This window comes from Thamnophis sirtalis, unplaced genomic scaffold (assembly GCF_051295495.1).
Source record: "Thamnophis sirtalis isolate CommonGarterSnake01/CBP01778 unplaced genomic scaffold, rThaSir2_p1.2 scaffold_1, whole genome shotgun sequence".
NCBI lineage: Eukaryota > Metazoa > Chordata > Lepidosauria > Squamata > Natricidae > Thamnophis > Thamnophis sirtalis.
In genome coordinates this window covers 141,134,149-141,401,378 of record NW_028261381.1, presented here as the reverse complement: position 1 = coordinate 141,401,378, position 267,230 = coordinate 141,134,149, and the positions used below count along the sequence as shown (strand labels likewise).

The 267,230-nt window shown below is 38.5% G+C and overlaps 1 protein-coding gene across 8 annotated transcripts; it reads left to right on the top strand.

The window, feature by feature from the left end:
• Positions 1–87,273: 87,273 nt before the first annotated feature.
• BCL11B (BCL11 transcription factor B) lies at positions 87,274–248,451 on the top strand. 8 transcript variants are annotated; one of them, XM_087726151.1, is made up of 5 exons: positions 87,274–87,504; positions 88,864–89,341; positions 106,131–106,502; positions 169,555–169,761; positions 236,596–248,451. In XM_087726151.1, exons 2-5 carry the CDS (start codon positions 89,284–89,286, stop codon positions 238,605–238,607), a joined length of 2,649 nt encoding a protein of 882 aa, XP_087582277.1. In that variant the 5' UTR covers positions 87,274–87,504; positions 88,864–89,283; the 3' UTR covers positions 238,608–248,451. The 8 variants fall into 8 exon arrangements, 7 of the variants coding, with proteins under 7 accessions (XP_087582277.1, XP_013915610.1, XP_013915608.1 ...); XR_015698165.1 differs by lacking the exon at positions 87,274–87,504 and having other exon boundaries at positions 88,058–89,341; positions 236,596–243,960; positions 244,540–248,451; XM_014060135.2 differs by lacking the exon at positions 87,274–87,504 and having other exon boundaries at positions 88,058–89,341; positions 236,596–238,398; positions 244,540–248,451.
• Positions 248,452–267,230: the final 18,779 nt, after the last annotated feature.

The following is a 267,230-nucleotide window of genomic DNA, read 5'->3' as shown; positions in this document are numbered from 1 at the left end:
ATTTCAAAGAAGCCTCCCATCTTGATATGCTCCAGATATTTTTGACTACCGCTACATCTCCCAACTTCAGTCAAGACAACCACTGAAGAAGAAATACAGAAATTGTAGCAAAAGCATATGAAAAACTTCTGTTTCTAACTTCAGTTGGGATGCGTATGTCATACTCAAAATATGCCCACAATAATGCATTCATAAAGTGTCTTACAAACATGAAACAATTTCATGCTATAGTTTCCCCTTGTACAATAGCCAGATATAAAGAACAATGCCGGTGAGCTAAAGACTGCTTTTATAAATTAGTAACTATATCTTGGTCAAAAAGCAGAAAACAATGACTTAGAAATAGTGCTCAAGACTTCGCTCACTTTCTTAAGACGGTTCTACTGTGGAAATCAAAGCTTAATTACTTTTTTCTTCAGATTGAAAATTTATTTGTGATACACACAAAATGGATAATACAATTACAAGTGTAAAAGATAGGTATCACAGATAAAATATAAACAATAAAATATAAGCAAATAGGAATTTAATTTGAGATATAGTAACTGCTATATCATTAAAAGCTTATAATATTACAAGACAGTTTATATCAATTTTCTAATTAAAGCCTGTCTATTAAACTGCAGTAACACAATTCAAACCTGAATTTTGGATGTAAAATTGCACGTAAAAACTCTAGTCTAAAAATGATTTCCAAATATAAATTTGGATTTCCAAAGTAAATCTGATGTAGAATGTAAATTCTTTTTACAAAATTATTGTAAAAAATTATTTTAGACATTAAAGTACGTTCCCATTGTTTGGTTAGTATTATTACATGGGATCAAATATGTCTTTCAATAAAAATCATATTGCTGCTATTAAAATATATAAAGCAAATTCAAGGAATGTAGGTTTTAGTGAATTTTAATTTTTAAAAAATATCTATTCGGATGGACTGAGGATGCAATTTTCAGAATATGTCTCATTCTACAGTGGATTATTTATAATCTTGAGGTTTATATAATTGCCAATATATATGGTAAAATTAATTGAATCTGCATTACATTTCCAATTTTTTTCAGAAAAGGAATTACTCCTTTTAGCAATCAAATCTGAAGTGATATATCAGTAGCAAAACATTTTGTACCAATTTTTTTTTACTATAATGTTTGAGTTTCATGTTATTTCATGTTATTTTTCCATTGAAAAATTTTCATTGTGGCATCACAGTAACGATGATCAACTTCTGCATCCTTTAAACATACAGTCTTTAACTTGTTTTGGTTTTGAGTCATTTCACTTATAACTTGTAAATTTGCGTCTTGCAAATGTATTCTAAGATTTTCAAATTCAGCTTTCTTTTCCCTTGTTTCTGGAATATTGCAGTGCTGCTTACTTGAAAACATGTTTATCTCTTTTTCTTATGAATTTACGTAACAAGGAATATCCAGATGTTAAATACTTCCTTTTGGGATGCTGTTAATTAATGCCCAATTGTTTTACAAAAAGTACACAAAGTATTAATATGATACAAACAAGGTAAGAAAAACAGGTGAAAAAAGGAAAGCCAGCAGCTATTTAAAACAACAGCTTGAAAAACACAGGAGAATATTCATTAAGATTATAGCTTTTAAAAATCCATTTGAATAATATTTCCTACACAGAAATCAAATCCTCCTAGGAAAAGTATAAATTCAATATATATGCTGACAGTGAAATGGGCAAATAAAGCAGCCTAAATATAGAATTTTGTGTTTTAGAATTCCCTCCTTTATTTCTGATGAAGAAATAGTAATTTGTTGCTGCCAATGATACATTAATTTGTACTTTGGGTTGCTTATGAAATTAACCATTTGATTTTTAAATATGCCTCTTTTAATACTTTTTCCTGTGCCTTTTATTGAGTATTCTTAATCTTATCCCTAATAAATGAAATAGATTTCTATATTGGGCAGTGCAGTTGAAAAAATGACTCTGCCTTCCAAAACTTAGCTGCTGAAAAGTCTTGAGAATAATTGTTAATGTCAAAAGTAGAGCCAGGGTGTCTTACAGCAATTAATTTAAGTGATTCTATGGTAGTGATGGTTTAGTAATTTATTAAGGTGGCTGTTTCTTCTGACATGTGTCAAAAAGGTCAGAGTTTCTCCCTTTTTTGGATATTAACCTACTCTTCTGAAACTCAGAAATTCTACTTTTTGGTCATTAATTTCATACATGCTGTGATGGTGACAATTAACCCATTTAATAAAGGTCAACTTTCAATTTTTTTCTAATTTCTGGAACACATAACTTCATTCCTTCTCGAAAATGGGCAGATTACTGAATGATAAATAGCTATTAAATGAGTGCAGGAATGTGGCTCAGCTGTCCAGGATGGCAGCCAAGCAGTTGGCAACAAGAGGAGTAGAATCATTGTACCTAATATAACAAAAGTGAAACGCCTGGCAGCCATTTTTAGACCTATTATCAAAAAAAGAGCAAGTACAGGTAGCTCTCCATATACCGTCATTCGTATAGTGACCATTCAAAGTTACAACGGCACTGAAAAAAAGTGATGATTGCTTTCAATTTATAACCCATTGCAGCATCTCCATGGGCAGGTAATCAAAAACCAGACACTTGGCAACTGATGTTGTTTATGACAGTTGCTGTGTCCTGGGGTTAGGTATGATGACCTTTTGCGATCTGACAAGTCAATGGGGAAGCCAGATTTATTTAACAACTATGTTATTAACTGAGCAACTCCAGAGATTCACCTAACTGTGGCAAGAAAGGTTGTAACGGGAGGGGGGTGGATTCACTTAACAACTGTCTTGCTTAGCAATGAAGATTTGAGGCTCAATTAGGATCATAAATCAAGGACTACCAATAATAGCAATACTAGGAGTTAAGAAAGGTGGATGTTTTAGGAAGCATCCATTTTTAACGTGTGATAAAGTGTCCATAAAAAAGTACTGAAGATATATACGGGGCCTTCTATGGATGGATGGTATAATCCTGGGTATATTTATCTGCAGGAAAAGAGTGGGGATTCATGACAGCTGAATTCAGATATCTAATAGATTGGGATTTCTATAGAGAAGTTCCGGATGATAAAAGACGACACTGGATTTTAACTATAAAGTAACAGATCTTGGTTGGACACCTGGAATATATTGCTAACCATAAAGAGTTATTCAGCAAAGAAGCAGACTGCCTTGGGAGATAGGGAGAGCTTTGATGGATGTTTTCAGACTGTCAAAGAAACTATAGTACGGTAGTGGATTCTTGCACTGTTTAGAATGGTAAGCCTACTTTATCTGCAAGGTCTTTCCCAATGCATTTAATAATTCCATAAAAGATTCTACTGGCTCTACTATGTGGGTGGAAAGGACCCCATGACTGGTAAGATCTTTTGTATTGGCTCGTGAAAATATTTACAGATGCCTCGCATCCTGGACATAAACTGTTTCAACTCCTACCCTCAAAACGGCGCCATAGAGCACTGCACACCAGAATAACTAGACACAAGAACGGTTTTTTCATGAATGCCATCACTCCGCTAAACAAATAATTTCCTCACCACTGTCAAACCATTCAGTAAGGCTGAATTACTATTACTATTAGTCTTCTCATCGTTCCTATCTTACAACTCCTCCCATTTATGACTGAAGGACTGTAACTTTGTTGCTTGTATCCTTACGATTTATATTAATATTAATTGTTTCCTGATTGCTTAGTTGTACCTTATGACTATTATTAAGTGCTGTACCTTATGATTCTTGACAAATGTATCTTTTCTTTTTATGTACATTGAGAGCATATGCACCAAAGACAAATTCCTTGTGTGTCCAATCACACTTGGCCAATAAAGACTTCTATTCTATTCTATTTACATATTACCCCTACTGACAAGGATCGTAGCAAGTAACAGGAATGATGACTCACCAGTACAAAATGTGCATTGATTTCCATAAGTTCCCATTTTGCATTTTTCTCAAAAGCTGGCCAAATTTCAGTAGCCAGCATCTGGTTCTGTTTCTACTGTACCTTTTTAATTCTCTCACCATCCTTGCTATATTCTCATCTCACTTCAAAGTGTGATTTTTTTTTTCAGTTCATTATGTTCTGAACTGTTATTTAATTGAAACTTTGGATGGCAACTCGGTAAACAGAATTCTGGAGAAAGATATTTAAAATACTTTTAAGAAATGATTTGGCTGAAAAATAACAGTCTTATTCCGTTAGGTTCATGCTTGTGCACTTCCTACAGTGTGCCACAAGAGGGCGAGCTAGCTTCGTACCAGAAAGAAAGAACTGCTTTTCCTGCAACAACAACAAAGGGTCTTCTCCCTCTATTGAAGCTGCCTCGCTAATGGGCATCATAACTGGGAAGGTTCAGTGTTGGCAGGATTCTAACCACCACACGAAGAGCTGGCTTGTCTTTCCACCGAAGTGGTACCTTTTAATCTACTTGCATAGAACATGATTTTGAACTGCTAGGTGGACAGAAGCTGACCTCTGCACCACATGATGCTAGAACTTGAACCGCTGACGCAGAGACCATCATACAGCCTTACAAGTGACCACTGCGCCTCTTCAGCTCCATGGTTTAAGAAAGATTCATACAAACTGAACAGGTTAAGAAATGGACAATGCAAATGAGATTGGCCAAGGAACTGAAAACTAAAATCCATTGAATGAAATAATTAAAAGGGTTAGAAAAAATATAGTATGCTTAAGTTAAAGAAAAGAACATTCTGGTTGAACATTAGGCAAATGCTTTCCCCAATAAGAGCACTTATAAGTGAAACCAGTTACACCAGATTATTGTGGTCTCGTTTATTGGGTATGTTTTCACCAGAGGTTGGAATGTCATTTTCACAAAATTCTTGATTTACATTCCTGCTATGATTGAAAAAGGTCCTTTCTAGTTTTATAATGTTAAAATTCTATGAAAGCAATTACGCAATTGGAAAGTAGTTCCCTTAACCATTTAAATGTAAATGAAATCAAATTCAACTTTTGTCCTTGATCCTGCCCACTGCTGTTTGGAGTATCAGTCAAGATCAAAAGCAGACTTTGGCATGGAAAAAGTTGGACTCTCCTGTTCTACAAGTACATAACATGGGAAGAATCCAGTGAAAATTCCATTCTCCCAAATTTCAAATGTCAAAAATGTAAAACCTCTGATTTTTATTTAAAATATATTTCAACATTTTCTCCATAGCATCTCCCTTGTCCTATTCAATCTTAGTGTGTGAAGGCAGAGAGATAACCTAGAGCATAGTTTCCCAACCATGGTAAATTTAAGACATGTGGACATCAATTCTCAGAATTCTCCAGCCAGGATAGAATGGCTGGCTGGCTGAGGAATTCTGGGAGTTGACATCCATGCTTCTTAAAGTTGTTAAGGTTGAAAAACCCTGCTCCAGAGAAACCATGAGTTTTGAAAATGCAGTGAAATGATTTTGGATTAAGCCTATATACTGTTTCAGCCTTTTTGACTTCATTGTAAAAAATCATTTTGTAATCTCTAGTAATGAACCAGTCCAACTAAAGAACAGCACTTGTGAAAGGTCATTTTGGCTGAGCGTACAATGTGGTTTCCTCTCCCAAATGCTGTCATCTTTCACTTTAATTAATCTCCAAAGTGTAGGCTGATAGCAGTGGCTTCAAATACTAACACAGGGAGACTGGACTTCCAGTGACATTTTTATTGAAAAAATGTAAATCATATTTTGCTGGTGCTGTAATATCGCTGTTCATTAGTGAGAACTAAATTGCCACAGCACACCTGTGGAAGTGTGTCTGATGCCTCCTGAATCTTAAATGAGGTGGTGACAATCAACATTTTTTGAAGAAGTTTCTTAGCCTAAGTGGCAAAAAAGGAACCTGATGGCATCTTTCCCAGCTGATAAATATAATTAAAAGAGATAAGGTCTCTACAAGTTAGCTACTCTATGCATCTGCTGAAGTGAGTTGCACCTCATGAAAGCTCATGCCTTTTAAACAAACAAACAATCTTCTACAACAACCCAAAAGCAGATCTGTCAAAAGATGGCAGGAGGGGTTTCCATATGGTGATGTCATTTCTTATCTATAAGACTCTTTGTCTTCTAGCTTTCCAGGCACAGTGGCCAATAAAGAGATAAGTAAGAGACCCTGGTAATTGTAGATATGAGATTGTCCACTTGAGTCTCCACTGTTTAACAGGGTTTCTCCAAAACTATGGAGAGAGGTTTTCTTTAAGCTTGTTACTTCACACATTGTGCCTCCATAAGTTGTGAATGCTCCAACACTGGAAGTTTTTAAGACGAGATTGGGCATTTGTCTGAAATAGTATAGGGTTTCCTGCCTGAGCAGGGAGTTGGACTAGAAGATCTTCAACATCCCTTCCAACTGTTATTCTGTTTTCTGTAGGAGATATCAAGCTATAGATTTTTGATCTCTGGCCATACAAAATATGGTTCTACCCCTTGTTAGTAGTTTACTGCTAATATTTCCTTTCTTTCCCTCTATGTTCTAAAGTTGTACAAATAGTGTATGATCAGACGGAGTCCTTTGATCTTATAGAGACAGGCATGATGCCAACTACAAATGGTCTGGGACTTACAACTATTTGGTTATGAGCATTCGAAATTATAACCAACTGAAAAACGCAAGTTATGATCAGACCTCACATTTACAAGTGTTGCAGCATCCCCACAATCATGTAATCAAAACACAGGAGCTTGGCATTGGGCATCTGTTTACTATAATGGTTGTAGCATCCTGGGGTCCTGTGATTGCCTTTGCAATCTCCCCAGCTAGCTTCCAAAAAGCAAAGGCAATAGAGAAAGCCATGTTTGCTTAATCACCACATGATTCGCTTAAGTAATCCATTTAACAACTATGGTTAAAAAAAAAAAAGATAGTAAAATTGTGTGCAACTCCCTTAACAACTATCTTGCTTTGCAATCGAAATTCTGGTTCCAATGGTTGTCATAAGTTGAGGACTATCTGTACTACAAAATTCAAATATTGTAATCGTGTTACTGATTAGATGTGGAATTCGCCATCTGTGTCTGATAACATCTTCACTTAAGATACACACTACCTGCATATTACATGTGAACCTGAAGTTATCTTATCTTATAGTTAACATTATTATTGTTGATGTCTTTTGATGCTGCAGAATGTAAAAGCCATGCTAACAAGCAGTTTTAATTAATAAGAGTAGTATTTAGTAATGATATTATCATTTAGTAATTATTTTGTAATAAGTAGTAATAATACTGAAGTATAAGAAATAATATTTTGCTTAATAGTTTTAGGTATTGTGTTAAGAGATTTCAAAATAGTTTAGAGTTCTATACTGCTCTAAGTGTAGAGTTGTAAGAGTCGTGATGGCGCAGTGGTTAGAATGCAGTATTGAGGGCTAATTCTCCTGATTGCTGACTGCCAGCCATTCGAGTCTCACCGGCTCAAGGTTGATCAGCCTTCCATTCTTCCGAGGTCAGTAAAATGAGGATCAAGATTGTTGGGGACAATATGCTGCCTCTGTAAACCGCTTAGAGAGGGCTGTAAAGACTTGTGAAGCGATATATAAGTCCTAGTGTTACAGATAAAGTATTTGGGCAGGGCCAATAAGGTAATTTTGTATTTATGAATACAAAACAGACTCTACTGCTAAATGATAATACAGAGTATAGATCTTGTTGTCTACAGAAATTGAGGTTCAGATCTCCCCACCTCTGGCCAGTGGCCATGGCTGTGAGGTGCAATATTTTGGAATGGGAGACCAAACAACGTTCAAAAGGCCATACATTCTGCTTATTTGTTGTTATCTGTATGGTTGGCTTTGTGCGCAGACTCATAACAGCAGATATATTTGATATGGTGAGAAGATGCAACATCTATTATCCTGGCCTCATTACTAAAATTCCTATTTAATAAATTTTGCAGTAACCTTCCCCTGCCATGCCCACAAAGCTATGTCATGCCCACCAAGCCATGCCCACAAAATAGGTAGTAATTTTTTTTGAATCCCACCATTGGTGTATATCTATGCAATACATATGATTTTGGCATTTTACTTTCAGTCTCTATAACCTGACCCATTTCCCTTCCAATCATATACAAATATACAAAATACTTGCATTCTGAACTTGATTGACTCTCACTCAAACTTTTATTATGAGGAATTGGGAATATTTTGTTTTAGGGCAAGTTTGAGTTACATGAGGCTTCTAAACATCCATTTCAATGCTAGTTGTGTATTGGGCAGAATGAAACATCTGTCACAGCTGATTTTGGATGTTACAAAAGTGCAGAAACCTGTTTTTAGTTATTATTGGTATCTTTTTCCTTTTCAAGGAGATCAAGAAATACTCTTTATTACCTTAAGTGCCTTAACAGTTTGGCTGGTCTTTGGTTTCATTCAAACTGATTTAGGAGAAGACCACAATTGCTGATGGCCCCAGGCAGCAAAATGAATCAATTTGGCCAAATGAGGATGGATTTGGAGCTACCAGAAAAAAATATAAAAAGAGCATTTTGTCTCAGAATGTATTTTTCTATGTTTTGTTTCTTTTTGGATGTACTATATTGACTAGTATCATTATAGGCTGGCTTTTCTGTGGGCTTATCACTAAGCTAAAGTAGATGGCCTTTAAGTTTTTTCCCTACTTCTCATGACAGAGATATTTACAAATACATTGCTTATACAAATAACCCTAGGCTTGCTATATCAATAGTTTGAAACACACTGATTAAACCAGGAAAGGGAGAAAAGTCTTCATTTCAAACTGCCAACATATGAATATATTGGAAAAGACCAAAACATGTTATCCATTCTGCAATTGTTTAACGTGAAATCAAACTAGATCATAAATAATTTATTTTCTCCTTTTCTGCTATTCTTTATTAGAAATACAAGATTTATGGGGAAATTATGTGTCTTTAATTCAGCTAACTTAAAATTATGAATGGATAATTAATGTTCAGACTAATTAAGCCTTCTAATATTTACCTTCACTACTATAACACACACTATTATTATATGTTTAAATCGTTCCTTTATCATGGGGAAATGGTGTTGATAACTGACATCAATTCTGACTTCTATCCTTGATACTGATCACCAAATTCTCAGCAGCCCTGGGATGCTATTGAAGGCTAGGCCAGATTGTAATTAGATTTCCATCATCCACTGTTTGATTATGTTATGTTTGATTATGTTTGAGGCAGTTCACCTACTATGTAGAACCAAGACCTGGGTGAGTCAAGAGGGGAACACCATTCTTCTCTTAAGATTCCCTGATTCTGCCTGTGTAAGCTCCAGGAACCCCCTCCCCTACCAGCTCAAATCCATACAGGACTCCAAATTCTTTATAAACAATCAGAGATTAGCGAGTAGGAACATTATATTGAAGGTAAAAGTAAAGGAGTCTGCGGATTTTACTCTGCTACACATTGCCGACTATAGGGGGGCTGTGCTCATCTCTATTTCGAGGCCATTCAGCCATGCTTTTCAAAGATGTTTCCACAGTCATCATGACATCATAGAGCACTGTTACCTTCCCACTGAAGTGATGCCTATTTATCTACTCCCATGTACATGCTTTCAAACTTCTGGATTGGCAGGTTATCTTCTCTGATGGTGTCATACCCCAGCATGCTTACTTTGGACAATCCAGAATGCTAAACTTAAACTCAGCTTCTCTGACCCAGGATTTGGGTTCCCTTGGCACTGGACTTTTGATTTCTTCTTACCCTTCTTAATGCTAAGTACACCATAACTGTAGTTTTCCAACAAGGTTTTAATAATAATAATAATAATAATTCACATTTTTGAGTTTAAGTTGAATCTGACCTGATTATTGTTGATGATTTCTGCCCATTCTAAAACTTCTGTCATTTACCCTACACAGCACATCTTCATCAAGCAATCCATGGTGATGATTCACACCATTAATTTCAAACTCCTGAAGAGTTTAAATTATCTATTATAAAGTTATACTACTTTCTCCTTTATATATATAAATACATATACGTACAGTATACATGCTTTATATATAATATGCTGGATTTGGTCTCCTATCATTGTCAATCCTGAAGCTGACATGATCGAAAGCCATCTTGGAGTTTCAGCGTTGCCATATTGGAGATGAGGGATTGGGGGTGGGATAGCTGGGGTTTGTAACCAAAATAAAATACTTTCTCTTGGGAACCAAGGACATTCTCACACCTGGTCAGAGCAAGGAGGGGCAATGTCACCAGGGAATCAGACAGCACCTTGATTGGACCATGTGACTGATTGTTGAGGGAAAACTTTTAATTAGGTGAAAACTGCGGGAACCTTCAGAGCTGGTTTTCACACTAGATATCTGCCAATATGATATATCCAATAAAACTATTCTTTGAGGAAGCCACCTGCTTCGTTTTGCTTGCTATGGGTCTATTATTTGGAACCCTGACAATCCTATCGCCCAGCTTCAGTTGGGTCAGATCCATCAGAAGGCCTAATCCTTTTGACTAGTTAACCTAATTGTTAAATGAGAACATTTTTGCATCCTTTGCTCCTAGGTCACTAAGAAACTCTGCATAATGAGAATACCAAGCCATTTGGAGAAAATGATTGGGGAGGGGGGAAAAACAGATTCAAGCACAATGAAACTAAATTTCTTTTTGCAATTTATTTATAAAGAAAGAATGGTTAAAGGGTATTCAGGAGGCTAATTATGCTCCTTATACTTATATATCAGGTTTGTCCCAACTCCATCCTTTGCCCAAGCTCCATGAAGAAGGAAATAGGAAAATTCATACCTGCTTTCCATATAAGGATTGCAAAAGGTAATGTGAAATGTCTCCCATACGGTTGCTAAGAGTTAACAATGATTTGATGCAAGTAATCAATTTGCATTAAAATAAAAATGTTTCCCTAGGGCAAGATCAGAGAAACAGGAGAGGAGCAACATTCTGCATTTTGTATTAGTTTTATACAAACAAGGATTCTCCAACAGGTTTGGTTTTTATCATCTATGCATGTCACGCTGTTACTTTCCCAAACTCCATCTTCTATATAGCTCTTCAAAATAGAAGGATAGATTTCCTTTGGTCATCCTTCAGGCTATAAGGCTATAATAGCTTTCCTACTTCTGCCCCTGGAGGGTCACGTTCAGTTGGCCTCTTCTTGAAGATCTCGAGAACTTTTGAGCCAACTGCTACAATCCCCAGATAGCATGAACAAAAGGCACTGTTTGGTGGTCCTGGAAATTAAAAATGAAGGCAATGGCTCCTGGATGACTCCTTTTCAGAATTCTATGCAAGGAATATAAACAATGCCTGTCATTCTTCTCTTATAAAAGTCTTCCAGTAACATTTAGAACACTCTTCAATAATATCATCATCTTGAAAACTTAGAAAAGACTTCATCCATCAACCCCTTCAAACAGCAGAGGGAAAAGCAAAAAATCCACGTAAAAGACCTCAAAAACCCTTAAGTGCAGCCCTTGTTCTTTCTTCAATGAAAAACAAGAAAGTCCAGTTGCCTCCTTAAAAAGCACCTTTGAAACCACCACGACCTGGATGACTGAGAATCTCCATAGACTTTTAGCTATGCACTTTGGGATGAACGCCCTTCGAATGGTGTGGGGGTATGAAGAGATTTCTAGAAAAAATGCAGACTACAGGAACCGTTTACACTTCAGTTTGAGAGGCAGATCACATAGAATCATCCCAAACAGCCTGAACCTATCTGCAACAATTAAGGGACACAGGGCAGAAAACCTCCTGCAGCCAAAAAGGCTTCACACCCATTTGCACTCCTTGGGTGACCCTGAGGACACAGCTAAACCTTCAAGTGGCCTCAACAACTCTCTAAAAGAATGCAAGAGACCATTCTTCTGCAAAGAATATAAATCCTTCCATTCCCCACCATCCAATCAGAGCTGAAGAAGCTTCTTGGATGAGAAGCTGTCTTCAAAAATACAACAACCCCCCAAGAAGTCCAGTAGCCTCTTGAAAAAGCACCTTTGGGTCACCCCTGCTGGGGGTTTCTACAACTAGTAGGAGGGTCAAAAGTCTACAACTAGTAGGAGGGTAAAAGTCAAAGTTGTGACTGTGATCTCACAATTGAAACAGCACCTTTTTTTAAACCAGCAGGCCAGGCCCATGATCCCCAAAATCTGCTCGTTTCTGTTGTGAATTACCCAAATGCAGGTAGCTGGAAGAATGTTATAAGGACAAAACATTGGTATTTTGGACTACACACTAATGGCTGTTTTAGGACAGGAGATTTTTCCCTTGACATTTTTACAGTTCTGAAGTAAGCGCGGAATTGATTATTCCTTTCCCAGCAAAGACCAAAAGGTGATTGTGCCTCACTGGTGTCTGATAAACTTTGCACCAAGCCATCACTTGTACTTTCAGTCCTTTCTGTTCCCTCAGGGCTACAAGAGGGCCCGTAAATGTTATACGCTTCAAATCCATATTAAATTGCCCATATTTTTAAAAAGGTCTCACTTTGCCCCCAAGTTCTTAAGTAATTAGAATAGTAGCTCATTGTTAGAGAAGAACAATGGTATTTTCATTGTGCTGCTGCAAAAATTGTGCTGCTGAAGAGCCAAGGTGGCGCAGTGGTTAAAAAGCAGCACTGCAGGCTACTGCTAGATCAGCAGGTCAGCGGTTCAAATCTCACCGGCTCAGGGTTGACTCAGCCTTCCATCCTTCTGAGGTGGGTAAAATGAGGACCCGGATTGTTGGGGGCAATATGCTGACTCTCTGTAAACCGCTTAGAGAGGCCTGAAAGGCCTATGAAGCGGTATATAAGTCTACTGCTATTGCTATTGCTATTAAAAAAGATGAGACTTGTGATGAAAATTTACACTTTTAACATTTTAATTTCTTGAAAACCTATTTTTTTTTTAAAAACCTAATTCTCAGGCTTTCCCAAGTTATGTCAAACAAGAAAAGATCAATAACATGCAGTTACAATGTTTGTTCATAATGCTCTTCTACAGTCTGTTCTCATTTTCCTGAATGTAGACAATTGGCTTTCATTAAGCTGGCATAACTGAATGGAGTTGGCAGTTTTTATCACCAGGAACAGGGAGAACACGTTAAACTGAAACTGAAGCAGCTAAGACTGGGGAAATGATTTGTGTGACATTTAGCTACTTAAAAAGATGACTGGGAAGTAGTAGTAACACACACACACACAGACACACACAATGTAAATTGAAACAGCTAAATGCTAAGACTGGAATAAATTCAGAAAAAAAAATCATGTTAAATATTATACACTGATGTGTTGCATCTAGAACAGTTTATTCAAAATGCACCATTCTTTCTTTGATGTACTAATTGTTATTTTTTCCTGATCGCATCATTCTAGTGAATCGATTTGCTTTCAATAAGAATCAAAATATGGGAAACGCACAGAATGAATACTTATGGTTATATCTCATTTCTTTTTTCCCTGAACAACTGCCTCTGAAAAATGCAATGAAAAATGCAGTTTCTTATCTGAATTCTTAAAAAAAAAAAGAATCTGTCATTTCTTTGCCAATATCAGTTTTGTTTTTTGGGTGATTTTTCATTTATGCTTCCTGGGATAAGTTGCCTTGAAGTTTTGTCATCCCAGGACTATAAAACAAGGATCTGATAAACAATTACTTCCCCCTTCAATTGCACTACATCATTGATTTTATAGTGTTAGAGGTCTGTAAATGTTCTGCCATTCCATCATGATGATGTGATTATAAAATACCTTTGATGCTGTGGTGAGAACAGTCAAAAATTGCAGGTTTGGGGGTACCAGGTTACCCCCCGGTAATGTTTAGTTGGACCAAACTCAGTGGCACTATCTCAAACTTCTAAGACAGTGCACAAAATGAGGGACTTGGACCATTGCCCACATTTGTCCCTGACTTTTTCTTGCAGCTATGCCCCTTAAGCAGAGGTGGTATTCAGCAGGTTCTGACCAGTTCTGGAGAACCGGTAGTGCACATTTTGAGCAGTTCAGAGAACCAGCAAATACCACCTTTGACTGGCCCCACCCCCATCTATTTTCTGCCTCCCAAGTGCCAACTGATTGGGAGGGAATGGGGATTTTGCAGTAACCTTCCCCTGGAGTGGGGAGGGAATGGGGAGTTTACAGTATCCTTGCCCTGTCATATCCACCAAGCCATGCCATGCCCACCAAGCCATTCCCACAGAACCAGTAGTAAAAAAAATTGAATTCCACCACTGCCCTTAAGGTATTTTTAACTTCTGGTCAGTCATATTCAATTCTGCCTGGCCAAGTCCCTGCAGTTTTTTTGGCAATTTTTTTCCAGAAGTGGTTAGGCCTCCTTCCTAGGGCTGAGAGAAATTATCTGCCCAAATGTCTAGCTGGCTTAAGGTGCCTAAGGTGAAACTAGAAATCACAGTCTCCTGCTTTTTAGCTTGATGCCTTAAACACTACAAACTGGCTCTTGCCCTATAAGTAAACAAAGTCTAATTTGAAATTTAATTAAAATGGAAGCAAATCCATACATATATCTAATATGACTTATTCCCACATTTTGAAACATTTCCCCCATTGCATAAAAGTAATAACGTTGATGAAACTTTTGAAAGGGCTTAAGGAATTGCATCAGGGTGGGTTTCAATTTCTTTTACTACTGGTTCAGTGGACGTGACTAGAGGGGGCATGTGACTGAGTGGGCATGGCCAACTTGACATCACTCATGCACACTCAGTCACATGACACCCTCACCAAGTCATGCCCACTGAAATGATGTCAGAAAGTTTTGACTTGGGGGGGGGGGGGCTCCAGCCTTGCTGAAGCTAAGGGAGCGTCTGCAAACTACCCAGTAAGAAAAAAGTTTTTGTCCTCCTCGGCCCCCAGGAACACTCTGCAGACTTCAGGAGGGCTGGGGAAAGGCAAAAATGCCCCCATTTTTGCAAAAAAACCGGGTGGAAAATGGGCCATTTTCCACAAAAATAGAAGCATTTTTGTCTTCCCCCAGCTCTCCTGAAACCTGCAGACTGCTTCTGTGGGCTGTGGAAGGCAAAAATGCCTCTGAACAGTTAGGAACTAACTTCTGAATTGCATGTATCAGATTATGTGCCCTCATGCTCTCCAAGCCTGTCCTCCACCTATAATCTTCCTAAACAATTTGCACAGAACTCAACAGATACTGTGCATGAATTCTGCTTTCATCTATTGTTGGGGGGGGGGGAAGCAATAAATAACAAAGAGCTTGAAGAGGGTAGATGCAGCTGGAGAAAAGCCAAAGGCATGGTCATCTTTACATGCAGAGCACATTTAGTAAGAAACATTGAATTAATTATGTGATTGTAGGCTTGGCCTTTCCATTGGTGGAGGTCATCTGAAGTCCAGTCACCTTCTCCATCTCCAAAGCATTAGACAGCTGCCCCAAAGTTCATCTCTTGGCATGATTGCTTCTCCTCTCAACATACAGCCACATAGCCATTGTAATGGACAACAACATATATTATTAAACAGCTGAAAAAGCACTTGCACAAGGCTGGCAGACACATCACTTCTTTGCACTGAGCTAAAATAGCTGCACTTTAACGGATACAAACAGAAGATTGGAAAGTGCTCCCCTGAGAACTGCAAATAAAAAGAGGACCCATCAGCTTATACTTGGGAGGAAGAGGCAAGGTTTTTTTAGAGAGACAGATGCATCCCAAAACTATCCTAGCAATAGCTCTACTTTTCTATCCTAGACTTCGATTAATATTTGAACTGATTTTAAGTTGCCTATTGCCATGGAATTAACATCTGTTTTAAAGCCTTAGGTCAAAGGCTTTAAAATGTTTCAAGTCATAAGACCTGATAGTTGTTTTAGAAAATTTCCTGGAATCTCTGATCAACAAAATTGTGACTGTGACATTTTCTCAAGGGAAAACAATGTCTGTCCATACCTAAGGTAAAGGTAAAGGTTCCCCTCGCACATATGTGCTAGTCATTCCTGACTCTAGGGGGCGGTGCTCATCTCCGTTTCAAAGCCAAAGAGCCAGTGCTGTCCAAAGGCGTCTCTGTGGGCATGTGGCCAGCATGGCTAAATGCTGAAGGCAGACAGAATTCTGTTACCTTCCCACAAAAGGTGGTTCCTATTTTTCTACTTGCATTTTTACATGCTTTCAAACTGTTAGGTTGGCAGAAGCTGGGACAAGTGACGGGAGCTCACTCTGTTACAGGGATTCGAACCGCCAACATTTCTGATCAACAAGCTCAGCGTCTTAGCCACTGTGTCCCTTGTCCATTCCTGCTATACCTTTAAAAGTACTACAGAAGCCCCTGGCTACATTTAAGTGATTATTATTTTTTTCCTTTACCTTCTCTCTCAGAGCCTCCTCAGATTCTCACAGAATCTTAGGTTTTACAGACCACAGCTTGAAAAATACACTTAGATTTTCTTATATTTTCAAAGTATTTCTATGCAATCACTGACCTCACCCATATTATCCTTTATAGCAGTTTTGGGGTACTAGATAAATGTTTTCACTGGTTCACGTTATCCTTCCACTCAGACAGTCTCCCCCCCAATCCCCGTGGTATTCCCCTTTATTCTTCTTCCACTATCTTTTCCCCCCACAGTCATAAAACATTCAGCTGCTCTATTGGGTGACAGCAAAAGAATCCCTTGGGCAACATGGGAGGGTGACAGAAGGGTGACAAGATGGTAGAGCAACTTGGCTACACAGGGAGGGCAGGAATCCTGGAATGGAAGGTGTGGTGACATTGTTTACCAATGGAGAAGCTGTTCACTGCATAGCTCCAGAGGAAAATCTGCAAGGTGTGTGATACAAGAACCATCAGCACAGTTGAATATTATTTCATTGAATTTGGCTTGAGTTCAAAGCTAATTCAAGCTGAATTGTGATTTGTGCTGAAGCTCTAGGAACCTCATCAATACCCCATGTAGTATTTCCCTCTACAGAAAATGGATGTGGATGCATCCATTGTATATACATCTATTCAGTGCAGTTATTCAACCAACTGTAAATCCACTTGATCACACTATTAACCAGAATAAGCTTTTCCATCTGGTCCTCGAGGATACGAGAACTTGTCAAACAATTTCCTGAAATCCTGATGCACTATCACCCAAACATTCCCTTGAACAAACCCACCAGATTTATTCTGTTATAAAAAGAGGTATGATAAATAGTATAAATCTAGTTTTATTCATCCTATACATTTTGATTGCATACAGCAGAGTTTATTTCCGTTTGCAAACCCTTGGGAACGGATGAGTAGTACCAAGGATTCCCTATCTCTCTTTGTCCTTGAAAAACACTTCGTTTCTGAGACAGACTGGAGGTCACGGCTGGAGTCGTCTGAGAAAACTTTTTCAAAGTTTGCATTCTGTGAGTGCAGAACAGAGAGCAGAATCCAGGCATACAAGCCTTGTGAACTGCCAGTTCTCTGTGCTTCCTTTTCTGAACAAACCTTTAAAGATTACTTAACTATTTTAATATGAAATCTAATTTACGTGCAATTGAATTTAATGTATTTTTAAAATTTAATGTATTTTTACACCAGCAGCTGTCAGTTCAAAGAACAAAAATGCCACAGCCATCTGTCCTTAATTTCATCAATCTACTTTAGGCTGACATGTGCAACTTGGACAAAAACACGATTGGCTCCAGCCATGTTTAAGCTTTACTGACATATGCCATCAGATCTGACTGAATCACGAAGCCCATCAAAAGAAGCAGAAGAAAGCTGCCATGGATGAAAGTCAAGATAAGTCTAACCACCATCTGAAGTACAGTTCTTTCCCCTTGTACCTCTTTCCCCTTCACACTTCTCGGTTTTCAATATGTAATTTGAGCTTATAAACAAGAAGAAAAATCTAAGTGCTTGAGCAAAATATCCTGCTTTTCCTTCTGATAATTGGCTGCCAAGGAAAATTCCTTCAATAGCAATATGAAATTTGGGTTGTAAAAAACAGAGCCGAATATTATTTCCCAGATGTTAGGTGTCTGTCATTTAGAGGATTGTTTACATTACAAAATAAACTCAGTAAAATACAGCTCAGGACAAAAGGAGAGGAATACATGATGGTTCCTTCCAATCTTGCATTTGTATTCTGTTCGTTGTACCCATCTTTGCACCAAGGAGTACTTATTTCTACTTGGTCCATCTGATTTAAAGCGTTAACACTTCAAGCACTTAGTCATACACTAACAATAAAGATTTAGGACATGTTATAGAAATCACAAACTCATAGAGCTGGAAGAGACCATGGAGATCTTCTAGTTCAACACCCCCCCCCCGCCCAAATCAAGAGACCTTGTTCCATCCTGGACAAATAGTTGTCCAAACTTTTCTTGAAAATCTCCAGCAATGGAGCACTCACAACTTCAGGAGGCAAGCTGTTGCCCTGACTAATAGCAATATAGCAATAGCAGTTAGACTTATATACCGCTTCATAGGGCTTTCAGCCCTCTCTAAGCGGTTTACAGAGTCAGCATATTGCCCCCAACAACAATCCGGGTCCTCATTTTACCCACCTCGGAAGGATGGAAGGCTGAGTCAACCCTGAGCCGGTGAGATTTGAACCGCTGAACTGCAGATAGCAGTCAGCTGAAGTGGCCTGCAGTACTGCACTCTACCCACTGCGCCACCTCAGCTCTTCTAACAACTAATTGTTCTCACTGTCAAGAAATTTCTCCCTAGATTGTATTTCACTCTGATGAGTTTCCACTGATTGCTTCTTGTCTTGCCCTCAGATGCTTTGGGGAATAAATTGACCTCCTCTTCCCTGGGATAGTTTTTCAAGTACTAGAAGATAGCTATCTTGAGTCTATCTTCCAAAGTGTTAGTTATCTTAGATGTTCATCATACAGTTTAGCCTCCAGACCCCTTATCATTTTTATTGTCTTCTTTGCACACTTTCCAGAGTCTCAACATCTTTTTTGTATCAGGTGACCAGAACTGGATGCAGTATTACAAGTGTGACCTTACTTACTAGTGCAGTAAATAACAATATTATCACTTCTCATGATCTTGATGTTATCTCTCTGTTGATGCAGTGTAGGACTGCACTGGCTTTTTTTTTTTTTTGACACACAGTTGGCTCATAATGAAGCAATGACCCACCAGGAAACCTAGATTCCTTTTGCAGATACTATTGTTGAGCCAGATACTGCCTATTGTGTACCTGAGCATTTGGTTTTTCTGGCCTAATCTCAGGATCTTACTTTTCTCACCATTGAACTGCATCTTTAGATAGGACCTAATGCTCAAGTCTGTCCAAGTCCTTCTGAACCTTGATTCTATCTTTCAAAGTGTTAGCAATTCCCCCCAACTTTGTGTTATCTGCAAATTTGATGGGCGACTCTTCAATTCCTTCATCTTGGTCATTTATGAACATGTTGAAGAACACTGGGAGGACCTTGAGGTAACCCATCACATGTTTTTCTCCATTCAGATATAGTTCCATTGAGGACTACATGCTGAGTGTGGTTGGTCAGCCAACTGCAAATTTCTCTGGTGGTGGTACTCTGTCCCACTTTGTTCTATTTTACCAAGAAGTAGGCTGTAGTCTATCAAATGGCTTACTGAAATCTAAGTAATTCTATATTGCAATATAAAAAGATTGCTCCAAGGATGGGTAAAATGTGGCATTCCAGATGTTGCTTATCTGACTGCCTAGAAGTGCTAAGAAGTGTGATGAGCAGAGGTGGTTGCTCCCAGTTCAGCCTGGATCGGGTAAACCGGTAGTGGTGGCAGTGGGAGGCTACCCCTCTCCAGACACTTCTACCCATGCCCGCCCAAACCGGTAGTACCTACCTACCTACCTATCTATCTATCATTTATCTATCTTGTTTTTGTGTGTGTGCGTGTGTGTGTGTGTTTCTTTTTATTGGTCGTGAATTTTTCTGAAGCTACTTCCAATGACTGAATTAGAGATCTAATACTATCCACTTTTTCCAAAGTGTACAATGTTATATAGGTCTGCCATGTTTCCCCACCTGAGTTGTTTCTAAGCTGCAGAAGATCAGCCCAGGAGCTTTCTTCAAAGCTGTCTTTACCCCCACCTCATCCCTTATTTTTTGTTGTTCTTTGCTCCATCGTGATTAGAACTGTAGATATTATTCCTGGTGTGATTGCACTATAAATGTATTAAAGGTTTAGAGAATTAAAATACACATTACAAAAGACTATTTTACAGATTTTTTTCCCCTTCTGGCAGCAAGTCATATCACTGAGTGATTTGAAATGCTTCTTCGCAGATTTCTCTCCACCTGGGCTAAGTTACCATTTCCCCAGTGCTAATAGTCTGCTTTTTTTTTTCTCCAGCTAACAGAACTAAGGTGGAATGGAGTGACATGAAAAAATTATGAAACATTTATCCCACTTTACAATTACAAGAATAGATGTGATTTCTTTTTAAGTTGACCCCATGAGATAGACTAGCTGTCAAAACTGCATCGCACACTGGTTCGGAATCCGAAGAGAATTTTGGTTGCGTCTTGAGTTATTAGGCAGGGCTACTATATGGATTGCAATGTGAAGAGGCAGATTTTCTTTCATACTGTACTAAGGATTTCCCAGAAGCATTGTGTTGAACACCACAGGAAGCAGGATATTCAAGTAGATATTTTCTACAATATGCTAATTCTTAGTATTTCCTTTATTTTCAGTGTTCACACTGTTTATAGCATTGCAATTATTGCAAAGATCAGGATGTTTGTCCCAAAAGTGCATTGGTTTGGAATCTGCAAATGGGCTGCAGAAGAGCAAATGCAACTCCTGGGAAACAAACAAGAAGAACTGAACTTTCTTAGTTTTTTTGTGCGTAATGTGAATGGGGGGGAAAATGACACCATGCTACAGAATTTTATTCTAGATCCTGCTTTTGTTCTCTTAAAGCTGCAGGACTTATTATTTTTCAATGTTGCAATATTGATCTGATGCCCCCAAGGAATAAGCACTCTCAAATGTCACATTTCATGAAGACGGGATATTTTCACTACTTTTGTTGTTAGGGGGGAAAAAAAGAAAAAGAAAGAAAGTCTCTTCATCACCCAGTGGACAGATGGAATGGGGAAAGAAACTTAAAGATTACTGAAAAAAATGTTTTAGTGCACCATTTTATTTCCATAAGCCAATCCTTATTCTTACAAAAGTGCATGAGAGATTCAGGCAGAAGGGGGTTGTAATTAAAATACAGATCAAAAAGTCACATTTTTCAATTTGCCATGTTAAAAAAAATAACAATCATCTTGTCATATTCCCTTTAAATAACAGATGGTCAAGCATGACTAATAGATCACTGACTGATGGAAATATGCAGTCTTTTTCATTTAAAGACATTTTTTTAATTAGCTTAAGCAACATGGCAATGCCAAAACTTCAATAGGAATGTCAAGGCAAATATCTTTGTTGTAAAAAAAAAAAATGCAGCCAGCCTAGTTCCAGCAATGGGAAGAGGCAATATACCTACCTGTACTTTAAACAATTGTTAAATATTGGCAGTATCCAGTCAGGCAAAGTGCATTTGCTGCAGTCAAGTTTTATTGGGCTTCACCGGCTTTTTTTGTGAGAATGTGTGTATTTCAGAATGTTCATTCGTTTTTTCCCCTTTCGCCTCATGTGAACTGAATTGACTCAATTGGCTCATAAAATAAACTCAGCCTACTTGACAATTCTTTTAAGTCATGCACTAAGTCTGTTTTTGTTCCTAGGACCAACCTACCAGCACTTAGTATTTCACCCAGTTGGGCGTGGGTTATAGGAGAGGGCCTTAGCATATAGTGGCAACAAAAAGGGCTGAGGAGGCATAGAAGGAGAAAGAGAGATGCACTCTTGCAATGTTACAAATTATGTTCCCATTTTCCCTTGTTCTTTCCACCATGAATAGCAGGGGCCCACTGAATGACCCCAGAGGGGTCATTCTCCCAGTTGGGTTTCTCCCAGTTCAGCCCAGTTAGACCGAACCAGTAGTGGCGTAGGCGGGAGGCTCTGCCCACCCACCTGAACACTTCTGCGCAGGTGCAGAAGTGTTTCAAGCACACGCAAGCATTCGCTAGCACAAGTGAACCGGTAGTAAACCGGTTAGCAACTCACCACTGTCATAGGCCAACAGCCCACCTGTCAACAAAGGGATGAGAAGGAGGAAAAGCAGATCTCCAGGAGAAGGCAAGGAAAGCCCAACTAGCCAACTAGGTAGATGAGATTACAGAATGTAACATTTGTTGCTCTTTCCCCTCTCTACAGAACACCAATATTAATATTTCAAATAGTGTATGAATTTACCCATCCATTCATGACTATTTCAGCTATTTGTGTCTGCCCAGACTGATGCTAATAGTAATACTGTCTCCCGTGATAGATATTAAATATATCATTAATTTGTATTATTCATTTATATACAAATATATATTTGACACCTCTAGCATTTATAACTGTACATTAGTCATCGTTATTCTCCAATAATAGCTCTATTTCCAATTTTAATGAGAGCCAAATGAGTGGTCATAACTAAACTTTATATTTCTTTGTTCAATTTACATCGCACCATTCATGTAGTCTCTGCAACTTCTTTCCACGCCACCTTCTTCCATTTTTCAGAAGCACAAAACCAACTCAATGAGATAAGTTGGGTTGAAAAACAGACCCTTCCCTGGCTAGATAGTGAGAGTGAAGATGGACTTGAATTTGAGTCTCTCTGACTTAATCCAACATCTTAAACTCTACAATAAGGTCATTAAGGAAGGAGTACATTCTTTATTCTGAATTTCCTCCCCTTCAGCTTGACTGGATTATTCTGGACCAAAAGGAAAGAAACAAATTGCACTCTCAAATTTCTTTCAACTCTGGAAAAATATTATATGCCTCCATGTATTTCCAGGCTAGTTTCTTTAACTGGATGTTAGTTTGTTTGCCTTTTCAGGCACATCTCTGTAATCTTTCTCCAGTTCTTTTACCATATGAGTTCCTTGGTTTTTCTTTGAAGATGTTTTGCTTCTCATGTAAAAAGCTTCTTCAGCTGTGACAGTTGCCTCCTGAAAAAGCACCTTTGGGACAACCATGACCTGGATGGCTGAGAATCTCTACAGACATTTAGCTATACAATTTGGGATGAACACCCTTGGAATGCTGTGAGAGTAGGAATGGATTTCCACAGAAAAAAATTGCAGACTACAGGAACCAGGAGCATTACTCAGGTGATCCTGAGGACACAGATAAACCTCCAAGTGCTTCAATGACCCTCTAAAAGGATGGAAGTGACCAGCTGTCTGCAAGGAATATAAATCCTTCAATTTCCCACTGTCATGTCAGAGCTGAAAAAGATTCTTGGATGAGAAGCAAAATGTCTTCAAAGAAAAAACAAGGAAGTCCAGGGGCCTCCTTAAAAAAACACCTTTGGGACATTTATTTGCATGAAATTATTATGAGTTTAGTTCTATTTTCAATTCTTTTTATAATGCTCCTCAGCAGAGACTTTTTTTTCACTGCAACCACTTGTTGGAGCAGTTCCTTCATTCAACTATCCATTAATATTGTAAGCCACTATTTCACATTTAGTTACACTGAAATGTGGGTGTCTTTTTTCATAGCTTACAGGATTCTTTTGAAGCTGACCACCATACCTTTAAGTTTTAATCATTTCAATTTTTGGATCAGCACAAACTGGCTATCAAATTGCTTATCCACAATTCAAGTTAATTTATGAATAAATTAAAAAGCATCACTCATAATTAGGTCCTTGGAGCCTGCTTCAGAGGTGGTATTCATCAGGTTCTGACCAGTTCTGGAGTGGACATTTTGAGTTTGAAGATGTTGTAAATACCAGCTTTGACTGGCCCCGTCCCCATCTATTCTCTGCCACCCGAGTCCCAGCTGGGGGAGGGGATGGAGATTTTACAGTATCCTTCTGCTGCCATGCCAACCAAGCCACGCCCACCAAGCCACACCCACCATGCCACACCACACCCACCCCCAAACCACACCCACAGAACTGGTAGTAAAAATTTTGGATCCCTTCACTGGCCTGCCTGGCAAATATTTCTACATTTGCATATTTATTGGTTAGATTTGTATGCTGCCCATCCAGTTTAGAGATGACTCTAGACAGCTTATAAATGTTAAATATTAGTAAACATTAAAATGATAAAACACTAAATAATAATAACACTAACATAGAATTGAAAGTTGAGGGCAAGGTAGCATGAATCACAAGGGGAGAAGTGGTTTTTTAAATCTTAATCTGAATGCCACTTCCAGAATGGGGGTACTCCCCATAGGGGTCTGAGGCCAGCTGGCAGAACTGGGTCATCAGCCCCTTTTGGAAGGTCAGAAGATGTGATTCTCACTTGGGGAAGGGGTGTATGATGTTCCACAGGGCAGGCCCCATAGCAGAAAAGGCTTTTGTCCGGGACCCCAGAGCATCACCTTTAAAAAGTTGATACAACTTTTTGTTGGTCACTGTAACAAACAAGAGACAGACCAATGTTTAAAATTTTTAGTTTTTTTTAAAAAAAATCTGCAATTTTGTTTTGTAATATTAGACAGAATTTTAACTTGCAGGAAAAAAGAAAACAGGGTCCAATCACTGATGAGCACTGACACTCCTTAATTAGACTAAGCTGTATTTCACCTGGCCAAGTGAAGGTAGAAGGTAGCGGCAAGTCTGTCCTTCATAATTAGTAACTTCTGTTGAGTACCTTTACACCAGTATTTTGTATTTTATTTCATTTTATTCTTTCGTTGTTTTGTTTTATTTTTTATTTTTCGTTTGAACTGCCCGTCTGTCTCACAGAGGGAGTATATGGGCAGTGTACAATAAAGCCTTAAAATATAAAAACAGTATATAAAAGTTTTTAAAAAATTAGGAAGAGACATGGATGATGAAACACTGCCAAATTAATGAAAAGGTAAAGAAGGGCTTCCAGGGCACTTCCCAGGCCCCCCCACAGCTTTGTGCTCCTGTAGCAGAGGTGGGTTCCTACTGGTTCAGCTGAACTGGTAGTGCAGGGATCTCCAAACTTGGCAACTTTAAAAATTGTGGACTTCAATTCCCAGGATTCCTCAGCCAGCTATGCTGGTTGGGAAATTCTGGTGTTGAAGTCCACAACTCTTAAAATTGCGAAGTTTGGAGATGCCTGCCGTAGTGGTATGCCAGCCTGGGTCACAGAACTGGCAGCGACCCAGGCTGGACACGCCTCCAAACCAGCTCCCTGATCACCATCATTGCCACCACCATCTGAGTTCTGCGCATGCGCAGGACAATGTCCAATGAGCATTCAGCGTGCAGCGCACAAAGCGCGCACATGAGCGAACCGGCAGTAACGCTGGCCAGAACCCACCCCTGTCCTCTAGGCTCCCCACAGGAGGACGCAGAACCACATTTCAACTCTTTTGTGAAGGGCCAGGAGAGGATGGAGTGGGGGAGAATATTCCAGAGGGCAAGGGAAACAGTACAGGCTTCCTTCCTGGACCCTGTCAGTCAAAGTTATTGAATTGACGGGCCTGTAACATGCCTTCCCTGCCTGACCAGGTGGAACAGGTGGATGCAACCAGACAAAGATTGTTCTGTAGGTAGCCTGGGCCCATGCCATGTAGATTTTGTAAGTAATAACCAACAACTTGAATTGCACTTGGAAGCAAACCGGCACCCAGCACAGTTTACAAAGCAAAGATGTTGCATGTGTCTTTTTTGTGGCACCCCAAATTGCTTGTCCAGCCACATTCTGTACCAGCTGAAGCTTCTAGATATTTTACAATGATTACATTGTAACAAAAGTGACTGTTATTTGCAATCAGTGGTGGGTTCTGGATTCTGTTGCAACTGGTACGGCGTCCTCCACATGCACACGCGCAGCACGCACAGGCGTCCTTACCTCCACAACGCCTCTGCAACATGCTAGCTGCTCCATGCGCATTCGCAGAAGTGCTGAAGAGCTCAAATACAGGTAAGGAGCTCGGGCAGGTGGGCCCTCCAGAGCACTGTACCAGAACGGTATCTGGTGCTCCCGGCAGGCACCACTATGTCCATACCGGCCTGCAATCCACCACTGTTTGCAATGGAAAAAAATAATGACAAGATTAATGAGGTTATATGAAGGTAAATTAATGTATAAAGAAATTGTGCCTAGAAAGCAATGATATCCATTCCTTTCCTCAGAATAGGTATTAACAATTAGTGTTTTTCTTCAACATATGGTAGCATCATTCTTTAACTTGGAAATGGAAGGTGTATTTATTGAAATGGAATTTGGTGTAGGATGGACAATCGGATGACACATCTGATGCCACCTTCTCAGTTTCAGACATTAAAAAATGCTTTTGTTTTATTGTTAAGAACAGCAAGCTGTAAGCCCACATGTAATTTCAGCATGAGAAATAAACATTCCCAAAGTGAAATATCTCTAGCAAGTGGAACAGAGTTGCAAAAACAGACAGATATTCTCTCTATTCTCAGCAAAAAAAGAGGATCAGAAAAGTAGATGAGCAATCTTATTCAAAATAATGAATTTTGAGGATACTTGTGTGATTTAAAACTTAGCATCTTATATGTGAAAGTGTACAAAGATTAAGCACGTTCTCATAACAAGAAATATAGGTAGTTCTTGATTTGCTACCATTCATTTAGGGACTGTTCAAAGTTGCAACAGCACTGGCAAAAGTGACAACCAGATTTCCCACTTATCACCATAGCAGTGTTCCTGGTGTCTCATGATCAAAAGTTGGATGCTTGGCAACTGGCATGCTTTTATGACAGTTGTACTGTCCCAGGGTCATGTGACCACCATTTGTAACCTTCCCAGCCAACTCGGGAAAGCTGGTGTCAACTTCAAACTGAACAGCCATCTCTCTGTTTCTCAGTTGCCACACAGGAGGGAAGTGGGGAAAGGAGGTTGGAATGCATTACTAGACACAACAAAGAGTTTTCTCATGAGAATTGAGGTTATCTCCATTGGCAACAGATAAGGTGTGCCTGATCAGCCTGCCAATTAACTCAATTGGCCAACCTGACCTGCGACACTTGGGGATGAGGTGATTTTCTAGTTTAATTATGCTGAAACCAGGGGAAAGATTTAGACTTGGTTTTCCATTGAAGCTGTGCCAATATGATGTACTCATTAAAGAAGACCTTTGAGAAGGAGCCAAGTATCAGGGTTCTGATTTGCTTGAGTTCATTACTCGGAGCCTTAACAGCTGGATTCACTTACCAACCTCATGGTTCACGTAACAACTGCAGTGGTTCATTTAACAACAGTGGCAAAAAGGTCATAAAAGGGGGAAAACTCACTTAACAACTGCCTTGCTTAGCAACAGAAATTTTGGGCTCAATTATGGTTGTTAGTTGAGGACTATCTGCATTTAAGAAAAGTGAGAGTCCTTGATGCTTTCTGAGTACCAGCTTGAAGAATTATGCTAATTGAAGAGCCATGTTGGTGCACCGATCAAGGTGCTGGACCAGAGAGTGGAAGCCATAAGGTTTTTCTTAGTTACAGAAGCAGGTGAGTGACTTGGGGCAGGGCATTGTTGCTCAGTCTCACCTACTAACAGGGTTGTTATTATGGGAAAAACAAGATAAAGGAATAGTGGATGCATCATCTTGAGTTCTGCAAAATAAAGCTAGGATATGCTAATAAAATAAACAAAAAGGAAAAAATTCATATTCAAAGCGTTCTGAGTCTTCTAAATAAATGGATTAATTATATTGGAAGGAAAATGGCTGAAAGTAAGAAAAATAGGATATATAAAGGAGAATGATGACATTACAATGCCACATGAAATTATCTTGATGAAATATTAACAATGCACATTAAGAAAGCAGCTTGAGGTACCATCTTGGCTGGTTATGACTCAACTAATTTGCACATACATATTAAATATGCTATACACTAATGAAATATATCCAGTTCAGGTTTGAAATGCTGGATTCTTAGTGATCTCTAAGCTTGGTTGTTTTCCCACAAACATTTCACTATCAGGCCCATATCATACATGGCTAGTATGTCTTGAATGGATGATGTCTCAAACTGGTATCAAAGCAGAGAATATCAAGAACCCAAAATGTTGAACAGATGCACTATTTACTAAATGTGATCTGTTTAGAATTTACACAGAGATCTAAAACTGCTTCCCTGCATCCTTCTTAAATGTGCATTGTACATGGCATGGCATGTGTATAACAGCAAGCTGGAAATCTCTATGCATGCACAGATTATTGAGCACCTGTTTGTATGATCTCCATTACTGTGGAGAAAGAATAGAAGGAGAATGACAGAAAGGTGAATAAAGCAAACATGTGGACTTCTAAGAACATCTGGTCATGATTTCCCCATCTCTATAGACGGGATGCATCAGGATTCCCTGTACTTATTAAATCGTGCAGATCCGAAATTGTATCATTCCTCCATTCCCCAACCAGAAATGCAATGCTATGAATTGAATGAAGGCCACATCTGGGCACAGCCTAAGTTTATCAGCTCACTTCCGTCCTTTAAATGAAAACATTATTTTGAAACAATTTCAGCTTGTGAGTGGGAAACGTTTGCCTTATGATCACACGAAGTCACTAAGATTTGTTCTCTTTTGCTGCCAGGGACAAGACAGAAAGGTTACACTCACATCATCTCAAATGCAACACGTTTAATGGAGTCTGTTCACACATTCAGCGATGAGTCATTAAGTGTTGAGTAATAAAGAGATGAGATAAGTGATGCCTGTGCAGGTGAATCAGTCCTCATTAAAATTTCTCTTTTGCAAGTGTTGAATGACTAGCTTTCACAAGTTGAACTGAAATACACACACACACACACACACACACACACAAACACAAATACAGAGTGAGCAACAGAGTTTGTAATGTGTATTTGGGGGTGATTCCTGTTCCAAAACCTTTGAATGGGGCAAGAGAGGGCAAGGGGAGAAGCAAAAGAAACAGCTATTGCACTTGGGATCAGAGAGCAATTCTAAGATGTTCTCTGCAATACAATAAATATGTTGGAATAGAAATTTCAGAAATTTTGCCACAATTGTGTCAGAAGAAGTGATATTTGAATGCTTTTTTCCAGAAAAAAACTAGTATTTTAGTTTTCTGCATAAATTGATGGGTGAAGAACAAATAAATAACAAATTGTTTTATTTGAGGCAGAGAGAGTTCAGGTAATTGGACTTCCCTACTTGTAAGGGGGGGGGGTGCTGTGTCTTTATTTAAGAGTTCCAGCTTCTTATCTGTTTTAGTTTCTGTAGCAGCTGATTTGAGAAGCAAGCACTTCTGCTGTTTCAAAGGAATCATGAAGGTCAGATGGAGGAATCATGAAGAATCAAAGGAATCACGAGGGTCAGATGGAAAGGGCAGTTGATCTGTGAGTAGCCAGTCAATTCCAGGGAGTTTGCAGGTGGAGAGAGAAACAAAATTCTTCTGATTGTCTAGCAGCCAAGAATAAGAAGGAAGCCTGGATTACAAAGGGTCAGAGTGAAAGATAAGATAAATAGACAGCAATACGTTTAGCAGGAAATCAAGTGGGCCCACAACGCATATATACTTCCCCTAATTTGGAAGTGATTCATCTTCCAGATAAGTAGACATAGCCAGAAAACAGAAGGGAAGAGATGCATTTGTCCTGTGAATAAAGGAGTGTCCAGGATATTTCCTTTCAGTGATCATATAACAATATGCCTGAAATGAAATTCTAGGACTCAAGCAGTGGTGGGGTTCAGCCAGTTTTTTTTTTTTTTTTTTGAGGTTTTTATTTGCATTTGTAGGCCGCCCTTTTCCCTGAGGGGACTCAGGGCGGCTCACAGAAAACCAGGGAGGGGGGAATACAACATTGAGACAACAACATATAATAAAATAGTAAACAACATGCATACATCATTCGGGCGGGGTAGCGATCCTTATCCCCAGGCCTGACGGGCGAGCCAGTTCTTCAAGGCTATGCGGAAGGCTTGGACGGTGGAGAGGGTACGAATCTCCACGGGGAGCTCGTTCCAAAGGGTCGGGGCTACTGCTGAGAAGGCCCTCCTCCTTGTAGTTGCCAGCCGACATTGGCTGGCCGATGGAATACGGAGGAGGCCTAGTCTATGAGATCTTATAGGTCGTAGGGAGGTAATCGGCAGAAGGCGGTTTCTCAAGTATCCAGATCCACTGCCATGTAGGGCTTTATGGGTGATTAATAGCACCTTGAAGCGCATCCGGAGATCGACAGGTAGCCAGCGCAGCTCGCGGAGGATAGGTGTTATGCGGGTGAATCGGGGTGCACCCGCAATCACTCGCGCGGCTGCGTTCTGCACTAACTGAAGTCGCCGGATGCTCCTCAAGGGCAGCCCCATGTAGAGCACATTGCAGTATTCCAGCCTAGAGGTCACAAGGGCCCGAGTGACTGTTGTGAGGGCCTCCCGGTTCAGGTAGGGTCGCAACTGGCGCACCAGGCGTACCTGGGCGAATGCCCCCCTGGTCACAGCCGTTAAATGGTGGTCGAATGACAGCTGTGGGTCCAGGAGGACTCCCAAGTTGCGGACCCTCTCTGAGGGGTGTAAAATTTGACCCCCCAGCCTGAGTGTTGGAATATTGGCCAAATCTTTGGGAGGAAAACACAACAGCCACTCGGTCTTTTCTGGGTTGAGCACAAGCTTGTTAATCCTCATCCAGTCCATGACGGCCTCAAGACCCCGGCCCATCACGTCAACCGCTTCATTGATTTGGCACGGGGCGGACAGATACAATTGAGTATCGTCCGCATATTGATGGTATCTAATCCCGTGCCTGCGGATGATCTCTCCCAGCGGTTTCATGTAGATGTTAAATAGTAGGGGGGATAAGACCGAACCCTGCGGCACCCCATAATTTAGGGGCCTTGGGGACGATCTCTGCCCTCCCACTAACACCGACTGCGACCTGTCCGAGAGGTAGGAGGAGAACCACCGTAACACGGTGCCTCCCACTCCCACCTCCCGCAGTCGTCGCAGAAGGATACCATGGTCGATGGTATCGAAAGCCGCTGAGAGGTCAAGGAGAACCAGGATGGAGGAGTGTCCTTCATCTCTGGCCCTCCAGAGATCATCCATCAATGCGACCAAAGCGGTTTCTGTGCTGTAACCGGGTCTGAAGCCTGACTGGAAGGGGTCTAGATAGTTTGCTTCCTCCAAGGACCGTTGGAGCTGGAAGGCCACCACCTTCTCAACAACCTTCCCCAGAAAGGGGAGGTTGGAGACCGGGCGATAGCTGTTAAGAACAGCTGGATCCAAAGATGGTTTCTTCAGGAGGGGTCTCACCACCGCCGCTTTCAGTGCGGCGGGGAAGTTCCCCTCCCGAAGGGAGGCGGTTACAACCGCCTGGATCCAGCCTCGTGTCACCTCACTGCAGTTAGCAACCAGCCATGAGGGACACGGATCCAGAACACAGGTGGAGGAACTTACAGCTCTCATGGCCTTGTCCACATCCCCGGGGGTAACGTCCTGAAACTCAACCCAGAGCTGTTCTACTTGGTCCCCCTGTGCCTCGGCTGGAACTGCAGGTGTGGAGTCCAAGTCCGACCGAAACCGAGCAATTTTGTCCGCTAAGAATTGGGCATATTCTTCAGCTCTGCCCTGCAGGGGTTCCCCCGTCTCCCTTTTATTCAATAGGGAGCGGGTTATCCTGAACAGGGCGGCTGGACGGGACTCAGCGGATGCAACCAGGGTGGCTATATGTGATCTCTTAGCTGTCCTAAGTGCCCTAGTATATTCCCTGGTGCAGGTGGTTACCATTGCTCGGTTCGATTCGGACTTATCGGACCTCCAACGGTGCTCTAGGCATCTCCTCCGGCGCTTCATCTCCCGGAGCTCCTCGGTGAACCAAGGTGGTCTCCGGGATCCGCCGCCACGGAGGAGCCGCAGTGGCGCAATCCGGTCGAGGGCCTCTGACGCTGCCGAGTGCCACGCAGCAGCCAGAGTCTCCACCGGACTGTGGGCGAAAGTGTCAGGAATAACCCCAAGCTCTGTCTGGAACCTTGATGGTTCCATAAGACGCCTGGGGCGGAACCACCTGGTCGGTTCCTCCTCCCTACAGTGGGGGTTTGGCCTCCGGAAGTCGAGCCTCAGTAGGCAGTGGTCTGACCACGACAGGGGTATGATGTCGCTCCCCCTCAGACCAAGGTCATAAATCCACTGCTCCGAGAGAAATACAAGGTCAAGCATGTGTCCCGCTGAGTGGGTTGGGCCTCGAATTACTTGGGTCAAGCCCATGGCTGTCATGGAGGCCATGAACTCCTGCGCCCCATCAGAGTTTTCACCGAGCGATGGCAAATTAAAGTCCCCCAGGACCATCAACCTAGGGAACTCAACTGCCAGCTCGGCTACCGACTCGAGGAGCGAGGGGAGGGCTGCTGCAACGCTGTTGGGAGGCAGGTACGTTAGCAGCAAACCCACTTGACCCTTGAGGTCCAACTTTAACAGCAAAGACTCACACCCGACAATCTCCGGGGCAGGGACCCTACGAGGAACTAACGACTCCCGGATAACGGCGGCCACACCCCCACCCCTTCCCTGGGCTCTCGGCTGATGCAGCACCTGAAATCCTTCTGGGCACAGCTCTACAAGGGGGACTCCTCCCTCTGGGCCCAGCCAGGTCTCAGTAATACATGCCAGGTCTGCCCTCTCGTCTAAAATTAAGTCCCGGACGAGAGGAGCTTTATGGACAACAGACCTGGCATTTAGCGACAACAGCCTGAGACCAGGGTCCTGACTACTTACGCCATCTGGTCTTGGAGTGGGACTCCCAGGGCCGGAAGGAGGGATCTCTGTAATATAGCGAACCCTCCTTCCCCGGTAATGGCCCGCCCTGAAGTCCCCGCCGTATCTGCCCCTCCCTGTTACGACCGCAATACCCCGACCCTCTCCCGTGTCTTTGGTCCCCTCAACCACCCCCATAGCCCCCGCAATTCCCGGCAGGTCCTCCGAATCAAGCACACTCATTTATACACTCAAGCAGTCCCCACGTAATAATTAAAAACACATAAAAATACAACAATCATGGAGTAATAAAAGTGGGATCATCCAGTTCACACATACAGTCCCATGCACTCACCATACCATTTAAAATTTGTGCAGCGTGCGTAGATCTTATAAAAGAACGTACAAAAAAATATATAGAAGGGAGAGTGGCATTTCTTCCCTTCTTATGTAGTTGGGAAGGTCCCAGAAGTCCAGGCGGTTAAAAGAAATCGTCAAAGATGTTAAAGTCCGGTTTGCCAATGATGTAAGTGAAGGCAAAGTCTGGGTAGTTGAGATGGTTTCCCTGGGGCGACGAGGGGCAATGCTAATCAGATGGATACAATTTGTTCGCACGTGAAGAAGCCCAACAGATGTAATTGTAGATGTAATTATAGGAGGGGTGGGTAGATGGTAATTAAAGAGGCGGTAAAGATGATAGAGATGGTAAAAATGATAAAACCAGCCAAAGGATGGAGAAAGTACCAGTAATGGCCACTGGGGGGAGTCTGAGGTCCACATACGCTGCCTTTCCGGAGCAATGGCGTCCAATACAGAATGGTCCGGTGGACGATTTTGCCTAACGTGGCCCTCCTGAGGCAGCAGCAGCAATAGATGATAACCAACACAACAAGGAGCCTGTCGTTGAAATCCTGGGATCACAGTCCAGGTGGATGGATGATAGAGCGTTGCAGAGCCCAGTGGGAGCAACGGCAAAACACAAGGAGGATGCCGTGCCAGGGGGGAAAGGAAGGAATCAGCAGGGCCGCAGTACAGAGCAACAAAGTTGCGGTGGGGATAGAGAGCCAGTCCTCCAGTCCAAGCAGGCACTTCCATACAATTCCCTACCCTCTGTTCAGGGCACAAATCAAGCCTCCCAGGGTAGCGGGGCAGCCTCCTAAGGCAGCGGGGCCGAAACCGCCGCCGCTCGCGCAAAGCCGCCACCGCCGCCGCCAACCAGCTGTTCGAAAGAATCACCGAGGGAGGTAACACCGTCCAGGAGCCACCCGAAGGCAGCCCCCTCCTCAAATAATTACCTCCCCGGGAAGCCCGAATGTTGATCTCTTGCAGGGACCCCTCCGTTATCATGTTCGGGGTCCTGGTCGCCTGGAATCTATTGTTGTTATTTCTCAATAGCCGGAGCGTTGAGACTCGGCAGCCATTTCCCATTCTCACGCATGCGCAGTTCGGGCCGGTTCATGCGAACCAGTTTTGATAAATTGCTGTCACTTCCTGGAGTCCCCCACACGCCCCGTTTTTGCTCACAGGAAGCTGCACAGAGGCCTACTAGGCCCAAAACAGGATGTGGGGGGGACGATGCTCCTACTCTGTGGTCCATTTTTGCTCCCAGGGGGCTGCAGGAGGTCGAGTGCTGCCTGTCACACACCCCTGGCCACGCCCGCCATGGCCACACCTACCCAGATGGTCATTAGGGCAGAGAACTGGTTGTTAAATTATTTGAATCCCACCATTAGTCTCAAGAAATAAATGGAAAGGGAGCTGAATAGAAGTGGCTGAAAAAGAGAAGTTGTGGAATGGAGGTTATAAGCATTCTGTCCTTGGGTGAAAACCTACCTGCTGTTATGGAAACTGAGGAACAGAAAAAAATGGCTTACGAGAACTTTGACTGTACATAGGCATAGAAATACAACAGATAAATACTTAGTGTACAGCTAATCCTTGACTTACAACCATTTATTTAGCGACCATTCAAGGTTACAATGGAATTTTAAAAAGGGATTTATGACCGTTTTTCAAACGGTTGTAGCATCCCCGTGTCACATGATAAATAGATGCTTGGCAACTGACTCAGGATGGTTACAGTGTCTCGGGATCATGTGATCACTTTTTGCGACTTTCAGACAAGCAAAGTCCATCGGGAAGCCCGATTCACTTAATAACCATGTTACTAACTTAACAGCTGCAGTGATTCACTTAACAACTGTGGCAAGAAAGGTCATAACATGGGGAAAATTCATTTAACAACTGTCTTGCTTAGAAACAGACATTTTGGGCTCAATTGTGATTATAAGTCAAGGATTACCTGTAATCAACTGATATGTTGTGTCTGTGTCCCTTCTCTCCTCTTGTGTTCCATTAGGGCAGTGGTTCCCAAACTTGGCAACTTTAAGACTTGTGGACTTCAACTCCCAGAATTCTCCAGCCAGCTCTGCAGAGCTGGCTAGAGAATTCTGGGAGTTGAAGTCCAGAAGTCTTAAAGTTGTCAAGTTTGGGAACCACTGCATTAGGGTGTATATCAGAGGTAGGTTCCTATTGGTTCGGCCTGGTTCGGCTGAGTAGATAGTAACGTACCCTAACAAGTTCTATTGTCAGTGGTGCCATCTTGTTATTTGGTTCTGCACATGCAAAGAACAATTTCCATTGCAGAAATGTAATTTCCCCCCTCCCTTTCTAATGTTCTGCGCATGCGCAGATCCTTTTAGGTGTAAATGCGCACCTGCGCGGAGCAAAATCTTTTGTGCATTGAAACGGCAATAATGCTGGTACCAACCCACCCCTGGTGTATATATGCCTGTCCAGACAGATAGTGCAAGCTCTGCTCTGGATCACACGATCTGAAGGGCTTCAAATGGAACAGTGGATTCTATTTCAAACCAATGCACAACTCTCTCAAATAGGGATGCATTAAGAAAATATTGAGGATATTTTTCTCTGACTTCTCTAGTCTGATCCAGCTTATTCTTAAAGATATGTCTTTTGCTGGCTTCTCCCTCATTCACCCTGACACAAACATACACACCCCACATTTAGACCTGCTGTGTTCAGTTTTAGGAGAGTTATCTTGTACAGACAGATGGATGAACCAAGTCAGAACCCCATTAACATAATTCTTTTCCAACACTCATTTAGACTGAAAAAAAAGGGGGGGGGAGGAAAAGAGCCATTTCTTGTGGATTGAAATGAAAGGTTAAAAGTTTCTAATAGTGACCAATTCGATTATTAAAAATCTAAAAGAAGACTCTGGGATAGACACACAGATTAAGTAATGACTTGCTCCCCAAGTAGAGGTTTGTGGATATCATGCATTATCTAGATATTCTGGGAAATACAGCTGGCACTGTATTACTAATCATAATATATGTTGGTACTAAGGATATTAGGAAGTATACTGTAGTTGGGGAGTTGGAAACCAGATATATCCTTCTAAGTCAATGATGGCTAACCTCTTTTGTCACTGCATGCCGAAAGTGCACCTGCGTGCGGGCTAGTGCATTCATACATGCACCCATAATGCAATATGTGCACCTGCACATGTGTGTGACCCTCTGTGCTCCCCCTGACCATGCACGCATGGCCCCCACATGTTCCCCACCCATGCGCACACACAAGCGGGCCCCACACATGCACACGTGACCACAGTACATGTGTCACACCCCTGTACATGTGTGTGTGTCTCCTGCATTTGTCCCGCCCCCACGCATGCACAACAGAGACCCCAAAACCAGCTGTCTGGCGGGAGGCGTGCACACATATGCAGTGAAGCTGAGCTGGACCGACGCCTCACATACTCCCAGAGAGGGCTCTACGTGCCACCTGTGGAACACGTGCCATAGATTCGCCATCATAGTTCTAGGTAATAGATTGGAAGCCAAAATCTCAAACCAGGCTCCCCCCCCTCCCACTGTTGCCTGTTCCATACATAGCTAAGGGAATGGTGATGTACAGGGGAAAGGATTAGATTTAGTAGTCACAGTTAGGACATATCATACTTTTACAAAAGAAAGGGCCCCCTTTGAATCAGATGGAACTGCGCTCCTGGTCCTTGAAATCAAAATTTGGAAGGCCAGTTTTCAAATCAGATCTTTGGGTAACCAGTAGGAGCTGATGGTATTTAGAGATGGTAGCTAGGAGTGACACTAGCAAAAAAAAAAAAAGACAAGCTGACACACTCTCAGTGAACAACCTTGGGGAAGCTATTCCATAGAAAGAATTCCAAACTTCAAGATGAATAATAGAACTTCAAGTCAAAAGGGAAAGTGGGAAGATAGAAATAAGAGATCTCAAATGTCGTAATTATGATTATGTAATGTACCTATTTTTATTCCAAGATTAAAGTCCTATTGATAATAGCTAAATATTCACAGATGCAAATGAAGCTCTTTTGCACAAAGTGATAATTATTTTATTCAATAGGACTTGATAACTGTTGCCTTCAAATGTTATAGTAATTTTTGCTTCAGGGTTCTTGAGCACCATGCTTATGATCTGAAGTGGGAATGCTATTGTGAAGGGAGCTGGATACTTTTGCTTCACAAAAATGGCTCAGGTATTCATATATCTTAATATAACATGTTCCAGTATTGGCTACCATGCCCCCTAAATAGGTGTGGAGATAGAGGAATAGGAGGAGAGAAGGAACTGTAGGAAGTTAGCACCCACCCCTCTCCTAGAAGAATGAAATATTCTAGGAAATATTTAAAAGGCGGAATATTATACCTCCCTGGATGAGAAAAGGAGAAACATGCTCTTGGAAGGCAGCCCCCACCTTTGTTAATAGCCCCAGAAAGACTGGTGACAACCTATGTAGAAGACAAAAGACTGGGCCAATCTATCTACAAAACAAAAGACCTTCACCCTCAGGACACGATGGGATTAGCCCTCACTCAAGATACAAACTAGGACAAAGCCATTAAGCCATAATAGGAATTGCCCAAAGCCCCTTCATTACATCACCCAGCAAGATTCAACCAAGCTTGGTACTGAAGACAACCTACAAAGTTAGCCCTGAATGGCCCCATGGGAGTCTGACAACCAATCAGAATACATTTCTTTCACAGGAACAGGAAGCAAGTTCAAAGCCCAAGAGATGGTATAAATCTCTCTCTCACACAAGTGCTCAATTGCCCAGGACCTCAAACCATGTGGTCCTGTCCACCATTAAACCATCTTTCCGAACAGTCTGCATGTTTCCAGGGTCTTTCTTCCCACTTGGAACTGAACCCAGATGGACATTTCTTCCAATAGAACCGTCAATCTCCATTTATAATTGTATCTTTAGATGCATTCTCTGAAATGTTCCATTGTATTTTCCATGAACAGGAAAGGTTAAGACTTTTCCTCGTCTCTCTTTCTAATTCTTTCGTCTCTCAATCTTACTCATGCGTACATATTATCCTGGTTAGGAAAAACCTGGAGCAAGGAAATGTGGAAGTTTCCACTCAGATACAGACACTTGATAAATGGCTGTGCAGGCAGCAAGTGACACATGTAGACAAGTTGATATCACTTGTAAGTGGATTCCATAAAGAAAAAAAGGAAATACATGTGCAGAAAGATGGGGACACAAATAAAGTCATGGGCACATAGGGAGGAAGGACCTCACCCTTCCAAAGATGTGACAAGTACAACATTTCAGAAGGAACTGGCTGAGGAGCCTATTTAATCACACATTATTACAAGGAAATGAATATCTTACTGAATAAAATAGATGGAAGGAATAGATTTTAGCTTCTGTAAAAGGAAAAAAAAAGAGAGGAGGATAAAATAGTAGTATATAGCTATCAGGTTATAGATATAAAATAATAAGTAGACAATAAGGCTTTGAAATATATCTCTATATATCAAATCTTATATATTGAAAAATATATTCAAAATGTCAAAAATATATACAATATATTCAAAGTCTTATATAAATAGTTATAAGGCTCTGAAAGAGATATATAAAAGGAAAGAAAATGGATGCCTGACCATGCATTCTTCTTCAGAGATATCTATGGAGACTTTCAATCATCCAGGTCATGGTTGACTTAGAACTGAATAAGCTTCTCGAATGAGAAGCCAAACATTTTCAATGGGAAAAAAACCAAGAAAGTCTTTTGGAAAAGGTACTTTGGGACATTCTTCAGAGATGGTTTTTGAGTTGGAGGACAACAACAGACAAGCTCACTAGATTTATAGTTCATCCAACAAGTGTATGTTTTTGTCTTTACTTCATTATTAAACTGTTCGTAGACAAACTAAATATGGTACAAAGATCATTTTTTTAAATTGAAAAAGATTACAATGGACAAGAAGCAGCAATAAGATGGTTGTCAGCTCTGCTATATACAAGACTATGAAAGTAACTCCAACCAAGCTTAAAACCACTTTATGTTATTGGCTTCAGTAACAGAATCTTACACTTATGATTGTGCTCTACTTTTCCATCCCCTATAAAACTGGGTGGATGGGTGTCTGAGCCCTTCCCTTTGTATTGTTTTAGGCTTCAGTCTTTCTTCTTACTTTGTCACTGCCAAGCCACAGAATGGATTATCTCTGTCAAGGTCAACTTTTTTACATTCTACAGAAGACTTAGCTCTTTGGAGAAGGCACGAATGTTGGGAAAGATGGAAGGAAAGAGAAGAAGAAGAAGAGGATGACCAGCAGCAAAGTGGATAGACTCAGTTACATTGGTGATAGGATCACTGGTGGAAGAGCTGAAGGACCAGGTCAGAGACAGATCATCAGGGAGAAAATCTGTCTAAGTGGTTTCTAAGAGTTGATATAACCTTGATTGCACACCATCAATTAAATAACCATGGTGATTTTTAGTGAGGTACTCCATCAGGTATCCAAGCTGCTTGCGTGACTAACAGTGTCTTCGGTTGGGCTCAATTGCAAATAGCTTTAGAAGCTAATTTAGTTCCTTTAGAATTTATGTTGCTCAAGGATGAATAACTTCTGCTGGCTATGAAGAAGTGCAATGGTCAAAGAAACAATGCAACATGGGTTGGGTTATGCTATACACAAGACAAACAACCAGGAAACATTCTCTTTTTAAAATCTCAAACTTTTTAATAATTAGTTTCCTAATTAGTTTTCTCTGTGCTACTTGACAATTTTTTGTCATATTTTCCCCCAGATCACTTTGTTTTCCCTGCTATATATTGTACTGGCTGCTGCTTTGTTCCTGATTTGTGTGCCACCTAAAAATAGCTTTTGTTATAGGGTAGCATAGTAAATATATCACATGAATTTCAGATCACTGGTAATTATTTCCCAGGTGCATCTATCTTTCTGTTTTATTACACAGATCAAACATTCCGCTCCTAATTTTCTACATGTGAGAATTTATTTACTTTCCTAAGAGTATTTTTAAGAGTATTCACAATGCCCTCCTATAGTCTTGTCTACTCTGCCGGAATTCCAATATTTTATTTTATTTTATTTGTGGCTTATGACAATCCAGGTTTATTTTACATGCATCTAAATAAAAATATTAGTACTGCTCTTTGTTATGGAAAAAGCAAGGTTTCCTTTACAAAGTAAAAACAAATTTACTTCCATCCTCCATATTCAGGAAAAATATTAGAAGAACTGTGTAAAAAAGTAAGAAGAACTGTAAAATGAAATGAAAGGATAATAATTCCAGATTGACAGATTGACTGATGGATAGTTTGAATAATAGTGCAGAATGTATAGGCCAGTTCCATCTTTAAGCAGCCATCGTCTTTATTTTCCCCTTCAGAAAACACAGGAGAATAATGTTTTGCTTATTCTGGAGGTCTCATTCTTCAAAGATGAAATGAGCCTGTTGTGGCCCCCAGCGGAGGTGGCAGCAGATTTGGTCAGTGAGGAGGTTGGGGGAAGAAGATGGGCCAGTCCTGGAGACTGGGGAAGCCTCTGATGAGGGCTCTGTGACGGAGGCAGAGATGGGACCAGAGCAGTCTGACAGTTATCGGCTGCCTTCAGAATCAGACATCAGTGAGGCAGATGAACAGCTGGAGTCTGTTCTCAGTGTGTGCATGTGCAGAGTTGCCAGAAGAATGGAACAGGCTAAGGAACAAGGGTCGACTTGGGAGTAAGGCCACAGGTAGACGGTGAATGGCCCTCCCATAGGAAATAAAAGAGGTGAGAAAGGGGAGTGGAGTTTGCAGGAGACAATTAGTTCACTTAATTGGTTTCGTGACTCTCTGAAACTCCTTGCCAAGTTTTGAAGATATTGGCCTGGCAGCTCTCCAAGCCAGATAAGGTCTGTGACTGTAAATCCTCCTTTGAAAGACTTTGCTGGATGTGAATGAGAGGAATTCACAGTAACTAATAAAAATGATCTTTTGTCAGGACAAGGAGTCTACTTTGTGGTTTGTGGGAAGCCTAAGCCAGAACAGAGCCAGAGAAGACTTGAAGTCAAGGAATTCAGAGATCTTGGACTCAGAATAGCAAGTATTAAAGAGGTGGATCATGTAAATACTGTCCAATTTCCTTGGAATTACCTCTAAACCTACTAGGGGTTATTGTAGCTTCTCAGAAGCCCAGTACTCTGAGTAATCTACATGCCAGTGATGTTATGGGGAGAGATTTGAAACCTCTCATATAATGTTTTTGTATTTGGGAGTAACTCACTACTGGAAACAATATCTGTGTTTTCTATCCCTCTATAGGCTGCTACCTTGAAGCTTGTCTTGGACCTTGCTCTGATTTCTTGGAATTTTACTTAGGACATATTTTTGACATGTTCTTATATTTTCTGGATTAGAACTCTGGTTATCTGGTTATCTGGCTTGGCTAATTCTTGAATCTTGTCTCTAGATTATGTGTTTCTCCTGATCATTAGATCACTAGTTTTGCTTAGATGAAGTTGTAGTCCATTCCAAGACATTTGCTTCAAAGGGGTTTTATGGTCATAAAATCTGCCTGTGCAGATTGTATCCATATACAATATTTGAAATATAATCTCTCCAAATGATAATGCATATGCTCCTGGATCATACTTTGGCATGTGTTGCATGGCTATTAAAAAGAAAAATGCATTTTGGGGATTCCTGGGGTGTTTGACAATACCGTATGATCATTTTAGCAAACTGCACTCACATATGGAGAGTCTGACAAATAAACAAACAAATAAATGTATTTGTTTCTCTCCTGCAAATATGGGTGCCTAAATAATATTAATAACTACTTGAAGCAGACTCATGAACAGGACTTTTGGCTGTATGACACACTTTTGGTCCATTTCTCTCTTTGTGCTTAATTCTTTAATACTTCTGCTTTGAACTACACTTCGCATTGCATATGAACCAGGAAAGTAACTTACTATGTTAATTAATCAGGATATTTGCCTGGCTTGAGGTTCATGAGAAATAGTCAGTGTTGGGATCCTATCGGTTTAACAATCCGTTCAGTGATTGTGTGCTTTATGCATGCTCGCATGTGCTTCATGTGTACTCTTCATGCGCCCACGCCTGACACGCACTCACAGATTCATGCACAGTTTTAAAAAACTTACCTTCCACCTTACTTCTGGGGAGTTACACAGCTGAGGTGCAGCAATTCACTCTGCTGTGCAAATCAGCCCTCCCCTCGCTCCTCAAGTCAGTAGCCGAGCTGGCGGTAGAGTTCCCCAGGCTTATGGTGCTGGGGGAATTCAACCTGCTTACACTCGGTGAACGGTCTGACGGGGCGCAGAAGTTCCTGGCTTCCATGACAGCCATGGACTTGGCCCAAGTAATTCGGGTTTCGACTCATTCAGCGGGTCACACACTTGACCTTGTATTCCTCTTGGAGCAGTGGAGACGTGATCTAGAGTTGAAGGGCATTAAGATCTTGCCCTTGTCATGGTCTGATCACTTCCTACTGAGGCTTGACTTTCGGAAACCAATCCCCCACTGTAGGGAGGTGGAACCGATTAGGTGGTTCCACCCCAGGCGCCTGATGGACCCTATGGGATTTCAGACGGCGCTTGGAGAAATACCTGACACTCTCGTCCACAGTCCGGTGGAGTCCTTAGTCGCTGCCTGGAATACAGCGGTGGTGGGAGCTCTAAACCGGATTGCGCCTTTGCGACCTGTCCGAGGTAGCGGATCCAGGAGGGCCCCTTGGTTCACCGAGGAACTCCGGGAGATGAAGCGCCAAAGGGGACGCTTAGAGCGCCGCTGGAGGGCCAGTAAATCTGAGTCAAACCGAGCACTGATGAGAGCCTTTATCAGAGCCTATCTCGTGGCAGTACGGGTGGCGAAATGGGCGCATTTTGCCACCCTTATTGCATCCGCTGAATCGCACCCAGCCGCCTTGTTTAGAATAACCTGCTCCCTCTTGAAAGGGAGGGATGCGGATGATCCTTTACAAGGTAGAGCTGAGGAATTTGTTCAGTATTTAACGGATAAAGTCGCTCGGATTTGGACAGAGCTGGACTCCAATTGCACGGTACCGGGGGAAGGTCTTGAGCGCATTTCATGGATCGAGTTTCAACTTGTCTCTCCTGAGGAAGTGGACAAGGCCATGGGAGCGGTGAGTGCCTCCACTTGTATACTGGACCCGTGCCCCTCCTGGCTGGTCTCGACCAGCAGGGAGGTGACACGTGGCTGGATCCAGACGATAGTTAACACCTCTCTCCAGGAGGGAATTTTCCCGCTCCTCCTAAAGGATGCGGTGGTGAGACCCCTCCTGAAGAAACCTTCGCTGGACCCAGCCATTTTGAGTAACTATCGTCCAGTCTCCAACCTGCCCTTTGTAGGGAAGGTTGTTGAGAAAGTGGTGGCCTTTCAACTCCGATGGTCCTTGGATGAAACCGATTATCTGGATTCCTTTCAGTCGGGTTTCAGGCCTGGTTACAGCACGGAAACTGCTTTGGTCGTGCTGACCGATGATCTCTGGTGAGCCAGGGATAGGGGTCACCCCTCTATCCTTGTTCTCCTTGACCTCTCAGCGGCCTTTGATACCATCGACCATGGTATCCTTCTGCGACGGTTGTGGGAGGTGGGAGGCACCGTCCTTCGGTGGTTCTCCTCCTACCTCTTGGAGAGGTTGCAGTCGGTGTTGGTCAGAGGTCAGAGGTCAACCCCAAGGCCCCTCAATTATGGGGTGCCACGGGGTTCGGTCCTTTCCCCCCTCCTATTTAACATCTACATGAAGCTGCTGGGTGAGATCATACGCCGGCACGGGATTAAATACAATCAATACGCGGACGATACGCAGTTGTATCTGTTCACCCCGTGCCAACTCAGTGAAGTGGTAGAAGTGATGTGCCAGTGCCTGGAGGCTGTCAGGGTCTGGATGGGTATGAACAAGCTTGCACTCAATCCCGACAAGAGCGAGTGGCTATTGATGTTCCTTCCCAAAGATTGGCCAATTATTCCATATCTCAGGCTGGAGGGTGAAATTATACGCCCCTCAGAGAGGGTTCGCAATTTGGGAGTCCTCCTGGATCCACAGCTGACTTTAGAACACCATTTGTCGGGTGTGACCAGGGGGACCTTTGCCCAGGTTTGCCTGGTGCACCAATTGCAACCCTACCTGGACCGGGAGGCCCTTCAGATAGTCACTCACGCCCTCATGACCTCAAGACTGGATTACTGTAACACGCTCTACATAGGGCTGCCCTTGAAGAGTGTTTGAAGACTTCAGCTAGTCCAGAACGCAGCCGCGCGAGTGATTGTGGGTGCACCCAGGTACACCCACATTACACCTATCCTCCGCGAGCTGCACTGGCTACCCATTAGTCTCTGGACTCGCTTCAAGGTGCTAGTCATTACTTATAAAGCCCTACATGGCATCGGACCTGGGTACCTGAGAGACCACCTCCTGCCAATTACCTCCCAAAGACCGATCAGATCGCACAGACTAGGCCTTCTCCGGATCCCATCTGCCAGCCAATGTTGGCTGGCGACCCCCCGGGGGAGAGCCTTCTCTGTTGTAGCTCCAGCCCTCTGGAACGAGCTCCCCGTGGAGATCCGGACCCTTTCTACTCTCCTGGCCTTCCGCAAAGCCACTAAGTCCTGGCTGCTCCGGCAGGCCGGGGGGCTGTTGAAGTATCCAGCCCCACGGTAAGTATGAATGTTGTGTATTTTAAATTGTTGTTTTGTCTATTTATCCCCTTCCTCTTTTTATTGTAAGCCGCCCGGAGTCCTTCGGGAGTGGGCGGCATACAAGACCAATAAACTATAACTATAACTATAACTATAACTATAACTATAACTATAACTATAACAACTATAACTATAACTATAACTATAACTATAACTATAACTATAACTATAACTATAACTATAACTATAACTATAACTATAACTATAACTATAACTATAACTATAACTATAACTATAACTAACCTTAACCATAACCATAACCATAACCATAACCATAACCATAACCATAACCATAACCATAACCATAACCATAACCATAACCATAACCATAACCATAACCATAACCATAACCATAACCAACCATAACCATAACTATAACTATAACAACTATAACTATAACTATAGGTAAGTGTTGTGGCCCAGTAGGAGCCGTTGGAGCTGCCACCAGACTCCGACAGCGAGGGCCCTATGAGTTGGCCCTGGAAGATGTGGAGGACCCGGGACAGGGTTCCGACTCCGAGCAGGGCGCAGAGAGACTAGTTGGCCTCCAAGTGGCACCTGAGCCTTGGATCAGTGGGGAGGAGACAAGGGAGAGTGATCTAGAAACCAACTGTGAGTTGTTCCGGGATGCACACTATCAAAGGGCTACTTGGCGTCAAGAACAACTACGTAATTACAGGAGGTAATTACGCTCCGCTGATGGTCATTTGGCTCCTCTCCAGACTATAAAAGAGACTGCTTGTGCCACGCTCTTCTTGCAGAAGTCAACGCTTTGACTAAAGAGAAACAAACTTGGCAGGCTGGATTGCTGCCAGAGTTTGTCCGAATTGCTGCCAAAGTTTGTCGGTCTTGCTGCCAAGGTCCTTATCTGTTTGTTTACTTGGCTTTCAGCGACCGAGAGTCTGAACTTGTGATTAAAGGACATTCTCATTTAAGCTTGTGTCGGCATTCGTTATTGGACGGAGGAGGGGGTCAGAACAGGTAAGTAAAGCGCAGGGGCGGGGCGGAGCAAACCAGTTCACTACCCAACTGATCATCAGAGCTACCGGTTCACCCAAACCGGTCTGAAATGCTGAATCTCACCCCTGGAAATAGTGGGGAAACAGTATAAGTTATTGATGAGCTAGTTAGAGAAAGAGTAAAATACAACCATAGATTGAAGATTGTGTTACTTGGTTTAAGTTGTATAGATATGTGGAAGAAAGATACATTGTTTTCATTTTGATACTATGGCCTCTGTCAAAGAAACAGAAATGATATGCTTGTCTGTTACATGATTTTGACAGGAATAAATACTACTTTCTTTCTTTCTTTTTATTTCACTTAAGGTCTAGTTTTCCTTTGCAAAACTCAGACCAGGTGTTCTGAAGGACATCTATTAAAAGAAAAGGTACTGGGATGACAATGCCTACACTTATCTTGGGAAAATGTCTGGAAATAGCTGAAACCATCTCCCAATGTTGAGGGTGTTTCCTTTCCTTAAATAAACGTTATTTTAATTTCTGCAGGTGTACTTTCTAAAAAAAATCTCTTTGATGTATGTATGTATGTATGTATGTATGTATGTATTGGTTTAACTGCTGGTGCTTATGCATCTCCCACTTTGATGCAGTTCTAGTTAACATAAATATGTTAAATAAAGTTTAATGGAGAGAACAAGACACAGAATTAATATTTATTCATTTATTTGCACCCCTTTTGTTCCTAAGAATCCAACCTACTTAAAAAAGTTAAAAAATATAATCAAGTTAAGAATTACGCTTACAAATGTTTAGCAAAGTTATAAAAATTAAATTACTGTGACGTTGTATTTTGACAATACTTCAATACAGGTGTCATTTAGAACAGAATGGAAATGTATGGCTATCCAGCTGATGTTAAATTATAATTTCCATCATCTTTCACCATTTCCTGTGATAACTGAAGCTGAGGACTACTCCAACTCAGTCCTTCTTGGTAGGTTTCACCTGGTGGGAAAAGACTGGTCTACATAGCTACGCTAATACCAATTTATATTACTAATTAAAAAGGGTTTAAATCAGTGGTGGATTCCAGATACTGTTGCAACCGGTACAGTTGCAATGGGGCCCAGCATCCACTACATAAATGTGTGCAGTGCACGCATATGTCCTTACCTCTTGCGATGCCTCCACAAGGCTCGACAATGCTCCAGCTGCTTGGCGGAGCATCACGCAGGTGCCGTGTGCTCTGTGCGCGTGCACAGAAGCGCCGAAGAGCTCAAATACAAGTAAGGAACTCGGGCAGGTGAGTGGGACCTCTGGAGCACCGTACTGGAATGGTAGCCAGTGCTGCGGGCAGGCACCGGTACGCCCATACCGGGGAGTACCGCCTGCAAGCTGCCACTGGTTTATATGGTCTTATTTTGTTTTGGTTTATTACAAGTTTTTCTTCATTCTCTCATATGACAATTAACTAATAAATCAGCCTTGTTCAACCAGACATACTTTAGTATGACCCAAAGAAACGTCGTGAGAGTTGCAGTCCCAGCATACTGAAGAATCTGTATACTTTAATGTGTCATTTCTGCATACATGTGTCTTGATTCCTGAGATTTTTCTGCAATGGGCCTGTTTTCTGTATAACATGAACTGAACAGGTCCTTTCAGTGATTATGCTTCTTGTAGGAACAAAGAAGTATTGGTGAACATTAGTAGGGAACTGAAACTTAATACCAAATTAGAACATTGCTCTTAGTACCAACAAATTAAAAATATTTATCGCTGATAATGGGAATAAGGCTCAGGCTATTGGTAGATGCTAAACTGAAAGTAAATCTTTTACCCAAGCTTGAACATCAGAATCCTTATTAGCAATTTTAATCAAGATCAGAGAGAACCGAAAGGTGTAAATTTGAGAATTTACTCAAATTTTGCTTGGTACCTGTTTCTTTCCACTATTTCATTTTTCCACTAGCTCCATAACTATATTTTCCATTTTGAATGCATATTACTGTAATGCATTATTATTATGAAGCCTGACTATTCTCATGCCATATATCAAGCACCAGAAGCACATTTGTATGATACATGATCACAGTAAAGTGCATGAAAATTGTTTTAAAGGTGCTTTTTCAAAAGGCAACTGGACTTTCAGTTGCCTCTTGAAAAAGCACCTTTGGGACAACCATGTGTTGGATGACTAAGAATATCCATAGACACATGAAAGTCCTATTCTCAATGAACCATGGGTGTATAAAACTCTAAATGAAAATGCATTGGTAAGGAGCACAAATCTATAGGTAGTGCTTGACTTACAACCATTCATTTAATGACCATTCAAAATTATTCAAATTATTCAAAATTAATCATTCAAAGTGACTTACAACCATTGCAATATTTACTATGGTTGAAGCATGCCAAAGTCACATGATCACCATTTGAGGCCTTCCCATTTTTCTTCTGCCAAGCAAAATCAATGGGTAAGCTGAATGAATTGAACGACTACAGCAAAAAAAGGTCATAAAACAGATGCAATTCACTTAATGACCACATCACTTAATTAAGTTCTGGTCTGAATTGTTGGTCATAAGTTGAAAAGATAATGTGAAAAGACAGTAGAAAAAACTTTTGTTCTCTTCTCTAAAGATTCTGATTATCCATGGAGTTGTCTTGTAAGACAGGCATTATGCATGGATACACAACAGATAAAGTAGTGGATTTTAATTCCAAATATTGGTAGATGATACCATTCTTGAATTTCCTCCATGATAAAAACAAAAACCACTCGCCACTCACAAAATCAAACATTATGAAGACAAAATAGCATTCTTTCTCTTAATGTTAACTTTCTTGTACCAAGTCATCTCTGATGTTTTTCCAAATAAATAATTTTATTTTTTCACCTCAATTCTAATTTCAGCCTATACCATATTAGTTCAGATTATTTCTAAGGTACAATCCATAATGTTGAATATCATAGTGCCGGCTTCTACCACGCACTCTCTGTTGAGCATAGTGGAATACGTTAGGAGTATGAATGTTATATATTTGCTAACAGAGAATTTGCATAATCTGCAAATGATGTTTGAACTGTTAAGAAATCAAATTCCCTCCTTTGCTGAAGCTTTGGAATTCATAATAGTGTTTAAATTGCCATATAAAATAATTTGCTGGGCTTTCCTTTTGTTCTTCTGCACAGCAATTGTTGTTACTTACCATCTATTTAATGCCAGTAATACTCATTTAAGAATGCATTTTCTACCTTTCCTTATAAAGCCATATCTTCCCCTTTCCTTTGATTAAGGAGGTGGCAATTTTTAGATGACCTCAACTGATCTCCAAAAGATAATTATGCTTGGACTTAGTTATTAGATGTGTGGAAGTACATTTGCAACTCTAAGTATCAGGGAAGCAAAATAAGAAACAAAGACAATGGTAAATCATATCGTTGCCAAGAAAAGAACATGGATTGTTCATGTAGAACACAGGTGTCAAACTCGCAGCGTCATGTTGCTATCATGTGACATTTCACAACATTTTCCCCATTTGCAGAGCTGGGATGGGCGTGGGTTGCAAGTGATACATCCGGCCCGCAGGCCGCCAGTTTGACACTCCTGATATAGAACTAGAAATCAAATTCATGAGAAACTTTAACAAATACAAGACTAAACACAAAGGAATATCTTTACAGAACTAACATTAGGTAACCTAATGTCAGATTTTCAAGGTACTCCAGACTCGAAACCAAAACCATGAGTACTAATACTACATGTATTGTAAGATTGTAGTAACAGAATGATGCATGTATGAAATCACCTATCTCCTCCCCTACTTTTCCAGACACAAGGGAGTAAGGCTGTTGAATGGGTTACAAGTTTTAAAAAAATAAACATGTTTTTAGAATGTTAGGTAAAGGTTCCCCTTGCACATATGTGTTAGTCATTCCGGACTCTAGTGGTCAGTGCTCATCTCCATTTCAAAGGCGAAGAACCAGCACTGTCTGAAGATGTCTCTGTGGTCATGTGGCTGGCATGAAGAAATGCCAAAGGTGCATGGAACGCTGTTACCTTCCCACCGAAGGTGGTTCCTATTTTTCTACTTACATTTTTACATGCTTTCAAACTGCTAGGTTGGCAGAAGCTGAGACAAGTAGCGGGAGCTCACTCTGTTATGTGGCGCTAGGGATTCGAACCTCCAAATTGCCAGACAACTTTTCTGATTGACAAGCTCAGCGTCTTAGCCACTGAGTCACCACGTTGCTTTTTTAAGAATGTTATTGAATTATAATTTTATTATTTTTTAATAATATGTTTAGAAATTATCTTTGTTTGTTTTGGCCCCACCTTTATTTGTCAAGGCCTTGTTTCCTTCACTCAGTGCTGATATATGGTGCAGTCCTCAACAGGTTATTCTTGTGAAAATATCATTCTTGGCAGATAAAAATGCCTACTCCTGCTTTTTTTAATGCCTACTTTTCTAGCGGGGGGGTTCTGTACATAAAATGAGACGTTGGGATCCTTCTATACAACATAATCATCTTTCATGTTTCCTTGCTGGCAGGAGAGGTGATCTTTTCAAAACATTGAGATATTTTTCTTACTGGATTTGTTAGCTTTGACCCTTTGAAAATCCTCAAAAGAGAGGAGCTGATATAGTCACCTCCTTCAGAAATGAACTTGGCTCTTAAGATCTGCCCAGTGAGAAAAAACTGCATTTTATTAGTACTTGGTGTTGAAGGTATGATCAAAGATCAGACATCAGAAGTTGTCTGGCAAAACCCAAGCAGAGACTCTTTTTCTGCCATGGCACCTGCCCTGTGGAATATCACCCCCGCCCAGTATCAGGGTCAGATTGCCCTGACCCTCCCAGCTTTTCACAAGAGCCTGAGTTTAGATTTGGTTTGCCAATAGATATGGGGACATCGGAATGTGTTCTAATACATGACTGTACTGATTGTTTGGATAATGGAATTACAGCTTGTAAGTTTTATATATTTTACTATGGTTTAGGCACACTTTTATATTGATTTTTCTTTTTCAATTGTTGTGTTGTATTGTATTGTTTTTGCTTTTATAATCGCTTTCATTGTTTGTGAGCTTCCTATGAGATGGGTGACTATATAAATTTGAAAAATAAATGAAGGAATTAACAAATGAATGAATGAATGATTAATTAATGGTGCATAAGGTAAAGTTAAAGGTTCCTCTCGCACATATGTGCTAGTCATTCCCGACTCTAGGGGGTGGTGCTCATCTCCGTTTCAAAGCCGAAGAGCCAGTGTCTCCATCGTCATGTGGCCAGCATAACTAAATGCCAAAGGCGCATGGAACGCTGTTACCTTCCCACCAGTGGTTCCTATTTTTCTACTTACATTTTTATATGCTTTCGAACTGCTAGGTTGGCAGAAGCTGGGACAAGTAATGGGAGCTCACTCTGTTATGCGGCACTAGGGATTCGAGCTGCTGACCTTTCTGATCGACAAACTCAGCATCTTAGCCACTGAGCCACAGCATCCCTCTGGTGCATAGTGTCAACTTATAAGCAAGCCATTGCATTTTTAACCAATGACAATTTTTGAGTGGTCTTCAAAGGAAGCCTTATATAGAGTATATTGTAGTAGTCACTCATATAAAAATAAAATCATGAATCGTCATAGCAAAATCCTGTTTCAGAGAAGTTATAACTGTCACACCAACCACAGCTTCCTGGCCATAGTGTCTGCCTACCTACCTGTAACTGTGACTCCAGGAGGACCCCCCAAGTTGTAGAATTGCTCTTTCAGGATATCACTTCCTCCTTGGAAGGCTAAGCCAATAAAGAATTGCAATGAACAAGCAGCAAGTCCAGTTTGTGTAGATTCAATTTTAGCCCATATTTTTATACCCTGATCCAACAGCCTCCAAGCATCAGGTCTAAGAGTTCATTGACATCTCTGACTGGGCTCAGGGCAGGGGTGGGTTTCTCGCCCCGTTCCAACCGGATCGGTTGGAACGAGGCCGGCGGCGTCCTCGCGCACGCACACGGCGTCCTCGCGCACGCACGCGGCGCGCGCATGCGTATTAGCGTCTGCGCGATGCTCCAGCTGCTCCTGGAGGATCGCGCAGGCGTTCTGCGCATGCGTGGAAAGCGCGAAATTCAAAAAAACCGGGTAAGGAGTGGGCGCGGGTGTGCGGGCGCCGCAGGCGCGGGGGGGGGGGCTTCGCCGTTCCCGGAAGTTACTTACTTCCGGGTTCGGCGACCAACCGGATCGCAGGGACTGGTGCGAACCGGTTGAAACCCAGCCCTGGCTCAGGGTGACTATATTCAGCTAGATATTCTGCTTTTGAACTGGCAGATGTGCAGGAGCTAAGGCAAATAATGGGAGCATTATGTGGCACTTGGGCCTCGAACCCAGGCTGTCAGTTTTCCAGCTGATGAACTCAGCATCTTTAACAGCTGAGCTATCACACCCCTCTGTCTCAGTATACCTCACCTTAAACCAGTGGAAGACCTCTGCCAGTAATTTCATCCATATGTTAAAATAAGAAGAAGAGGTCCAGACCCATCAGGCCAGTTTTTTCCTACCTCATTGACTAAAATTGAAGTAACATCCAATACGTCCTGCCTTAAGAATATAATGTCATTAAAATTAATGTCTTGATGTTGAGCATTACTCAAAAAGATAGTACAATAGTGGAGGTTCCAGGGCCCATCAAACTAACACGTAGCTGATTTATACTATAACCAACTATGGGTCTACATAGATCAGTAATGTTTACACTGATTCACACTAGCACTTTTATTTAGTTGATGCTTTATATCCAACCTTTCTTTGAGCTCAAAAAGGAGTACATAATAATCATTCCTCTAAATTCTCTCCACCATGTAGAGAAAGATAGTGATTTATCTAAATCATTTGAGAGCTTTCATGTTGAACATTTTTCTTGCTCAATCTAATTACTCTGATCACTCTGCCATACATTCATGTTAACCATTTAGGATTTCTGTGGTGGTGCGGTGGTTAAAATGCAGTATTGCAGGCTAATTCTGCTAACTGCCAGCAGTACAATTCTCACTGACTCAAGGTTCGCTCAGCCTTCCATCCTTCCGAGGTCGGTAAAATGTGGGCCCTGATTATTGGGGGCAATATGTTGACTCCGTAACCTGCTTAGACAGGGCTGTAAAGTGCTGAGAAGCGATATGTAAGTCTATATACTATTTCTATTTCAAATAAGAACCTTCCCAAACCTTGCTTTCAAGATGCTAGATGTTGAGATCATGACTATTCTATAAATGCTAAGAAAGGATTTCTTTCTTCATACAGTTATTGTCTGAGAAGAAAACAAATTAGGGGTACAAATGATCAGGAAAATAACACAAGCTCTTGTGCTCCTAGAACACCTAATGCCCAAATATCAGAATGAAAAGATTTTCCCACTGGGAATAACTATGGAGCTTCTCAATCATCCAGGTCATGGTTGTCCCAAAGGTGTTTTTTCAAAAGGCAACTGGACTTTCTTGTTTTTTATTTCTATGAAAATATTTCGCTTCTCATCTAAGATAAAGTCTGTATCCCTTGCCAGCACCATTACAACAAGCTGTATCTAAAAGTGGTTTTAGTAACCCGTTTATCACGTAAAATATTGATAAAGTAAAAACGATCAGCCTTGAAAACAAACACTTAATAGACACATGTTTGCTTTCCTTTTAAAAAAAAACATGGCTAAATAAGGGAAGATGATATCTCAGCAGAGAGCAGGTGGAAATCCAATTCCCAAGTGGGGCTAAACTTTCTTAATCAACCAAGAAGCTGCTTTCTGAAGTCTGGGCAATGAGCACGGCACGATCTCATCCTGGGAAGATGCCAAGACAAGAGTTAGCTCTTCAGGTTAATAGCACAAGAGGGACAAATAAAATAAGGAAGGAAAGTTATCATTTTCATGTTTCAGCAGCATATTCTAATTATTTATAATGTCTCCTGGGTTTGCAGGAGACAAAACTTATATCTTGGCAGGAAAAAATGCAGTCGCATTGGCCTCTGAGAAACAAACAAACAAACAAACAAATAAAAGAGCAGCAGTAGCAAGATCTCTTTTGCTGTCTCTGTCTCTCTCAGGCCTACTAAAAAGCTTGTCCCACAGGCACACAACAAATGAGGATTGTGATGATGAGTCTGGTTCATATCTTCTTCCATTATTCACTGAACTAGAAGCCCCACAGAAATGAAATTGCACAATGCACTTGAAAACGCCATCAGAAAAATGCCACGTGACACAGAAATGTAATCTTTAAAATATAAGCAACTTTGGACCTACTTTTGGGGGTGGGGTGGGGATAGATAATTTCAAATGTGCAGTTCATTTCTAGAAATGACTGAAGATTATTATGAAGCTAGAAGCAGGTAACTAACAAGAAATTTGTTGAATATTTAGTTATGAATTCTGTATTCACAATGATCACTTAACAGATTCTTGAATAGTGAACAACTGAGTATATAAACATGAAAGAAAATAAAACAGAATGATAACAATGCCGCAGTTATCTGACCCACCAAGCCAAACCGACCCACTATTTTTTCAAGATAGGTGCCAGGCCTCAGGGAGGAGACTAGTCTATAGGATTTCCATCACCCGGAAAAGTTATTGCTAATGTTCTGTTCACCCTACTACTACTGATACTACTTTTTTGGGGGGGGGGATTTGTAGGAAATTAGCACCCACCCCTCTCCTGAAAAATGAAATATTCTATGAAATATTAAAAAGGCAAAATATCATATTTCCCTGAATGAGAAATGGAGAAACATGTTTTTAAGGCAGGAAGCAGACTCACTTTTAATTGCCCCCCTCCCTTTCAAGAGCCCACAGCAGATGTCCCCACTTAAGAGCAATAGCAGTAGACTTATATACCGCTTCATAGGGCTTTCAGCCCTCTCTAAGCGGTTTACAGAGAGTCAGCATATTGCCCCCAACAATCTGGGTCCTCATTTTACCCACTTCGGAAGGATGGAAGGCTGAGTCAACCCTGAGCCGGTGAGATTTGAACCGCTGAACTGCTGATCTAGCAATAGCCTGCAGTGCTGTATTTAACCACTGCGCCACCTCGGCTCTTATAAGAGATAAAGAGATAGCAACATCTATTCATAGGCAAATGCCCTCACCTCAGATTCAACAAAGGTAGGATTATCCCTCTATCCATCTAGCAACAGAACTCACCACATGGCATCTGGGAAAATTACATCACCAAGCAAGGCTCAACCAAGCCTGGGACTCAAAACACAACCTACAAAGTTATCCCTGCATGGCCCCATGGATGTCTGACAACCAATCAGAATACAAGCTGAAATTCAAAAGCCCAGAGAGGGTATAAAACCCAGTCACTATCAGCATCTCTCCCCTTTTTCTTCATCCAAGATCTTCAAGGTATGTGATCCTATTCATCAATAAAGCTTCTTTCCAAGCAACTTCCATGATTCCATTGTCTTTTCCCCCACTTGGAACTGAACCCAGATGGACATTTCTTCCAACAGATTATTGCAATTTAATATTATGAGGTTTGTTTGTTTGTAATATTTTATTACCACCCATCTCACCTCAAGGTAACTCTGGAGACTTACAATCCTAAAGGGTTCTCCTTGAAGACCACTTAAAAACTATAATTGGTCTAGAATGTAGGAACTAAGTAAGTTTATGGGTAGTGGTTGGTTTGATCATGCAACACCACTGTTTTGAGAATTTCTCTCCAGAATTGGAGAGATAGAAACAGTCCACCATTTGCCACTGTACTGTAAATTCTGTAGGAACATTTGGAATAGTTTGGAATAGTTATATGTTATCTCTGCTATACTAATACACAGAAGAATTAATAACCTTCTTTTTGTAGATAAGAAATCTATCATCAGTAGTAGCTGAAGTTTGCATTGTCACAATGAAAACAAGAAAACTGATGCAAGACTGAATGCTGTTTTGATATAAGTTGCTGATCATTGATTGAAATAAATAAATAGTGGATCTGGAATGGGCTAACTGCATAGAATGGAATTTAACACAGAAAAATGCAAAGTTCTGCATTGGTTATTAATAACAGAAAGAAGCATGGGATGAAGAAGACTTGGCTTGTCAGTAGTACTGTGAAAGGGATCTGGGTGACTCTTTCATCTGTACATGTTTTTGGTGTGCGTGCGCGTGCGCGTGCGCGTGCGCGTTTCAAAGCTATTCAACTTTTCTCTGACTTGGTCAGATCCTACCTAGAAGGCTCTATCCAGTTGTGGGCTTCACAGTTCAAAAAGTAACAAAAGAGGATTATTTCTGATTGTGAGAGGTCTGGAAACCAGGCCTATGATAGGTATGAAACTAGGTGTTTGATCTACAGAAAAGACAACTGAAAGAAGACATGATAGCAAGATCAAACAGTTCAAGAGCCTTCAATCAGAAAGGGAAGAACTTTCTCTCTTTCGTCCTAAAGAGGACAGGACCAAAACAAACAAGTTCACATGGCAAGGGAAGAGATTCAAGCTAGATATTTGAAAGTTCTGTCTTGACTGTACAATTTGTCAATCAGTGAAATGGTGATGTGTTCTCCTGTTGAAGTGAAAGTGAAATGATGAGTTCTCCTTGCTGGAGTCTTCAAACAAAAGCTGAATGGTCATCTGTCAGAGATGTTTAAAGAACCCTACACCGAAAAAGAGGTTGGACTAGATCAGGAGTCCTTGAACTTTTTAAACTGGGGGCTAATTCACGGTCCCTCAGACTGTTGGGGGGGGGCATACTGGCTAGGTGATCATGTGACTGGGTGGGTGTGGCTAGGTCATGTAACTAGGGGGCATGGCCAATTTAACCATCTATTAAACAATGCACACAAAAGTAAGCTTTAATTTGTTTTGCTCCTGGGGGTGTTTTATTTGCTTTTGTTTGCATGTTGCTCTCTTGGTTACCTTTTCTTTCTACTAGATTCAGTTGTTTAGGAGTCTAGCGGTCCACTTTAGGAAACTCAGTTTTGCAGCAATTCTTCTCAGCCCCAAAGAGCTTGGGAAATCCCTGTCTCTCTGTTTCTCTCTCTCTTCCTCTCTCTCTCTCTTTCTGTTTCTCTCCCCCTTCTCGCTTTCTCTCTCTCTCTCCCTCTTTCTCTCTCTCTCTCTCCCTTTCTCTCCCTCTTTCTCTCCCTCTTTCTATCTGTCTCCCTCTCTCCCTATTTCTCTCTCTCTCTCTCTTTATCTATCTTCTGGAGGCGGGGAAGGTGAAAAACAGGCCGTTTTTGCCTGTTTTTGGCCCCCTGGCGTATCTATGCACCATGTTTTTCACACACCCCACCTCCAGAAGCATTCTGCAAGGCAAAAACAGGCAAAAATGGCTCATTTTTTTGTCTCTGCAGGCCAAAATTGTTGGCCTTACCTTTCAGTTCCAGCCCGCTGGGCTCCTGAAGATAAATCCTCTGCTCGGCCGAAGTGTGGGTGGGGTGATGTGGGTGGGGCAGCCTCGTGGTCCTGCACAGGCTGGATTAATGGCTTTGGCAGGCTGCATGTGGTCCACGGGTCATAGTTTGAGGACCCATGGACTAAATCATCCCTAAGATGTTTTCTAACTCTATAATTCTGTGATTGCGTGAAATCAATGCATATTTTAACCCACTATTGAAATCAGTGAGAAATCTTCTGAATAAATATACACCGTATTGCATATCTTGTCCTTGATGAACTAAAGTACTATAGAAACAGTAACAGTTCTGCCTTGAAAAATAAAAAGATTTGGTTCTTTCTTCTCACTTTTCTATTTTTCACAGCTAATTTTTAGATCTGTGTCACAGAACCAAGAATTAGTGCTCATATACGATTGCAGCTCCTTAGCAAGCCTTAACTGTAACCAACATAATTTTTATACCACATTGGCAATTTGAATTATTTTCTTAGTAGAGGGTGTCTATACTGTTGATGGTATCACTTGCCTGCTTCACACTGGAGTGTTTTTATTGGAGCCCAGGAATTCCAGACCTCAGGTCATGAATAATTATCTGGGCCAAGACTCAGTGGGATGACCAGGTCCATGCCAGCATAAGGCTCTTAAATTTTCTAAGTTGTTGCTAAAAGGAAAGTATTTTGGCAGCTATACGCAATGTGGATACTCTGCCAGAGCAGCAGGCAAGTCTGCACCTGCTGAAATGACACTTTCTACCTTGATCTTCAAGGGACAGAAAATATACCTTCCATTTTAGACCTTGATATGACCAAAAACAAAACAAAACAAAAATTAAGCCAAATGAGTCCCGGAGTGGCTGGATTCCAGTGAAATAATAATTTGTGATAGCAGAAAGGTTGTATTCAAAGATGATATTCTATTCAAAGATGATATTCTATCAGAATATTTTCAGCAAAAAGTTTAAATACAAGATTAAGATACATTGATGAGATCAGGGCTAAAACTCTGGGGAAAAAATATGCACAAAGAGGAAAGTTTAGTTTTTAATGTAAGCTGAGGTCTGACCCCTTGTGGTAAAGACATAACATGGGGGGGGGGGGAGAGAATTGGATAGCATACATATGTTTTATCTGATTTCAGCTTCTAGTCCTGGCTTACTCAATTTAACATAGATTTCAGCCAGTAAGTAAGTTTAGGTAAGTATTGGATTAGATTGGATCAGTCATCTGTCTCATCAGAAGTCAGTTTTCATAGTATAATTTTTGTTATGTGGTTACTTTAAGTTAAATTATATTTGTTTAATATAAATTGCTAAAATTAATCATGTTGTAGCATGATTGTTTGTAAAATTGCCTTTAAGATATTTATTTTAGCTATTTTGAGTTTTCTATAGTAAGAATAAAAAAGGGTGTTTTTACAAATCGACAAGTCTTCTAAAATTGGGAGTAACTAAACAGAAACTTTATTCTATTTAAGGTACAATGAGGGTTCTTCCAACTCATTCTAGTGGCCAATGTATTATTCATATGTAAAGCAGAAAACATGCAACAGCAAAGCATTTACTGCTATATGAATTATCTTGTACCACACCACTTCCTTTTTGGACAACTTCAGTTCATCAAGGAAAAAAGCTAGCACCTCTTTAAACTCACCTTGATGCTTGCAATCTGAATGCATCCACTTCCATTGTTATAATTTATAGTGGTAAAATAAAATCAGCTTTATGAACCACAGTTATAGTCACCTTAGGCTATGCAGGTGTGGTAAGGGCTGTTTGGATGAAGCTATGATTCCCATTATATAGTCAAAAATATTGCTTCAGTTTTGGTGCACTACTTAAAGAAATGAACATAGAAGAGATCCTATACAGCCAGGATTTGGTGGTTGGTTCAGATTTCAATGCAGTGATTTGATCCCAAAATATAAAACGTAGAATATTTTGAATTAATATCACCTCTCATCAAGTAAATTACCTAAAGTCTTTTTCCAGAATGTGGCTTATGGAATCTTGAATGCAAACCAAAGGTTCTAGCTGCCTATGCATGCATTTATCAGATACAGGATAAATTCAGTCTGTATTGCAGTACCTATCAGTCCTACAGGGAACAGCTTCAGTTATATGTAGCCAAGTCATTTCACAACAGGGACAATAGGAGCAGCATACCTCCTACGCAGCATATATATTCTTTTGAAGACATTAAGAGTCTGCAAGTTCCCTTTGGAATGGTGTTTAGCAAAAGCATTTTTTTTTAAAAAAAAAGTCTACAAATGATCTCATTCTTATGCGGTAGAGGATAAATTGAAAACAAAAATTTAAACTTACTGTGTATTTATATTGGGATTCTACTGGCACAGCAAAATGTGGTTTAACTAATCATATCGTCATAGCAAGTACAAATGAGATTTGGCCAGTTTATAAGTATACTGGTCCATTAGACTTTAAAAACAAGTATATTGTAAACTATGCTATCAAATTTAACTCAAGATTTTAGGCATTATATAGATGCAAGACTGCTTTTTGTTGTCGTAGTAGATGGCCTTGACTAGGAACTGGAATGAGGAGTATCATACTATTTTTTTCTTGGCCTGCCAATGCTACATGGACAATCACTCTTACCAACTTGGCCACCGGGGGACACTGTATTAAAGTATCATGTTGAGAAGGTGGTGCAATGGTATTATTATTTGGCACCATGGTTGGTGTTCTGTGATATCCCATGATTTCTGTTCGATTCATTCAGAATATTTCTATACTGTAAACTCCAAATGAATCCCTGGTGGTTTAGAACATATTCATGAACCATAAAATAAGTTAAAACTATTCTGTGTGATAACATAATAAACATAGCAATATCTATTTGAAACTGCTGATAGAAGTCACTTGAAGCTCAATTTATTTCCTAAGAAATAGTCAACAGCCTTGAACATTTTGTTGGTTTGGCAATGAACAGGATAATTATAAACATCCTGAGATTCAGCCTGGGCAAGGCAGAAATTCAATTATTCAGTTGAAAGTTCAGATAAAGTTTATTCTTCCTGAAAGTTTGTGGTTTTGGGTGCTCATTCACCCTGCATTAGCTGTAACACTTCAGATGACAGAAATTATTTTTGTATATCAGTTATCACTGTTCCTAAGCCAGTTTGATATGGCAATAATTATCCATGCCGTGGTTCCAACACAATTTATTTACCTATGTAAGGCTTTTCTCAAAAAGCATCCACAATTTCCTTCCATGGCTGACATGTAGGGAAAGGACATCTAAAATATGATTGAAAATAAAATAAAACTGTATAAACTATCTTGGTATTATTGTCAAAAATGTTTAGATAGAACTGTAATATTTCATTGTTTGAATGCTAGATAATCTGATGGTTGAAATAAACAATCGATCTGGAGTGGGCTTATTTAGGGACTTGGAAAGGTACAGAATGAATAGATGAAAACAAAGATTTACACATTTATTGTAAAAGTAAAAAATGGAAAGGGAAATATTTTAGTGAATTTACATTCGATAGCAAAAAACAGTGCTAATTTTGTTTCCTTAGAATTCAGTTTAGATATGTTTGAAAAGAAAAGAAAAGAAAAGAAAAGGTACCATTAGGGAAGTCAGCAATGAGAAGCTTAGAAAAAATTATTGAGGACATAAAGAGCCATAAATATACAAACAATTAAAACAATGTTTCCCAGCTTTGACAGCTTTCAAAAACATTGATTTTAGTTTCTCATGCTGACTGGAGAATTGTAAGTTAAAGACCCTACTTTGGGTGTGTGTGTGTGGGCGTGCACACCAGAGGTGGTATTCAGCTGGTTCCAACTGGTTCTGGCAAACTGGTAGCAGAAATTTTGAGTAATTCGGAAAACTGGCAAATACCACCTCTTACTGGCCCCTCCCCCATCTATCTGCTGCCTCCCGAGTCCCAGCTGTTCGAAGTCCCAACTGATTGGCTGGGTCTTCTTTTGTTGCCCTGCACAGGATGAAGCTGGAAAACAGGTTAGTGGGTGGGAGGGAATGGAGATTTTGCAGTATCCTTCCCCCAGGAGTGGGGTGGGAATGGGGATTTTGCAATATCGTTCCCCAGCCATGCCCACCAAGCCCACAGAACTGGTAGTAAAACATTTTGAATCCCACCACTGATATGCGTACATGTGGATCATAATGTTCAGCTTGGTGAGGAGAGGTGAAGAGAAAGAAAAAGAAGACAGGCACCTTCAAATTATGTATCTAGGGACAATTACTAAGAGTACCACAGATTTCAAGAACAAAATCAATCCTGGATCAAATAGAAGCTGATTGCTCCCGCAAGGCAATGATCAGTGAACAGGAGCTCACATACTTTGGGCATGCAATGAAGGCAGATGGTAGACTAAAAAAAATACTATATTTAGCAAGGTTGAAGCAAGTACAAAGAGAAAACAATACATAAGATAGGTCATTGGGATTGAAGAGATACTTGAATGTTCTTCAAAGAGCTTCATCTTTTTATTAATAATAAAAGATTGAAAGAAAGAAAATGAATGAAAGAATGAAAGAAAAAAAGAGAAAGAAAGAAAGAAAGAATAGAAAAGGGAGAAAATATATGAATTATATACTTGATGTTAAACAATAAATATACCTCAGGGAAAAAATAATTCTCAAACATTACAGAATACCAAAGATCTCTGACAGAGAAAAACTTATTGATTTTTTAATTAATAAATAAAATTGTCTTTTCAAAAATCAATCAATCACACATCTCTTGCAACCAGTTCTTAAGGAATATTACTACCTTAAAATCTCAAAATAACTATCTTAACAACTACCAATTCTGATGCAACTATAACTCTTCAGAATAGTCAGTTTCCAAGTTTGGCAACACAGTTTAACATTTCAAGCCCTAATAAACTACATGGCTACATAAAAAAATATTATTCAAAAATGTGTTTTGAATATTTTTGGGATTGAAAAATACAATATATGGGAAAATAGACCATCTAGGACCATGATGGGCAACCTATGGCATGCGTGCCCAAAGTAGCACGTGAGACCATGTTGCCCGGCACCAGTGGTGGGTTTCAAATTTTTTTACAGCCTCTTCTGTAGGTGTGGCCTGCTTTGTGGGAGCGGCTTGCCAGCCATGTGACTGGGTGGGAGTGGCTTGCTGTCCATGTGATCAGGTGGGAGTGGCTTGCCAGCCATGTGACTGGGTGGGCATGGCCAACTTGTAAAATGTGGTGAAACTCACTTAACAACACTCTTGCTTAGCAACCAAAATGTTGGCTCAGAAACTCTGGCATTTGAAGCACACAAGTCTTAAAGCTGTCAAGTTACAAGACCCTTGCACCCCTAACCCTTTAGAAAAAACCCCCAGGGGTGTTCAAACTTGACAGCTTTAAGACTTGTGGACTCCAACTCCCAGAATTCCTCCTCTCGCTCTTCATCTTGATGATGGGCGGATGGGCAGGGGGAGGGAGCTGGAACCAGTTCTAAACGGCACTGTAGATTTGTGGAACCTCTTCTATAGAAGAGGTTAGAACTGGCAGGAGCCCACCCCTGCCCGGCACGCATGGCCTTGCCTGTTTGTGTTTTGGGTTTCTGGTGTGCATGCACGTGTGATGATCAGCTGTCCTTCACGCATGGGGCAATGCCGAAAAATGGTGTGCGAATGTGCACTGGCCAGCTGATTGCCCAGTGTGCATGTGTGCCAAACCTGGAAGGTCTGTTTTTCCACATCGTGATCCTTTTATGCATGCAGTAGTGCTGAAAACTGGTTTGTGCACGTGTGCTGGCCATCTGATTGTAACCTGGAAGTTCTGCTTTTCTGGAGCGTAACCCCGATGAGCGCGAGCGCACTCACAACATTTCCACATCTAAGAAATGTTTCCACATTTCCACATTCCCTGATCTAGGATGTCCTTAGCAAAGCAAAGATTATCTATTGAGTATGGTTTTTTATTTACCAGTTTTTTTAAAAAAAATAATTGGGCTTATATTTTTATTAATTACATCCATGTGATATGAACATCAACCTTTGTGGCTTCTGCTGGAAAGTTTTTTATGTATTTCTATTAAGGTCTTGGCAATAGCTGGGGTGAATAAATACAATAGTAGAAAGGATATTTAATTCCCAGATTTGGGAGCAGCCAGGCATATGTAGGTCCTGTTAGGTTATAGGTTGGGTTTTGATGTTGAGGCTCATGAATATTTAACTTTATGAAAAACTCTATCCTAAAAAGAAGGGGTTGGAAGGTGAAAAAGTATGGACAGAATCTGGAAACATACTTTAAATCAATTACTTTGTAATTATTACTTCAGAGCTAGGCAAAAATGCATTGCTTGTCATCTTTATTGCCCTAAACAGATAGGGTCTGATAAAGGAGAATATTTATAGCTCTTGATTGAAATGAGAGGCCCTCGGTGTTCTCTGAGCTCGTTTGGCTAACGAAATGTCTGCAAGAAAACAACCAAGCTCAGAAAGCACCAAGGACCTCACAGTTAAGGTCTGACCCAATGGTGGGATTCAACATTTTTTTACTACCAGTTCTGTGAGTGTGACTTGGTGGGCGTGGCTTGGTGGGCATGGTAGGGAAAGGAAACTATAAAATCTCCATTCCCTCCGCACTCCAAGGGAAGGTTACTGCAAAATCCTCACTTCCTCCTGATCAGCTCGGTCTCAGAATGCATAGAATAGACGGGGCAGGGCCAGTCAGGGGTGGTATTTATCGGTCTTCCGTACTACTCAATATTTCCTCTACCAGTTCTCCAGAACTGGTCAGAACCTGCTAAATACCACCTTTGGTCTGACCAATGGAAGAACTAATTGTTTTCATGACAACTTCCTCCGTTATTTTGTTATAGAACAATCTTTCAGATTCTGATCACAGGACTAAAACTTTCCTGTTTCTATTTCACAACACTGCAACTCCCCCCCCATTACCTGTAATACAATTGCCTTTTTAATTTGATCTTATCACAATTCAGACAATGACCTCAAGTCATTCACGCATCTGGCCATCATTTCAAAGACGTAAGTTCTCTCTTTAAGACTCCTATCGACAACCCTGTTTCTGCACTTGTGTAAATCTGCGCAAATAAGGTGCCTCAGGATGGACTTTCTGGTTTATGGCATTGACCTATGAACATCATTGTGGCAGGGCTTAATTGGCTTTTATAGATGGGGCCATCAGGATGGTAATTACCATTGAGTACATCTTTGTATTTGTCTATGTGCCAGGATAAGAAAGGAATACAGTGCACCTTTTCTGTCTGATAGGTCATTAAAAAAAAACTTTGCAAAATAAATGGCTGAACCTATCTCAGAATCATTTGAGTAACTACTCTTTAGTGCCCAACCTTTGTTTGTTTTCTGATTTTCATTGAAAATCCTTTGCCATAAGAGGTTAAAGATTAGTTAGATACCTGTCAGTAAATGTGCCTGGCCTTGCGACTTTTGACCTATAATTATAACTTGAGCTGCCTGGCTGAGAGCAATCTGTTCTCAAGGCAATTCAGTATTGTGCACTGCACCTTTCCCCAAACTATTGCCATCCAGACATGACAAACTGGAAATTCTTCTATTTCCCTGGCCATATTGGGTGAAGGATTATGGTGGAGTCCCTAGAGGATTTTCAGACTGGAGAAGGCTACTACAGCCAAAGCAACGAGCACACACAGGGCAAATTTGAAATGTCAACTCTAAAAACAGATTAAGAGATTAACAGAGTTGGAAGGGATGTTGTAGGTCATCTAGTCCAACCCCCCACCCAAGCAGGAGACCCTACACCATTTCTGACAGATGGCAGTCCAGTCTCTTCTTGAAAGCTTCCAGTGATGAAGCTCCCACAACTTCTGAATGCAAGCTGTTCTATTGGTTGATTGCTCTTGCTGTCAGAAAATTTCTCCTTATTTCCAGGTTGAATCTCTCCTTGTTCAGTTTCTATCCATTATTCCTTGTCTAATCTTCTGATGCTTTGGAAAATAGCTTGACCTCCTCCTCTCTTTGGCAGTCCCTCAAATATTGGAACACTGCTATCGTGTCTCCCCTGGTCCTTCTCTTCACTAGACTAGCCATGCCTAGTTCAGTGGTAGGATTCAAATGTTTTTATTGCCAGTTCTGTGGGTGTGGCTTGGTAGATGTGGTGTGGCTTGGTGGGCGTTGCAGGTGAAGGATACTGTAAAATCTCCTTTCCCACCCCACTCTGGCAAAGGTTACTGCAAAATCCCCATTCCCTGATGATCAGCTGGGACTTGGGAGGCAGAGAATAGATGGGGGCAGGGCCAGAGGTGAGTTGCTACCCATTTGGCCTGTTTTGGCCCAACCGGTAGTGGAATTCAGGCCTGGGTCCTAGAACCGGCAGCAACCCAGGCCTGGGCGGGGCCAGTCAGAGATGGTATTTACCAGTTCTCCGAACTCCTCAAAATTTCCGCTACCGGTTCTCCAGAACTGGTCAGAATCTTCTGAATACCACCTCTGGCCCAATTCCTGTGACCTTTCATCATATGTTTTAGCCTCCATTCGCCTAATCACCCTGGTTGTTCTTCTCTGCACTTTTTATAGTGTCAACGTCTTTTTATAGTATGCTGACCAAAAATGGATGCAGTACTCTAAGTATGGTCTTACTAAGGCTTTATGGAGTGGTATTAGTAGCTCACTTGATCTTGATTGTATCCCTTTGTTAAAACAATTGCAAAGGCTTTGGTCCTTTGTTAGGATACATTTGGTTTCTAACAGCTACAGGAGAAATGAAGTTCAAGGATTGCTGGCATCTAACTCCTAGTTTCACTGACTTGTTGGTGATCCAGCAACAGTGAAACCTTCAGTGTGATTCCTTTAGGGGTTAAACCTGACCCAGATGACTTTTTAAAAAATGTTTAATTTGTTTTAAAAAACGGATGGCTCCAGCAGACGACAGCTAAAATCTGAGCTTGAAAAATCCAAGTACTGTCAGATTAACAGTACAATGATAGTATTTGGAATTTCTCAGGTTTGTAGACTAAAGTTGGGGAAGAAAATCCTAGAACTAGACATTGGCAAATCATTTCTGCATATTGTTGCAAGGAAAATGACATAGATAGTCAGGTGAGTTTAATACAAAAGAGTCTTTACATTACCTTTCATTCTCTTCAGGGTATGTCTCTTTGCATCTGCAACTTCCCCTTTTTGGCCATGTACATTACTACAGGTTCTGTCTGTCCTCTTATTAGCACTTAGCATTGCCATTCTGGCATTAGGAGCAGTGCAAGGTTATCCTGTGAAATTACCCCTGGTCATTGGTTGCAGCATACCTTAACTATTTAATACTTAGTTAAAGTGATTGAGAACGTAATGGATTCACCGCTCCAGACATATCTGGAGGATGTGGTGTAGCTATTTTGATCAATCAGAATAGAGCTGGAAGGAACATCTAATCCAACCCTCTGCTGAAGCAGGAGAGTCTACACCATTTCAAATAGGTGGCTGTCCAATCTTTTCTCAAAAACCTCCAGGGATGAAGCTCCTACAGCTTCTGAAGGCAAAGCTGTTCCACTGGTTAATTGTCCTCACTGGTTAGGAAGTTTCTTATGTCAGAATATAGTGCTGAGATTTCAACTGAGTGGATGACCTGCACTAGAAAAAAGATGAGGGGAGTATGGTCCTGCTGGTTCTCTCCAACTTCTTAGTGTCTTTCAGTAGACCAGATTATCTTTTTGGGCCATCTGGCAAGATGAGACCTGGGTTTGGCAATGGCTCTGGGCCTTTTTGTTGTTATGAATCCAGAATGTGGCACTGTTCAGCATCTAAATTATAGACCTATGGAATTCCACAAAGTTCTATCTTGTATCATATTTTATTTAACATGCATATGAAACTATTGGTGAATGATGCCATGAGCTTTGGGGTGAGATAATGGCATCCAGATGTTTGTGCCTAATTCTGAGGAAACAACCAGTATTCTGGCACACAGACTAATCTGTAGGAGGAAGTACAAACTGAAATTAAATCCAGACAAGACTGAAGTGTTCTTGTTGAGGAAAAAGATAGACCCTGGGATGGGGCAAATCGTGTTCTTGTATTTCCACAGAATGACCACAGTTTGAGACAGTGCTTTGACCTCCAGCTGCTACTGGATTTGTAGGTAGAGGCTCTGGCAAAGAACAACTGCATTTTTTTCTAAGCCAGCCAGTGACCATTATTCCTGCCTTGGTTACAACCCATTTCGGCTATTGGAATACCATTCATGTGGGGTTGGGCTACTTTTGAAAAATACCCGGAAATTGCAACAGGTCCAAAATGCAGAAGCCAGGTTCTGGCCAGCCCAAGGTAAGATGGATGTCTGTATTGAAAACACGGTACTGATTGCCAATTGCTACCAAGCACATTTTTGGTGTTAATCTTAGTAGTAGAAGGACCACTTCTGAAGTAGAAGGACCACTTCTTCTACTACAAACTTCCAATTTCTAAAATCAACAGGAGAGGCCATTCTAAATATGCCTCTGCTCCAGAATATTAATTTATAGATGGGGGACAATACAAAAAAGCTTTCTGTATGGCTCTCAGCCTATGGCAGTGATGGTTAACCTTTTCAACACTGAGTGCTGAAACTGGAGCGTTCATGTCGGAGCACCGGAATCCGGAAGAGAGGTGTGCATGTGCACGGCAGCCAGCTGCTCTTCTGGTTTCTGTCACACGCATGCAGGGACAGAAACCGCAGACCAGCTGGCCAGTGCACATGTGCATGACAGAACCCAGAAGAGCAGCTGGCGATGGTGCACATGCCCACAGAGAGGGCTCCGTGTACCACCTCTGGCACTCGTGCCATAGATTCGCCGTTACGGGCCTATGGAATATACCCAAGCCAGGATTTCAAAAACAATGTTCTGAGGATTTTGAGAGAACTTGATGGGATTGTCCGAGAGACAATTTTCTATCAACAGTCTCTTGGTCAGGGGTTCTGGGAAAATTGTTTATTAGTCAATCATTTCGATGAAACCATTTTCAAACCCCTGCTCCAAGGAGTTACCATTCGTCTTTTCTCTTCTAGCACTTAGGAAGATAGCAATAGCAATAGCACTTAGACTTATATACCACTCACGGTGCTTTACAGCCCACTCTAAGTGGTTTACAGAGTCAGCATATTGCCCCCAACAATCTGGGTCCTCATTTTACCCACCTGAGAAGAATGGAAGGCGGAGTCAACCTTGAGCCTGGTGAGATTTGATCTGCCAAACTGTTGGCAGCCAGTGATCAGCAGAAGTAGCCTGCAATATTGCACCACAATGGTTAGAGATGGCAAAACCTTATCTCTTTTCCCAAGTTTTTGTTAATTATTCTGGTGATTGATTTCTATTGCATTAGATGTGTATTGTTTTATCTTTTATATTTTTATTGTTGCAAATCAGCGAATTTATTTCACTCAAGTTGAGATATAAGGTCAATCATAATTTTGTTTTTCAGGTAAAGATTTAAACATTTCTATATCAGTTCTTTCCCTCATGCAAAACGTGCCAGGTTAGCATTTTCTTTGAGCCTAAATTTGCCTCCTATTGTCTTTTGTTCTTTACCTATACTATATATACTTTTATAGAGACCACATGGTTCTGTTCTGAAGTGATCAGTTCTTCAAGGAACCGGAGTAGCGGCTTTTTCAACCAGCCTTTTGTAGTCTAGCCATGAAATTTTCATAATGTTGGTGGAGTAGCATCGTTTTTTTTAATAATCTGCTGCAGAAAGATTAAATTCATTATTTAGGAAAAGAAAAGATGCTTAATAGTAGGGAAAGATATCTAAGACTCGGGCTGTGCAATCCTTGTCACTTGTTTTCCCAAACATCCATGAGGGTCACTAGAATAAAGATTAGTACTTACTTAATGAAGTGCTAACTTCTTTAAGATAGCAATCATATGAAAGTTTGCTTGGGCATAAATCCAATTGAACTCAATTAGAAATCACTTCTTGCTAAACACACATAAGGGAGAGATGCAAGTGAGCCAGAAGAATGCTAACACCTTTTGGAATGAGGTAGAGAACACGGAAGAAATGTGTGCAATTTTTAAGTACAAACTGTGCACCAATAAACAAGCTTATATTAAACTAAGCTCTGAAAGGGATTTCTTGTCTTTTTTTAATCTTGTCCAAGATAGCCCTTTTGAATCTTCTTCAATAAGAAAAATGTGAAAACAAAGACAGATGAAAAAACTGAATATCTTCCCATTAGAAAAAAAAAAGCCACTGGAAATAATATGGGCCACAGTAAACTGGTAGCAAAAGACTATATAGCTCCCAGTTTTTCTAGCCCTGAACCATGCAGGATTCCTTCAAGCGTTGTCACCAAAATTTCTCATTGTTTTAGATTCTGAATGACTTCGTTGCTGCTACCTACCTTGTTTTCATTTTTCATTTCATTTGATTTCATTGGTCCCATAAGAAAGAAATCGTAATCAGTTTACTGTCAGGGTTCCAAGTAACACCCCTAACAAAAGAAGACTCCGAGGCTTGATATTCCTCAGTTCCATTTTATTAGAAATGTCATATTGGTTCATCTGGGAAAACCAAAATCTTAAAAGTTTCCAGTTTTCCCCACCCAAACAAAAGTTCAAGTTCCTGCCCAGCACCCACATGTCTAACACATGGTCCAATCAAGCACTGTCCCAACTGGAGATGCCTCCCAGTCACGCCACTCCAGGTGCAGGGCAAGGTGTCCTTGACTCTCTGAGAAAGGAATGCTATTTTGACTATATATCTCCCAGACTCCATATAATTCCCTCCTTCTCAATTTCTCACCGCATCAAATGTGGCAGGCCTGAAGGCCCAATGTAAAAGATGGCGTCCAGGCCTGACGTTTACACTGTTTTCAAGCAAGTTACATGGGCATGTCTATATCAGAGATGGGTTGCTACTGGTTTGCACAGGTTCGGGCAAACTGGTAGTGGTATTTTGGCCTTGGCCACCTGAACTAGCAGCAACCAGGCTGGCCACGCCCCTGAACCAGTTCCCCAGTCGCCGATGCTGTTGTCGGCATGTTTTTTAGTTATTTTATCATGTTCTGTGCATGCGCAGAACAATTTACTGTCAACTGTGCATGCGCGTGTAGCAAAGCGAACTGGCAGCAACGTTGGCAGCAACCCACCCTGGTCCATATAGTCACAAGAGATCAGGTTCAGCTTGCAGGAGTCTTTACTTTTGATATGTTATGCTTAAATGCTAATTTGCATTGTATCATACATAGGTTTTCTAACTGTGTGGTTGCATCTACTTTTTGGTGTGCTTCCTGTCTTGTTGGGTCTCTTGACCTTCTGAATACCTGCTAGGACTCCAACTGCTTTACTGGAAAAAAAAATCAATTTGTTCCCTAATGTTCATATTTAAAGCTATTATGTGATATGTCAAACAGTCTTTCTAATAATTGACACACTATAAATACAACCTGTTTCTGATAGATCTACTAATGAAACACTGATTCTACCTGGAAATTTGCACTAAACAGCCATGAAACCAAAGATATGTCTTCTTGGATCTTTTTAAGGTTTATATAATTGCTGTTTCATTTCTCATTAACGAGCAAGCTATTGTTGATGTTAAGTATAAAGCTATAAATCCATCAGACAAAAGGGTTCAAACTCACTCACCCAACATATTAGGTAAGCATTCCCAAAGTAATTGTCAAATATTCATGAACTGGAATAGGACATAGCAACAGGTCAGTCATTGGAGACCTACTGGAATAGGGCATGGCAACAAGGTCAACCAATAAATAGGCATAGCAAGTAAGTCAGCCAATGAAGGCTGTTTAGAAACTGAAACAGTATTTGCTGCCCTGTATAAAGGAGGTTCTCTTTGTCTGTATTAAGCTGTGAACTGAAACCAATCTCTCATCTGCCTGTGTTTTGCCTGTAACTACTACCACGTTGGAGAATCCACTATTGGTATTGTACATTTATTCAGGTGTTATTTTGTATATAAAGAAGTTAATGACTCCTGCTGAATCAGTTATCTGTGTGTGCTTTCTCAATGTGATTTCTGCAACAAACTCTGACAGTAATGCCCTCCAAATGTGAAGGGATGGCACCAGTGGTGGGATTCAGCCAGTTCGCACCTATTCGGGAGAACCAGTTGTTAACTTTCTAAGCAGTTCAGAGAACTGATTGTTGGAAGAAATCTCCTTTTGTTTCTTTTTTTCACTTTAGGGGACTAATCCTGTAAGGAAGGCAGGAAGGAGACATTCTGGGGTTGTTTCTAGACTAATATTTATTGCCCTGCTTACAGAAACTGCCTCTCTGGTTAACCCTAATTACATTGTAACAGCTAAGGCAAAGCACCATTGACATGAGTGATGTTGAGTTGGCCACACCCACCCAGTCACATGACCACCATGCCCCACCTATCCAGCCGGTCATTAGGACAGAGAACTGGTTGTTAAATTATTTGAATCCCACCACTGAATGGCACATATTTATTTTTCAGAAGCTGGCAACAAAGTTTTCGTTAGAGGCAATTGTAGCAAGTACTGTAATTTTCGGAGTATAAGACGCACCTTTTTCCCTCAAAAAAGAGGCTGAAAATCTTGGTGCATCTTATACCCTGAATTCAGTATTTCTTTGCCTCCTGAAACCCTGCCCCCTTCACAAAAATGCCCGTGCATAGCCTTTAGGAGGCTTCCAGAGTGTTCCTAGGGGCTGGGGAGGGCAGAAATGAGTGAAAAATGCCCCCCCCCAAGAGCACTCTACAAGCCTCCTAAAGGCTATTCATGCCCTTTTTTGACAAAAAACAGGCCCTTTTTTTGCTCATCCCCCCCCCCCCCCAGCACTCTACAAGCCTCCTAAAGGCTATTCATGCCCTTTTTGGGGGGGGGGGAACCGGGCCGTTTTTAGGAGGTCTGCAGAGGGCAATAACTTTTTTAAAAAAATTTGCTTGTTCAAAATCTTGGTCTGTCTTATACTCTGGTGCGTCATATTCCAAAAATATGGTATTTACATGGCTTCCTATCTGCATGTAGCCAATCTGTTATTTCCTAAAGAGCTTGGAAGGTAGAAATGCATGAGAAACAATTATGTTATTAACATCCTCAAACAACTTCTTTTTTTTAGCTACTAGCCACTCATTGTTTATTTTCAATGTCCCCTTTTTATTTCCATTTAAAGTTGGCCAGAAAGAAAATTGTCCAGAGAGATTTGCACTGACGGCCTGTAGGGTTGATCCAGGGATGAGTTCAGTTGTGTTTCTCTGCCCTTCTGTGGAAGCCGAGTCCCTCAGGACCTGCGAGAGAGCCTAGAGAAGGCTACAATTCAATAAAGTTGCAATAAAACATCCAAGGCCTTGGATATGCTTTCACTTTCTTTAACTCAATTTATTTTTCATTTCATGGACAGAGATTCAGTCTTGGTATTAGTTTGTGATTTTGCTGAAAGAATTACTCAACTTATATGAAAGGGAAATACTGGGAGGGGGTTGTTTATGCGTTTGGTGCCACGTTATGCCATCGGGGCCTCAGCCATCCAATGGAAACAAAAGAGCGGAGCCGAAATCACTCTGGTACCGCTGCGTTTTTCATTACAGAAGTTATTACATATAGAAATTACTCCAAATTATCTGAAATGAATGGAAATTATGAGGTTTAAATTCCCCAAGTTGTGGCAAGCACAGCATTAGAAATGTATTTTGTCATCTTGCCTCACATAATTGCTACAACAAAATTTTCTTCCATTTTACAACCACAGCATAACTTATTTATACCAGTGTTTGTCATAATTCAACATCAATAAGTTGAATGGGAAGGAGCACACAGGTGGTAATTGAAAACAATAATTTGTGGTGGAGTCCAGGTGGAACGGTTGGCTGGCTCAAAAAGGCTTTGGCCTCAGGGAGGCCTTTCCTCCCCTCCTTTTTACCACAGCATCAGCAGCTCCCCCCCCCTTCCCATCCTATCAGCTCTGAGGTTGCCTAATCAGCCTAAATTACATTTCAAAGTGTCAGCTGAGGTGAACTGAACAGCTGATCTGTAATTATGGCCTTGACCCACAGTTCCCAGGCAGGAAGCAAAATAAAGCATCTGGGGATTCACTTGCTCTCCCGTTCTCTTTTTCTGAAGGCCAAGCAAGAAAAGCCATTGGTGCAACTTGGAAAACAATGATGCAACCCAGGAGTATGTGGCTTTTGCACAGCACACTTGTTGTTAAGATTTTTTGGTGCCAAAACTGTGGTTGAATATGTTTGCACTATACGTTAAGCCAAGAATCCCTAGTACTTTGGGCTAGTAGGCCCAGCCTGGAATTTTGAGAAAGGGTTGTGGCCACACTCACAAAATGAGAAACCTATTAAGGCCACCACAGGAAACACAATGATTACAAAGCACTTACAGAGCAGGTTGTTTCTGTGATTCTAACCTTGTTTTTCCACAAGGACTACTGGCCTCTATCCTATTCTGATTTGTTCATCACATTTTGACACACAGAATAATTTAAGGCTATTCTTCTATATGGGACCTTTTGGGATGCTTGGAACAAAAGAAGATGCTTGAAGCTACTACCTTTAGCATACCAACTTCCAATTGAATTCCATTTTTAAAAATTGAGTAAAATACTCCAGTGTACTCTATTTGACCCATTTAGAGGCAAATGGGAAACTGCATTAGATTCAGAATGCAACAACCCCACCATTGCATCTGCTATCACTGCAGATTTTGAGGTTACGAAGAGCTTTCAGCCACAAGTCAAAGTGCCAAGGTAACTCCATTCGCAGCCTCTAGTTGTATGTGGAATAAGCTTGGAAGAATGGGCAGAGGGATGCGTCTAGGGAATGGTCGGATAAGAGACAGCCACCCAGAGTCACCTTGTAGGAGAAATGGGGAGCAAAGAAATTTAAATAAGCAAGCAAGCAAGCAAACAAATAAACATTGCTCACAGCTGTATAGTGGATGAAGCAAGAGATTTAGGAGGAGCCCTCCCTAAATTATTGGGTTGTAGAGATGATGGCAGAATTGGACTTTCACACCAGGGGTGGGTTCCTGCTAGTTCTAACCTCTTCTATAGAAGAGGTTCCACAAATCTACAGTGCCATTTAGAACCGGTTCCAGCTCCCTCCCCCCACCCATATGCACATCATCAAGATGAAGAGCAAGAGGAGGAATTTTGGGAGTTGAAGTCCACAAGTCTTAAAGCTGTCAAGTTTGAACACTCCTGGTTTTTTTTTTTCTAAAGGGTTAGGGGTGCAAGGGTCTTGTAACTTGACAGCTTTAAGACTTGTGTGCTTCAAATGCCAGAGTTCCTGAGCCAACATTTTGGTTGCTAAGCAAGAGCGTTGTTAAGTGAGTTTCACCACATTTTACAAGTTGGCCACTCCCACTCGGTCACATGGCCGGCAAGCCACTCCCACCAGATCACATGGCCAGCAAGCCACTCCCACTAGGCCACATGGCCAGCAAGCCACTCCCACAAAGCAGGCCACACCTACAGAAGAGGTTCTTAAAAAATTTGAAACCCACCACTGTTTCACACTTACAAAATTTTGTTAATGAAGCCTTGCAATAAAGTAGAATTAGCTTATCTGGACATTTTTCTGTCTGGTCTATGTGGTAAGATAGATATAGCCCTGTATAACATAGTCCTAGCTTATATTAGGCACTGCCTATACAAAACTAATTCTGTGAATATCTTAAGAAGAACTGTAGATATCACAGCATTCCCACCCACAGCCCCGGGCCAGGAAATGCATGGACCAATTGGTCTGAAATATGCTTCCTCCAGACATAGGCATACCACTCTCTATCTACATATCCTGCAAGGAGATGAAAGTCCTAATTCACTGATTTTGGGCACTGCATCCTTATATCTAGGTTATGTTTTATTTTTTAATTACTCGTTATTTTAATGGCTTTGTTATACCATGCCCTGAGTCTTATCATTAGGGTGGTCTATATTGTAGACCGATTGTAAATTCAAAAATAAAATAAGTAAACTGGTTAAATTTTTATCCAACTTCACTCTCCATGATTACACATTAAACAGAATTTTAAAGTGGAATTTAAAGCAACTGAGAAGGTTTAAGAAGCTGCATGGGAGGAGGGCAAAAAGACAGCATGTGCATTCAGCCAACAAGACTTATGTAACATGTCATGCAAACACACTTGATAACATGTTCCATAAAAAGACATAAATATGTCTACATTATACATCCCACCAGCAATGGGATTCACTCACCTTCCCTACTGGCTCGCAAATGTGAGTGCACGCATGCGCAGAAGGTCACGCATAATGTCAGGGCAGGTGGGTGGAGTCTCGCGCAGCCGCTGCTACCGGTTCACCTGAACCAGAGAGGACCGGCTGAATACCACCTCTGATTTAAACACTTTTCAAGACTATCTTAACTTTCCTGGTTCCTGGCCAAAAACCTGTGGAAATTTAGAAAGGCCGCTTAAACTTTAACAAAACCTATGAAACATAGCACATGTGTGCATAACTGTTCATATACAGTATATGTCTATTTATAGATCTCTGTTAATCACCCTACTGACTTGCCCACTTCAGCAAGTTAGAAATATATACTTTTAACTTTTGATGGAAACCTCACACCAAATTGAAGAGTTGTCAACGCATATTGCATGTATCTACTCAATTGAGTTTCAGGTTCTAAGACCTCTTGATCATTAATTTTGAGCCTTGTTCTATGTTTCATTTTTAAACCAGCTGAGCAGTCCTTCCAATAGAAGATGCCTTTATATAAACTAGGAATCGAGAAATTGTTGCTGTCCAGATGTTGCTGTACTATAAACCACAGCATGAACTTGTCCCCTAGTCCGTGCCAAGTTGGGTAGTCTGTGCTGACCAAGCCTGCTAGGAGATGGTAATTTAGCAACACCCAGAGGGAACCATATCTCCATATAATTGTCTGTAATTATCTGTAAAGGTGAATCTAGGATCATCCTACTTCTGAATAAACACTATTACATGTTAAGTGTTGTGGTTCTAAACAAAGAGCTAGAAAATTAACTCTGAGTTAGAACTGCAAATAATAATAAGGCTTTCTATGAATTGTCTCTGAGATGCATATTTCATTAATTCTTCTCAGTCTCTACCTTATGGTACCTTCATATACCTTTAAAATGGAAATAATAAATCTCTACATGTCTCACAGAGCTGTCAAGAGGATGAATGAGGGAAATAAGTTTTGTTGAATCATTTTGCTCAATTAAAGTGCTCTGTAACAGATTAATAATAATTGGTTCCCCAAAAGACAAGAATAATGATATTCCTCTAGTTAAATTCATTCACGCTGCATTCCTAACAAACACCATTACCAATTCCTTGCAAACAATAAGCTACACTTAATGTTCAATCCACGATTATCACTCCCAGGTTAGATGTCCTCAATAGGTTCAGTGTTTCATCTTGGTTGACAAGAATAATGGAACTGCAAATATTTTCACTGCATCTAAATGTTTTGAATGTTGTTCATTTCTTTTAAATCCCTTCAGTCTGTCTGGTTTAAAAAGTACTTTTAAGGATCATGAACAAGACCAGTGGGAACACATTTTTTGTGTGATGTTCATGGCTTAATTTACACAGTCCTAGAGCAGCAAAGCAAGAGTATACTAAAGGGCTCTTGAGTAATGTGAAAGTGCTTTTCTGTCACCAATGACTACCTACAAAGATTTAATTTGTCCTTATCACTACCAGTTTACTCAGATAGTAGGTGTTTTATGTATCATTACTCATGCACAATAACATAGTGCACAATAACAGGTGCATTATGAGTCACCTGGAGAAGGCTACAAATGGTCATGCAAACATGTTTCAAGTAATGACAGTTATTAAAAGAACAGTCTGTTTGAGCCCAGATAATTGTATTAAGGTTGCAATCCTGGAAGTTCCCAAATAACTTACTTCTGGGTAGACATGCATGGAAATTTATTATTACTTGTTCTACAATTAAAGTCTTGACTAAGTTGTTCTAGTGATTTTAAATTCATCATTCTTAAATTAGATCCTGATGCTCTGAACTATGTAAAAATATATTTGGAATAATTTGACTTGTTGAGCAATAGGTTGTTATAGTAATCCCCCATTTTTAATTCATATCTTCTGAAAAAGCACTGGAGGCTGTGATAATGTCACAGGAAGGGATGAAGAAATTTTGTTGGCTCATTTTAAGTGGGGGTAAAGGTGGGAATAGAAGCAGCCCCCCCAGGAAATTGAACCACTTCCAATCCCTCTTAAAACTTTTCCCAAGGCAAGAAAATATTCAAGAATGTGTTGCCAATTTTTGACAACAAAATAGCTTTCATTCCTTCCCATAATTATGGGAGGGGGCATCGCTACAATAGTTTGGCACTGTATTCTGAAGTTGTGGTGTGTGTGTGTGTGCAGGCTGCAGGTTACTTCCCCCTCAGTTACATAAAAACTGTATAATGCTGTGTATAAGCTAGGCTTCATTTATTTATTAAGGAGAAATGCAGATTCTAATATATATACATTGGCAAATTCAGATATATATTCCTACCTAGTATCATCAAAACTCTACTGGCTAATTCCAGCCTATTGAAGTTATCTCTAGTGCCTGGAAATTTATAGGACAATAAATGCATTGATCCTGAAGATATATGTTTTTGCAATTTTCTTCACACCTCAGATTTCCAAATGGAAACGTTTGGGCTTTGCTAAAAGTAGAATGCCCTAGCAACAAGAGCAGAAATTTAGTTATGCAAAAAAAAATGGCATAGCATTTCGAGCCTTCTAAATTTTTAGGCATATTCATGTTGCTTATTGCTGTGGCAATGGCATTTGGGGGTGTGAGGGGAAAGAGAAGAGGAGTTTTAATAATTCTTGCTTATCAAACTATAGTTCCTAAAAATCTTGTGTGGGCTTTTACAGTAGTCTAAAATTGATGTAGCCATGAAATTCAGGTCTTTGGGACAAAAGGCAGAAGACAAAGATTCTCTGGTGTAGCAAAGAGATCACAATGGCCAATTAAAGTGTTGCTATTTATATGTGGGTGAGCACAGCAAGTATCTATGCACCAAGAACAGAATGTTTGTGTCTTGGTGAGCAACTTTTTATACATTTATTCTGTAGGGGCATTTTGATTTCTCTTCCGAATACAGGTAGTCCTTGACTTACAACAGTTCATTTAGTGACTGTTCAAAGTTACCATGGCAGTGAAAAATGTGACCTATGACTGTTTTTCACACTTAACAGCTGTTGTAGCATCTGAGGGACATACGATCAAAATTCAGATGCTTGGCAACTGACTCATACTTATGACGGCAGCATTGCCCCGGGGTCATGTGATCCCCTTTTAGTTTAGTTTAGTTTAATTGAAAGGAAGGATAGAAAGAGTTCTCATCAAAGAACCTCTTGATGATGTAGCACAGATGGAACATCCACTCTCTTGTTTTCTCCAATATGGTCTCTTCTTAATTAATAGATTGGTCAATAATAAGGTTCTACATTTAGGCAAGAAAAACGAAATGCACAGGTACAGTATAGGTGGTACCTTGCTCAATAGTAGTAACTGTGAAAGGGATCTTGGAGTCCTAGTGGACAACCATTTAAATATGAGCCAGCAGTGTGCAGCAGCTGCCAAAAAAGCCAACACAGTTCTAGGCTACATAAACAGAGGGATAGAATCAAGATCACGTGAAATGTTAATACCATTTTATAATGCCTTGGTAAGGCCACACTTGGAATACTGCATTCAGTTTTGGTTGCCACGATGTAGAAAAGATGTGGAGACTCTAGAAAGAGTGCAGAGAAGAGCAACAAAGATGATTAGGGGATTGGAGGCTAAAACATATGAAGAACGGTTGCAGGAACTAGTTTAATGTCTAGTTTAATGAAAAGAAGGACTAGGGGAGACATGATAGCAGTGTTCTAATATCTCAGGGGTTACCACAAAGAAGAGGGAGTCAAACTATTCTCCAAGGCACCTGAGGGTAGAACAAGAAGCAATGGGTGGAAACTAATCAAGGAGAGAAGCAACTTAGAACTGAGGAAAAATTTCCTAACAGTTAGAACAATTAATCAGTGGAACAGCTTGCCTCCAGAATTTGTGAATGCTCCAACACTGGAAGTCTTTAAGAAGATGTTGGGTAGTCTGAAACGGTATAGGGTTTCCTGCCTAGGCAGGGGGTTGGACTAGAAGACCTCCAAGGTCCCTTCCAACTCTGCTGTTTGTTGTGTTGTGTTGTGTTGTGTTGTGTTGTATCCTCAAATCTAGTGATCCGGTCAACCCCACTAAAACCACAAATACCAGGAAGGAAAAGTATGCTGGTTCCATATTGAGTCATCACTTCAATATACATGGAGCTCAAGAAATCAAAATACAAATTTCAACTTTTGATCAACTTTCTCCATGTACAGAATCAGTAAGAAGTAGTATCTTAGTGGTCAGAATATCAGAATGAATGTTGATTGAACATACCCATGAGAAATTGGGCAAACCTTATCTGTTCATTTTAGTTCCTAATCTGAAAAATGTGAGACAATGAAAGAAATGTACTGAGGAAGACCATTTGTACAAGGAACTGTAGTCAGGAAAGTATGCTCCAAGGAGAAGGATGATGGGGCAAAGCAGTCACCGTATTTACTATTTCTAACAAAGTGGAAAGAGAGAATTTTAGAATTTCACAGATCTTTCCCTCCTTCCGTCTCTTAGTTCTTATCTCTGCCTGGCACAAACAGGATTTTCTTATCTTGAAACAGATATCATGCTGATTTGTTGCAGTTGTATTTCTCTGGGCAGCTTACATTACTAGAAAAATGTGTTTTCACAAACCAACAGTTTATAAAACAATCAACAGATCCACCAGTTAAACCAAAATGTTGAACCTAACAGGTATGCTAAAGTTGTTGGAATGGTAATGTTGGAATGAAACTAAAACATATAAAGAACGGTTGCAGGAACTGAGTATGCCTAGTTTAATGAAACGAAGAACTAGGGCTCACATGATAGCAGTGTTCCAATATCTAAGGGGTTGCCACAAAGAAGTGGGGGTCAACCTATTCTCCAAAGCATCTGAAGACAGAAGCAGCAGCAAGGGATGGAAACTAATCAAGGAGAGAAGCAACCTAGAACTAAGAAGAAATTTCCTTAGTGTTAGAACAATTAATCAGTGGAACGACTTGCCTCCAGAAGTTATGAATGTTCCAACACTGGAAGTTTTAAAGAAGAGATTAGGCAACTATATGGTATAAGGTTTCCTGAGTAGTGGAAAAGCAGGTTTCTTGAGAAGAGGGATAGTCTAGAAGACATCCAAGGTCCCTTCCAACTCTGTTATTGTTAAAATGAATAGGTTTCAAATGATATGCAAAGTGCTGATTAATTGGGGAAAGGGAAGGAGCAGCCCTTTTGAAAGTGCCTGGTTCTAATCCAGTTTCTGGCATCTGAAATTCTCTCCTTCTAAAGGTTAAACTGGCCTGCTTTGCAGGAGGGCTGTTACAGATAGTTGAAATAACCGCCATTAATTTCTGTTAGTATCCTTAGTGATTAGTGGGATTCCTATCTGAAATTTCTTTGAAAATAGTATTTTGTTCAGGGATTAGGGCTGGATTAACCAGTTACCCAGAGCTTTTTTGCCCTGCCTATAGACTCAAATAAAGTGCCACTAAATTTTTGAGCAGAAAGGGTGACAAATTTTGAGGAGAAGGAACAAGACGCGGTTGGGAAGCCGGAAATCCGTCCGAGTAACTTATTAGGGGACTTGCTCTAGATTCTTCTGGAAGAGAAAACGGACGGGCGAGCGAAAAGGCGGAAAGTCGCGCGTCTCTGTGGAAGAGTCTGCTTCAAACGGTGCGCTTCCTCATCTACTCACAAGGTGGAGTGACAAGCGGGCCCATCCGCCTTCTTTGCGTCTCTCCCTCTCTCCCCCCCCCCACTCCTTCTTTAGTCTCTCTACACGAGAAAGAGACTGCGATTTCATCCCTGAAAAAGGGCTAGCAAGTTACCGTGCTAGGACCGGGGAAGGAAAAAATCATCGCCACCAGACTCGCCGCCTCTCTACTCCGCGCAGTCCCTGCATATATTAGGGAGCCTATGGCTGTCTCCTTTACCCCCGTTTCCTTCTGCTCCAGCTACCATGGGGCTATGACCGGTAATGAGCCAGTGGTGAAATTCAAATGTTTTTACTACAGGTTCTGTGGGCGTGACTTGGTGGGCGTGGCAAGGGAAGGATATTGCAAAATCTCCATTCCCTCCCCACTCTGGGACCAGCCAAAGGTGATATTTACCAGTTCTCCGAACTACTCAAAATTTCCGCTACCGGTTCTCCAGAACCTGTCAGAACCTGGTGGCTTTCACCCCACTGATGAGTTCCTTAATCCATGAATTGGTGGAGCGTCCCCACGCCTCTGCTTCAACAGAACTGACCAGCCTAGCCTTATCCTAACCCAGCGCCCTCCAACCACGTTGGCTGTCACCTCAGTCCTTTGTCAGTGCAGCTACTAATTTGTCTTAGTTAGGGACAATGGGAAGGTGTAATCCAGCATGGCGGGTATGCGCCGGGCTGGAGACACCAGCTCGCCCTGAGCCAAAAGGTGCGGGGGCAGAGTTTTTTCGCGGTGGGCGGGCTGGCGAAGCTGTATTTTGAACCCTGGGTTCAGGCTGGCAGGCTTTTGCTGCGGCAGTGGCAACGCCCACAATCTTGGAAAGCGGAAAAAAGGGAGCGGTGCGTGTCTCCCTTCTAAGTCAGGCTGAAGTCAAGGCGCCACAAAACTTGTAGTGGACCGGCAAAATAAACCTCAAACTCCGGCGGTGGTGGGAAGTCGTCCGTCGGACGGCTAGGGTTTCAGCTAGATAATAGATAATATCCGGATTCTCGGAGAGACTTTTAAGGCGCTTTTTAAAAAATGCTCTTACGCCCAACAGCCTTAAACAACTTTCGCTCTCTGTCCAACTTCATTCTTCATTCAAAAAGAGGCATTTCAGGGACGGTTGACTCGGAGGGAAACGCCCCTGGACCAGGTGGACTTTCCTTCCCAGTAAATGTTCATTGGCTTGAGCTCCATTGGCCTCGATTCTGGCTAAAATACGGTTGCGTTGGAAATAACTATGTGCAATTTGAAGAGACCCCAGGGGCCTTTAGTTCCCCTATAAGGTGCGTTCCTAGCTTTCAGTTTCTGTAAAGGAAGATACTTTTGATTTAAGCTTGGTGTTTCAATCTAATATATCATTCTAATGTAACATATTCAGAGTTAGAGAGGTCTCTCTCTCTCCCTCCCTCTCTCTCTCTCTAAAAAAACAAAAACCTACGCCGCTTAATTCTTGCTTTCCAGGTTTTCTCCCTTAAGTGCTACCGTGATTCATTCTACCTTTCTCTCAAATGCTGGTTTGCGATTGGATCCTAATCATGTCTACCCGGAAGGAAGCCGCGGCCGTTAGTGATTCCAGTGTCGTCGCTATTTCACCGCTCCCAAAGATAACACTCCTCGGTGTGTCCAAAGCAATGAGCGCATTGACATGTTCAGCTTGAACTTTTGTTGAGTTGCAGCCTCACGCTGCTGGACTGGGGGGGGTGGGTGGGTCGGGTGAGGTGGGGGTGGGGGGTGTGGAACGGGAAGACACATCCCTCCTTGTTTTCAAAGTTATCAATATCCTTTGAGTGCCTGCGGCGGGGAGGCGGTGAATCGCTGGCCTTGAAACCTTTGCCAAGATTTTACTGTCATTTCCACGACTTGCAGGCAGCTGCTTCGAAAGCCTGCCGGCGACTCCCTCCTCGTTTGCAACTTACCGCTGTCCCGGAGGAAGAGAAAGGAAAAGAAAAGGAAAAGAAAAAAAGAAAAGAGCAGGGAGGAAAAAAATATGTAAGAATTTGAGACAAAGCAGCCAAACAATTACAAATAAAATACAGATTCTTAGGCCAGGGCGCTCTCCTGGTGATTGGCGGCTTGAAAGACAGGCCGAGGGAGGGATGGGGGAGGGCAGAAAACAGGGACATTTATTAATATATATCCCCACCTCCTGCTGTCCTGGGAAGGACGCACCGCGTCTTCCTAGCTTATCCGCTGTCACCGATTGTGAGCAGGGATACCGAAGGGGGGGAGGAGGGGCAAAACCACGGGCCAGCTGCAGAGGGAGGCGGGGTGGAGGAATAGGTCAAGGTTAGCTAGAGACGGCTATTGATCTGACTTTAAACGCAAGACGCGGAGCGCAACGAGACCAAAGGGGGAGCTGTGAGACAAGACATTAACAGCTTTCGCTTGTGCTAATGATCGCAAGTGCCAGACTGGGGAGAGACGGAGGAAAAGAAGAGACGGAGAAATCACTTTGGAATTCTCTGTTTCCGCCTTCTGCCCCCCCCCCTCATTTCGACCCTCCCTACCCCCCTTCTGGAGCTCATTCCAGGAGAAGAAGAAAAAAAACTTCAAATCGCCCCCCCCCCGTGTTTGTGACCAGCCTTCGCCATCCCGGCGCTCTCCGGGGGTGTATGGGGGTTGTCTTCCCATTGGGTTGGTGTGATGGGGTTGTTACATGCCCCTTCTGAAAGGCACAGAGGTGGGAAAGACTGGCCTCGCCGATTCTCAGAGGAAGCGAGGACAAGTTTGTGTGTTTTCCAATCATTTCTTTGTCGTCCTGGTTTTGAATGCTTCCTGCCCGACGGTATTTTAGTCAAGAGAGGGATGGCCAAGTTATTCTCTGATGAGCCACGCCAAACATGTCCCCCCACTGTCTTTTCCTTTGAAATTTCCTGGTAGGGCTAGCCAAAAACATTCAAGGTGGACTTCGATCGCCACCTTTTTAGTTATATGATCGGGAAAAAAAATAGGGTAAAGATTTAATGTACTTCTCAAGTTTAGCCCATGGGACGCATTCGCTGGACCACACCCATCTTAGCCCCGCACGAAGAGTTCCTACCCTTGCCTCAGAATTTGGAATCGCCTTTCATATTAGTTAATTGTGACAATTCTTTCTCTTTATAAACGCCGCTTATTCCAAGCTGAGCTCCAAATCCGCTTCTTTATTCGCTGCGTTTTATGGGGATGGCGATACATCATAAGAGTATTTTTAACTTCACGTTTCTATAACTATGAGTAATTAGAACCTTGAGAAGCCCGAGAACGTCACTTCTCAGACATTACGCCCCAAGTTTAAAGAAGGGGAGATTCGGAAGGAAACGTGTAGGAGTCTAGTTTAGGCACGGTGGTGGCCACATAAGACCCATTAATGCACTGAAAGGTTGGTGAGGAAGAGTATTTCTCTTTTTGTCGAGCTGATCCCAAGTAGAACAGGGGAAGAAAGGATTATTTTAATCTGACCCTAAGAAGTTTATGACCGGATCCTATGCATATATATTCAGCAGAAAGCGCAAAAGTGGATTTTACGGAGTAGGTGAAATTTAGTATGTAAACACTTAAAACAAGTAAGTGTTAAAATAAGTAAGTAAATATAAACAAATAGGATGTTCACTCTTAAGAGATGCATTCGGCTTATCGCGAATATCTCAGCTCAAGAAGAAAGGTAGACACACAGTCGCGGGAAAATATGTTTTATCAGTTAAAGAAATAAAATTCTCGGCGAAGTTTTGATGGAAAGTCTGCCCAAGAAAATTATTCACGAGTGGAACTTCATAGACAAGTGGCTTCCTAGGGATTTTATTTCCTGAGTTTCGCCGCGTTTTCTGTCACAGTCCCCCCCCCCTCTCCTTAGATTAAGTGCTGGGAAACTACCTTGAGTCTCCCCACCCCGAAATCTGGCGCCAAATGGGACTGGCGCTTTTTAAACCTTCTTGGTGAACAGGAATCAATGGGAGGGAGGACATCTATTTTTTTTTATTATGCATTTGGCGGGGGGGGGGAGCAATAAGAATCACTGCTGATCCTTCAAAAGCCTTCAGGCTCTTCAACTCCTTCAGCCCCACATCCAGCAGGGATTTACTCGGATCAAGCCCGAGTAAAAGCTGCAAAGGAGCGAGAGGGCGCGGATTGGAAGAGGCGGGCGTGCAGTAGCTGGCCCTGCTCGCAAAACCGTTGAGCGGTAGGCCGAGGAAGGTTGGCCGAGCGCCAGCCAGGTCGACTTAAGCGCCGGGGGTGCCCCCCTCCCCCCGCCTCTTGCACCGGGGATGGCTGCCCGTGAAGAAACCGGTTGGGAAGAAGTCTGAGGGACTGACATCGCCATCCGTGGCACTATTAAAAGGAGCAGTGATAGTGGTGGTGGTGGGAGCTTAAGTTAAAGATCGGGCGAGGAGAGCGGAATCTGGAGAAGTTGTGTTTGGACGTCAGATTTCAGAGAAAGTTAAACGGGTGGGTAGATAAGTCAGGCAACACATATAAGGGGAAGCAGAAACGCCTGCTTACGACCAACAAAAACCGGAGTTAGGGAAGCTAAATAGATACCTCAGTCCTATTCAGCGTTACCCGAATAAACATTGCTGGGGCAAGAACGTTTCAAATTCCACGGCCTGCAGTGGAAAAATTAACTATAGAAATGTATACCTGCGTTCTGTTCAGGAATAAGTTGAATTGAATTGAGTAGGACAAAGAAGGAAGGAAGGAAGGAAGGAAGGAAGGAAGGAAGGAAGGAAGGAAGGAAGGAAGGAAGGCTAACTCCTATAACCTTTGGATATGCTTAAATCTATCTCGGAAATGCAGGAGAGTTATCAGCATGGGATGGTTGTGTTCCCTTAGCTTATTAACTAAATAGCTTGATTCACACGTTCTTTTAATCCGTACTTAGTTGTGGTTTAGAGTGAGCCCAGCTTCTTGATTTAACTAGTGGCTATGGAGTTATGAACCACAACTCGAAGCGGTACTGAATCTGGCCAACATGTGAATGAAGTTCAATCGGATCTCTCTCTCCCCCCCCCCCCGCTGTCTGTTAAGGCTGATCCACGTGCGCGTAGCTAATGGCCGTCTTCCCAGCGTTCTCACCCATACTGGTGAATGGGTGGAGTGCGGAATCTTAAAACTGCCTGGAAGGGATAATTTCTCTTCCAACAGTAGCTCTAAATTAGAAAAAAACATCATTTTTCGCTTCAGCTGTCCCAGATCAAACTCAGGCTGGAGTCCACCACAAGTTGGCTTAAATCTTAGTGCTGAATTTAGCCAAGAGGAAATAACTTCCCAGGTGAGGGCGAAAGAAAGAAGCCTTGTTTGTTCTTAGTTGTTTGGGAGGGAGGGGGGGATGGTGGTGGTAACAGTCAAAAGTGTCAGGTAAGATCACCTGAGGAAAAAATAGATTCCACTGCTGCCTTTTTGGTATATGGCACGTTAACCCCTTTATGCCGTCTTCTAGAGCGAGTTCAAGGGTTTCGTTGCTTCAGCCCGCCATCCACAACTTCCGTGAGCGCAGTTAGTCACAACTTCTCGCAGCGATCTTGGCCTGTTTTCAAGCGCCTTGAACGGCAGCAGCTTAGCTCCATGAAGACGCTCGCGAGGCGTGCTGAGTGGCAGGACCCGGGCGGGTGGGCTGCATTTTTTTTAGAGGAGCCAATGAAATCGCGCGAGCTCGGAGATGGCGGGATCCCTTGCACGGGCTGCACTTCGCGACACTTCCGCGGCCCCCCAGGGGCTTTCCTGTTGAGCAGTAGGCCACTGAGTAACAGTCCCATGAACCCTTATGGGAGAGTTGGCCATATTTGCTCCAGGGGTGACTGCTGTTATGTCTTGTTTAATCAGGATTGAAAGGCTGCATCTAGCAGTCAATTATATTTACTTAGTGACTTCTCGATTATTCAGGCTAACGGGTGAGTCACTCTGGACTAACCCAAGAACGTGGGCAAAATTGCGAGCTGGGCTGCAGTCAAGTCATAGGTACCTTTACTCCCGCTTCATAATTCAAGGGAAAACACGAACTGTAACAAGTGGAGTTTCGGTCACTTTTGACACTGAGGGGAAACTGGGGAGGGGGGGGGGGGGGCATAGCGCCAGAATGGAGCTTCGGATATACAGGTCTTACTCTGAATATACTTTCTGGCGTTTGTGCTTGGCTGCATTTGATGACAGCAGCTGGCTTGGCAATCCTGCCCAGAATGGGGGGCTCGGCTGAGAGGGAGGCATAACGCCCTCGGGGAATCAAGAAGCCATGTGCCCTATCACCCCCCCCCCCAAAGTTCACTCCCATGCTGTGGAAAGGAAGCAATCATTTTGACCAGGCAGCCCTGGTACCTTTATCTCCGAACGTCTGAATAGCAGGAATCTTTGAAAACTGCTTTATTTGCAGACACCTGGTGAATGCCGGCTCCTTGATCAAAGCTGGAATGTTTCCATTAAGGGGAGGGGGCGCGCTCTGGAAGACACCCATTAGCCTGAGCGACCGTCTGCACTGAAGGTTAAGGTAGAATCCCGGGCCTGCAGGCTAGACGAGGAAGTTGAAGGCTATGGCAAGGCGCGTCTGTCCCGCTGCCAAGAAACTACCCAGCTCTGGCTGTGGAAGCGCCAGAAGTCGGGTTCGGGAGGGAGTCTCCCTTTGGCTTTAACCTGGCTTGTTTAGCCCGCTTGCTTAGGTCAACGCCACTTCCAGTCTGGACTGGCAGAGCCCCGGGAGTCTACAGGGATCCTTCTTCGCGCAAAGTGGTGAGGCGCCTGGGAGAAAGTGAGAGCAGGGCGTGCGTGTGCGTGTCTCCCTCCGCAATCGCGATTCACATTGAGAAAGGGGGTGGGAGAGAAATATCTCTTTCCCCACGCAGATATTTGTGTTATTGTAAAAACTGTTGGAAATAACACAGCGAAGGTGTTCTGAGCAGAGTCGGGCTGCTGCTACTGCCGCCGCTGCCGCCAGTCTGCGTGCAGGGAAGAGAGCGAGGGAGCGTGTAGTTGAAAAGGGGGAAGTGAATGAATCTCTCTGAGGCCAAGATCCAGCCGCCTGGAAGCTCTCCGAGCAGGTGGATCGAGCAAAGGACAGGATGGATCCCGCGGACCTCGGGCGCTCGCTGCAAGCCTCATTCCGGCTGCTTCTCCGGGTTGAGCCGATCGTAGCCACCTCCAACTCTTTCCTTCCCCTTTGCTTTTCCGGAGCCAGCCTGCTTGGCTCGACTAACCCCTTTACCTACACCCTGCTTCCCCCGGGAGACGGCCGTCCCATTTGGGCCTCCTGCCAGCGGGCGGCGGCAGCAACGAGGATGGCCCGGGTCCTTGTCACCTCCTCCCTCTTCCTAAGACCTGCAAGACCTCTGCGGCTTCTTTTTCGTAACTGGAGCGGGGACGTTTTCTGGGGAAAAAGACATCTCCCGTCTACTGGATTTTACTCCCCTCTTTTTTATTTCCCCCCTGAATCTCGTTTTGGCTGTGGCTCTGCAGAAGGCAACCTTGGCTAAGCAATGGGAGCCGCGCGTGTGCTGGGAGTGTGTTTGAGGGTGGTTTCCCCCCCTTCTTGTTCTCTTGCAGGGTACAATGTTAAAAAGCCACCGCTAGTCGCCCCCAGTGCTCCTACTCTCTAGGTCTTTTTTGTCTCTAGTGCAGATTAAACGTCACGTCCGCACTTGAACTTGAATTTTATCCCATTGTACGGAGGCAGACCCAGCCATAGAGAGATTGAGCGCTCCCAGGGAACCAGGACTCCGCCATCTTCACATTGCAATATATCTCCTAGTAATAGCCAGCACTCACCCAGAAGCACTGGGGGGCTTCCTTCCTATCAAGACCTTGTGCCAAGCGAGGGGAGGGGGAAAAAGCACTGGTAAAAGGGGTGCAAGCAAAGCAAAAAAAAAAAAGCAAAAAAAAACAACAACCTCAAACAGTAGCACTTGAACTGGCAAAGAGGAGACACAGTTTGGGCTATCCCTTTAAAAAAAGCAAAGCAAAAAAGAATTCTAACTCAGCAAGGGTATTTTTGTTGCATTTTTCTCTGCGTGTGGGCAAATACCAATTTTTCTACTTTTGTGCGAGCGTGTATGAATATAATTCAATTTTCATTTCTTTTTTCCTTTTTTAAAGAAAACCCTCCTGATGGAAGAAGTGCACTTTGCTTTTTCCCCCCCTTCTTTTTCTTCTAACCACTCTGGAAAAATAAATGTCAGCGCTTGGTGAAGTTCAAGAAAAGATCTGGAAGCTGTGGAAAAGGAAAACAAAAACCAAACAACCCAAAAGACAGTTGTCTTATGAAAATAAAAGCCAAGCCTCCCCCACTTCATGTATGATGTTTGTTTAATTGGACGAAGAACCTCATCCTGAGAACGTCAAGGGGGGAAAAGTGCTTCTCTCTTTCGAGTTCTTTATTTTCTTTTTAAAAGAAGAAATCCGTCAAGAAGAGCATAGAAGAAGAAGAGGAGGAGGAAGACGACCGCTCCCCCCCTCCTCCGCTCCCCCTTACCTAAGTCCAGCTCTCCGGGCGATGACCGTGTAAATGCCAGGGCAATGTCCCGTCGCAAGCAGGGGAACCCGCAGCACTTATCACAAAGGGAAATTATCACGCGTAAGTTGTGCCTCGCGAGGAACCGACTCGGAAAGCGGAACGTATGTGGGGAGAAACGAAAGGGGGGGGGGCTCGAACCTGGATGCGATTTGGGCGCTTTGCGCGAAACTTGGATGGGGAGGATTTCAGGGGTGTCGGTGGGTGGGAGAAAGTAGGGGGCTTGGAGAGTTAGGGGAGAAGGAAAGAGAATCTGGCCGCGGCGGGGATGCCTGGCAGGCTAAGGGGGGACGTGTATGTGTGCTGGTGGTGGTGATGGTGGGGGGAGAACGAAGCGAAAGAGGTGTGTATGCCGGGTGCCGAGCGAGAGAAAGTTTGAGGAGAATTTGTAGGCAGCCGGGAGGGAGCCAGGAGGAAGAAGGCCGAGGAGCCGGCCGAGAGGGGGGGAAGAGAACCGGGGATGGCGGGGAAAGAGTGAGGGGTGAACTACAGGAGCTTGAAAGGAGAGGCGAAGCGGGTCCAAAGTTGGCCGCGAGTGGAAGGCAGCGGCTGCCGGGGAAGGTGGCTGGAGTGCGGCAGGGAGAGCCCGTAATGAGAACCACATGCAGGGGACGTTTGGGCCGGGGATGAAGCGGCGAGGCCGGCGTGTGGAGCTGGGAGAGGGGGAGGCGGAGGAGGAGCGTGGCAGGCGAGGTGGGGGGGAGATCCAGTGATTGGGGCTGCTTCGCCCCCCCATCAGGGAAGCCCCGCTCGGTAATGGGAGATAGGACCGGACTTGGGGTGGGGAGGGATGGCGGCGACGGACAGGTAGTCGGGCAGGCTCGGAGCCTTTGGATCGACTTCTCTCTCGACGAGGTCCGGCAGCCCGGCACAAAGCGTAGGGTGGTTTTGCATACGATGGGCGTGTGGCGGGAGCCCAGGCGAAGACGGGGGATGGGGGGGGGAGGCAGATGTATGTGCGGGGGGGGGGAGTGTGGGAATTTTTTTTGGTGGGACCTCGCAAAGTAATGGAAGCACCATTTTGCAAATCGCAGCGCGCGCCAGCAGCAAGCTAGAGAAGTCCAGTGAAAAGCGCGCCACTTTCTAATCCTGCAAGAGAGCAAGGTGCTGCTGAGATACCAATGTGGCCCAAAATAGTTCAAGCATATGGGGATGGAATGGAGGGGGTGGGCAAAGAGATGTAGAATGAGGTACTCCTCACGTCGGAGGCTAAGAATGGGGGGGTGGGGATCCAGGACTTGGTTGTCTGGAGTCGTGGGGGGTCGAGCTAAGGGGTCAGCGTCCCTCGGTTTCAGCTTCTTGTTGCAAAACCTACGGGACTGTAAAATAAAAATAAAAAGACAGCAACAACCAACCTTTTATTTTGCATTTCTCCTTATCTTTCTTTGCTGTCCCGAATACTTTGAAATGCAATAGACACCAAATACTGTTAAAAGTGGCTTGAGGATTTGCAAAGCAGCATTGCTTTTTTCCTGCTTTCTCAGCTAGGTGCAACATAAAGTAGCTGCTCAAAAAGAAGATAAACCTGGAGTAGTATTCCGGGGGGGGGGGAGGGAATATAGATAGGATATTGCAGAGAAGAAAACGGAGCGAAATCAGAACCGAGAGAAATGCAAACAGACGCTGCAAGGAACAGCTCCTTTGCACGCCCGGGCTGCTGCGAGAACCGCAGCTGCTCTCTGGGAGCTGGGCGAAGCAATGGAAAGTGGCGCGCGCCTGGGCGAGACCCGGAGAGAGGGCTGAGCTGAAGAGACAGTTGAGGGGGGGGGGGAGGAAAGAATAGAATATGTATGTTAGATTTCTCCAAATTTAAATGAACATAAATGCACACACGGCCCTGCGTCTCCCCCCCCCCCCCCGAGAATCTAGGACTAGCAGCCATCTGCCAGCAGCATTTGGTGACAGCGGTCGCTCTCGGTCTTTCCTTTGTTGCAGCTGATAAAAATGTTATTTGCGAGAATACATCGGAATTATATTGATTGGAGAACGAAAGCGCTCGACCCGGGATGGCGTTTGGCTCGTGAATGTTGTTTTTCTTCTCCCCCCCTCCCCCAGCTACTTCATTTCCCCCCTCCCCCCATTCTTGCATCCCCCCCCCCCCTCACTTTTACTACTTAGCTGCAGCAGCACCGAGGAAGATACGGCGTTTAAGTTGATTTTGAGCGGGCAGTGGATGGCTGGGCTTTAAAGTGGATTTAAAACCCAAACTGCCATGCCTTTCGAGCAAACTGTATTTATTTATTTTTCTGAAGAAAAACCCTAGCCAGCTTATGAAATTCCCAAAAGGGAAGGAAGGAGGATTCCTCTTCTTCTTCTTTTTGTTTACAAATTATTCCAAGGAAGTCTTCAGTTTTCTGAACACTGGCAGGTGGACTTTCATTTTCGACAGTAAAGAGGGTGTTGTGTTTGTGTGGGGGAGGAAAAGATAAAGACAGTCACAGATATTGGTAGTAGGAGAAGCAACAGACACAGTGCACACATTTTGGGAAGAAATTAGAATCTGGCTTGATTTGGGAATTTCACTTTCTCCTGTGAGAACCAGCCATCATTACTTTTGAGGTTGATAACAAGGTTTGCTGGAAAAATTCCCCCAAATGTCTCTGTGCTTGTGGCTTAAGGTTTACAATGGTGCTAAAAAAAAGTCTTCAGGTACTTCCATTCTTCCTCAGGTCTTCCATTCCACTTTTCAGGTGGAAGGACTTTACAAAGGGTCCTGAGGGAGGGCTTCTAGAATTAGGCTGTAGAAAGCAAAATCAAGGAGATAATCTTTTGTCATGGGCACAAATGATGTGTATATTTGGGTATGTGAGTAGAGGTGGGGAAGAAAGACAAAAATACCCAGAAAATGTCACTCTGTTTCAACTGTCAGAATTAAGAGAGAGAGGAGAGGGAGACAGCGAGGGAGGGAGGAAGAGGGAGAGAGAGTTTCACCAAGATCTGGTTGGACCAATTTTCAGGAAGGTATTAATGAATTTTTAAATAATAGTCTGATTAAAAAAGGAAAGAAAAAATATCAAGAAGTTGGACGGGAAGTACAAACAATGACCAAATAAGTAAACAAATTCATATAAAATTCCCCGGTCTCCACCTGTATTTTTTTCTTCAGTGAATATGAGGTGTTCTGAAAACTGCAAGTATATGAAAGAGGAAGGGTCAACCAGCTTGGCAACTGCCTTTTAAGGTGGATGGCTCTGTTAGGCAGGGATTTCTTTCTCTACCCCCTTTCATTGGAGTGCTTTAGATTTTAGTCTCTGGATGCTGAAATAAAAATTCTTACCTTGAATGGTGGGCAGGCAGAAAGGGAAATATTTATGGCCTGAGAAAAAAAAAATTTACTGACTGATCCTGTACGATTACTCAGAAGTAAGCACGGCTGATTTCAGTGCTGCTTAGCCTCAAGTAAGTATGTATAGGATTTTCAATCTTGAGGGAACAATCCAGATGCAGGTCAGGTCAGTTTTGTTGCTATCTTTCAGTGACAGCACTCTGACTTCATTGTTACGGTATTTTTAAATTTATTTATTTAGATAAATACCTCTGATTTCTCTGCATTCCTTCTTGATAAATGTATCTCACCTAATCTGTCAGTGATAGATTAATGAGTTGATGGAGGAGAAACTGGTTTGTTTTCTAGTGAAGAATTAGTGGGAAAATAGAATGAGTTGCATTTAATTTAGAAAATTAAAATGGATTTTGAGGAAAAAGCAGACATAAATGTTTTAGGATTTTTCTGTACTACATAATAATGTTAATTCGATTTGTTTACAACAGAATTTCTTGTTTAATAGACAGTAAGATTTGAGCAACAGCACCACAGCTTTAAAATGAACTGACAAGTTAGAATGCAATCAAAGAAACCAACCATCAGAATAATTCCCATTGTAATATATAGCTGAACCTCCCCTAAGACAATCTCTTCAGGGTGGTGGTGTAGGATTGATAATAGAATCACATCCTTGCTTTGCAAAAATAAATTTGCCAGATTTCTAGAATTCTTTTACTCAACAGGTGGCTTGCTGGTTTGCCTTTTTGGACCACGCTAATTTGAAAAATATCACCATCATCTCAGTGAAAAGAAAATATTTTAAAGTATGTTTTCTTTACTGAAAGGATTTTTCTCATCCAGAAACAATTCAGGAATTTAAACAGACATCCAAGCTAAGAGATTGGTTAAACTGAGGAATTAGCTAGAAATAAATTTGTAGAGTTGGTTTCAATTTCTGTATAAAATAAGAGAATGTGACGTGTGTATGCAGCAGGTATTATGCGCTTAATTTTATCGCTTCACACCTCTACTCTGAATTGTACTTCATAAGTTGTATAGGATATATTTTAGTCAAAATTTCAGACTGTAAAATATTTTATGAGACCTATTTTGGCTTTAAAACTCTATATCCCTTTTCTCTCGCTAATTTTTATACATTGCCTAGTATTCAGTCTGCCATCTTTAGATGTCCTTTGAATGATTTAGTTTGTTTAGGAGAATAAATACACCGAGGAGTAAGGAACAGTTTTACTTTTTGTTGATAGGCAAATACAGGGATTAATTTGTTAGGCTTATTTAAGCATCTTAGTAAGCATGGAGATAAACATGCATAAGCAGAGTAGTTCATTGAAAGCCATGTTATTGTCTGTCTCTTCTAGTTACATGGAAGTGTGAGTTGAACAAAGGCTGTTCAAAAAATGAATTTGGTCCAGGTAAAAGAGGCCAAATTTTTCATGTCATTGGCACTAGTTGGCACATTCAGCCTCCCTTATCAGAATGAAGTGGTTTGAAGCTTGTTCTATTAGTTTAACTCAACACATAACGGCTTTTCTTTTCCATTTTCTGTTGAGATTGTTCTGCACTCTCTTGTTTGTTATTACAAAATACTCTCCAAAATAAACTTTCCTAGTTTTTCAGTTGAAGTCACATTGGTGGTGATCAGTGGCTTGTCTTGACAGCTAGGGGGCGCTCATAGCCTGTCTGATAGAGATTTTGTTTCCCAGCATCTGTGAAGGCAAGGCAATAATAGAGAGGAGTCAGGTTTCCATCCTTGCCTACAAAATGTTTTAGGTGTAAAGTTGTGGTATTGATTTTCATGCTGAGATCTGTATAGTACAAGATGAGAGAGATTGCAAGTTAGATAAATCTATTTTCTAAGCAAATTATGACTGATTAAACAACTCTGGCAAGATGGATGTTTTTTAATTAAAATTAGCTTTTAAAAGTGTCTTTTACTGTTAGTAGCTTGTCATACTTTCTGAATTCCAAGTTGCTTGATTAACTAAAAGCAAGGAATAAGCCCTTCACAGATTGAGCATATGTGCTCGTATATATTTATTGAATATTGAATAATTTGCCTTTTGTACACATTTTACATACTGAACATGGAATTATTTTTAAACAATAAAAAAGATCAGTAAGATTGAATTGTTTAGGAGAGATTGACCTAACGGAGTAAGAATTATGGAGAGTGTACCTCTGTCAATATGAACACATTTTCTGTGTAAAATCATATAGATACACATTGTGAGCAACATAAATACCCTGGACAAACTACAAACTTTTAAAAACTGTATGTTTAATGGTGGGGAAAGGGGATTGTATATCTACTCAGATTTCAGCTCAGTTTTGAGCAGATGTTCATGTCTATCAGTTCAGTAGAACAATAGTAAACAAATTGATGTATACAAAGGTGAATGTTTAAAGAAACCAGATCTTGCAAGGAATGTACTAGTCCATGGTTACTTATAATTGATAACTGCATACTGTTGGATTCATCTGGTACATATATTTTATTCAAGTTACTTTTAGGGAAACCATAGTTATCAAATGTATTTAAATATTCTGTGTAGTTTTATAGCGGCAAAACCTTTCAGTAACACCTTAATTATCATGGCTCTGAATTTTATAGGGCCATGCAAGCTTATTTTCATTGGTTTACCTTTGTTAAAATAATAAAGATATAGAGGTTCATCATAAACAGCATAAATAGAGATCATCATAAACAACATAAAAAGTTACTTTGACAGCAGGTAAGTGCTGAATTGTGTGCTTGTGATTTCCCAGATTTCCTTGACCAGTTTTATAGGAATTAACATCTCTTGAATCCTTTCTTGCTGACATTTATGCTGTACAATGAGTTATAAAAAGAGAATCCAGAGATACAGCTTTGCCAAAAGAAAGGCATTGAAGGTTTTGTAGAAGTTTGTTAGGATTGGGTTTTGTTAAGTCTTCTGCAAATTTTTCTCTCATCTCAGGGCACAATCTCTGGGTAGATATTCTTCATTGACGGTGCAGTAGGCTCTATTTGAACTTTCAAAGAGAAATAAATTAGGTCAGACAAAAGAGTAGAGCTGTCATTTACTATCCGAGCACCCTTCATTCTCAGTTAGACAGGGCCTGCAATTTATCTGATCATTTCTCCACTTCATTTAGTGTTCCTATCCAGTTTCTTGGAAGCATAGAGACAGCAGGCAGTTTATTGGACTAACTTGGAAATGAAGGGATAAGAAGATCACTTCCCTTCCTAACATCCACTCACACTCCTAGAATACATGTAGGCTCTAGAAAGCCTCAAATTTTGTCCCTAACAACTTGCTTCAATCTTTGGACTTTAAAAACTTTTCACAGTAATAAAAGAAAGAAAATAGTAGCTGTAATCAAAGTATCACCAATAATATTTCCACATTTGTGAAAATACTTGTTATGCCCAGCCTGTTCTTTTTATTTGCTTCTGAATATTCTTTTTGCCTGCTTTTTTAATGTGTTCTACTCAGTGAATTTAGTTGAAGTTTTAAAAGCAGCGGATAAGATTAAGAACATCTGATTTAAAAAAATCACACAGATGCATTTTTACTAAGAAACTTAAAACTAAGTTTTCATCAGATTGTATCGTAAGGCTTAATTTTGGCTTGTGTGATTTAAGGGTGCCCGAGAGGTCATCCCCAAAACAGTTCTAATCTAGACAGTTAAATAGGTAGGACACAATACATTTGCATTTGTGCAGTTTCAATTTATTTCGGAGTCTTTATGTTGGAAAATTCTTTGGTTATATAATCTTGCAAAGCATCAATTGGCTTGTGCAGAACTCTAGGGCATTTAGCACAGTTCACAAGGTGAGTATATTGTTATGAATATAACTGCATAACGATCTAGGGGAAATGTGCTTAAACAGACTGGGCATTACTGATACATAAGGAAATCTTTTAGCAGCTATTAGGATGATACTCTTCTCTTGTTTCTGCTTAATTAGTTTTATAAAAAGCTCTTATAGAATCCTTTAGCATTCCCTGTTCATGTAGTATAATTCTCCACAGCGTTTGTATTAGTTCTGCTCTTCCATTATTTTGGAAAAGTACTATTTCAGTCATCTAAGTTTCAAATGTATATTGGGAATTTTGAATTTTTCTTGTTCTTCTGTAATACATCTCTTGCAGGATAGACAGAAGGATAAGCAGTAGTCTTGGACATAATGCAGGAATATAATTTTCTGGCAAAAGAGGTATTTGGGAGTTTCATTAATGGCATGACATCCATAGGAAATGGCTTGAGTGTTTTCTATAAATATATTTAGTTTTCCATTTGCAAAATTTTTGAATGCAGATTTTTTTTTGGAAAGATCTAGTGATTCGTTTGTTTTGTGAGTGTTTAAATGCTTGTTGGGAATTGTATGTACTCATATGGTACAGTAAGAAAGTATTGTAGGAATGTATGTGATTGTACACAGAGCATCACCTCTACATTTTTTTTAATGCTTCTGGAATAATCTGACAAAATTTGTTGAATGACAGAACACCTAAAACCTCTGTGTAACTTGAAAAACAACACCAATAGAATTGGGTGTAAATAATGATGATGATTTACAATTCCCTTGGAAACTACCCCCACCTTTTGTGGTGGACATTCGACAAAAATGCCACCTGTTTTCAATCTACAGCAAAAATCACATTTATTAACTTTTTCTCACTTGTTGTCTATATATTGCTATAAATTTATAGTCTAGAAAGTCTGTTCTACTACAGCCAAAAATTATCTGGATGGATTCTCTTTCCCCATTCAGATATTTGGTTTTAACTAAAATACATCTATTTACATAGGCACAAAGGAAGCTTTTTATCACAATCATTATCTCAGTCCCTGATTTATCTGTGAATATTTACAGCTTTTATGGTCTGTACAAGGACCTATGTATTTTAGCCTCTCAATTGCAATAAATCTTTTTTCTTCTTTCTGCATCTTGAATAACTAGTTCATTTAGCAAAATATACAGATATTTGTGTAGGCATTATTTAAATTAGAAAAGCAGAATCATTTCTCAAGAAAGAAATTGAGAGAAGATGATTAGGGTAACATCAAGTATTCCAGAAGTTGTTATAATATAACCTATACAGTTATAGCCAAAACTTTGCAAGTTTTTAAGTGGTCACTATGAGACCTTGCTGGAATAATTAAACTTGTGCTAAACAATTTTATTTTTTATTCTCCCCATCTCAAATCAAACTTGTGATAGGATTAACTTGTTCTCTTAAGCCAGAGGCAAGTTCTTCAAAAGGTGTTTAGAGAAGGGTTTAGAAACTCATAGCTGTGGAAGTGCCTTTTGCGTATTTTAATTCCAAATGAGCAATTCCAGGCAGTTTAAGCAATTCTTAAAAAAATCCTGATTAATGCTGGTTCCTCCATAGTGATTGGAAATCATTCACATCTAGAGCTTGACGGGTTGTTTTGCAAAGCAGCCCAGTATAAATATGCGTATGTATGTACCTATCTGTGTCTACCAAGGCAGTCTCCTATCTTTGAGTCCTAAACAGAATTAGAACTGCTTGCTTTCAGTGGTCAAGACTGAAGGACAAGCAGGTTATGGAAATCTTCCCAAAAGCTGCATTGTACTTGTACTTGCCATTTTAAAAAGTGGATTTCAGATGTTTTATATTCTCATTCTCTCTGCCAGCTGGGAATACTTTAAGAAGGTGGAATAGAAACTGTTCACGTTATATATGTATACCATTCATAGTTGTAAAGCCTGCCAACCAACAAAGATAGGCAAATTACATCTATCTGCTTGGCCACATCTACATCTGAAACTTACCTGAATTGAAAGGATTGTTGTAGTCTAACTTAATTAACGTTGCATAAAATGCTTCTCAGTTGCAATTCTATAGTCATTTAGTAGGAATTAACATTGTTTTGTGGTGCTTGCTTCTGAGCAGATATATATAGTCTTAGATCTCTTGCAAGTAGATTTACGGGACTCTATGAGTTTGAGTTTGCTGAACTGCAAATTGTGGTTGTGATGAGCCATTTTGCACTATCTGATTAGTTTTGTTTTATTCATCATTCATATTGGTCGGTAGGAAACACTATTTCTCTTCTTTCCTTTTGTGCTGATTTTATATGGAAACTAATATGAGTATGAAAAAAGTATAAGTTTTTCTCCTTAAGGAAAAATAAAATGTATAGCCTATTACAATGACAAAGTTTAGATTGCGATGAATCTGGAAACAAAATTACAAATAATTGGGATGATTAGCGGATAATGTTTTCCCTGAATTGTCGATTTTTATTCTAGCGTCTTCAGAATCTTCACTCAGTGATTGGTCCAGGTTTTTAATGTGCCACTATGTAATTCTAATGGGTGTATAGGCATAGTGGTTTATGAGCAAAATCTCAAGATGAAAGCAATTTCCTTGGTAGATGTCTGGCCGTAGTTTTCAAGTACAAAGTTATTATTTCCCCATGTTATCAAAATCCTCAAATTCTGGTACAGGACCAGGGAAAACGCAAGAGTGCATAGAGTTCCTTTGAGGGGAAAAATATGGAGCCTGTTGGATGTTCCTCTGAAATTAGGATTTCCCTGTAGAGTGGTGCAGCTGGCAAATGCTGCTTGATTCATCAATACATCATTACAAAGCGCAGCCAGATATAGTTAATCTACAGTCTGCTCATCTAGGTCTGCAGAGATTTACATCGTAACCAACATTACGGTACCTATGATGATTGCAGCACCTGCTTAACACCTAAGCAGCACGTAGTATCAGCCCCATTTCTATTGGCTTCTGGCTTTGAGAAAGTTGTGATGTTGCATAGAACCTTGGTGCTCTTATCGGCAAGCATGGAGGAGAGTATTATCATTTGCGGTTAATTTTTAAAGAAGGGCAGAACAATGGATTCTTTTCAGAATTTCTAAAAATACATTATTTAGCTCCCTCTTTTTTACTATTAAAAAGTAAGAATTTTTCTTTTCTCCACTATTGGTGATAAGGTTAGAAAAAAAGAGTATTAAATGTTCAACTATTTCCCTTCTCCTTTAAACATTTTACAGCTTTGCAAGGAAAAAAAAGTATTTTGAAGCAGAATTTGATCTCAAGAGAGCTCTTTGCAAATTACAATTCAAGAATAAAAATATGACCATGCAGATGGGAACATATTGTGTTACATTGTGAGATAACTGACTGTTGCCTGATGACTGCATAGAGGCAGGCTTGGTTTTGTTTTTGCACAATGTGTCAATTGGTACAGGAAGTCATCATCCGCCAAAAAGGGTCCTTCCTTTTGCTGTTTTCATGAAAAGTTTGGAGATTGTAAAAACAGGCAAATAGATTTAGCAAACATTTTTACTTGTAAGAGTAAACAGTGTGGCATGCATATTATATATGCAGCATTATTAACTATACCAATGCATTTAATTCAGCTATAAATCATAAAAAAGAAGAAGAAAAAAAATCTCCTAGGCATCTTGATTCAAAGTGCATGGCAGCTAAAAAGTTTGCATTTGCGTCTGATTGTTTCTTGATTCATATCCAATACCTCTCTTTTTATAGCGCACCTAAACTGATTTCTTCCCCTTCTGCAAGCAAAACATGTATTGATGTGTAGTTCATTGTATCTTCAATTGCCCAACTGTAAATATGTTAACATTACTGAAAGAAAAGGGTTTGCAAACCCCTTGATGAAGAATGTAGTAACTATTAAGCCACTTAACTATGTATGCTTCAGTCAGATGGAATGAAAACCTTTTGATGCTACAATTGTGTTGGAAGAAAACACACACTTTGGAATGATAAGCAGTTAGTTTTGACAAGCTGGGTTATCCAGGTTTAATGAAGACAAGTCCTTTTAATTTAATAACACGTGGCCTGTTTGATTTTTAAAGATATTTTACATCTTTGTTATAGTTTTAACATCTTGATTTTTTAAAAAAATAAAATGTCTTAATTATACAACATTATTATCCTAAGTGTGGGTATATAGGATCTTCACATTTATAGAATTAAATTTAAGTTCAATTGAATTTAGTAACAGAAAATAGGTTTTGAATGTGTGCCTTGGTGGATATGTTCAATGAATGTGGTTGAAGGTTTGAATTGTTATTTTGGGTCAGAAAAGCTGTCTTAATTTCTTTTGTGTGTTTGTGTACAAGTGTGTGTGCAATGTGTGTGTGTTAAGAAGAATCGAGTGATTTTGCTCTCTCTTGCTAATGGATTTGTCAGAACCTAATGTTTATTGTCACTTTTGAATTCATGAATGTAGCCTTGGAAGAGCTAAGGCAAACATATTCTACAAGTGTAGAAAGTCTTATGCATTACCATACTAGAGCATACCATGCTCACCTTGCATTATTGGCCTTGGCTGTTTTTTTTAATGGAAATTCCATTGAAGTTAATAACTGGGATTTTTTTAGGGGGGTTGTCTTCTGGATCATGCCCCTTCTGTGCTCAGTTGGGGGGGACGCAGTCTGAATTTACTGCTTTTAGATGAGATCATGAAATTTTGAAACAAAAACCGGTTTACATTGCTCTATTTCTACACGAACCCATACAGAGCTGTGCTGCATTTGCTTTTTGCTTTTTAAAAAATGAATAAATGGCCAGTTTAAAAACAAATATCGCCATGTTTTCATTCATTTTATGCATGGAAAAACTTCCAAGTTCTCATCAAATTCTGATCACAGATGTTCATATTTATTTTGACTAATGTGCGTAATGAACATACACGTATATACTGTGTGTGTCAGTGTATAAAATTATATAATTGATATTTTCTATATATTAGGTTTCATTAGATAGTAAGCTGCTTTTTAGGCTTCCTTTATTGTTTCACCAATATATTGATAATTAACAATGAGCTTTTTTAGTTCTGTAATGATTAGTTGCTTTTATTTTTTGCTTTTGTTGCTATTTTTGCTTGCCTTTTGTTAATTCTGTTTCAAAATAGAATACAGTTCTGGGAGTTAAATTTTTAACCATTATTACTGAAGAAAGACCCCACTTACTCTGGAGTATATCGACATTACTTTTACCTGCTCCAGATAATTTAATCTGCAATAATACTGCAATCCTATACTTGGTTCCCTGGGAATAAGCCTCCTTAACTTGAGCAGAGCTTACTTGTACGTAGATATGTATAGTACTGCACTATTCCACTTATCAGCATAGCTTTCTGTCTGGGTTATTAAATTTAATCAGAATTAAAATGACTGTTTAAATAACTTCCATTGATTTCTTTGAAAACAGCAACGATAATTTGAGAGAGAACTTTGCACAAGGAGGAAATATAAAGCTGATTTTCTAAAATGTGATAGCTCCAGAGAATGAAAAATTACTGTGTGTGTGTATACTGTGCACACCATTTACTTGGGTGAGAGTAAAGGGGAGAAGATTTAGATAAATGGGGACACACAGACTTACTAATCATGATGAGATGCTAATGAGACTCGCGTAGCACAGGATGTCAAGATAGCCAAATAAAACGGGAAAATTGATGACTTTAAGAATATTTGATTTCTAAATTGTCTTGCAAACTGGGAAAATTGATTTTTTAACAAATTATATTCAATCCTATTTTAATTCTTAATAATAGACTTCTTTTTTATATAAAAAAATCAGCTACTGGCAGTGGAAGGAGATTTTGAAATTTCAACCAATATGAGGTCTGGAAGGCTGGTTACTTTGAATTTTTCTACTCCTTCCTCCCCTCTTGTTTGCTTCCCTTTTTAATTTTTTTTTTGAATAAGCAGTATATCCTACATCATAAAGTTAAGAAGCTTGAAAACTCCTCTCCCATTCCATATTAAAACACGTACATAGTTAGCCTATTGTAATTTTAGCCACATATCTCACTTTAGCAAGCAGGGGTGTAAAAGAAATGCCAAGACACGTTTTTTGAATTTTATCTATTTTCCGACTTCCATTCATTATGCTCCTTATTTGTGCCTAGGTTCATTTCTGGCTGTTCCGATCCTTTTACCTTATCTTCCTTTGTGTGTGCGTGTTTTAATATTTTGACACTCTGCTCCCACCTAATAGGAATTCTTTTTGAGAAAGGATGCATATGTTGTCTAAAGGAGTCTTTTCACAGCCCTCGGTTTTTCCTTTCCCTTTTGGCTCTAAAATTATGTATATGTAATTGGTAATTAAAGGTGCAAGCTCTCTTCAATATAAACAGTATTGCTCAATGTTAGATCATTAAAGGGAACAGAAGCACTAAATAATTACCTTTTGCATTGTGACAAACCGTTCGCACAGAAATCCACTCACTTCCCGCTCAGCACTAGGGTTATGATTATATTTTCACGATGGCAAAAGAGTCCTTTCATAAAATAAATTGGTAAATTAATTACGTTGCATTGTCTACCAGCCGCTTTTAAAGTAAACTTTGAGGAAAGGATGGAGGGAAAGTAATTAATGGGTTTCACACACCATGCATTATGCCTAGTGTTTGAGTTACCTAGTGGATTAATTTGGCTACAAGTAAGTACAGGAAACTCAGAAGCTTTCATGCATGCATCTCCTATTCCTTAGGCTGACTTCTTGTTCATCCACCTCCATTAATTGTAAAGAGAAGGTAGTTAGCGTGGGCTTAATCTGAAGTACTATGAATCCAACAAAGCCCAAGTTCTGATGCATTCAGTTATTTTTCTTATATACATACCTCCTATGTATAAATGGCAAAACTGCATTTGATTACATTCATGTACTAATTAGCAATATTTTTTCAGAAACAGAAGTTAGATGCCTTTTGATCTAATTAAAACTGGGGGATTAAGCCTCCTGGTTAGATAGTTTCCCTTTTATTATTAGAAAACAAAACGAAAAAATCCAAATAAAAATAAATAGCAGTTTTAAAAACTGCCTAGGCAAATTTCCCATTCAGTTCAGGGATTGCAATTCAGAAGTATGACAAATGTTTTACATTGTCCTGCTGCTTTTAGATCTCCAGGAAATTTGGAAACAAATCACCAATGCCAGTGTTTCCATGTGTTCATTTTTTTCCCCTGCGGAGTTTCACTATTCCCTTCTCTTGATAAAACTTCAATGGCGCATCTCTTTTATTTACATGTCGTTAATTCACTGTGCATTGATCAGGCCAAATGATACAATTCTTGTTTAGAGCAAAACCCTGCCAGCCATTGGGAACTGTGCCTGATCGAGGTCCATATTTCGTGTGGTTTTGCAGTTAGCCTGCCTTGGAAATAAAAACAAAACAAAAGTTTATTGCACCCTACTAATATTGTGAATTAGCTATATTAAGTACATTATTATCCTGCAAACACAAGATTGCCCCAAAATTCTAGTTATATTAAGTAATGATAGGTAGGATATTACACATAATAGTGTTGGTATTCAATAGTTAATAACAATTTAAAAAATAACTATCAAAATGTTGAGCATTCTGAAGACTATTTAATATAAATAAAATTTGGTCAGTGTGGACCATAGTGTGAATTGAATTGGGAAATCTTTCCCATTTAAGTTTCAGCATTTGAAGATAATATTTATGGACTGAAATTGAGATACGTTCTGCGCAAATTTCATTTTCTTTCAGCTAATAAGTGGATAGCATTATAATCTAAACATAAATTTGAATTGAGATTTTTTAAAAAAATCTTTTTCATCAATTTGTCTTTTGGTTCTTTATAAAGGGTTTCTCTATATAGCTCCTTATTGAGATATTTATGCTGGAAACCTCAATGTTGCATATTGGTTAATTGAAATAAAAATAAAAAGCCTTAATCGTTGCTCATATCTGAAGGTACAACAATTTAGTAAAGAAATTGAAAGGGAAGAAAATAGGGTTTGTGACATTACAAAATTGGGACCTTAAAATAAAAAAAACTGCTTGAAAAGATTCAAGCAGCCTACTGAACCTACTTAGTTGGAAGCATGATTTAGCTGTGAAGGTTTTCTGGAGAAAATTAAAAACTTAATTGTGAAAGACTGTTTTCATGGGTGGCATTTGAGAGACTGACTCTAGGAAACCATTCATTCTGGACAAACCCCATGATCCATCCACAAATCAGTCTATGAGCCCAGTGTGCATTCTCAAGGGGGGGGGGGCATAAAAAATCAGAGATTGCAGGTGTGGGATTGGGTACATCTTCATTCTTATCCTGAGCCGTGTCACATTAAGGTGATTGTGTGGCCTGGCAAGTTCAAGTTGGGGTACCGTTTCCCCCAGCCGAGCATTTGAGTAATGTGGGGGACAGAACAAAGCCTGATCGGTGTGTTTTGGGTGTGGGATCAGTTCCCTGCCTTCTCTCTTAAGGCAGATGGACGTGTCACTTTATGCTGCTTGTAGACCTCAGGCTTGTTTTGTGGGTAGGGTTGAAAGAGACAGTCTTCCTGCTCAAGACAAGCCCAAGAACCTGTAACTGTCTTGTGCTGCCTTCCAAGAGATTGCAGACATCTGGAACCACAGAAACTTGTTCTCTAAACTGGTTTTGGCAAATTTGTATAAATCTCCTTCTGGCATCATTGATGTCACTTTCTCGGTACAATAGTGATTGAAAAATCCTGTCCCAGGAATGACTTTCATCTTGGGAAAGACAGGCTTACGATGCCAGGAATCAGAGGCAAAACAGCTCCTCCTCCTCTGGTCATCCTGAAAAGGTGATGCAGTAAAAAGAGCAGTCAGATCAAACTCACTTATATAAGATGCATGTGGTGCCAAAAACCTGCTTTGTGTAAGCATGATTTATCCCTATATTTTTAATAAATCCTGCGAGATAATTAATTTCACTGTGACGCACTGAGCACCGTTTCCATTCAAATTCATTTGAACAGGTGCCTACTTGTCGCCAAAGCTTTTCATGGTTATTTGACATGGCTAGTGCTACCTTGTTAGGTTAATCAGCCTCTTCACTATATTTGTAAGTCCAATGTATTGCATATTCATTGCTTCCAACAATCCTTGGAATAGTGGCCATGGAATGGACCTAATTAAAAAAATATTTTGGAGGGTGAGTCAGTGACTGGGCCATAAAAAGCTAGAAATACAGTAACATTCCAAGAACGTCATAGTACAACAAACATAATAGTACAACAAACTTAATCTTAGAATGTTTTTGACAAAACAACACTATCAATAAATTGTTGAAAAATATCAGAAAAAATAATAATATAAAATATTTTCAATGTCAATTGTTTTTAATGGTGGGCTTCCATAGTCAAATAGTTCAGTATTGTTTCTTGCTTTATAAAGAAAAAAAGATGCTTGATTACAGTACTTAACTGAATCATGGATTCTAATATAACTTGATGTATATCTCTGGCTCTGTCCAATGCATCCTACCAGTTTTGGTTCTGGAAGTGACTTAACAGGTCTCTACTCTCCGCTGTTATTAATCCATTGCTGTGGAGATTGATGGTTGATTCAGAAAAGCCTAATTAGATATGCTTATTATTTTGTTTTGCAGACAGACTTGATTGCAAAATGTACTCAGATCACTTGTGGAGACAAGCAGGGTGGGAAATAGATAAAAAAATTACAACTATATGAATATTTAAACCAATTGCTCTCAATTGTTTTTCCTTCTTTTTTTCTTTTTCCCTTTCTCCCTGACCCTCACCTTTTTTGGGTTTCCAAACGAAGCAGAGGCTGACCACGTGGACACTGCCATCATCACCCATGAGGATGAGAGCCTAGCACTAGGAGACCCGGTTGGGCTCAGCATTGCGTTGGGTGGAACAGACCCTGACCTATTAACCTGTGGACAGTGTCAGATGAACTTTCCCCTGGGAGACATCTTGGTTTTTATAGAGCACAAGAAGAAGCAGTGCCATGGCGCTGGTGGTGCCTGCTATGAAAAGAACGTGGATAAGAGCAGTCCTCCCCCTCCATCACGCTCCGAGCTCAGGAAAGTGTCAGAGCCAGTGGAAATCGGGATCCAAGTCACACCCGATGAAGAAGACCGTGTTCTCACACCTACAAAAGGAATTTGCCCCAAGCAGGAGAACATTGCAGGTACAGCATGTTTTACGTTCATTCATCTGCAGAGGTGGCCTTTCCTTGTCCCACCCCTTTTCTCTAAAAATGAGAGAAAGGCTTCTTGACAGAATGAAAAATGTAAAATTGCCTGTGGGTAGTGCATAAGGCCATAACTGAGGATCCTCTTGATTCTAAACCTCAGAATCCAGTTGATCCCAGTTTGTAAAAGGTTTAGTTGGATCCTTGGATTGTGGAATGCCCTCTGAAGATCTGCTTGTTTTGAGTGATAACTTTTAGTTTTGTGTTGTGTCAGATGTTCCATATAACAGGTTTTTATGATTCTCCAGCCTGAGAAGTCAGATACCTTCCCTTAAGTCATCACCTTAGCTCATTTTTACTTGCATTCAATAATTCATTACGACTTTCTACTGACAATTCTCAGCTCTGTGGGTTGGCATGGACACAACCCACAGAGCTGGGTTGTGTCCATGCCAGTAGTACTTTTGCAGACCCCCCCCATCCCAAAAGTCAAAAAGATCCTAGAAATTAATTTTTTAGAACACTTATTTGAACTTGCATATTTTTCAAATGAGAATCGTGTCATCGTGATGATAGTTGTCTAATGTTTAACTTTGAAAGTATTGTAATCAAAGTGTATACATAATATTTTCAAAGGGTAGAGAGAATTGCAGTGAAAAGCAACGGAGCATAATCATGGGTGGAGACATCACATATGTGGGGAGGGTCTTTTTTTTCTCCTTTGGATTTCATGGGTTGGGGAGGGTTTTTTTTTATAACCATGTTGAGCTTACTTTAGGAAATATGGCAGAGCTTTTTGCATTTCCTACCTCAACATGGTGGAAATTGCCACTGATTTGTGTGAGTTATGGTTTACGAGAGGCTTGTTGACAGCAGAAAAGATGTTGAGCGGCCATACCTCATATCAGATTGCTCAGCACTGTTTGAAATTTTACAGAAGGCAGCCTCCCCATAGCTTAATACTGCTTAGCTATTTCTTTAGTTAATATCAGAACACAGTGTCCGGGCAGAAGAATATCAGGACTACATAAGAAGATAAGACTTTGTTGAATTTTAAAGTAGTTTAATACATATGCATTTAGTGTATGCTTTCCAGAACAGCGAGAGAACAGGGCAGTTGTTCAATGGGAATACAATATATTTCTGAAGAAAGGGATAGTTAGGAGCTACAAATATAAAACTAGCTTAATTTGCATAACCCTTTCTCCATAGTTAGTCTGTTGTTCATATGTGTGTGAGTGTGTGTGTGTGCACACCCACACATATATATTAAAAGTTTTAAAGACAACATAAACATTAACGCAAACTAATCTAGAATAAAGAAAACAAAGGGAAAAAAAAGAAAGAAAAGAAAAAAGACAAATGTAGAAAGAAAAAAATAAAGATAAAAATGAAGGTTTCTGATTTCCTTTGCAGAAAATACGATTGCAAAATTACCTCTTACTGTATAAATAAAAAAACTCATTGTTTTCTATTATTCATTTTTTCTAATCATTAAAATCACAATTCATAAGTACATTTCTGTTTCATGCAAAATGTCTATAAGGGTTTCCAGTCAGCCTTAAGTGCATATAGTGTCTTTGCTGTAATCAAGGAAGTCAATTTAGCCATCTCTGCAAGTTACATCACCTTTACCTATTGTAGTGAAGTGGAGAGTGTCACATTTTTCCACTCTTTGACCGTATAGTAATCTTATTGCAGTTCTCATATATAAAAGAAAGTTCCATGACTTTTTTCTAGTTGTCTCTCCTTTAATCTCAAAAAGAAAAAAAGAGAAAAGTCTTCAGTTTCTATTGTAAATTTGTCCTTAATACTCTTTCTGAATTTGTGTATTTATTTGTATCCATTTTTTTTTGCTTTTTTGCACATCTACCATGCATGATAAAATGTCCCTCATGTTGTTCACATGTTGCTTTAGTTAGGCTGTTGTTCCGGTGGGATGGTCTTGTCATTTTAAAGTGAAGATTCTGTAGTTTTTTACCCACACAAATCTGCTGTTCTCTACCGCATTCTTAGTTTTGCGTTGCAGATACAGCAGTACAAAACTAAAACGAGGAAGTTTGATGTGTCTGGCTTACCTAGAACTGATCTTATTGGCTTCATAGCCTTTGAACAGGCCTGTGGCTTCTGATGTTTAGATGTCGCAACCGTTTCTAAGAAAAAAAGGGATTGTATAAATAATTATGCACGCTTTGTTTCTGAAATTATTTTTTGCTAGTTAAGAATAAAATGAATGTGAACTTGTCTGAGGTCACACAAACACAGTGTTTGGGATGTTCTTGTAAGCATGGGCATGTAAAGGCCTTCCTGAGACTGTGTTTAGGGAATGGGTAGCCTGCACTTACTCAGCAGATTACCACATTATTAAAGAGGCATTACAGAAACAGGCTGGCTTGCTGAGAGAAATTGACTTGTTTTTTTCCCCTCTTTTAAGCCCTGGATAGTTATCATAAACATACTTGGCCACTAGTCAAGCTGAAATCAATTGAACCTTATTTTAACAATTAGAACAGGCTACAGCTGAATGAATTGTCTCTGGCAGGATAGAAACCTTCACGACTTGCCAGTCAACTTAGAGATGCTGGGGGTTATAGACATAAGAGCTATAGCTCAGGAACTTCTGGAAAACCCTGGACTGATTGGCAGAAAGACAGTGGTTTTTGTGTTAGATTTATTTTGTTTTTAGAAATGTCTTCCATTTTTCCATTGCTTTGGCTTTAGCATGCTTTCTCTGGATAATTTTTAGGCCTCGAAGGAGGATTTCCCTGGGGTTTTGAGGTAGTACTAGAAAAGACTCTTGTCTGAAACCATGGATAATTGTTGCTACCCAACACTGCTACTAGCTAGAGGCATCAATGATCTGACTTCATATAAAAAGATTCCTATATTTGTAAGTTATAAAAGACATATTCCACCTTTTCACTTATACATGTAATCCTTGATTTATGATCACAATTGACCCCTAAATTTCCATTGCTTAGCAAAACAGTTATTAAGTGAGTTTTCCCCTTTTACGACCTTTCTTGCCACAGTTGTTAAATGAATCATTGTCATTGTTAAGTTAGTAACACGGTTGTTAAGTGGATCTGGCTTCTTCATTGGCTTTGCTTGTCAGAAAGTCAACAAGAGATGATCACATGACCCCAGGAAACTGCAACTGTCATAAATACATGCCAGTTGCCAAGTGTCTGAATTTTCATCATGCAACCATGGAGACAATAAGTGTGAAAAACAAGTGTGAAAAATAAGTCATTTTTTTCAGTGCCACTGAATGGTCACTAAATGAATTGTTATAAATCAAGGACTATTCGTATTGAGTTTTAAGTTAGGCTTCCTAATGCCAAAGCATAAGACACTGAATCTGCTATATTAAAGTTGGAAGATACGACAACTTCAGTGTAAGGTAACCTAATATAGCTCTACTTTTAGGTGTAAAATTGTCACTTTGAGTCGGGCTTGAGTCCTGGAAATTACATGAAAAAGTCCATGCAGTTTGCTTGGCCAACATTTCTGAGTGTAGTTTGCTGTTACCTTCTTCGTAGGACCGAGAAAGAGACTATGAAGTCTCTTAATTGGTTTCATGCCTAAGTCAGGACTTGAACTCATAATCTTCCAGTTAACAGCACAATATCTTTAATAGTTACACCAAGTCATTAGACTAGAAGTGGAGTGATAATGAGTTTTACTCTTGCCTTGAATATGGGTAACAGGGTGATTTGGGGCTATTCATTTCTCAATAAGGAGAAAATGACAAGCCCCTTCTGAAAATATTGCCAAGAAAACACTTGTTCATATAATCACCAAGAATCAAGACTGACTCAAAGGCACCCCCCTCCCCAAACCCCTTTCCATAGGCATAATCTGTGTAACATGATTGGTAAAAGAGTTGCATAAACTTGTCCTTGACTTCTAGACTTCACAAATCACAGGGCAGCTATGGAATTCACTTTCAAATTGTGTAAGTTATTTATATCTGCACATTTACACTTTGCACCTTTAAAGGTTATTTCCCCCCCTACATGCTGAGCTTAGTTTTGGACCATATCCCAACCTTTTAGAATAAGAGATCCCTGTTGAATATGCAGCGTAATCCCTTTGTAGTTTATCCATCAAAAATGACATAAAGAAAAGTTCTCTTTGAGCTGAAACTTGCTTCTCCTGGTGCCTTAAAGAACATATCCATGGGATTTGCTTGGCAACAATTTACATATAGTTTGAGATTGTCTTGTCTTCCCAGGATAGATCTAAAATTCTCTAAAGATCTCTATCCAACCTACTTATCAGGTCTAACCATCTTCACTGTCCAAGTCCAGATACATATTCACAGCCTCATCCCCAAAAAATACTATTGGGCCATTAAATGACAGTAAATGCATACTTTATTTATGTTTACTGTGCATAGCTCTTAAGAAGTAGCAGACACAGGCTACCGTAGTAATGCTATTGGCAGAACCTTAGAAATAGGAAACAGTTAAGTGTTTATCTTTCATAATGTGAAAAGTAATTCTTCCAATACCAATATTAGTTTTGAGAGAGTGAGTCTCATCAGAAGTAGTATGGAAGCAAATAGTTATATTTCTCCTTTTTCTCACTGTTAATGATTCCGCCCAGAAACAGCCAATTGTATTATTTTAAGAAGCATGATGCAAAGATATGCTTAATATAAATTATAGCTTAACCCTTTTCACATTGTATAAGAAGGAAAACTCAGAGGAAGAGATATGAGCTGGTTTGGCTCTTAACGGCAGGAGAACATGAAAACCAAATTTAAACTTTGTTTCAATGATTTCCCTTATTTATTTTTGTATTGCATTTATGTTATTCCTTTCCTGTAGGGGTTCAAGTTTGTGTAAATGGCGATTACCCCTCCTTTTATCCTTTCAATAACAAGTTTGACAGGTATACAGTTATCCAGTGAGCTCCTTGGCTAAGTATGGATTTGAATTTGAATCTCCTTGGTCCCAGTCCAGCTGCTTAACTACCATACATACTGACTCTCCTGGGTAATCCTTTGCTTTCTTGTATAAACATGAAGACTTGACATTCATTTCCATGGGAAAAAAAAAAGATGGTTGTCCTTGGAGGCCACGAGGTCTGTGTGGTACATGTGCCCACACGCAGACTTCATCTGCATTGATCCTTGCAATATACATCTATATGAATCACAGCAATTCTTCTTCCATATTCTTCAGGCCTTTGGCTAGCAATTATATTTTGGTATTCACATTCTCCAGCTATAAAAGCTCTAGTTTTATGAAGTTGCCTTTTATTTTGGTTTCCTTCAGCATATTTGAACTTTCAGCATGGCAAGTCTGCAATTTGTTTAAAAAAAAACCATAACTCTTCAAGTATAGGGAGAATGAGTAAGAATGATATTAAGCACACCATTAAAAAAAAGAACAGAACTGGAGGTCTTGATTTTCCCCCCAAGCTAAAGCAAAGATTAATCTGACAATGATTGGAAGATTTTGAATCTGAAAAAATAAATAAATATGTGGTTCATTTGATTTTTCTCTATCCAGGATTCAAATTCTTTTGGTAAAAGATGGCATTAAAATTAGGGTCAAAGCTCAAGTTCAGTATTGTTCTATTATATTAGTTAAATATTTTTGCTCACCTTCTCCCCTTTTTCTCTTTCTCTCTTCTTTTCTTTTTTTAAACAGCACAGGATAGTTTTCAATAGTAGGATAAAAGCTTCATATTACAGCCATCGAGGATAGCCATGAAAAAAAAAACCCTACAAAAGTCATTCACTGAAAAGGCTTTAGTGGGATATACCAAACCCCTTATTTATTTTTCAATAGAAAGGCTTTCTGCATTAGCCAAGAAAATCAGAATCTGTATTTAACACTAAAGGTATTTCCCAGTGAGAGTCTGTAGAGCATTGTTGTTAGATTTGTTAAAAAAAAAGAAAGAGACTAAATACGATTTCATAAAAGGGAAACTTAATCTCTAAGGCAGTGCACTCTCTCTCTGTACCCCCTCCCCACTTTCCTACCTCCTCTTTTTTTTTGGGGGGGGGTGTAATCAGCAGCCTATAATATTTTCACTTTCTCTATGACAAAAGATATTCTTAGGCTTTTTTGTGCTACGACAGGAAGAATGAAAACTTCTTTATTCTACTAAGAAATATGTAAAATAATAGAAGAATGGAGGAGATATATTTGTTCAAAGCATTTAAAATGTTATTTTAATCAAAGGCATATAACAATTGACATGCTATGTCAGCTAAAAGGAGACTATAACATTTGAACTGCAAATTGTGTTCATATTTATATATTTTTTTCTGCTCAACCAGCACTTTAAAACAAATTTAGAAAAAAAATAAATAAATAAGAGAAGAGAAATAAAGATTAAAAGAATAAAGGGGGAAAACATCAGTGCCTCAAACGTGTAAAAGTAATTGAATATGGCAGAAGCATTAATTATTTGAGCTTAATTGAATTCTGAGGACTGCAGCCATTGCATTTCAGATAGACAAGCTCTGTTTGTTATTTCTTTGTGTGTAGATTAACAGTAAAGGAAAAGTAGATACGTTTTCCTTATTTCTTGAAAATAAATCTGTCAATTCATGAGAAGAGCAAGTTGTTCAGAGATAACTGAGTCTTTAGGTTGGAAGCGGAAAAAACAGAAATAGCTTAAGAATTGTTCTCAAAGGGAATGTACCATAGTTACTTTTTTCAAACTCATGCCATGTCCTTAGACTTTTTTTTCCTCAGAGTGATGTATGAATGTTGCTTCCATTGCCATTCCACCCTCCCAGCCACGTTTCCGAGCTCTGTCGTAACCAGATGAAGTTAAGCTTTGGGTTTATTGGGTTTGAGCACCTGAAAACACATTTGAATGTTCACGCTTTTTTAACCTGCTCCTTTCACAACTGCATCTTGGCAGAATCAAGTGACCATGTAGGTGCACTTGGTTTGAAGTGGTGTTTTTCCTATGACTACCTTTCCCTTTTATTTCCACCACTGGGGTTTCTTTCAAAAAACCCTTGGTTTAGTAGTATCATGGTTGGTTTTTTTTTTTTTTTTTGACAATATCAACCATTCCTTCTTTAATTCTAATGAATGACCTGAAATTCACTGTTTTCCTTCCTAAGTCTCATTAGTATTTGACAGTTTTTGTATTAAGGAACAGTTTTTCCCACTTTCAGTTTTTTTATGTTTTGTGTCATGGAAAATGTTCTTATTCCATTTGTTTGAAAGTATATATAAAGTGATAAAAATGAGGCTGTCTTGATGCACAAAAAATCAGAGTTATCTGTTAAGCAACGTAACTAGATAAATAAAATATGTACTCAATAATAAAGAAACTTTAAAGATATACAGAGGACAAATGGGGATATTTAATGTTGAACTTGTGATGTTCACATGATCTGGAGATCAAGACTTGGAGGTCTTGCACATTGTACCACCATATTGTGCACATTTGGTTAGTCAGTTTATTAATTCACTATGGTGTTTGGATACTCTAAAATTACAGAAAGTCAGCATTAAAACTATGCTGGCTGCCCTTACTAATGCTTGTATTTACAACATTTTTCTGGGTTTTAATATATGCAGCAAGATCAGGGGTGGGTTCCAGCTTCTGTTACTGCCGGTTCGCTCAGGGATGCACTTTGTGCATGCATGATGTGTGCTTGCACGCATGTGCACATGCACAGTAGTTAAAAATTGCTTCTGTGCATGCAGAAACAAGATGGTGCCACCTATGGCGCTGCCTATAGAATCGGTTCAGGGGCAGGGCTGGCTGAGCTACTACCGAGTAATGTCCAAGGCCCTCTTCGTGTTGTTCCAGCCAGGATCTATAGGGAGGAAGGTGACATCTTCGACCATCAGCAGATGGCTAAGGGTGTGTATAACGTTGACATATGAACACCGGTCTAAACTGGTCTCATATCACCGCTCACTCCATAAGGACAACCGCCACCATGGCTGCCTGGGCAATGCAGGTAACAATAGAGGAGATCTGCAGGGTGACAACGTGGTTGTCCCCCAACTATAAATTGGACACATTTGCTTCCCCCGAGGCATCATTTGGTAGAAGGGTCTTACAGAGAGTTCACTCCACTGCCGATACCCTGGAAAGATCTTCCCACCCTAGTGACATTTAACTTGGGTATGTCCCATGTGTGGACTCTCCAAGCAGCGCACAGGAGAATGACCATTGACTTACCTCAAGGGTCATTCTCTGTGCACTGCGGGAGAGTCCAATCCTGCCCAGGGTCTCCTAGGTCATCTCATCACATCTCTCTGGTTTCCAGCCAATGTTGAAAAACTGGCCTCAATAAGGAGCAGGGGGCATTGCTAAAGAAAATTGAACTCAGTCCTTGGGCAAGCAGACTAAGTTAACCCATGCTTGGACTCTCCTGCAGCGCACAGAGAATTACCCTTCAGGTAAGCCAATGGTCATTCTCAGTCATCTAGGTCATGGTTGTCCCAAAGATGCTTTTTTCAAGAGGCAACTGGGCTTCCTGGTTTTTCTTTGAATACATTTTGCTTCACATCCAAGAAGATTCTTTGGCTTAAGAAGAAGCTTCTTGGATGAGAAGCAAAATGTCTTTAAAGAAAAATCAGGAAGTCCAGTTGCCTCTTGAAAAAAGCACCTTTGGGACAACAAGCAAGACTTTTGGCATAAAAACTTTATCCATTTTTTACTTTGGTTCCTCAAATTTAGTACTTGGAAAATATCATGGCTTCACATATAGAAGTTTCTAGATGGCATTGCCAATAATTGCTGATAGACCTATTCAATTCTGTGTACAGAATGGTCTGATTTTGTTTTTAAATTATTTAAAAACCAGTGTTTCATTAGTGAATATTTTAGAAGCCAATTTTATTTATTTATTATTCATTTATTTATAGCATATATAGCTTCCCATTTTAAAAAAATCTGAAAGCAGTTTACAGTAGACTTAATTTTCCTCCATGTACTATGAACTGTACATAATTTCTTACTCTTTCGTCATATCCTCCACGTTCCTTCCTCCCTCCCTCCCTCCCTCCCTCCCTCCCTCCCCTCCCTTCCCCTCCTCCCTCCCTCCCTTCTTTTTTGGGTAAAAAATCAGTGACTTTTTAGAATCAAAGATTTTTTTGCTGCAATTCTGAGCTCTAATACTTACATTTTATTTATATTACATACTAATACAGCCACTAAGGGATTTTTGGTGTTCTTTCTCCCTTTGGATAGAGAGCTAAAAAATGTAAAAAAGTGGTATGAGGTAATTTTAAAAATTTAAAATAAAATAGGAGTGAGAAAGCATGATACTGGCAGAGATGACATAGAATCTTGAGAGGGACCAGAGGCCTGGCTGACTCAAACACTGAAAAAAATGCACTTGACATTTTTGCAATATTTGTTTGGCAATAGAATTGACAAAAATATTAATAAATACGTGCATATCTTGTGACAAAATTCTGATTTCATGATGTTTTTAGAATCTTATTTTAAAAGTATAGTCCAGATTTCAAATCTGGTCCTTATAATAAGAATATAAACTTGGGTTATTGTCAGTTTTGCTCCCCAGTTGTCCTATTTTGTCTCTATAACATTCAGCTGAAACACAATTGAAATTGTCTCATAACAAGGATTTTTGGAATTAAATTTTACAAGCATACTTTACATGCTTGGATGCTTTTCCATATGAAATAACTTCTTGTAAAATCAAATTTAGTTTGATAAGAAAAAGGATTTTAGCTTCTTTTTTTGAAACTGAGATTCTAGTTCAGGTTTTTTTTTTAACATAGCGTACCTTCAAAAAGATTTCTCCCATCCTCCTTTCCATTCCCTTCTTACAGGTGGAAATGGCACAGTCTAGCAAATTTAGGGCCATTTGGCGGTTCTGATTATGTGCGTAGGTGCTTAGAAAGTGAAACCTGCAGGGAAAGATTGCATCACATCTGTGTTTGGTGCAGTGTAGCAATGTTAGCCCGCAGCTCACAGCAATAGAATGAGAGAACAACATTTAGAGTTACGAAGACCAAAGAAACCAGTAGTTGAAATTCATTAGACAGCTGTGCTAATTGCTGCAAAGACTGTAGACAATACAACAGAAAGTCAGTTTTTATTCTGTTCACCAGAGGAGTAGTCTCTGCTTCATGAACAAAGTACCCTCACTTTGTCTTGGACTATAATTCCCAAAATAATTAGCCAATATAGGAACAGTATATAGGCTGATAGTTCCAATATTTAATAAGGGCGTCAGACCTTTTCGGGGGGGGGGGGAGGAGAAACAAAACACACACATACATGCACAATAGAGGTGGTATTCAGCAGGTTCTGACCAATTCTGGAGAACTGGTAGTGGAAATTTTGAGTAGTTTGGAGAACCGGTAAATACCACCTCTGACTGGCCCCGCCCCCATCTATTCTCTGCCTCCCGAGTCCCAGCTGATTGGGAGGAAATGGGGATTTTGCAGTAACCTTCCCCTGGAGTGGGGTGGGAATGGAGATTTTACAGTATCCTTCCCTTGCCAGCCCATCAAGCCATGCCACGCCCACCAAATCAAAGCCACAAAACCGGTAGGAAAAATTTTGAATCCCACCACTGACGCACACATACAAAATGAACACAGATAGTAATGGGTGAGTGTTAAGAATCAAAAAAGAGGATTACAATGCAGCCCCTGTCCTATGAATGTTTATTCTAGTTATTTAAACAATTAAACTGCTAGAGAGACAAAATAAATAGAAATAGCATTTAGACTTATATACCACTTCACAGTGCTTTACAGCCCTCGCTAAGCTGTTTTTTACAGAGTCAACATATTGCCTCCAACAATCTGGGTCCTCATTTTACCCACCTCGGAAGGATGGAAGACTGAATCAATCTTGAGCCTGGTGAGATTTGAACTGCAAAATTGCAGGCAGCCGGCAGTCAGCAAAATAGCCTGCTGTACTGCATTCTAACTACTGAGCCATCATATATATGCACTGGAAGCTAAACATTGTCATAGGTTGCTGTGAAAAGAAGCTGTTTGAAACATTTAAAATAGTTATTTTTCCTTAAAATTAAGTAAAATACATGTATGTTGCATGAGTGACTGTTAACTCAGTGGCATGGATTAGCTTTCCTTATATTATGACAGCCAATTATTATTGCTGTCTACCTAGAGACAGTCATTTACATTGTGTACTATTATGGATTCAGGCACCCCATATTAGCATTTGGGAGTCACACAAGCCATCATGGCATCTTTAGTAGTTAGATGTAAAAGACATGCTGCTAGATACGATGAAAATAATTATTTTGAGTTTCTGCAGTAGCAGACAGATTGAAATCAAGAGGCTGAAAAAGAACTGAAATAGGACTGTATCCTGGGTATTAGTCAGGCCAAAGGGAGTATGGATTGTGATATATGTATGTTGGGTGGTAGAATCAGGACTGGGTGTAGACAAGAACTAGAAGAGAATAATTATCCTAGGAAATTGGAGACAGAGGACAAAATTACCAATTACAGCTCATGAACTTAGCAAAATCAATCAGGTCTCAAAGATAGTCCCATCCTAAACACGAAGTATTTCATAGCCCTTTTCTGTTTAGAAAGAGCTAATAACCTTTTTGCGTGGGAAATGCCATTTAAGAGCTTAACATATCATTTCTTTCAGCTAGGTGCTCTCCAGGATGTTGGATTTCACCTGCCATAATTTCCAACCAGGGCAGCATCATGTTGAGAGATGCTTGACTAGAAAGTTTCACTACCCTAGGAGTTGTTTATTACTTGAAGCAGGTTCATAAATGGCTGAATTTTAGTAGCTGTAATCCTTGGTAGCTGTTAGATAATCCACAGTAGTCAAAGATGAGATAATCAGACCCCATCTAATGTGTTCTGTCCAGTTCTGGTCACCACTGTTTAAGAAAGGTTTAGAGAAAATGGAATAGCGTAATGAACATTAATTAACAAGGACTGGAAATGTAAGGAGAGCAGATTGAAGGAACTGAGTATATTCCATCTTTGGAAAAAGATAACTGAGGACTATAATAACACTTTTCAAGTATACAAAAGGTATGGTTACTGTGACTTAGCCCCCAAGTTTTAGTTATACAACTATCCTGTGATAAATTAGGCTACGACACAATAACTAACCAAGATATGAAAAGCTTTTATGCCAGAAAGCTAAACTTTACATTATCATAATTATGAAGTATGCTGCTGTCCTGTTTTTTTTTTACTTGAAAGTAAGTATGTGGGGTTCTGATCTGAATTATAATCATGGCGCATGGAAGTGGATAATTTAGGATTCCTTTCCCAAAGCCACTTCCTTCCTCAAATTCATTTCACATGGAAGGATTTAAAGGAGGGGTCTCTATTGTGGCCTCTTGTGCTTTCTTTGAAGAAAAAGGACAAAAATCAGTAGGTATAATCAAACTACAGTGATGGCCTATATCACAAAAATATCACTTTGGTCTGGCATCTGAATGCTACAGAGACAATTTCAGGCTAACAGCCTTAGTTTGAAATGATCATCTGTGCTTTTATAATTGAAGGCTCTTCGCTTATTGTGTGTGGGAGAAGTGAAATTGGCTAATTAGTTGCTTCTGTCTTATATGCTCCTGGCAGATTTATGCTCATAGTACAGAAGTAGACTAGCCACAAGCAGGTGTCAATGATATAATCTTCTGTTGCATTGTACTATGTATATACAGTAACTTTCACAATTCATACTTCAGTGTATGGTGAAAAGGGGAAGGCTAGCATACTGCATCCTACAGGCCATCCTCCATCTCCATTTTGGGAGACATTACCATAGGCAGAGTGTATAGTTCACCAGCATATTTTCTGTATAAAGACCTTGAAATCAGGGAAACCATTGAGAGGTGAAATGAATAGTCACCTCTTACTGAATTCTAAACAACATATGTTTATAGAGCAACTTTATCTCTACTGGCTTTGGACTCTATTTTCTCAGTTTATCCATTTAAATGAAAATATGTTAGATAAGAGAAGCAAGCAGTACTGCTTGTTGTTTTATGGAATATAGGTTACAGAGGGATGAATCTGTAAATTACATTTTGTGAATACTATATATGCTTGTAGATAAGCTTACACTCAATTTTTTAACCAAAATACCATGACCAATTTCAGATAAGCCAATGTCATTTTGGTTAATAATGTGAGGTTTGTTTATTTATTTATTAAATTTATATGCTGCCTATCTCACTGTTGAAATGATTCTGGGGTTTGCTGTAGATGGGCTTATATGAGGTATATGGGTACCACAGTAATAGTAATATACTATACCACAGTATAGCCTCACAGATAAGCCAATCCATAGATGAACTGAAACATTTTTTTGGCTTATCTACAAGTATATACAATCCATAAAATTTAATTAATTGAGTTTGAAGGCTTTTTTTAAAGCACTAATTTGTTGTAGACTGGTGCATATGAATTCTAGTTTGCAATTTTGTGTAAGGTATATCGCTTTCCTATTTGTCCTAACACATACTTAGGTACACTTTTTCAATGAACATACATATTTTTGTATTGGTTTATCTTAACATGCATTTTTATTCTTTCAAATTGTGTGGAATGGTGAAAAAAATTATATAAAAGTGGTTGGGACTCTCTTACTGCTGGCAAGGTAATTTTTAGATGTGTGCCAGGCTTGGTATAGTAGTAGAAACTGATAAAAGAAATATTGAGTTAAAGAGTCAGATGAAGACAAAAAATCCTTCATCTATGTAGGAAAAGTAGTTGGGCAATGGCTTGAGATGTTGGTAATTGCTCCATTCTAAGCTGTTTCCCACATGGCCCAGAGGGTCAAAGTGTGTGTAATGTACTCCATGCTTCCCATGGCACATGGAAGCATTAGGCACATTTGGCTATTGGAAAAAAATTCAGAAACTATGCTTTTGCATTTTCTCCATATCTTGGTTCATGATTGCAAAATTTAAAGAACTGCACATTTTGGATAAGTTTTTATTCACAAATTGTTTGAAGATGCGAAAATTTCATAATTACAGGGGTGGGATTCAGCCAGTTCAGACTGGTTTGGGTGAACGGGATTTTATGATTTTGCGCAGTTCGGACAGCCGTCAAAATCGACCACTGGCTAGCCCCACCATGCCCTGCCTCACCACGCCCTATATATTATTTTCCCTCTGCCATGCAGTCCAGACCATCCAGCTAATCTCTGTGCCTTGCCTGCTCTGCTTACCAAAGGTAATCATGCTGCCCACTCGCCCTTCCCCTCGGGTCGGGAACCAGGGATACGCTATTCCCCACGCTCCAGACTTTTAAATTTTTATTTATTTATTTACAAACATGCAAAATACATACACACACACAAAACTTAGACCTACACCACATTTATACAATACGATACGAACAGGAACTTCCTGTTCTTTATAATAGCACTTGCCAATCGATACCGTTCTCCTTATATTATTTCCTCTTCTAGTATATTTCATTTGCATTTCACCATTCTTAACTCTCTTATTTTACTCATCTGTCTGCTATATTGGCTGATTACCTCTAGTAAATTTAAGCCTCTTGGATGCATATATATGTGTTAATTCTCCTTAACTACTATTTTTGGGCTTTATTGGCTTCCTTCATTGATCCTTATTTCTTTCCTCCATCCACCTATACCATTTATCCCATATCTGGTAGTATTCTGTTTCTTCTTTTCCCTGGATTTCTTTGTTAATTTATCCATTTCAGCACAGTCCATACTTGCTCCGGAGCCTCTGCCCGCTGTCGGCCTGCCTCTGCCCAGGTCTTCTAAGTCCCAACTGGAAACTGTGAAGCACAGAGAAGCAGTATTCAACATGGCTGCTGCTTCTCTGTGCTGCATGCTTTCCAGATGGAACTTAGAGGAAACCAGCAAGAGCAGCACCAGAGAGAAGCAGCCGCTCCTCTAGAGAGCAGAGATGGAGTGGAGCAGGCCCTGAAAGGCTGCTTGGTCAACCCTTGCCGCGTGGCAGAAGCTGCGCATGCACAGAAACTGTACATGCACGCATGCATGGAAGCCGTGCACATGCGCACGCTCTCACATTTTAGGCGAACCGGTTGTTAAATGGGTTGAATCCCATAATAATAATAATAATACTCCTCATCCATCTACCATATGCAAAAAAGAAACAGGATTAGAGTGCTGGGTATAACCTTATAATTCTGCTTTACAAATTAAATAGCTTTGAAACAGGTAAGCTACTTTTAATTACTATTCTGCTCACTATTGCCATCAGCCATAGCTAGCTGTTTCATTATAAACAATTAACTTAGCCTGTGTACTAAAATGAGGCAGTGGGAATAGTGCATTAATATATTGTTTTTATATTCCACCTCATAATACCACTGTCATCTAATTTTATAGAAATTAACTCGTTTTAAATGATCTTACTAAAAAAATATACAGAAATTATATACAATGCAGATGATTGTAACAGAAACACTTAACTGTCCTAATGATAGTGTTATTCAGGCTTAGAGTGCATCCAGATGTATATAATTGCAGCAATAAGCTTGCTATGAGACCATACTTAGGTCTGTTCAAATGGTTGTCTTGCTTGTTATTGAATATGATAGCACACCTTTTTCCTGGCCTCTTTCAGAGTTATAAAATTACTTTCTCCTTTCCTTTTGGAACACTTTTTCATGTTTTAAAATGCTGCATTTATATGAGTGAAGTAAAGGTAAGGAATAATCATTGACCTGGCTGTGTGAAAGCCTAAGCTAGACTTTGCTGGTTTGGTACATCTGAATGCACTCTGCAATTCACATTAATTCTACCCAGTTATCTCTCAACTATGGATATATATTCTCTTAATTATTGTCCGCCCATATCCCATTCTTATCTATTTGTCATAAAAAATGATTTTCAGTGCTGTTTGGGGTGTCCTATGTGATCTTTTATTGCAGCTGTTTTTTATCTAGGTTTTTAATTGTTTTAACTAAGTGTTAGATTTTGTAAGCCACCAGAGTCTATTGGAGTGAACAGCCACAACAAATGTACTTATTTATTTATTTATTTTTAAATTCTATTCACATCTATAAATTTCTTATGGATAAATTGTATAATAAAAATGTGTTTTGTGAAAGTCACTTTATTTTTAAAAGACACATAGAGAAAAAAGGAAAGGATTTGAAGTGTAATTTTGTCATTTTGACTGGAGCAGAATTGTTTTTACGTGAAGAATCCCACTACCTGCCCCTTTGGATACACAACCAATGGTCTGTGTATCCATTTTACATCTTTCTCATTGTATTATGTATTAGAAGATAATATTGTCCCCCCTTTGACACTCTTTCCCAAGGCCCTGGAGACCTGGCTTGATTCCACCAAGTACCTTTTATTTGACTGACTGATTATTGCCTTCATGGAACTGGGAGGAGGGTGTTATTGCTTTTTATTGTTTTTTATTTTGGGTTGTTATGTTTGTTTGTTTCCTTCCTTCCTTCCTTCCTTCCTTCCTTCCTTCCTTCCTTCCTTCCTTCCTTCCTTCCTTCCTTCCTTCCATAGTGCTTTCATAGAAAGAAAGAAAGAAAGAGAGAAAGAAAGAGAGAAAGAAAGACTAACTTGCCCAAGCAATTGAAGTAAAATATGAGCAGTGTATGTATAAGAAATACTTGGTTGCAGTATGTTCCATCTTTCCGAAATTAGTAAAATGAGAACCCAGATTGTTGTGGGCAATATGCTGACTTTGTAAAACAGTTCAGAGAGGGCTGTAAAGCAGTGTGGAGCGCCATACAAGTCTAACTGCAATTGCTATGTCAGATATGTATTCTAGCATTGAAGACCTGTGCATGTATATTCATACTTTTGTTTCAGGTCATAGAAAATGAATCTAATTTATTTACCATTATTCACTCTTTAAGTTAGGAAGTTGCACCTTAATGTAATCGAAATTCAAATTCTAGTGTTCTTATTTGCACCCCACATCCTTCATCCTTCATACATTTAGGGATATTTCTATGTATAATATTGAAGAGGGATCCTCTTTTGATTCTTCTTATAGGCAATGACATGGTTTATTAATGGAGATCTGGCTTAGATACAACTGGGGCAGTGATAATTAAGTGCTGACATTGAGTGACAAAATTGGAGCGCGTACGCTGGCGTGCCGGAACCGGGAAGAGAGCAGCTGGCTGGTGTCCATGCGCAAACTTCTGGGTTCCATCACGTACATGTGCGCTGGCCAGCTGCTCTCTTTTGGGTTTTGGTCTTCCAGCTTACTGGCACAAGACAGAGAGAGAGCAGCTGGCCAGTGTGTATGTGCACCGGACCAGCTGGCTAGCGTGCATGCACACAACAGGAACTGGAAGAGCAGCTGACGACAGCGTGTGTGCTCACAGAGAGGACTCTGTGTGTCATCTCTGGTACATGTGCCATAGGTTTGCCATCACGGATCTAGGGCAGTGATGGCTAACCTTTTCCCCATCGTGTGCCAAAAGTGGGGGGAGCGCAGGGGGGTCATGTACAGGCGTGCCCATCCCCACGCACATGTGTGCATGATCCTTGCATATGTGCACATAACCTCCGTCTTCCTGCTTTTGGCGTGTGATGGACCTGTTTTTTGCCCCCTCCTCAGGCTTCAGAGGCTTTCTAGAAGCCTGGGGAAGGCGAAAATGGCCTCCCCCACCCTCCCCAGAGGCTTTCTGGAGGCTTCGAGGCTTTTCTGAAGCCTCTGGAGGGAGAAAAATGGCCCAACGTGCAAACCGGAAGTCCATTCCTGAACTTCTGGTTTGCACCTTGGGTCGTTTTTCGCCCTCCTGAGGTTTCAGGAAAGACTCTGCAGGGCCAAAAACGGCTGAAAATGAAGGCTGAAGTCAGCTGGCCAGTGTGCCCATGAGCGCTGGAGCTGACAGGGCAACCCCTCGCGTGCCCTAACAAATGGCTCCATGTGCCGCCTGTGGCACGCATGCCATAGGTTCACCATCACAGTCCTAGGAGATGTTGAATCCTTCTTGTTAGATTGCTTTGCTGCTGGCTGACTGTCAGTGACTAACTTGGGTTACATGAAACCAAAGTAGCATTTGGTGGCACATGTTTTAATTTGGTCATATTTTGAATTAGATTAATCTCGGCATTTACATCATTGTAATGAGGCTTCATGGTTATTTAATCTTTACACTACCAAGAAAGACTTGGATCAACCTTTTATTCAGCTATAACAAAAGGCATCTGCAGTCTTGTTCTCACTTTAGTCTATATCTTCACAGTTCCTTTTACCAATGCACTTTGGGAGATGGATTATCAGCAGAAGAGGTGATCCTTCTAAATTAGGGGTGAAGATATTTTCCATAAGAGAGCTAAATAATTTTCATGAGTCATTTTGGAGAAAAGATTGGGAAACACGCATTGATATGTATAAATAGCTGTTGAGAAAAGAGGTGATACTAAGCATGACATACTTTGGTGATGTATCACTTACAGATTTGTCTCTTTTCTGAATTTCCCCTTTATGTCTGACCTTGGTCATCTCAGCCCACAATACTAAGAGAGTCTATTGCAATATATGTTCATTTGTGGGGGTATTTTTTAACGCAACACTATACCAGTGCATGTTGGAAATATGTGTGTGATTGGTTGGATAGTCTTTACAGTGAATGTCAAATGACTTGAGATACCATTTCAGCCTGATATTTTGATAAATCATTGTTGGGAGTGCAGCTGAATAAATAATACACAGTCATGTAAATCTTCAAATTGCTGTATGCAGTGTAGGTTTCCTGAAACCTAGAGATGGAGGCACTGAAGATTGAAATGTCCACGGATCAGCTAAGCAAATGAATCATGCTAAACTCAGAATCAGGAGCAGACAGATTAAGGTTAGAGAAACATATTTGTTCATGCATATAACCTCTTATTTGCACTTACCTTGATAGGAATAGCACATGCCATTCATCCTTTATAATACTTAACTATGGAGAGATGCTTTTGTATTCACAACCAATAGCTGTTGCTGTAATAGGAAAAGACCCAGGTTGTGCCTTATGTCATTCATCTCTCAACAAAAAGTATTGAACAAAATTGAAATTTGAAATAAGGAATTCAAATGATGTTGGCTTAAGCATTATATGAAGTGGTTTATAGAATAGGGGCTAGGATTATTTTTCTACTTTACAATGATTGAAACATATTTCTTCTTAACAGAACTTAAATGTGTTTTATATAATTCTTGGGAAATTTTATTCCAAAGAACTGAGTGGGCTCATTCAGATGACATGATAAACCATAAGAGTGGCTAATTTCATTTGTCTGTCCATCCATCCATCCATCCATCCATCCAATTTATATGGTCTATAACAAAAAAGTGATTTGGGTTACATAGAATAAAATAAAACATTTAACATAAAAGACATACAAATTCCAAAAATTTCAAAGTATTGCAATTAAAGACTAAGAGAAGGCAATGGACATCAGCAACAATGGAGTTACCTCAGTACCTTGCTTGTCCTCAGGAACCCCAGGCGTGATGCATAATAAGGTGTTCTGACCCCCCTCGTTCCACACCAAAGCACATTCCAAGCCAAAGATAAGTTACGGCATTTAATTAACAGACAGACAGGTCCTTGGCAGCAAACCGGCACAGACAAGCTTGGGCAGCAATAAACACAGATAAGGCCTAGCAGCAATCCAGCCTGCCAAGCTCATAACAATGTCCTCTGACAGTCATTCCTGCGTTGACTTCTGCAAAGAGGGGCGTGTGCACAAATAGTCTTTTTATAGTCTGGAGAGGAGCCTAATGACCACCAGCTGAGTGCAATTATCTCCTGTAACTGTGCAACTGTTCCTTATGCCTAGTAGCTCTTCGATGCTGGGCATCCAGGAACAACTCACTGCTGGACTCAGGCTCACTCTCCCTTGTCTCCTCCCCACTGGTCCAAGGCTCAGGCGCCTCCTGGTGACCAACCAGCCTCTCTGCGCCCTGCTTGGAGTTGGAACCCTGTCCAGGGTCCTCCACATCCTCCAGAGCTGACTCATAGAGCCCCTCGCTGTCGGAGTCTGGTGGCAGCTCCAATGGCTCCTGTTGGGCCACAACATAAGGTTTTGAGGGACTTAGAGAAAATCAACATTGGAACCAATAAGATGGGTATACGCAGAGAAGGCCTATCTTCTGGGTCAAGTGTAGCTCCCTAGGAGATGGGACCTATAGGATGCTTTGCCAGTGCATGGGACCCTTTTCTGCCAGGTCTGAATGACAGGTAGTTCCTCAAATAACTCATACCCTGCAATGTATTAAAGGTAGAAAACATCATCTTGAGTTGAACCAAGAAGCAGACTGGTAATCAATGTAGCTTGTGAAGCAGAAGCGTCGTGTGCTGTTTTACAGGCCCATGTTACTGTATTTAACTGAAGCTTCCAGATATTCTTCAAGGAAAACTCCTGTAGAGTATATTATAATACTCTAATCAGGAGCTTACTAGCAGGGCATAAGTGACTGAGAGCAGAACTCCCCAATCTAGGAACAGTATGTATCCTTTCATGCCATCTGGATCTTTTTCCGATGGTACAAGCTAAGAAACTCTTTGTTTGCAGATTACTTGCAGCAGCAACTATATATACACAAATTTTGGGGACAGTCTTTGATTAGTTGCTCCCAGTAATACCTTCCAGACCACACAGTGAATTCCAAACAAATTACAGTCTTTTCCTAGTTGGGCTATTTGGGAAGTAAGAAGGCCATTGAAACATGATAACACTGCAAAATCATTAGTATTTATTAATATTTATTATATATTTAAAATATTTTATCCTATCTTTATTACCTTATAAGTAACTCAAGACAGTGAACATACAGAGCATTCTTTCCTTCTGTATTCCCCACAACAACAGCCCTGTTCAGAGGAAACATCTGGCCTAAGTCACCCAGCTGGCTTAAAATGCCTAAGGTGACACTAGTGTTCACGCACATGTGTGTGTGTGTATGTGTGTGTGTGTGTATACATATATATATATGTGTATGTATATACATATACATACATACACATACACATACATATACACAACTATACAACTACACAGCCAGTCAACCCACTGCAGCAACAAAGCCAGCACTCCACACACCCCCACCAAGATTTATAGAAAGACAGCAGTTCTGATCACACTTTAAGCCCAAAACCCAGCCTGAGGATTGCAAGTGAGACCTCGCTGAAATGGTGCCAAGACAATCTCAATCTTACACGGGAAAAGACCCGAATACAACAAGACCAGAATATATATATATATGTGTGTGTGTGTGTGTGTGTGTGTGTGTGCGCGTGCGTGCGTGTGTGTGTGCCTCTCTCTCTCTCTCTCTCTCTTTCACATTACAGTAATTACATAATACTGCCTTGATCCTATAGGTGTTCTGCTGATGTAGATACTGGGTTTTTACCCAATTCTTTTAATTTAGGATTTAGGGACCAGAGGACTACAAAGTGCACAGGATCACATGAGAATGCAGGTTCAGCTGACTTTGGAGGTGGTTGGAGGCGGTTTAATGATATAATAGCAATAGCAGTAGACTTATATACCGCTTCATAGGCCTTTCAGGCCTCTCTAAGCGGTTTACAGAGAGTCAGCATATTGCCCCCAACAATCTGGGTCCTCATTTTACCCACCTCGGAAGGATGGAAGGCTGAGTCAACCCTGAGCCGGTGAGATTTGAACCGCTGACCTGCTGATCTAGCAGTAGCCTGCAGTGCTGCATTTAACCACTGCGCCACCTTGGCTCTGTTATAATATGTGAATTATAACACATTACATGGTAAGGAATTATGAGTTTTCAGATGGGAATATATATGTATGTATGCATGCATGCATGCATACATGCATACATACATACATACATACATACATACATACATACATACATACATACATACATACATACATACATACATACATACATACATACATATATATATATATATATATATATATATATATATATATATATATATAAATAAAATATCCCTTATGCTTGCAGGATATATGTTGTACAATTAAGTTATGTTGACCCTATATAGATAGTCCTTCACTTACAACAGGATGGCAGTTATGATGGATCTCCTTGGGACTACATGGAACCTGGATTTGAAGTTTGCTGCTCCCGCCAGTCATGTGATCATCTTTTGGGTGTTCAACAACCATGTGTACTGTCCCATGGTCACATGACTATGATTTACATTTTTTTTGCTGGAAATCAATATTTACTTCTGATTTCCAGCAAAAAATGCCTGTGTATAATGGATTTGCTTAACGACTGCTGCTGCAGAAAAGATATATATAAAATATGTATGTATGTATGTATGTATGTATGTATGTATGTATATGTGTATGTGTATGTATATGTATATGTATATGTATATGTATATGTATATGTATATGTATATGTATATGTATATGTATATGTATGTATGTCATGATACATTCTTTCAGCACAGACTACTTGTAAATACTCTGTGGAGTATTTATAGGTCCCCTTATCTAGTGGGATCAGATGAATGGCTTTCTTTATGGTGACTCCTTCCCTATGGAAAATCATCCCTGCAGAGATAAGATGGCCCCCAACCTTGATACTCTTTTGAAAGGCCCTGCACATATGGCTTTGCCAGAGGGCCTTGAAACTCCAAAATGATATGGAGCCCATTGAGTGGTTTGTTTGATTATTGTCAACAAGGGAATAGTGGTTTGTTGGATTTTATATTTGGAATTTTACTTCCGTAAGTCATTATGAGTCACTGTGAATGAATAAGTTGGTGGCCATATACATTTTCAAATAAATAAGTAAACAAACTTGTAGGCTCACATGCAGGGGTGAAATTCAGCAGGTTCTGACAGGTTCTGTAGAATTTTGAGTAGTTCAGAGAACTGACAAATACCACCTCTGACTGGCCCCAGAGTCGGGTGGGAATGGAGATTTTGCAGTATCCTTCCAATGCCACACCCATAGAACCAGTATTAAAAAAATGAATTTCACCACCGCACATGCATATAATCAGCAAAATTCAGAGGTAGGGTGTTTTGTGTGTCTGTACTGTCAAGTTGTCTTCCAGTGGGCATAAGTGGTTTACATGATTAAATATCCTTGTAAACATCTCTCTGCATGTATGTATTTTAGGGCTGTGCATAGCTTGAAAATGCTTTAGAAGAAGCATTTTTCAGAGATTACTTCAGCGTAAAATTGAAGGCACTTCTTCCAGAGAATTTTTGAAGTGTGCTCGGGATGCCAGTGGTGAAGAGGGATTGGAAGATCAAGATGGTGGCTATGATTGCTCCATCAAATCAGTCTTTTTTTACATCAGTTACATGTGGAAAAGAAATGGGCCTTTGATCGTGCAGTTCTGGCCACCAACTTGACTTTTAAGACTTATCTGTGGATAACTCTTGAGTATGTACTACATATTTACATAGGTACACATATATACAAATACACATAAGAAAAAATAAATTATCTGTTAAAGAGAAGGGAACATTTTTGCTGTTTCTCCTTAGAACAGGGCTGAAAAAGATTGATTATTTTGTTGAATTTGTTTTCTTCTGGAGTGAGTATTTTATAAATTGAACTGGAGGGAGTGTTCGATATTCCAGTTGATTGGTCCAAATTCAACATCAAAGGCTTTGTGGGTATCTGTTTGGGCAAAAAAGTTACACACATTATACAGGACAGTAATTATTTACATTAACATTAAATGCTTTGGAATGTATAGATGTAGGAAACTTCGGTAGAATATAATATTCACTAATTTGTCAGCTTTTCCCTTTCTGCTATTAAAAAATCATGGGCAGGTTAATAATAATTAAACATGATATTAAATGTAAAATAAAAAGAAAACACAAATTTGTGGCATGTATTACAAGGTAAGCAAAGAAACTATATTTTACAGTTAACTAAGGATATAATTGAAAGTATACATATTGAAAAAAACAACAGGGCATCTCATCCTATGATTTTTGATAGAAAAACAAATGCTTTGACAACTGAGTGACCAATTAAAATCACTCTAGCATGCATCCTATCCAAAGAGAAGAAGGGAGCCTTGCCTATTACCTAAACTGTAAGTAGAGGTAAAACTTCTTAACAAGTCACATTTCCAAGAGACCAAGCTCACTGCAGCTTCACAGAATGTTACCTTGCATGCTTTATTGTGCATATGCACCCATTATTATCATCACTTTTTTCATTTTCTTGAAAAGAGAATCTTAAAACCCATCAGTGACCCATTGCCACTGACAAAAAAAGACACTTGGTGAATTGCAGGAATCTCAAAAGGAAAAAATTTTTTTTTTAAAAGGTTGGGATATCTTGGGATTTAGTATCTAAGCTAAGGAGCTGAGCCGGAAATCCCAGCGATGTAATGAAAACAAAACGGACTTTTCACTTGCGCTGTGGCATTCTGGCAGTCAGAGTGCTTTCGTGTGCCAATGTTTTTATTGTAGGTTTTCTCGAGAGAAGTAGTGGAAATGAATCATTAACCCCTTAACTGGAATAAATGCCTGGAATTGCAAGCACAGCAGCAGCAGTAAAGTGTGTTTTCTACTATTTAGCAGTCTAAGAGGGGGAAATGGTGATGGATATGGGGCAGAGCAAAGCTTTCCCTCAACAAGTGGGGTGAATCAGTGATGTATTTAAAGCAGCTGCCTCTTTTTGTCCTTCTCCTTCTCTTTTGTCCTTACATGCATATCCACGTGTGCATACACAGACATGCACATGTGTTAAAAAAACCAAGAAACTGAAATATCCCCTGACAAGACAGCTTCTTGATATTTGCTAGTATCTTAAAATCCATTTATAATTGGATTTGCATGAGCAAGAAAGGGGAAGTTTGCTTACTCAAGAAAGCAGGATAGATTAAAGAAAACCTTACCCATATTAGAAGCATCATGTGCAGAGAACATAAATCTGTTTTAAAGCATACATAAACAATATGCAGTATTCTTCTTTTACTTGAAAATTGGATAAGTTAAACTAATAAGCTGTGCTTGCCTGCCTGCCTATATCTGGGGGAGGGGGGAAGGGCTGGGGCCGTCCTGTCTCTGTTGATTGTGGCGTGATTTTTTTTGTGATTTTTTTTTAACCTTTTGATCATGGCTACTGCATAGCAATTTAAGCCCCTCCTTCCCCCCCTCTCTCATTAGGATCTTTTATCTGCCTTTATGCTAGCAAAACTGTATGGCACATCTTAATCTAGCCTTTAGAAATCGGCAAAGCAATTAAAATCATTCAGCATCTCCCTTTTGCTGTCCCATACGCCTGTGTCTCCTTGTCTGGGAGGACCAGTCTCCAGTCTTTGGAATTTCACTGCCTTGCATAATTTAGGCATAATTGTGCAGCTGCTAGAGGGGCCATGTCTCCCCAGCTGACCTTGGTCAGCATGCCTGGTTGTTGAATAGATGCTTTGCCTTCTTTCTTTCCACTTTGACAGTTCCCTCCCACCTCCTCCCTCCCACCTCTCCAGCCATTATACACACTCTTCTTTCAGACTATTCCTTTTCAGTTTTCATTTGGAAAGTTTGTTGATAGCTTGGGAAGGTCTGTTGATGGGGCTGATCATCATAATAAAGTGATTGTTAATAATAATGCTATATCTGCTTTTTAAACATTAGAAGTCATTACACAGTCTTCTGTGAGGTGCTGTACTCTAATTTTGTAGTATTATGTAGTGACAAGTTTTCTACTGGATCGTAAGGATAGCCAGGAGCTTTAGCTAGTCCTGATCCTCTCCTTGAAGGAGGAAAGATGCATTAGTCTATGGTGGCAAAGAAACCAGGAGTCTGGTAGCAGACTCCTGATGTTTTGCCACCATAGCTTTGGGTGTACCTACATGGTTATGACTGAACACCTTTTGGAAAAGAGTTAGTGTTGTGATTCAGTGTGGTTGAGTTAATGCAATCTTGTCTTGAGATAACACATTTGGAATATTTAAAAAAGCTTTAAGGGCAGATTTGTTAAAGTTTATGTATATGTCGCCATATGTAGATTACATGATATATCCTACACATAAATGGGAAGAAACAGCACATAAAGATTTTATTTTAACCATATACTGTATGTATGTATATGTGTATACATATATGTATATGTCAACTTAGCTGATAAAGGAGGAGAGCCTGTGGCTTAGTGGCTAACACAACTGCCTAATATGTAATACAGCACAGGTTCAAATCCCAGTAAGGGTATGGCTAGCTGATGAGAGCTAAATAGCTTGAAATAGATCTATACTAGTCTCCCTTTATTTATTTATCAGCACAAATGCAACACACACACATACACAAACACACACGTATATATGTATGTATGTATGTATATACACACACACAAACACACACACACAGGTCTTGGCATATTTGGGTTTTTCCTGTGTAAGATTGACAGTATCTTGGCGACATTTTGACGAGGTCACACTCGTCATCTTCAGGCTGGTGGCTTTGGCTTCGTGCTTGTGTGAGCAAAGCATGATCGGAGCTGCTGTTTTTCTATAAATATAGGTGTGTGTATGTGTTTGTGAGTGTGTGTGTGTGTGTGGAATGTTGGCTTTGTTGCTTTAAACAGATTGGTTGGCTGTGTTGTCACATCTTGATTGGAACCAACCAATCAATTTAAAGCATCAAAGCCAACATTCCACACACACACACCTATATTTATAGAAAAACGGCAGCTCCGATCACGCTTTGCTGGCACGAGCACGAAGCCAAAGACACCAGCCTGAAGATGACAAGTGTGACCTCGTCAAAACCTCACCAAGATACTGTCAATCTTACACGGGAAAAGACCTGAATACGCCGAGACCTGCATACCTATACCCATGAAAATCTTCAAAAACAAATTATATACATATAAACATACACACACACACACACACACACACACACACACACACACACACACATTGATATAAATAATTTGGGAAGAGCTCTGAAGCTTTGTGATTTAAAACTGAATTAGTCTCTGCTATCTAATCCTAATCTAATCTAACTAATCCAATCTGATCATAAACTAGACTTTCTACATATAACTCTGGAATAGGATTTAGCCTGTGAATTTATTTCTAAGGCTAAATCCTATTTTAATCAGCTTTTAATGAAGAGAATGCTTAATGTTAGCCTGCCCCTTTTGTACTCACTCATCTAGATACTAGGTTGAATGAATGTCACAACCATACGCAATATCTCTTCCCTCTTAAGGTGAATCAGGTGCACAAACACAGAATCCCTGTAGTTTGTGCACCAACCATGAGAGAAAGGATTGCATTCATTCAAACATACAGAGACTTGCAAAGATGAATGTATAAACAGAGTCTTCTGCTTTGAGAGAGAGGTGCATTTAACATTCCCCCCCCCTCTATTTTTTCCACAATATTTATAATATTCTTCTGTGTAACTCAGAGTGAGATTGAAATTTATTTTATACTGGTGGTGAGTGAAGAACATGCTGGAATGCTGGGCCTGTATAAAGATAGTTTATGAAGTAATAACTCATCTCGATTTTCAGCCATTGTTTATTTCTTCTCCTAAGTCACCACATAAAAGGGATAGAAGAAGCTAACAAGGAAGCAAAATATAAGCGGGGCTTCAAAACGCTGTGCCCTCCTTTTAAAAAGACGTTTATTATTATTTTCAGTGTCATTATGGAGCCCAGTGCTGTAAACGTGTCTGCTTGAACTCTTGGCTGGAGGAGGTGGGGTCTGAAACCTTAGACGCCAAAGCTGCTGCTTACTCCATACAGACAAAGTCCAGGCTACAGGACATAAAGGGAACGAAAACAGCCCTTGAATTGTTTCATTCTGTATTTCAAGTGGTTTATTCTCTCCCCTTCCTTCCTCAATTAATTTTCACCTGGTTGCCTACTGTTGGGTGAAGAGGCCCTGTTATTAGCTTGTTAAAAACAAATGGCATCTTGAAATTGAAGGGAACCACAAAAGTTTCTTATTCCACCCCCACCCCCCCTCCTTCTAGTGGGGTGGAGGTGGCTAGCCTTGGCTTCATGCCAGCCTGTGTTTCAACAAAAAGGGAACCATTCTGAGTTGAAATGTGTAGAGCAGAGTCCAGGTTCAAGGGCTGAAGCCTGCCAGCGGACCTGGCCTCTTTGTTACTGATTAATGCTGCAAGCAGTCCAGCTGGTTTGCTCACCTCTGTCTTCAAGCCACCACACTCCCTTCTTTGCTAAAAAGCAAAATTTCCCACTGCCACTATTTCTGTTTCTCTTGATTTCCTTGTCAAGATGCCTCTCTCCCTTACCAAACAACAACAGTTTCTTCCCTTTTCTTTCCCTTTCCAGCCACATGAGGGCTGAAGTCTTTTAAACGCATTCTTTGCTTTGCTTGATACTTACTACTGTGTTTGGAATTTTCGGTTTCAGCTTTAGCATCTTCCAACGAGCGAGCGTTGGCCTCTGAATTTCCTTTGAGGCATTTAATGGAACAAAACAGCTTCTTTCAGCCACACTCTGGGAAGTCTGGCTACTTCCAGCCTTTTTCAACCCGTGGAAAGCACAGGACAAGGGAAGAAATTACAGGATCTTTTACTGTAGCAAAACGTTGATATGCATGGCTGGACTTTGCTCAATAACTAACATGCTTAGCTTGAAGTGCCAGAATTCGTCACCTTACATTCACTTTGAAGAGATGCAAATTAATGGCATCCTTGAATATGTGCTAGCTGAGGATGAAAGTCCTGCGTTTAGAAATCAAAGATAAATCTACACCTAGGTTATTCCATACCCTGTATTTTTTTTTGCTCCTTTCACTGTGTAGACAACGTTGCTCAGATGGATTAAGTGAAACAAGACATCGTGATACGATTTTGCATCCATATAATATTTATAACATGTAATAATATGTGTATTCATTATAGCTTAATATGAATCGATAGCATCTTTGAAGGTTAATGCCTTCTGGCTGATGTAAAGGATGAATTTCGCTAAAGGGAGATGGCATTTTGTCAGGGAATTCCAACTGGGACCAGGAAGTTAGGAAGATGGTTCCTGAATTAGGGCAAGTCAAGACTAGTCTCAACTCCAAAGAAAACTGTGATTACAAATCCCTTTAGAAATTGAGTTTGAGGTGTTAATCATTTTGGGTCTACAGTGTGCTCTGTGAAAAAGCACTAGAAGTTCCCTTTGTGAAAATATATTCTGTGACTAGGTATATTGGGGGGGGGGGAATGAAGCCATATTTCGCGGGAAGTTTTGTATGTTTCTTTCTCCCCCCCCAAAAAACCTTTAAAAATAGATTATGAATTATTTTCTGATATTTTAAAACTCAGCATATGTTTGGGTGTTGCTATGCAAAACAGCTCCCAAGAGCTATGTTATAGGAACATTTATGTAAAAGGGCTCCACAATTTATGCTAGATCAATAGCATCCCTTTACATATTTAATCTGATCTATATAATGTAATTTTCAAATGCAAGGACAAGAGTGCACTTTTTTTTAATCTCCAGGAGACAATGAAATATTCTCTTTGCTCACGAACTTTCTTTTTCTATTCTAGAAGTTAGTCCTCTGTTCCTGTTTTCCCCTAGATTTAAAATGCTGGGTGTTGCTTTGATAGCAGTTGTTCATTCATTGACAATTGTAAAATGTCTGCAAATTAATTGTGTATATATTTCTCTTTCCACAAAAATTTTCAGATTTTTTTTCAGACTACCCTCCCCCCCCTTTTATCACTGTTTAGAATTCTTGAAATATATATGTCTGTCCAGTGACTCTGATTTTCATGTACTCCTGTATTTAAATTAGAAGGTCCCTGATTTCATTTATATACAAATTGAATAAAATGAAAATAATTAAAAATGTCCCTGATGATGGTAGATGTTTGTAAATGTGAAAGCAAAAGGGGAAGAAAATTTTTTGAAATGAAATTAAAAAGTGTAGTTGCTGCACTGTATGTAATGCAAATATCTTAGTAGCTGTTTTGCATTTTGCTGTATGAAAAAATATCCTCAATAATAAAAGTATACTCATCTCTACTGATTTAATTAGTTTATTGAATTTAATCTGTAAATTAGGAAGTGTGATTTCTAGGTATGTAGTCAGGAGCTATGATTGATTGTTACAGACTGAAATATCCAATTGGAGTAACTGCAGCAGAGATGAAAATGAGAGTTAAAGTTGTACTGCCATGACTTAAACCCAGCATTTAAGTATAAATGAATTGTTATCCTCTAAATGTACCTATAAAAAGCACCCAGATACAATAAAAGAAGTCATATATGTCATTTAGAGGATAACAATTCATTTATACTTAAATGCTGGGTTTAAGTCATGGCAGTACAACTTTAACTCTCATTTTCATCCAAAAATAATATATATATATATTTGTATATATATTATTTTTGGATGCTAGTAAATTTTCTGATAGCCTGAATATATGTAGACCAAAGCAAAAAAAAAAGTGACTAAGGAAAGAACTTTTAAAAGTTAATGAACATTTCATTGCCCTCACACTTCTAAATATCAAATTCAAAAGCTTATTGTACAGAATAAAGTTTTAGCATCTTATGTTTATTTGGCCTCTTTAGCTTCAAATAGATGCCCACCTCTGACCCAAATTCAGAAAAAAATTGAAGAAAGACCATCTGTGAATTGTTAAATCACATTGAAGAGAAATAATGAGTTGTTAAAAAAAAAACCCAAGTTTTATAATATGGTAATGAAATTAAGTCCTTCTATAGACTGTCACAGATTTGTTTCTCAGGGAAACAAATGATTTGGACAATTGACTTTACAGTTAGAACTGTTTTTCATTACAATATTTCCTTTGTATTAATCAGAAATAAAAATGCATGTGAATACTTTGCTGTGAGGGTTTATTATCCTTTTCCTCCCTGTCACAACTGCTCTTCCTCAAGTTTTAAATAGTTAAAGAACTCAAAGAGTACATCGAGAAGCAGAAAAAGAAAGAATAGCTCTCTTAAATTCTTGTTTAAACATTTCTCTCAAGCTGTTACTCCGGAAATAAAAAATGTGCAGTGTTTGCCTATAGCAGATTCAGAGTTTATCTTTTGAAATGACACCCTCTCAAGTATGGAGTCGGAAGTGTGTTAAATGTTTTGAGGTATGCAGTAACAGGTCTGGACCAGACAGAATATATTTTAAACTAAAAGGAAACAAGATACTGTATGTTTTTAATTTTTAAACCATGTTTTATAATTACAGGTTTCTCCTGCATCTGTTTCTCTTGTAACTTTTAAAAAATGCTCTCAAATGGCAAGCTTGAAGAAAAACTACACTTTTTAAAAAAAAATAAGAGGCCAATTTAAGTTTGATGACCGTAATCGACCAAAGGAACTCATTGTGCCAGCTGTGAATGAAAAATGTTCTTATTGGATTGTGTTCCTTATCTTAAAGATTTGAGAAAAAAAATCGTCTCTTTCTCCTTTTTTATAATTTTCAAGCCTCAAAGAAAAGCATCTGGAGGGGAAAAAAAGCTTTTGCAGCTGCCAAAGCCAAACTATATTGAATCCCCGAGGTCCCGTTTATAACAAACTAACAAGATAGAATCTGCCTTTGAATGTCAGTAAATACAGCTTAAGATCACAAAACTGTGTTGTTCACATCTAAAGCTAGAAAATAATATTAAATTAACATCTATAGTATACTTTTCAATTTTAGTTGATGGTTGTTATGATGTGCAAATGGCAATATCAGATATAAGTTAGCAGTTAAAAAGTTTTACTTATTTTATTTTTCAAAATCTTCATTCTGTAGAAGCAGATTTTGTTTTACTATGTTGGTGGTGCAGTTATCTGACTAAAGCTGTCTAGCTAATAAAATTATTTTAATGAAACATTAGGAGAAACAAAACCTGGTATGCTTTTGCAATATTTTCTGCATAGATTTTAGCCTTTGCAGATATCATCTGTGTGCTATATTTCCCAAGTCTGTTGTTATTATTTTTTAAATGCAGAGATTAACTTGAAATTTCCTATCCAGTTCAAGAACATGTTATTTAAATCTGTCCTTATCACAAAGTGATGATAGCAATAGGAATTATTTATAATTTCATTATATGCATTGGTTCCATTTTTCTGATAAAAGAACTGATGCTGAGAAATTACAATCTTCCAAAAGTCATCCAGTGTGCACATAAATGAAAATTCATTCCCTAAATTTAAGTTTAGATTTCATAGTAGTTTCTATGCCACCCATCATCTTGAAGTTTAGATTTCATAGTAGTTTCTATGCCACCCATCTAGTGCCAGGAGCTGAATGAAGCCAGTGAGGCTAAATTTCCACAAATAGAATTTTACCCAGAAGCACCACACAGAAAATAAAAGAAATCCACTTCAAATAGTGTCATGATAGTTTGAAATGTGCTGAAGCTAAGCAGGAAATAGTTTTGCTCCAGTTTTCAAGCACTTCTTCTTTTTTTTTACATGTGATTGCAGAGATCCAGAACTGTTTTTAAACTCTCACAGAGCCCTGGTATGGTAATGTCTTTTGATGAACATCACAGTTATCAAAATAACATATACCGGTATTTACAGTGTAGATCTGTTTCATGGAATCCAGCTTTTTTGCGTGGCTGTTTTAAGAATACTTAAGGTTTGTTTTGTTCAAATTCAGTCTATGACAGAAGTGATCACATTCCTCCTGCTTTCTTAAAAAGTTGTTTTGAGTATAGCAGGAGAGGAGAGCATAGTGGGCAGCTATTGCTTATAGCATTTCTCGCTTAACTTACTTTTAGTTTCATTTCTTTGTTGTTGTCACTGCTCTTGTTATCTCATAAGCATACCATCTTTGGAGCATCTATGAAAAATTGATTTCCTATGACTTCTTCATTGTTCTGAAAGGTTGTACATCTTTAACGAGAAAGGGGAGGATGAAAGTACAGCCTGTCTGCTTAAAAGCAAAAGGCAGCCAAAAGCAGGCAAGGTGACACCTTTTTATTGGATTACTTTCTGCTGGTGAGTGGCCAAGATTTCAAGCATCACAGATCTTATGTTCTGCTGAATAATTGAATTTAAATATGTCTTTTTAAATGCTAGCTTTGATGCTCAAAGAATAAATTAGCACAAAGAAGTAAAATGACATTAAAAAATAGGAACATTATCCTTTGGGATTAATCCCAGGAAGATATTCCATTTTTGGGTGCTTCCTAGATTCCTTTGTTTTAACTTGATTACGTTGGCCAAGAATTTGCTAAAACAAATTCTATGGAATTTGTTGGAATCTATGGATTCCATAGATGGAAAAAATAATCTATGGAAAAAATAATCTATGGAAAAAATAATCAACATAGTAATCAGGGTAATAATGTTAGGAATAGGTTATGCTATCTTGTCCTATTATCTCCTTATTCAGCCCTGTAGTTGTTTGCTTGTGAAAAGTTGGCTTAGTCCTCAAGCAGCAAAATGATTGTGTTGGCTGTTACTGAGACAAACCAGAAACAGCTAATAAAATAGACAAACTGAGGCAAGGCTTTGATTGAGGGAATGTGGAACCAATGTCCCCCCCCCCAAAAAAAACCATGCACAAGCTTCTTAATTTTTTCACTTTCTTCTGTCTGCTGGGGCATTGTGAGTTAGTTGTAGTTATATTAGTAAATACCACCCTATCTCATATAAATTTGTGCAGTTTTAAAACATTGGTATTGTTTTTCCCATGCTCCCATGTTTATGTCATGAAGTTAGTCTCATCTATTACTTTTGTCCATGTCAGGTAGGCAACATGTGTCTCCTACCTACAGAGGTAGGCAGGTTTTTTATTATATAATTGGTCCTGAATCTCCAAGTAAACTTTGATGATCTTGAAAGTCATTCTGTATTCTGGCAGGTTAATAGCAATAGCAGTTAGACTTATATACCGCTTCATAGGGCTTTCAGCCCTCTCTAAGCGGTTTACAGAGTCAGCATATTGCCCCCAACAACAATCCGGGTCCTCATTTTACCCACCTCGGAAGGATGGAAGGCTGAGTCAACCCTGAGCCGGTGAGATTTGAACAGCCGAACTGCAGAACTGCAGTCAGCTGAAGTAGCCTGCAGTGCTGCATTTAACCACTGCGCCACCTCGGCTCCTCAAGGTTGCTCTTTTCCATTTGTTCAATGTGCATTCTCTTCATTTATAACCCTGTTCTTTAGTTGATATGAGTTACTTCGAAGGACAGTAATTGACAATTGGAATAAAATAGAATAAATAATGAAGAGACACATAATTTATTTGTACATGTATTCATATTACCGTGTTTCCCCGAAAATACAACAGGGTGTTATATTTTTTTGACCCACGAAATACGGCCTTGGGCTTATTATAGGGGGAGGGCTTATTGTTTTTGGGTTGCTGGGTGGTTGCTCCCTTGCGAGCGGGCTCCCGAAGAGCTGGGCACAGCCTCAGGGGCGAAACAGCCATGAGGTGACAATGCTCATGAGCAGCCACTCAGCAAACCCCCTCTCCAGCCGGACAGAGCACCATTCACTGACATAGGGAGTATCCCTAAGGCGCTAAGCCATGTGGTGCCCTGAAGAGCCAAGGTGGCGCAGTGGTTAAAAGCAGCACTGCAGGCTACTGCTAGATCAGCAGGTCAGCGGTTCAAATCTCACCGGCTCAGGGTTGACTCAGCCTTCCATCCTTCCGAGGTGGGTAAAATGAGGACCCAGATTGTTGGGGGCAATATGCTGACTCTCTGTAAACCGCTTAGAGAGGCCTGAAAGGCCTATGAAGCGGTATATAAGTCTACTGCTATTGCTATTGCCTGCCTCCCAGCTCCTGCGGCTTGGCACATTTGGGATACCCCCTAGGTCAGTACATGGAGCTCTGCCCGGCTAGAGAGGGGGGTTGCACGAGTGCCTTCTCTGCTACCAGCTCTCATGCCTCCCAACCTCACCATGCCCTGGCCAGTTGTTCTTGCAGTCGCTGCCGAGCTCCGAGCAAAACTTCTTGTCCGGCTTCCAAACTCCGGAACTCGGTTTCCTATTCTTCCAGCAGCAGCCGCTCTAGGAGTGTTTTCTATGGTTATGGGCAGGCTGCCAGACAAAGTCTTCTGGCAGCCTGCCCATAACCATACAACACTCCTAGAGCGGCCGCTGCTGGAAGAATAGGAAGCCAAGTTCCGGAGTTTGAAGCCAGACAAGAAGTTTTCCTTGGAACTCTGCAGCGGCTGCAAGGACAGCTGGCCGAGGGCATGGTGAGGCTGGAAGGCTTGAGAGCTGGGGATGGTGCAGGCGCTCGCGCAACCCCTTCTCCAGCCGGGCAGAGCTCCATGCACTGACCTAGGGGGTATCCCGAATGTGCCAAGCCGTGGGAGCTGGGGGATGGGCAGAGCGCCACATGGCTTGGTGCCTTAGGGATACTCCCTAGGTCAGTGCATGGAGCTCTGCCCGGCTGGAGAGGGGGTTGCGCGAGCACCTGCACCACCCTCAGCTCTCAAGCCTCCCAGCCTCACCATGCCCTCGGCCAGCTGTCCTTGCAGCCGCTGCAGAGTTCCAAGGAAAACTTCTTGTCTGGCGGGGGCTTATATTTTTTCCCACCCGAAAAATGTAGCAAGCCTTTAGTTTCAGGACATGTTGTATTTTCGGGGAAACACATTATTCTGTTTGGTAGATGGACTTTATGGAAATCAGATACTATTCTATATTGACTGTGGCTGCTTCTCACACAATATGCAACTGGCAGTGGCTCAGTTGTACCACTTTTTAGGCGATTGCAAAAGCTGAAATGTTGGCCAAAATGTTGAAACCAAATGTATGAGAATTGTATCCATGAATTACAGGAAGTAATATGGGAAAATTGAGAAAGAGATCGAGTTTGATAATCACCCAAAGGGCGTAATTAATTTTTATGATTATGTAGATAATGTGGAAAAGAAGGTGGGGATCAGGATTTAAGTTTGCCATGTTTGTGGGAACTTTAATTATGAGTGAAACCATTACATCATGATAGAGCTAAAAATACTTTATAAGGAACTTTTGTCACCACAAACAAAAATATATCTGTATTGGAAAGGCTATTTTCTACATAAAATAACATCGGACAATTGTATATAAACTTAATTCAGTGGTGAAGCAGAGTGTAGGTAGTCCTCGATTTACAACAATTCATTTAGTGACTGTTACAAAGGCACTGAAAAAAGTGGCTCATAACCATTTTACACACTTATACCTTTGATCATGTGATAAAAATTTACATGCTTGGCAACTGATTCATATGACAATTCCAGTGTCCCAGGGTCATGTGATCACATTTTGCAACCTTTTGACAAGCAAATCAATGGGGAAAGTCAGATTCACTTGTGTTACTAATTTATCAACTGCAGTGATTCACTTAACAATTGTGGCAAGTAATATCATAAAATGGGGCAAAACTCCCTTAACAAATGTCTCACTTAACAGCAGAAATTTGGGCTCAATTGTGGTTGTAAGTCGAGAATTTGTGTGTGTGTATTCTGAAGCACATCAGCTCCTTTGTGAGGGAGATAGGTGGTTAATAAGTCTGACGCACACACACACACACACACACACACACCAGACTTACTAACCACTCATCTCACTCACAGAGGAGCTTATATGCTTCATGACAGGCATTATGGACTCATGAACTTTTAAGGATTTATAAAATCCAACTGGAAGGTTATGTGCCCAATGTCATCTTCTTGTACTGCTGCTTGCATGATTACCACCAAAGGGAGGAGATTAGAAAAATAAAAGGCACAAAGCGATCCAGGATCAGTGGCTATAGATTACATATTATTTAATGGTATATCACTAGGCAAAGTCCTGTTGATTGGATGCCAAAGGATAGATAACCAAGATACCTTTTCCAGTAACTTAAATTGGAAGAAGCGTCAGAACTGGCAGTTTGTCAATCAGCCTTCTATGACTTCATAGGAACTATTTTTGTGGAGTTTTCTGACTGCATAGTTTTGATGAGTGAGCAATGGGGGCATAAATAAACCAAAGAGTCCATCCATCTTTTCACTGCTGCATTGCTCATATTTATATAGGGAATGTGCCATCTCTCAGTACCACACTATTGTGACAAATGTATTGCATACTACCAAAAGATTGTTGGTGCGTTCCTACTTGAATAAAGATTTGCTATACCAGGCTTTGAGGTGGTAAAAGAAAAAATTGGAATACTTTCTATTGCTCATAAATAATATCCTACAACATTAAAATAGAAGCTATTATGTTTGAATTGAATTTTTGTTTGTTTTCTTGTGGTTTGTGGTGGTACTTTGTGTGTGTTCATAAAAACACCCCTCATCCACAACTGGGGTGACTGTTAAAATATTTTGTAGAGTACCTACAGCACCAACCTAAACATTGTTAGCTTTTAGATATCTGCTTTTATTAGTAGCAGCTAATATTTGCGTACAATAAACTTGTTTAAATGGACAATTCAGAAAAAGTACTGTGGAATTCTGTAGTGAATATCATCACTAAAAATATCTTAATTCTTTCTTAAATTCAGGCATTTTTTTGCAGTCTAGTGCAAAGAGATATGTTAAACATGGTTAAATAAATCATATTTACTTTGGGTGCTTTCCTGGTGGAGGAGAAAAAATTGTTGGCTGTTTTAAACTTACTCATTTCTCCAGGTTTGCTTCCTACCTGCTTTTGAGTGTGTGCCCAGAAATAGTACTTTTGTCAAATGAGTAGATTATGCCAACCAGTAGTTGCCTCTGCCAACTAAGCTCTGTATTGGAAAACCCAGCACTTTTTCTCCAACAGCAGCAAGATATTTTTTCTCCGCTTCCAGTTAACAAAAGAAATGAGGATATAGAACTGAGGGCATTAAAACCTGCAGAAAGGAAAACATGATATTGGCATTTGATCAGACTTGTTGAGGAAAATTCGAATGTAGATTATAATGGCCTTTTCCCATCCTGTTTAAGGACGATGCTTGTGTCAATTTTGGAACTTAAAAAAAAAGCAATAAGACCCAATAATACCTCTGTTTCCTTTGCCGTTTTGTATCTCCCTAGCGAAATGGAGAAATTGGGGTTTGAATAATGTGCAAATAATGTTCAGAGTCATAAGCTGATGGGTGATTAAAAGCTCTTGGTATAATATAGACTTGCTTTTGCTTGGTTTCAGCAAGCTCTGTTTGCTTGTGAGGTCTACATCAGCTAAATTTCATGTAGATTATTGCAGAACATATTGTTTTGTGAAGGTGACCTTTCCTGTGACTCGACTCACATATTGCTTTACTTCTGGATTTATTTCTATTAAAATATATCTATAACTATATTAAAATAGGATTCTTAATTGAAGTAAGGAATCCCACTTTGGAATCCTTATAGCATTTGCAATCTCCTGCCACTTCTATAGGGAATAATTATTCTATTTAGAGCAGTCTAGCTCTTCCTTATTCTCTCTGGATGGATAGGAACTACAGCTTCTGGAGTTTCCAGCCATATTCTGCATGGCTGGTTTATCTTGTCTCAAATTCGATGACCTTAGAAAAAGTTTTACAAGAAGGCATTGGGAAACTTCTTCCATATTGCTAAAAATGTATATGAATGTACTGTATCCATGTAGTCACCAAGCAGTTAGTTGAATGGGAAGTCTTCCCATTCTCTTTAAAGTAGATGCAGGATCTCACTAGGAGAAAGATCTGTGTTTTGTAGCTCTGATTAACATATTTAGGCCATAACTATTCATTTGGTTATTTTTTCTTAATAAAGTCACTACAATATGTCTTGGGCTGATAAAATGAGGACATGTAAGTTACAGAGAATTTTTAGTTAACTGTATAGTTAGGGGAATCTGAATTATCAATATATTTTCATTTTCAATTTATAAATAGACATATGTAAACTAATTTTAATACAAAACTTTACTGTAGAAGTTTTAAAAAGTCACTTGTTTCTAAATTACAGTAATTGCTTATTACTTATATGATTTCCCCCAATATCTGAATTACTGTAAAACTCTCCTGAATAGATCAGTCCTCATTCTTTCATCATTCTGCTATCATCTTATCTAATACAATAGGCAAAATTGTTTTACTGTTAAGAGATAGCAGGAATTAAGGTAGTCAACACAACTGCTTGTCCTGATTATTATACACACCAAATCTTTCATTTAGGATCTTGATTGAATGTGGACATCTTGGAAGGTTGCAGTTGGCTGTGACTTTCTATAATAATTCATTTTCCCTGCATAGAGAGCAATTTTATACAAAATGAAAAAAATGTTTTATAATCTATGATTGATGCCCTAGTTTTTTTTAATGTTGTTTCTCTGGTATATTTCTGTCCTGTTATATAGTGTCCCTGGATAATTGTGAGATTCCCTTCCCTTAAGCCTTGGAAAATGCTTGATAACTTTCAGAGTGTATTTCATGACAAAGAAATTAAACAAAACTCAAAAGTTTATATATTATGATTTCCCTAAATTTCTGGTGGGAATACTTTGCAATAGAAATGACAGATCCACGGAGGCTTTCCCTACCAGTTTGTCTAATTATATTAAATAGTGGTATAACCGTCAGTAGAAACCAAACCTGTGCTAAATCCAGTTTACTTGCATATTGAATCATAATGAATAACTAGCCCAGTGTAATTTAGAATAACAATCTTTATTAAATTAGTAATTTGAAATGCTACCGTTCTTTTTTATTGCAAATACTAATATGACTGCATATTTTCCTCTTATCACTCGTTAAAGGCTTGAAAGAGGGATTGATTTTTGTTAGGGGAAAACAAAAACCTAGGAAGCTGTTTAGAATGCTAAATTGGAAGACTATTGATGATTTTGTAATCAGATCCTGCTCATCTTTTTAAGAAGGCTCACAGTACTTAAATTGAAATGCCATGTACCATCTCAAAATTAGGGTTAAAAGGGCTACTTTGTTGAAATTAATTACAGCCCTCCTCAATTTTTTTTAAGCTCAGTGACATTTTAGAAACTTGGTTTGAAACACAAGAGACCAGAGAAATATTTTTTTTAACATTTGGCATAAAAAAGGAGCTATTTGAATATATACAATTTCACTTGAAGACAAAGCAAAACAGAAACTCAATGGCCTTTATTTTACTAAGATGATAAAGATGAACTGAATATATCCTTTCTCATGCTGAAGCTGTTGTTTGACCTCGAACTGCTTTTTTTTTTTTTGCCTTAAAAAAGAGAAAAATGTCTGTAAACACGCTAATCTGGCTTCCACTGCTGATTAACTAGTATAATACCTTCCCCTGAACTTTGGTTAAAAAACTCATTCATTACTACATCTCAAAACTTGATCTCAACAGGATGGCACATGGAGTACAAAATTAGAAATCTTTTAAAAAGAGCTGGATTTTATGATTCATATAAACAATTAAGTAATACTGCCAGTCAAGGAACAACATAAATGATATGCTATTTTGTTTTTCTTTGGCTGTGTGAGGAAATGTCTGTCAAAAGTATTACAGTTTTGCTGATATCCGTGGTAACAACTGCCTCACCATGTTCCACCTCTAGGGAAGACGTTTTAATTCAGTAGGCTTTTCTACGCAGGAAGTAACCACTATTGCATAAATATTTAAAACTTTTTTTTAGTGATTAATAATTAGGTTCTTTTAAGGTTCAGGTTATCTTTAATGGCTGCTTTTTGTCTGCGGTTGATTTAAGCATTTGATCTTTTTATTCTACATTATGTTGTTTTGAATAGACTTTTTGGTAAGTTGTTTTGAATATTTACAAAGCTACTGAAAATTTTTTAATCATTTATATAAGAACAAAGAGAACTAAGAAGTAGTAAGATAGACACATTGACTAAGGGAATAATCCCATATATAATTTAAAATCAAATACAATTGATGTCATTGGTAATTGGTATGTATTTGGAACACTTCCCTCGATATACAAGGTTTAGAATTCATCTGTGTAGCACACTTGTTCTGGCTGTTATTGCCAACCTCTGATATCTTTTGGAACATAGGCTTTCAGTAGTTCACATAGTGTGGTAAACCATGGTTAACCATATGGTATTAAATAAACCACATTTGAAAAGGTTTGCACAATATCCTGAGGAATAAATAATTATTTACAAATCACAATGCAAAGGTTCACATTGCAACCTAAGTTAAATCATTCAACTCATTCTAGCTTCATTGTGTTATCTTTAGATTGAAAGGAACCTAAAAGTAACCTGTTTTCAAAACCAAGACATCCCGCCACTAAAAATCACATTGGCAGTGAAAAGTGTAGATAAATCACTTCAGGGTGGAATTGATATTTCACTTGTCAGCTGTTTTTTAAGTTTTTCGGTTAGATCAGCTTCTAGAGTATTTAGGTAGCATGCAGCATGTTCTCATCTTCCATCAAATTAGGGAATAAAAAGCCTTTTCTTGGTTCTCCTTGCAGTTCTTCTAGACTCTGAAATCTGGAATATTTGCCAGAGCAGATTTCAGGTGGAAGTTAGAAAGGTTTTTTCCTTACATATTTTATTATTTTGAAGGAAAACTCTGCAAAGCATGCAGGCTGGTTGCATGCTGCCCAGAGTCACTTGTTTTGTGAGATAGATGCCTATATAAATTTGAGAAGTAAAAAATAAACATCTGATACTAGCTAAGAAAGGGTCATTTTCTCTCTGGTTCTCATGAAGAAATATCTCTTTTAAAATGTGATCTATATGTATCCTCTAAAAACAGGTTTTTTCCCCTTAATCACATACCTATATTCATATATGGGTAGGGAGGCTTAGGTAATATATTATGCAAATAGATCTTGTCTTGAAAAAATCTTAGACATTTTAATCAGTTTGGATCATAGTATAAAAACATCCTATCTCATTGCCATCCTTCCTTCCATTTTTTTTGGTGCATGGTTTTTGTTGCCATTGCAGATTAGACCTTTTTATCGCTTTGCCTCTTCTCAGTCCTTTTCATACAATGGTTCCAGGAATTGGAAAAAAGTGCTAGAGGATGTCCCAGTATAAGTGACAGGCAGAGCTGTTAATTTTATTTTTCCTAGAACAACTGAGTGTTGTTTTTATATACTGAATTTAAAATGGTAAATCCAATAATTATTTCAGAGGCATTTGAGAAGGGATCATAATCCAAGTAACAGAATACATAGAGCTTTTAATCTGTTCAAAGACTATAGAAAAGTTTTTTGGTATTTCTGTAATTATTTATGTTCTGAGTTAAGAAATAAATAAAAATATTATTTGTGGCAAAAAGATAATTTCCTTTCAACTAAATCTGTTCTTTCATAGGGAAGTGTTATGTTTTTAAGACTGTGCATAACCCTTGAAAGAAGGGCTTTGGAATGATTAAGGGTATATAAGAAGCACTTTTTATGAATTGGTGAAGCAGCTGACTCTTTTGCCATGCTTACATGGTTGTATCAAAAGCTGTTCCTTGCTGTGTCTGCATAAATCTCCATGCACAGCCATTTCCTTTGCATTTTTCCCAGTAAAAGCAAAGTGGCTGTGCTGGAAAAGGCTTCTGAAGCAACTGGATCGGATTGGAAAAAGATGTGGATAGCTTAACAATTCAAAAACAGATGGTTTGTAACTGTTCCTGTGCATGGCAAAGTGATTCCTTTAAAGGATTCGTAAACCCCTACTGCGTATTCCAGGTTTTGTTCTCTGATCTTGTGGGGGTATTGTAAGATTCTATTGGCTGAAATAATGCTCTGCTTGAGCTAGCTGTGAACCTTAAAACACATTCAGAATTTAATGTGGCATACAACAGTGTTCTTGCAAATGTATAGAGATTACACTATGGATAAATTGATGTTGAGAGGGCTCTGCATTCTGAAGATCACTTTGTCATCCTGCTAATTTAAGTTTAAATTGCTACCTCCAAAGTCTTCATATGTGCTTATGAGACTTAGTTGCTCCCATCTCATAGCTGTTTTTTGATTGATTTATATCCAGTACACGTTATCAATGAAACTGTTTCTTTTTAAACTCCATCCTCAACTTAATGTACCCAAGGCTTTGAATATAAAGTAGTGGTGAATCTTGGTTGGTTGTTTATATGTATTTATGATAGGAAATTAAAGTTTAATAGATCTGTGAAAATCATTAAGTGAAGAGAGGTTTGCTGCCTGAATCTTCTTGAAGCTAGCAAAGTGTATACTCAAAAGACTTAGAGCTGTTTTGAGATTCCTAACCAAGGTCTTCAGGGCATGAGTGTATGCATGGGAAAGACACTTCTGTGGGGAAAATCTCTTGGTATTGTTGGAATAAATTTAAAGTTAAGTTTATTTAGGCTTGTGTATGCATCAAAATTCTTGAACATAGCATACTAGAGGTATGAAAATATTTTTATTAATTATTATTAATAAACTAACATTCAGAACCTTCCTGCTGGTGAGCATTGAGAATTTTTGAATTGTTGAGATTTTTTTAATACAGTAATTTATTTATTAAGTTTGTTGCCATCCATTTTGAAACAAGATGATTCTATGCAGATTACATTAAAATCAAACCAAAAATATATGTATGTGTATAAAACCAGAGATGGTATTCTGCAGGTTCTGACTAGTTCTAAAGAACCGTTGGGGAAATTTTGAGTAGTTCAGAGAACCAGTAAATACCACCTTGGATGGCCCCACCATCTATTCTCTGCCTCCCGAGTCCCAGCTGAGGAAATGGGGATTTTACAGTAACCTTCCCCTGGAGTGGGGAGGGAATGGAGATTTTACAGTAACCTTTTCTTGGAGTGGGGTGGGAATGGAGATTTTACAATATCCTTCCCCTACCACACCCATCAACCCAAGCAACACCCACCAAGCCATGTCCACAGAACGGTAGTAAAATTTTTTGAATCCCAGCACTGATAAAATCACATTAAAATTGCAGTAAGATACAAGTTATTTTAGTTAATACATAGTTCATAGTTCTCATTCTCCCCACAAATTCCATTGTGGACATAAGGAAGCGCTTTTTACGAAAGTAGAAGTAGTAGCTTTTTTCTGAAATAAACATATTTGATATAGTAGAACTGCTCTAAAACATTGCTTGAATTGCTTACTTGCTTCATAGACTTTGATGTCCATATTATTATAGTATGGATGAATGAAATAGAAGTCTCCATTCATATTTGATAAAGAATGAAGCAAATTGTTCAAATTGACAGTCTAATGTGAGCTAACTGCTAAGGATAGGTATTTCAATTTAAGGAAAAAAAAATCTCACAAGCCATATTACGTCAACCTTCTATTCTGTGTGATTACCTAGTAATGCTACAAAAATTGTTTAATCCCATATGTTTAAATGAGCTGTGAGTGGATTATACTAGCTGCAGGTCATGGTAAAGTGATTTATGACCATGCCATTTCTCTATGAGTATGGTAGAGATTGGATTTCACACATACAACCATATGTACAAAACTACACTCTTTTGAGAGAAGTCAACTGGTAATAGGAAAAATATTCTTGCAGCTTATAGGGTTTTCTTTCTACATTAAGGTGACCAGATTTTCAGATTGGTAAAGAGGGACACCATTGACCGGGGGGGGGGGGGGGGGCTTGATTAAAAATTTTATATTTTGTCAAACATGACCCCAGGACACTGAAACCATCATAAATACGAATCTGTTGCAAACATCAAAATTTTGATCACGTGACCATGAGGATGCTGCAACGGTCGCTAAGTGTGAAAATGGTCGCTAAGTGTGAAAATGGTGATCAGACACTTTTTTCAATGCCATTGTAACTTTGGTCACTAAATGAACTGTTTGAGACTTGCATTATAATGCCTTATGCCAGCTTACATTTTCAAGAGAGAGAAGCTAAACTCCTTGTTAGAATTGAAATAGAAATGAAGAGTAGAGTAAAATAGAATAGAATAGTTTATTAGGCAAGTGTGATTGGACACACAAGGAATTTGTCTTTGGTGAATATGCTCTCAGTGTACATAAAGAAAAATAAAATGGTAAGATAGTGGGATCCTTGCTGCACCAAGCCTTCACTAATCCTCTCACTTTCATCAAAAACAGTAAAAATCACTCATGCTTTTTTATTTCTATTTATTATTTTGCTATGGCCACATATGAATATATATGCACATTCCAAACAGATTTTCTTACTAAACAGCCACCATTCTCATCCATAGGCCACTAAATGCCTCACCAACCTTTTCTGTATTCTTTCATTTCCTTCCATCCATTTATTTATTTAATACAGAGTAGATTAGGCTGTCAGCCTTAGTCATTCTTCTAACATGACAACAATTCTTACCAACAAGGACGGTATTGGCACATTTTAGCTAATGCAACCTAAACATAAGCAAAGCCTATTTCACTTCAAGTATGCTAACTTTATTCTATGCCTTCCCACGCATTACATGGCTTGAACGTTCGCGGATCGCCACCAAATTGCACAGGTGGTTGTTCTACCAGATGGACATCCTTACTTTTTCTCGAAAACGGGAGAGAGGCTGCCTTTCCTAGTCTAGCCCCGTAACAACAACCCTACGAGGTAGGCTGGGTTTTTTAAAAAAGCGAGTGTCGGGGAATTCTGCAACTGCATCACCTCTTCGCTGCTCTCGCTTCCCAGGGAGCTCCCTTTCCTCTCACCAAGCAGCCCGTTCTCGGAACAAAACGGAGAGGCTCAGAGGCGGATACGCCTGGCAGTCGATGGGGACGGTGCTGAGAGGGGCGTGCGCTGGGAAAGGAAGCTTGCGCGGTCTGCCTCTGAGCCTCTCCGCGCAGTCACCCCCTTCCCCGTCACGCCCCCCACCCCAAAAACAAACCACCAGCGCTCCTCCCGCTCCCCCACTCCCCAGGCCTGCAGCGCCTTTTCTTCCCGTTCTGCTCCGAGCCACCGTCACGGACCTCTTTTGGCTCCGCTCTAGGCACGGGCCGCCGCGCCGCCGTCCTCCCCTCCATCATTCCCCCTCCTCCCAGAGCACCACCGGAAACATGCCAACCTCAATACGGATGCAAAGGCATCACATCGCCGCTACCCATGTTCACGAGGCGCCGGGCATTGCAGGGCACAGAGGAAGCCAGCAGACAGAGGGGAGACTTGGGGAGGGGGGAAGGAAGAGATCCCGTCCAAGGTGAAAAGAGGGAAAAGCGGAGAGCCTACCCTGGATGGGATCTTTTCCTCCCTCTCCCCTCCCCCCCCCCGGTCTCCCGTCTGTCTGCTGGATTCCTCTGCGCCCTGCGATGCCTGTCTGGGTTGGCTTCCTTGGACACTCAGCCTCCACCCCCACCCCCACCTTCCCTCCGACCAACTGTCAGTTTATTCTTTCTCCACGTGAAAGCCCTTTAGTCAGTGGAGTGTGTGCTGGGAGGAATCTCTCTTCTCCTCCCTGCACGGACCCCACGGTGCCTGCATCAGAGCTCGGGCGGGATTCAGGTGAAGGAAAGGACTTTTCTTTTGCCAGCATCAGAGCTCGGGCGAGCAAAAGCAAGTACCTTAATCAGTGGACTATGCGCAGGAACGAATATATCCCCTCCTCCCTGCATGCATCCACTGAATAAAGTGCTTCCTCTGGCCCGCCTGATCTCTGCTGCAGGTGAAAGGGAGCTGGGAGGACAGGAGATTCCTCCCTCCATGTGAAAGCTCTTTAGTCAGTGGAGTTTGTGCTGGGAGGAATCTTTCTTCTCCTCCCTGCACGGACCCCAATTCCACTTATGGCCTCAGGTCTATTTACCAGTTAGAGGGTCTGGAATTGATCGTTGCCAGTTGGGGGGCGCAGAGGAACCCAGCAGAGAGACGGAGACCGGGGGAGGGGGGAAGGAAGAGATCCCATCCAGGGTAAAAAGAGGGAAAAGCGGAGAGCCTACCCTGGACGGGATCTCTTCCTCCCCCACCCCCCGGTCTCCCGTCTGTCTGCTGAGTTCCTCTGTGCCCTGCGATGCCTGGCGCCTCGTGAACATGGGTGGTGGCGATGTGATGCCTTTGCTTTGCAGGTGCCTCAGTTGATCGTGGGCGGATCTCAATTGATGAGGAACTCAATAATGGTGGCACATAAAGCTTTTTTCCCCCCTTGGAAACTGAAGCTCGTTTAAAGAAAAAGGGAAGGGCGGGCAGCTTCACGTAAGTGAGTAACTCCGGCGGTGGGAATTGGGAGGCTTTGGGTGGGCAGCAGCGCTTCCCTTGCAAACGGGGATCAGCGCACTCGCTGCCTCCCCCTCCCCTGGGAGGAGCTCTGCAGCGGGACAGACGAATGGAGGGGGAGATCACCCCTTCCTTTTCCGAGCGCCCAAACCCCGTCATCCCTGGCCTGCACCCCTGCGCCCAGGCTCCTTTGGGTTTGGGGCTAATCTGAATGGGTGGAGCAGGGGATCCCCAGGGCGGAGGCCTCCCGGTGCAACGGTCTTCCGCAGCTCCGGAGCTAACCTTCGCCTTCCCGCCCAGGATTGCAAGGCTGGAGGCCTCGGCAGCAGCCACCCCCACCCCCAGCCGGCCAACCCTCGCCCGTACCATGAGTTTACCGGCCAGGTATCCATTGAGCTGGAGGGCAGGCACCGTGGCTTCCTCGCGGCTAGTCTCCCTGCTTTCCCCGGGCTCGGCTCCATTTCCTCCCCACCCATTTTCACTCCCTTGACTGAGGCCTTCGCCCCGCCCAAACCTACCTGCCAGCGGACCCTTGCTACGAACCTCCACAAGGAGAACCGATACACGTGGCCGCCTCTTTTCCCTTGCGGCCACTTCCAGCCTGCCTTCTCACATGCTGGTCAAGCGCTACCCGCCCGTCCTTCGCTTTGGGGATCCTTCGCTTGCTCTCTTCGGCGCGCTTTGCATTTTTAGCCCTCACTTCTCATCTCTGCCTCCCCGGCTCAGCTGCGCCCTCGCTTCCCCCACCCGCCAACGATCATCCCAGAGACTGCAAGCAGAGACTAAAGGAAGACCGCATTTCAGTTAGCGCACCTCGGAGTCACCGATGCCGGCTTCCCCGCTGCGACTGGCGGGAACGGCAATGAAAGCTCGGGCTTCACTCCTCCGTCTGGGGCTGCGGCTAACAGGGATGGCCAAGCGCTTTCCTCAAAAACCCCGCCTTCCACACACACCCGGCTTCCAAAATCTGGGGAGTTGCGGGGAGGGACGATCTTCTTCCCCTCTCTCAGGTTGCCCGGCCCCCCCCCCCAGTTCCTCTCATGAGTAGCTCGCAAGGGAAGGCCTTCCCTTCCCTTGCTAAAGGCCACCGCCGCCCACCCGAAGCGGCGAAGCCTCCCGATTCCCACCGGCACCGGAGTTACTCACCAGGGCAGTGCAGCAAAAACAAACAGCGGAGGCGAAATGAAATGGAGACTCGTGAGAGTCACAACTTGCGCGGCGTGCTTAAGCGGACTCCAGCCAATCAGTGAGCTGGCTGGGATGGAAAATTTTAAGCACCCTCGTGCGTGCTTAAAGTTTTCCATCCTAGCCAGCTCACTGATTGGCTGGAGTCCAGGCCAATTAAATCAATGAGCGGCAGGCTGGGCTGGCTTAAATTTGTAGGTAGCATAGAACAGAACGATGAGCCAGCCCAGCAGCTGATGGGCGGGAGCTGCGAGCGCCAAAAAAAGCGTGCCTTTTAAAAAGGCGGGCGGGACGCGGGAAAATGCGTTGGAAGGCGGGTGTGTCCCGCCAAAAGCGGGACGTCTGGTCACCTTATTCTACATAATCTTTGTTTATACCTTTTAATAAAAGGTAATCTAAACATACCATATATGTGAGGTGCTTGTTGTAAATCTCTAATAATAGATTTTTTTGAAATACTGGATATGTATAATACTCATACATATATCACTTTTACTAGCATTCTCCCCCTTTCCCCTCTAAGTAAAAATAAACTATGAAAGCTGCAATCTGCATATGAGATCAGAGAGAATGGACCTTTTATGTTGCTGGAAGATATCTATATCTTTTTTTGGATACAAGGGAAGGACTGTTTGGGACAATGATGTATAGGGAAAATTGCAGAAGGAAAAAGGATAAAATTTCTTACCCACTTTATGTTGAAACCTCTGTGGGTGCATTTCATAAAAGAAAAACAAAATTCCTATAAGGACAACTTAATGTAGCTACAGTGCCAGAGAAATAATAATTACAGAACTATTTCTGTTTTCCTTTGTGGTCCTTTGCTTCAAATAGCTGACCAGGAGTTGTGAAATTTTACATTTCATTTTCACAACTGCACATTTTCAGAACTGCACAGGAGTATGAAAGATTCTTAGCTTTATCAAACAAGTGAAACTCTCTCTCCCCCTCTCTCCTTTCTCCCCTCCCCCTTTTCCCCCCATGTGATTTACTGACCTTACTTTTGAAAATACTATTTTTGTGAAACTTAAGAATTTAATACTTAAATTAGCATGTTTGGGCTTTTAGAAAGGCAAAGCTTTCCATAATCAGCTGAAGAAAAAGGGTAAAATGGTTATTGTATGTTCTAACCTCTGCCTTCTCATAGATAATTGTTTTTCTGTGGTACAAATAGCAACCTATGATTCCCAAATCCCCTTTTGTGGTGCTTGGAAGCACAAACTAACCATGATTGTTGAGAACTGATGCTATGTTGCAACTGCAGTTATGCCACATAGATAGATCTCAAGTAAATAATGAAATGGAATCCATAAAGCTCAAATTTAACTCCTCCCATATTTGTCATGTACTCATATTTACTTTGTGGTTTTAGCCACTAATGGCTTATTCACTGTTGATCTATGGAATACAGTTATAAAAGTGGAAAGGTCTTGTTTTTCTTGCCCTTAGGAGTTTTGAACATGTAGTTTCTCATCTCTGGAATATCATAGAATACTTAACCATGCAATAATGAGGGATTCAACATTTCTTATTCCAAACTGCTTAAAAGTTGATGTCATCATCTAATTAATTAATGGTATTTGGAATGAGACACCCATGTTTATCATTTAAATCATTATTATGTGCTTCATTGTGACTCTTTCATAGAGTTTTTAAATAGTAAAGCTGAATTCATAAAACATCAATAGATGAAGGCATTGATAGGTGTTAAGTGAGACAGAAATCTGGTATAGAAGGCCGGTGATTTATAAATTTATTTTCTCACTTTTTCCTTTCCAAGGATACACATCTGAAACTGCCTTCTACTGCTCCATAAGGCACTGGTAAGAAGCAGGGATTAGAGCTTGCCATGAAGAGGATCTGCTGTAACTTTACCTTTGCATCTACATATATTTGATGCAGTTGAACACAGTGACTTTCCTTATGCTAAACAAGACCATTCCAGTGTAGTGCAGACCAATTTGCTTCTCGTGATGACTTTTCTTAGGACTTTCCTAGCCCTGAACTATTTTTAACAGGATAAGGATATACCCAGGATAGAATCCGGGGTGTTCTTCACACAAAGCGTATGCTCTCCTATTGAAGTATGACCTCTCCCAAAGATGTTGTTTCTATGGAGATTTGAAACTTGTCCATTGTGTCTCATGTTCTCTCAAATTGTTCATACACTCTGTGAAATCCCTAAGCCTCTACAACACTTTGGAAGAGGCACAGAGTCAGAGAAATGTGGCAAAAAAATTCACCTTCCTGCTTTTTCAACAGCGCCTGCAACTCCATTTGCCAGAAAGACGTGTCAGGTTTAAATATAAGGTCTTTTAGCACTCAGTGTACCACAGGATGCTTTTCAAATGGCTGAATATCTCTTGGGAGCAGCCTGATAACATTAAAACAAAAACCATTGATCATCTGATGGTCTGTATAGGTTTGGCATTGCCTAAGTTATAGATTTTCACCATTTATAGCTTTCTGAGCTTTTTTCCACTTGAGAAGCCCTGTTGTAGATTGTAGTGATAGAAATAAAATTCTCCACACACCTTCCAAAGCCATATAATGAAAACCAGTGCATCAAGTTTCCCAGTAGAATTATCCTTCTGTAGCTCTATCGGTTTTTAACCAAAACATAATTACTATTTTAAAAAAGCCCAATCTTCTTCTCAGGGTATGCTTTATGAGGAAATGGGCTTTTCGTCTGTGAGCAAACAGTATATTTAATTATGATTTCCCGTTCCTGATCCAATCTTGCTACTCACTTAGACATTTTTTTTCTATCCCCCATTTTAAAAAGAAAGCAGCTGATAAAACATTGAACCAATGATTTAATTTTTTTTAATTGTATGGCTTCAATTGGGTTATCTGCCTATCTTGTTTGTGAAATTTTGTGCTGTCTTTGCTGCTCAGGCTGTGACTCCCCAATCTTCCGCAGTTCTATTTCCATATTCCTGCATGCTTGTTCTTTGTTAATCACTTGGCAAGCGCTTATTTGAATATTAAAAATTTCTTTAATCATCAAAGGCAGGAGCACAGCTTCATGAATATTCATATTTTTTTCTCCTCAGACTGGATTCTAGTTCATTACCCTGCAGTAAAGCCAAACAGTCATCAATCGCACTCATTACTGCCGCTGGCGTTTTGATTGGCTGCCTGCTGTTGGTAGCTTTCTCCCCCCCCTCCAGCTTTTCTGTCGTGTACCTGCCAACAACAACAACAAGGAAAAAAAGCACACACCCAACAATACAAGATTTTGGGGGGTTGAAAGCCAACTTCACAAACTTGTCATAAAGTCTTCATCACTTCTCTCCTCCCCAATTTCTCTCTTTTATTTTAAATTCAAAGTGCTTTTTTTTCAATAAAAGGAGAAACTTGAGCTTCAGAGATGAATATTTGTCAAGAGAGTTGACGTAAGTTTCATTTGCATAATGACTTTGTACTTCTGCATTAATAAAATTTGCATATGAAGCCACGTTAATTACTCCTGATCATGCTTTTTGCATTCATGCATAGTAATTTTCTCTGACTTGTGAGAATTAATGTCTTGGCATGGGGGTGGGTGGGTGGGATAGACAGGGGGAGGGAGTAAGGAGACTATCAGGTTTCCATGCCAGTGTCCCTCACTTTCAGCCTCTCTTTCCTGCTCTCAACATTTCTTGTTTGATCTATGACTCATTTATACGAAATCAGTAGGAATTCTGGATGTAAAGAAATGCATTTTTACAATAAATCCTTGCTTGCTTTAAAAAAAAAGCAAGCAGGTTTAAAGGGGCTATAAGAAATCAGTTGCTCCGTGATCCTGAACATTAAAAAAAAACCTTGCTACCTATGCATTTTGATCAGAGATTTTGGCTGGTGCATTGGTGAACATTCAAGCTCTTTTGGTTATCCTTCAGCATGTTGTATGTGTATTTGTTCTTCTTTTTCTGTAGATGTTGTTTTATGTGCATTATGATATATTGACTACCAGCTTCTTTTGTAAAAAAATATTTAAATGATTAATAAGAAAGAGTGAATCAGCTAGGTTTTGGAAAAGCTTTATAATATTTCTTTCCTAAATTGAATTGTATATGGAGGTAACTGAAGTCAGTCTAGCTATCTATGAATGGTAAAATTCTGTAGCAGTACAATAGTGACTTTGAATCAATATCCATAACAGGCAGCGTTGCTTTAAATTTTGCGCCACTGGTTTAACAGTATGATTATTCATAGGTAAAAAAAGGTTAAGAATGTCAGTATCCAATACAATCCCTTGAATAGCCTTTTGCCTGCTATTGTCTTGTAACACAAAGACACACAGGATTTAGAGCATCTTTTGTTTCAATAGCATCCAAATACTTTGCACATGAATTCCAACCAGCCCCCCATGTAATTTCCAATTCCTAATCTTTGCTTTTGCTTCTGTATTTAAAGTGGTGAGATGTTAAATTAACTAAAGGAGAGATTGATCTAAGATTCATATGTGACCACAGCAGCTTCACATCCCAGTTTAGTTGATAGATACACCTAAATTTTGTTGAGAGCCATAGTCTTCTTGTTTTGACTGGGAACATATGTTGTATGCTAGTTCCATGGGACCTAGGATAATTGTGGCTGTCTTTCATGTATGCATAATTTTTTTAAGTAGAATACATGTATATCAGTTGTGATGGTCTATATCACATGTAGTGTGATGTGGAAAATATATATAATTTGTGTATTATGTTTCTAATATCTATGAAGCAGTTTGCAATTCTTTTGTAAAAAATAGCTTAACTTGAAAAATTGTGTGAGGTTTGTAAATTTCTGAGGGAGATGGGTGTAAAGAAATAGGCAATATGATTGATAAATAAATAAATAATTTTGTGTGCAGCTTACACAAAAAGAAAATGGTCATGTTTCAATTATGAAAATCAGAAGACTCTTAAAAGAAGCTTACTCTTACTCTTACTCTTACTCAGACAATCAAAGGCAAAGGAAAAAAGAGTGAGTGCAAAAATTGTGTTCTTACACAGGTTTCTGTTTGGTTTATTTTTAAAAAATGTGGGTGCAGTTATGCATTAGCAGTGTTTTCCCACAGATCTTAGATACAGATGAAAATAAATGAGGAACATACCTTAAATGTGGCAACCCAAGCCTTTTGTGTATGTTTTAAATTTTATTTGGATCTTGTGGTTTGATTTTCTTTGACTGCTCTCGTTTTCTTTTTGTGTGCGTATATGTAGCTTATGTGATGAGAGAGGAAGTATAAAAAAATATCTTAGATGTGTTTGGTATTCATCAGTGTCTACAGTCTCCAACCCAAAGTTCCCATCTGCAGTAACGATGTTTAATCTAGGCCAAGAAACTATTTGTTTCATACTCATTTGCATTGGGGGATGATTGCTGGATGACAGGGTAAAGGTAAAAGTGAATTTGATTACTGTTAATTGTTCTATTTTTAAAAATCCATCTTATCTTGCTGTGTGAAGTGGATACTTTTAGTAGGTGAAATAAACTGATCCAGAGACCTGTGGGGTTTATAGAGATTTTTTTTTCTCTGTTTCCCTAATGGCCATACAGGAAAATCAAAGTACCAGAGAGATTGCATGTTCAAAAGCAGACTTAAATTCAAGCCATATTTACTGGCATTCTTCCATGAAAAGCAGAGGGGGTGCACTTTTTGAACATTCTTGATAGCTTCTGATATGGAGAGTCCAGTTCCAAGTTTTGTTTCACTGTAGGAAAGATAAAAATGAAAACTCACGTCAATATTGAACCTGTTCTGCTACTTCAAAAATTGGTATAGCATGTAACTATAATTTAATGATACCTTATGGTCTAAAGAATATACCAATATGCAAAATATATAGTGTATTTTATATTCTAATATATGCCCTGTGGAATAAGTCTGTTTTCCATTTATAAGAGAATTCTACTGGTATTTGGGTTTTTTCATTTAGCAAGACAGAAAGTAGTAACAAAATGTTATTTCACATGATTCAGGTCTGCTGTATTATATTACCTTGATTTAATATTTTCATATTAATTATGATTCTATTATTCTGTTTATAATATATGTGCTTTAAACTAGAGAGCATATACCTTTGAAAAATGGAAAAAGAATGAAAATAATAGTGATGGTGATGGTACGAATAAGCAGTTCTAGTATTAAATATAATTCTCTTAGCTGAGCAAACCTATTCTCCATTTTTAATTAATATCCATTGACAGTTTGCTTTCATTTTTTTTCTAAACATACTATATATGGACATTAAGGGAAGGGACAGAAATTTAATTTTTAAATTGAATTATTGTAAAAAACATTACTTAACTTTTAAAGCTGGCTTAATAGGATTCCAGTAGATCAAATTCTAAGGCAAATTTTTTCTTGTGATTGGCAAAGCCCAATAACATTAATCAGGAAGACAAATTATAATCTGGAATTTACTGCTATAATGATACAGCAGTATCATTATGGATTATGGATTTTTGTGATATTGCAATAAAATTTTGCAATATAAACTAGCTTTTGCTCAATGTCCTCCCCCCCCCCAATTAATTCTGCCTGCCTTCTGTCCTTCACCCAATTTTCCCTTCCATTGGGTTGTCAATATTATGTACATATTGAGGATAGATTGCTTCCATTTTCCTGGTTTCAGTCTATTTTTTTTAAAAAAAATCTAAAATACTAGGTTTTCTTGAGGATGTTCTCTTTGACAACATGAAGATGAAAGAAGAGTATTGATTGAGGATATCTGAACTGCAAAAATCCAAACAACTGTAAATAACAACAGAGAAATCACTTTCTGTATGCAGTTGTCATTTGTGTGTGTGTGTGTGTGTGTGTGTGTGTATTCCGTGTTAAATAGAAATATGACTTGGTTTCTCCAGCACTAGAAGCAGATTTAGTTGTATTTCCTTTAAGCAGCATTGCTGTGCTGTATTTGACATTGTACTGAATACAAATTCATAAAATTCATACCTATGTTGCTGGTAAATTAAGCACATAATGTATTTCAAACGCCTGTAGGAAAAAAATGTGGTGTTTGATAATAATATTACATTGCACGAAAATGTGACAAAAAAGCTTACTGTAAAATATGAGAACTGTAAAAGCAAAACCTGTAATAATTTATTAGTCCCTCTTGCTTCTGTTGTTATTCCACCATATCCTGATACTTTGGTTTTTTCCAAAATCTAGAATATTTATAAGAATTATAATGGGATTAACCTTGATGTCTCTTAAAAATAATAGCACTACAGATATGAAACTAGAGAAATCTTAAAGCTTGCCAAAACTGTAAGTTTTGCAGTAGGGAAATAATTACTATTATTCTCCAATTTGGAGCTAGCTGAAACCAACGATTGTACAGTGAAATATCTCAGCTATTACTAAGCAACATTGTCTATATGAACAGTTATGTATATTTTCATATTACACATTTTTTATCTCTGTCTCAAAGCATAATTCAAATATGTAATTGTTTTCTTTTCATGGTAAGTGCCACCTATTAAATTGGTATTTATTTATTTGTCTTTAACCCATTCTTAATTCTAAAATTATAGGTGATGTATGTAGCTCTTGACTTACAACAATTGGGATCAGAAAAATCATTTTAAGTGGCGTGGTTGTTAAGTGAGGCATCAAATAGCCACCACCAGTTTCATGACCTTTTTGGCCATGGTTGTTAACCAAGATATCACATGACTATGACTTGCAACCTTCCCTAATAGCTTCCCATTGATTTTGCTTATTAAAAGCTGGCTCGGAAGGTTTCAGATGGCAATCACGTGGCTTAGGAATGCTGCAACCATCATAAATGTGAGTCAGTGGCCAAGTACTGAGATCATGATCATGTGACTGCAGAGGTGCTGTGACAGTTGTAAGTGTGTTTATCAATCACAAGTTATTTATTTCAGCATAACTTTGAATGGTCACTAAGTGAGTGGTCATAAGCCAAGGACTACCTACATACCAGAGGTGTCATAATCTTTGTATTTCATGCCAGTGTTAGATATAGGTAGTCCTTGACTGATGACCACCATCGAACCCAAAATTTATATTTCTAAAGAGACAGTTGTTGAATGAATATTGCCCCATTTTATGACCTTTCTTGCCACAGTTGTTAAGTGAATCACTGTAGTTATTAACTTAGTAGTGTGGTTGTTAAGGGAATCTGGATTCCCCATTGACTTTACTTGTCCATAAGTCTCAATCCACCCTAGGATATTGCAGCCATCACAAACATGAGTCAGTTGCCAAGAATTTGAATTTTGATCACATGACCATGGGGCTGTTGCAACTGTCATAAGTGTGAAAACTAGTCACAAGTCACTTTTGTTAGTGGCATTGTAACTTTGAATGGTCACTAAATGAATGTAAGTCATGGACCGCTCTGTTTCCCTGAAAATAAGATCTCCCCACGTAATAACCCAAACGGGCTTTTGAACGCATGCCCTAAAATAAGCCCTTCCCACAAATAAGCCCTCCTGAAAATATTGCAACACAGTAGCAGCCATGAGGTGACTATGTTCACCGCCTCCTGCACTTAAAAAATAATAAGACCTCCCTGAAAACAAGTACTTATTTCAGGGGTCAAAATAAAATAGGACCCTGTCTTATTTCGGGGGAAACACAGTACCTGTACTATAGGATAATGTAGTTTTCCCAGTTTGGCACACTCCAGATATGTTGAATTCATCCACCAGTTAGCTCAACTATTAGGTCTATGGGTTGGGTCAGTATATCTGGAGGAGACCAGATTGGGAAAGGCTGCATTTTTTTTTTGCTTTTTCTGCCTTATCTGCAGTTGTTTTGAATAATTTTTCTCATTACTTTTACCTATTAAGAACCACTTCGTCTAACAGAAGAGGCTGTAGGCCTGACTGTCTTAGAATTATTTTGGCAACTATTCAAGAGCCCAAGGGATATGACTCAGTGCAGAAGATATTAGCCACCCTTGTATTTAATTGAGGTGTGGTTTCTGCAAAAAAACTTGCAAAGTCTTGGTCAGAATAAGTTACATAACATGTTAAAGCCTGTGGCCTTTGTGCAGTTTGGTTTGTTAAATTCTAGAGAGAAGTTAAAAAAGCTGAATGGTATGTGCCTTTTCGAGTTCTGTGAAAATTGCTTCTCAAAATTCTCCATCCTATTTGTGGAGAGAGTTATCGGTGTTTTTTTTTCTCAGATGAAAATAAATTACTCCAGTGGGTGCAGTTAAATAGTAATGACACTAACTTTGATTCTTTCTTTTCACTGTGGATATTTTTTGCGGCTTTTGAAAATGGAAGAGCAGGAATGATATTGGTAGCCATTTTGTATTAAGGTCATCTGGATCTAGGAAACTATAGGGCTATATATAGAAAAGTCTCTATATAACCCTAAATATCTATACAAAAAATTTGGACTGCAAAAATCTTAAACCTCAGTAGATGGCAACAATTCAGAATTCTTTACTGACAACTAGTGATTGTCTGGATTTTTAAACCCAGATATGATAAGTAAAGAAAAATTAGAGTAAAATTGTAAAGTGATTTTCAAAAATGTGTGTGTGTTTGTATGTTTTGAGGGAGAGGGTTAAAAAGGGCTTCTGAAAATGTAATCTCAGCCTGTGGCTGTTTTGAAGTGAGACTAGTCCTGATTTGTGATTTTTACAAACAACTTTTCTCTCTTTGGGAAGCAATTACACAGTGAATGTGGGATACATAAAGGATCAGCAATATTCATACATTGTAGGTTTGGTGAAACTAAGAGCATCAGTAAAAATTGTAACATTATGTAAATAGAATAGGCATACATTTTTTCAGCAATTACAAACTTAAATTTTAAAATAATTTAGGAATTCTTCTTTACTCTTCTTACTTTATCTCTTTCTTGTGGTATTAAAAGATCATGACACTATCTATGCATTTTCTAAATGCCAAGCAAAATTATTTATATATAATTAGACATTCCATATCTGCCATCTGCTTTCATTGGCTCCACAGACAAGTCACTTCCAGATTGCAATGTAGGTGCAGTTTCTGTCAGTATCTTATGTTACCTGTTTGTGTAACAATTTGAAATGAGAAGGTGGGAGAGCAAGGAGTAAATAATCTGAAGGTCCAGACTCTGTTTAAAAAATAAAAATAACAAAAGACACATATTTTATCCTTGATGCTGCTGAGCTCAAGTATTTATGCCAAGGATTTTAGGGCCCTTCACTTGTGGTTTGGCAACAACTTCACACAAATGTGTTGCCCTGGTAGTCTCTTAGCCATTTAAGATAAATGACAAAATCAAATGCAGTCCATGCAGACTGAAGTGCTGAATGCAGTGCCAAGGATGAAGTATTTCTATTGGATTCACATCTGTAGCTATCAGATCACCATTCTAGCTATAGTTTTCAGACTGGGACAAATAGATGAAAAACATGAGGAGGGTAAATGCTATTTTTTAATGAAAAACTAGGCCTTCTAGGCAAATAGGGAGGAGGAAATCATAAGTAATAGTTATAGTTTATTTTTTAATAGTATTTATACAACACTTTTCCTCAACTGTGTCTGAGATGCAATAAATCCAGTAACAACAGCAGTTAATAAAGACATAAAACAATAAAACTGTACTGAAACATTGAAACAAATTTAAGGCACTACTAGTAAATTAAATGACTGTTCACATAAATAGATTAAAAAGAAATCTTCTTTCCCCCTAAAAAGAAAGGATGTAAACAATTTTAGCTCCTGATTCAGAATAGTCTGAAAGGTAGCATCCAGACATCTCTGACCAGGAATGTTTGTTTCGGCTCATACTTAGGCAAGTTCATAAAGAAGGTAGTTCTGCAGATAATCAGCACATAAGCTGTTTACAGATAAGAGAAAACAATTAACAACTTTTGCAGAACCTTCAAGCAGTGGTGGGATTTAGCCAGTTTGCACCACTTCGGAAGAACTGGTTGTTAAGTTTCTGAGCAGTTTGGTGAATTGGTTGTTGAAATAAATCATTAGATCAGAGAACCGGTTGTTAAATTATTTAAATCCCACCACTGTCTTCAAGTAATATGAGTAATATGACCATAATAACCGGTATCAATTTGCAGTTTAGCAGTCTTTTTGTAGCATTTGATGCTTCTTCAAGCATAGTCCAATTTGAAAGAGCTTACTATATGATGTGATAAATATGCAGGATCCAATTTGAGTCAGTCACCAGGACCAGAGATGACCGACCCAGATTCATCTTCATTGAAGATGGGCTCCAGCACGAGTCCAAAAGCTATGAAGGCAAAACCTCTGGTCCCAGTGACCGATCCAGATTGGCTCCTGTAAAAGTGTGATATAAATAACGTTGCCAGATCAGGCTAATTCTGAAATAGTCACAGATAGCAAATTTTAAGTATTCATATATTTAAATACTTGCAGATCCAGAGATCCTACTATTAAGTGGCAGTCCCAAGACAGACATATATTTTATGAACAGGTTCCACAACATGTTCCACAGATTGGATTCCAATACTTAGATAAGGGTTACTGATAATCATAGCAGATTAATATCTTATCTGGATTTAGTCTCTTGCTTCATGCAGTTCTTTACTGAACACAAGCAGTTTTCAAAGTCAAATGGTTAAGGTGATGACCTGGAAATCAAAAGACAGCAAGTTCAACTCCCACCTTACTCACGAAAGCTAGCTTTGAGTCATTCACTCTCTCTCAGCTCAACTCACATCACATGGTTGTTGTGGGAAAAATAGGAGGAGGAAGGAGTATTAGATATGTTTTCTATCTTGAGTTACTTATAACGTAATAAAGTTGGGATAAAAATCTAATAATGTTAACTTTAATAAATAATAAAATTATTAATATTATAAGTCTAACGTTGCCTTAGAGTTAGGTGACAGGGAACAGTTCAAGTAAGAGGTATTACCATATATGGAGGATAATACTTCAGATTATTTTCCCAGTGATTTTAAGTAGCTTTTAAATAATGTAAAAGCATAGAACATGTACTAGGCAATAGCTTCAGTGCTAAACAGTTGTCCTTTAGCCCAATTTTAGATCACTATAATATAGTGTCCATATCGTAATACATGTCTATCCCTCAAAAACCTGTTTAGAAGCTTCCTATCACTAACAATCTCCAAAAGCATGTCATAACCAGGATCCAGTTCCTATTTCTAACATTCACCAAGCCAACCAAGGGCACTTTCTCAGTTAAAATTATAATTTAAATACTTTTGTGTGATTTCTGAAATAAAATTGATATATAGTGAATAGCTTAGGTGTTTTTTATTATGCATTTTGTTATTTGTTTTGTTGTATTCCCATTTCTTTCAAATATTTGTATTTTATACTTGTAAGCTTATTACAGAAACTGCAGTTGATTACTACAATAAGTATATTGATTCAAGAGCATCAGGTTGATGGCAGCCAAATACTTAGTTATTGAAAAATGGGTACAGCATCCTGAGTTCTAACTAAAAGTTAACTTCATGCAATGTGTCTGGGTTATGCTTGTATTTAATTGCTTAAGTCATTCTGATGACTGCCAAGAGAGCAAGAGGGAAAGCATTTCCAACACACCAGAAACAGAGACTAAATACAGTTCTAAATAACAGATGATTTCTAGATATGTGTGTATGCGTTTTAAATGAATAATACAGTTTGAGGTACAATGCTTCTTTCCAGCTATTAGCTACAAAGAAAGGTTATGTTCTGTATAGACTTAACATGGGAAATATAATGCAGAAATGAAACATGTAGAATGCATTGTTGGCTGCAGCTCAAGTAGCGACAAAGCCACAATGGGCCATAAATGCTTTATTCTGGGAGCTTGATTCCTGGCAGTTGTATGAAGTTGTTTCAGCTATGAGTTGTGGCAATTTGTGTTAGTGTGCTGGGCCTGGTTTAGTAGTAACTTGGCAAGCAGCTGCCCCCCTTTATTCTCTTGGCGAGATGAATTAGAATGGCCATAAACAGTAATCCCCTTTCAATCTGATTCCTAAGCACATGCCCTATAGCTCTGGCGATGTCCCCTAGTGCTCCTCTCTAATGCCTATAAGATGATTTATCTCATACATTGTCCCCTCCTATCACTCGTCCATTTTTTGTTTCTTCATAACAGCGGGAATGTTGCTGAGAACTCTTACAGGGTTGTTATGACAGGTTATTTCCTGCATATGAATCTGTTTTATCAGAAGTGGCGTTTTTGACCTGGTAAATTATGGTCAGAGCAGCTCTTGAGAGTGGGCAAAAATACATAAACTATCAAAAAGATTTTAGCAACTCACAGTTATTTAGTACACTATTGGAAAATGTCTGTCTAAATATTTTTTTTTTGTATCACTATTTTGGTTTTTAGGACAAACAAAACAACAGTATTAATTTATATTTGTACGGAACAACTGGCATGTTCTTTTTAAAGCACATTTCTTTGCTGCTTGGCACTTCCAGAAATAAATCACACATTTCTGGAGACTGACAGAAGTTTGCTAGGATGCTGGCCATTTTGCCACATGATACATAGCTAAACTCTACCTGTAATCTTTTTGTTTATACTATGGAGGGATAAAAAATAGAAAGAAAAAAAGCCAATAAACAACTAATAATCTAGTCACAGATAGATTAAGCTGTTAGTGACTCTATAAAGGTAGTCCTCAGATTGAGACTGTAATGGAGCCTGCCGATTAGGCTGATAAATTGAAATGGTAATAAAACATGACCGACCTGATTTTATGACTTTTTTTGGTAAGTGTGAATTCTATAGTCAAGTGAACACTGTGGTTATTAAGATAACCCATGGTTTTTCTGTGGTGAAGTTTTCCAAAAACCAGAAGTGTTAGTTTTATGCAAATTTGTTGTAAAGTGTAGTGATGTGACTGTAGAATGCTGCAAATGGCTGTAAAAGTGGCTATGTTGCCAAGCGCCCAAAGTGGGGTTGCATAACATAAGGCCATTTTTTTCAGGTCAGTCATAAGTTTGAACAATTGTTAAGCGACCAGTCGAATATCAAGGACTGCATATCTATCAATGTCTTGAGAGTTACTGAGGAAGAAGAAAAATAACACCAAAATAATTGCTTTTGCGTTTATATTTATATTCTCTTCCTTTGAGAAGATCTGGCATAGGGAAAGAAAATATTTCCTTGGTGGATATACAGATAAAAAGAAAAAAAAATCCCATAGACAAACCAAATAAAATAAGGATGATCAAAATTTATCATCTAGATCAGAGATTCTTTAATTATGCTTTTCATAGTATTTTTTTTTCTTTGGTATTATGACTGCAGCCTTTGTTCATTCACTTATTTATATAGTTATTCTAGTACTATACTGAATCTCATCCCATGTACTTGATGGTTTACAAATAAATAGTACTAACATATTTGGCATTTAAAAGACGGGGGATGATACAGTCATCTATCCTTCTCAGAGGAAAGGCCTTAGTGGAGAGAGAAGCCTTTCTACTGACTACCGTCTCTTTCTGCCCTGTGAGTAGTGCATGGGTAGAAGGAATAACCTTGAGAAACAGGAGGAAGACAAATAACCAGGGCAGGGACTAGATAAAACAAACCTGAGTCCAGGCTAGAGGTGTAAACTAACAAAGCATATCAGAAAGAACTCTACCTAGTTCTCAGGATGATAAAGAGAGAGAAGTGCATTCAGACTTGCAAGATTCTTTTATTATAATCTTATAATACAAGTAGTATTTGCATGGATGTTTTCCTAGTTAGGTCTGCCTTGAAAGGCTGACATCAGTCACACAATCTCTATGCACTTCCTCCTCCCGCCTGTTATCTTCCTGAAAACAAGGGAGCGTCTTTTCTGAGATGCTTATTCACCTTATAGTTGCAGACTCAGACTCAGATTCCCCCCCTCCCTAACAGTTAGCTTGGTTGTGGCTTTTTATCCAGTTCCTCAAGGTTAGCCTCCTTCCTTCCATTACAGTTTGTTAAGCAAATATGTACTGTAGGTCATGCCAGCCCTACATTGCTCCTATTCTCCATCTCTGCTTTCAAACATCGGTACCACTGACAGATTTTTCTATTGTTTTTTCCTCAGGGCCGTCCAGGCCTGCAAAGCTGCCGGCGGCCTCCATAACTGCCTCCTCCCACCCTCATGCATCAGTGATCGCACCGCCACCTCTCCGTGCTCTAACCTCAGTCCCGCCCTGCCTGAGCCTGCCCTGCTGTGGTGCGCGCGCAATCTCAGTTGGCGGGTCTCAGAGTGAGACATCAGGCACATTTGGATGTCATTGTCAGTTGTCAGGTAACAGAAACATTTTATTTTTGCTCTCTGAAGATCAGCTCCCAACGTGATATATCTCTGGAAGCATCAGGCTCATTTGGATGTAAGGATAGAGCTAAAGCACTAGAAATCTTCCTTATCATTGCTGAGACAGGAATTGAAACCAGTTTGGTCTTGTTTTGCCGGGGGTGTGGGCTAGTTGATCTCAGATGTTGCCACCAACACTGGGGCTGAGGGTTTGTTTACACTGCATTGTGATCAAATGTCTGAGAATCCTCATACAAATGTGATACTCTGATATCAAGATTTCATCTCTCTGGGCTGTTTATGCTAAACTTAATTGGATAACAGTTAGCATCTGAAGTCTTTCTTCCTGATGATTTGCGTTCTTCAGATCTCATTGGAACATGGCATACTTGTGGTCCGCACACTTTCCCTCCACTGCTATAAAAGCCTCTCATTAATTTTGTCTTTGTTCCATCACTGACTTGTATGGAAAGCAATGAAAGGAAACCAATCTTTATGGAAAAGACTTTGTAAATATTGAATACCACTGAAAAAGTAGTCCACTAATTTTACCCAGATTTGGCCAACACCCAAAGCAAGTTCAATGGGAGAAGTTCAATAGCTGGTGATGACCCATTGGAGTCCCTATCTTAGGATACAGTGAAGCAAAACAAGTATATCTTTATGAAGTGCATAATTTAACAATGATATCCACAGCTCCAGCATTCAATGATAGTTGGCTTTCATGACTACTAATTAGAAGGGCTAAAAGCAAGGTTTATGCAGAGGTAACATGTCTTTGAATAATAACTGCTGGGACAAAATAATGGTGCCCTCAAGTTTGATTGAGCATGGTGGGAACCAAAATATTAAATGAAATGAATCTCTAGGCTCATCTTTAGCTCTTAAATAGCAAAGGAAAAATCAGACTGAAATGTGGAAGAAAAATTATTCTTCTAAAATTTTATTTATTGCTTGAAGTTTGTCAAATCTTTGATTATGCTATAAATGAAGTTTGAATAATGCCTTTTTGAGAGATTCTCATTTTCTTCTTGTAATATATTAAGGCTACCATTAGTAAGAAAATCCTTCCAGAAGATCGGGATTTGACTTACTTCTACTACAAATATTCATAATATGTAACAAAAACATATTATCAATAATCTACAAATTTAATATGATCTAATAAAGAGATGGACATACAAAAGAAAAAAGTAACAATTTTATACGGAGAAAAGTTAAAGAATAAAAGGAAAAGCAAAAAGGTGAGAAATGGACCAAGCAAGAATGAATGAAATATAAATATTTGGGTTGCAATTAACAATGAATTCTACACATGTACAATTTTACATAAATGTAAGTTGAAGGGATTTATTTTATGTTTTAACACTCTTTCAAACCACTGTAGCTAGCATTCATTTATTGCAACAAGTTAGCCACACATATTGTCTAAGGCTTATGGTGCTTATTATTGCAATTATACATTTTTATTTCTTTGGCATAGACTGATTTGTCAGGCATAAAAACCCTTGCCCTAAACTACTTATAATATAAAATATATTTTTCCCAGTAGGCCTCTGAACATGAAAAATATTTTTTTCTTTTGAGAAGGGGTAACCTTTAGATATTGTTTAGTATGTTTAATTTGTCTGATGCATGTTACCAAATAACCATGATATGCTGCTAGTATGGATGATGTTAGCTTAAATATATAAAGCAAGGTGTCTAGTTCTAGGCCACATATAGCTTAGTTATTACTTTCCAAGGTTAATATTCATTTATTGGTTTCTTATGACCTGAATGCATCCTTGTAATATTCATAAGACCTTCATAAAGGAAATATTAACCTAATTTGTCCATATTTTTATATGTGAATAAATGATGCTGTCATAGCATTTTAGAAAAACAATCCATATTCGATGAAAGGGATTACATAGGGGAAGTAGTTTGATAAAAGATTTAAAGTACGCTTTAGGTTTTAAATACAGGAAATTTGTTTTAATATCTGTAACATGAACCTCCCCACATCCAACAAAACATGTAAAATAACAGTAATTATATATATATTGACATTTTATTTTATACTGATATAAAATAGTGCATTAAAAAGAGAACAAGAATTTAATACACAATCTGAAGAATGTTAAAATAAAATTTGTAGAAAAGGTAAAGATTTGAAGCATAGGTAGAATACAATGGAGAGATAATTTTTTGGGCTTCAAAGTTCTAAAAATAAGTCTTAAAGTCTGATGCCACCAAAGATTCTCCAGAAAACAAAGATATGGACAGGAATGTCACAATAATTAACCTTAAAAGTTGGTAGGCTTACATTTGACTTACAAGCAACTTGCCTTGTTCCAAAGCATTAAGGCATTGAAAAGTAATAATTAACATCTTGTGATTCTTTTAAAAACACACCAGTCAACAGCAAGTACCCTTGCTACTATAAATATTCCATAAAAAATATATGGATGTCTTCCACTGAAAGGATCCGTTTTAAAGAGTCTCATCTAGATTGGAAGATAGTGGTAGAAAAACTCTCTTGTTTGCATGTGCAAGATCTGAAAGTGCAAGGTGATAAAATGAACGTGATAACAAAAGGTCAGTGACAAACACTGATTACATATCCTTAACTCTAGCATTTACTTGAATGATGTGCTTGGTTTACTTGAATGAGGTTTGCAGTTAACATTGCTAATATTTTCTATGCAATTTACTTAGTGTAATATAAATATGAGCCATATAGAAAACGAGGCAGGCAAATACTATTATATTCGCATACTTCCTTTGTGATAAACAGATACCAATAATAGTGATAACAAAGAAATCTAAGATTACTGTAGATAAGTAAAAGTAAAGTACCCAGAAAGAACATTGCACTTTTGTATATTCACTCCTATATTGTTGGACACCTAACTTTTAGACTGTTCTTAAATGAAAAAGCTATACCAATTTAAATTGTGGGACAATCTGATACTATGGCATCTCAACCTGAGATATTTTAGTATCATGCCACACACTGTGTTTATAAAAGCAGTCATTACAGTTTTATTTTTGTCTATTTGTTAAATCTATATGCCACTAATTTGCTTCTAATACAGTCATATAAGCTGCTTTATCACTGTTTGTTATGAAAAAGTATTTATTTCAAGTTAAGTTTTCAGTACACATGTAATCAAGGGAAATGTAATCAAGCATTGCATTCAAAATGAGACAGATATTTTTAAGCACAATGGGAAGTACATAGAGTCCTTGGGTATTTGTTTTTTAGCAATTCATCACCTAGCTGTAGTTCTGTTTTAGATTGGATACTTCAACTTTATCCTGGGACATGTATATTCATCTTTATCTGTAGTGATATTTTTCTATGAAGGTAGTTAACACTTATGCTAGACTTCATGACTGATGAATGTCCATCACATCTTAGTGCTCTTAATGGTTAAAAGTAAGATTCTCCAGGGAAATTTTTTGGTGGCTTTGCAATAAAGTAGATAAGAAATTAAATTTCCATGTATCATTATTAAAGTTTTTATCTAAGAAAACAAAGAGTTATCTTCATCTACCATTGTCTTTTTCATCCTCTCTACTTTTATTCCAAATTCAATATCCCCTTCCATAGCTTTTGCTTTTATGCCATCAACTGGGACAAAGTTTAAAATCATAAGCTTCTATATATATACATACAACTTCATAGCATCCATGTACACACATGTAAACAGGCCACATGCTTTTGTGCTACACAAAATAGTCATTTCAGTCCTAGAATCTAAAAAAGCACAACACTATTCCCTAGTAGTAGCATTGTTTTCATTAATACATGAAATAACTCTCCTGCTACTACTACTGCTGTTAGCTTTTCTTGAAGGAAAAGTGTGCATATCTGTGCTTAGAGAAATATTCTAGGTTTTTTGACCATTTACTTCCTCAACATTTCTTATTATAGTATTATATACAAAAAGTGTACATGTTTACTTTTGGTACTCTTGTCCCGTGAAGATCTTTCTCTTAGCAATTCTGTTTTCCTGAAATGTTACTTTGCCCTCTTGGAACAAGGTGAAGGAAAGGGAAAGGAAGGGAAAGGAAAGGAGAAATTCTTGCAGAGCAGATCACATTTGGTAGTTCACAGTTTGCACATCTTGCAGTTGTCCCACCACTGAAACAATCTTTCCTACTGGGTTTTCCAGCTGGGCAAGTAATACTGCCTACAAGGCCAGTGAGAGGTTACGCGTGCTTTTCTGATCAAACAGGTGTATGTATAAGTTATAAACTGCTCAACACCTGACCTCTAGAAACCCTGTGTATAAATATGTATAAATACTTGCTCTGTTTTTTGGCCATAGGCTCGGGATAACAGCTGTCTGAATAAAACTTATCTTATTCCTCCCTTTTAGCTGTTATTCATTACAAAATTAACTGTAATAGCTTTTTATTACTTGGATATCTAATTTAAGTGGTATGAAAACTCTGATGGTCCTTCTGTGTTGTATTATAATTTGACCTATATGTTCATTGTGGATTTTTGTATCCTTGTAAGCTGCCTTGAGTCTCCATGTGTGAGTAGGCAGCAATATAAATTTTCTTAACAACAACAAGACTAAATATAATAATAAATCAAGGGATAGTTCTTGCCCTTTCTACAGAAATTTCCTCATGGTCCATTTTTCTGAGTAGAAATCATGGGCTGTTCTGTTCTAAGCATTTGGTTCTCATGTAGGATACTTATGACAGCTGACATCCAAGGTATTTATCATTTGTTATTTCTTTTCATTTTTTATTTCATTTTTACCAGCCATATTGTGGCAGCAGCATATTTTCTTCTGATCATAAAGTAACAGTCAGGGGTTTTGCAACGGTGAGGTCTCCTGTCTGGTTGCAAGCTAAAAGCTCCACCTATTTTTTTGCATAATTTTCCAAATCAGTGTTTTACTAGATTTAAGTTCTAGAAGTTACCCACATAGAACAGGGATCTCCAACCCCTAGGCCCTGGCCCACTACCGAGCTGTGGCCAGTTTGGAACTGGATCATGCAAGATGCAGCCTGGTGTCCATGCATGTGCAAGCACAGCTCAACTCACTGGAGTGGTGGGCCAGCACACACACATGCACATGCAACTTCACCCCAACTGCATGGCCAAGCCACAAATATTGGGGACCGCTGACATAGAACACTAGTTGTTTCAGATGGCTCCCAAGCTCTACAGTTCCCATATATTTTAATACTTCAACCAACTCATTAAAGTTTGGCCAATCTTACTTTGACACTTTCCCCATAGCTCCTGGTATTTTACTTCCAAAGTACGATTGCCATGGCTATCAAACACATCCCAATAATCTTTTAACATTGAAGATGAAATTATCTGGGAGTTCCTCCCCACTGAATTGAGCAGGACACAAAATAAATTTTCTTATAGAAGATTGTGATATGAATTGTGTAAGGGTCTTAATGACATGCATAGAGCATTTCGTAATGGCAAGAGTGCTTATAGTGGTCTTTATATTTCCATATTCTTTTTGCTAATACTACTTTAATCTACTACATGTTTTGTATACTACATAAAGTCAGCTCAGGAAAATACTACTGCAAGATAAGCCCATTCCCTAACATGTTGCTTTGAAATATCTGCACACATCTCCATTGCCATGTCTTTTTGCCTTCATTGGGAGGTTTCTCCCTGCTGAATTGTATTGAAATAGTGTAGTGTCTTTTTCATTAGAAGCTGGAAAGGAATCACAGAATTCTCAGTCTTGTATCATTTCTGTTTTGATTAGCTTTTTCTGAATAATAGGAAGAGGAAGGAAGAGAGGGTTGGAAGTAGTTCTGATAGAACTATTTAAGTTCATTGAAGGCAACTAGACTTAGAAGTATTTATAGAAAACACAGTCTTTTGGGTGGGATGTATGCACAAATAGACACACAAATGTGGGCACACAGTTCAGCAAAATGCATAACCTTTCTGTTTTGTTCTGTTTTTTTTTACATATCTATTAACAACTACTAAGAGGATTTACTATTTGTGCTGCCTCTTCCTGCACTTCATTGGTTTCCTTATGTATCACTGAATGGATAAACTCCTTATCTTACATTAGTACTTATTTTGCTCTATTTTGTGACCTCTGAAAAGTTTACGTATTTTTCTTTACACACACACACACACACACACACGATTCTGGGTCAGAATCTATTGTTGACCTGTCCTTATAGACATAGATTAATATGTGAAACTATCTAATGCCAGGTCATGATGTGATTTTAATGTCTAGCTTAGCATTGGCGAGAGAGCCAATTAGCATTGGTGAGACAGCCATTGAAAAGCATATTCTTGGCTTTACTTGGCAAGCAAATTTAGATTTGATTTGTAGTAACTGATTCCATTAGTGAATATCTATTCCTTTTTGAGTGATTGGATCTATACTTTTGTGCATGGTGGCTTTTTTGTGATGGCAGTCACAGCACAGCATGTTTCAGAGGAAAGTCTTGTCCTATTTTAGTATCCTAGGTTCTTGTTGGCTATACAGATTTTAGAGATCTTTGTAGCTATTATATAAGAATTTCCCAAACTGGGAAGTATCCCTCCTTAGGGAGATACAGGAAGAGGCATGAAGGGAGGTATGAAGATCTTTATTTTTTATGTCTTCATTAAAAATTAAGTTTCATTTTATTGTTTTCATTGCTCAGTTGTGCTCATTTGGATGTTTGGATTTTTAGGGAGCAGTAAGAACATTAAGATTACACTAAAGGGAAGTATGATGGCAAAAATGTTTAGGAACTTCTACTATACATTTGAATAACAATTCTGTGCCTATTTACTCAAGATAGCTTCTCTTTTAAAATAATGACTTATGGCCTAATAAACACAATAAAATAAATAAACAATAAAGGAAAGTAAGTTACTAAATTAATACAAATTAACATTTTTGATTTGATATTTGTTCCCTAGTATTTGCTTAGCTAGTTGGTAATCTATGGTATAGTTTAGAAGAAAACATGATTATATAAGATATACCTATAAGAAAATAATGTGATTGAACTGGGGATATATATGCATGTAGGGATATGGTTAAAAAATACTGTAGTTATTTCTCTTTCTGTCTTCTCATCACTATTATCCTTAAACTCATTTTTGTTAGATTTATACACCAGCCCAGCCAATGAGAGATCTAGATTGGACCACCCTCGCTGGAAGAAAGGAAAAGAAAAAAGTCTGATGCAATTAATACAATCTGTCTAGAAAGCTGCATTATTTCAGAAGCGTTTATGTTAATAATATGGTATGTGTTCTGCACATTTCACAGTGAAACAAGATGCAGACTTTTGTTTCATTCCAGACTGGGTTTATTAAAACCGAGGATCAATGGGAAAACAAAACAGTAATCAGAGTAGAGAATGCAATCTCATCCACATTATTTTCATCAAGACTTGAGGAGGACAGATAATAGTACAATTTTTATGTTATACCAGTTATATCATTATGCAGACCAGACACTCTAGAACTGCATTAAAAAATAGTCTGCCCTTCTTCCCCTTACATCCACTTAGGTGACAACAATGGTAAGAAGAACGTGGGCTATTTATTAAGTACATATGCAGACAAAGAACTACAAAGGCATATATTGGGAGTACATAAACACAGAGAGTTTCCCCTACTGAGAAAATACAGCTTTGAATAAGGTGAAAACTGCTGAAGTTTGGGTTTAGCAAACATTATTGATTATGATGAAATCTATATAATATCTGGAAAAACTGGATTTGTGGGTCGTAGTTGCATTATGTAAAGTATGCGAACTCCCCTCTCTCCAACTTAGCTCAGACAGAATCAATGCTACATTTATATTTTTTCATTTAGTTTGGTTTCATAGGCAAAAACATTCAAATGGCTGAGTCCAGCCTTGTTTTACATAGTTTTGAAATATGGTGCAGATATAGACGAGTGTAGAAAATATGAATACTACATACACAAAATAAGTCAACCCCCCATAGGCATTAAGAAAAAAGTAAAATTTGTTTTGGAGCATTCTTTTCCCCATGTACAGTGATTCTACTATTACTAAGTTAACCAAAGTTTTAATTTGAAAAAAGATACTTAAATTGATTCAATCTGGTGAATCATCATCATTTAGAGAACACATTGGATAAAAATATTAAAAGATGTTAAAAATACATGCTTACAGCTTTTAGGCATTTGATATTGTATATTTATGTGCTCATGTTAAATTACACAGTTATCGGGTAGAAGTAGATCGTATAATCTAAACACTAAGAGAATAAAGCTGCAACAAAGACAATGGGTCCATCAATTAGAGAGTTAACTGGATTTTATTCTAATATCCCAGTCCAAGAGCCTGAACTCTTCAAACATTCCAAATGTAGAACTAAATCAAAGAATTCTGCTTCAAATCCATACAAGATGTTGCTGTCTGTCTCTCCCCCCACACTTTCTGACATGAGAAGCATTTGGAAGTATAGTTTCTTTCTTTCCTTTTTATAGCTATCTTAAAAAGGAATTTGGATGTTTAGCACAGCTGGTGCTCATTACATTATGCACTATCAATAAAATAACATGTGTAATTAATTTTTAATGCGATGCTCTATGCAGTGCTTTAAAGCAGTTACTGTATGGGGGGAGAACTGACACTGGTCAACAAGCTTCAGAAATATTAAAAGAGAAAGCTCTATTTTTGCATTTTAAAAAAGGTGTGGAAAAGAGACAGTAGCTGTCATCAGCTCGCTGTTCCTTCGCCAGGCATAATAGTCTGGAACATTGCATGTAAAATGCAAGGAGACCTGAAAAAGAAAAGTATTTAAATAATAACCTGAGCCAGGGGATACAATAGATAGTTGTTTGGCTGAGATTTTGTGAGACTATGCTCAAATCCTCACTCTGTTATGAAGCTTGCTGTGTGGCCTTGGGCAAGTTTTACATTTGCTCCAAAAGACTCTTCTCAACACCTTAGAAATGAATTTAATATGGGTAGGATGCAGATATAATGGTTAAATTTGCCTAACGTAGAAGTCCTTCTTTTATTTTTAATGGCCTGAGCTCTGCTCAGAAAAACAAAGCCCTAATCAAAAGAGGTAAATGTACGGTATTACTGGGAATGAGAATAAAGTTTTCCTTCCTTTTGTCTACCAATCTATATTAAAAGTTACTTGTGGCTTGTAAATATTAAGCAGGGGAACCCTCTGGGAAAAGACAAATTTGAATTGAAATCTAAAAGAAAACAAAGGGGAAGGATTTGGGATTCTTCCAGGAAAACCATTCAAAAATAATATGAGCCTTTGCCTTTTCTTGTGGCTTTTGGTTGGTTACACTCAAAATAAAAACCAATGTTCTTTGCTTCATATTTGGGGAGAGACACTAATTTGAAAGACAGAAAACCAGGATGACTGGTAAAAGGCCTGAATCGTTTGCTCTGATAATTGACCAAATAATAAACAAATCTATTTGCACTTTTGTTTTCTTCTCTTTCTCTTCTCTATAATTAGAGTACATGCCCACTTTCAAAAACAAAACCAAATGGGGATTTTCAAGATAGCGAGGTGGGGATGGGAAAAAGAAGGGAATATTAGCAAAGGGATTCAGCTACGATTCCTGGCAGTTCCTACCTCTACTTGGGATCCTGTGCCTTTAAGCATTTCATAGAAAGCAATCATTTCCTGGACATGAGATTTTTTCATTACAGGGTGGCCATCACACGGGAAGATACACCTGATGTTGTTGTTGTTCCAGGTAGCTATTATAGGAAGAACAAATCTCTCAGGGTATAGAATAGGTAACTTGACTTGTTCAGCTGATATATTTACCTTAAACCTCTACTGTACTCCAGGTTTTCCCGAAATTAAAGGATTTTTTTTCCTGATCATATTGGCACAGGGGAGCCATTTAAGGAATTTCAATAAGGAAAGAGGGGCTTATAAAGTAAGGTTAATATAGTTTGCCTTTACAATGTAAAAAAGTATGATTTTAAAAAAATGTTGAAAAAGAATTCTCTTAAAATTTTTGGGGAAAAATATCCATTGGGGATGGGGTGGGGGATTATTCAGAGATAACATCATCAAACTGCCAGTTTCACATGGCAACAACTTGTTTTAAACTTTGCACTTTAAAAAAAATGGCTTCATTTTTGAAATAGTCGAGATCCATATTTTTCAATATGACCCTTCCTAGTTCATATACAAAGTGATATGTGTGCGACTCTTAGAAGTAGCATGAAAAGAATGCTGGCCTGTTCCTCTCTGGCTTATTTCATTTACAGATTTTCTCCCAGATACATTTCTCTAAATACAGCAGCTCTATGAAAATGTCAGATGAAGCTTTTACAATTGAACATCATGCCTAAAGACATAGGCAGACCATTATTCTATGCCATTTGGACAAAGATACTTCTGAGTATAATATAATACATATAATCAAAGATACTACTTCTTGAAGATTAAGCTATATGCCAGAAAAATCACATGCTGAAGATTAGTTTCCAGACCATAGATGGAACAATCAAATATTTAAGTAAAATGTGGTATATTTTCTTAATCAGAAATTGGACAAGAGTTTCCTTTTTTTTTTACAGCAACATCACCTTAGCAACAGAATAAACCACTATGGGTGATTTGTAGTGTAAAATCAGCTGCATTACCTTAATCGTACAACTCATCATTTTTATTAAATGCAGACAACCAGCTGAATGTCTTTTTAAAAATATCTCATTATAAATATTAAAAATACATAGGAAGGAATGTTTGTCTGTTAGTAAATGAACCAACAAGTTGGGGAGTATGGGAACTTCACACACTTTGATCGGCAAAGAAGTTTAGCCCTAGGTTTTTTGATATACGTATGTAATAACAAAATGTTTTCAAATATTTTCTCATTATATTAATAGAAATACTTCATCTGACATGTCGAATGATGTTCTTGTTCCGTGAAAATTATCTGTTTTTACTCTGCATTTAATGTGCAGGCATATAGTACTAGTTTATTACTTAGTTTCATTAGAAGATAGCCAAGGGTAGACTTTGGTAAAAGTACAACACTTTCAGAACACATTTAGAAATTGATAGAACTTTGTAGGGATACGACTGAATATAGTAACAGAGATGTTCATTGTTGTCAGAATTTAATTCTTGAGTCATAATTAATAAATCGAAAGCTTTGGATAGGGATACAGTATTGTCAACATTTTATTGGCTGTTTTGTATCTAGCAGTCTGGCATACTACTAATGTAGAGAAGGCTAAACATTTAGAAGACGGGGCTGCTCAACTGTTTTCAGTGCTATATATTAATTTGTATTTAGGAACAAAAATTTACAAGGGAAGATTTATATATTTGCCTGTGTGTATGAGCGAGTATAAAGGTTCTAATAATCTTTTGAATTAAGGTGAATGCCTACATTCTGGTATAGATATACTAGTTTGATAAGAGGTTATATTTTGCAGTTGTCAAACTATGGCAGTGGAATTGCTTTCTATTTGATCCATGTTTTTCTGACAGTGAGTTCTTGTCTGACATATGAACTAGTACCTAACACAACAGTTTTGCTTCACCATGCTTGGGAATCCCTATCTCACTGATGGCCAATGATCCAACGGCTACTCTCAACCTGGTTTGGCCATCCTGTCGAAGCTGTTGTCCGGGATGTGGCCGCTGCCCGTGCTACAGCTACTAGGAGCCACAGGTGAGAGATGAGTAAAAGGTGGGGACCAAAGGTGGACAAGCTGCCCGAAAAGCTTCATAAAATGAGCTGCCCTAAAAGGACATGACATACCTCTACACTAGAGGTGTTACCCCTCCCTGAACACCCCATACACTCCTTCCCATATATATTATATATGTGAAGATTACATCACTCCTCTGCAGACAATGTGTGCAGTTTTTTGAGAGATGAACCGATAGTGGAATTATTTGGCATATTGACATTGTAATTTGGTGTAACAGGGCTGGGAAATAATGGTTTTCAATAATCAGAAGCAGGGGAGAAAACTGAGTTTATAGAAAAAGAATGAAAATAAATTGTGCATAGCCAACAGGGACAGCATTCTTAGTTACCATATCAAGGCATCAAAAGTCGGTCAAAATGTACATTTGGATAATTTCTTCAGATATTCTGCATGATTCTAAACATCATAGTAAATTTGAAATATAATCAAACTGATGTATTTTTTCCAGTACAAATTATATAATATTTTCCAGAATACTCTATTAATATATCATGTTTCTATTGCTTGATTTATACATCTTGAGAAGCCATGTTTTACTGAGCACGTCACAATTGGCTGTTTTCAGAATGAGTTAGCCTAAACAAGGAAATTACATGATGGGTCTAGCACTGTTGGTCAATCTAGTCTATGACTGACTTATAACTATGAGTGACCAAAGGGGTGGGTGGTTATAGAATTAAATCATTTGGTGAATATTTTTCAGTACAAAGAAGAGTAATGCATTATCCAAAACACTCATGCATCTCCTTCCTTCTCTCCCTCCCTCCTCTCTTATCTATCTATTACTGTCAAAATAGCCGGAGGTCAATCAGTATATATACAACTGTCTGTTGTCCATCTGTCTGTTCATCTATCATCATCCATCCTTCCATCTATCATTCTATCCTATCATTTTACAAATTCCCTGGAGCCTCTTCTTTTCAAAACCATTCTTCAAATGAGCGCACAAAGCAGTTCTTAATGTAGAATGTTCTTAATAATTATTGTGCAGTATTATTAATTCTTTTATAGGTCACAATTTTGGAGACCTTTGGTTTGCATCCAGTATAAAAAAATAAGTTACCCCAGAGTTGTCTTGAATCAAAGTGCTTCTTTCAATGTATTGTGCCACTATTTGTAGCATAGAATTAATGAAATATTGAAAAGTAAATATAGGGAAGAAGGAATTTTCTAGTATATCTTGTTAAGCTTAGCCAATTTTGTAAGATCAGGACAACAGCGTTTAGCCTCAATTTGTCTTCCAAGAAGTAGGAAATGAAAGCCTCAATGATTCAATATGATCAGTCTTTGACATACAAAACAAGTTTATTTTTTTTTAAATGAATTTGTCTGAAAGAATTAGAAGTCTGTGAACTTACAGAAGGTGTGAATATTTGAAATGATAAGGGCATTTGGAAAATGTCCCTAAAACTGCACTTTAAATATTTTAAATCTCTTTCTATATAAATTGTGTGAATCTCTAGTTAAAGAAGGACCAAGTTACACTGTCTATGCAAGTAACACATTTGAGATTCTATTTTAAAGTCAAATAGAAAGGCTATTAGCTTACACAAATAGTCCATCTGTAAGAGGTAAAATTATTGATGTCTGCCCTCCACTGAGTATTAATGTTCTTGATAGTGGCAGTGAGTTGCACGTAAAATAGATATTTTCATTGCTAGGATTTTCCTTAATAATTTGTGATTTGACCAATCTGAGTTTGTATGTTTCATATTATCTCTGATTTAGAACAACTTGTAATTTGCCAAACCAAATGTAGGTTATCAGCCAAGGAATTCAATAGGTTTTATTGTTGTTTTCCTGGGACTTCAAAAATGGGAGGGAAGCTGAGTTTGTCATAATAAGTAACAGATATTTTCTTGAACCTGCAAAATGGAGAAAAACCCAGCTGGTTGTCACAAAGTGTGTAAATCTGGATTTTGATGTTTATTACCATATTAGAAAGTTATTTATTTATTTATTTAAATAATTGATAAATTGCCTAATTTTTGAAGTAGTTCTGAGTGGTGTAGAATAAATTAATAATTACACATTAAAAACAAAACAACAACCCTGAATATCAATAAACCATTAATGAAAACAGAACAACACTAAACACAAAGTTGGGAAGAACACTAATACATACAAGAAGAGGAAAAATAATTGATATCAAATGCAGAGTTACAACCATCCTTCCCCAGGGCCTACATTTTAAGGGTTTCCTTAAAAAAAATCAGCATCACTGAATTGTGCAGACTTTAGTGGGCATTGGATCCAAAGGGCAGGCCAGCCACAAATAATAGCAGTTTTTTGCATTGTATATTTTATTTCAGAGTATAATGTATTCATATTATTTGTAATCCTTTTGGCTGTACAAAGTGTTTTCTAACTTTTATAGTGTATATTCTCAAATGGAGCTGAGAAGCACCACAAGGCCTTCCAATGGACTGACTGTTCATTAAATAAATTCTATGGCCAAATCCAGTAACACCCATTTAATCATGGAGGCTATATTCCTAATAAACAAATCAAAGCACACTCTTTCTATTTTATATAAATATTGTTTCATATATTAATTGTATAAGGTCAAATCAGGCCTCAATGCATTTACTAGAAGCTAGTATTTATCAAGTGTCATGAAATAAATCTAATGATGACTTATAGGATTGAATGGATCATGATAGTTCTAGTATCCAATAAATTATTTTTATACACTCTTTAGTTGCAACATTTTTCACAAGAATCAATTCATATAGTCAGCTGCCCCTAATATGTAAAGAAATGAAATCATTGTATACTACCTATTAAATTACCCTCTCTAATGTATATCCACGTAACAGAGGTTAGCATTTTACTTGTATGTAATATGTAAATATGTTTCCGACAATGAACATTTTAAATAAATTGTAACTTTTTTTGTGGCATGTATAATATACCTTTTCATTTTGTAAAAAAAATCTTTTTTAAGCAACATCCCTGTAATCAAATTATAATGATACATCCCAATAAATCCAAAGAAGAGATGCAGCTTTCCTTTTAAAACAATTTGACAATAATTATTGAATACTACAAATCTAATTCCTGTAGATCCATGAGTTTCAACATAGTGATGTTTTCTGTATAACATGCAATAACTGCTGTTGGAGGATTCAGGAATTAAGCTTGATTACTTACCTTCATTAATTTTATGAGATTTTATGATCATAACCAATATTACATTCATATTAGGCTCAAGAGCCATATAAGATTTCCAGAAATGGTATGGTGTTTTTTCAACAAATACTTGCATTTTATTTTTAAATGCCCAGGGCTTCAGATTTTTATCAATCGTATTGAAAGTATTATTTGTATCCTTAATACAGAGTACAACTGGAATAATTTGTATTATTTAAAAAGGAGAACATTTCTGACATAAAAAAAATGTGAGGTAATAATATTACTTTTACAAGGTAGGCGAAATATATACTTTTCAGATTTTTAATTTTAAGAAAAATGGGGAATATTATCCACTAATAAAAAATCATGTATGTCAGAGGGTTCCACCACAAAACCGCGGTAGACTAAAGCGCGCTTGACGAAAGCACGTATGTGACATCATCACAGCGCGACGAAAACAGCACGCTGTGAGCGGTAAACTTAAAATTAACGCGTAAATCTAAACCTAACCCCCCCAAACCTAACCCTAAACCTAACCCTAAGCCTAACCCTTAACCTAACCCTATACCTAACCCTATACTTAACGCTAAACCTAACGCTAACCCTTAACCTAACCCTAAACCTAACCCTAATGCTTAACATAACCCTAAACCCTTAACCTAACCCTAACCCTAAACCTAACCCTTACCTTTATGTGATTCGGCTTGCTTTAAAAGCGCTTTTTAAAACGCCCTTTTTTCTCCGTGGTCGTATTTGTCGCGCTGCTGATGACATCAGGTACGCGCTTTAATCGGGCGCACTTTAGTGGACCGCGGTTTTGACGGGTCACGATGTCAGAGAAGAAAATTTTAGCTCATTTTTTCTCAGTTTGTCATTCTCCAAATGTGTGGAATTACAGTATTCATAAATATAGTTTACATTATTGTCTGTTGTATATAATATACAGAAATAGCAGGCAAAAAAAACCCCAAAAACCTTTCCTCATTTAATATCTGCTTGGATCAAGTTTCTCTCAATTAGATAACAGGGAAAATGTTTACACTACTGGCATTTCCATATCCCTCCACCCTCTAGTTCCTCATAACACAATTTGAAACCAACCTGCAATCATGTTCACTTCTATTGGGTTCAAAATGCAGACTGCATGCAGAAAATCCAATGAGTTGAACTCAGTTCTTACCCTCTTTCACTATAGTTGATCAACAGAAAAATACAAACAATCTGTCCTGTTCTTTAAGCTACATCAGGTCATGTAATCACAGAAATATCTTTATTCCAGAAGAAATGGTATAATTTTCTAATGTATGTTTCTGCATGTTTTGTTTGTATTTGTCTGTTAATATGCAAATAAATAGAATTGCAAGGAAAGATGCAAGGAAAGGTGATTGTGAAAGCACTAATAATTGCCATGCCTTGCCTTGCCTTGCCTCCATTCCTCTATTGCCATGATGGCGAACCTATAGCACATGTTCCTCTTCCGGGTTTCTGGTGTACATGCACACACAACGATCAGCTGGCCTTTGTGCGTGTGGCAGTACTGGAAACCAGAAGAGCTGGTCTTTCATTTTCCGGTGTGAGTATGAGTGCCGGCCAGCTGATCAGTGCGTGTGCATGCGCAGCAGTAACCGGAAGACTTGCCAGCTGGTGCGCATGTGTGCTTCAGAAACCCAAAGTACATTTTTTGGCGCATGCATGCCCCCTGGGCAACTCCTCTTCCTTATTGCAGCCCAGAAAAGCACACGCAAAGTGCTCCCTTTTCACTATCACTGCTCTATTGCCTTGTGAATTATGAAAATGAAATAGTAACATGTCAGCAATTTTGCATCTAGGTGGTTTTCTCACCTTCCAATACCGCAAAGAATGGTTATATGTTGTTATAAGGCAGAACTTGAAAGCGGTGTGAAAAAATAAGTTATAAACAATGCACACAAGAAAAGACATGCCATAGAAATAGGACATTATTCAATGGCTTGCTGGAGTCATTGAATGTGAGGCAAGAGTTCTCATCAGTGGGGGGGAAATGCCTCTTTATAAGGTTTGCAGAACTATCACAATTGAAAAGAAATTATCAACTTTGCTAATACTTCCTGTAAACTAAACCACAAATAAATCAATTCAGTCGCTTGAAGTCATTCATATCTGCTGCAAACTAGACAACTACTGGGTGGCAGCAAAGAGTTAGAATTGTCTTTATCTCTCTGCTGCCATCTTACAGTTATTTAGAATTTTATAGACTAAAGTAGACTGCACTTAGCCAAATGAGTTTGCTGTTAGAGGGAATGATGGTGATGTCTCCTGTTTTTCTCAGTTCACACATAACATCTACAGTATGTTACTTTTCTCACATTATAGAGGCATAGAAAGTTTCTATTAGAAACCTAGCAGAAACTTATTCCTTACATATGCAAAATGATATGTCTGTGTAGACACACGCACACACGCACACACACAAGAAAGACAGCACATATATCTCATATCCCACCCCTTTTTGTGCTCTGTACAAATGTGTGTAAGCAAATGATGGTCTCAGTTATAGTATTGCTTCTCTACCTTTCCCCCCATCCCTTTTGTGATCTCTATAATGTGGTATCCTCTTTGGGGATTGTGCTTTAGTAGCATTTAGTTTTTCAAGCATGCTAACAAGGTAACTTTCTCCATTCCTGATTTATTTTGCATCAGTAAAATACTGTATTTTTAAATTAACTCTGTTTAGTCATTGTTCTTATTTCCCAACTCCACAAGCAAAATTGTTTTGATTTAATTTGTAAATAAACATAGGAATTGTTGACTGATGGAAAGTACAATTCTCAAACATGTGCAGAAACACATTTGCACATAGATACACACTCACACACAGAAATATAATGACCCAGGTACTGTATACAGTTATTATAGTAAGAATAATAATATCACCAACAATAATAATAACAGCGCTGTCCTTTTAAATCTGGTCTCTCAAACTTTACTGGATATTTTACAGAGCCTGGTTTCATTTATAGTGGAGCCAGACTTGCTGTGTGAGTCGTTCGCATGCTGGAATTAGTCTTAAGCTTGCTTCTGTGGGGTTGCCAAATTCCATGTTTGTGTTTTATTTAGAATTCTTTTCACGGCCAGTCGAATCTGTTCAGGCATACACAGGCGCTGTTGCACCCTACAGAGAAAATAAGCAAGCTTGCGTTTTCTTTGGCATGGACTGTGGCCACAAAAGACTGCGGTCTAAAAAACATTTTTTTATATAAAAAAAGCTATTTTAACCCATAACAGATGTATAAAGTAGGCACATGCATGCCAATTTCCTTAGTTTTAATTAAAAAATAATTATGGCTTTAATGGGATGCTAGTGACAAATTTGGATGAATGGTGGGTGACAGTATCTCCAGGCTCCCTTCAAGTTATAAATTAGTGTATTTCTCTTGGCTGATGGAAGAGATGAAATTAAGAAAAGGGAGCAAAGTCATTTTGTTTCCACAAGTCACATTTATTAAGTGTAAAATAAAATATTCTGTAATAATAGAAGGCTGAGGAAACTTCATCCTTGGCTGAAAAATAGTTGAGTTGAGGTTAGGCTTTTACATTGTAAGACACCTGCATCCGTCATAACTTTTTAAATAGCCACACTGCCAAATCTTTGTTGCTTACATCACTTAGATAGCTTTATTTATAGCAACATATAACCAGCCAGTGGGAGATTTCCATTCAGAGATACTTTTAAACATTGATAGGAATTTAAGTCTTGTTTTATTGGTAGTATTGCTGTTGCTATTGTCACCTTAGTGACTTCAAGGATAGACTACTGTGGTACATGCCATATAGGAGATACTTGGTGACAGTTTGACTTCTGGAAAGAACAGAGAAATTGCATCACAAGCGCACATTCATTTCTGTCTTTTTATGTAATTGAAGGTATAAGTATGTATGAGCAATGGGGGGCTCAGGTGTGCACATAGTCCTGATTTTCCTTTTTTGTGGTTCTCAGAATCATGTTTGACCATGTTTGCCAAAATATTGAAGCACATTTCCCTCTAGTTTGAAATAGGAAACAAATAAACATGATAGTGTAATTATCCTACTTTGGACACACTGTACAAACACTAGCTCTCTAGTGATAGCTGTAGAAAGGAAAGAGGATGACCAGCAGCAAGGAAGGTGGCAATGAATACAATATAGGAAAATATTTATTTATTTATTTATTTATTTATTTATTTATTTATTTATTTATTTATTTATTTATTTATTTATTATAGACTTATATACCGCTTCATACGGCTTTCAGCCCTCTCTAAGCGGTTTACAAATTTTTTAGCCAATTGAGTCAGCAACTTGCCCCCACAGTCTGGGTCCTCATTTCACCCACCTCGGAAGGATGGAAGGCTGAGTCGACTTTGAGTCGGTTAGATTTGAACCGCTGAACTACAGATCACAGTCAGCTAAAGTGGCCTGCAGTACTGCACCCTAACCAGTGCGCCACCTCGGACTTGCCTAACTTTGTGATGTGATGGCCCTTATGCCGCTCACCCACCTATATCAAGTCCTGCCTTGATAGTGGTAATCCATAAACTCTGCTAAGATTTGAAACTGAGATACATGAAACAAATGGTTACTTCTTCCATCAGTCTGCTTGCATGCTAAGATGCCCAGGCAATGATTTTCTGCAGTTGCTCTTGTTTTTTTGTAATAAGGTGGTAAGTGGAGGACAGCCATTTTCATTTGCAGTATGCAAGTTGTATGGCATCTTTTTCCAGTGAAACCCAACTTTGTTGTTTTTGAGTGATACCATAAGAAGAGTCCTTAAAAGTTCTTCTGGACTCTCTAAAATATTATATGCTGCATCTGATTACTATTTTAGGATTATGTTACATCTGCTAATACTGTTATTTGTTATTTTATTTGTAATTTTGTAAGTCATCTTAGAGTCTTGCTGAGTAGATTCTGAATGCAGGATAAAATATTCAGTTTAGAGCCTAAGTGCATGTGTTGTTAAATACACTATATGAATTTAAGATAATGTAGGATCTTTAAAACTCAATAGTAAGCACAGAATGTCTCTATTCTACATCTAAATTTCAGTACATATGGAAGAGTGACGAACCTTTATCTGCCCATTCCATCCCCAAATAGTCACTCATGTTACAAATAGTGATGGGATGAAAAAACTTTTATTGGTTCCATTTTGAGTTTTGTCATTGCTGCTAATTGACACAAGGGCAAAATATCTGTCAAGCTTCCACACACAGATTTCTTTCTGTTCTAGAGAACTATTGATTAAAATAATAATTTTAAAAAGGTATATCATGGTGCAGGTGAAGGCTTTAATATCATGTGTATTTAAGTCCTCACTAACTAAATACTATACTGAGGCATTTCTTAATATACTATTAGATACATAATTCTTCACTCTTACTTAGTTGTATTATGCATTTTTCACTCATAATCTGAAAAAGAATGGTCCTATCATAAGGGTATGACTTAGTAGTTTTTTTTTGGGGGGGGCAATTTTGTGTACTGTTTCTGAGTTTTGAATAAATAATTAAGGGGAAGGAGAACTCTCTCAGCAATGGTCTTGATATTGTCTGGAAATAGAAAATTGCGACAAAAAGTAAAGTTTGTTGTGCAACTATTATTGAAGAGGAATCCTTGCCTCTATCTGAGGCCGGACTCAGGGCCTTGTGCCCTCCTGAGGACCAGGGGCCTCAGCTGTCTAGGGAAATGCAGGAGGTAGTCGCACGTGCAATTTCCCAGGGGATTGCGGATGGCATCCAACAGTTAAGGATCAACTTACCTAGACAGGTCAACAACTCGAACAGGACTCGCGCTGATGGGACTAAGAACCCACCAGCTAGAGCCTCCTTCCCGACCCCTAGGAGAAAGACCGTTGACTTACCTGAACGGTCGTTCCCTAGGCACTGCGGGAGTGTCCAACCCCGCCCTGGGGTCGCCCATGGGTGCGTGTGCTACCAACTTTGAAGACATGAAACATTCATGGTTTTCTTCCTTTTGGGTCTTATTCTTGGTTTTATAAACTGAACCTCTGAGGGGACCAAGAGGAACTCAGTCCTTGGGCAGCAAGCGACCATTCAGATAAGCCAACGGTCATTCCCTTGCCCCAAAATAGGCAATCAAGTTATAGAAACAGGCTTTACTGAAATTTATATTAGATATTGTGACAATGTAATCAAAATAACCATCCTTATTCTAAGACAGCTTTTTCCAGTTTGGCCCTTTATCTAGACACTGACAGTTATATAATACAACTCGCATGACCTTCAGGGAGAGGTCTGGGAATTATGGGAGTTGTCCAGATTGGGGAAAGTTTCCTAAAATATCCAAAATTCAAGTATGAAAAGAGCAATATTTTTTGCAGATATATTTCTTGTATGGGTTAATATAGAATTGGTTTGACCGATGTCAGTGTTCTTTTCTGATGTCTGGATAAAATATGCCAAACATCTGGATTTCCCTGCTGGGAACTTTTTAAGCAGGAGAAGTGGGTGTTTGAAACATGCCCTTGTGGGTGGATTGGAGAAGGTTCTTTCTGCTTTGCATTATGTGTGAGTCACGCTATCTTCAGTGCTAATTCTTTCATGAATAAGATCCATAGGCTTTGGCCTCTGTTATCAAGGTCTTTCTTCCCAGCTATTAAACTCATATAATTTGAATATTGATTTAGTTAGATAGTTCCAATCTTTTAAGGCACTAGAAGCTTATTAAAGTTCATGGGGTTGATATAATGTAAGCTGAAAAGAAGTTGTTAATATTAGAGAACGTTGTCTGTGTGGGTCTCCCACAAATGGAGGGGAGGTTGGTCCTCCAATCTATTCTCAGTCTGAAATTTTCTCTTGATAGTAATGACTGTACATCTAGTATTCAGTTTGATTTTCAGGTCAATTCTCCTTTAACTGAAATAAATCAAAATTAGACTTTTGATTTCAGAGAATATCAGTGCTGAAAATCTTCCTTCCAGCCACCTTCTACTCTCTGCTACTGTAAAGCTTGTTGACATTACTGTGTCAAGGTAAATATAATCTTGACTGAATATATATTTAATATGTTAATTAATTAGATTATGGTTTCTCAATTAGTTTTTTTACATTTCATTTCAGTCAGCTTTTTTCCTTTTTATATCCATCACATGAAATCAACCTACCACCAATACCTCTTAAATTTTGTCTTTGCAGTTTTATCTACAAACAACTGGGGGAGGGAGTGAGGAGAGAGAAATTTGGCTTTGTTTCTGAATAGCACAATTCTGGAAGCATGACTTATCCTGATCTAAATTCTTCCACAGTCAAAATATCTTTTCTGCTTTAAAATTGGGACTTATATCATATCAGAACATTACACACATAAACACACACACACACACACACACACACACACACACACACTTGGAAAGAGTCTCTCTTCTGCCTGATTAGAAAGAGTTAACGTTTGAAAACATACCTGTTTTAATACTATTATGATGTACTTAATTTTCTTTTAATGTTTTTGCTATACTAATAAAAGCTTGTTGCTTTTTGGCCTTCTCTTTTATTTCTGTGGTTTTTTTTTAAAGATAGAGGCTAATTTGATTTGTTCTGATATGTCTCACATATCTAATTGCTGCTGTTGAGAATGATTAATGTCCAGCTGAAGAGTTTCCACATCTATAAATGAAAATTGAAAACAGATGTTACTTTGATGAAAGTGTCTTCCAGCCCTCATCAGCAGTGGCTGACAGCACTGGCTGCTGAGATATAGCTATCTGTCAATAGATAGATATTTGGTGCCAGATACAGTTCATACACATACTGACAGAGAGCCAAGATAACAATTTATGATAATTTTATCTAGTTTATAAATATACAGATATATATTCTTGTGGCCATACTATTGGTGGACTTTGATAGTGATGGACTGCCAAAAATAAACAAAACCAATTTATTTTATGGTTCTTGATATCTTTTTCCAGAATATTGGCTTCTATTGTCTGTATTGTCTCATATTTATCTCCCATTCATTAATTCACTGCTGTTACAAAAAAGAAAAAACAAAAACATTTAAAGTCTTAAGAGTGGATAATAAAGTTGAACACACTTGTAATTTTTGATAACTTTAAGAGTTAAATACATGTTTAGCTTCCTCCTACTGAAGTTAAAAGACAGTAAAAAGAATTGTATTTGGCAAAGTGATGCCCATTGCCTAATTCATCAGTGCTTTACTCAGGAAAAAGTGCCTGAAAATGGGCAATATGATCCTCTTTTGCTTAATTCTAAACCGGAATTATCCCCTAAACAGGAAAATGACAGTATTTTAATTCTAAAAAAAGAGAGTAAAGATAAATAACATTAGGAAGAAAAATGTGCTGTGCTTTTTTTTCTCTTTAGCTTCCAGACAAGGAAAACAATTCCTTAACTTGTGTTTTTTTTAACTGTTCATGCAACTGATCACTTAGGCAGAAGCTCACATTTTACAGTCCACTTAAATATTGTAGGTTTTGGACAGTTGCAGTTTTTTATATGGTTTTCACCTAGTTGCACTGGCAGAGAGAGTAGCATAAGCAAAAATAGATGGCTGCTTTAAGTGCAACATAGCATGGATCTTTTAAGAGCTTATGTACTGTATGTATTTTGGCTGGCATGGTAGAGGATGTAGCAAACAGTTTCTGTACTTGGAACCTGCACTTAGGCAAGCCACATGGGGAGCTGTTCTACACAATATAACTGCAACAGGAAGATTGGATACTTTTAGGGTAGCTCCCTAGGTATTCGTAATGATAAGGTAATTGACAAGTGAGAAAACTGAAAAAATAAAATTTTGAAAATTTTACATTGCAAAGTTCAATCATGTTTCTCAGTCTTAAACTGCTTGATTAGGTTGAATACAACCAGTTGTTTTATACAACTGAAATGCACAGACATTTACCATTCCTGGTAAATGGCTGGGAGGATGCTGAAGATTAGGTGTTTCTGAACTGAATTTTAAGTAAGGAAGTTTATCTTGCTTTATTTAATTTAGAGGAAATGGCTCCATGAAACCTCAGATTCAGGAGTCTGAAATTTCACCTCAAACTTCTATTCCACAGTTTGCCTCTTTCTTTCTTAAGATTCCTTGGGCTTTATTTGGGGCTTTGACTGAGTCTGGGGGGCAATGAAGCTACATATCTTATGAGGCAGCCCGTGGAACAGAGGACAAGATCAGACTAGCTGCCTTTCTTGTTACAGCCAAGAAAGAGGAAAATCCTCTGCTTTTAGCATGATGTCATTTCGTCCAGTGGGTGGGAGCTGTTAATACCTGCATTGAAATCTTTCTTAGGCGTTTCTTGTAATGTTGCTTGGGGCAAATGCTGAAGAATGCTAAATGAATAATATTGAAATGCAAACTTAGAGGCTTACTGTAATGCGTAGAAAAATCTGTTTGATTTCTGACCCAGAAACAACTATAGGTATATAAATCCATATTCTTACACAGTCCATATATAGTTTCAAATTATTTATTAGTAACATTTATTGCTATGGTGGGAGCAGTGAGTGTGCTATTGCATCTGCATAGGCTAATTATTCTGACATATTGAGCAGCTGCTGTTAGGATATGGGTTTGAGTTTTCAAAATGCAAATCACAGCTACAATTTCTTTGTTTCAAATGAGGTTTTAAAATTTTCTCATATTTAAATTTAGTAAATTTATTATATAGATAAATGTTGATATATGTATGTACATCCAGAGACATATTCAAATAATAATCCCAGCAAATGCATGATGTTCATTTCAGTGTTAATAGATCAAATAGCTGCTCTTTGAATCTTGCCCTGAAGTGATTAAGATTTCTCCTCCTCCCCCTCCCCCCACACATGTGAAAGAGCATATGTGAAGCAAATGGAACTGGGCTGATTTGGATTAGAATTTCCTGAGAATTTCTATAAGTTGTATTCTTTTTTTCCTTTCTGCTTTAAACAAAACACAGGCAAATGGTTTAAACTTTAGAGAATTACTTATTTAGTGCTTCAAGAGCTCTTAGAAGAGAACAGTGTAAGAAGCAGAGGCTGGCAAGGTCTATTGGCAGATTTGGCCTATTAAACTGCAATTAAATAACTTGGGGATTTTCTGGAATGGGCAAAACCACTTAAATGTAGTGCTGACTCAGTGTTCAAGGTATGTAGCAGTATAATGCCACATGGCACCTTGGAGAAACAGCTGGAAAATATAAATAGATTTCCACAGTGTCAAAATACTGAGAACTTGTTTTGCAATTCTGATGACATCTGTATTACTAGAAATAGTAAAACTCATAGCAGAATATATTTTCCTTTTTTATGAAGAAAAGGGTGATCTGCTTAATTTTTTTAAGCTAAGCATAATCTTGTGAGATTTTTAGAAGGCTAGGTTGTGATGCCAAATGCTGCATTATCTCTGTCCGTATTATTTTCAATTCAATTTCAATTTAATAAAATTTATATGCTGCCCACTACCTTGGGACTCTGGGCGGCTTACAGAAAGATAAAAAAACATTTAAAATTAAAAGTAAAAAATACAGTTGTTAAAATTACACACCATCCATTCAGTCTAAGTGGGGCTGGACATTGATCAACAGCCCCAGGCCTGCCGGAACAGCCAGGTCTTAGTGGCTTTACAGAAGGCCAGGAAAGTGGTAACGGTCCGGATCTCTATGGGTAGATCTTTCCACAGGTCCGGCGCAGCTACAGAGAAGGCCCTCCCCCGGGGAGCTGCCAGCCGGCATTGTCCGGTCGATGGCACCCGGAGGAGGCCCAACCTGTGAGATCTTGTTGGTCGTTGGGAGGTATGTGGCAGGAGGCGGTCTCTCAGGTAGCCAGGTCCTAAACCATGTAGGGCTTTAAAAGTAACGACTAACACCTTGAAGCGCGTTCGGAGACCAATAGGGAGCCAGTGCAGCTCACGGAGGATGGGTGTAACATGGGTGTATCTAGGTACACCCAGTATCGCTCGCACGGCTGCATTCTGAACCAACTGCAGTCTTCGAACACTATTCAATTCAATTCAATTCAGGGGCAGCCCCATGTAGAGCGTGTTACAGTAATCCAGTCTTGAGATGACGAGGGCATGAGTGACCATTCGAAGTGCTTCCCGGTTCAGGTAGGGCTGCAACTGGTGCACCAGGTGAACCTGGGCAAAAGCCCCCCTGGTCACAGCTGACAGATGGTGTTCTAACGTCAGCTGCGGGTCCAGGAGGACACCCAAATTGCGGGCCCTCTCTGAGGGGTGTATAATTTCGCCCCCCAGGCTAAGAGGTAGAATGTCTGGACAATCCTTGGGAGGCAACATCAATAGCCATTCGGTCTTGTCTGGATTGAGTGCAAGCTTGTTCGCTCCCACTACTACACACTTCCATCGAAAGTTTGTATTTAGGGAATATTCTCAAAGGGAAATTTATCAGGCAGTTGGAAAGTATACTGTTGACATGCATATATAAAGTAGCTATCCTAAGACAACAGTGGAGCAACTGGTAATATTGGACTGTGCACTTTATGGTTTTAAGTGTGTGAGTAGAGAAGAATGTATGAGTGAAAGAGAGGAACAGAGTGTGAGTAGAGAAGACTGTATGAGTGAGAGGAACAGAGAGAAGAGGATTTAGACAGACATATGCATTATTTAAGTTGGGAAACACATGTAATTTTTTGTTTTTCCTTGCTTACCAAATAGAAGAACCGTAACAGCCTTATTTATCAACTTAGATTTAAAAAATAAATATTTTTGATGAAAGAGCTGAAAGTCAAGTCATAGCACAGTCTTGATTATTAGACTACAGTTGTTTTTGTTTCTTCAATGCTCAATATATGTACATAGGAATAAGTTCCTTTATATTACAAAAAATACAACATATTTAAATATGAAGCTAATAAAATGAACATCCATAATAAAATGTCTGGTTGCTTGTCAGGAGTATGCATATAAATAAATATGATTGGTCAAATGATCCACATACTTATTATACTGGCTAACACACAGCATATTGGCTGTTAACCTTTGTTATTGTCACATTCGGGGTGGTTGCTATGGCCTCCAATCACTGCAACAGAGTTATCATGGGAATACATTTATATTATCTGGTGCTGGTTTAAATATACTAACATACTTTTTGCGAATTCTCAACTGTATTCCTATAGTATGCTTAACTAAGACAGCTCTCAACCTAGGATATGCATTTATATACACATTATGCCTGGTTAGTTTTGACATTGGTTCATTTCTTATGACTTAATGTGCTACGTGGTTAGTATACAATTTTGTATATTTTGCAACCACAGAAAAGGGTTAAATTCAGTCTCTGTGAACATAGCCATTGAATGATTGACCATCGAACAAAGGAACTTGTCAGCTTCTTTGTCCAACTAGCCTGGCATTGCCCCTTTAACTGCCAGCAGCTGTCCTGGGCTTTTAGCTCTTTTCCTTCCTAAGTTCCTAATATTTCGAAATGGAGATATGCAAAGCTGAAATGGAAATTTCTGTGACAAACATGATTGATATGGATTTTATAGAAATATTGGCCTAAATGGTCTGGTAAGGATGTGATGCAGGGAAAAAAACCAAGATTAAAATTAATTTAAACAAAGCATAGTTTTCCACTTCAGATCTTGGCAGTTTTTTACAGCTACAAAATTGTGACTTTAAATTCCAGCAGTGACCAAACCTCAACATTGTTAGGATCAATGATTCTATCTTATTAACAAATTCTGAATTTTAACCAGACTTATATAATAGTGAGATAATTATGCTGGTAACTGGGAGTGAAGAATAAAGGTGTGGAGAGGGGAGAGAAGGGTCATCAAAAGCTAGAGCCCCAGGGAGGCTGATTAATCTGGTTTACTTATAGGGTTTCTTCATTTTGTGCTTAGGCCTCGGGCTCTCCTTTTCCTGACCTGGGGGAAAGATTGGGCTGACACCTGAATAAAAGAAGAGATGCTTTCTCACACTTCAAAGTCAGCCATCCCCAGGCAAATCATACAGCTACTTTACACTGATGTTCTTTGATATTCGAATGTATTTGCTTTTTCATAAATATGAAGGAGTTACTCAATGGTTTCTGGACATTCATTTCTGAAAAAACTTGGAATGACTGTCCATTGCCTAGATTCTTGGAACAAATTCTTTCAGCGTGTTTATCAATGAAGAGTTTTTAAATTCATCACATAAATCATCATTCAGCGTATGTTTTCCTTGCAGAAAAGGACTTGTTGATTAGGGTTAAATGTTGAGGGATTAGAATGTGTGGCTGATAAACTCAATGGGAGTTTATTTGACATTTAATAAAATCTCTATAATTTGCTAGCCAATTAATAATCCTGGCCAAGAGTATCTCTCCAGCATTTTCCCAAAGAAATGTCAACTGTATTTATCTTCTTCATCTAACTTCTCCTCCTTGCCCATAGTGGTATCATCCTGAGTTGCATTTCGGGATTCCAAATAACACCCCCAATGAAAGAAGACTCCGAGACTTGAAGTTCTTCTAAGTTCCATTTTATTAGAGATATCATATTGGCACATCTGGGAAAACCCGAATCTGAAAGCTTCTAGGTTTTCCCCACCCAAATGAAAGTCCTGACACTGTAATCCAAAAGTTCTCTTGTTCTAATTTTTGTTACTGTTCTTGCCAGTTCCACTATCCCTTTGGCATTTTATTCATGGAATATTGTGCAAAATTCTTCGTTGGGATGTGCTGTTCATTCCCTTTCTGCCAAAAGTGTTACAGGAAGACGTTTGCCCTGTAGCTGTCTATTTCTGTTTAAAAAAGAAAAAGTTGTATTAAGCAAACAAACAAAGGCAGTGTGGGTTATAATTCTGACTTCCTTTCTTTAAATAGAAACTTAGTCATTTAGTTCAAATGAGGATTAAATCTCTAATTGCAAGGCAGAGAAAATTATGAGGTAATAGGTTTTCCACGTAATGCTGGACTAATATTATAGGTACCTAATAGGATCTCTGTGGAGACAATCTAGATTTGAGAAGTGGCATGGTGAAAGAATTAACATGCCATGGTCTGTATGTCTGTTTTGATCTATTGAAAAAGCTGATCATGGATTCCATGGCTTGAACAAGATGGCATACTTGTATAATTGATAATGAGTGTTATCAGGAAAAATGTAGTAGTGTTTACATGTAGAAGAATACATTCATGACTCAGAGGACTGCTATACTCAGCATTAAATTACATCCAACTTAGGGCTGGCTCATTTGAATATTCTCCATTTCTTCTAAGTACAATATGAAATATGTTGCTTGTGCAAAACCAGCATGTCAAATAGAAGGCTAGCCTAGATGGATTCTTTGACATGCTAGCCTTGGGTGTGCAGGGAGCATTTACATTTTCATTCCTATAATAATTGAAGTGTGAACTAGAGTGCAACGCAAAATAGTTTAGTTATCAGATGCTGCTGTTTATGATGTGTTTCGAGTTTCTGTGAAGCTTTGTGAAAAAAATAGCTTATTGAGACTTAAAGCTTTTACCTTCAAATGTTCAATGAGTGAAAGCTAGGAAATACATATTAATAGAGGGCAAGAACAGTAGGCTGAGATATGGAAGGACAATAAGAATACCACTAGTCATGACACAAAACTGGGACAGTAAAGAAAAATGATTCTAACAGCCAAGTCAGGAGATATTCATAAATAGAAATGGCTAGCTAGTCAGAAGTAATAACTACTTTCAAATAGTACATATTGTAGATACTTCAAACATGTAGAAAAGCCACATTACAGTAAATTAATCATTGGTCCATAAAGGTCAAACAATGAAGCTATTCCAGGTTACAATAAATAGGTAGCTATCAGGGTTGTGGGACCAACTGTATAATTTCTAGTATACTGGTATAATTTCTAGTATCTGTTAAAGCCTATTCTCCTGTGCACTGCTTGGAGACTCCATGCATGGGTTATAATCTATATTTAGCACTGTAATAGTGGGAGAATTGGTCAAAGTTGTAATGTAACCATAAAGGGGAGAGAACACGTGGGTGGCCATTTTTTGTGTGAAATACACAGATAAAATGTTCTGATAAACACATGGCTATTCACAAAAACAGCGGCTGTGCATACCTCTCTTCCCTCTCTATAATAGTTAATAACATTTAGCTGCATTCTATATTGTGACATTATTTCATGTGTGCATGTTGCTGGAATATAAAATGCCAAAGCACATTCAGGACAAAGAATCAGGTAATGTATCCTTCTAAGCCTTTCACATGGAGAAAAGAGTGTGACAAAAGATGAATACACATGTCATTTTCCAAGGGGAATTTCTTACAAAAGTGTGAACAGTTGCTCCTATAAGTGTGAACTATCACCTAACCCACCCATTTCACAGCCTAGATCTTACAACAATATTAATTGGGCCAGTTGGCAAGTGTGAACCTGCCTTTCTTTGTCCATGTCTTCGTGTAGGTGTGATTGATAAAGGGTGCACACGGTTTTGCAAGATAGCCTTTGCATTACCAAATAAAAAGTCCATGTCTATCTGATTTAATTCCTTTATTTCAGAGCTACCTGCATATTTGTCTGGGACAGAAAATGATTCCTCCATCTAAAAAGTCTTTGCTGTTTTTGATGTAACCTAAGGAGACACAAACTGTTGAATTATTTTTGTCTCACAGGACAACAGTTGAAAATCTTATCCTTAGATTATATAATGGGGAAGAAGCCAACTGTAACTCTTCTCTTCTACTCCCACTTCTAATGTACAGTCATACACATTATTACAGGTGTGTTTTATGATATGATGGGAAAAACTGGTAGCAGTTTGTCAGATGGACAAGTCTGCACTTATGCTTGGCACAAAAGAAGATTAGTTATTCTTTCCCACAATGAGATCTGTATCCACAGATTTTGAAAGGCCAGTTGGTAGGTCATCATTTATATTTAATTGCTATATTCAAATGTTTTATAAGAAATATATATATATATATATATATATATATATATATATATATATATATATATATATATATATATATATATATATATATACACACACAATGATTCAAGTCTATTGGTTCTATTTGAATCTTGAATAAGGGCATATCACTAAATTTTGGGGTGCGCGAGTTTCTTATAATCCTTTTTATTGAAGCTTTTATTGCATATCATCTAGATATTTGCTGAGAAGTCTGGTATGCCAAATATATAATATTCCATCATGGCTGATAGAAGAGGAATGTCTTGACATTCCCTCTCTTGTTTTGCAGTACTATCTCCCATCCTTTTCATGGTGATCTTGAATTTTAGATGACAGGCTGATATGTTTTGCCATTCTGGGTTGAAAGGCAAATGCAAATAATAGTTCGATGATTTTGATGCAATGGCAAACTGTAATTTGTCACAAATGAAAAGGTACAGGAAGATACAAGGAGAGAAAGTACATGAATTCAAGCTCATTCATGCTGTGTCAAAGCATGGCTAAATGTCACATCTTAAATGAGCTGCTTTCTTTCTCATATTGTTTCCAAAACATTAAATATTGTAGGTTTTTTTCTTCATCCTCTTCCCAGGAGTTATATTCTCAAAAGTGAGAATTTTAAAAAGTATATGAGAGGGAATGAGCTGCATTGCTATTTATAATGAATCAGGTACCCATATTAGACATTTTATGATCAACCTAAGTTTCCTAGTAGGTACCGTTTTTGATATGTATGCTCTGTTTAAATATAATGAGGGCTCTGGCAGATACTTATTATACATGTTTATATCATGCAAATATAGTTGTAGTTACATAGTAAATAAATCATTTGAACATCCTTCAAATATGAGGATGATTCCATTTAGGATGGGACATTCGTTCAGTTGGATTAATAGGTAAAAATAAAATATTACTTTTTGGGGGATAATAAAGCACACAAATGTAAGTTTATTTATTTATTACATTTCTACACCAACCATTTTACCTAAATGACTCTGAGCTGTTTACAATAAAAGTTGCATGCATATTTAGTATTAGTAATACTAAGGAATTGATTGTATCTGTAAATATTCAAACACTGGGAAAAATTCCTTCACCTTCCCCCTCATTAGTTTTACTCTATGTTGTTTTTGCAGATTTAGGAATGAAGTAGTCAGGGGGAGCTGTTCCACAACAAATGTAGCTGAAATTCACATATTTTGGAAGCAAAACCCTTAAAAAAAGCCATTTCCACAGCGTTCATTATTAAGATATTCATTCTTATAAGTGTATGCTAAATAATTAAGTTGAAGGAGGGGGAACTATGTAAATAAATGCAGGAATATATTTAAATAATGAAGAATATTTTTAATTTGCTCATGTAAAATAACTGCAGGCTGGTGGCAGTTCAAGCCTTCAAATTTATTAAACTGTTCTTTCCATTCCCGTTGCAAAGGAGTAAGGTTGCATTATTTTCTTAACAGTAAAAACATGTAGCAACTTCAAGAATTTCCCTTTTCATTCAAAAATGGAATCAGTTATGCTCTGAAGTTGCTTTCTGAACCAGTTCTGTAAATCCTGCTGGTGAGAAGAGATCCTTTGTGCCCCTATTTTGGGGTGTGCTTGTGTTGTTGATCAGGAGGCTGGACTAGAAGACCTTCAAGGTCCCTTCCAGCTCTATTCTGATTCTGTACGTGAGTTCGTGTTCTGTCTCCCTTATTTTTGATGGAAAGGTTATAGTTCATTTGCTTCAAAATATGGGGGGGAAACATGAGGATTCATTTTTTATTAAATTCTTTCTTAAAAATTAAAATATTGTGCTTATTCCTTATCATATCCATAATACATCTGTTAGTTTTCCAACAAGGTTTCTAGGTATCTAGAGTCGAGATGGTGCAGTGGTTAGAGTGCAGCACTGCAGGCTACTTCAGCTGACTGCTACCTGCAGCAGTTCAAATCTCACCAGGCTCAAGGTTTACTCAGCCTTCCATCCTTCCAAGGTGGGTAAATTGAGGATCCAGATTGTTGGGGACAGTATGCTAACTTTATAAGCTTAGAGAGGGCTGTAAAAGCACTATGAAGTGGTATATAAGTCTAGATGATATTGCTATCTTACACTCCAGTGTGTAATCAAATAGAATCAATAGTATAAAGGCTTGACCACAAGTTAAAATGATAGGAAAAAATCATATTATTTTAAGCAAAAAGAGTCGGAAACATTGTCTAGAGCAGGGATGCTTTATTCTTTTCAAATCTCCAAGGCCTAGAGAACTTCCCGTCACTGGAATAAAGTTCTTGTTCCTGCAAAATTCTGCTTAAGTCTTGTCTGCGTGTAAAACCTACTGAATCAGAGTAAATACATTCTGAGGAAAAGGAAATAATGAAGAAAGAAACCCATAGAGGAAATTGAGTTGCCCCTGTATTGCATTATATTGAGTCCAGTCCTAAAATTGAATTCCTGCTATAATCATGTAGCCCTTCTCCTGAAAAATTGTCCAAGAAGGGGTTTTTGGGGAGTGGGGGTGGGGGGATGCAGAAGAGGCAGAAAATGTAACCAAATATCTTACCATTTAAACATAGATTTCAAACAATCAGTGTATTGACAGCACTCAGAATTCTCGGGCCATTGAAACTTCCCCTGTAGTTGAACTGGGAAAGGTAAACCAGTTTCAGTGCTCTGTGCGCTGTAATTGCAATAATTTAATTTAGCTATTTAACCTGTAATTCAGTGGTATTTATTAAAGAGCATAGGAGAAAATGAGGCCATTAGGAGCTAGAGATGAATACATTGAAATGAAAATGAACACTTCTAACTGCTAGTTGACCTTCGTTTTGTAGCAGTTTTTATTAGAATGGTCATGATAATTACTGGGATGTGAATCAGGAAGAAAAGTGAATAATTCCGTAATGAACATTTTTATTCATTATCTCACATTTTCAGAAAGTGGGAAAGTCTCTTGTAAGAGGACTGGCAGACGCTCTCCCCTTTTGTTTGTTTTTCGGCAAATAATGGTTTGTGGACAATAGCCCAGTGCAAAACATCCTTCCACTGGGCGAATTTGTGTCATACTAAATTGATGGGCCTGTGGTGTTCAATATGCAGCATACCAACTTTCATAGTGCACTCAGGGAGACATAGCTGTTTGCAAATTGAACAAGAAAAGTACCAGCAAACAGAAGGCAGGCAAGTTGCACAGATTCAAAGACAGACTGTGCAATGTTTATTAAAACAAGTTTCTCATGTTACAAGATTTAGATGTATCCAGTACATGGGGGAATGGATTTGTAAAGACGAATCCCATCAGTGTTTTATTTTCACTCTGGTGTCCTTTATTGAGTAAAGTGAAATATTTATGGTAATTAACACATAGGTAAGCAGCTGCCTTTACTTCAGTTAGGAGCTGTTTGAATTTTTTTTAAAAAAAATACACTCTCAGCAGCAGAGTGCATTGGTGCAGAGCAGTTGTGGAATATTCTGAATGCTGCTTAGAGGACAAATGAACAAAAATTTCTTCTCTCTTCATCAAGGAACCCTGATATAGTACAAGTACATAAGAGTAGTATTGAAAGAACAGCAATAATCAGAAAATGATGATGAATGTATGGGTATGTATGAATGTAAGAGTAAGGGTTAAAATTGAACTCATTTTTTCTGCTGAGGTAATTTCCTCAGAATAATGTAAGACGTAAATATTGAGAACTAAGTCTAGCTTTTTTAATATTAAAAATAAGGCTCATTGAACTACTAGTAATGCCAGGCATACTATTCAACAGACAAGAATAACAATAAATAGTGTGGTATTAAAGCTGTTCTTATACGCCCCCAAATATATTCTCCAAAGAGCACAGGAAACATTCTAATTCAGGGCTACAAAAACAAATGACCACTAAGTGGCAAAGCCACTTCTGTGCTGCCAGCTAGTGGTTTCCTGGATTTTAAAGCTCAGAAATTGTTAATGACCAGACATCAGGAACCCAAATTTCTTAAAAGGCTACTAAAGTAAAGTCCAGGAGACTTGACTTATGGCTCCAGTTAGAAGCCATGTCCTATTGCTGCCTCTGTGCGTCCTATTTTTGGCCTCCGCATCCAATTTTCAGCCTCCATTCCGAGCGACGGGGATTGGAAAAGGCGGAAAATGAGGTGGGTGGGCAGTGGGTGGGCGAGGCTACATTTGGTGTATAAGAGGCACCCAAATTTTCATCCTCTCTTAGGGGGGGAAAGTGCGCCTTATAGTCCAAAAAATACAATATATTCGCCATTACTTGTTATAGATCAGTTAGTCTAGGGCAGTGATGGGCAACCTTTTTGGCGTGGTGTGTCAAAAATCGGCAAAAAATCGAGCATAACTCGCGTTGTGTGTCACTTCGACAAAAACATAATTTTGCGCAATTTATAGTTTAAACTACAAAAATGTATAATTGCAATATATAATTGTATTTAATAAACCAAAAACAAATTATTTAACATACCTGCTTAGTAACTTCTTTGTTCATCAGTCAATTTCGTATGTTGCCCTTGATATTATTGAACTTGTTTGGGGTGCCGTGAACCAGGGCTGTGGAGTCGGCTACTTCCAGCTCCACGTCCTCATCAACATGCCGCTCCAGCCCGCCCCTGCTATGAATATTCCTAGTGACGCGAGGGCGAAGAATATGAATATTCATAGCGGGGGCGGGCCGGAGCAGCATGTTGATGAGGACGTGGAGCTGGAAGCAGCAGACTCCACAGCCCTGCCGTGAACTGAGATAAGTGAGGGGGAGGGCGAATTCTTTAACTAACCTGCCTATTAGTGACTTTTTTGTTGCTGAATTTCATTGGCTAAATCTAAGTCCATGGCACTCCAATAGTTGCTGCTAATGGCGCTCACAGTTCCCGTTGGCACTCCGCTGTTCCCTGCTGTGGTGCGGTCGTAACCGACAGTCCCAGGAGTAGACTCTCTGTGCCGGCCTGACTGGAGAGAGGCGCGCACTGTTCCCGCGCTCCTCTCCTGCGGGTCCTCCCTCGCCGCGCTGATGACGTGGGTGCGCACGGCACACACGGCTTACCAGCAGCCCCTGCACTCAGAAAGGGGCAGCGGCGATACAGTAAGTGAGTGTGGGCGGGGGAGATCACACGTCCGTCCCCCCGTTCCTCCAGCACAGATTCTTTCATCCTCGGCGGCCGTGCAGGAGCCGAGGATGAATCGCATGAAATCCTGTGCGTGTCACCCCAAATGGCTATGCGTGTCAGCACTGACACGCGTGTCATAGGTTCGCCATCACTGGTCTAGGGCAAGATCAGTGGGACATTTCTCTAGCTTAGCATAGTACTTTTGTATACAAAGTTATGTCATACATTCCTGATACATTCACTATAGGTTTTTTAATCAAATTTCTAAATAGATCACCTTAACTACATAAATAGATGATTGCATTAAATCCTCTGAAAACATTTCAGTAATAAATCTCATGAAGGCCAAAAGGAAATTTGAAAATTGAAGAGCAGCATTGTTGTTCAGGTAATTCTTGCTTCATTTAACCGCTGTTTACAGTTATGACGGTGCTGAAAAAAGTGACACAACTGATCCTCACACTTAAGATTATTGCTATGTCCCTGTAGTCACATGATCATGATTTGGATGCCTGACGACTATCACACATTGCAATGGTTGCAGCATCCCACAATCACATGATTGCCATTTGCAACCTTTCCAATTGGCAGAATGTCTCAAAGTCATGGTTATATGATGTTTTGCTTAATGACCATGGGTGATTTACTTAACAACTACAACCAGGACTACTGGAACTAACATTTCTAAGAAGGGCAGTCACATAATGTTTTAATGCTTGTTTTGCTTATCAATGTAGTGGCTAGTTCCAATTAGAGTCATTAAGTAAGGATTACCTGTGTGTCAATTTGGTTATACTTTGGCACAATCTGCAAATTTCTAGATCAGTTTGTGCCACTTTTGGCAGAGTTATCAAAACAGTTTTTAGCTTCTACATAAAATTGACATAGTTGCTCATCATAAAATCATTATAATCTGTGGGTTTATCTGATAAGAATTGGCAATCCTATCTGCTAAGAGTCTAAGAGCCAAGGTGGCGCAGTGGTTAAATGCAGCACTGCAGGCTACTGCTAGATCAGCAGGTCAGCGGTTCAAATCTCACCGGCTCAGGGTTGACTCAGCCTTCCATCCTTCCGAGGTGGGTAAAATGAGGACCCAGATTGTTGGGGGCAATATGCTGACTCTCTGTAAACCGCTTAGAGAGGCCTGAAAGGCCTATGAAGCGGTATATAAGTCTACTGCTATATTGCTAAGAACAAAATCCCATTTGAGCGCAATCTGGAAAACTGAGCAGATCTCAGGAAATGTGTGATGTACACTGAGTGAAAAAAGTTGTGAATTTAGTCTGTGGAAATCCTTAATACTTGTTTGGTAATGAGCTGGAAGAGTAAAGTAATATGATCAAAGGTACTGTCAGGTTAGCCACTTGATTGCTTACTGGTGTTGACCACTTTGCTGGTCATTTGAGAAATAGTATTAACCAGTTGACTGACCTGCACACCTACCTATTACTCTTGTTGAAATAACATTGGTGATTTGTTCATTGTGTTCCTAAAAGGCTGACTGTTATGATCTAAGTCAAAAATGCAAAGCAACTTGGCCTTCCTTAAAGGAGCCATAATGCCTACTGGTACTAATGTCAAGCTCTTGGTAGTTTTGCAGAATGAAATCAAGATTTTTTTTTAAAGTCTTCTTTAAGAAAATGTATTGAAAAGGTAAAGGGGAACATTACGGAAGTCTGAGCAACTTCATTATTTTCATTTTATAACCTACTATATTTCAGTTTGTTAGAGTTGAGGTTTTTGTTTAGTATTCCTAAAATACAGTATATTGGTGTGAATTAGGAGCTGGCTGCTTTCTTTCTAGATAACTGAGGAATGTGTAGGTGGTTATTTTACCAAGTGTCAGCTGAAAATTTATCTGTTTTGGTCAAACCATTATATATAGTTTCTGAAGCCAAACAAGGTAAGCCAGGCATTGCTGTTTGCTAAGACCTTAATAAGGTACTGAATTTTAATTTTATTTTTCTTTTTAAATTCAAGTATGTTACAATCTTATTACCTGGTATAATGTTGAGAGACTGATAATAATTTCATACCTTTATCTGGTTTATTTTGTTTTGGTATAATATTTTACACATTTTAACTACCCTGCTTTTTAGCTAAGTGAAAATATATTTGAGATTGATGGTTGAAAAACTATATATAATCAAGTAAATAACAAGAATTTGAATTAATAAAATAAAATATTAGAAATGAGTCACTTATAACAACTCTATGAAAAGCACACAATTTAGTTAAAAATTAAGTCTGCTTCCTGGTCTAAAAGTTGATAAAGACTTTTAATTCCCTCAGGCATCTTGTTCATTACCTGTGGGTATGATAATCTTAACCAATATTAGGAAAGTGCCTCAAGATATATCTATATTAATTACATAACAATTATGGTTATTATATAATATAGGCACAAAGCCATGGATTATGGGAAAAATAATTCAGTTCCTAGCCCTGAATATTCCTAGAAGTTATATAAATCTAACTCTTGATTGGCTCTAGGTCTATGAATTAAAGTGGTAAAATATAGCAGTTTTACTACATTTGATTATATTTTATTCTGTTCCACTGGAGGGCAGAATGTTTGTTTTTCCCTTTTTATATATGTCTTGAACCTTCAGAATATAGTGAACTGCACATCTAAAATAAAGAAATAAATATACAAGTTTTGATCCAGGCTTAACTGTTATATGATGAATATTACACAGTTGCAATTCAGATTTTTTTAAACAACCTGATGCTTTGGAGAACATTCAGGATAATTTAGGCTCTGACTTACTAATTTAAAAAGTGTGATTAGAATGGATTCTTTATTTTATCAATCTCCCTGCCTAAAAACTTTGCCTCATACTTGACTACCTGTACTATAAATTTTGAATAACTAGTTTTTACGGTAGTCCTGCCACTAATCACTTCTTTCTTCTCTCAGATGGAAAGGTAAGGGTCTCTTCCCTGCTTAAAGCTTAGCTAATAAAATGGTTTGCACATCTTCATTTGTTTTAGATCTGATGTCTATATTTATTTGTAAAATGAATCTGAAAAATTGGTTGCTTAATTCTGTTGAAAGGCATGGACAGTTGCGGTATAATCTAATGAATTTATCCACTTATTAAAGTGGTGTTAAGTTATACCATACTATTTCATTTATTATAAAAAAAAACTGGCTAGGAAAAGAGCTTGTTTTCTAGTCTGCAATACCACAGGCAAAGGCCTGGAATTGCTTGAATGAAGCTACGGAGAATCTATTTGTCTCAAAATCTAATTGGTCTATAATTTCTGTTATGGTTAACCAGTTAACATGGGCAGATGGAAGCACAATATTTGGAAGACACACTCATTCCATATTGTTTTGTTTGGTCTTCACTTGTGAATTTTTCTCCTTTGCTCAAAGGTAGGAAATGGGAATAGTTCAAAGGTCCCCAAAACAAGTCTTCCCTAGGTAAACAGCTGCCATAAGATATACATTCATAAAAAAATAGAAGAAGTCAGAGACATACCAGTATATATGTGGCATCATGGAATCTTTCAAATTGGTAGATCTTCAAATGTTTGTAATTTGAGATAATTAATCCTTTTCTAAGTTTGTTGTTAATTGTGAAGTCATGTCCAACCATCGTGACCTCATGGACAACGTTCCTCCAGGCCTTCCTGTCCTCTACCATCCTTTGAAATCCATTTAAGCTCCCGCCTACTGCTTTGGTGTCTCCATCTAGCCACCTCATTCTCTGTCATCCCCTTCTTCTTTTGACCTCAATCTTTCCCAGCATTAGGCTCTTCTCCAGTGAGTCCTTTCTTCTCATTAGGTGGCCAAAGTATTTGAGTTTCATCTTCAGGATCTGGCCTTCTAAAGAGCAGTCAGGGTTGATCTCCTCTAGGATTGACCGGTTTGATCGCCTTGCAGTCCAAAGGACTCACGGGAGTCTTCTCCACACCACAGTTCAAAGGCCTCAATTCTTTGGTGCTTATGAATCCTGAATCAAAAACAATTATCATTGATACCAGTCTATACCCAGAATAGTGGGCTGGAGTGGTGATGAGATGAGGACAGAGGAACAAACCATCATTGAGGTCATTGGGATCAAGAAGAGGAGAAAGGCTACAGCAGCTTAAGGATGGTATTAACCTATTTCAGTTACCTACTGATGTTGACAACTTATGCTGTACAGATCTGTCTTTCTGATCTTGTTCATTCAATGCTTAGAGCAGAGGAAAGGTTATTACTTTTGTAGGGAACTGAAATAGGATAACACTGCCCTTCCTTTTCAAAAGGTTTTGGCAGATTTTGTGCTTTATTATGGTCCACATAAGGAGACATGCAGTTTCCTTGCATTTCTGCCCTCAGGAGTAGGCTTTGTGTGCAAAAATAAAGGATTTAAGCACAAGCCTGTCTATAAGCATGTGTGTAAAAATAAGAGCATATGTGTTACAGTCAGAATATGAAAAGACAAGAGATTATTGTTATATGCAAGTGACTAACAATTTCATCTTGACAATGCAAAAGCATCCTTTGTGTTGTGCAAGAGTTCATGCACAAGAAAACTTAAAAACAGAACATTCTTAAGCTTTGAAGGAGAAAAAAAAATAACAGCAGTGAGGAATAATCATGGGCATTGGAAAAGGAATATCATCTCTTTGGTTGGATCCTGTTCTCCTAAATCTTCATCAAAAAATGATCACATGCTGGAACTTTGAAACTCTTCATCTGACTGGTTGCTTGGTTACAGTATCACTTGTCATATATTCCATTAAAAGTGGGGAGGGGTGAGTTTAGGAGAAGATTGGATGTGCTGTTGAAAATGCAATGAGCCCATTTGATCATATCTAATTCCCATTCATATTACTGTGGACAATGCTGTTGTCTAACTATTTTCTCGCAAGTCTCCAATTTATACATATTTTGGCATGAATGAGGTGGGGCACTGGGCCCGATGTTTGTTTCTAGACTTTTCCATTTTTAAAACCTTCTGACTTTTAAAAAAAATCTCTTTTGGCTTCCTGTGAGATATTTATCAGGAGAAGCTTTAGGGGTGATAACTTCTGTAGCAGTTACTGGTTACTTGTAACAAAATTAGTTTTTCTTAACATAATAGAAACATATAGCAAAACTATTTAAGTGATGATAATACCTGGGAATCATACTGAACTGCAGCACATAATAAACTGATTCCTCATGACTGATTAAATGTATGTATAGACCTCTATTCTTGCCTCACATCTTCACAAACCTATTGCCAAAGCACAGATCTTTTCATTTTCTGATGACTTTTGAGTGTTCAATAGATATAAGGGAAAGCACTCTTTAAAAACAGCATGCTATCTTTAATATATACTATATTTAATATATTTTCTAATCTGGAATTTTCTGTGACATCTGGGTACCAAATATACTACTATTTGCACTCCTCAGGCATCTTTGGAAAATGTACATGTGATTTTGAAGAAGAGAATTTAAGAGTAATTATGAAGGCAGATACCTCAAGGACTGATTTGTCTGCGATTCCTGAGGGTAGCACTAGATTACTTGAATGGGAGTGACAAAGAAGTAGATTTTGGCTAAACATTAAGCTCAAATATGTAATAGAATCTGTTTGACAGTTGATATCACTGTTGCGGCCTGCTAGCGGCCAGCAGAGCTGGCAGCAGATTCATACAATGAGGAAGGTGGGGAGGAACATGGGCCAGTCCTAGATTCTGGGGATGGCTTTGATGAGGGCTCTGTGTCAGAGGCAGAGAGGGGGCCAGAGCCGTATGCCAGTTATCAGCTGCCTTCAGAGTCAGACATCATTGAGGCAGACAAACAGCTGGAGCCTGTTCCTAGTGTGTGCATGCGCATGGTTGCCAGGCAAAGGGAACATCTGAAGAACAGAGGTCAACTTGGGAGTAAGGCCACAGGTGGACGATGAATGCCCCTCTCAGAGGAAATAAAAGAGGAGCAGAAGGGGAGTGGAGTTTGCAGGAGACAATTAGTTCGCTTAATTGGTTCATGACTCTCTGAGACTCCTTGCCAAGTTTTGCAGATATTGGCCTGTCAGCTCTCCAAGCCAGATAAGGTCTGTGACTGTAAATACTCCCTTGAAAGACTCTGTTGGATGTGAATGAGCAGAATTCACAGTAAATCACTAAAAGGGTTTTTGTCAGGACAAGGAGTTTGCTTCATGCTCTTGGTAAGCCTAGGTCAGAACAATGACATCTTTATGGAGTGGTAGGTTATCTTTCGGACCTTAGTAGCAAGCAAATGACTTCTTTGAGGGATCCTATGGCTTCAGTGATTGGAGGAGAGAATAAAAATAAATTACCATAAAAGTCTCTTTCTATTCCATGATTCAATTATTATTTTTCTATATTAGATGCCATAGTTAGAAACATATGGTAGGAAGAATAATGCAGCTCTTCTTTTCTTTTTTTAAAAAGCAAATTAACATGGAAATGGGATGAAAGAACCATAAGGTTAGACAAATGGAAACATTTGCTTAAGCCGACTTTGCCAGATTTGTTCAACATTTAGTATTTGAATGCATATATGTATTGGGGATGGGAATAAGAATAGCAATAGCAATAGCAATAGCAGTAGACTTATATACCGCTTCATAGGCCTTTCAGGCCTCTCTAAGCGGTTTTACAGAGAGTCAGCATATTGCCCCCAACAATCTGGGTCCTCATTTTACCCACCTCGGAAGGATGGAAGGCTGAGTCAACCCTGAGCCGGTGAGATTTGAACCGCTGACCTGCTGATCTAGCAGTAGCCTGCAGTGCTGCTTTTAACCACTGCGCCACCTTGGCGCATAGGAATGAGAACCACTAGGTCATTGCACACTAGTGAGTAAAACTTTTCTCTGTAAGTCCTTTGCTTACAATTTTTATGCTGCTGTATAATGGTCCTCACTCCTGCTATTCTTGGTGCATGATCTCCCCCCATTGACTCCTCCCAGCCAGTGGCCAGCTCATCTTTACCCTTCTTTCACCACTTTTGTTTTTACAGCAAGTGGGGAAGGAGTTTGACCATTGTGCAGAGAAGCAGCAAAGCAGCTAACTGGGACTAACTGGGAAAAATGAAAAGAAGAGATTTCGGTGAAACTCTGTGAAACCCAATGATGGGTCAAGGTCAGGGGTGGGTTCCGGCAGTTACTACTTCCGGTTCGCTTGTGAGTCCTTTGTGCTTGATACGCGCTGTGCGTAGTACAATAAAATTGTTCTGTGCATGCGCAGAAGCCAAAAACAAGATGGCGCCGCCCAGAGAACCAGTTCGGGGGCATGGCAGGCCTGGGTTCCAGTGACCCAGGCTGCCAAACTACTACTGGTTTGGCTGAATCAGTCCAAACCGGTAGGACCCCACTACTGGTCAAGGTGGGATTTCTTCAAGGTGGAAGTCCACCAGCAGAATAATATGTATAAGTTATCTTCTGGAGCAGAGCAGGACCAAACCCTAATTGAATCAGCTACTATGGAGTTCAAGGGCATATAGCGCTGGATTCAGATCAGTGCAGCCCTTGCATGCAGCAGAAGCTAAAAATGTTCACAACATTTAATATAAGAATGGTAAGAAGTAGTTTTCTCAACATACAAGTGGTGGGCTTTTAAGGTTCTGCTTATAAATGCTCTAGATTTACAATAATAGTACTGGACTGATATATCTGTACATAATTTTAATTTACAGCATAATCTTGCTATTCAGTTGGGTCATTTTTTTTTAGTGAAGAGATTTGCTTTGAATAGAATTGAAAAAGCTTACCACCAAAGTCTGTCCCAAATTCGTGTTCCTTTCATGTAGCTTTCGTAATTTTAACTCATAAAAAATCTATTATATAATACTGTATGTCCTTAAAAATCTCCTCATAAGTTATGGAATTCAAAACTGCTTTCTAAATACATTTTCCCCACAAAGCTGCTATGTGCCTTTGAAGTTAGTAATGTAAAGTGTTCCTCTTTCCCTTATCAACCACTAATTTTTAAAGGACCAGACATTTTAGAGTTTTAAAATACTTTAAAACTTGGTGGGAAAAAAAATATAACCATCAATCTAAGATGTTTACAAATTTCAGTTTTAAATGGCATGTGTTAACCTTTCTATCAGAGTTTTACTTTCTATTTGTGCTTTCTTAAAAACAAGAAGCCTAATCTTTGAATGTGTTGTATGTAATTACATTTTAAACATGTAACAAATGAACTAATTTCATCATTCTGAAGATGGTATTTTTAACATTGGATATGAATGCCTTAAACTAGAATGGATATTCATTTTTAGTTTTAATAGATATGAATGGAAAAAAACGTAACTAAAATAGACTATACCCCTAATCCCACTAGTGAAATTAGTGAAGGCTGGACTTTTTTGCCCTGGAAAAAATAATCATTCCAGGAAACAAGGTACTAATCTTGCCTTTATGTTTGGATTTTGGAAATGAAATTGAGAATTTGTTACTGCCTTTCTGTTTCTGCTTCTTAGGGCAGGAAAAATGCACAGGGTTTGATAAGATTTATACCACCCTCCATATTGTCCTGGTCCTAGACTTCTCATCAAAATTCCTTTCTTGGATACAGCAGAATTTCCAGAAGATTTTCCATTGAAATTGGCTTGAGGATTAATTCCTTTATTGGATAATTAAATCCAACAATTCTGATAAGATCTATAATATTGGTAAGCATAACCCTTACTGGTTTCTGAGAGAAAATGAATGAAAACCTTTGGTAAATTGATCATCCAGATTTACTGAACTGACACTCATATCAGTTCTAAAAGTCCTTTGGAGCCAATTTAGTTGAAATGGCATTTTTTAAACCATGCAAATTGCATTATTTAAGATGCCAATGCAACAAATGGGATTTAGAATGGCTAAGAAAAAAAGTAGTGTGCAATGGGATGCACAATTTAGAATCTAATATATAGAAAAGGAAAAAATAATATATTTGTTCAGTTGTGATTTGTGTTGAAATTTGACTAGTTTTACTGTTGTGCTAAGCTAAGAACTATTATGTGCTTATATATACCTTTGCATAAATTAACAAATGAAGGTAGACCATTGGACAGTTTTAGTTTCCTGGTGGAGGATCATAAGAGAACAATTTGCACCTTAGAAACAATTTGACTACTTTTCTGAATTCTATTTTTTCTGTGCACAATAGATGGTCTCCACTTTGCAAGGAAGCAGTATGTTTTTGGTTGATCCCTCCTACACTGTAATTTTTAAAATTCAAGGGGTGTTTGAACATGGAGACTAAAGGGAAAAACCCCTAATGTTTCCCCCCTTCAGGATTGTACTTTAACAATATATAATCTATAAGAAATTATTTTGCCCCAGATGTTTGGCATAAAACATCAGAACAGTAGAGCCTCTGAGATCCATATTTGACAATTGCTAGATCTAAAATGGCCACACCGATTTTGATGCAACATTGGCTTTTTATAAGAGAGAAAAAGAGGGAGTAGCTTCAGATTATCTAGTCTATATTATATGTGGTGGGTGAGCTAAAAAAAGAAAATTTAATGAACAAGCTCTTGGTTGCTATCAATACTATAAACACCAATTCACGTATGTTGTTCATGTAAAAAAGAAGAATGAATCGTTATATGAATAGGCCATATGGCAAAGAATATGTCCATATATATCTGTAATAACGAGTTTGGTTTCTTCCTGTTAGGCTATTGGCAATGGCTAGTAGTACTTGTACATATAAACTGTAGCTTTAATTGATTTCTTCATGCTTTGTGGAAAGGTTTTCTGAAGAACCAAATATTGATTGTCTGGCATTTTCCATTCCTATGTGAATAATCACATTGTAGATGCATCTAGAAAGCAGGTAGACAGATGGGTCTACAAAAATAAGCCATTTTGTACTTCACATTGGGGAAGGCTATGTCTGCTTATACACTATGGCTGTTATGATATCTTCTAAATGGAAAACATCCCATAGATTTCCCATCAAGTTGCTACAAATGGATAAGCAGATAATGAAATAACTATATGATTAATTTAGTAGTCATGTTTACATTGTGATGATGATTTTCCCATGTAGCTTCACATAAAGAAAGAATGAATAATTCTCTTACAATATTTTTGAAGAGCACTCCAGATAAGTAACGGTAAAAAAGAGCTGGAGGTCACAACAGAAACAAGTAAAATATGCTGTTCATGTGTAAGGTTTTGCGCAACTGATTATTTTTTTTCAAAGAAAATAATGCCCTTTTTATTTGCTTTTAACATTTTGCCCTTGGCATCTGTTCCATCCATTGTGGACTAACCTAGACGGTGTTCTGACAATGGGTTAAAGTGAGCACTTATTGAAAAGTGTTCTGTACTTAATTACTTTTCCTTCTTCTGGAAGCTATTTTTTTCATAATCACATGTTAATTGTGTATTAGCAGCTTTCCTGATTAGTTGAAAACATAATGAAACCTTTGTAAACAAGGGAGAGAGTGAAGTAGATAGAATATAAAGCAAAACATAAGAGGTGTAAACAGGAAACATCTCTAATGGGGAAGTTTCTAAAAAAGTAATGCCAGTACACAGGGCAAAACCATATATTAGAAGAAATGCGGGATGTCACTGAGAATAGCTTCTTCAGAGACTGATGCCCCCTCCTTAATTTATTGTTTACTTATTTAACATCTAATATTTTTTTAATATTGTCTGGGAATCTTACAAAATGTAAAAAATTGTAACATGTCATACGTTAAAAAAATGCAACAAAAGAAGTAGTAATGATGGTAAATAAAATCTTTAAACAGCAGTAAGCAAAGACTAATAATTATACATATCTTGGGCAAATTAAACATCTGGGTTTATAGAACTTACTCTTAGATTATGGATGTCTTTATGGTAGGTGTTCTCTTCTGTCTTCCATTTCATTCAAGGCTCGCTTTCGCAATATGAAAATGAAATGGCTTACTCTAGAACTATTTGGCAATGTCCTATATTTTGGAGCACATCAGCTGGGTCTTGTTTCTTTCTTGTTTCCTTTCTCCCTTGTGAGAGAGAAAGGCCAGGACTAGATGAAGTTGATGTGGTCCCATTGGCATTCCTATAGAAGTTCAGAATCAGTGATACAAGGTAGTGTTATTAGAGAAATGTTAATATGGAGGCAAATCCTTGAGGAAGGACAATTTCAAAGCCCTGTGGATTTGAGATAGATCCTCCAAATTCATTGAAGATTTTATAGATAGTGGAGCATTCAGTTATATGATTAGGCAAGTGTTCAGAAGTAGGCTTGCCTTTGGACCTTACACGTAACATTGATATCAGTTGTGTGTGCACTAGTATGGTTTTTAAATAATTTATAGCAATATTTTCCAGGGTTACTTTTAATATTGCTAATAAGAGCTGTTGGGAGTAAGCTTAAAGACATTTTCATTTTTCAGGGATTCTCAATCTCTTAATTCTCATTTTCTAGATGACTACAAAATTAACATTGGAAAATGTCAGTAATTTTAAGCTACTATTCCACAAACTGATATCATAAAGAAAGTCAAGATGCAGCAGGTGCTAATAAGAAAACCAGGGATTATCACACTACTGGAAACAAAAGGGAGAAAGGTTGAAAGTTTGCTTTTCTGGTTAGATATAATGGAAGTTATAGTTTCAGTAGAAGAGAATATATGTAGCTAAGTGGTTTAGGTCCTAATTTAGAGAAGGGTTTAGATACTGTTTCCTTTTTCTTGTGGTGTTGATTTATTTTCTTGTTGTTTAAGGAAGGCATGTAGTTTGGAACACTCAAAGTATAGTTTGTATCTAGCCATATAGTTATTATGTTTTGGTGGCAGTTAGCAACTCGTTGGTCTGTAAGCTTTCTGGATTTGAAATATCATGCAATCCTAGCATCTGCTGTCTTATTGATTTGATACTATCAGTGTGCTTGGTGTATTTCCTTTTCTTCCTTTACTCTTTCTGTATAAAATGTTTTCAGTATTATGGCTATATGCTAAAACAATTCTTTTCCATTTAAAGGTGTTTTTGATAAGGTGGACATGACTCTTGGTTACCCCCTTTTGTTGCTGCATTAGAGAAAGTCACTCAAATAAGTTTCTTGTACCTCTTTTTTCTTTCTTTCTTTCTTTAAAGAAAATGGGTGGCTGGGATGCTTAAAACGGGAATGCTACTGTATGTGAGAGCAATATCCACTGTAAGCACTCCAAGGGAAGCCTGCCAAAGCTGTATGTGAACAGCAGCCAAACAAAACACAGGCGCCTTTCCAGTGAAAACCAGCACACTTCTGCAAATAGAAGAAAAATTGACTTTCTGATTTGGAGTGTTTCTACAACTCAGAAGCAATGCTACAGAAATTGTTCTAAAAATAATTTCAGGCAGTGCATTTTTCCAAAGCTTTAAAAATGCTTATTCTTTCATCATACCTTACAAGAGAAAATTGACCAGAGTAATATTAAAATAAATTTGCAGGAATTTTTTAAAAATAAAGTATAATGTACAGTGATGAGCAATTCTCCCACTTCCATTTTGAGGTTCCTTTTCTTTGCTACTGTAGCTACTTAAGTCACAATTGTTATTTCTATGGTTATCAGTAAACTGAGTTACATAGGAAAAATAGTAATATATAAAGACTAGGGAGCAAACTCATACAATTTTCCCATTGTAAAGGCTTCAACAAATCTTCAAGGCTTCAACAAATCTTTTTCATAAATTCAGAAAATCAGAAACCTGTTATTATTCAGATCATTGCCTTGGTTTGTTCCAATTTGATTGTCAAAGCTTTATCCATTTTCTTTTGTATACCCAGAGCCCTTATTTTACAATCCACATTTTTTATATTTCCACTTTGATTTTCAAAATCAAAAATTGCTTGTTTACTATTCTATTTAGTAAACTTTACTATTCTCTATTTAGAGATCCCTGGAAAGAAAGAAAAATTATGAGTTTAAGAGTGTAAAGAATTAGAAATAAAAGCAGGATCCAGACAAGTTTGAAACATTGAGACATTTATTAAAAGATTTTACAAATAGTTTAAATAAAATAAACAGCACCTCTTGGTAACCAGAATCTTTTGTCTGTCAGAAAAATAATTTGAGATTTAAAATTTCAAATGGTGGACACTAGAGGAGACTGAAGATTCTAAGCAAAAAAAGAAAGAAAGAAAAAAGGAAAAAAATGATACAAGATACTATAACATTAGAAATACTGAAAGCAATTTTTGAAGAATGGGGCCTGACATTAGTAGTTACAATATCAGAAATATCAGTAACAAAGTTTTTTTCTATACATAAATTATATCCAAAAGATATCAAATCTGTTGCAGAAATATTACAACCAGAAATATTGGATTTAAAATGTGTGGTTTACAAAAAAAGGAAAGACATTTAAAATGGCATTAAAAATAAGTTCTATAAATGAACTCTGCTTAATTAATTTTATCTTATTTCTAAATAAATGGATACTGGATATGGATTGTACTAATGATGATTTATAAATCTTGGTTAATAATGTATGCAGACTTTGAGATTATACAGAAAACTTCATTAGGAAATAAGACAATTAACTGTCAGCTATGTAGATTTTTTAAAATAGATGCTTCCTGATCTGAAATGCCAATATTTTATTAGTGCTATAGTAGCAAATACATTAGATTATATGACCCAACAAAGAGAATAATGTCAAAATTAAGGGATACAAAATGAAGTTGGGCTTTACATATTTTTTACAGATATGAAAGTTGGTAGTTCAGGGGAATTAAAGCAAGTTGAATGTAGTAAGAATGGGGAATTTAAGAAGCAGGTGTGGTAAAACAAGGATAAAGTCAACAATGAATGATTGCAGATTACAAAAGTGAGTAATAATATAAAAGAGGTTGTTTGATAACTTGGTCATATGGACATAATTTATGAATACAATTTATAGGCCACCTGGCTCCCAATGACTCTGGGTGGCTTAGAATTAAATAGTAAAAAAGGACAAAAAAGAGAGATTATGAGTGGCTTAAAGACAAACATAAACTCCCCAAACCATCCAATATGACTTAACCAGCACATTGACCCCTTCATCACAATGCAGCTTAAACATCACTTGGAGAATAGAACAGTTTTAATAACTTCCTGAACATAATCAGAACGGGAGCCTCTCTGGATCACAAGGACAATGACAAATAAGATCTGCTTTTGAGTCCCACTACAGATGACACTTAAAGGGACGCAGTGGCTAAGATGCAGAGCTTGTCGATCAGAAAGGTTGGCAGTTTGGAGATACGAATTCCTAGTGCCGCGTAATGGAGCGAGCGCCCGTTACTTGTCCCAGCTTCTGCCAACACAGCAGTTTGAAAACATGTAGGTAACAGCCTTCCATGTGCTTTTGGCATTGAGTCATGCTGGCCACGTGACCACAGAGACGTCTTTGGATAACACTGACACTTTGGCTTTGAAACGGAGATGAGCACTGCCCCCTAGAATCGGGAACGACTAGCACATATCTGTGAGAGGAACCTTTACCTTTACCCATAGATGACACTACTTCATCAGTAGGACTCCAACCCCTCCACACTGCCTTGTTTCACGAGACAAACAGAAACAAAGTGTCTTGTTAATTAAATTTGATTGATTGATTGATTGATCACACGCCATCAATTTGTTTTTGACTCCTAGTGACTTCACAGATCTTCTCCATGATGATCTATCCCTAGTTTGGACATTAGGTCTTCCAGTGGTCCTCTCAGCACCACTGCAAATTAATCCATTTTGCTGCTAGTCACCTTCTTATTTTTCCTTTCACATTTCTGAGCTTTAGAGCTTTTTCCAGAGAGCTAGATCCTTGCATAATAGGTCTGAAATACAATAATTTGAATCATTTATGTTTCTAGTGAAAACTGTGGCTTGATTTGTTTGATGATCCATTGGTGTTTTTTCTTCGTTGTCCACAATATTCTCAGAAGTCTTTCCCATACCAGGGTTCAAAACAGTGGTGGGTTTCAAAAATTGTTTGAACCTACTCTGTGGGTGTGGCCTCCTTTGTGGGAGTGGCTTGTTGCCCATATGACCAGATGGGTGTGGCTTGCCGCCCATGTGACAGGATATGAAGATGCCGACAACACTTGTCAGAACCACCTTAAATTACCTCACACACAGCACTGGCATGCATAAGAATATGATGTAAACTTGTTTTTTAAAAGGCATCTTTGGTTTGCGTTAAAACAACTTCAACACACGCAATGTTCTGATTGCACCACAAATGCAGTAGTCATCCTTACCTTTCACAGAGGCACTGAGTTTTATAAATATAAGGATGATAGTGTAGAATAATCACATCCAAGGACCAGTGGTGGGTTTCAAAATTTTTTGGAACCTCTTCTGTAGGTGTGGCCTGCTTTCCGGGTCCACTGGTGGAACCTCTTCTAACCGGTTCGGTAGATTTGACGAACCGGTTCTACCGAATAGGTGCGATCTGGTAGGAACCCACCTTTGGTTCAAAACCATAAATATTTATATTCTCCTTTTCAAAATCCAACTTTCAGTTCCATGGAGTGTCACAAGGAATATTATTGCTTTCATGATTCAGATTATTGTGGGTACAGAGCTATTGTGGCATTTGCATTTCTTTTCCAAAACAAGGTTTGAATCACAAAGTAAATATATATGAAGGAAGAGTGAATCTGTTATGAAGGAAGGAGATGACTGAGAAAGTCATAGTTGGCTGGCTCTTTCTTGAAAAGAGGGGAGAACAATTCAAAAAATGAAAGGTCATGTATGAAGAGTATGTGGACAAAGGATAAAAAGGGATTGTGATATACAGTTAATGGAATTAGTTTAAATTACATGTATTTCCTTTTCTTATTAGTATTATATTATTTCTTGCTATTTCTCTAGTTATATTATTTCTTGCTATTTGGCTCTACTTTGCATAAATTGCATATCCTGAAAAAGTTGATGGGTACATTTGTATTCGTATATATAATATACATTCTGTTTATTGGGAAATGGCAGTGACAGAGCACTTCTGTTTGTTGCCAAAAACGACATGGATATTAGCCATCAAGTTATCAGGAATGGAATACAACAGGAGACTTTAGTATTACTATTATTCCATGTCAATTTATACAGCTGTTTTGATAAAAATATTAAATCTTTGCACTTGCCAACATCTTGGTATTGGACATCCTCTATTTACTAGACCATTGTTTTTATTTATAAGGAAAAAAACAATTCCCTGTAATTTTATCCCATATTCATGCAAATTGAGTGGCTGTGAATATAGTCAAGATTGAGGATCTTGAGGTAGTTACATGAAAGCCAAGTGAATATCGATAGCCTTTTGGTCAATAATGCAATACATATCAACCCAGTGAGCAAAATATAGACTTTAAGATGCAGCAACAAATACATTGAGATTAAGGCTGCAAAAAGAAAATATCCTCACCTTTTTTCCTGGCTAATGCAGAAGCCTGAAAAAACAGCCTGCTTTAAAATGTGGCAGAGAGGGGCTGTGTTTGCACGAGAGCCAAAGACTATTCCAAATCCTTGTTGAAGCAGGCGAAGCCTGATTGTGTATCTCAAGCATGTGTTGCTTAAGCAGCTGCTTCCCATGCCATGATTTTTGAAAATGGCAAATTTTAGATTCAGTTTAAACATGAATTATTTAGAAATTTTTGAGAAGTGAAGTGTTCAATATTGAATCTAAGGATTGCACCTTTTTTTCTTTTTTCAAATCAGAGCATTTGTAATTTTTTTTCCTTCTGTTTACGTATCTAAATCTCGGAGACTGCTTTGGACAAGTCCAGCTTTTCTTGTATTTCTTCAACTACTGTGTCTAGTTCTGGACACATAATGTAAGTGTTAGTCTGAGAAATAGTTTTCAGAAGTTTCAGAAAAGGGCAGCCCCCAAGTCTATTAGGGGAAAGAGATTGAAGAAGCTGCAAACATTTAGTCTTGAGAAAAAATGAATAGGAGGGCCAATAATATCATTCCTTAGATATCATTCCTTAGATATCTATGAGACTAGTCTATCTCATTCCAGAGTGGAAAAAACAGAACAATTAATTTAATTCACAGAAAACAGAGTTGCACTGGTTGCCACATTGCTTCTGGGTGCAATTCAAGGTGCTGGTTATCACCTCTAATGCCTAACTGGTTATTTAAGGGACAACCCATGTCCTGCAGTTTCTGTCCAGGCGATAAGAGCTGACTGAATTTGTGCATGCTGGGTCTACTTACTAAACATGTCATCTATCAATCACTATATTCTGCAGTGACGAAGTCTAGACAGCTCCTATTCTTAATGGCCTTTATGAAGGCTTTAAAGCATGGGTGTCCAACCTTTTGGTTTGCATGGGCCACATTGAGTAAAGGGAAATTGCCGTGGGTTTCATATATAATATAATTAATCACATATGACATTATATGATCCATATAATGTTAAATGTTTACAATCTTGAGCTGTAATACTAGCTGTCCAGGGCTGCATGTAGGTCATAAGTTGGACATGCCTTCCTTAAAGATCTGGCTGTTCTTCCATGTTTGGAGATGGAATGGATAGAATCCCACTTATTAAAGATAATTTATATTTTTTTCTTTTTGTGTTGTCTGGACTGCTATTCTGTCATTTCTTATATTGTACTTTTTATTTGTTATTATATTTGTGTTCTGTTTTTATTGGGCAGCATCAAATGCAAAATAACAAAAAAATAAACAAGTTAGTACACTTATTGTCCTATTTATATATTAGAAAAAATACAAGGATGCAACATTATAACTCTCCCATCATGTAGGCCAGTGATGGCTAATCTTTTTTTCCTTGGCTGCAAAAGAGTGTGTGCATGCCAACACCCATAATGCAATCCACCACTACCCTGGGCAGGCCCCATCCTGTGCATGCACGCACGACCTCCCCATGCGTGCTCGTTAACTCCCATTTTGGTGCTAGCAGGCCTCCCTAAAGCTTCTTGGGACCAAAAGGGGGGGTACTGTACCCCCCTTGTGCCCCATTTTTGGTCTCAGGAGGCTTCAGGAAGGTCTGCTAACACCAAAATGGGGTGTGAGGGGCGCGTGCCACTCCTCCCACCCCCCATTTTTAGTCCCAGGAGGCTTCCAGGAGGCCTGCTAGCACCAAAACGGCGGGTGGGAGGGGACACCATGCGTCTCCCAGCAGAGACCCAAAAATCAGCTGACCGCTGGGAGTTCTGTGCGCATGTGCAGTACAGCTGACCTGGGCGACAGCTCACATGCCCACAGAGATAGGTTCACCATCATGGATGTAGGCAATGTAGTTAAATTGCCTTGGATTATTTTTTCCATTGATGATTACAAATAAGTAAATATATGAAATATTGAGGTTCTAGTTAGCTTGTCATTATTACCAAAAGTGCACTATTCATATTTTCTATAGCCAGATCATCTAGATTTTAAGAATTTGATTCACAATATAATGCAACAGACCATGGAGGCTTGTATTAACAAGCAGGATTATGGAGTAATTAACTTAATTGTTTCACTGTGTGAGGATAAGAGTCACATACCCCACTTTATATCTCTTGCTATTCCACATACATAATACCCCACTGTTGTATTCTGCATAAGCTCCTCCAGAGTAATGAACACCTTGCTGTTTTGTGCTTACAATCGATAACATGGATTAGAATCCCTACTTCATACATTTGAAAGGTTAGCCTGGGAGGGGGACCCCACCATTTAACTATTCCGCTTTATTTTGTGATTACATCAGGGTGGTTAAGGAACAGCTAATCCTCATTAAGTGACCTGAAATATTCCATCCTTAGATCGGTATGCAAACAAATTTTGTAGCGGAATGGGGGGGAGGGAGAAAAATCGTTAATTTCACTTTGAATACTGAGTTTTCAGTTTGGTCTTAACAATCAACTGGGCTTTGGGGTGAAGTTACCTCATGGCAACCAGTTATTTTTGAAGTAAGGGGATGGAGGTAGTAGAAAAGAATAATGATCATTGCTGAAGGTTAACAGTTTTTACTTTAATTGCTGCAGTTTTGTATAGCTGGGGAGAGGAGGAAGGTTAGTTTTATTTTGAGACATCTGTAGGTTGGCAGCTGTGCCAGCCATGTCAAGCAACAGAAGCTGCAAAGCCAAGAACCCTGGCATTTTTGATAGCGACAGTGTTGTGAATATTGGTTGCATTGCAGTGTGACAGCATTTCCCCCCTTTCCCTCCTTTGCATATGCTTTTGATGTGTGTGCATGTCACATGCACATATGGAATGGTGAGGGAAAGGGTTGTTTTGTGTTTTAACTCCAAATAGCACTTCCTCAGGTTGCGTGCATGTTCATCAGCATCCTAGCAGAGCAATTTTGCTAATTATGTTGAGCAATCCACTTTAAATTCAGGAACGTTGCAACTTTGAAACTGTAGCATTTTGACTGGCTAGAATGACCAAGCTTCCTTTCTCTCTTTTTTGCATCCCCCTCCCATTTCACAGTGAGCTAGTTGAAGGAAGCTGGCATTGTCGCAGAGTGAAAGCTCTGCAGAAGTGCCGCAGGTTTTTTCATATGGAAATGTGAAATAATGGGGTGATTAAATAGAGCTGTATATTAAAGTACATCTGACATTAGAATTAGCATAATGTGCTCTAGCCCTAGGCTGAGTACTTTATTTGCCATCTGCGTCGGACCAAAATCCCCTGGGGAAGCGCTAAAATATTCTGAATAAACTCAGCCCGAGTTCTTATTGAGAGTAAAATACCATTTGTGGCACGTCGTATTGATTCGTCTTAATTGCGGTGCAGAAAAGAACATTCAGTCGCCGATGACTTTTGTATTCTGTGACAAGTCAGCTGGAGTTATTCTAACACTGCAGTTGGTTAACCTGAACAGACTGTGGTGTTCGGAGTAGGAGAAAAACTCTATCTTCAACCACATAAAGTGCAATATCATCTCATTTTTCTTTGGGATTTTGAAGGCAAAACATAGCCACAAAATTAACAGAGAAACAAGTAGCTATTAGAAAACATTTTTAAAAAAAATTAAAGTTGAATTTTACTCTATTAAGTTTATATGACTATTTGAATAGCATTCTTTGAAAGGTTGAAAAATCACCTATTTTGATCATCCATACTATAAATGATATGCAGATACTTCAAACAGTGTTGCTTATGGAATTATTTTTTGTTTTCTCACTGAAATATATACAATATCTTCCATTATAGCATATAAAACATATGAAACATGTAATGAGACAAGAAAAAAATAGAATAATCTCTAAACCTCATTAAAATATACAAAAGCAGTTTTTTGTACCATTGTGAACCATTTAAATATTCAAATGTTCCCCAAAAACTCTAGGAGGTTTTTATTACAAATTCAGATCAAGGGACCCTTAACTTCAGAGACAAATTTACAAGAACATGTCTGCTGTTTTCTTGTTTTATAAATCTCTGCGGACCTGAACACTTTTGCTATAATGCTACTCTGAACAATATACATACATTACTACTTGTTTGTAGTGCTTCAATAATGAGTCCCCTTTGTATTAGATAACCTATATAATTCAACATCCAGACTCTCTATAACATCAATTATCTCCTCATACCTTAATGTACATTCTATTAAAAAAAAGATTTACAGCTCTTACAATACTCCTTTTGCTTGAATGTGAAGATTTTGTGGATTTGAAGAAGCCAGAATAATGACTTCATAATTGTTAAAGCAATGAATTAAAATAAAAGCACATTCATTTACAAACTAGGAATAGATATCTAATATCCCCCAGTATATGTCATGTTAAAATATATATTCACCCATGTACAGTCAAGGAGATACATTATGTCAGATTTGTTTCTTATCTTTTGATGTCATTTTTTTTTTGTGATTTACATCATTTTTCTCACTTAATATTACCGTCCATTTTCTTGACTTCCAAACAATGGAATTATTCTATCCTGAAATTCAGTTTTGTAACATCAGCATCTTAAAATTCTCTTCTAGAAACAACAGGAAAAAAGTAGGGGAAAAAACCCCTTGCTCCAGCTTTTAGACAATTACTGTGTAGGAGCTAGATTTTAAAGGAAAATTGCCAGTTTATTTCATACAATGTAACAAGGATTGAAAGTACTTGAAATGTATTTGAATGTCTTATGCAAAAAGAGGCAGCCTAAAATGTCCTTGAAAAACCTTCTTCTCAAAAGCATTAAATGTGGTGTTATATAAAAACCCACCTTGCCATGGGTATATCCTATGGCCTTTTCATTTCACTAATGGACAGATCTTTTCTATCTTATATTAATGTGGTTTTTTTTGTTAAATTAATAATGTTTCTATTTTTCTGAAGCCGATTTCTAACCTATCTATCCATCCATATTCTGTCAACTCAAGTACAATATATTTTGGTTTTTTTTAAATTAAAGCATTTATGAATTATGTGGAGTTGATTGAAATGGTGGACTGCAAGGGGTTAACTTAAATATTACTTGGTTGTTTTTTTCGTGAATAGACTTTTCTCCTTATTGACCCGCCACCTTTCCCCTTTCTGGAAGAAAAGAGCATTTTCGGGTTTTCCATATTGATCATAGGTATCAATGAGTATATAATGAATTTCACATTTCTTTTATTTTTAGATCATATTGTAAATGTAGATAAATCCCTAAAGTTGCACAATGTTTTTGTACTTAAGGTTCTGAAAAAAAGTAATTGATGTTGGCAACACTGGCTAAATTTCTGTCATCACCTATGTGAGGGCATCCAGTTATTTTAGAGGGTTGGAAGCAGAACTGGGAGGACAGTAGACTGATCACCCTGAAAATTTGGTATTGTTAAATGTGTTATTAATTTGTAAAATAAGCTGGATATATTTATGCACTTGTTTAATGATTTTTCTTCTTTCTAGTCAATCTCTGGGTAATTACTCGAGGACAGTAGAGATCAGTATCTTGCCAAGACCAGTCAAACTTTGATGTTGATTTGTTTCTATCTAAAGCTGTTCTGTCTGAAGACATAATTTTCTATCTAAAACTGTTCCATCTACAGTATGATAATTTTTTTGTCCATGAGAAGTTTCTATGCATTTGGTGAAAATCTAAATGAGCATCTGCATTTTTTCTGATGCTTAGTGTGATTCCATGTGAGTCCCTGATCTCCCGGTAATGACTAGCTTGTTCTTCAGATCAAGATATTGCCACTGACGGAATTGGCAAAACCTTTGCCAATGGCATCCTTAATGGAATTGGCATATTGGCTTTCATTGAAAAACAAATCCATATCTTGCTCATATGTTAATGAATCCTAAATTGCATGTCAGTTTATATTTATTAGTAAATAATATATTTATTAGTTTATACTTTATTAGTAATCTATTGAATTTTATTATAATTCAATCTGATTTACTTAGTAAAAACTGAAATGGAAGTCACATACATTACTATGGCATAGCTGTGTTGAAATGCAGTCCAGTGCATGTTTACATTCAGAACATCTTTGTTCATTGTATTATTCAGAGTTACTCAAGAAGCAGCATTGTAAATATTTAGAAGTCCAGTAAAGGACTGACAGCAAGGAAGCTGGATTGTTTCCAGTGTAAACTCTTCCTTCTGTTTTGGTCTAGGGCAGAATGGTCTGCTCTGGCTCTGATTTAATTTAGTAACAGATAGTGAGAGAAAGAGATAACAATTCCAATGGTGATAAAATAATTTTCCAATCCAGCTCTTGTAAGTGAAATAGTGTTATTTCTTAGAAATTAAAATCTTGCTTTGGGAAGTCATCCTTTAATAGTTAGCATCTTATAAATAATGTTTTCTTCTTCAAGGCTTGTTATTTCTTACAAATACAAATAGTCCTTGAGTGACCCCAAAAGGGACCAGAACTTCCATTGCCAAGCAAAGCAGTTAGACATACCCTGCCCAATTTTACAATCTTTTTTGCCATAGTTGTTAAATGAGTCACCCTAGTTAAGTGAATCAAATGGTCGTTAAGCAAAACTGGCTTCTCCTATTGACTTTGCTTGTCAAAAGCCAGCTGGGAAGGTCATAAATTGAGTCCGCATGCCCCCCAGAATACTGTAACTGCCATAAATACATGTCAGTTGCCAAGTGTCCAAATTTTGATTACATGTCCATGGCGATGCTGCATTGGTTGTAAGTGTGAAGACCAGTTATAAGTCACTTTTGTCATAACTTCAAATGAGTGCTAACTGAATGGTTGTAAGTTGAGGACTACCTGCGTGCCAAAATCAGTCACTTAATTCTATGAAATTACTCCACCTATGGGCATTGCTTACTTTGATTTCATTTCCTATACTTTCTATGTTGATAAGATCTGTTAAAAGCTGTTGAATCTATTATATTTTTCACTGTGTGTTTGTGTGTGCATGTGTGCACACCTTTGAGTCAGTGTTGACTCCTGGTGTCTGCCCTGGACTAGTATGTGCAGATTTCTTGGCAGCTTTTTCAGAAGTGGTTTGCCACTGCCTGCTTCCTAGTGTTGACAGAGAGTTCCTAGTGTTGGCTCAAGGTCACCAAGCTGGCTTTATGCCTAAAACAAGGACTACAATGCCCAATTTCTAGCCTGATGTCTTATCCACTACACCAGATTGCCTGTCATATTCCTTTTAACATTTTCCAAATCAGATGCTCAGATTTACTCATATTTTTTCCATTACAAATCTTGATTCCCCATTTTTCCTTAATAAAACCATACATATTTATGGGATATAGCAATTGCAATAGCACTTAGACTTAAATACCGCTTTACAGCCCTCTCTAAACGGTTTAAAAAGTCAGCATATTGCCCCCAACAATTTGGATCCTCATTTTACTGATCTCGGAAGGATGGAAGGCTGAGTCAATCTTGAGCCTGGTGAGATTTGAACTGACAAATTGAAGTCAGTCAGCAGAAACAGCCTGCAGTACTGCACTCTAACCACTGTGCCACCGCGATTCATATATAATTGTTTGTACCTCAGCCTTTGTAAGATAGTTTCCTGTAATATCCCCTATCCTTTTTCAATTCTGAAAATTCTTAAAGCATCATGAATTCTGCATACTGATCCTATGTATATCAATACATTTATACCAGAGGTATACAGCATGTTAAACTGTGGCTTGATGAATTATGATTGGTGGACTAAGCCACAATGAGGAGTTCACAGCATATCAAGCCAAAACCAGTGAAACCATATTTTAGTTTAAAATGATGTGTGAACCGAGACTTAACGTAAACATTTGTGCTGGCTGTTCTGCTTGCATCAACCTTGCAATATTTATTTGCTGTAATTCTGTAACCAGAATGAAGCACAACTGTTTTATGGATTCCCATTGTATAGTAGTTAACATGTATCTTTTAAAATGTATATTACAGAGAATTGTAGAATTGAAATGCTCTCATGTTATGCATACAGTTTAAAAGATTAAAAATAAAACAAAATGATTAAAAATTAGATATTAATATTCTGCAGGCATATTAATATTAATATGCCTACAGAACAGTTTTTATAGGTGATGGAAGCATGTAAGTGAAGGAAATGCCTTTTAAATTCAAGTTCTTCCACATTGATTTAGGTAAATTCATTGATGCAATACCCAGAGTCATCTTATAGGGCATATGGGTAATATAAAAATTAAATAAATAAATAAATTTGTTTGTTAAAATTGTTGTTTGATGGAGTCATTGTACTATAATGAAGTGAATCTCCAAGACTGCTTTCACATGGCCATGTTTGAATCATGAAATGATTTGGTTGGCAGGATAACAGTAGCAGATTTAGAAAGAAAGAGAAAGAGTCTCTTGTTTATCCAAGTGACAGCCTAAGATAACCACAAATTATTGCACAAAACAGACTCATTAGTTATTACATATGATTGTGTCATTCCTTCCTGAATAACATGGGTGATCAGGTATGTTTTTTTTCTGGCAAAACTTCAAATCAGTGAAGTCTACATTTGTCCATTTTATAGTGTAAAACTAATGAGTATATTATCCATTTAATAACTAATTGGATATGTTTGCAGTTCTATATATATGTTCATTGAGAAACAAAACCAAAGGCTTTTCACCATTACTCCCTTTTTTTAAAAAAACCTGAGCCTATGAGAAGGCTTTTTAAAACAGTGCTTTCAATTATAGCATTTTAATTCAATAATAATTGAATTAAAGGTGTGGTTTAATTGAACATTCACACTACTTTTATTGGGAGCATTAAAATACCACAACAACAACAACAACAACAACAATCCCAAAACAACCCTTAAATAAAGAAGTTATTCATATAGTTTGCTATATGAATAAAAAAAGTGAAGGCAATAGAGGAAGTGGAAACATGTTTGCTTTTGAAACATGTGCTTGTTTTAAAACCTTGCAAATTGTTATTTTCCAAAGTTTCTAAAGCTGAACTGAAGTAGCATTACAACCTCTATTTTTATGATATTTGATGCTGATTTCTAAAAGGAACCTTTCAATGTTTTCTTAAAAGTTAAGGTTTTTTGTGGTATGGTTCTTTCAGACATGCATACAGATTACACACTCTAAATTCAAATGTACTTGTAACTAGATTATTTTTTATTTATTTCCAACAATTTTAGCGTATCTCTGATTTAAAAAATGCTAAAACAGGAAATCTTACAAATTTGAAAAGGTAGATAGACACAATTCTACTGATTCCTGTTTTAAAATTCTATTGATTCCTGTTTTAAAATTTTAAAGCAAATGAAACTACACTTTTAATTCAATTATTATTGAATTAAAATGCTATAATTGAAAGCACTGTTTTGCTACATTATCCTTTCTGTTATAATTAGCTTATATACCTTGGTAGAAATATGTTAACTACTGTGTTTTATTTTTATGAAACATAAGCAAATGAAAGCAAATTCCTGTTTAAGCCTTTACATTTGGAAATAGATCAGGTAATTCTACATGGTTGTTGCTTTTTCTATATATTGCATCCTAATGCTTGGTCATAGCCAGCTCTTTTGTTGCAAATAGTTGAAGAATATTCACAATGTTGATACACTACTTTCTTGTCCAGGAGACCTTCCATCTATTGAATCAAAAACGTAGCGAGATCTGATTTAGAATCCAAATACATACTGTAATTAGTAATAATTTTAATACATGTTATGTTAAATCTTACATTATGTTCATTTTAAAGAACCATAGATTTAAATAAAACTTAACCCTTAAGAGAAACAATAGCCACATAGTTCGAATTGAGTTTGAAGCCATATTGCTTGCTTGTTTATGTTAATCCAGTAAAACAATTAGTATTAATAAACATAGCCACCAGGAACTAAACTCCCCAACTTTTTTATCTTTAATATAAACAGATCTTTGTCTGCAAGAGTTTGTCTGCAAGAGTTTGATTTAGAGAAATGGAGACAGGTTGAACTAGAATAAAACAATGACTTCCAAGGACTTAAATCAGAACAAAGCAAGAATTAGCAGCTCCCTGCCTCCCAAACACCAAAAAGGGTTGCATAAGATAGAAATTAAAGTATTTCATTTTAAAATTATTTTTCTTATTTTTGCAAAGAAGAAAATGAATAGTCATACATTATTCTGTAATATAGCACATATGTTCATATACTATACAGTTAATTTGTTTAATTTAAGTAAGTTTGTCTAAGAAATAAAAATGTGAAATAATAAAATATAGAATAGTTTATCTAGTTTGTAAATAATCTTATCATTGATACTGCTGTTAATAGAATGCTAGTTTAAAAATGAGAAGAGGTAAATTGTGTGGGGACAGAGAACTTCGTTCAAAGCTAAGTGCACACAATAACTATTTCCTTTGTTCTTATGTTTTAATACTGCTAGAATGTAATTCAAAATAATATGATCATCTGCAAAACTAATGCATCTTGAGATAATTAGCTTATGATAACCAGTATGGTGTAGTCATTAAGGGGTCCCCAGTTCAAGATCAGACTGCCATGGAAGCTTATTCTCTTTTAATCCAATTTATATAACAGGATTGTTAAGGGAAAAAACTGAAGGAGAGGCTGCTGTGTAGCCCACCTTAAGCTTCTGGAGGAATGGAGTGATATAAATCTAACAAGTTTTATTCAAAAGCATATCATAATAGCACAAGACTACATCTTTTGAATCAGTGTGGCATTATCATCCTAAGCAATTAGTTTAATGTCCTGTTTTTTTTCCTGAAAAAGATACATATTTATAAAATATACATAAACAAATATTTTTATCAATAAATCAAAATTCCAATTCTGTAGAAATCTGATTCATAGTAGTCAAAAATCTTAAATATAATAATTAAAGTTAAAAAATGAAAAATAGTATCCATTGTTTTTGACAATCAAATTGATAAGCACAGTCCATCCTCTGGATTCATCCTCCAGTCTAGAGGGTTTAATCTAACCTTCCATTTGTAATTTCCTAGTTGTCCATTTTGCAGAATTATATTGGAACTCTAACCTTTCTTGAAAATGACCTTCAGAGTATTGCTGATTAAATATGAGATAATATATCTCATGTTCCTCCTGTTTAGCCCTGCTTGCTGTTGTAACCAAATTCTGAATCAAAATAATATCAACAGTAAGTTTAGGATTTGTAATATCAGTCCTGCATAGCACTTCATACACGATTGTGTTACTTTGTAGTCACTTGTAAATATACGGTTCTTTATTATGCATTGCAAAATACAAGTAGTATTATTACTAAAGTTACTGTAATATTATTATAGTCTACTTGTAGGGGGAGAACTGCAGTTTTCACAGTCTGAATACAGATGGAAATTACAAAGGGATTAATTTATTTGTGAATTATAATGATGATGTTGTTCATTATTTAAACAGATTTATTGTAAAAGTAATAGCAATAAAAAAGAAATAAGCTTGAACAAAGCAAGGAAGCAGAAAGAAGTATAAATTGAATTTTCTTCAAGTTTAACATGTCGGGGAGGGCTGCATTTTTCTTATGGCCATATGCTAGAAGTTGAGTAATGTATAATGGGAACATTATACATTACTCAACTTACACAAAATATCATATATTCAAAAAGCACACCTCTGCTCACAATATAAAACCTTATGTAGTAGAGTACCATTGGTATACAAGAGGAAAGTATCAGTCTTCCAGGAACACCAAATGTGGAGAAATGGGCACCTTAGGGTTAGCAATATTGATCGTATGCAGTGGACCCAGAATGCTAAGTGTGAAATGTTAGGAAAATAGATAAATGGAGCAAAAGAATAGAATACTCCTTTTAGACCAACTGAATAGAACATTGCCCTCCACACCATAACATTTATTTCACCCTTAGTGACAATAAAGAATGTAATTGACTGAAATGTCTTTTTCCCACTTACGTATAATATGCAAAGCCAAGCTAGACAACTTAGATACACATTGAAACTAACCTTACGGCACATTTTTTTTCCAAAGCAGGCATTGTGCCTCAACTATATAGCAATCACTTTACAGCACTATCTGACCATCTGAGCATTTTAAAAATACTTGGCAAGTTTTAGCATATAAAAATATTCAAAGAGGATCTTCAAAGAGTTTTTGACATTGTTCTGCTCTTAAAAGTGAGCATTTACACTGCTCAAGGCGATTTTGAGGCAAGATAACCATGAAGTGATAATATGGAAATGAAGGTTTTATTTATCCATTTATTTATTTATTTAAAATAGAACTTCATATAAAATAAAGGGAAAATCTAAGGAGAGCCTTTGAGGGTTGTGAAAAGTGAAGCAGACAGAAAAAGAAGGGGAAAAAAAACCCCTGAAAATGAATCTGTCAGAATCTTGGTAGTTGGGGAGCCCCACTCAGTCTCTTAGCATTGTGAACAGGGGCTGCTGAACAAAAACATTTAGGGCCTTGGAAATGAAAAGAATGAAGGTCTATTTTTATCAACATTAGATGTTCATATCAATATCTTTATGTCGGACACACATTAATAAGTGGGGTTTGAAAGGGAAGCAGAAGTGAAACTTTTGCATTTCAAAAAGGTGAATTTTTAATGTACAGTATATGCTTTAAAAAAAAACTTTACCTGCAGGAAACAAATGCCAGTGGCTAAAAAATTGCCATTTTGAAACTATTTTGATTGAATCGGTCTTAGTCTTTTAATTCCAAACAATATGACAGCTATTTTGCAGGAATATGCCTTGTATCCGGTAGTAAATTATTTTGATGATTTTAAAAATGGAAGACTCATTCGGCCACAAGTATTCAGCCAACATTTCTAGGTGCCAATTGAAGAGTTTCATTTCATTCAGGGTTTCTGCTTTCTCACACCTCAATTTTAATTAAGATGATTTTATAGTGCTTTAGTTTATTGTATAATTTTTATTTGTAAATTGCTTCAAGTCATATTTGCATGGGAAGTGGTATAAATTATTATTGATAAATAAAAAATAATTAGCTGTATAAAATCAGTTTAAGGAAGCGGAACATTCTTTTGAAGCCACGTTGCTTTGTAAGATTGTGTACTTGATTTGCTGTTAGATCATATTTCAAAAAAGGGTTTGTTAAAATCCATTCATGGGTAAGCTGAGGCAAAATGTATTGTTAAAACATCTTTTTGACCGAATATACTATAAATTTTAACATACCTCTGTGATTTCTGTCACTTTTTATGCTACCATTGTGTTTTTAAGAAGCATTAATGGTCTAGACTTTTTTTCATATATACTTTGAAGAAAGAAATATTTAACTCTGAGTAGTAATAATAATAGGAGCACTGACTGTTGAATCAACCTCAGAATTGGCATAAAACACCTTCTCTCTTTCAAATGCCTCAATTGCTAGGATTAAGAGGCCTTTCTTACATTTTGGACTATAACAATAATATTAATTGCTTCTAGAAAGCTATAGTTAAAATTCATATTGTTCCAAAGCCCTAAGATACATTTGGAAATACCAGCATTTCTATGGCCATTTGCCCGCTATTAAAATTGGGGAGGGAAAGGGGAGAATGAAAGTATTATATTCTCAAGGCATGAATATCCCTCCACCCATTTGTGATTTCTTAGTATACCTTAATTCTTAATATAGCTAACACTTTGGGAAATAGTGGCATCTGTGTGATTAAATTGTCTGGTTTACTTACTGATTAGTTCCCAGCTTGTATATGAGAGTAAGACAGTTTGCTGTTTCATTCATGAACTGGCTCACATTCATTTATTCTGTCTTGTCATATTCAGGGCAAGTACCCATGATCAAAATAATTAAATGTCAGGGCTCATGTACCATCAGCAGTTAGTATGTCTGATCATGTTGCCATGTTTCTTTTTTATGGTGTGTATGCATTATCTTCTAGTAAAGCAGAAGTCAGGGGGGAAAGAAATATGATATTCTCCTGATCTATCACTTCTGTTGGTTGTTGCTGAGAATAAAAAAAAAACAGAATTAGAAAATATTTTTTTTTCCTGCATAAAACAGCTGCTTTGAAAAAATCAGTGGAATACCTAGGAATTTATCTGAATTAGTATTTCACAATGGAGGAATTCACATTTTAAATAATGATAACAAATCTGCCCTGTATGTCCAGTATTCCATTTTATACTTTGTAAAATCATGAATGTTGAGTTACAGGTTGCCTTTGATAAAACTTTCTAGGAACTTTCAAACCTGTATTCTGGATATTTCAAGGAAAAAGAAGGATATTTTAGAAAAGCAAATAAATTGCTGACCTTTTCCTATTAAATAATGGATATGATTGTTCCATTAAACACAATTCAAATGCAGTTCTAATAACTATTACCATTCAATTATTATAGTAGCTTAAACATCAGCATGTTTAAAGCTTTGGATAAAGGGATTGATGGAATGATTTGTACACAAGATTAATTTTTCAGATTTAGACATGATTCTAGTATTCAATTTTCACTGGATGCTAAATGTATATAACCTTGGATTGGAATATGGAGAAGTGTAAGTTGGTTTCTTCTAAGCTTGTATTAAAACTTTAAAGAACTTCTATGCTATAAGCTAGGACTGAGTTTAGGATGAAGATGGATTTCAGGCATGTACAGGTTATGTTAAACAAGAACAGATGCCTCCTCTTTATTAAATATGATTACATTGCAAGTGTTGGGGGGAAAGTTTATTTACAGTTCTCGGGGTTACTTTTCTAATTATTCTCCCTTTTTCTCTGTCACTTTTTCTCAACAGGTAAAGATGAGCCTTCAAGCTATATTTGCACAACATGCAAGCACCCTTTTAATAGCGCTTGGTTCTTGCTTCAGCATGCCCAGAATACACATGGATTCCGCATCTACTTGGAAACTAGCCCTTCAAACAGCTCCCTTACTCCACGCATCACCATCCCTCCTCCTCTGGGACCCGAGACTGTTGCACAGTCCCCGCTGATGAATTTCCTAGGCGACAATAACCCTTTTAGTCTCTTGCGAATGACAGGTCCCATCCTGCGTGATCATCCTGGCTTTGGTGAAGGTCGGCTTCCTAATACACCTCCCCTCTTCAGTCCGCCACCTCGTCATCATCTGGATCCACATCGCCTTAGTGCCGAAGAAATGGGGTTAGTTGCCCAGCATCCTAGTGCCTTTGACAGAGTCATGCGTTTAAACCCCATGGCAATTGAGTCGCCAGCGATGGATTTCTCCAGAAGGCTTCGAGAACTGGCAGGAAACAATGCCACTCCACCACCAGTCTCGCCTAGTCGCAGCAACCCTATGCATCGCTTATTGAATCCTTTCCAGCCAAGCCCTAAATCTCCTTTTCTGAACACCCCTCCATTGCCACCAATGCCTCCAAGCAGCACTACGCCTCCTCAGCCTCAGGCAAAGAGTAAGTCATGTGAATTTTGTGGAAAAACCTTCAAGTTTCAGAGCAATCTCATTGTCCACCGGCGCAGTCACACAGGAGAAAAGCCCTATAAATGCCAACTCTGTGACCATGCTTGTTCCCAAGCCAGCAAATTAAAACGCCATATGAAAACACATATGCACAAAGCTGGATCCATGACAGGGAGGTCCGATGATGGATTATCTGCAACAAGTTCCCCAGAGCCTGGTACAAGTGAACTTACTGGAGAGGGACTAAAGTCAAGTGAGGCAGATTTCAGGAATGAGAGTGATCCTTCTTTAGGCCATGACAATGAAGAAGAGGAGGAGGAAGAGGAGGAGGAAGAGGAGCTTGAAAATGAAAGTCGACCTGAGTCAAGCTTTAGCATGGATTCAGAACTAAGCCGTAACCGAGAGAATGGTTCCAAATCTCTGCCAGATGAAAAATCCCTTGTCCTAGGAAAAGTGATAGAGAATGTAAGCCTCGGTACCATCCAGCAATACAGTGACATGCTGGCTGAAAAGCAGAAAAGAGGTGGCTTCATGAAAAGGTCTTCAGATCAGCGAGATCTCTGCCCTCGAGACCTTTGCCAGAGAGACACAGGTGATGAAGATTCAGTTGCTGGAGAACTTGACCGCACTGAGGAAGGGACAGTGAATGGGAGAAACTTTGGGCCAGGTGAACCCTTCCCAGGGCTATTCCCTCGCAAGCCCACCCCTATCACAAGCCCCAATTTAAACAATTCCTCCAAAAGAATAAAGATAGAAAAAGATTTGGACTTGCCACCAGCAACAATAATACCTTCTGAAAATGTTTACTCTCAGTGGCTGGTAGGATACGCAGCATCAAGGCACTTCATGAAGGATCCATTTCTAGGATTCACAGACTCTCGACAATCCCCCTTTGCAACTTCTTCTGAGCATTCCTCAGAGAACGGAAGCCTGCGTTTCTCTACTCCACCAGGTGATATGCTGGATGGTGGTCTCTCAGGGCGCAGTGGGACAGCAAGCGGAGGCAGCACCCCTCATATCAGCGGACCAGGTCCCGGTCGACCCAGTTCAAAGGAAGGACGGCGGAGTGACACGTGTGAATACTGTGGCAAGGTCTTTAAGAACTGCAGTAACTTAACGGTGCATCGCCGGAGCCACACAGGAGAGCGGCCTTACAAATGTGAGCTCTGCAACTATGCATGTGCCCAGAGCAGTAAGCTGACACGTCATATGAAAACGCATGGCCAGCTAGGGAAGGAGGTCTACCGCTGCGACATTTGCCAGATGCCCTTCAGTGTTTACAGCACCCTGGAGAAACACATGAAAAAGTGGCATGGCGAACACTTGCTGACAAATGATGTAAAAATTGAGCAGGCAGAAAGAAGTTAAGCCCCCCACCCCCAACTGGGTTAAAAGCAGGGGTCTAGGTAACATTTAAATTGTACAGTTTAACTATTACCAATTGAGAAAAGCTGACCTAACTTGCCTCCATAAACATATCTTAGTGTAACTATGGCAGGTGCCAGAATTTGGCACTTAAATATAACCTGTGTCTACAAAGTTCTATTAAACCTGAGGATTGGTTAAGGCAGTAAAAATTGTGAAGCCTTTTAACTGTGCAATAATTTCTGTATTTATTGGGTTTTTTGTTTATGTTTTGGCATGTGCAGGTACTTTTTTAATACTTTTTTATTTTAGATTTTTTTTTAAATTTTGTTGGGTATTCCATTTTAGTTTTCCCCAATAGTAACCTGAGATTCTTTGCATTACAAGGGGAGATGCATATCAATTTAAATTATAATTTTAGAGGGCCGCTGCTTTGTTGAATCTTACGCTGAGTATGTGTAATTTCTTGTGAAGAAGCCAACATTTTATGTTTTTGTTGTTGTTGTCCTTTAAAAAGAAAAAAAAATCATTTGAGAATTAGGAAATATTAAATAGTGTCGCGGATAACAATCTTAAAATTTTAGCACTTTCTTTTGGATTTGGATTTAAAAATTAGCACTGATAATGCCACTTAAAATAGAGGCCTTTATTTAAAATATTATTTTTAACAGATTCTAAAATAAGCATTTTGAGAAATTAAAAAAAATGGGCACCAAATTTTCTAAAAGCAGCTATAATAACAAAAGCAATAGCAAAATTTGTGCATTATTGTTAGGGAATTTGTTTAAATGCCTTATCCATTTTCTTTTCTGCCATTTCTGTTATAAAATTTATTAAGTAAGGAGAAACCTAGATTACTGAGAACTTCATTGCCAATCTTAGGAAGCAAAACAGAAAGAAAAGCTTGAATTTTTTTTGCAGGTATGCCACTTATCCTTGTTCACATTACACATTATGCAGATGGTAATTTTCACTTGATAACCCGAAAATGTACATTTACAGTAACTGACCATTCAATATCAATATGCAGCAAAAGACTAGTCAGTGTTTTAATTGAAGAATAGTTTAATTAGTAAACTTGTGTGAGTATATGTGTGCATCAAGAAATGCATACACAATATGAGTAAAATGATATTTTTATGCCATTCACTAAAATAACCATCAAATCATGTTAAATCTGCATAAATTTGCTTAGGAGTAAACAAAACCTCTTAAGAAACAGATATATTTTTGTTTTAGAATATGTTGCAGTAGGTGTTCATTTTAGAGGAATCATTCCATGTGTGTGAAGTGAAGGGATACATAGTGTACACTCTGTGTGCAAAAAGTTCCAGTCATTTTTTTTTTTTTTTTTACATCCTCAGGTTGGGGTGGGAAACATCCATTTCTAAAATTCTGCAAAGTGTTTTTCATGTGTTTGGCAATTCCAAACTGGACAAATTAACTAGCTATCCTAAAACAGACAGCCTATTTTAATAGGAAAAAAAATGCTTTTTCTTATATGATGTTTACTATTAGCAATTTATAAATTATATTAGTTGACTAACAAAAAAGTTGCCCAATTAATCATAGGTTTCTTTATTTACTTATGGTACAATTGTACTGTATACTGAGAATATTGCTCTGAGAGTAAGCCCAGTTAAAGATCGTGAACATGCTTTTTAAAGCTGATTAATCAATTAAAGACTGCGGCTCTAAATCTTAAACTTTTAGCATACCACAAACTTTTTCTAAATGTTGTCCTGATTAAATATATATTATTTAATTATAAAATTGGTTAGTCCTTTTTCTCTAGTTTATTTTAACATTCTTTGGAAAGGAAATTCCACACAATTTTAACACTTTGCAGCCTTCAATGGAAAGAATTGGATGCCTGCTAATGAAAAAAAGGGAACTTTAAACAAGATGGATAATAAACAGAATTTTATAGTGTATCTATGTCACTGGAAAACTAGGTATTGATACATAATATGCTATGCTAGTAACTGAATAAAGAAAAAAACCCAGGAATAAACCATATCAACCACAAATGGAAAGTGTATCATCTAGCCCTTTCCCCAAGGATTAGTTTTTGGGACCAGTATTTTTAAACTTATTCATAAATAATTTAAATTAGGGTTGAGCAGCTAGCGGTTAATTTGCTGATGACATTTCATTATTTTAGGTGGTTAAAACAACAGATTGCAAAGAGCTCTAATAGAGTTCTTTTTAAACTGCACAACTGGGCATTAAGAATGGTCATTGCAATTCAGAATAAAGAAGTGTATTACCATGTACTTTTTAATTCCTAATTTCATAAGTATTTTTATGAGGTCTAGCTGGCACAGATATACCCATAAATTGATTTTACAAATAGTGATAGTTAGCTTGAAGATAACATTGAAGCAGTGTACAGTTCTTATAAAAACAACAACAGCAAAAATTGCTCCACAGTAGGCATCATTAGGAAAGGAATAAAAATGAATAAATATCCGGATACTATAATATCTTTATAAAGATATATACAATAGTTATATTCATGATATAATCACACTAAGATATCTGCGTATGTTTCTGGCCACAGCATCTTAAAAAAAATATACTGGAAAATGTGCATGAAAGGCAACAAAATTATCAAGGGGCAAGAGCAATTGCTTTGTGAGGAAACATTACATCTGGGACTTTTTAGCTTAGATAAAACAAGTAGCTTGGGAGAAAACAAACACATATAAAATTATGCCTACTGTGGAGAAGCTTTTCTTTCAGTTATTAGAATCAGGATTATCCGATAAAGTTTAATGTTGTGAGATTCAGTATAAATTAAATCTGCTGTTACACACTATAATGATTTCTCCCCCCTTCCAACTTTTATGCCAAGTGGTTTAGATATTTGGTGTATGATTTCTTCATCCATAACTACTAGACACGATGGCCTTGCATTATTTCCTGAATCAAAGATAGTACGCTTCAAAACACCAGTTGCTGTGGAACATAAGAGGTTCTATGAGGTTCATGTCTTAAAAATAAAATTTCCAACAATATCTAGTTGCACCCTGTAAGAAGAAAGAGCAGGACTAGTCAGGACTTTTCAGCATGACTTTTCTTAATGTGATTTAATTCATTACTTTTTTTCTCTAATTGAAGAAAATCATATTATATAATCATAGCACTTATTGAACATGCTGTGTTCAGACAGGATCAATGTATGATTCTGGAACCCCGATAAACAGATTTGAAAGGTGCCTTTACATATATTTTCATCACATGGAATGCCTATGATTTACATGAAAATCTACAGAGTTCTCATGAAATCAGCTGAAGTCTTACTCAGGCTCCTAAGATAATGCTTAAATTGGGCTCATATTTAAAGTTCATCTCCCTTTGAAATGGCCAACTTAAAAGAACAACTGAATAAACAGTAAGATTATATGTCCCCCTAACTTTGCCCAGTATTTAGCAGATACCAACTAGCATAACATCCAACACCCTAATAGTTGCCTTAGAAACAGCCTACCAGCCACATATGGTAGTTCACCAAAGCTTCCTGTTTTGGCTGCTTGCCGGAGATACAAAAGCAGAGATTTTCAAGTACCTGGCAGGCCCCTATATTGCTGGTGATTTGTAGTCAGCTTGTACAGATTTCTAACTAATGGCATGCTGAAACCAATACATAATCATCACAGTTAAACACTCATGGGAACACTTGTAAGAATACTAGACCCCAAGAGTAGAATGCAAACAGCATTTTCTTTTAAAAAATTGCTCTGGTTGCATAAAAACATGACACAACTCTTTAGACAATCTTCATAGTTTTTAAACTAGTTCAAAACAGGAATGGACACAAGGCAGATGTTGCTCTCCAATTTAGTGAAAGTTTAACTTTTGATTGGCCCACGGGTATATTTGCACTGGGTTATGTGGCCAGCAACTTTTTATTAAACATACCAATGCTTTTATTGTTGCTATGGTCATTCAATCAACATGTTTCTTAAGAAAACTTAAGTCTGATAGTAACCTTTTCATTCGACCAGTAATAAGCTCATACCCAACAATGATAGACATATTGGGTACAACAACTATTATATAAGGACCAACTGAACTGATGAGGCATTTTTTTCATTAACATTCTCATATAATGCACAGTTATGTTATTGTAAGCAAAATAGGTCAACAACCAGTCTTTTATGTGGGTGCCATTAAGACAACTTGTAAGAATTAAATTTGTCAGGAAGGTTTTAAATTTTGCAGCCTTTCAAATGGTACTAAAATGATTTCACTAAACTCTTGAGTTTGAAATTGCAGATCTGAGTCCTTTAAAACAAAATGTAAAATACAATTTCTTTATAAATTCTGAATTTATACAAAGCTCTTCTTAATGTCTGAAATTAAAACTTTCTTAAGAACTCTGCCATTCTAAATAAGATGTTTTGGGCTTATGCATTTTTTAATTTAGCATTTTTTTAAAAAAAAGATACATTGTTTTTGTACATTTGTTTTGCCACAAACATTTCAGTCCCTTTTTACACATTGCATAGTTATTGGAGATTTTCATATATATATATCTTAAAGATTTTTTTCCAATTAAATTGTAAATGGTAAATAGAGGTTCTTTCAATGGGAGTTGCTGAAATGTTCCCTTGAATTACTGAAGTCACTAATCAATTCATTGTTACTTCTGTTTGAATATTTTATTGAAAACCCTTTTAATTAGGAACCTTCATTTGGTAAATAACATTGATTTGAAGAAGAAAATATATTGTAGTATTTATTCACTTGCTTTGCTTTTCTGTTTCTAGTTCCATGGTTCTTCTGAGGGAAGCATGGACAGTGGCTAGAAGAGATAGAGGCTCTTCTTCATTTTCTTCTCCTCAACTTGAGTATTTTGACTGAGAGCAAAGCCTAATTTCTTTAACTGACATGTTAATTGATCAGACCTGGAACAATATGCTTTCCCTTATTTACAAAGATCCTTTCATCCTGACATATAATACTTTTTGCGAGTTATTATAGCTCTAATTCTTTGCTGTTCTTTTAGCTTTTCAGATCAGAACAGATGCCCTAAGCTGAAATGTCAATCTTTATCTGTTTGTATATGTTTGTGTGCTTTTGATGTAGTGGTTAAGTCATCAGGCTAGAAACCAGGAGGCTGTGAGTTCTAGTCATGCTTTAGACACAAAGCCGGCTAGGTTATCTCAACTAGTCACTTTCTCTCAACCTTAGGAAGGAGACAATGGCAAACCACTTATGAGAAACTTTGCCAAGAAAACTTGCAGGCAGTCTCCAAGAATTGACATATTGATATTGGACGGAAGGAAAAACAAAACACACGTGAACACACATATCTATATACAAATCTTCATAGCCTAAGACTTTCTAGGTAATAATTTGAAACCCCCTGATATAGTTAGTATACATTATTCTAAAATTTACATTTTGATTCTGTTGACCCGCACTTTAAAGCTATTTTTTTTGTTTATTTGTTTGCATTGAAGACCAGTGGCTTCTAAACAAGAAATTACAGCATTTTTGTCTTTGCTTGGCCCAGAGATGGGTGAACTATTAAAGGGGGACATCTGAGATTAAGTGTCAGTGTTGCTAAGCATGGCATTCACAATACTGGCACTATAAAAAACTAATAATAATTTATTGGACAGTTTTTTTACTGCCATTCAATTTGATGTGAGTGCCTTGAAAACTGATCTTCCTATTTCAGTCTCTTGAGACACATGCAAACAATTTTTGTGAAATGAAAAGACTTTTCAGAAAAGATAGAACAAGAAAGGTATGTTCTTTAGATGAAAAAACAAAGAGCCACATTTACATTTTTTAAAAAAAGCCTGGTTGAAGATAGTGGACATGAAACTGCCATAAGACCCAATCAAATGAAGATGTATATCCAGCACAACTTCGGACATCCATTTGCTGAATTATTCTCAGCCTTTCTCTTTTTTTTCAGGACAACGCTGCTTAGGAAATGGAATGGAAATGATTTACTGCTGAATTAAAACTCAAATGACACAAATTGCAAGTTGTTATCATTGAATGAAAAATAATTCAGGAACAACGGCTAATTTTTTAAAAAGTTAAATTTAGTGCACTCTGTCTTAAAATACGTTTACAGTATTGAATACATACAAGGGTAAAAAAATGTGTGTATGTGTGTTTGAGCAATCTTTTTTTTTTCAAAGTTTGCTTAATAGGTTATTAAAAATGCCATAATGGCCATGTGTATATTGTTTTCTTTTGGTGACGGGGTTTTAGTATATATTATATATATTAAAATTTCTTGATTACTGTAAAAGTGGACCAGTATTTGTAATAATGGAGAATGCCTGGGCATTTTACAAAACCTGAAAGAAAAAAAAACTTTTCTCTTTTTTCCTTGAAAATGTTGCAGTAAAATTTAAATGGTGGGTCTATAAAATTTGTTCTTGTCACTGTAACTGTAAAGTCTGAGTTTTAGTATTTTTTTTTCTGCCTTGGGTGTTGAATTTTTATTTCAAGAAAAAATGTATAGAAACTTGTATTTGGGGATTAAAAGGTGACTGCTACACCATGTAGAAAAAGTACGTAGAAAAAAATGCTTAATATTGTTATTGCTTTGCAGATTTAAAAAAAAAAATCACATTTCTGACCTGTACCTATTTTTATCTCTTCCTCCCTTCCCCACCTTCTCCCTTCCCTCTTCTTCTGGAATGAATATTGATATTGGTTGATTCATATAATGTAGGCACTTGCTGTATTTTTACTGGAACTTGTAATTTTTTAACTGTACGCTTGTCCTTTTAAAGGGATTTAATGTACTTTTTTGTTAGTGAATTTGGAAATAAAAATAAAAACAAACAAACAGGCTGCCATAATATATTTTTTTAATTTGGCAGGATAAAATAGTAAAAAAAAAATGTATGTCAAAACCTTATTGTACAGAAGAGGGTAAAATACAACGGTTGTTTGACAACCTGTGGGTAAAAGAAAAAAAAAACCAATTATTATTTTTAATTATTGGAGGGTGCGATAGGGGTATTAAATTTTGTTTCATTTAAATTTTTTGTTCACTATTTTAGTTGTGTGCACGTGTATATATATATATGTGTGTGTGTGTATATATATATAAATATATATATATATATATAAATATTTTTTTCTGTCAGAAATGGCCTACAAAAAAAACTGCTTGTTCCTTCAAGGCAGTAATAACTTTGAAGCTGCCTGGACCCCTTGTATCAAGGCCTTCCCAGGTATTGTTGAACTAGGTGGTTGGCTGTTGTCTGTTGTTAGAAGAAATTTCATTTTTGAGAACTTGTTTGATTTAACATTCCACAATTTCCTTCACCCCAAAGGGAGGCGACTTTTTCCTAGCAAATGTAAACTTTCTAGCTACGTTCCATAAAACATATGTGTGTTTAAGGTATCCAGAGATACTGAATTAGATGGCACTGCATCTCCTGAGGGATGAAATGGTCTGTATGCTGTCCTTCTCTCATCATCGAACAGAAGGTAGTACTCTGTCAACTGTGGGTGCCAGACCTAACTCACCCAACAGTACAAGGTTTTCTACTATGTAAAGCCTTCTTCTTCAGAGGGGCCTGATCTGGAGACTTTATGGGATCAGAGTACCTGTTTATTTCCACATTCTACCCTATTCTCTTCACAGCTTTGAGGTGAAGTCATTTTAAAAGGAAAAAAGAAGAAAGAGCAGCATTCTGTTGAGTACAACTGTGAATTGCAGTGGAGTAAAAATTAGTCCAGGCACATCCTCCTTCCCCCCCACCTTTCTGTAAGAAAGGGACCATTGTACAGGTTTTGCCAGTCTATGTTCTTTTGTCTGCTTTGCTGCTACTGTTGACTCCTAATTGTACATTCCATAAATTTTACAAATATTTGAAGGACTAGGATGAAATTCTGTACTTATTTTATTGATTAAGTTATCGTTCCCCTCCATCTTTTATTTTATTTGGGTGGAATAATGCAGGGAGAAATTGCTGAAGTCTGATGAAAAAGCTACTGATAACTTTTTACCTAAGAGGATTCTGGTAATATTATGAAAAAAAACCATTGAGAGAAATTGATCACCAAAACAAAACACAGATTTAGATCTAAAATGTCTCAGAGGGCTTTTTTTTGACCATGGGATGTTCTTTCTGCAGTGAAGAGATGCTACTGATGGAAAGATAGATCTTCATTAATTCTCCTTTCCCAGCAGTCTTATCCTCTCCCCAATTTCTTCCATCCCTGAAAACATTTTTCGCTAAATTTAGGGGCAGTGAACAACAATAACAAATAGGTGAGGGTCTTGTTCTCAGTGTAAAATGTCCAAATGTAACTCTCTTCAAGAAATGCTACGGTCTGGAAAAGAAGATCCATCTCTTCCAAATTAGGGATAAAATAATGCTGAAAGAAAAATCCATTGTGGAAAGACAGTTCACTGGATGTATCTCTAATGAACTTCAAATAGCAGATAATAAATTTAAGTTCTTAAAGGCATATTCGACAGTATTTTATAGAGCCGAGGTGACGCAGTGGTTAGAGTGCAGTACTGCGGGTTACTTCAGCTGACTGCTAGCTGCAGTTTGGCCGTTCAAATCTCAGCGCTCAAGGTTGACTCAGCCTTCCATCCTTCCAGATTATTGGGGACAATATGCTGACTCTGTAAACCGCTTAGAAAGGGCTGTAAAAAGCACTATGAAGTGGTATATAAGTAAGCGCTATTGCTATTTTATGCATTTGACTTTTCTTTAATTGGGATATGGACAGTGATTTTTTCTGGAATATTTTTGGTCAGAATTCAGGAGTATAATTTTTATTCCAAGTTCCTAGTTTCATCTTATTCTGTAATCAGTTGAATTCAAGATCTGTCACGTAGGCTCTTTTTCATTGTAGATGAACTCAATTCTGAACCACCAGCACTTGTGATTTGAATACCTGAGAATACAGTATGTGGTATTCTAAAGCACAAAGGTTATATTCAGTGAAACTATCAGGGCTCCTCCTTTTCTGCTTTTAGGATTCCAGTGTTACAAGGCACAATGCGATAGGCATATCCTAGTTATCTCAGCTGTTACAATTGAATTTTTTTATTTTGTTTAAGTCAAAATTATTCCATATTTCAAGCCTGTCCCACACTTGTTAAAATTCATTTACAGAGCATTTCTGGAGTAACTTTTTTTTAAATAAAAAGATGTAAAATAAAAAAATATGTTGTACTTTTTTTTTAACACTGCCATGACTTCAGCATTTCATCCTAGTCCTGATCACAGTCCAAGGTTTTATTTTCAGAGGCATACTCATTTTATGGTGCTCTTTGTATTTTAGAATTGCAAAGCAAAGTATTGTTGATTTCAGTTGTTTGCATTTGTACCAGCAAGTAAACTATTTTTATTACCTTTTTCTATTTCTTATTGTATGAGCTTTTGTTGTTTTCTTGGAGGTTTTGTCTTTTACAACAAGTTTGGAACTATTTATTATTGCTTGGTATTTGTGCTCAATTTAAAAAACAGGAGCACATTTTCTATTATGGATACAAATGTTGAGATGGCAGAATGTCATTTCAATATCACTTAGTAAAATATTTATTGTTCCTTTTATTCTCTGTACAAGACTTTTGGCCTCTTTTCTCCCCTTACTGTCATATTGTTGAGTTCAGCATGTGTCTACCATTTCATTTGTACACTCATTCAAAACAACGTTTGTTCCAGTTTCAAGTTATAAAAAATAATAAATTGGACATTTGACATGATCGCCAAATATTGTCTTTACTGCTTATTTTAAGGAGTTCAAACCAGCATGGATTATATGGAAGACATTTTCTTTAACTAAAAAAATGTTTTAGATTCCAGATTTCTTTAGAGGGAGGGTAGGGTTGTTAAAATATGCTGCTAAATTCCATGTATACAGCAGCCTCAGAACACTAATTTAATATGGAAGTATACTTTCAAACTTGTAAGAACACTTCTTTGATTTCCCTTTTTGTCTTTATATACTTGTGGATAATAGGAAAGTTTTTCATCTGAAAGCAAAGTCATAGTTATTCAAAGAGAATCAAGTACTTGTTTTCCTTGTTCAAGGAGTAAGTCTAGTTTCTTGGACTTCATATTCAAATTTTATTTATTTGTATAGTCACTCAACTCAGACAAATGGCATTACTAAGAAAAAACAAAACCAACAAATACAAAAATAGTGCATATTATTGTGTACTAATACAATAATGTGATAATCAAGGCGGAACTATAATGTAATTAGGTTGAATCCTGGCCCAAAGTCCAACTGCCCTTATAAAAGCCTTGTAGCTTTATACTTTCAGTTATATCTACAATAGTAGAATGAAGAGAATGGTAATGTATAGTATGCACAAACAATCTTCACCATTAAATTGATTAGGGGGCACTTTGTTCACAGCAGGAGTTAAGAGAACTTTACACATTAAAGTAAATATGCTTAAACATTGTGTTTTGATGAAAGATCAGTCTAAAGAATATTAGAAACTGAAAAGAATGTGTTCTGAGTTAAAAGGGGAATAAGCAGGAGCACACTGAAGAACTTTTAATGTGCATAGGCTTTAGAGTAATCTAAAAAACATTGTGCATATGCAAATTGAGGATACCTTGGGTGCATACACAAAACTTGTTCTAGAAAGGAAACTGAAGAAATCCTACTGAGAATTATGGACTAAGTAGGTATCAAGAAAATATCAGTGATACCCTTTTACCTATGGGTAAGGAAACTGGTTTTAGTTGTGAAATATAACAACATATTCCACCATTAATGATGCTGCCTTACGCTGTATGGGTTGTAGGATTATATAAAACGATTCTACCCTTCTTGACAAAACCTGAAGAAACAGAAGTGAGGAGGAGAAAAAACAGTGTATATGGAGACCATGGATCGCTAATTTACATAAAAAGGGAGAATTCACATTAAGATCATAATATGGGTTATTCCCCCGCTCCCCCCATTTTGATACTCAGTAATGATTGGGAATAAAAAGCGTTTAAGATTTTTCAAACAATGCAGGGTAATAAAGATGGCCATTTACATAATGTTATCTACATGGTTTCAGAATTATTCCTAAATTAGCAAATGATGTGTAATCTGATAGTAATCTGTCCTAAAAAAAGGAAATGTTTCGACTTAACTTTTTATGAAGCCTGTTGACATCAACTCTGATTCAATATGATTTGGAGATAGGGGAATTCACAACAGGCATGATTTGATTCAAGTTTGTGTTCTGAGATTTGAGAGTAATCTGATTCAATCTGAGTTGCTATGAAATTTGATTTGGGGGAAAACCCATCCACAAACTATAATGGGAAAAATTCAAACATGTTTTAATTTTTTGATAGAATGGGATGAATATAATAAAAATGGTACATGCTTCAAAGGACATTAATTAAAGGCAGTTTTAGTTGGGTACCTTCAAAGATGTTACAACAATACATTTTTAAATATCTCCCTTCAACCTCTTTCAGGACAGAAATGTTGGTAAGGAAAGGACAACACTTTTCTTTTTATGTGATCAGTGTAGTAATATGCACAATTGTTTACAAAGCAGTGCAGGTTTTTAGATCAGGGCATTTTCAAATATATTTAAACAAATTTAATTGCGTTAACTCTACACATCATATATCCACAGTTCTCTAAAAGTACGTGGAGTGGTGATAGGATGAACCTGAAATAGCTGTAAATAAGTTTGTAACAACAAAGCTCAGAATGACAGAAGTCCTTGGTGACAGAAGTCCTTGGTGACACTTTCTGTCCAGCTGCCTACTATACTGGACAAAACCCTTTCATCGGAGGCATATCAATATCCCACTGAACCTGGAAAAAGAAAGAAAGAAAGAAAGAAAGAAAGAAAAGGGTGGGGTTATTCTGTATTTAGAAGAAAGAGACTTTCTCCCTTAAGCAGCTAGCATGTCGCTTTCTGCTCCAAAATATTCCTACATATTCCTTTTTCCAGTCGCTAGAAGAGAAAAGTTGGACAGTTATTTCTTGACCACTGGAAGAATGGAGCATAACACAGAGGTAGAGAACCCAGACTAGGGCTATGCATGCTTCAATAATGGTTTGGAAGAAGCAATTTGGACAACATGGGTATGAATCTAACAGTCCTTTAAAGCAACTATGTCTTTTTTCAGATGGAAAACAATTGAATAAGTTGACTTATTCAATTAGAATTTCACTTGTGCATTTTTCTGCAAAAGATGAATTTGAGCATGTGTTTTAGACCAGAGTTCCCCAACATTTCCAACTTTGCGGACCAGCGGAGGGAGGAGATAGTATGCACAAGTGGCTGGCAAGCCCAAGTGCCTGCTGCTCACATAAATGTGCACGTGCTAGCCCACTCCTAATTCAAGTGATGATGATGTGTGTGTGTGTGAGAGAGAGAGAGAGACAGAGAAACGGAGACAGAGAGAGAGACAGAGAGGGAATGACTATATTCTTGCAGGCCATTTCCATGGCCCAATTGCAAACCCCTCACCAGTGGGCCGCACCCATAGGTTGGGGACCCCTGTTTCCGAGTACTGTAATGCACACTATGTGGGACTTCTAAGAATGTTGGGTAATTGAAACTGGTATTAAATATGGCTAAGTTATTGACACATATGTAGATCATTGAATATCCTTTTCTACTTTATTCTGATGTATGTGTATATCCTGTGTTTCTATTCAGAGAACACACTTATGGCTTCACTATCTTTGGAACAAACCAACTTTTATTTTTTAATCTAAAAGGTCTAAGGCTATCTGAGAGATTGTTTTTACTTCTTTGTTTAACATCTAATGAGGTTTATAAATAAACATAGTAAATTATATTGATGCACATGTGGCAACATTTCATTTGTCCTAAGGAGATCATACTGATCCAATATTTCTCTAGCTTTAATATTTCCCTGTGCTATAATGAAGAAGTAAACTTGGATTAAATTGGATTCCCGTTTGTTTTAAATATGGTCTTATTTCTTTTTTTGCATACTTTTTAAATATATATATATATAAATATTTACATACACAATCCTGGGGATCTTTTGGATAGGAAAACAATTTTCCCATTAAAAATCTTGAGAATACCAGTTTTCACAGTATTTGCAAATACACTTTTCTATCTATATACTACAGCATGAAGACACATCTATATCCATTGTGCATTTGGGGTTAAATGCCTGTGTGACCTGCTAACTGAAAGAGACTACAGAGATTAAGCCTGCAGTTTGTACCTCTACAAGTATATTTGCAAACAGGGCTGGCATTTCATTTTTCTGGACAAAACTACATGGAAAGTGAAACAGTCCTCTTTTTAATAAGAGTATATAGCTTTACAGAATAATAGTCAAACTTTTCATTTTGCTGTTATCATTTGAAAACTTACATATTCCTTTCGTAACAGAAGCTAGTGCTCTTTTTTTTAAAGAAAAAAAAAAGCAGAAACAAAATCTGTTCCTTGCCCAATATTCAAGGGATATTGCAGAACAACTTGGGAAACATATTTTGAATTCAAAATCCCACATGTTCATGCCACAAATATGCTTCTGAAATTTGAATTGAAGTAAAAAAAAACTGAACCATACTGTGCAAGTCACATTGCCAATAAAACCCTACAAAAAACCTGTAATTTTTACTTTGCTCTTTATTCTTTAATGATACGTTAATTTGTAAACATATTTTAGGAGGGGAATAAAGCAATATATACATATACATATACATACATACATACATACATACATATATACATACACACACACACATACACACACACACACATATATATGCTAAATCTTTAGTTGTCAAACGCCATTGTGTAATTTATTACTCCAACAGTTGACAGCCTATTCTCTGAAAAAGATTCGCAAGTTAAAGATGCGTAAAAATTTTAATAACTAGGATAGCATAATTAAAAAGAGAACAATCAAGGAGTCATAAGTTTGAGGAGACAGAGTGAGTACATGTGTTCAGAAAGCAGATTCTATAAGGCTGTCCCTAGCTTTTTTGCTGAGATCCTCATCTATTTCCATCTTTTGGAGGATAGAGATATTTAAGGGAACCATGTAAAGATACTACACTGCTACTACATGTTCCTGGGAGAAATTGTACGATCATTGGGACTGAAAAGTCATTTAGAGACCTTGTGAAATCTGCTAAGTACAGGAATCCAAATTAAAACACTCTCAAAATGTGTTTAGCCTTATCCTCTGCTTAAATGCATAGAGTGAAAGGGAATCTACAAGTTCACCAATTCAACCCTTTTAACTGCTCTTATTGTTTCGAAGCAGGTTTTTTTCTTGTCAAATATTTGCTAAGAATCTACCTTAAAAGAACTTGAAAGCATTGCTCTACTTGGAGTGATGGAAAATATATCTTCATCGTCATCAGTGTGACATCCTTTAAAATACCTGTAAAATAAGAGATTTCTCCTCAGTCTTCTTTTTCTGAGGCTAATCATTTTTAATTTCTTCAGTTTCTTCTCACAAGATTTGGTTTTTAGTCTCCTTACTATCATTGTTATTTATCATCATTGTTAATCTACTCTGAATCTCTTCTAGTATATCTGAATCCTTCTTAAAAAGTGATACCCAGAACTTAATATGGTGGTTGATAGGGGATAGGAGATAGGAGATAGGGTCTTCCCTCAAATAGTACAGCTTGGAACTATTATTTGTAATGATTTATAAATGATATTTCTATTAAAGCAACCTAAAACTACAGTGCCTTGATCTCTTTTGCATTTACATACTCAGTTTGCAGTTAATTACTATTACATAATCCTTTTCACAAATTCTGCCACCATATCATTAAGTAAGAGTCAGCTGCTAGCAAGGACCACTTCAATATATAGAATAAGGGCAGGAGGCCTTTTTCTTCTTTGTCTAATGCAACATAACATCACTGAGTCAGTCCTGGAATTAGACTTTATATTAGACTTGTCTTCCACAAACTGTTACCTTTCACATATACTGGGGTTTGTAGCTCCATGGGTTTTCAACAACACAGCTTTTGTTGAATTCCTGTTGGTTACAGTTCCAACATATAGAAGATAATATTTGCAGCTCGGGAATAAACTGTGGAATCCTTAGTGCTCTCTGAGCTTGATTGTTTGCTTGCAGATGTTTCATTACCAAACTAGGTAACATCATCCTTACAGATATATTGCAGTTCCAGCATATCTAGACAGCAACAGGTTGGCTCATTTCTTTCATATCTTTCCCTAAAAGAGATAAATGGTTGAAATCATAGCTTTTGAATCTCCCTCAATATGTGGTACAAAGCAATGGTAGTTGGCCATCGAGATAATGCTTTTAATTTAGGTTTTTCCTGGCTTCCTCATTTATCTTTGTCTCTTCTTGTTGTTATTATTACTCCCCCCACCCTCAGTGCATCCAGCTCTTTTTTGGAGTCTGACATTTTCTATTTGGTGGCTTTTAAGGAACATGCATTTTAAGAAGAAGTATAATTTATGTCCTGCCCTTTAATGATGCCCCTTTTAACCAATGAAAGAACAGCACTGCATTTCTATAGATATAGCCCTGCCAGCCTGGTTGAGGCAGATCATTTTAGTAAAGGGAAACAAAAGGTTGTCTGCAGTGGGTATCTCTCGGCCAGGGAAGCTACTTTGTCTTAATTACCTCAGGATGAGAGACTGCCCCTGAAGCAATCATCTTTGTTTGTTAACACACCCTATCGGCTCCACTGCTCTGTATAAATAAAACATGACCAAGATTACAATGTCATGTTCTTCTGCACTGCATACTCTGGTAACTGCTCAAGCTGAATTGCAAAAACATCCCAGAGCAGCCTGGTGCATATCAGAGGGCATCAAGGAATATTATTCATTCCTAAGCAACCACATGCAAACTTGTTTCTAATATTAAACTCAATTGTTTGCTCAAACGTTAAAAAGAAGTGCAGAAAACTCACTTTTTTTTTTGCTTTTGTTTCGGTTAAGCAGCAAATTGACAAGGATACATGGTTGCATTTATCTTAAACAAAGCTTTTATCCTCTTACCCTTTTTAACTCCCTACTAATCATTTTTAACCTGTGTGTTAACCTGAAAACTGTGTTTTCCCAAAAATAAGACAGGGTCTTATTTTCTTTTGAACCCCGAAATAAGCACTTGGGCTTATTTTCGGGGAGGTCTTATTACTTTTGAGGTGCAGGAGATGGCGAGCGTGGTCACCTCATGGCTGCTGCTGTTTTTCAATATTTTTGGGGAGGGCTTATTTTAGCACATTCACTAAAAAGCCTGATTGGGCTTATTACCCAGGATAATGGATAATGAGTAAAAATGTTGAAATCAGGCCTTATTTTGTAATAGAAGCATTTGTCTTATTTAAATATTTTTTAAATGAATATTCTTAATAAAAATTCTTTAGTATAAAATTACTCTGCTTTGTTTTCCTTAACAAGTATTTGTTGGTGTCATTATTCTATATCTTACACAATAGACATATTTATGCAGCACCATTCACATCAAAGGAGAGGGTATCAGCACATTTGGGGAAGCTTGTAGCAAATAGTTTGTAAAAATATGCTTTAAAAAAACTTCAAAAGAAAATTATTGTTTATGAGGAGGAAACATTCTAATACAGTTCACTGAAGACCTAAAATGCTCAATCATGGGCTGAGTGGGTAAACAATAGAAAACCAACATAGACATGGTAAAGAAGGAAGAATTCATAGAAGCACGTTGCTTACTAAAGTCCTCAATGCTCTCTTCATTGAGAATCCTGCAAGTCTCACCTGTTCCACAGTAGATATTGCTTACCAGTTTATGCATTTATGAGTCATGTGTATTAAAAGATTGTGCTTGAATACGTATTTGAACACTCATTTTGTTTGGAGTTTTCATATTAAAATATCTCACACACCTTATTAAAGCCAGAAATTATAATCAATTATACCCAACTGAAATTTGCAAATTTGCCAAAAGTGCCAAAAGCGGGCGGAGCGCAAGGGGGTCATGGATGGGTGTGCCAACACTCATAGTTCAAAGCACGACCCCCACTTTTGGTATGCAATAGACCCATTTTTTGCCCTCCCCAGGCTCCAGAGGCTTTCTATGAAACTGGGGAGGGTGAAAACAACCTCTCCCCCCCCCCCCATAGGCCTTCTGGAGCCTTCAGGAGGCTTCTGAGGGCGAAAAAATGTCAAAAATAAAGGCTGAAGTTAGCTGGCCAGTGCACGCATGCACATTGCAGCTGACAGGGCAACGCCTCACATGCTCTAACAAATGGCTCCCCACGCCACCTGAGGCATGCGTGCCATAGGTTCGCCATCACAGGCATAAAGCCACATGACCTGCATTTCTAAGTGAGGGCAATCTCAATAGCCCCTGTTGCTGTTGTTAAGCAAGGATTATGAGTCATTAAGCAACACCTCTTCCTGCTAGCTTCCAACAATCAAGCTTAGTGGAGAAGCTGGAAGGAAGTCTCAGGCAGCTCACAAGAAGGCCAGAAGGCAGGTAAAGTCACTGCTTCTGGCTAGGAGACAGAATGAGGCTTGTCTGGTGCTAGGGAGGCACAGAATGTGTACAGCGGGGCTTTCCTGCTGAATGGTAAAATAGGTACCAGTGTGCACAAATGGTTGGGAAAGGCATGCAAGTGGCTAAGGAGGTGCAGCATAAGTACAGAGAAGCTTAGGGATGGTGCGTGATGGTGTTTGAATGGCTGGTGCACCTTGGATATGGTTCATGGGTTGGGAAGATTTACCCAAGTAACTTGTGACCTTCTCTGCCATCTTCCCCATTGACTTAGTTTGTGGGAAGCTGGCAAGGATGGTTGCAAATGATAATCAAATGACTGTAGGATGCTGCAAACTTCATAAGTGCAAACCAGTTTCCAAGCACCCATGTTACATCATGTTACCATGCAGGTTTAAGGTTTAAGGTTTATTAAAATTTGTATGCCGCCCACTCCCATCGGGACTCTGGGCAGGTGCTGTGTTGGTCAAAACTTTGAGGACTGGTATAACCGCCACTCATTTCACCTATGTAACTTTGAACAGTCACTGAATGAGTGGTCATTAATGGAGGATATCTGTATGTCTTATGAGATGTTGTCAATACAATCCTGAATTCTCTTGCTAGAAGCCCCAAGGTAAATCGTAGATCCTTAAAGAAAGAAACAGAAAATAGCTAAATGCATCCTCCTCACTTTGATATTACTCAATTTAGTGATTGGCTGCTGGTGATGGCCAAACATTACTGTTAAACCCATGAACTGCATTTGAGGTGCACTGGCACCATCCCCAACTACAATTGACCCCATGGATATCATTCTTGTCCAATAAATGAGCAAACATAAGCTATTTCTAATCTCCTAGACCACAGATGTTCCTTCACTTGGGCTATCAAGCCAATCCTTTTTCCATGTTCCCTACTGCATATCTTGCTCATCATGTTTGTGATGACATATAGGAAGACACTGAAAAGTGCACTTCTAGAAAGGATAAGAAACAACTCTTAGCCTTGGTTGATTGATGGTAAGAACTTGTCGTCTCACCTCCCTATTTCCTGCCACCAAGTAAATAGTTAGTGATGGAGGCAGGTTTGAATTGGAATGATTGGTCCCAGACAGTTGATAGAAAGGGGTATACTGCCATATTTTGCCTTCTGCTTTATGTTGCACATAAAGTCACTGCAAGGCGCTTGTTTTGCTGTTGCCCTTTGCACTAGTTTTAATTCTCTACCTACAGCACACCTCACAAATATACCTAATCAGAAAGAAAGTTTGAGAAACACATTGTAGGAAATGTTGACAGGAGATATAACTGTTTTCTCCCTTCCCCCTTTTTTGGGTTGGATATAAATGCATCCGATCATTAAGGTTGTGCCAGCATCTCTGTGTTCCCTTGGTGCATGTTGGCACTCCAACGCTCAATCTGGGAACAAACATGCTTACATAATATGCATTAAAAAACAAATAAGTTTTGCTTGCCTCTTGAAATTGAGGAACAAGGTGGGGGAGAGAAATGAGAGAAAATTCATTTTGAAATTGCTTATTTTGTCCAAAGGGAAAGGTTTTAATTTATTTTACTGTTTATCTATGCTATGAATTGTGCACAAGATTTGCTGTAAGCCTCTGCTGAAGCAAACAGCTGATGCTGGAACCAGTCTTCAATTCTCTTAATTCTGGAATGGTTGGCTTTTTAGTCAATTCTTGATGACATGTTGCCATGATTAAACTTTGGTTTAAATGAATAAATGGGGTGCAAACTAGTGATAACAATTGAGAGAACCAACTACTTTTCTATTGGGGTCAAAGTCTGAGAGAAGGAAGAAGCTGACTGAGTGCTATTATTTTCTGTAAGCTTTAATCGTTTCCTTTCCTTGCCCCATTCCGTGCACTATTCCCCACAAGCTCACAAAGCAAAGACTGTGGTCATATCTCTCCAGACTTGCTTGATGCTTATCAAACTTAGCAAACATGACCAGTGACAAAAAATGTGGGAGTTGTAATTATAGATGTTCAGGAGAAGCCATGATAGTATCACATACATCGTGACATTATTGTCAAATATCATAAATCATGTAACTTGTGCTGGTTTTGGAATGCACCAAAGTGATGTTATGAAGTATGTAATGTCCCTTCTGTCCCTTCCTGTGGACAATTGATTGCCAATGCCTGATGCAAAACATCTTCCTTAATGAATGGATTACCTCTATTATGTTAAGGAAATTACCAGTAGCCTGGTTGAAAGATGAATCATTCAACAGAATAACAGAGTTGGAAGGGACCTTGGAGGTCTTCTAGTTCAATTTAAAGATGGCACCAAAATATAGTGATAAAACATTGTGAAGGGTCACACAGTTCTCCTGGTTGATATGCTCTTCTTCCCATTTCCAACCTCACAAACTAAATTCCAGTTAATAATTACTAGAAACAGATCACCATAACTATGGTTTTATGTTCACATATTTCTGCTGTCCAAGTTAACATTAGCAGATTTTTTTTTTGGTGCAGACAGGGCATTAAAACTATTGTTAATCTAAAGTGGAAACACAGAGCAAGAAAGAGAAGCCCAAGATAATTGGAGGCAGACTGGGTTTATTCTTGGAACAGTGAACTATGGTTTCACATTATGTCTCAATCAATCCAATACTGAAATAAGTGAAGAAGGTCTGCTGGACATCACTGCAAGTTTCAGTATGTCATTTGAAGCAAACATACATATTTGCATTATTCATCTGGAAGGATTTTGCGTTTTGGTGAGAAAAGTGGGGTCAAATGCATGGATATGAACTATTGGTAGTATGAGGTGATAACAAATGCTATTATAGTTCAACTCTGGGACTATTTGATGTGCTTCTCATGATTGTTAATGTTTTTTCAATCCAGTGATATATCTGTATTTTTGTATTGCCTTTAGTAGATTTTGGTGGGCGGGAAGGCATAGAGAATGGGAAGAGAGGAAGAGAATTCCTAATAAGAATTTATGTTGATTAGGATATCTGTATGGGATTCTTCAATAATATGAAAGACAATAAACTTAAATTCAAAATTAGGAACTGGAATTCAAGTGTGACTTTTTATTAAACAAGCCCATTTTTTACCAAAGTATCAGTGATCCCTAAGGGATACATTCTTTTCCTAGAAAGTACTTATTAAAACTCCCTTCATGGATTACTGCTTTGTTGTGGTGAAGAGGCTTGCTTAGCTCAATGAAGCTATGAGCTATGCCATGCAGGGCTGCCCAAGATGGACAGGTCATATCAGAGAGCTCTGACAAAAGGTGATCCACTGGTGAAGGAAATGGCAACCCACTTTTGCTATGACAAAGGCTTGGAGGAACGTTGTCCATGGGGTCTCAATGGGTTGGACATGGCCTCACAACTAACAACAACTTATTAAAGCTATAATCTAGACAAAAGGCTCACAGAAATAGAGTCCATCAAAAAGAGCTAAGTAGATGATCTCATTTCATTATTTTTAGCTCTGTACACTATTGATAATTAATTTGTCCGACATCATATTGATTTCCTGTCTTTTTTTGTGAACATTTTTTTTTTTTGGTAATGTACAACAAAAATTGGTTAGGTTTCAATTAACCCTTCTGTTCAAACAACATCTGAAATACTAAAGAAAAAGTTCTCTAATTGATTTAGGAGAAAAAGGTATATTTTTGATCAGCATAGATTTAAAAGAATTAATAAACAAATTATTCTTTATTAAATGAACAAATATAAATATGACAGAATTGGGAAGCAGTAAGAAATTATTGTCAAATTATTTTTGCCAGTTCTCTGAAGCTGCTCTGCTCTTGGTTTTCACTTTGCCAATTAACATTTGTTAGAGAATATTTATGCATGAACAAATCACTTATCTGTTATTTTCTTTGATGGAATTTGATGACATTAGGAAGCTTGATATTCTTATAGTACAGATACAGTTTTGTCCTGGGCCACTGTGGCCTGACATAGCTTTCATTGTTTTAATTGCAGGTTCTCTTATTTCCAATCTCTGAGGTGTCACAAAGGATTTAACAGGATAATTACAAATGTTTATCACTTTTCCAGTTCTTTTCCTTCAATGTTCTAATAATACCAAATCCCACTTCTGAACCATCATCTCAGTCGTTATACATATCAATCTAATTTGAAGTAACTTGAAAGCCATTATGGAAAAAAAAACCAACTTATGAAGTGATAACATAAACTATTATTTTTATTTAATGATTTTAAACAATAAAAGGAAATGGAGCAATTGTAGCATATATTATTTACATTAATTGTTCAAAAGCATACATAGTATTGCATATACATAAATACCAATAAAGGAGAATATTTGTAGCTCAGGGCCGAAATGAGGAATTCTTGGTGCTCTCTGAGCTTGGTTGTTTTCTTGCAGATGTTTCATTGCCCAAACTAGGTAACATAATTAGAGCTAGGTGCTCCTCAGAGAGCACCAAGGACTCCCCATATATAAATAGCTTGAACTCCAAGAAATATATATTTTCTTTGTATTTTTAATTATGCACACAAAGTTCATAGCAGCCATCATTTTTGAACAAAAGCTTTTTTGTGTCTGGGAGGAGAGAAGAAAGAAATTTCAAAGAGGGCCCCTGTGACCTGTTATTTTTGCAGTCTGTTGCATGGAACAGATGCCTCTTTCTATTCAAAGAAAATAGATGAATGGCAACTGTTATCTGGTTAGAAGAACAACCCTAGAGACTCTATAGGTGCCACTGATTATCTTTTCCTCTGTGGTCAAACATGGAAAACGTTCATTCATTCATTCATTCATTCATTCATTCATTCATTCATTCATTCATTCATGGTGTGATGGCTCAGTGGTTTAATGACTCTGGAGATGGTCCTTGCTCCAGTGGTTTGAGTCTTAGCACTGAGTGGCAGGGTGAGCCCCCATCACTTGCATCAGCTTCACATAGCAGTTTGAAAGCATGCTCTATGAGTGTAGATAAATACCACTTCGGTGGGGAGACAAACTGGTATCTTATGCAGCAGTCAGAATCTTGCCAGCACCAAACTTTCCTGGCTGCAACATCCATTTGTGAGCAATAGCAATAGCACTTAGACTTATATAACAGTTCACAGGGTTTTACAATCCTCTCTAAGTGGTTTTGCAGAGTCAGCCTATTGCCCCCAACAATCTGGGTCCTCATTTTACCCACCTCGGAAGGATAGAAGGCTGAGTCAACCTTGAGCCAGTGAGATTCGATCTGCCGAACTGCTAGCAGCTGGTGATCAGCAGAAATAGCTTGCAGTACTGCACTCTAAACACTGGGCCACCATGGCTCAAGGTGAGGTGGCTTTGGTGGAGAGAGAAGAGCCTTGCATGACACTATAGGAAAAGCCACTCATCTTTCTTTCTGGTGCAAAGCTAACACACTCTCTTGTGGTACCCAAGAGCTGGTAAACTACTACTTTGCATCAGCATTGTAGTCTCCTGGCTAATGTAACAATGCCATACACTAAAACAAACAAACATAAACCAATTCCATGTTGTCCCAAGTCTAACGGTAGAAAATGAAATCTCCCTTCAGAGGAATCATACTAAAGGAGTCATGGTCTCTGCCATCACTGATCCTTTTGGAGATAAAGAAGTATGTTGGGATAAATCATAGGAGTCTTTGAACCCATGCATTCAAAGCCTCGTTTCCTGCCAGATGTGACCCTTGCATGGGCAATAAACTGTTTTCCCATGGTGTTAACATATTCAATATATTGTATAATTTTCCAGTCATAGGCAGTGGGATTGATCACATTTCCCAGAATTTTCTCCCTATAGAATTCATCTGTCACTACCCATCTTTAGTTTTTTGATATCTTTCTAACTTTCCAAATGCCTAGTTCTCTTCAGGCTTTAGTTTGTTACATCATTAAAACTTTATAAAGTATTCTATCCTTTATTTTCTTTCCAAGCATTTTGTAAACCACTTTGTGAATGTGTATACTTAAGAAGCAGTTTGTTTGTATGTGTGTAATAATACTTATTAAGTTCATCAAGTAATTTTGAATGCTTTAATCCAATGATTTATATTTTGAATTACATTCCACTGTATCATTTAACATTTTCAGACCTGTTCATTGTATCAAATGTTTAGAGTTAGAATGACATGTGCAAAATACTGAGATGCAGTAACGTAAGAGGAATTATTGCAGATTTTTACACTGAGAGCTTATGCACCAAAGACAAATTCCTTGTGTGTCCAATCACACTTGGCCAATAAAGAATTGAATTCTATTCTATTCTATTCCATTCCATTCCATTCCATTCCATTCCAGTCCAGTCCATTCCATTCCATTCCATTCCATTCCATTCTATTCTATTCTATTCTATTATCAGAATATATTTAATAATTAAAATTGAAATATATTAAAGTCTATGATATCATCCAATTCCCAATTATAGAGAGACAGGTTGAATTTTTACTCAACCATTTCTCTATTTTGGAATACTGACAATAAATAAGAACATTGTTTTTTCAACTAATTCTGGAGAAAATCCAAGAAGAAACAAAATCCTTTGTTCCAGTGAGATGCAGGAGGCATATGCAAAAAGGTGGAAACCATGAATTCTAAAAGACACACCCACTGAAAGGAAAGCAATTGATACCTGTTTTCCCAGCCCAGGTGAGAAGATTAAAGAAGCTGGTAATCCATAATTAGAAGTCACAGTAAACATGATTGGGATATCATTGTGGGCAAAGTGGAGAGAGGGGTTGAAATCTGGAAATGGATTTCTTTAGCCACCTTCATTTTCATCTAGTTCGTGCAAGGTTTTAGTCTACTGGGGCATCAGCTGTGAATAGAGAATTAAGAATGTAAATATTCATCATGGTACCTTGACATCTGAAAACTGCACACATTGTGGAAATATTCTCTGACTTATTATTAAGTCCTTCCAACTGTGGCGTCTCATAAAATGCCCTTCTCCTTATCTCTTGTCGTGTCACATTTGTGTGCCTCTGGGGAGAAAATGTGTTTTTGGCACCCCCATCCCCCCGTGATAATTACAAATATACTTTATTTAGGTCATAGCAACTAGGACTGTTGCACTTCGTAGAGATTCATTTTATTAACTTCAGAATTAAGGGTCTTATCTTGACAGATGATTTGGTATCATTTTGGATGTTTCCCCCCTTCTATATTCAGTTTAATTAGAGTAGGTAAAAACACCACTTTTCTAGAGATACATAGATGACTGGAAGAACACAAAAAAGGAGAGAGGTACTAAATATCTATTGCATTTGCTAAGTGGAGGGATCTCCCTCTCTCCCCACTCTCTCGTGTGTGTGTGTGTGTGTGTGTGTGTGTGTGTGTGTGTTTGTGTTTGTGTATTGTTTTCCAACTTCATGGCTGGCATTGGTAGAATAAGACTTCATGATAAATATATTATGATGGGTCTATGATAATCATTACAGCTTTTGGAACAGGCACTTTAGTTGGCTTTCATTTGTAAATCTCATGAGTCTTTCACAATTTGATGGTTCTCCTTCAGGGGAAACCTTCAGAAAATGGAGAGTGTCATTCTACACAGTAAATGGAATTGGCAAGTCTCTCTCTTTTTCTCTGATGGGATTGCCAGTAAACTATTAATGTGTGATGCAGTGATGGGGACGAAAAGCAGTTTTAGCATTCAAGCAAATGCATCCTGAAGTGTATGCATAATAGCAAGGATGAAGTTTGACCACTGATAGTAGAATGATAATGTAATATCTTGTAGTTTAGGCCTCTAATGTTCATAAACTGACTTGTGCCTGGAAATTCTGGAAATTTTGGTCCTATCTCATCTGGCTAGGCACCAAGTTGAAGAAGGGTGCATTGTGTCCAAGATCACGCCATATAGTAACTCAAGATTTATTTTCCTCTATAAAAGAAAAATGAAAAAGTGTCAATTTGCAAATCAATATTATTTTTCCACTTAGGGAAGTGGTCAATTTGCAGACACTCTGAAATGAACATGACAGATTTATTATGGCAAGTTCCATGACACTGATTGTCCATTTTATTGTTTTAAGTATTGCAATAGTTGCTGAGAGTGAGATACAGTCTGTCTCCAGTGAGTGACAAGAACACTACACTCTTCTTCCTTTGGTAGTATGTATGTATGTATGTATGTATGTATGTATGTATGTATGTATGTATGTATGTATGTATGTTGCTAGTATGTTCCAAGCACCCTGCCACAAAACTAGTTGTGATAGGATTACTTCTCACATGTTATGTTATACTTTACTATTTGGGAACATGGCCATATCCAACTTCCTGCTATATCTCATTACCTTGGAACGTGGCTCAACATTCAATTAGGACAATGTTAAACCATCAGAATATGAATACTACAGAACAAAGATAAACAAATTTGGAGGTCCAAGAATCTACTTAGTCTTTTATGGTATCTTCCAGAAGCCATTCCAAAAATGTAGAGAGACTAAAAGTAAAATTGATTTCATTAATTGCTATGAAAATGCAAAGAAGTCAAAGAAAACTTAATAAGATTATTCTCCACTCTTGAATTTAATCATGCCCTCCTTCTGTCATATTAGAAGTTACTTTAACAATTCTTAGAAATCTCTGGAAAAAGCACCTCAAAAACTGCATCTATTTCCTGGAGTGCCAGTTTGTGCATCTTTGCTTTAGCTGGAATTAGTTTTAAAAGACAACTGTTTTAAAAGAATTATAAGATAGGTCTTTTCCTCACATATAAAACACCACAAGTGTGTTTAGTTATTCTTACAATTTACCAGGGAACTTCAGGGATGCTAACTGAATTGGTTGTGGAAACCTGGCTTACCTCACAATACAAGTAGTTTAAATAATGCCAACTTTCTATGAATACAAGAAATTTGGCAGGCCCAGAGAGAATATTTCATTATACCTCAAAAATATACACAAGGGTAATGTTCACATCATGTATTCAGCATGTAGACAGCTCAGACTAACTAAGTGGACTTCTGGCTCCAAATGCTTTGATTGTCTGCTTAGCTCTCTTCTGCACCAAAATCAAAGGTGATGAGAGACCCAGCATAGTGACAGGATTGGGTCAAAATCCAAAGTAAACCCAAAATCCAAAGTAAATCCAAAATCCAGTAATGGCCACCTGAAGAACCGACCATTACTGGATTAGGATTAAGTTAGGGGTTTATGATCATGACAAATTTATGCCATGTGCTACTGACATAAATTTTGCACTTGAAAATATTTACTCTATGTTGTGCATCATTGAACTATGGAAACTGTCACCACCAGATGTGGTCTTGCCAGCCATTTAAATACTGCAGACAAATTAAGGAAGGATAAAGCTATTGATGACTACAAATCAATAATGGTTATATTATTCTGAGGCAACGTGCCTCTAAATTCCAGATGCTACTGTGGGAAGAGGATGTTGCACAAATTAAACCTTGGTCTGATCCAGAAAAGCTCTTAGTTTGATCTCAAGAGATATGGAATGCCACTGAACTCAAGACAGTCATACTAACAAAGCACTTGTTAAAATAATGTAATTCATAAGGAAAAAAACCCTCTATCTTGATCTTTTGGTGCATTCATTCTTTAAAATGAGAGAGAGAGAACTGTTAAACATAGGAAAGTGAACCTTTGCTTTATGCAGCAAAGGCCCAGTGCTTCCTTTGACTGTGTGATCACCAAGAGAGTGCAGCTTCTTTGTCAGGTCATAGGAGTTCAGCCGAATGCTGTACAGTAGAAAAAGCATGCCTGCCGTCTCTTCAAGACATCAAACTTTGGTAATTCAACATTGCCCTTGGCTCTGAAGGAAAATCACCACAGACTGAAAGCTCTTACATGCCTTGGTCCAATGCTGTTCCAGTCAAAAGGGGAGGGGGAGAGAACCAAGTTGGAACACGGACAGCTATTGTCAATTGTTCACATTACCTGTAACAAACTTTGATGCTGGTTTGCAAACAATAACAACAACAAAATTATATTTAGAAGGCTATTGGTGAGGTTCAACATACACCATTACAACAAAATAAAAAGATAAATTGGCTTGCTTATTGTAAGTCTGTTATTATAATGTGGGATAAATAACAAGCACACAATGTGAAACACAACAGACTTTAGGATTTAAAAAGGGGGACAAGTCGACTTAGGAAATGAGGAATAAATTTTGGGGCTAAGATGCTGAGCTTGTCGATCAGAAAGATCAGCAGTTCGGCAGCTCAAATCCCTTGCGCTGTGTAACAGAGTGAGCTCCTGTTACTTGTCCCAGCTTCTGCCAACCTAGCAGTTTGAAAGCATGTAAAAAATGCAAGTAGAAAAATAGGAACCACCCTTGGTGGGAAGGTAACAGCAATCCATACACTTTTGGCATTTAGTCATGCTGGCCAGGAGCATAACAAATTAAAGTTTAATTTGTGTGTACTGCCAAGTTGGCCACACCCACCCAGTCACATGCTCACCTAGCCAGGCCCACCCAGTCACATGACCATCTAGCTACACCCAGCCAGCCAGTCCACCCCCCCCCAGGAGTCTGAGGGACCATGAATTGGCCCCCGTTTAAAAAGTTTGAGGACTCCTCCTATAAATGATGTGGCGTAAGTTTGCCTTCTCTCTTAACAGAAATAGTGGAAAGTGATTTTTGTGAAGTTGGAGTACAAGTTATACCTTCTGCAGTTTCATATATGTGAATAACCAAATATGAAGTAGATTTGGTACCCCAAACCTGAATCTTCTGACCATCACTCAGAACAGGCAACCAAATGGGAAGAAGCAACAGACATTAAAAAGCAGTGGCATCATGACATATAGCGTTAGGGGTATCACATAACATGGCTAATAAGTCAATGAAGGATACAGTACCTTCTGAGAATCTACTAAATAATTCAATATTACAGCAAGAGAGAGCATATTTGGACCCAGAACTGTAGTGGAGAAACTGTCTGGTGCTGCTTCATTTAATAATCAGGAAAGAAACCACTCAACTCCACTCTTAGAATTAAGTGTACTTTTACTAATTACAAATGAATAGTAGCAATGCAAAGCTGAGTCTGGGTAAATTGGCATGGAAGCAATGGATATCATGTATAATTCAATCCCCTCTCCTTGGCACCCCATTCCATAGTCCAATAATAATTCACCCAACTGTCAGGTGGGAGATATCTTCAAAAAACTTCATCAGGCTGAAATGCTGGACAGTTGGCCTTGGCGGGAGACTCCCTTCCTCCACATGTGTAGA

Coding starts and splice junctions, on each gene's coding strand:
- BCL11B (XM_087726151.1), top strand. CDS start 89,284: ATGTCCCGTCGCAAGCAGGGGAACCCGCAGCACTTATCACAAAGGGAA. Junction 106,503..169,554: donor CAAGCAGGAGAACATTGCAG/GTACAGCATGTT, acceptor TTTTTTCCTCAG/GGCCGTCCAGGCCTGCAAAG. Junction 169,762..236,595: donor ATGTCATTGTCAGTTGTCAG/GTAACAGAAACA, acceptor TTTTCTCAACAG/GTAAAGATGAGCCTTCAAGC.